This window comes from Gambusia affinis, linkage group LG17 (genome assembly GCF_019740435.1).
Source record: "Gambusia affinis linkage group LG17, SWU_Gaff_1.0, whole genome shotgun sequence".
In the NCBI taxonomy this organism is placed as follows: Eukaryota; Metazoa; Chordata; class Actinopteri; order Cyprinodontiformes; family Poeciliidae; genus Gambusia; species Gambusia affinis.
Genome location: NC_057884.1, coordinates 22740255 through 23027360, shown reverse-complemented (window position 1 = coordinate 23027360; position 287106 = coordinate 22740255). Strand labels below are relative to the sequence as shown.

The window sequence follows — 287106 nt, the reverse complement described above, 5'->3', positions numbered from 1 at the left end:
AAGTTAATAAATAAACTGTTTCAAAACACTTTCTAAGTGTTTCATAGTTAAAAATACAAAGAAATTCAGAGGCAAAGTTCATTTATTTCCCATCAGAAGTGTAAGCAAACTTCCCGAATTTTAATAAAATTAACTTTACGTCAAGGAAAATAAATAACTTTGATAATCCAAACGAACAAAAATGAGTCGGGAAATAAAAAATGTAATCAAATTAACTGAATGAATAAAATAAAAGTTAACCAGAACAGATGTTACCTTGAATCAGGAACTTCCACCATTCCCAGTTTCCCTCCTGACAAAACGTTGCTGCTGTATTTATCCTCCATGTTGACCGGTGCCAGTATATTTATGTTCCCAGTTTCCTCACCATCACTTTTAGTGGAGAAATTAAACCTTACTAGCGGCACTCATTTACCGCTGAAGTAAACAACGAGGCCTCCTCTGGCTCGGGTCCATTCTGCCGTTTCTACCGCCGTCACGTCCTCTGTGGCCGCCGGATGTCAAAGAAACGCATCCGAACGCTTCGTTAGAGACTGAAAATAAACCCGCTTTCTTTCGAAATGACAGTAATAACCGATAAAAGTCAGAAAAAGACAGTGAGAACTACCCGAACCGTCCATAAAGACCTGACGCTTCCGCATACGACACACAGTTTACGTCACGTCACAGACCTCGTGACCGTTGATGCTGCGCGGTTCTGCGCAGAGGCGAGAGGTCTCACTCTGAACAATATCTTCTGTATCTAATCAGATGCTCTGCGCTAGAATTCTAGTATTTTAATATATTTATTGATTTGTCTTAAAACGTTACATTTTCATAATGTTTTATATTTTGTTTGTGTCAAATAAAAACCTGGTAATTGTTTTATAATCTTTATTTTTTAAATTGATTCTTCAATTACTACTGTTTTACTGATTATTTTTTGTTGCCGTGGGTGACCTAAAATATTTTTACTACGCACAACAAAGTAAGTGACAGTAAATAAAGTTCTATTTGAAAAATAACTTCTACACACTTCGATTTTTCTTCATGCTGTACACAAAAAATCAGTTTATGAGATTATGTAAAACTTTCTGAGCTTTTTTGGCAGAATTGTACTCTTCCTTTTTTCTATGTACACTGGTATTAATACGGCATCATACAAAACAAAGTTTTACACATCTGGAATTTAATTACAGACAAAACTGATTTTATGTTAAAACGTCTTTTCATATCACTCCAAACTAAGTAGTTTATTAAAACATGGTAAAATATGAACACTGTAGCTGTAACAATCCAGAGTAAAGTAAATATGAACCAGTTATATTCATTGTAAATATCATTTATATAAAATAAAAACATTTAGGACCCAGAACTCTACATAACCTTCAGTAAATCTGAATTTTATCTCCTCAGGTTTTGGTAAAATTTCTATTAAACTTTCTGACTTTGTCAAATATTAGGGTTTCCTCCACAAGGTTCTCATTGTTGGAGTTCTGGTCCATTCCTCCTGACAGAACCAGTAGAACTGGGTCGGGTTTGAAGGCTGTCTTTGTATAAATATTAACTTTTTATGACCAAATTGATAATAACATGACAATCACCATTTATTTCAGGAACAGAACAGGATGAGCAGCAAATTAATAAAATGCAGAATAAAATGTGTTTATTGTTCACTAAAACACAAGAAGTAGAACTGCAGTAAATATACAAAAAAATAACATTTTAATCCAAGACTAATATAAGAATATACGAGTTGACAGAAACAAAAAAATGTCCAGTGATTGAGAAAAACTGATGTAAATTCAAAGAAATCTGAATAATAAATGAAAGGAAAAAAATCAAGAGAGAAACAAAACATCCTGAGATTCATTGTGAAAATTTGACTGGAAACAGAAAAAACAACAAGTTGATCCAGTTATAATCCAGGAATAATCCCAGGATTATAACTGTAGAAGAGTTTAACCAAGAAACAGTTTGGATCCATGAAAATATGTTTCTGAATGAAACAGACATGAAGAGACTGAACTCTTTTAATCAGTGAGAGATTTTCTAGCAGGATGAGATTCTGTAGACTCTTTAGACTCTTTAGACTCAACTCAGCACAGAAACACTGAGGAACCTGAAGTGGCCCAGACCCCAAATCCAGGAATCAGAGGTTCAGTGAATTTGGTGTTGAAGGTGTGGAGGAGGATCAGTGAGTCAGAGGAAACTCTGTAGAAGGACAGAATGCCAGCAGGACAGTCCACATACACTGATACTCTGTTAGAGACAGAGGAGGAGGAGAGACGAGTTTCTATGTTATTGTGCCAAACAGAGTAACCATCATCAGAGCAGCTCAGACTCCAGGAATGATCATTCCTTCCAAACAAACAGTCTCCACTGTCTCCTTTCCTCCTGATTCTTCTGTAACTCACTGATATCTCAACTTCTCCTCTCCACTCGACCTCCCAGTAACAGCGACCAGTCAGACCAGTTCTACACAGCAGCTGATTCCAGTTATCAAATCTGTCTGGATGATCAGGATATGACTGAAGCTCCTTCACAAATGTCACCTTCCTGTTGTCTTCAGACAGTTTGAGGTTTCTGTTCACTGTGTTTGTGTCGATGGTGAGTTGACAGGAATCTGATGGAGAGAACAAACACAATCCAGCTGCAGTTATTGATCATTTATTGACACTTTGATGATGACTCCTGAATGAGTGATGTGACAGTTTGAAGATGGTTGAATGTGAGCTGCTTTGTTGTCATGAATCAGATGAAAAACACACTTACACTTCCTCAGACCTGGTGTCAAGAATTGGACTCCAGCAGGCTCCACCCTGAAAGGAGGAGGGGGGTCAGACCATCAGTCTCTTTCAGCACTTCCTCTACCAACCAACACCACCAGGTGGCGCTGCACACATTTACAATGAGACCAAGAAGAAGAAGCAGCATCCTGAATCCAGCAGCTGCAGTAATGGATTGTAAAATTAATCCTCCCTCCACTGCAGAAGTTCTGGATGAGCTGATCTTGTCTTTTTTATCTTTCTCAGTAAATTTATCAGAACTTTGGATCTGAACGAGTTTCTACTCTTATTTTTACTTCCTTCCTTCTGGAAAACAAGTTATTTATTTTATTCCCTGATTGCTTTCATACATTTGATCATTTTCCAGATGGAGATCAAACTGTCAAATAGAAAGAGCTACTAAACTTCTAAATCTCTCTTTGACTTATGAATAGTTTTCTTCACTTTTTTATGTGTTTTATATTTTAACCTTCATTAAAGTTGAGAGGTTTGCTTGAAATCTGAAGTTATTTATTTCACTCTGAGATCTTTTAAACATCCATCTGATCACCATGGAGCTGCTTTTCTTCTCATCTTTGCTTCTGGGGGCTGATTGGTCTGAAGCTCCATCCAACATTGTTTTAATCTCCTTTCTATCCTCAGTAAATCATCATAGAAATCTAACTGCTGAACTCCTTAGACTCCTGAATGAGTGAAGTGACAGTTTGAAGATGGTTGAATCAGAATAAATTCATTATTATTTTCAGAGTTCCTATTTAGCTCCATGTTCTCCACATGTTCTTAGTCAGAAGAATATTTTTCCACAATCAGCTGAAATCTTCCTGGACACTAGAGTTAAATCAAGGACTGATCCATTTCCTTGATCAACATGTTTTTGTCTCTTTTCCATCATTCAAACATCATCAGTTTGTTCCCTCTAAATGTTCTTCTGCTGCTCTTTCAGTTACTTTCAGTGTTCTGTTTCCATCCCATTATATTCCATATGCATTAAAGTTTCCACATGTTACTGATAATAATAGTTAAATCTTTACTGATCAGTTACTCTACTTATTTTTCTTTAACCAAATACTGAATTACCTTAATAACTATTTATCTTGAAACTAAATGTTTCCCAGCAGACTGACTAAAGACATTTCTCCCTCTTCCTCCTCTATCAGACCTTCTCTGCTCCTGCAGCAGGTTCCTCCATACCTGAGAGCTTCCAGTCTCCAGTGTGGATCCTTCAGTCCAGCCCACAGCAGCTTCACTCCTGAGTCTCCTGGATGATTGTAGCTCAGGTCCAACTCTTTCAGATGGGAGGGGTTGGAGGTCAGAGCTGAGGCCAGAGAAGCACAGCCTTCCTCTGAGACCAAACAGCCTGATAAGCTGCAGACACACAATTCATCACATGATGAGAAAATGAGAACATTGAGGTAGAAACCAAAGTCTGAACTGGTCATTTTCACAAGAGGAAAACACACAAGAAACTGGTGCTTAACCTGTTAATAATATGAAATATTAATAAAACTGTATTTCCTTTTGTAGGTAATGAAAATCAACATTTCCCACATGATGGTTGAGAAAGTCTGACAACTGCTGGTTGGAAAGATCTGCAATAATGATCCTTTGTTCAACTAGGATGCAGCAATCTGTCAAATATGTAGAGTTACACTATCAGTCGAAGCCTGACCTCCACTTTTATTAATTAATCTCTTTTTGGTTCTTTCAGCCTGGAGTAAATGAAAATTAGCCATTATTATGTGTTGAGATTTAGCATGTTAACCATGTCACAGTCAGACATCTATTATTATAACAAATAATTATTACATCATCTTTGAAAGCAGGTAAACAACAGAAATCTGGTTTCACCAGGATTGAGAACATTTTACCTGAGAGTTTCCAGGTTGCAGTTTGGACTCTTCAGTCCAGCAGAGAGAAGCTTCACTCCTGAATCCTGCAGGTTGTTGTTACTCAGGTCCAGTTCTCTGAGACTGGAGGACTGGGAGCTGAGAACTGAGGACAGAGCTTCACAGCTTCTCTCTGAGAGGTTACAGACACTCAGTCTGAGGAGACAGAGAGAAAAATCTGTTATTAAACAATTCTTCAAAATTGTATTGTTTTCCAAACAACAATATTTTTCAGCAAACTTTTTTTACTCACGCTGTAGTTAAACAAATATTTTAGTAATTGAGTAATCTATCAATTATTATTACGATTAATTGAGTAATTGGGGAAAAGAATTATAAAATATATCAGGGTATAATTGAATAAACCTTTCTTGGGGGTTACATTAAACTGTTAATAATATAAAATATTAATAAAACTGTATTCTCTTTTGTAAGTAATGAAAATCAACATTTCCCACATGATGGTTTAGAAAGTCTGACAACTGCTGGTTGGAAAGATCTGCAATAATGATCCTTTGTTCAACTAGGATGCAGCAATCTGTCAAATATGTAGAGTTACACTATCAGTCAAAGCCTGACCTCCACTTTTATTAATTTATCTCTTTTTGGTTCTTTTAGTCTGGAGTAAATGAATATTAGCCATTATTATGTGTTTAGATTTAACATGATTAACCATGTCACAGTCAGACATCTATTATTATAACAAATAATAATTACATCATCTTTGAAAGCAGGGTTAGTCACTCAGTCTGAGGAGACAGAGAGAAAAATCTGTTATTAAACAATTCTTCAAAATTGTATTGTTTTCCAAACAACAATATTTTTCAGAAAACCTTTTCTTACTCGGGCTGTTGTTAAACAAATAATTTAGTAATTGAAAATAAACCAGGGAACGAAAGTAAGAATGGGGGGGGGACCAATAAGGAATATTTATGGCACCTTCGTTCATCACACTCAGAAACTCATCAACCATCCATGTACTGCATTGATGATTTCTGCCACCCGTTTGTTGAGACCGTGATGATATGACATTTATTGTGCGGTTCGTCCATAAAGCTACACTTAGACTGTAACCACCAACTACTTTAGCTTTTGTCAACAACTCAGAGGCAGAAGTCAGAGCTACGTGTAACGGAAATAATGTTCCAGGCGGAACATGGTGTGCTAAATAATAAAATATAAATTAACAAAGCTTCGAGGCAGGTAAATTTTCCTAGAGGAATTTTAATAATTGAGGGTATCGAATCATTCGAGGAATCGTTTCAGCCCTACATTTTACAACTATTTATGTTGCCTTTTGTTGTGAACTAGACAGAACAACAGGCAACAAGGAGGCTGGAAAGAGAATTATACAATTCCATAAGAAACTAAGTGAATCATATTTCAATTTTAACATAAAAAGGAGGTCTTTTACTACTTGAACATGTAACATTATCTCCAGGTGCTGAAGGAAGTCTGTCTCCCATACCCCTCAGTTTGACACTTTGAAGAGACAATGCACCAATATATAAACTGAAACATGAATATTTACCCCATCAATAGCAGATTTCTATCAAAATAAATGCATTAATCTGTGTCCTTACAGAGCTTTGTTGGAGGCTTTAACCACTGGCAGCAGCCTCAGAAGAACCTCCTCTGAAGCAGAGTATTTCTTCAGGTCAAACACATCCAGATCTTTTCCTGATGACACTAAGATGAAACCCAGAGCTGACCACTGAGCAGGAGACAGTTTATCTGTGGAGAGACTTCCTGAACTCAGAGACTGTTGGATCTCCTCCACTAGAGAACGATCATTCAGTTCATTCAGACAGTGGAACAGATTGATGCTTTTCTCTGCAGACACATTTTTACTGATCTTCTCCTTGATGTACTGAACTGTTTCCTGATTGGTCTGTGAGCTACTTCCTGTCTGTGTCAGCAGACCATGTAGGAGTCTCTGATTGGTCTGCAGTGAAAGTCCCAGGAGGAAGCGGAGGAACAAGTCCAGGTGTCCATTTGGACTCTGTAAGGCCTGGTCAACAGCTCTCTGATGGAGAGATTTTAGTTTAGGTTTATTGAATGATGAAGATTTCTTAGATGTTTGTGTTTCTTTCATCAGGTTGACCCCAGAGTTGATGAAGGTCAGATGAACATGAAGAGCAGCCAGAAACTCCTGAACACTCAGATGGACGAAGCAGAACACCTTGTCCTGGTACAGACCTCTCTCCTCTTTAAAGATCTGTGTGAACACTCCTGAGTACACTGAGGCTGCTCTGATATCGATGCCACACTCTGTCAGGTCTGATTCATAGAAGATCAGGTTTCCTTTCTGCAGCTGATCAAAAGCCAGTTTTCCCAGAGACTCAATCATCTTCCTGCTCTCTGGACTCCAGTGTGGATCTGTTTCAGCTCCTCCATCATACTTGACCTTCTTCACTTTGGTCTGAACCACCAGGAAGTGGATGTACATCTCAGTCAGGGTTCTGGGCAGCTCTCCTCCCTCTCTGGTCTCCAACACATCCTCCAGAACTGTAGCAGTGATCCAGCAGAAGACTGGGATGTGGCACATGATGTGGAGGCTTCGTGATGTCTTTATGTGGGAGATGATCCTGCTGGCCTGCTCCTCATCTCTGAATCTCTTCCTGAAGTACTCCTCCTTCTGTGGGTCATTGAACCCTCTGACCTCTGTCACCATGCCAACACACTGAGGAGGGATCTGATTGGCTGCTGCAGGTCGTGTGGTTATCCAGAGGAGAGCAGAGGGAAGCAGTTTCCCCCTGATGAGGTTTGTCAGCAGAACATCCACTGAGGTGGACTCTGTAGCATCAGTCAGGATCTCCTTGTTGTGGAAGTCCAGAGGAAGTCGACTCTCATCCAAACCATCAAAGATGAACAGAACCTGGAAGTGTTCAAAGCTGCAGATTTCTTTGGTTTCACTAAAGAAATAATGAACAAGTTCCACCAAACTGAACTTTTTCTCTTTCAGCACATTCAGCTCTCTGAAAGTGAATGGAAATATGAACTGGATGTTCTGGTGGGCTTTGTCTTCAGCCCAGTCCAGAGTGAACTTCTGTGTTAAAACTGTTTTCCCAATGCCAGCCACTCCCTTTGTCATCACTGTTCTGATTGGTTGATCTCTTCCAGGTGGGACTTTAAAGATGTCTTCTTGTCTGATTGTTGTTTCTGGTCTGTCTGGTTTCCTGGATGCTGTTTCAATCTGTCTGACCTCATGTTCATCATTGACCTCTCCAGTCCCTCCCTCTGTGATGTAGAGCTCTGTGTAGATCTGGTTCAGAAGGGTTGGACTTCCTGCTTTAGCAATCCCCTCAAACACAGACTGGAACTTCTTCTTCAGACCAGATTTAAGTTGATGTTGACAAACTGCAGCAAATTGTTCTAATAGCATAAAAAGAAAAATCAGTAACTAAGCAAAATGATTTTCTGAAGATTTTGTTAAATATAATTCCATCTCTTCAAACATCAGTAAATATGTGATTTATCCATCAGGTCAAATCTTTGTAGAAATCCTCTTACTGCTCTGCAGATGGTCAGCCAGCTCCTCCTGCTTCATCCTCCTCAGGAAGTTCAGTGTGATCTTCATCACTGCCTCTCTGCTGCTCCTCCTCTGCTCTTCATCCTCACCTTCCAACACATCATCATCTCTCTGACTCTCTGAACTTTCTGTGTCATCAGGACTCAGAACCTTCTGAATCTTCTTTAGCTCTTTCTTCACAAAAGTGACAATGTTGTCCTCCAGCACCTGAAACAGAATAATAGGTGAAGAACACATGAGACTGAAATCATGGAGCCAAACACCAGATGGATGTTGAACCGACTGATCTACAAAGTCCACCATGGAGATTAATGTGAACAGAACCCATAGAAAAGTAGTTGTTCATTTACAGACCATAAATATGGAGTCCAGCTGTGTTTGATGCTGCTGGACAGATGAACCACTGGGAACCGTTGAGTTCTGCTGGTCCACTCTGTGGAGGAATCTGGAACAATTAGGAAGTCAGAAAAATTAAGATTAAGTCCACAGTGTCAGCAGATCTGATTCTGGTGGAGACAGTTTCCCAGAGCTTGGGGACAGTGGAAGTGAAGGCTCTGTCCACACAGGTCTTCAGGACAGTGAGGGACATCCATCAGGTTCTGATGACTAGACCTGAGGTGATGGGGACATGGAGATGATCAGTGATATGTGGATATGGGGTCCTCTCCTGGATGTCATTGTGAGAATTTTAAAATGGATCCTGTAGATTCCTGGAAGCCAGTGAGCTCACATTGTATCTGTCCACACAGAGACAATCAGAAGGTAAAGGTCTATGAAGTGATACTTTAATGTCAGCAGTGAACCAGATGATCCAAGTAGTTGTAAAGATTTAATGTTCCTGCTGATCCCACTAAGAACCAGTAGAACCTCTGATGGTCCACATCAGCTCAGTTTGGTTGAGTTCCAGCAGATCTCACCAACCACATCATGAAGCTTTCCTTTCCTGCTGAATTGCTCTCACAATGCACACAGGAACCAATTTCTGATGGACCAGACTGGCTTTAGCAGATATTTCTCAGTGGGAAATATGTCCCACATGGAGCATATTAGTCTGACATGGATCCAGGAAGCATCAGAACATCATCATCAACACCCCAGAGATTAATATATAAAGGTGCTTTCATTAGAACAGAGCAGTTGATTTCTATAGATAATGGATCAAACCTCTGGAAATAAACTGAAAATATTTGAGTTCTTACTGGTTCATTTTCCACAGATACAGCAATTAGAAACAGCTCACTTCTCTGATGATGGAGGTCCAGGAGAATTAAATTCAGTGTGATAATTTCTTGATTCATCACTCTTACAGAACACACAGCTGGGTTCTGGTTGTGTTTTTATTCGCTGATAGAAAAACATCTACTATAAACTTTCTGTGGAGGTTTGATTTAAAGATCATTTTTATTTTGACTCCTTGTAAAATAAAGAGATGTGAGACACAACAGAACCACACAGATCATCAACTTCATGTTCTAAATGATTCCCATCAGAACCAGTTCAATCCTCCAACACGTTCCTGATCATTGATCCTCCTAAATAATATCCAGCCTTCTTTAAAGAGCAGAAATATCTGTTTCTGAGATTTTGGATGATGTTTGAAATAGGAATCACAAAATCCATGTAAACCTTTTTCATTCAACATTAATCATTCATCAGATTTAGACAACAATACAAATATCAACCTAGACATTAAATTCACTTCTGCCTTTTTGTTTGTGTGTTAAGAATAATATTTTATTAAATAAATGTGCATGTTTCATTTGGAAAAATTTAGTTGATGCAAAACAGAATAAAATGTAGTTAAATGTGTGGTTCAAAGGTCATGTCAACATAATAATTTATGTGTCCTGATTGAGGATTTTCCTTGTTCTTTACATTTTATATTTTAGAGTTACAGCAGAAAAGTGAGTTTATTCTGGTTAGATATTTTGTTTCCTATTATTCATCAGCAGTAAATTTGTACTTATTGTGGCCTCTAGGGAGGAGAATCACTACATGAATGATTGTTCATTTGATATCAGGAAACATCTGGAAATCAGACCAGATTTCTAGACTTCTGTTAACTAGATGGAGAAACTTTGGGTAGAGACTGTGGATCTAAACGGACCTGATTAATACTCCAAAGATCTTTCATTAATTTACCAACAATCCAGTTGGACTTCATTGCAGTCATTGGAGACTGTAGTAGCCTGTTTAATACTGGCTGTAGTAGCCAATAGTTATAGTTAAGTAATAGTTAAGTGTTGATCCATTGCGGCTTTTTTAAGACGTGCTGAGTGGCTAAAGTTATACTTTTTGATTTCATCTAAAGTCAATCCCAGAGATCTTCTTTGTTGTTTAAATTTGTTCCAGTCAGATGAAACATTTGTGATCAAATCCATTTATTCCATGATACACGGCAACAGCATTAACAATGACTCCGCCACAGCAGTCAAAAACTTGTATGCCCTTCTGGGTTCAACACCTGTCAGCTCTTGGTTCATATACTGGAGTTCATATTCCCATCTAGTTACCAAAAACCCAAAATACACATAATTGGCTCCTATAGAGACCAATGAAGTCCATGATACAATGTTCCTAAGTTGATTATTGGACCATGTAAGCATGGAGACATCAATGTCATTGATGTGACATATTAAAAGAAAATAACCTAATATTCAGTCTAATGTTCCCATGACAACAGAACCCAACAGAACTTGTTATCATCACATGGTCACAATAACAGATATAAACTGAACAGTTACAGCAGTTAGAAACATCTCACCTCTCTGATGGTGGAGATCCAGGAGATTTAAAGTCAATGATCTCATCCTTTGACATGTCACTCTTAAAGGACACACAGCTGGGTTCTGGTTCTGGTTCTGGTTTGAGTCTCTGATGGATCCTGACAGAAACATGATGATTAAAACTTAATCAGCAAAGAGGAGCAGCAGCAGCTTCATCACCACGTCTGTTCTGGCCTGATATAGTGAACGCTGTGTGAAAAGGGCTGTGGACAGTTAGAGATGGTGACCTCACCTCTGACCTTTGCTCTGGCTCTCATCTTCCCCACACAGAGTGGTTTTAGAGGGAGGGACTCCCTCCTCTCTGTCCTCACACTGATCCATGCTGCTGAATTCACATCAGCTCACACACACTTTCTACCTTCACCTGCAGAGGAAACACACATCATTCATCTGCACATCAACTCTGATCATCCTTTACATCATTAGAGCTGGAAAAAGATCAGCTGCTCCTCCTCTGATTGGCTCTTCTTCTCTGCTTCATATCAGTGTCAGGTGAATGCAGTCAGACAGCAGAGAGGCAGAGGAAGCTGCCATCAGCTGCTGCACTTCTACTATCAGTCCACTAGATGGAGACATGGAGCAACATTTACATTCACTGATTCAACCTGAACAACAGGAAGTATTTTAGTTAATTATTAATCTCTACAAGTGGATTATCAGCTGCATCAAAGATTACCTATTTAATAATCTGACTGAATTGAACACATTTCATCAGTACTATTTTATAATAATAATAATATACATTAACATTTTAGTTTTAAAAGAAGCAACAAGACACTGTTTTTTCTGAGTTTGATTCCAGGAAATGAAATCATGAAGCAGTTTGTTCAGAGAAGAAAACAAAGAATCATCAGCTGTTCATCATTCCAGTTCTAAATAATCTAATAATCCTCCAGATTAACCTTCAAACAGCAGAGAGATGAAACTTTCAACAGAAATCAGAAGTGAACATGTTCTCTAAACATCAGAGAGCAAAAACCAGCAGGAAAGTTCCTAAAGTCAAAGTTCAAGTAGGATAAAAATAAAAAATCAAACTTACAGTTTGTTCAAACGATCCAAAGGGTTGATGAAGAATATTTGAACAACAAATAGAGATACGACAACCGGACTGGACCACACCTTAAAAAGTGAATTCAAACTGAAAGTAAATGTGACCTGTTTCATAACAGTTTACCTGTCCAGTTTCTTATTTCAGAGCCAAGTCCCGCCCCTTTCTGTTTGCTGCAGGTGTATTTGCTCGGTTCTACGCAGAGGCGAGAGGTCTCACTCTGAACAATATCTCCTGTATCTAATCAGATGCTCTGTGCTAGAATTCTAGTATTTTAATATATTTATTGATTTGTCTTAAAACGTTACATTTTCATCCATCCTTTTAATGTTCACCTTTGTCCCTAATGGGGTCAGGAGGGTTGCTGGTTCCTCTCCAGCTGCGTTCTGGGCGAGAGGCGGGTCACCCTGGACCGGTTTCTCCAGTCTGTTGCAGGGCAACACAGAGACACACAGGACACACAACCATTCACACACACACTCACACCTAGGGAGAATTTAGAGAGACCAATTAACCTGACAGTCATGTTTTTGGACTGTGGGAGGAAGCCGGAGAACCCGGAGAGAACCCACCATGCACAGGGAGAACATGCAAACTCCATGCAGAAAGACCCCGGGCCGGGAATCGAACCCAGGACCTTCTTGCTGCAAGGCAACAGCTCTACCAACTGCGCCACTGTGCAGCCCGTTACATTTTCATAATGTTTTATATTTGTTTGTGTCAAATAAAAACCTGGTAATTGATTGTTTTATTGTTACTGTTTTACTGATTATTTATTGTTGACGTCGCTGATCCAAAACAGTTTTACTATGCAAAACAAAGTAAGTGACAGTAAATAAAGTTCTATTTGAAAAATAACTTCTACACACTTTAATTTTTCTTCATGTTGTACTCAAAAAATCAGTTTTCCTTCACAGGTTCTAGCTTGATGCAGAAAACGGATCTTTTGAGTTTAAAAACAATATTTTTAAATCATTAGTACAACAGATGAATTGAAACTTTTTACAGATACCAGTTCTGACTATCTAGTGAAAGTAAAGCCTTTTATCTACTGAGGTCGATCTTCTGCAGGTCGACCTCGGAGCGACTCACCAGGATCCGGATCAGAGTCCGATCACTGGTACCGTGACCCTGGTAAGGCAGAAAATGGACCAAATGAAGTTTTAGTTGGAAATTTTGATTCCTTTTCATGAATCAAACTTAGTTAAGTTAAATTATTATCTATGGTTACTCTAACAAAAACTGTATGTTGCATAAAAAACTGTTAACAATCTTAGAAATATAGTTTGTCAAAAGGTATTTTCTACACAGCAAAAACTCAAAATTATGATTTTATGCTGATTATTTGTGCAAAACGTTTGACACCAATATATTCTGATTTCATGAACGTGTGTGGGGGGGCTGGTTGACCTTTAACCTTTCATTAATATCTTCAAAGCCAAAGCAGCATAAATGTAATCGAGTTGATTGACACCAATTTCATCTGATGTGAAGAAGGTGGGGGGTCAACCTGACTCAGGTCGGCTCCAGGGTGGGACCTCCTGTACGGCCAGTACAACCACTGTTCCCAGTGGTCGTTTTCATCATGAGGATCTTTGGGCTGCACTTGGTCTGGTTCCTCACCTTGGACCCGTCTGAACTGGGGGGCCAATCAGAGGCATGAAGCCCAGACAGTTTAACTCCTAGGATCACTGGGACACTGAAACCCCCAACATGATAAGGTGGCAGCGCATGGAGGGTGTGTGTGTGTGTGTGTGTGTGTGTGTGTGTGTGTGTGTGTGTGTGTGTGTGTGTGTGTGTGTGTATTAAGTAACCTGTTAATTATGTAGGAAAGAGAGAAAATGAGAGAAAGATGAATAAAGTTGTTTTTTAACATGAGGAAATGAGAACAATGTGATGGTAAGAATATTCTGACTTTTGGTCCATTTGTGAAGTGAAATGTATTTTTTAGTTGTTTTATAAAGTTTTTTAGGCTCTAATAAAGTTTTTTAGGCTCTAATAAAGTTTTTTAGGCCGTTATTTAACAGGTTGAACAGGAAATTGTGAGGAGAGAGAAGGAAACGACATGCAGCAGATTCTGCAGGACTGGGAATTAAACCCAGTTGACAAACAAAACCTAGAAGTAACGTCCTAAACAAAACATCATTTACAGTTTTACTATAAAAGCTGATTAAAAAATAACTGAATAAATAAATAATAAAACATAATTTACAGTTTTACTATAAAAGCTGTTTAAAAAGTAACTGAATTAGACATTTCCTGCCCCTTTTCCTTCTCTTTTATACAAGCAGACAGCACATAAACTCAACAACACAAAAGTTTTATATTTATTACAAAGTATTGATCTAAGAATCGATTTCTTCCTGTAATGGAAATAATTTCTGATTAAATTCTCTGTTTTCATTCTTTCATTGATTCTTCTTCTTTTTACCTTTTCTACAGTTTTTCATGTTAAATTGCACTTTTTTGTTAAGTTTGTTATATTATCTTGAATCCGTTATTCTAAATAAAGACTAACAGAAAGATCACACAGTAACTTTTATTTTTGATAAAAACGTTTTTTTCTTATAACAAACAAACCAGATAAAACAAGTTTGAGCTTCTTTATGGTCCAGAGTATTAAATTATGATTACAATTATCATCTAATATTATGTACAGATTAAACTCTAATCTTAATTTAACATCCTGGAACCTGAAGAAATCCAAACCTGTTAAATCAGCTTTTTAATGTTTGGTATAAAAACAAAAACAGGATTTATCAAATAAAAACAGGAGAATGAACTGAACTTGTGTTGATCCTTGCTGGTCATGTTGACACTCAAAGAGCTTCACACTACAGTCACATTCACACACATTTACACACACATGCAGGTCGGAGGGCAACTTGTCACTAAGTGCCCTGGGGCAGCTCAACATGTGGCTGAGGAAGCTGGAATCGAACTTACAACCTTCTGGTCACAAGACGACCACTCTACCCGCTGAGCCACAGTCACACTAAAACAGCCACTGCATGATCCTTTTATAATCTTATTAAAATACAGATTTAAACAGTTTAATGAGCTACAATTCAGTGCAATTTAATATAAAAAGTGTGTAGAAAAGGTCAAAGGTCAAACCATAACAGCACAAGAACAGAGAAAATAAACAGAAATCATTATTATTAAAAGAAAACATTTTAACTCTTAAATCAATAAGTTGCTATAAATATTGAGCCCAGTGTTGTTGCTCTAAACCAGTGAAGGGAAAAGGGCAAAACGTAACGTTAATCTGACCAGTTAATCTGACCAGTTAATCTGACCAGTTAATCTGACCAGTTAATCTGATTCAGTTAATCTGATTCAGTTAATCTGACCAGTTAATCTGACCAGTTAATCTGACCAGTTAATCTGACCAGTTTAACAATAAAACTGAACTTTATTGTTTGGAGTTTCTTAAATTCTTTTGGGTCGATTTGCAGCGACCAACTGACCTGACCGACATGTTTTAGGAGATGTGGGGGGAAACCGGAGCACCCGGAGAAAACCCACGCAAACACGGGGAGAACATGCAAACTCCACACAGATGGTCTCTGTGAAGACGCAGCGCTAACCGCTGCACCACCGTGCTGCCCACCTTTTTTCCAGTTGGGTTGGGAAGGGATCTAATTTCTAGTCTGTTAATGGGGGACAAACTTTTCGGTTTTAAATGTTAAATTTGACGGAGCGTGGCATGGCGCCCCGTTCACAGAGGATACAACCTCCGTGGGTTTGATTCCTCTTTTCCTCTCTTGCTCGTCTTTCTCCCTCCCTAAATATCAAAATCAAGAACTTTAAACATGTTCTTGATGTTCTTCACTCTTTTGTTTCTTTTTTGGTTTCTTCAGTCCCAGAGTCTTTCGAACTTTTTTCCAAATGGAAAATTTATATTTTTTCTTTTTGCCGTCCTTCATGGTTTCAGTGTCTGGATGGTCCAAATCCTCCAGGACGGTTTCTGCAGGGATCTTTGTCTCTTCTGAGGATTCTGGATCTGTTGAAACACCTGATAAAGGTTCTCCTGAGAGTTCATCCTCTGAAGAAACCTGAGGACTTGAGTCTTTAACCGGGTCCACTTGGTTCTGAGAGGTTTCCTCCATCTCTTGTAAAACTGTGTTTGGTTTTGGTTGTAAATCTTCGTTCTCATCTCTCAGAGTCTCTGCCAGTAGTAAATCCTCTTTCACTCTTTCTAAATCATTTTTCAGACAACTGATCTCCTGCTGATATTTCTCTGCTTGTTGTTTCATTCCAGTTATTTCTGTTTCATATCGAACGTTCAGCTCCAGGTACAAACTGTTAAACTTCTCCAGCTCATCCTGGGCATTTCTTTCCTTCTCCAGCAGGGATTTAATCTCTGTTGTTGTTTTTTCTCTGAGGACAGTAAACTCAGCTCTCAGCTTGTCCAGAAGCATCTTGTCCTCCTCTGTTTTCTCTAGATGATCTTTTCTCTCCTGCTTTATCTGCTCCTGGCAGGTTTCAACCTGCTGCTTTAAATCCATAATGTCTCTCTCATATTTACTCTTTACCTCCTGGTGTGAAACGTGAACCTGATCCAGTTCATGGATCATCTTCTTCTCTCTCTTTTGCCAGATTGTTATTTCTCTTTCCATTTTTTGGGAGAGCTCCTCCTTCTCAGCTCTCAGCTTGTTGATGAGCTGCAGATTCTTCTCCTCTCTTTCTAACTTGGCGTCTTTCTCACGTCTTGCATCCTGCCGATATCTTTCCACGACTTGCTTTAGTTCACAAACATCACTTTTGTAGTTACAGTTCAGTTCATTATATGAACATTTGAGCTGATTCAGTTCTTTCTCCAGGAGTCTCTCACTGTCTTGCAGGACGGTGATCTTTTGAGACATTTCTTGAATCATTTCATCCTTTTCAGCTCTCAGATTCTCCAGCAGCCGTTGTTCCTCACTCAGCCTCTCTTCATAAAACTTTTCTGTCTCGGCCTCCTGCCTCACCAGAGTAACTTCGGCTTCATACTTGGACTGCAGCTCCTTGTAGGAAGTCTGGAGTTGGTCCAGTTCTTCTTGGAGGGCCTCATTTTTCTCTCTCTCAGCCTGTATTCCAGCTATAAATGCTTCCCGGCTGAGGAGGTGGGCCTCCTTTAACTCCTCAAACTCTTGTTGCAAAGGTTTCTTCATGTTTTTCACATTCTCATGAAACTTGGAAGCAATGACTGCAGGATTAACATCTACTGGATCACTGGACGTCTCTTCTCTCTCTTCTCTCTCTAGTCTCTCTAGTTCCCTCTTTGCCTCTTCGGCCTCTTTGATAAGTCTTTCTCTGAGAGCTTCCTCCTGTTTTATCTTCAAGTCCATCTCCTCCAGCTTGGCCTCCAGGTCGGCCATGTTTTGGTTCTCTTCTAACCTGGCGTTCTCCATTTCCAGACAGGAGTTCAGTCTCTGGATTTCCTCGTCTAAGATGTCCAGGTGTGCAGGAGGGAAGCTGCCTTGGTGGTTTTGCTGGACTCCCCTTCTGGCCTGGGGTCCCATCATTTTGTTGCGGTAACTCTGAAATAGTTGAAACATTTTCTCCTAAATACAATCACTAAAATCGTCGATCGGTAAACTATCTGAAAGAGCTTTGCACACGTCTGAACTGGTCAGTGTTATTGCAAGCAATGAAAAATATGCAGAATTGTGTTACATACAATTCTGCAGTTGATGACATCACAGACTGCATCGCCAGTGACATCACAGAGTCTTCCTCTGCTGGCGGTGTGACATCATTCCACCACCAAATATCTTAGTCTTTATTCTTGTTTACATTCAAAATAGTTCATGTTTTTATCCAAACTCATTTCTGTTTTGGACCAGATCAAAAATCTGAATGTTCATAAAGGGCCTGTTGTGCCAGAACATATTGATAAAAACCAATTAAACTGTTAAAATATCAATAAATAGGTGTTTCAGCATTCCATAAATGTTTCTTAAAATAACATATTGAACATCTTTTCACACTAATCAGTCGGTCCAGGATTGTTTTTGTGGTTTTCTGCAATCAACATCACAGATTTTGTGGTGCTAATTTAGAAATATTTGTAAGGAATTTTTACGATATTTGTGCTAATAAATGATGTTAAATGTGATCTTTAATTAATCGCTCTATTGGTCATGGACTATAACTTGACATCAGGTCAGACTGAGACAGCAGTCACTTCAACCCAAATGTTTTTGGCCAATTTTGAGAAAAAATGTTGATAAACTCAGAAAAAATGTTTGGATCTGTTGATTTTTGTGTGAATTTTTCAGTTATTGGTGAAAAACTGGAGGCCTATTGCTATAATTTGGAGTCTAGACCCTCCTACCCTTAGACCCCGACTAGTTGTCGGGTTCTGGGGTTCTTTGTTTTCTTTGTGGATTCCTCTTTTTTTCTTTCCTCTGCTGCTACTCACCGTTCATCCACCAGATGGCGCCAAACCCAGCCGTTCATCCTGCACACCAGAGTTCCATCATCTCATCAGTCCTGGAGCACAAGAGGAACCGACTTCCAGTAGTTCGACGCTGGAGTGTTAGCCAGCTAACGGTGTTTTTTCTTTGAGACGTCCTGGATTCTCCTTGTGACAATCTAACCTGGTTTTTTGGACCAAGCCTCCCTCGTGACGCCGTGGAACGAACCCACTGGTTGCCCGAGTTCCCAAACTCACCTTCTCTGCCTGGTTATAAGTTCCTCCTGGGTTCCCCGGCTGGCTGTCGAGCTGCTCCTCTGTCTCCGCTTCACCTGAACTTAGTGATGGGTAAATGAGGCGTCATGTATCGTTTCGACCCATAGCAAAACGGTATTGATACGATGTCGATACTGTCACTGAATACTGACACCTGCTGGTCATTAAAAATCCCTACAGGCAACGCAGTTAGACTGATTTGATGACTTAGTCTATACCAGGGGTTTTCAAAGTATGAAAGGGTGAGCCCCCCTCCAAGGAGCCCAATGCCTGCTGCGCAGGAGAGGGTGGAGTTGTAAAAACTCCGCCTTCAGCCCCCGCTCTGGCCAAAACCAGTGATGGCATAGTTACTTTGAAAAAGTAACTTTAATCGGACTACTGATTACTCCTTGAAAAAGTAACTTAGTTATATTACTGATTACTTGACTTGGAAAGTAACTAAGTTACACTAAAAGTAACTTTTTAGTTACTTTCAGCAGCTGCTAACAACAACGCTCTGCCTCCTGTGAAAATCACATTGATCTTTGCTAATACTTAATTGGAAGTTATTTTATAATGGTAACATCAACAATGTGTCTCCACTGATAAGGTTGAACTGAAGAGGAGATTGTACAAAAATAAAAAACATGAGTAATTTGTGTGGTCCACTGTTGTCTGGAAAACTCAAAGAAGGATTTTAAAGCCCCTCCCCCAGCCTCCAGATTCTGCGTTCGCCCCTGAGTTTGATGTGCAGCGCTGAGCTCCTCCTGCAGCTCCACAGCTCCGATGGCTGCGACACTTACCGTAATATTAATAATTATAACGGTGCTAACTTGCCATTATAACTATTGCCAACTACGGACACGTTTATTCGTGGCTGTTTTCATGTTTATTGCGCTGTTCATATTGGTTTCGATATTTGCAGTTTTCTGAGCGCATAGCCGCTTCGATGTCATTCAGAGGTAATAAATTAACTTGACATTAACAAAGACACAGCGGACGGATCATCCGGGAAATGATGAACAGGAGAGACTGAATAAAACTAAGCTTAATAACGGACAAATTCTGGGATTTATTGAGTCTCTGCTTATTTCCAAGCCCAAATGAGCAACTTCACGATCAAAAACGAGCCCAAAATGGCGCAACCCGCCACTCATTAAACTTGCAAGCGACTTTTAAAAGATTAAGACCAAACCAGCTTATAATAATCCGACTTGGCGACATAAACAGAAAATAGATCCAGTTTTACCACCAACAAAATGCGCATCTCCTCCATTGTTTACATTTCTGTTGCATAGAGGCGTCGGTCACTCGACAAGGCGAGTAGAAATACGATTAAATAACAAAAGAAGATAATGCGCAGTAACGCATAAAAATGATTTTGATAAGTAACTGTAGTCTGACTACTGGATTTGAAATATAGCAACGTTCTACGGAAAAAGTGGTCCGGCGTTAGAAAGCGTTACTGACATCACTGGCCAAAACATCCTCTAAGGTGGGAAACATTTCCACTGATCCCGCTCCTGCACCACAGTACCAACTTTTTCCTAAATCCACAGAGTTGATGGGTAATGCGTAAAAGACGTTTCTCTCACATCAGTAGACAGCAAGCAGATAGCTTTTCCGGTTTACTTTTTCCCTCGCATCGCGCCTCCCCTAAAGTGCTCTGGCGCCCCCCAGGGGAGGCGCGCCTCACACTTTGAAAACCGCCGATCTAGTCTATACAATAAGATTTAAGTCATTGTATTTTATTGTATATTATATATTGTATTAATTCATATCTTCAGTTAAATTCAAAATATATTTGATATTCTTCGATCCAGTCAATAAATAATGTGAACATGAACCAAGTGATGAAAGTGAAAGTGAAAGTGTTTGGAATGAAGATGCTTGTGGACTGTTTTTTTTTTCTTTTCACAAATTTTCATTCAAAAAAATAAGTTTTTCCAACATTTTGAAATTTAGCCTGTTCCGTTTTTTAGACAAAACTTCTCCTGCTGTAGAAAAAAATTATGTAAACAATACATTTCTATGAAATAGTTTATAAAAAGCAACTGAGTAATTTGTAGAATGTATACCTGAGTTTATCCAGGTGTATCTGGGACTTTAATGCCTCAGCATTGAGGAGGTGAATTTATTTAAATAAAACAGATTTTAGTGACACTGTATATTGTTCATATAAATTAAATTTTTTCTTTTATATTTATTTTGTACGTAGGTCTTTATGAATGTGTTTTGCTGGAAATGTCTTTTTATTTATTTATAGTGGGGTTGTCTATTTTATTTTTTTCTGTCTAAAGATTTTAATTTATGGAGGGTAATTTAAGAATAAAATTGTGAAATGTATCATTTTAAAGGAGAAACATTTGCAACACTTAACCTGCAGAACATAATATGAAAGTAAACTAAGAGTCAATTTCAGCTGAATTTGGATTCAGATCCAGTAGAAACTGAAAAGAACCGGATGAAACAACAACAAAGTGAAAACCGATGCCTTATTTTCTGACGTAAGAGCAAAAGGATCCCAAACTACCAAACCTTTTGTTTGCCTTGAGGCTCCATAGTCGACGCTGTAAAAGATCAAGAATTATTTTGTAAAATGCATCCCGTTGACAGATTCGCTTCCTTATAAACACAGTTTGGAGCATCAATGTCATTTCAATGTCATTTCCTCTGCACTGATCTCATCATCAATCACAGTGTAATCGATACCCTGGTTTGGTAGCAGGATAAGCATGGAGACGCCTTCCTGGTTTGGCAGCTGTCTGTTTTTCATTCTTCTGATTTTCCACAGTTCACAGATAAAACACAGTTTCTCCTTGAAGGATTCAGATTGTCCTGTTGACTATCTACTCATATTCATGGTCATAATCCTTCAGTAAATGTGACAAGATGAAAACAAGCCAACAGTTGTTGTGACAAAAGTTACAGAGTCTCATAACATCTCTGCCTTCCAGCCAGAAACAAGCGATCTCCATTTACACTGGATTTATATTCCACACTGGGGCTTTTGATGAAATCTTTAAATATCTGGTTGGATCAGCCAATCAGTGATCTGCTGATTTGTGATTTTACAGTCCGGAAAGTTTTAAAACTAAAAATTGTCCTGAAGAAAAAGTAAAAAGTATCCGTCCAAGACATTACTAAAGTAATAGTAAAAATGTATTTGGTAAAAAAGGTTTAATCAAGTACAGAGTAACTAATCAAATTATCAATAATTTAACATTTAAAAATTGCATAATCAGATGGACCTAAATATAAAGTTATGTGGAAATTTTGGTATTTTAAGAACCAAAATGACAATAATTCATATAAGTAACAAAAAATAATAAAATCAGGCAAAAGAACAAATTTCCAAATAAGTTTCAATAAAAAACTGCTAAACTTTAACAAAAACTTCAGGAGTGTGTCTGTGTCTGGTGAATTTATGGTTAAAACATTTTTGATTTTCATTCAGCGAGTTGAAAATCCTGAAATTTGACTAAAGAAAGAATAAAAATACAAGCAGTTAAATGAAAGTAAGTGAATAAAATGATGTAGTTGTGAACATTAGACTATGATGGGAGCTGAATGCAAAGTTTTATTTTTATGCATTCTGTTAATTAATGTCAAAATATATTCACATTATGATAAAGCATTTCAATCTGGAGAGACTCAGACAGAGAAAGGGAAACAATTAGAAAATTTATTAACAGCATAAGTTAAACTTTGGCGCTCGGGCCCCAGCTGGGGTCATCTATTATCTCAAGCTTTGCGATGGGCTCGGATGGTCATCCCGGACGCTGATTGGGTCGTCATCCCCCCAAAAAGAGGTCGAGGCCGGGGCCAAGGCCGCAGAATGGGAGGTGGAAGTGATCAAGGAGGGAGTTACGTTTGCTTGGTTTTCAGGGTGTAATGAAGGTTTTCATTACTTGTATAAAAACACTTAAAAGGGGTTGAATGAGGAGACAAATACAAATTGAAGTATTTTATTGTTTGTGTTTTGTCCAGTGGCACCTCAGCTGGAACTGATGGTGTCCTGTTAAAATAAAACAAACAAATGGATGGGTTTTGTAACTGTCTGAAATACACTGAAATGTTTGTAGAAATGGCTTACCTCTGTCTCTTCCTCTGCAGGGTGTTCAGGCTAAAAGATTCCCCGGGGGCCTGAACACCTTATAAAGGTTCCGGAAGAGACAAAATGCAGATGGAAGAGGGGGAGCGATGAAACTATGCATTTTAGAAGTGTAATGATTGGATTTATATTTATAGAAAGGTATTTTAGAAATGTAATGGCTGCTTAAAAATGAAGAGTGTTGTTATTATTATGTTGAAGATTTAGTTGTTTTGTCAAGATTGTCTGTGTATAGGTATTTTGTTCTACCCTGTTTCTTGGTGGGGTTGTTAATGGGAGCAGCCAGGGACTATAAAAACCTGTATGTTGGCTACATTAGAGGTTAGTAGGTGTGGCTGCTGCTGAGACCCATGGCCATAGTAAGCAGGATTGTTTCTATGTTAAATGTTGGAAAATAAACACCTGGTTGGTCTGCACTATTTCTCTGCCTCAAGACTCCTCTGTAAACCAGCCGCTAAGGGCCATCCTAACACAGGGGTAGAACCGTAACTAGAGGAGGTAACGTGACAGGGATAGGCTTGAGTAGAAGTACAGGTTGCTGCTAGAAGATATATCTCCTAAAATAAGGCCGATGCCTGGCTGAGGCTAGGGTAAAGGAGACAGGAAGTTGGAAGGAGAGAGGAGTTGCGGTGACAGGATTGCGAGATAAAGTTTGAGACTAAAAGGGGTGATGTTTCAGTGAAGGGGAGGAGAGGAGAAGGAAGAGGGAAGCCGGCGGGGCGCAGCTTGGGGGGGGATGATGAACTGCTCAGAACATGGGGCATGGGATGCACAGAACGCAGGGCTTGGGCTGCAAAAAAAAGATGCAGGGTTTGGGATACACAGGGCTCGGGTCTTAGGATATATGGAGCGCAGGGCTTGGGATGTGCAGAGAGCGGGGCTTGAGATGCAAAAATGCAGGGCATGGGAAACAGGAGATGGGGCAGGGAATTCAAGATACGGAGCATAAGGAGATGTGAGTTAAAACCTGCAGGGCAATGAATTGTGAGATGTACTGGGCATAGGATAGAGAAGCTGAAGAATTGGGATCTACAAGGGATGCTGCGGGACAATAAAAGGGGCTACTAAGGAAAAGGTTAGATGGAACACAGCAAGGCTTAAGAAGGTGGAAGCAGGACCAAAATGGGATGCTGCGGGGCGGGTACAAGGGACAGCTGGAAAAAAGCCCAGTGGACAGGGAGGGGAGTGGTGGTGAATAGCTCCGACACTGAATATCTGGTGGCCAGTAAATAGGGACAAACTAGGGCAGCTGAGGGTAGAGGACCGCTGGTTAAATGGCCAGCTGGAGGAGGGGCAGGGCGTAATAAGAAGGGATGCGAGAAGCAAGGGTTATGGGATGCCGAATAATATTAACCAGTGGAAGGTGCTATGGGACGGGGACAAAATACAGCTATTTAAGAGGCCAACTAGGAACTCGGGATAATTTGGGCAGGGGTGATGTGCTGCCGGAGAAGAGGGCTAAGGAAGGTGAAACAAATGGTGAAGCGGTGAAGGAGAGAAGAGACGGTTAGACATAATTAGATTAAATAAGATATAAAAGATGGAGTTAGAAGTGAGAGGTGCAGACTAATTCTTACTAAAATGAGATACTGGAGAAGGGATTAGACTCACGATTAAGGGGTCGAATAATGTGGGTGTTAGATGAGAATACTCCGGAAAGTAGATCTGAAAATAAGAATGTGGGAGCGGGAGGAGGGTCAGGTCACGTCTGAGGTCATATGGAATAAACCAACCACCACCAGTGAATTGAGCAGTGCTTACCTAGGCACTGAGGGAGCGTTGTGCTGAGAGCACCGATGAGAGGTCAGGGCTTATGTAAGACGAATAGGCTGATGATGACCAGCAGCCGAGTTGCTGGAGAGACGTGGAGGAAATTCCCTGAGCGGCTGCGGATGTAGCCGCCCCATTCTGAAGGAGTGGCCGGACAACTGGTTGAGGGGGAGATTATTGGCGGCGATGAGAAGTCTGAGGTGTTTAAGGAACCAAGTAGTGGACATGGGGTTACCTTCGGGAGTGAGGAAGAGGGATTCGGAGGAGAAGCTAACCATTCGTCTAAGGAGAGCAAATTTGAACATAGCAAGAAAGGGGCAAAAGGGACCGTTGATGCGTGCTACGATGATGGCGCACGTGCCTTTGGCTTTAGAATGCTTCAGGGCTAAGCTGTAATAATCGGGGCGGAACTTAAGGTCAGAGAAAGCTAAATCTCTAGAGGGAACGTAGAGGTTATTGGGAGTAGTAAACTGCCCCTGACGAAGGAGTCCGTAAAAAGCTAAAAGGAAAGAGCTTGAGAGGAGAGACTTGAGGTAGGGAGAGTAGGAGCTGGAGCTAAGAGTGACGAGCAAGTCCCTTAAAATAGGGAGAGTAATGGGTTTGCGGTCGTTGGGGAGTGCTGGACGCTGGGTAGCGAATCCTTTCAAAAGGAGCTTAATTACAGGATTGGAAAAAAGACTAATTGAAGGGGTAAGCAGATGAGTAGATTGAAGAAATTAATTCCGGCTAGGAGACTGCGGATGTAAGAGTGCTTAGAACCGGAATTAACGAAACAGTGGGTCAAAAAGGCAACGACGGTGTTTATAGGGACCGGAAAGATGGGAAGAAGATCCTGAGAGATAGGCAAAATCTATTAAAATTTTTCCATGCAGATGAGTAGGATTTTAGCGTGGAAGGAGCTAGGCTGCTTTGATATACACTTTAGCGGTTTGGAGCAGAGATTGCAGAGAAGGAGAAATGAGTTCAGGACTAGGTCTTCGAAGGAGGGAACGGGAGTCGGGAGGAGGTCGGCTGACGGGCAGAGGTGACGGAAGACCTGAAAATGGAGACGAGAGAGCGCATCGGCGATGGTATTAGAGTGGCCTGGAACGTGGCGCGCTGATAGGAGGAAATTGTTAATGACGGATTGCCAGGTGATGCGGCCTAGGAAAGGCATGATGGAACTGGAGGAGGAGCGACCTTTATTGATGGCTTCCACAATGGCTGCATTATCACAGAACGCCACTATGCGGTTGCATTCCCACAAGCTCCCCCAAAGCCGACAGGCCGCTGCGATGGGGATAATTTCGTAATAGGCTGACGACTCATGCCATGGAGTGGAGGGGGGACATTTTTCTGCGAACCACTTGCCCTGAAAGAATCCTCCAAAGCCTGCGGATGGGGCTGCATCAGTATAGAACTGGATGGAATCAGTGGAGAGAGAAGCATCGTCGTAGAAAAATGAAATGCCATTCCAGCTGTCAAGCAGTCGGGACCAGAAAGAGAGGTCGGAGCGACACCCGTCATCCAGCGAGACTTGATCGAACAATGAAGGGACGGAGTTGGCTAAATCCAGGAGCCGGGAAATGAAGGAACGCCCTTGGGGAATTATACGCATGGTGAAGTTGAGATGGCCGAGCAAGGAGAGAAGCTCGTGTTTAGAAAGAATGGAGGATGGGAGGTGGGACTGGGAAATTTCGCGGATGCGAACTAGCTTATCGGTTGGTAGTGAAGACAGCATCTTCTCGATGTCCAGGGAGATACCGAGAAATTCTAGCTTCTTTGTCGGGCCGGTGGTTTTTTCCTCGGAAATGGGGACGCCGACGCGATTAAAAAGATTCTTGAGTTTCTGAAGGGAATGGGATGTTTGAAGAGGGGGATCGATAAGGAGGAAGTTGTCGAGGAGGTGTAGCACGGAGGGGAGTTTGACGATGTTGAGCAGTATCCAACAAAGGGCCTCGGATAACATGTTAAAGAGACATGGGCCACTCCTGCAACCAAACGTAAGGCGAACGAAAAAGTAAAATTTTGCGTCCCACATAGCACCTAGGAGGTGCCACTGGGAGGGATGCACGGGCAAGATCTTAAAGGCATCAGTGATGTCGGCTTTGGCTAGCCATGCACCCTGCCCGGCGGATTTAATCAGTGAAATAGCGTGATCAACCGTGGCGTAGTAGAGAGAAAAAGGAGGTTTAGGGATGAGACTATTGATGCTAGGGTGAGGACCAGAATGCGGCACAGAGAGGTCTAGAATTAGACGTTTTTTACCGGAATGTTTCCGGGTTGCGACGCCAAGAGGATTAACGCGAAAAAGGGGGAAAGGAGGGGAAACGAAGGGGCCGATGACATAATTTTTTGAGACCTCTTTCGCTAACAGCTGTGAAACTATGGAGGGTTCCTGGAGAGCTGATTGGAGATTAGGGATGACGAGGGGAGAAGCGAGAAATGGAGGGATGCCTATCATGAAACCCTGAGAGAGGCCAGTGATAAGGAAATTAACGAATGTACGATCGGAGTGACATAGCAAAAGATTAGCCAATTCAGAGATGAAAATAGAAGTAGAGAGGTGATGGGAAACTAATTCCTGGAACCTCGACGGCTTTGGCTGGGAAATGGACGGCGAGGACAGACTGACTTTGGATGTGCGTCTATGCAGAGACTACATATGTGGAGAAAAGCACAATTTGGGAATGAGCACATGCTTTCGTTAAAGTTATTACAAACAGGCATAGTAAATACCTGCGCTTTTCTCTCGCAATGATCAAACTGGCCAGTGTTCAAGAGTGACGGCAGAGGCAGAGCAGAGGAGGGACTAGGTTTGAAGGGGAGAGAAGGACAAAAAGCGCTCTGGTGGCTGGTAGAGCCGCACTGAAAACATGAAGTAAATTGCGTGATCATGATGAGGATTTCCATATCCAGGACGGACCAATCAAGACGCTGGCCAGAACGGGAGAGGACAGCTGCAGCTTTGGTGGTGAAAGCTTTATGGTACTGGTAGAATAATGACCGGCCGTAACGCATGTGGAGGTCGGAAATTAGAGCCAGGTAGGTGTCTAATTCAACCCGGCGGTCGGGGTAGAAAGAACAGATGACGTCTCGGTACACGCTAAAAGCGGTGTTAAAGGAAGAAAGTTACTAAGTTAGCTTAATTTGGAAAAAGCTTGGCTCTTTCAATTTCTTCCTGTTTCCCGGATTCTTCCAGCGAGCAGTGTGTGCCAATCAGGAACAACGAGGCGTGATGACGTCACAGAGTTACAGCATTTAATCCAATAGAAAACCACAAAGAAGTAACACACAAGCTGCAAAGCAGCCAAGATACAGACTTATTACCTTAGACAGACAAAAATATAAAGCAAAGACAGAGAAAGAAAAAGCAAAGACATAAAAGAAGGACAAAGACGCGTCTTTGGAGAGAGCTGTCAGGAAAAAAGCAGAATCGACCAACTATCTGAATTCCTATTATTGAGCATTCACTTTTCTAGTGAAGGCGTTTCTTTTTGTTAATATATGCAAATAGGGCGTTCCCTGTTTTGACCAACCAAAAGCTACCTTGGAAAGACTTAGACCTTCCCCTCAGTTTAGGCAGAAATCAAAAGTCGTTTACTACTTGTTAAAATTATAAGTTATTTTCATCAAACTTAGTTTTCTGCTTTTCTGATTTCAGCATCTCCAAAAACTTAAATCTTTGTCTTGTCACAGAACAAAATGAGGTAGAATTCCTTTTCTAATTCAAACAATTTTCCTTTGATTCCGAAATTGTCACTGATAATACATTTTCAAATACATTCATCATCTACTAGATTAATACTTCTAACTTGGGTAATATACTTTAATCAAAAACATGCGATTAGTATTTAAAGATGTATTAAAATTAGACGTTTGTACCAGGCTGTAACCAACTCCAGATGCAACCCTCTTCTCTGAGAAACCCCCGACCTTCGACCTCTGAGCCGGGGAGATATGGTTTATGGCCCACCTAATTTAAAGCCTTTCAAGAGAATAGTGTTTTGGTAAAACTCCTCCAAGAGAATGTTTATCTCTTGCCTCCTGGCTGTCTCCTAGCTTACATCTGTTTAGCTTTTGTCCAGATAAGAATGTTCAATCTACCTAAATGCACATGGCTGTGAGATTAACTATATTACACACTCAAAATAGTTATATTTCCTCAACAGCGGCTAGAAATTGATCGATAGAGAGATCCTTCGATAGGTGGGGATCTGAATTTTTAAGAATGGCGGAGAAGTTTTCCGACACGCTGGTCGACTTCTGGGGAGGGCAAAAGGATGGACGCCAGATTGACATACTGTCCTTGGAGAATCTTAGTACGGACCTTAGAAGAGATGTGGGAGCATTGAGGCGTGTATGGCGTGCCTGAAGACGACAAAGAGTGAAATGGGGGGTGGGGGGACTATATGAGCTAAAATAGAGAGAGGGAGAAAAGAAAAGGAAGACTTACCGAGAGGGGGAGTTGGACGAGTGGAAGCGAGGGTGAAAGCCCCATCGCTGCAGGGTGGCTGTAGGGTGGACTGAGGAGTAGCGAGTTGTGGAAGTGGAGGGAGTTGCAAGTGGGTAGGAGACATCCGGAGAGTCGCTGTGAAGAAGGGCTGAGAGCGAGGATATGGAGCGCTGAAGGGAATCCATGGAGGAAACGAGGACGTGCGTCTGATAAGGAGGTGGGGAGGATGAATGGTGGAGACCTGAAGACGTCCCCGGTGCTTCTGGAGTTGGGTCCACAGTGTGGATTGGAGGAACGGAGGCTGATAGCTCGGGGTTTTCCGGAGACCGTGGAGCTGGCAGAGAAGAGGGTGGGCGACCTCTGTGACGCTTTGCGGGGGGAGCGGATGACTTGCAGGATCTCTTCCACTAACTGGAGGAAGCGGAGGGGAAGTGGGTGGAGTAGGGGAAGAAGAAGAATCTCCGGGAGGCAGGAGAGCCGCGAGCGAAGCCACCTGGGGGGGGCCTGAGGCCAGGGGTAAGGGCGATGCCTCTCGAACAAAAGATAATGGTTGGGGATGAAGGGATTGAGCGAGAGGCGATGCGAACGCTGCGGCGAGCCGGGAGAAAGGTGGAAGGGCCGGGGGCCTCCAAAGAGGCGAACGGAGAATTCGGTGGGGCATTGGACTCGAAGTCGGACATAATAGCAGGTTGTTGAGCTCTGCTGGAAAGCGAGAGCCACTGTGAATGGAGGTCCTTTTCAGCTGGGACTCGGTCGGGGATTGGGCGTGTCTTGATTTGGACCGGCGTCAGATGATCAGCAGCGATTAGCAGGAAGTGCCGGTTGGATGATGCAGGTGGGGCTAAAGAGTCTTCCAGATTGAATTTATGCCTAGGCTTCATTTCATTAGTAAATAAAATTAAAGCGCATTTTGTCCACCTGAGTGGACATTTGGATAAATCCTAGAATTAATTTTTTACAAAATTATTTTCACACCAGTTTTATGTCTTATGAAAATCAAAAACACTTTGGAAAAATAACACTGAATTTAAAAAAAAAATCATAATTAATGCATGAAAGGGTTAAGAGATCTTACCGGCCAACAGTCATCATGACCTACAATAAACCTTTGAAGAGTTTGAATTTATGAGTTTCAACAACATTTAATTTCTCTTTGGGATCATTTAATTATTTTTGAATATAATTTGAATTATCTGGATGAAAATAACCAGAGCAGCTTTAATTCAGATCAGTTTCTTCTGGAGAATTTGTGTTGGATTTATAAAAGGTTCACCAGATCTTCACACTATAATTATATGGAAACATTAAGCAACAATGTAACATGTAAAGTGATTTATTATTTAGAAAATAATTCTATTTATTCAATATTTCAATAGTTTTTTCCCCACCTCGGGGTCTTTTTCTGGGCTCTAGTGTCCCTTATTCGAAAGTAGGCTGACAGGAAAGGGGGAAAGACATACGGCAAACATCGTCCGGGTCCGGGAATTGAACCCGTAACGGCCGCGTCGAGGACTGAAGGCCTCCCCTACGCCACCACAGCACGCCCAGCAGTTTTTTTTTTTTTTTATTAAACTTTAGCTTTAAATGTTAAAAATCATTTTGTCAAGATGATCCTTCCAGTTTGTGGTTTATTACCATTTACAACAATCAGATTTTATAAACTTATTTTATTTCAGTTTTATCATGAGTTGACATCACTTTTTATTTTCTTGTTACTGAATATCAAAACTTTTCTTTTGCCATAAATTAGTGACATTTTAAAAATAACAAGTTGATCCAGTTATAATCCTGGAATAATCCCAAGATTATAACTGTAGAAGAGTTTAAACAAGAAACAGTTTGGATCCATGAAAATATGTTTCTGAATAAAACAGACATGAAGAGACTGAATTATCTTTTAATCAGTGAGAGATTTTCTAGCAGGATGAGATTCTTTAGACTCTTTAGATTCAACTCAGCACAGAAACACTGAGGAACCAGAACTGGACCAGAACCCAAATCCAGGAATCAGAGGTTCAGTGAATTTGGTGTTGAAGGTGTGGAGGAGGATCAGTGAGTCAGAGGAAACTCTGTAGAAGGACAGAATGCCAGCAGGACAGTCCACATACACTGATACTCTGTTAGAGACAGAGGAGGAGGAGAGACGAGTTTCTATGTTATTGTGAATAACAGAATAACCACCACGATCAGAGCAGCTCAGACTCCAGGAATGATCATTCCATCCAAACCAACAGTCTCTACTGTCTCCTTTCCTCCTGATTCTTCTGTAACTCACTGATATATCAACATCTCCTCTCCACTCGACCTCCCAGTAACAGCGACCAGTCAGACCAGTTCTACACAGCAGCTGAGGACGATCAAATCTGTCTGGATGATCAGGATATGACTGAAGCTCCATCACACGTGTCACCTTCCTGTTGTCTTCAGACAGTTTGAGCTCTCTGCTCACTGTGTTTGTGTCGATGGTGAGTTGACAGGAATCTGATGGAGAGAACAAACACAATCCAGCTGCAGTTATTGATCATTTATTGACACTTTGATGATGACTCCTGAATGAGTGATGTGACAGTTTGAAGATGGTTGAATGTGAGCTGCTTTGTTGTCATGAATCAGATGAAAAACACACTTACACTTCCTCAGACCTGGTGTCAGGAATGGGACTCCAGCAGGCTCCACCCTGAAAGGAGGAGGGGGGTCAGACCATCAGTCTCTTTGCGTTATGAATAGTTTTCTTCACTTTGTCATGTTTTATATTTTAACCCACAACTTTATTAAAGTTTAGAAGTTTGCTTGAAATCTGAAGTTATTTATTTCACTCTGAGATCTTTCAAACATCCATCTGATCACCATGGAGCTGCTTTTCTTCTCATCTTTGGTTCTGGGGGCTGATTGGTCTGAAGCTCCATCCAACATTGTTTTAATCTCCTTTCTATCCTCAGTAAGTCATCTTAGAAATCTAACTGCTGAACTCCTTAGACTCCTGAATGAGTGAAGTGACAGTTTGAAGATGGTTGAATCAGAATAAATTCATTATTATTTTCAGAGTTCCTATTTAGCTCCATGCTCTCCACATGTTCTTAGTCAGAAGAATATTATTCCACAATCAGCTGAAATCTTCCTGGACACTAGAGTTAAATCAATAACTGATCTATTTCCTTGATCAACATGTTTTGTCTCTTTAACCCTAACCCTATGCAGAATTAAAACTGGATCCACAGGTTTAAACAGTGATAAAGACAAAAACATACTAGTTTGAAGCGTTCAGCAAAAAGTAAACCTCCCATCACCCACTGACTAAAGTCACCAGGTGAGCAACAGGTGATCTACAGTCACTAATAACACCATGTGATCCTGCGCTACACCTATCCACAACACCAATACTGTCTGATTTGTGATGTAATTCATCTGCATATTTTAACTTCCTGTCCATCAGCCAATCAGCTTCTTGTATTTTCTCAGTAGATCCATCAGTGGAAGCCCCGCCCAGCCCATGATGCTCCTGGTTTGTGAAGACAGAGAGACAAACTGAACTCTGATAGGAAACAGTTTCAAACTGATTTTCTCTCTCCAACCTCTTGGTTCCACATGGAGCTATATTTGGCCCCCTGCTGCTCTGACTACCATGTCATTGTGGTTCCAGTAGATGGGTCGGTTTCCCAGGTTCATACAGCAACATGTGAAAGATTATTACAATTGTTAATTGGATGTAGTTTGTAAACTTACATAGACAAAATTACCAGCAATATTTATAATTTAACTGTAATAAATACAAGCCAAATACTGAATTAGCATAATAAATATTTATCTTCAAACTAAATGTTTCCCAGCAGACTGACTAAAGACATTTCTCCCTCTTCCTCCTCTATCAGACCTTCTCTGCTCCTGCAGCAGGTTCCTCCATACCTGAGAGCTTCCAGTCTCCAGTGTGGATCCTTCAGTCCAGCCCACAGCAGCTTCACTCCTGAGTCTCCTGGATGATTGTAGCTCAGGTCCAACTCTTTCAGATGGGAGGGGTTGGAGGTCAGAGCTGAGGCCAGAGAAGCACAGCCTTCCTCTGAGACCAAACAGCCTGATAAGCTGCAGACACACAATTCATCACATGATGAGAAAATGAGAACATTGAGGTAGAAACCAAAGTCTGAACTGGTTATTTTCATGAGAGGAAAACACACAAGAAACTGGTGCTTAACCTGTTAATAATATGAAATATTAATAAAACTGTATTTCCTTTTGTAAGTAATGAAAATCAACATTTCCCACATGATTAGCCATTATTATGTGCTTAGATTTAGCATGGTTAACCATGTCACAGTCAGACATCTATTATTTTAACAAATAATAATTACAACATCCTTGAAAGATGGTATACGACAGAATTCTGGTTTCACCAGGATTGAGAACATTTTACCTGAGAGTTTCCAGGTTGCAGTTTGGACTCTTCAGTCCAGCAGAGAGAAGCTTCACTCCTGAATCCTGCAGGTTGTTGTTACTCAGGTCCAGTTCTCTGAGACTGGAGGACTGGGAGCTGAGAACTGAGGACAGAGCTTCACAGCTTCTCTCTGAGAGGTTACAGCCACTCAGTCTGAGGAGACAGAGAGAAAAATCTGTTATTAAAATAATTTTACAACTATTTATGTTGCCTTTTGTTGTGAACTGGTTCAGTCTGTAGATGGGCCTCAAGCCATGAAGGACTGAACTAAAGGCAACAAGGAGGCTGGCAAGAGAAATATTAAATTCCTCTACGAACTAAATTAATCCCATGTCAGTTTTAACAGAAAGAGTCCAATGAAGCCTGAGAATCAAGGCTGGACTGAAGAACAGCATCAGGTTTAGTTTGAGGATCAGCATCAGAGCTGGTTTGAGGGAAAACAGCAGCTTGAATCAAAGCAGAGAGAATCTGGAATTTCATCTTTCCATTTTTTAACTGTTGGATACAGAGATGGAAAACTGAGCAGCAACTGACAAAAGCTGTTCCTTTGAGCAACAAGCTAAATATTTACCTTCATACTAAATGTTTCCCAGCAGACTGACTAAAGACATTTCTCCCTCTTCCTCCTCTATCAGACCTTCTCTGCTCCTGCAGCAGGTTCCTCCATACCTGAGAGCTTCCAGTCTCCAGTGTGGATCCTTCAGTCCAGCCCACAGCAGCTTCACTCCTGAGTCTCCTGGATGATTGTAGCTCAGGTCCAACTCTTTCAGATGGGAGGGGTTGGAGGTCAGAGCTGAGGCCAGAGAAGCACAGCCTTCCTCTGAGACCAAACAGCCTGATAAGCTGCAGACACACAATTCATCACATGATGAGAAAATGAGAACATTGAGGTAGAAACCAAGGTCTGAAGTGGTTATTTTCATGGGAGGAAAACACACAAGAAGTGATATTAAGTATGATTTCAATATAAAATGGTAATAAAACTTAATAAAACTACTTCATTCTGTAGACAATAAAAATAAACATTTAACACTTGTAGAAGGGACGAGAAAGTCTAAAAACTGGTTGGAGAAAAAATCTGCAATAATGCTTCTTTGTACACTGAGGATGCAGCAATCTGTCAAGTGTCCAGCGTTACACTAACAGTTAAATCCTGATCCCCACCTTTCTACATTCCTCTCTTCTTGGTTCTTTCAGCCTGGAGTAAATAAAAACCAGCTGAGTTTATGTGTTAAGACTTAGCATGATTAGACTAATCAAAGTCAGACATCTACTGATGTTATAGTCTGCTACTGAAATAACATTTATATAATCTCTTATAGCAGGTCATGGACAGAAATCTGGTTTCACCAGGATTGAGAACATTTTACCTGAGAGTTTCCAGGTTGCAGTTTGGACTCTTCAGTCCAGCAGAGAGAAGCTTCACTCCTGAATCCTGCAGGTTGTTGTTACTCAGGTCCAGTTCTCTGAGACTGGAGGACTGGGAGCTGAGAACTGAGGACAGAGCTTCACAGCTTCTCTCTGAGAGGTTACAGTCACTCAGTCTGAGGAGACAGAGAGAAAAATCTGTTATTAAACAATTCTTCAAAATTGTATTGTTTTTCCGAACAACAATATTTTTCAGAAAACTTTTTTTTACTCGGGCTGTTGTTAAACAAATATTTTAGTAATTGAGTAATCTATCAATTATTCTTACGATTAATTGAGTAATTGGGGAAAAAAATTATAAAATAAAATATTGGTAAATCTGGCATAACACCGGTGTTTCTATGGCATATCAATATCAGTCCAGTTATTCATTTTTGAGCTTCACTAACAGTTACTTTTCTGTAGTTTAGAAAATTAACCTGTAACAATAATAGCTCACTTTCTAAGTTAACCTGAAGAAAAGTTATACAAAGATCTGAAATTCTATTCAATTTAATAATAAAGAGGCTCACAAATACGCTTATAAAAAATGTCTATACTCCAGCTTTTAGTTTATGTATTCATCTTCAGTCAAATAGATGAATTCTCATCTTGCCCCATACCTGTCAAGCTTTGGGTTTGAGTATACGGGAAATGTCGCCTGGAGTTTGCGGGCTGGGGGCAGGAGAACGAATGTTAGATGGGGTGGAGGAGAGGAAATAAACCAGGGGATGAAAGTAAGAATGGGGGGAAGCAATACAGAATATTTATGGCACCTTCGTTCATCACACTCAGAAACTCATCAACCAGCCATGTACTGCCGTGATGATTTCTGCCACCTGTTTGTTGAGACCGTGATGATATGAAATTTATTGTGCGGTTTGTCCATAAAGCTACACTTAGACTGTAACCACCAACTACTTTAGCTTTCGTCAACAACTCAGAGGCGGAAGTCAGAGCTACGTGTAATGCAAATACAGTAATGTCCCAGCCAGAACACGGTGTGCTAAATAATAAAATATAAATTAACAAAGCTTTGAGGCAAGTAAATTTTCCTAGAGGAATTTTAATAATTGAGGTAATCGAATCATTCGAGGAATCATTTCAGCCCTACATTTTACAACTATTTATGTTGCCTTCTGTTGTGAACTGGACAGAACAACAGGCAACAAGGAGGCTGGAAAGAGAATTATACAATTCCATAAGAAACTAAGTGAATCATATTTCAATTTTAACATAAAGAGGAGGTCTTTTACTACTTGAATATGTAACATTATGTCCAGCTGCTGAAGGAAGTCTGTCTCCCATACCCCTCAGTTTGACACTTTGAAGAGACAATGCACCGATAAATAAACTGAAACATGAATATATATTTACCCCATCAATAGCAGATTTCTATCAAAATAAATGCAGTAACAATCTGTGTCCTTACAGAGCTTTGTTGGAGGCTTTAACCACTGGCAGCAGCCTCAGAAGAACCTCCTCTGAAGCAGAGTATTTCTTCAGGTCAAACACATCCAGATCTTTTCCTGATGACACTAAGATGAAAACCAGAGCTGACCACTGAGCAGGAGACAGTTTATCTGTGGAGAGACTTCCTGAACTCAGAGACTGTTGGATCTCCTCCACTAGAGAACGATCATTCAGTTCATTCAGACAGTGGAACAGATTGATGCTTTTCTCTGCAGACACATTTTTACTGATCTTCTTCTTGATGTACTGAACTGTTTTCTGATTGGTCTGTGACCTACTTCCTGTCTTTGTCAGCAGACCTTGTAGGAGTCTCTGATTGGTCTGCAGTGAAAGTCCCAGGAGGAAGCGAAGGAACAAGTCCAGGTGTCCATTTGGACTCTGTAAGGCCTGGTCAACAGCTCTCTGATGGAGATTATTTATATTTGATTTGTAAAAAAGTTTAGTAAAAAATGATGGTTGATTTTCTTCCATCAGGTTGACTCCAGAGTTGATGAAGGTCAGATGAACATGAAGAGCAGCCAGAAACTCCTGAACACTCAGATGGACGAAGCAGAACACCTTGTCCTGGTACAGACCTCTCTCCTCTTTAAAGATCTGTGTGAACACTCCTGAGTACACTGAGGCTGCTCTGATATCGATGCCACACTCTGTCAGGTCTGATTCATAGAAGATCAGGTTTCCTTTCTGCAGCTGATCAAAAGCCAGTTTTCCCAGAGACTCAATCATCTTCCTGCTCTCTGGACTCCAGTGTGGATCTGTTTCAGCTCCTCCATCATACTTGACCTTCTTCACTTTGGTCTGAACCACCAGGAAGTGGATGTACATCTCAGTCAGGGTGCTGGGCAGCTCTCCTCCCTCTCTGGTCTCCAAAACATCCTCCAGAACTGTACCAGTGATCCAGCAGAAGACTGGGATGTGGCACATGATGTGGAGGCTTCGTGATGTCTTCATGTGGGAGATGATCCTGCTGGCCTGATTCTTATCTCTGAATCTCTTCCTGAAGTACTCCTCCTTCTGTGGGTCATTGAACCCCCTGACCTCTGTCACCATGCCTACACACTGAGGAGAGATCTGATTGGCTGCTGCAGGTCGTGTGGTTATCCAGAGGAGAGCAGAGGGAAGCAGTTTCCCCCTGATGAGGTTTGTCAGCAGAACATCCACTGAGGTGGACTCTGTAGCATCAGTCAGGATCTCCTTGTTGTGGAAGTCCAGAGGAAGTCGACTCTCATCCAAACCATCAAAGATGAACAGAACCTGGAAGTGTTCAAAGCTGCAGATTTTTTTGGTTTCACTAAAGAAATGATGAACAAGTTCCACCAAGCTGAACTTTTTCTCTTTCAGCACATTCAGCTCTCTGAACGTGAATGGAAATATGAACTGGATGTTCTGGTGGGCTTTGTCTTCAGCCCAGTCCAGAGTGAACTTCTGTGTTAAGACTGTTTTCCCAATGCCAGCCACTCCCTTTGTCATCACTGTTCTGATTGGTTGATCTCTTCCAGGTGGGACTTTAAAGATGTCTTCTTGTCTGATTGTTGTTTCTGGTCTGTGTGGTTTCCTGGATGCTGTTTCAATCTGTCTGACCTCATGTTCATCATTGACCTCTCCAGTCCCTCCCTCTGTGATGTAGAGCTCTGTGTAGATCTGGTTCAGAAGGGTTGGACTTCCTGCTTTAGCAATCCCCTCAAACACAGACTGGAACTTCTTCTTCAGACCAGATTTAAGTTGATGTTGACAAACTGCAGCAAATTGTTCTAATAACACAAAAAGTAAAATCAGTAACTAAACAAAATTATTTTCTGAAGAGAATGTTAATAAATGTGATTCCATCTTTTCAGACATCAGTAAATGTCTGATTTATCCATCAGGTCAAATCTTTGTAGAAATCCTCTTACTGCTCTGCAGATGGTCAGCCAGCTCCTCCTGCTTCATCCTCCTCAGGAAGTTCAGTGTGATCTTCATCACTGCCTCTCTGCTGCTCCTCCTCTGCTCTTCATCCTCACCTTCCAACACCTCATCATCTCTCTGACTCTCTGAACTTTCTGTGTCATCTGGACTCAGAACCTTCTGAATCTTCTTCAGCTCATTTTTCACAAAAGTGACAATGTTGTCCTCCAGCAGCTGGAACAGAATAATAGATGAAGGAAACATGAGACTGAAATCATGGAGCCAAACACCAGATGGATGTTGGACAGACTGACAGTCCTCTGATCTACAAAGTGCAGCATGGAGATGACAGTGAACAGAACCCATGGAAAAGTAGTTGTTGTACATATACACACCATAAATATGGAGTCCAGCTGTGTTTGATGCTGCTGAGCAGATGGACCACTGGGAACCTCTGAGCTCTGCTGGTCCACTCTGTGGAGGAACCAGGAACAATTAGGAAGTCACAAAATATTCATCCAACAGTTAACAGATTAAATCATCAAAAGTTTCACAATAAAAGCCCTTAAAGCAGAAAAATAGATCATCACATAAACACAATTCAAAGACTTTAGAAAGAGGAAGATAAACTACAAAGATGAAGAAAACTAACACCAGAATCACCCAATAGACATTTTTAAAAGTTGGTGTTGAACTTGGACTTCAAACAGTCCACAGTGTCAGCAGATCTGATGCTGGTGGAGACAGTTTCCCAGAGCTTGGGGACAGTGGAAGTGAAGGCTCTGTCCACACAGGTCTTCAGGACAGTGTGGGACATCCATCAGGTTCTGATGACTAGATCTGAGGTGATGTGGACATGGAGGAGGTCTGAGATATGTGGGTGTGTGTCCATGTGGGGTCCTCTCCTGGATGTTATTGTGAGAATTTTAAAATGGATCCTGTAGATTCCTGGAAGTTAGTGAGCTCACATTATATCTGTCCACACAGAGGCAATCAGAAGGTAAAGGTCTATGAAGTGATACTTTAATGTCAGCACTGAACCAGATGATCTAAGTAGTTGTAAAGATTTAATGTTCCTACTGATCCCACTGAGAACCAGGAGCTCAGTTTGGTTGAGTTCCAGCAAATCTCACAAACACATCATGAAGCTTTCCTTTCCTGCTGAACTGCTCTCACAATGCACACAGGAACCAACTCCAGATGGACCAGACTGGCTTTAGCAGATATTTCCCAGTGGGAAATATGTCCCACATAGAGCTTATTAGTCTGACATGGATCCAGGAAGGATCAGAACATCATCATCAACACCCCAGAGATTAATATATAAAGGTGCTTTCATTAGAACAGAGCAGTTGATTTCTATAGATAATGGATCAAACCTCTGGAAATATAACTTGAAATATTTTAGTTCTTACTGGTTCATTATCCACAGATAAAGCAATTAGAAACAGCTCACGTCTCTGATGATGGAGGTCCAGCCAGTGTTGGCATAGTTACTTTGAAAAAGTAACTTTAATCAGACTACTGATTACTCCTTGAAAAAGTAACAAAAGTTACATTACTGACTACTTGATTTGGAAAGTAACTAAGTTACATTAAAAGTAACTTTTTAGTTACTTTCAGCTCTAACAACAACTCCTGTGAAATCACATTGATCTTTGCCAACTTGTAAGCTATTTTATAATGGTATCAACAATGTGTCTCCACTGATAAGGTTGAACTGAAGAGGAGATTGTACAAAAATCTGATTTGATTGTTGTCTGAAAACTCTAAGAAAATTTTAGCCCCATTAAATTCAGCCTCCAGGTTCTGTTTACGGTATTTGGTCTTAAAACAGTGTGATCTCCTCTGCAGCTCCACAACTCAGATGCACTGGTGACATTCGAATAATAATTATAATGGCGTTAAGTTGCCATTATATTATTTAATGGAGCTTTTGTGGCTGTTTTCACGTTTATTGCTGTTCAGGTCGTTGTTTGCCTTTCTCATAAGCTCACATTCAGAGGTAATAATCTTGACATTAACAAAAACATGTCTAAATGATGGACAAAGAATGAGTGACTACCTTAATGACGGACAAATTCTGGATTTATTGAGTCTCTGCTTATTTCAAAACCCAAATGAGTAACTTCATGTTCAAAACAGCCCAAAGAAGTCATTAAATCTGACTTAAAAATGAATAATCACTTCAGAAACTGAAAATAGTTCAGTTTTTCCACCAACAAAATCTTCCTCTATTTCTGTTTCCTTAGAGATCTGTCACTCAACAAGACAGTAGAGAATCATTCTAAATAACAAAAGAAGATAGTCAGTGTGATAATTTCTTGATTCATCACTCTTACAGAAACCACAGCTGGGTTCTGGTTGTGGCTTTATTTGCTGATAGAAAAAAAATCTACAATAAACTTTCTGTGGAGATTTGATATAAATATCATTTTTATTTTGACTCCTTGTAAAATAAAGAGATGTGAGACAAACAGAACCACACAGATCATCAACTTCATGTTCTAAATGATTCCCATCAGAACCAGTCCTCCAAGTTGGTGTGATTTCCAAAATTATCCAGCCTTCTTTAAAGGCAGAAATATCTGTTTCTGAGATTTTGGATGATGTTTGAAATAGGAATCACAAAATCCATAACCTTCATTCAACATTAATCATTCAGATTTAAGCAATATAAATACCAACCTAGACATTAAATTAACTTCTGCCTTGTTGTTTGTGTGTTAAGAATAATATTTGATAAAATAAATGTGCCTGTTTCATTTGGAAAATTTTAGTTGATGCAAAACAGAATAAAATGTAGTTAAATGTGTGGTTCAAAGGTCATGTCAACATAATAATTTATGTGTCCTGATTGAGGATTTTCGTTGTTCTTTACATTTTATAATTTAGAGTTACAACAGAAAAGTGAGTTTATTCTGGTTAGATATTTTGTTTCCTGTTATTCATCAGCAGTAATTTTTTACTTATGGTGGCCTCTAGGGAGGAGAATCACTACATGAATTTATTTGATATCAGGGAAACATCTGGAAATCAGACCAGATTTCTAGACTTCTGTTAACTAGATGGACCTGGAGGAACTATAGACTGTAGATCCAAAATGGACCTGATTAATACTCCAAAGATCTTTCATTAATTTACCAACAATCCAGTTGAACTTCATTGCAGTCATTGGAGACTGTAGTAGCCAGATTAATACTGGGGCATTTTCAGTTTGGCACCTGTAAATTGGCCCCTATTTGGCATAATAAACAAATACGCCAATTCCCAAAACAATGATAATACAGGAGAAAATATGTGACAAAACGTGACATTAACACATTAATTTAGATGCCATATAACATGCAAAGTGTGGAAATTGGTCTCTCAATAATATTGGATTTAGTCTTCAATGTCAATGACCTCAGAAAACCATCTGGAAACATTTCCAAAACCTTCCCAAGATGCCAGGATCCTCGAGGTGCAGAAGGATCCATTATGACCACAATATCTCCAATAGCAAGAGTTTTCATCCTCTCATTCTATTTCTGCCTTTCTTGAAGCAAAGGTAAATATTATTGAACCCATCTCTTCCAAAACAGGTCAGCAAGTATTGGACCTGTTTTCATCATCTTCTTTCATACTGATCCTCCAGCTTATATGTTCCATGGGGAAGTGAAGGCTTTCTTCAGAGCAAGAGCAGATGATTGGGGGTAAGTGGCTGCAGATCATTTGGATCATCTGAGAGGGTTGTAATAGGGCGATCATTCAAGATGGCTTCTGCTTCACACAATACTGTACTCAGCCCTTCATCATCAAGAGTTGGCTGACGCAGCACTAAGTTGAGAACTTTTCTCACCAGACTAATCATTCGCTCCCAAACACCAACAAAATGGGAAGCAGCAGGTGGATTAAAAATCCAATTAATTTCCACCTGTACCAAAAATGATTTTATTGTGTTCTGGTTTAGCTTAACAAAAGTTTCTTTCAGTTCTCTCAGCACCAACAAAGTTTGTTCCATTATCAGATCATAAATGTTTAATTTGTCCTCTTCTGCTGATAAATCTCTCATGATTTCAACTCCTGGTTCGAAGGCTTTTTCAATCTGGAGAGACTCAGACGGAGAGAAAAGCAGCGATTAGGGGGTTTATTAACAAACACAAAATTTAAAGTTCTTTCTCCCCTGATCATGGAGCCTTCCTTGAGATCATTTATGCTGGTTCAGAATGTCATCCTCCTGGGGCCCGACACTGGTGGTGGAGGTCAGTGGATGATGAGAGCCTGAAGAGCCAGGAGAGCATAATAGGATTGAGCCTGACAACCATGGTTGAAGGCTATCAACTTCTTGATGATTGTTCAGCTTGATAGGTCAGTGGCAAGACCATGCACATTGATTTAGTCTTCCAGTTTGAATTTGCGCCTAGGCTTCATAAGAAAGGCTCTGTACTGTAGAGCAGTGGTCCCCAACCAGAACAGAAACAGAAACAGATCACAACTTTGGAAAGTTTCTTTGCGAAGGGGAAAAAGCCCAGAGAAGAGACAGGAGAATTGATTAATCCGGTAGGTAATTACCATATTCCAAGCCCGCTCTGCATGACATGCGGTCTCTCATCACTCTGAGATGAGACCGTCTCGTTGCAGAAAAACAAGTCCAGGGTTCCCATTAGTCGTTATCTTGAGTTAAAATTTTCACGAAAGTAAAATATCTGAATCTTATTTTGAAGGGCTATGTTAACGTTACCATGGCGACCAGAGTCAGAGCGTTACGGCAGTGGTCGAGACGAGATGAGAGGAGTAGAGCTTGTGAGTTTCAGGTCTGGTTCACATGACACGATTTAAAGATTGTCGGCCGATTTTCCAAACCGCTAACCCTAATCCACACACAACACGAGCCGATAAAAGTCCAACAGGTTCTATCGGTTCATGTGTCCACTGCAGGAGCAACACACCACCAAAGATTCCACTCAGAACATGATTCAGAGGAAAATCAATAAATCTCAACATACTGGTGAATACCAGAGAATAATAAAAGACGCATAACTATGTGGAAGCAGTAGTGATAGTTTGTGGACTCATTTTAAGCGATAAAAGACGTAACAAAAAGAAAAGAAGGGAGCAGCCGCTCTACTTGCTGCACTATGATTTGGATCTGAGTTACGTTTCTTCGTAGTTAACATTTTTAACTGAATAAACATAATCACATATAATAAACATATGTAAAAATTACTTTTACATATAGTAACAACCATTTTTATCACTTGATGTCACCTTTTCTTTAGTATCCTCTGGTTTGGTCAGCTTTCTGATTGGCTCCCTGTCACATTCAACAGGCTGCGTTCTCACTAGTCAGGAAAAACCCCTGCTGCGAATGAAGACAATATTGAATGTGCCTGAATTTAGATCACATTCAACAAACTGAGCACACCACTGTATTGTTAGATTGTTGTAAAGGAAAATACACACAAAAATAAAAATAAAAAAAGCCCAGTGGGTCCAGCATGCAGAAACATTATCCTCTCCTATTACTGTTTTGAAAATGACCTCCTGATAATAAAAGGTTTACACTGATGTAGAGCAGTGTTTTCAACCACTGTGCTGAACACTAGTGTCTTGATTCAGGTGTGGAAATCATCAATTTCACCTAATTGGTCTAAGAAAATATTTGAAACAAATTAATTATCTGCAAATAATATGCCATTTTTGAGTTTCTGCTTAGAAGTCACTAGCGGTTATTACGGAAAAATTATAATTTTTTAATACAGCTAATCTTACAGGTGTATTATAATGAACAGTCTGATTTTGAACCTTCTTAATTTAAACAGGTTTGTGTAAAATTTGAAACTAAAACTACTCTATCAGTAAATATTTAGAAGTAGGTCAAATCTGATCTCTCTGTGAGGTTCCTCCTGCTGTGTTATCAGAGGACAGGACATAAAATTAATTGAAACAGAACTCTGTTGGGTTGAACATCAAAGTCTTTAATCACATCTGGCATGGTTTAAACTAAAATGCAACATAGAATGTTGAGATCATTAACATTTTTCTAAGTATTAATAGCAAGTTTATTTAAAGTGCATTATCTAAGTTCAGAATGGTGAATGCTGAATGTATTTAATGTACTGTCTATGATAATATCTGAACCAAATGGAAATTGTTTCAATGAAAATGTGTTGTTTAGTATTAGAAAATTGTTCAGGATTTTATGTGATAAGGCAAGGATTCAAATCTTTGGAGAAGCTGAATGCAGTAGTCCAGAATTAGGTTTGTGAAGATAATCTTTTACTGAGCTTAACTTTGTGAACACTCAATTTCCAGGTATCTGTGAAGTCTTGTTTTGCTTTTATTTGCCCAAATGGCCTTAGAGGAAGACCAGGATGCAGCTGCTTGTCCTGTTCTTCCAGAGAGCAAATGGCCTTTGATCTCTGGTGAGAAATTAATCTAAGTTCCTCTGAGTGTCAGAATCTGGTTGGTTGAACCAACATAATGAATACATTAACAAGGAGAGAAACGTCTTCACTATAAGAGATGAACATGAAAAATAATAATTCAGATTGCTGGTATATTTCATTTTGGCATCAGCCTTCTCCAAAGACATGTCTTTGCATTCTGTCCTTGTTTTTATTCTTTGTCTGTCTCAGGCAATGAGTCTGTATCTTGCTGCTTTGCAGCTCATGTTTACTTCATTGTGGTTTCCATGAGATTAACGCTGTAACTCTGTGATCATCACGCATGTTGATTACATGGCTCGCCAGAAGAACTTGGATCAGGAAATAGAGAAGATTGCTAACATATTTCTTCTTCAACACTGTAATAATGTAATTTCCTTATCACTAGATGATTGTAGGTACATAGCATTGCGTTAAAACAGAGAATAAACTTTTTCACAACAACAGCTGCATCTGAAAGGGCTGGCACTTCCTGTTTTCACTGTAATCCAAGTTCTGAAAAACGTTTCCTCCTGGTCCTTTCATTATCATTATAATTTCAGCACTTTCTTTTGCTGATAATGCGAATTGCACCAACAAATGTGTGAAAACAAGTTCTTCCACAAAGAATATCCACATGTCAAAGTAAGAAAAGAAGCTTAGCAGCTAACCGCTTCTACAAGATGAACTACAAACATATTAGGAAGCTAATTTAGTTTCAAATTTAATATTAGACAGACATAGTTTAAACTTTTCAAATATGTTTGACATTCTGAAATGTATTTGCCAGTACAGTTGTAAAATAAGCATGCTGGAACTTAGTTATGAGATACTAGATCGCTTGATGTTGAAACTATGCTTTACTTTTGCAGCCTGTAGTGTCAGATAATGTCCAGGACAGCTAGTTGTCAGAGCGCTTCAGATCCACATACTAAATTACATTTACTGTCAAATATATGATCTTAAAATAACAGTACTATAGTTATGTACACAATTTATTCCTCCTTTGATTGTTAAGCGTCCATTTAAGCTCCTTTCCCATTTGTATTTTGTAAGTGCCATATAAAAGTTGTAATCTCAATATTACTTGTGGCAAATATAATTTCTCTCATAATTTGTTTGGAAAATGTCTTTTTTGTAGGCAGTGAAAAAATACAGGCTCAATTGCTGTCAAAACTGTGCCAAATCAGTCCCTTGATGTCCTAATAAATTGCTCAGCCATCCCTTTATTTGTTCTTTAGTTTGAAATGTTTCTGTATGAAACATCCTAAACCTCAGCGACATGGTGGTGTGCCCAAAACTATGGGGAAAAGGTATCTCCTCCACACTTTACAGAGTTTACACAGGTATAACTATTGGTTTATATTTGTACTTTGTCAAAATGATGATTATTATGATTTTGTCACTGATGTTGGTAGGACCACTTGATCCCGACAATCTGGCATCAGGAAAATCTTCAGTCAAGCCACTTCTGGCCCTTGGTCTTTCAACTTTGGAGCTGGTTTCATCCAGATTTGGGTCTGTGCCACAGGGCTCACCAATGTCTCATCAGTGCCCACCTGACTAGTCCTCTGGGTGCATCATTCTGCACCACATGACTCCAGACTTCCCTTCTCTTCCTTTGATGCTACGTAGTCTTCCAAATATGGGTTTTGTGCCCACACTAGGTCAACTTATGCATTTGCAGTCTCTGCAAGTGTCACTGGAAATGCCTTATGAAATAGAGGCCAGAACAAGAGAGCATATATGAGAATAAGAATTATTTTCTGTATTCTGGCTAACAGAATGATTGTGGACAGAATTAGTTTGTAAAAAAAAAAACTGAGATTTTCTACAACCTCTTTAAATTTAAGACCACATTGTTGTGCCACTGTTCAGGTGTACTTTTGAAGTGGACATGTTAAGTGCAATTTGAAATATTAAATATAAAATATGATAAAAAAAAATACTTTGTTGTGTTTATTTTATTCCTATTCAAGACACTTTGATAAGAATGATTATATATTTAATATAAGCGGCTATCGACTATCATTTGTTTCCATTTTTGGTTGATGGTGTGCCTCGTGATTTTTTCAATGAAAACAATGTACCTTAACTCAAAAAAGGTTGAAAAACACTGATGTAGAGGATCACCATCAAAATCAGGAATGTCAAGTGGTGGGAGAGTCATATTCTGTTGCTGTTTTACCAAGGCTGCTGTGATTTCAGTTTGTCTGCTCATGATGGTAAGAAGTTCTCCAGGTAATTGTAAACTGTTTGATGGTTGGGTTATATTCTCATTATATTTGAAAAGCTCTTTTGATTGTATTTGGGTTCCACTGGCTTTATGTTGACCCCCACAGGGTGCTGGTTTGTTGCTACAGTTCTCTTTGGTCTTACATCCACAGGTTTATTTTTCTTTGATGTCAACTTTAATTCATTTCTTTGTTTAGTCTGGTTTACATCATCACTTTGATTTGTTGGATTTTCATTGTAATTTTTAGGAAGAAGGTCTTTTGCTGAGGGGTTCAAACTTTGCTTTAATTCATTTTCCTTTGTTTTCTTTTTATAGTATGAACTCACTGAGTTTGATGTTTGTGAGGAAACTCTAGCTTTAAATTATACATTTCCATCTGCAAGTCAGATTCACCCAACTCAGATTCCAGTGCGAGCATCTCTTTTTTTTCCCTCAGTTTCTCTTCTTGCTAATTGCAGTTTGAGAAATTCACTTATTTACACTAGAAATAAACTCATCATTAGGAATCATGTTTGTTTTAAACCATATTTCATGATTATCTTTTTCATCATGTGGCAAAACCCCCAGAAAAAACTCATGCAAACATTTGGTATCATCACACAACATATCAACAATAGGACTTAAAATCTTTGTTTTTTCACCTTTTGACATTAAATCAGGAATTTCTTTTCTTATATTACCCGTTTTGTTCAATTTAGATTTTCGTTCTTTTTGTAATGTTTCAAGTTTTTCAGCAAATGACTTTTCTGTTAATTTAACAATATGTGTTTGAGTTTCCCCACCAATAGCCATTTGTTCAGTCTCAGTATTTTTGTTCATTTCCGTAGTGCCAAAGTCCACTAGAAAGACAAATGCGCAAAAAAACGATACTAGATGAGCCTCAAACGCAAAGAGGCAATGGCCAATATTATTAAACAATTACCAATGCATTGGTTTTAATGAACAAATAAAGGCCATTAATGGTGTAGCAATACACATATCTGTTGACATTCTGTGACACCATACATATTACATCTTAGACGTAATACATATGAAAAGAAAAATAACCTGAAATTCAGTCCAATGTTTTCATGACAACAGAACTTATCATCACATGGTCACAATAACAGATATAAACTGAACAGTTACAGCAGTTAGAAACATCTCACCTCTCTGATGGTGGAGATCCAGGAGATTTAAAGTCAATGAGAATACCCTTTGACCTGTCACTCTTAAAGGACACACAGCTGGGTTCTGGTTCTGGTTTGAGTCTCTGATGGATCCTGACAGAAACATGATGATTAAAACTTAATCAGCAAAGAGGAGCAGCAGCAGCTTCATCACCACGTCTGTTCTGGCCTGATATAGTGAACGCTGTGTGAAAAGGGCTGTGGACAGTTAGAGATGGTGACCTCACCTCTGACCTTTGCTCTGGCTCTCATCTTCCCCACACAGAGTGGTTTTAGAGGGAGGGACTCCCTCCTCTCTGTCCTCACACTGATCCATGCTGCTGAATTCACATCAGCTCACACACACTTTCTACCTTCACCTGCAGAGGAAACACACATCATTCATCTGCACATCAACTCTGATCATCCTTTACATCATTAGAGCTGGAAAAAGATCAGCTGCTCCTCCTCTGATTGGCTCTTCTTCTCTGCTTCATATCAGTGTCAGGTGAATGCAGTCAGACAGCAGAGAGGCAGAGGAAGCTGCCATCAGCTGCTGCACTTCTACTATCAGTCCACTAGATGGAGACATGGAGCAACATTTACATTCACTGATTCAACCTGAACAACAGGAAGTATTTTAGTTAATTATTAATCTCTACAAGTGGATTAAATGCGATTAAGATTAAGTATTATGTATTAAGTAATTTGACTGAAGTGAACACATTTTACTAAAGCAACATTTAATTCTGAAAGGAAGTAGGACGAACTTGTTTTGTCTGATTCTAATGGAGACCAGAGTTCAGTACAAGGAAATAAAAATCATGAATCAATTTGTTCAGAGAAGAAAAATAAACATCAGATGTTCATCATGTTTGATTCTAGTTCATCAATAATCCTGTAGATTAACCTTAAAACAACAGAGATTAAACTTTGATCTGAAATTAGAGGTGAACATTTTCTCCAAACATCAGAGAGAAAAATAAGAAACAGACAGTAAAGTTTCTGAAGACAAAGTTTGAGTAGAAAACAAAGAAAACTTACAGTTTGTTCAGACAATCCAAAGAGTTGAACAAGAATATGTGATCAACAAACTGAGACCCAACAGAACCAGACTGGTGCCTCACCTTAACAGGTGAGTTTTAAACAGAAAGTATTCTGAGTAGAAATGAACCCAAACTGGTTTGACTGGTCAGACTGAGAACTGTCAGAGGAAAGTTTATCTGTTGACGTCTGAAGACATAAAATCTACTCATGACTCCCAGTTTGAACACAAATATTCTGCTGCTGTTATTCTGATGATCCAGGTTCTGTTCAGCTCTAATGGAACCAGAACCTGTTTTAACTGGGAACCAACTGGTATCTTCACTGGTGAGGATTTATCTCCCGCTGGTGGTAAAACTACAACCTGAATAGCTGGATTCTGACCTCAGCAGCTGGAACAATGACACAGATGAAACCACTAACTACTGAAAAATGGGATGTTTGGATTTGATCAGGTCTGCAGATTCAACTGCAAATTAAGGTAGAAAGTTTAAACTGATGATGTAAAATCTGATCATCCTTTACATCATTAGAGCTGGAAAAAGATCAGCTGCTCCTCCTCTGATTGGCTCTTCTTCTCTGCTTCATATCAGTGTCAGGTGAATGCAGTCAGACAGCAGAGAGGCAGAGGAAGCTGCCATCAGCTGCTGCACTTCTACTATCAGTCCACTAGATGGAGACATGGAGCAACATTTACATTCACTGATTCAACCTGAACAACAGGAAGTATTTTAGTTTATTATTAATCTCTACAAGTGGATTATCAGCTGCATCAAAGATTACCTATTTAATAATCTGACTGAATTGAACACATTTCAACAATATTATTTTATAATAACAATAATATACATTAACATTTTAGTTTTAAAAGAAGCAACAAGACACTGTTGTTTCTGAGTTTGATTCCAGGAAATGAAATCATGAAGCAGTTTGTTCAGAGAAGAAAACAAAGAATCAACAGCTGTTCATCATTCCAGCTCTAAATAATCTAATAATCCTCCAGATTAACCTTCAAACAGCAGAGAGATGAAACTTTCAACTGAAATCAGAAGTGAACATGTTCTCTAAACATCAGAGAGCAAAAACCAGCAGGAAAGTTCCTAAAGTCAAAGTTCAAGTTGGAAAAAAATAAAAAATCAAACTTACAGTTTTGTTCAAACGATCCAAAGGGTTGATGAAGAATATTTGACCAACAAATAGAGAGACAACAACCGGACTGGACCACACCTTGAAAGGTGAATTCAAACTGAAAGTTTCATAACAGCTTACCTGTCCAGTTTCTTATTTCAGAGCCAAGTCCCGCCCCTTTCTGTTTGCTGCAGCAAGGTGGTTCCACATCTCCGCTAACACTTGGCGGAACAGAAATACAAGTTTTGTGTGTTTTTTCAATCAAATGGGATCCATAACTTCTAAATAATTGCAGAAAAAACAAAATACTACAAAAAAGAGCATCAAACTTCTGTTGCATAGTGAATAAAAAGCATATTCATGTCGAGGAAGTGAAGGTTTTCTGTTTCTGGTGAACTCTGAAGAACCTTGGATAATATCAGTTAAAACATTTCATTTTCCTTTGGGATCAAAAATGTATTTTTATTGAATTTATCTCAGTTAATCTCAGTATAAGTTATAAAATGTTCTTCCTGCAGGCATGTTGGATCAGAAACGTCTCCATTTAAACACAATTTCCAGATAGAATCTCAAATTCAAACAATAAACAAACTTTTTCATTCTTCTTGTATTTTTTTCTACAAGCAGCAGTAAAACAGAGAGATGGTGGAAAGAGAAGTTTTATTAGAGCAGGAATTTAACTGATTCTTTGCTTCCTCAGAGGTTTTAACTCGGTCCGCACAACGCAAGCAGAACTTTCTGATAATGTCCTTTGGTGTCGTTCTGTTAAAAAACAAAAACAGAAACATTATTGATGTGGTTTGAAACGTGAACATAGAAACAGTTTGGAATCGTATTTTACCAAGATGTCCTCATGTAGGGTTCTGTCAAACATTGCCCGGTACTCCTCTACCACCTTCTGCAGGTCGACCTCGGAGCGACTCACCAGGATCCGGATCAGAGTCCGATCACTGGTACCGAGACCCTGGTAAGGCAGAAAATGGACCAAATGAAGATTTAGTTGGAAATTCTGATTCCTTTTCATGGATCAAGTTAAATTATATGTGATTAAAAAGGTACTTTCTATACAGCAAAACCTCAAAATCTTATCAAGTATTTTTAGTTTAGTTTCTAGAGCAAATGTCTTAGTAAACTTTAATATCTTGTTCAAAATGTAAGTTTTGAGCAAGATATAGTAGCTTGTTTTAAGTCAGTAATTTCTTAATATTGATTTTCTTAAAAGTTCTAGTTTCACAGGCAGATTATTTCACATGAGGAAAATCTAGTTGTAAGTGAATTGTTTGTCAAAAGTTTAAATTTTTTCCACTTTTCAAACTCAAATGTCCTATTTTCTTCTAGAAAATGTCTGAGATAAACCTAAAAATGTCAATGCCAACAAAGTTTTGAATTTTTAAATTTAGAAATTTATTTGTTTTTTTCTACAAAGTTTCTGAGATTAAATTTAATATTTCTGATTTCTGTTTAGCAAATTTTCAACTTTTCAGCCTCACAAATATCCCATTTTAGATTTTTAATCTCAAAATTTGACTTTTTCTAGCACATTTTGATTTTTACAAACTCAGAAATTTCAAAGGTTTTTCTAGCAATTTTCTGAGATTAAAGTCAAAATTAAAATTTTTCTAGCACATTTTGACTTTTCAATCTCAGAAATGTCAACTTTTTTCAAAAGAAAAAAAAAAAAAACATTCCTGAGATTATGTAAAACTTTCTGAGCTTCTTTGGCAGAATTTTACTCTTCCTTTTTTTCTATCTACACTGGTATTAATACACAGTATTAATACAATTTTTTACACATCTGGAATTTAATTACAGACAAAACAGATTTTATGTTAAGACAGCTTTCCATATAAATCCAAACTAAAGAGTTTGGATTTATATGGTAAACATGGTAAAATGTTAACACTGTAGCCGTAATAATCCAGAGTAATCCCTATTTTAACCATGTTATTAGTGGGATTAGCAGCAGCAGACGCGTTCACTCACCTTCATGGCCCGATTGAGTTTCTCAGCAAAGAAAGCCGGTGTGTTCCAGGCGCATTTCACTGGACATGAAAGAGGAAACGGAAAATAAAATCTGAGTCCCAGACTAAAAACTAACAGAGTCCAGATGTTTCTGTGTCTCCCAGCTGTGGAGCTTCAGGGTTCAGCTCAACTCATCCAGAACCTTTTAAGATGAACGAAGAGCTGAAAAACTTTTAAACCACCTGGATGCTGCTGAACATCCAGCTGGTTTAAACTGAACAAAAAATAATCAATTTTATTTTCTGTTTGAGATCCAATTCTGAGAAAAAACAACATATTAGGGCCATTGAACATAAAAAACAAACATTTTATACAAAAAACTCAAAATTTTAAGATTAATCCCAGAAATTTTCAACAGAAAATGTAGAAATTTGACTTTGAAAAGTAAAAAAATTGGCTAGAATAAAACTTTAAAAATTAATTTCAGAACATTTTGAGAAACGTCAGTTTTGACTCAAGTCTGAAAACTAAATGTTCTTGGATCTCCAGCAGTCAAACATTTTCGAGAAAAAAAAAACTCTGAAATTTGAGATTTATCTCAGAAATGTAAAAAAATAAATAAAGATTGAAAAGTCAAAAATTTGATTAGGATGTAAATGTGTAAATTATTGGACTTATAAGGAGCTGCCACATCTAAAACCACCACTAGAGGGAGCAATTCCTTGTATTTCTTATTCACAAATTCAACAAGTGAGAAATAAAATTTTAATACTCTGAATATTTAAAATGTTTCAGTTGGAGTGTTACATTTTCTTTTGAAATTAAGGATTTTTTTATATTTCAGTGTGTAAACTTGCACTAATAAGCCATTACTAATCATATTATTAGTTGGGAATAATATGACAGTCCTGCTGTTTATTGTGATAATTTGAATGATAATAAAAACAGAGTGATGTGTTTTGGTGACAGGCCGTACTACCGATGTCGATGAGGCAGTCCTCGATGTCTCCCTTCAGCTCCATCTGCAGGGCTTTAGGCAGCGTGACGTCGCTGATGGCAGCATAATGCTGGAACGCTGGCAGGAAACAAAAACTCAACTTTCATTTCATGTTTGAACGACTCAACTGAATATTTGTTGTACAGATTTTAAACATGTTTCTGCTATAAAGCTGAAGATGTTGTATCCATGAGGAGAAACAGGAGAAACAGTTGACTGATATTTGTGTTTTTTTTTTTATTGAAAACCTAAATGTAAATGTTGAATTGGATTACATGACCATATGGAAGGAGATTATGGCCACTAAAAATATCCTCTTCTATCTAATATAATCTCAAAATGTTGGCTTTTCCTCTGAAACCTGACATGTTTTATTCAAAATAAAAAAAAATTCTACCATTTATCTCAAGATTCTAATTAATCTAAAAAATATTTGGCTTTTCCTCACAATTTTAATGTTTTTTTTTCTGAAAATGTCAAAAATTCTCCCTCCAGACTCACAATTCTCATTTTAATCTCAAAATTTTTGTTTTTTCTCATGAATTAATTTTTTTTTTTTTTTTGAATCCTGAATTTTTGGGGGAGGAAAAAAAAAAGAATTCTAACTTTTTGGAAATATCAGAATTTCAACTTTCATCTCAGAATTCAAAATTTTCCCAGAATTCTCACCTTTAACATCACAATAAAAATTTTTTCTGAGAATTCAGACTTTCAGAAAAAAAGAGCTAGAATTCAGACTTTTAAAAATATTAATTAAAACGTTTTAGCAGAATTTAGACTTTTTTTGATAAAAATATCAGAATCTTAAATTTAATTTTAAATTTACCCCACCTAGTGGCCTGAGTGATTTCCTGTATGATTAAAACTCAACATCATCTCAAATTATTGTGACATAACTTGTTCCAGTTACTGAATGTTTCTCAGCCAGTCTTCTGTTTGGCGCCCAGGTGTGACCCGGTCACCTGTCAGAGCTGCTCCACCGGTTTGTCCTGGTGAAACCCAACAATCAACACTTTCCTGTGACTCACTTTTAGAAAGCTGCGGGCCGCTGCGCGTGGTCAGGATGTTGATGAAGGTCGACACATCTGCTTTGCCGATGCCTTCACCAGCTTCAAACAAAATCTGAAAAAATAAAATGAGGACATTTAGTGACCTAATGAAAGCAGAAATACTTAAATCTTAAAATCTCAACTTCAACACATGAACTTATGCTTTTTTTCATACTTGTACACAAATCGAAACAATAAAAATAAAGAAAAATCACAAAATAAACAAAGTTGAATGACTCAGATTTGCGTTTCTTGATTGAATTTCTACCTTGGCGTCCTTTTTAGCCAGCTCCATGTCGACCGCAGTGTTCTGGTCTCTCTTGGTGTTGAGCATGGCCAGCAGTGCTTTGGTGAAGTCACCTCTGGTCTCCTCCTTAATCACCTCCTCCAGCTCCTTCTGGTACTCTGATGACAAAATTCAGATTAAAACATTCAACTTTTAAACTCAACAAAAAGAAAATATACGGACAGTCTTGACCAATGAGGAAGAGACAGGAACAAAAAGAGCTAGTTCCTAGCTTCTGGCTTGTTTACTGTTGTCATAGCAACTCCATAGCAACCGACTGTCAGTTACAAAGTTCACGGAAGTGTGAGGTCACGTGAGACCTGCGTGTAAACGGAGCATTTCTTAAAAACCTTGTTTGAAGACTTTCTTTATTTCTTGAAGTTCTGCGTAGGATCTCGTCACCAGAACCTCGACAAGGACGTCCTCGTCTGTTCCCAGACCCTGTGGCGACAAACAGGAAGAAGAGATTTATCAGCGACACATGGCAACGTTGATCCTAAAACACAGGGGTGTCCAAACGGCGGCCCGCGGGCCATATCTGGCCCCTGGGCTGATTTTATGTGGCCCCCCGACAACCCGACCACAATTCAAAAATGACACAAGCTTTTCCCACAAGCACATGGTGGTCGATGAAGTCATTTAAAAAATGACTTGTTAAAAGTTAAGTTATCTGCCAATAAAACTAAAACTGTTTCATCAATACCAAGAAATTATTTTCTGTAAAACAAGCTCCTATTTTGTTGAGAAGTTAATTGTCAGTTAATATTTCAAGTGCACTAAGATATTTGCGTGAGAATCTAGACCAAAGTTACTTGGTAAGGTTTTATGTTTTTGCAGAATGAACAGGACAAAAACAGAAACAAGTCCATCATTTAAACTAAATTCTCCCAAAAACGTAAAAGGCACCAAATGTTGGACCGAAATTAAAACATTTTCACCATTTTGTTGCTGGTGGTACCAAAATCTGACAAATTATCCTGAGAGCTTCTTCTTCTACATAATCCCTACTTCTAGATAATCTCTGTGAATTAATTTTAAATATTCATATTTTCATTCTGGTACTGAAAATAGAACAAAAGTGCATCTTTTTATGTTAATATTTATGAATAGTGGCTTTTTAAACTTGTTTAATTCGTGCTACAGATAGAAATGATTCAGTATTTTTCATCTCGATCAGTTAAGACTGTAAATCTGTTCCTGTTTACCTTGGTGGCTCTCCTGAGCAGGTAGGCATCGAAGTGAGCTGGAGGCATTAGAAGAGCCAGAACCACATCCTCTAAATGTGAGCTGAGGACTGGCTTCAGGGATTTAACCAGATTCTGCAAAAAAAAAAAAACAACATTAAAGGATCAAATTTATTTAATCACTTTTCACTTTTGAACTCGAATTAATTAAATAAACTTCATGGTGAAGTTACTGAGATTAACCTGTAATTTAAGCAACATTAAAAGTCTCATTAGCAGAATTTGGCACCCTCTGGTGGTGACATTTAATACTTATTTAATTTAACTTTTCTTCAAATTCACCTTTTAAAAGTGCTGAAAAGAAAAGCATTGGGACACAGTTTCCTGTTTGAAAGCAGGGAAAATAAAATCTCACAAAATCAAATCTGACAACAAAATAAAACGACCGGAAGTGAGCGGCTGTCAAAATGGACGGTCAGATTGATTCCTGCCCTTTTATCCTCAGGGAATGCTCCGTTGCCTAGCAACCGTGACGAGGCTAAACACAAGCTAGCTAAAAGCTAAAAATGATTAAACCGGATCTCTAATACCCTCACACTAATAACAAAAACACTTGTTTCCATTTTAGAAAATGAGATTAAAGCAAAAATATTAGAAATCCCACCAATTCTAAACCCATTAAAACTTCTCTATTTAATGTATTTATGAAATATGTTATTGTAAGACATTGTTAGTAAACCCCTGGGCTCTCATTACATAACATTTCATTTTATTATAGCATTCAGTGTCCTGTGAATCAGTGATGCTGAACTTTATTATTATTCAGTTAAATCTACATTTCATTAAATTAAATTTGTATTAAATTTATAATAAAAAAACATGTCTATGCAAGCATTTTAAATTATTTAAAACTGTAATGTTCCCCTGCTCTGTCTGACATTTTACAAGAACAAAAATCTCCTCTTTGTCCCGTCAGGAATCTTGAGAACGAATACACCAGTATTCCATTTAAAGCCGGGGAAAGAAAAACGCTTTGACGGCTGCAGAGGAAGGATCTGTGATGATGCATCTTTGTGCACTCAGGATCCAGCAACAACTTACTTTTCCATAGGACGATTCATAAACGGCTTTAATTTTCTGCCTCTGCTCGTTGTTTCTCTTCGCAAGAATGGCACCGATCACGTCCTCATCCACTTCTAGAAAGAAAAAAATACAACTATTGATAAATAGTCATTTATACAAAGCTAAAGCCTCAATAAAAACATCAAATTACCTGAAATGGTAAAGTTTTTCAGTAATTTATTAAAAATAAAGCACATTTCACAGCCTTTATACCTTAAACTTAGAAACAAGAACATTTCTGATCGCTCACTTTTACTTTCAATGGAACTCTGAAGGATCGACGCGTCGCTGCTGGCGTTGAAGTTTGGATACGGAGTGACCGTCCCGTAGTACTTTGGTTTGGGTTTCTCCTTCACCTTCATAAACAACCAAAATTAGATTATTACCAAAACAATTCATTCTGCTGAAAACATAAAACGGCTCGAGGAAATGATAATGGACGTGTTTGATTTACAGAAATCCGTCCAAAGATTAATCTCAACATAGATTATCACTGATTTATTACAATAATTCAATTCAAAAAGTGAATTTCATATGAAATTATTCTGTTTTCAGCTGTTTTTTGTGTTAATTGTGATGAATATAACTTACACCTCAGTTTTTTCTTCCACTAAGCTTTCCATACTCGCCTAAAACACACTAAGCTACCTGCTTGTTTTTTTAAATTAAAACACATTTTATGGTTTAAAAATATTTAACATAGCAGACGTTTGGACTGGTCTTGTGTAATATTTTAATTTTATGAGAACCAATTTGTGGTTTTCATAACCTGATTATCAAAATTAAAACATTTTGAGTACTGAATGTAAATGTTTCACTTTTTGAACTGAATTATTGAACCTGATTAAATGATATTCTAAATTTATCAACCTCCACCTGTATACTCACATCGACAGTTTCATCCTTTGGGTCTCTTTTGTGGATGATACCTTTGAAGAACTTCTTGAAAAGAGACATTTTAACTGGATTTTTAAAACCACTTTCAACGGACAAAACTGCAGGGGACCAAAAAAAAATGGAGATTTGTAAGTAATTTAGTTTTCACAAGAGAAATGTAAAGAACAATCTCAGCTGTCAAAACAAGGAAAAGCAGAAGAAACAAAGAGGGGTTGGTCCGTAATTGGACCACCTGTGTTCAGGTGAGAAACAAAGACAGGAAGCTAACAAAGCGCAAAAAATAATAATTTAGAAAATTAAACATTTAGGATCTTACCGGAGTCACAAAGCTCGTCCAGACAATCAGAGCTGTGGTGCAGTGAATTCAGATCACGCCCTTCTCCACCCTTAACTGGGTAGTTTTACCTGAACGGCATCAGCCAATCACCTGTCAGCTTTCCTATCACGTCTCTGACAGGTTTAACCGCTCCTGCTCAGTTTTAAGCTTTCTACCACTTTAACTCAAACAGATTGTGACTCAGGGAATCAGCTAAAAGCCGACAGCCAGCAAAAGAGACTGGACTCCACGAACACACCCAGCGCCGCTGTCTGATGAACAACGGCTGAACCAGATGGTCCACATTCTTCCGTTCAGAGTTTTGGTGTGAAAGGAGAGCTGGACTAAAGATATGAACTGGAAAACCTTTTCCACGTTACTTCAGAACATGGAGTTTGCAGACAGGAGGCTTTGATGATAAATAAAAAGTGTTTTATAGGATAGAAAAGTTAAGGAATGCCAGGAGGAAACGGGTAATTTGTTATCAAAATTTTGATTAGAGTTAAATCATAAATAGCTGCAGGTGGCAGATTTATCTCTAGCTAACTTAGAACAATCACTATATTAATTAAAAGTTGTACTCATGTGTGCTAATAGCGTAGCTCATGTTTCATGTAAATAAAAAAAAAAACTTAATTAAATTTTTACAGATGAGTTTTGGAGCCTAAAGACTAAAACAGTATGATCAACCAGCTTCTCTATATGGAATGCCTGAAATGTCGAAAATAGGACATGTGGACCAAGAACTAATTAAACAGTTTTTTGAATACAAAGTCTATTAAATCAACTCCACACTTAATACGTTGCAGTCTTTATTTGTGAACATGTTGCTGAACGGTTTCAAAGCCTGAACAATCGAAAAACACAAAATGCACAGTGAAAAAAGTATTAATCATGTCAATGTTTGTTTTCCAGTAAACATAAACAAAAAGGGGATGTTGACAGGAAATTCCCACCAGATGTTGGTAAGAACCCAAATAATCCACTCACACAAAGAAATCTAACCAAATATGTGCAGTTAACTGAAAACATTATGAAATCCTGAAAACACTGCAAAGAGAAATTTAGCACTTGCTTTTTATTTATATATATATGTATATATTATTATTTATTTAAATCAAATCAATATCAACCATGAATGTGTTGGTTACTGGGGTTGAAGTTCACGTCTGTTGTGTTTCATGTCAAGGGGCCAATCAGAAACATGACATGTTTAATTAACCTGTTTTCTCCACTGCAGATTAAATCTTCAAACATCGAATGTATAAACATCAAAATTAGAAAAGGCAAAAGTCAATTTACTTTCTGTCAATCATCTTGCAGGGTGACATCACTGATCAACATAATTTAAGGAGAAATTAATGTTTGTTTCAATTAAAATACAATATTTTTTGCGTGACTTTTCTTTATATTCATTGCAGCAGTGGATGTTGTATATTTACACTCAAATCTTAACAATAATTTAGTTTATGCATATATACTTTGTCTATATTGTTTTCTTTTTGTGGTTTTCTCATCATATTAACTGGGAGGGGCTCCTCTCCCACGGCCTCGGCCCCGTCCAGCACCCGGACCCGGACCGGGTCCTCTCGGTCCTGGTGGCCGGTCTACCGGCCCTCGAACGTTTGGGTTGGAAGAAGCCAGAGCCACGTCCTTCTGTAAGTTTACTCCTTTTCCAGCAGAACCAGGTTTTGTTTTGGTGGGTTTCGGCTCCGGTTCTGGTGGTTTTTCTGCAAATGAAAGCTTCAGTTAAAACTTGGCTTTGCGACCGCAATGGGTCACCAGACGATACCAATAAGATGAAAATTAGGTGAAACATAACACTTTAGAATCAGGGCTAAGGAATTAGCTACTGAATTATTAGCAATAGCTTATACCTTGGTAGTTTAATTATGATTGCATAATAATCAGGTAACATTTTGAAGGAGTTCTATTCAAATTGTTAAATTAGTATAAGAGCATTATTTTTTTACCGAGTCATTAAAACTCAAATACAACATGCTTATGAACCATTAGCCAAGTAGCTACACAGTGAGCTACTCTGCAAGAAGCTAGCAAAAACAGAAGAAATCTGAAAATATTTTACAACCGTAGCTGTATTGTAATTACTAGACGGTTAAACTGTTACAGTTATGTTGATTAGCTCATAATAAGATCATATTTTAAGAAGAATGACAAACAAATCAAGGACTATTTGCTAATGAACCGCTAACTAACTTCTACCTTATGAGTTATCTTTAGCTCATCCTCATGTAGCTACTTAGTTAGCTAAATATGAATCACATTGCCTTAGTCCTTTAATAATCTCATTTAAATTTGCTAAATAAGGTTATAAACAATAAAAAAAGGAACAAATCAGGACAGCTTGCTGTTATAGCAGTTAGCTATAAGTGGCTAAATATAGCTAAGTCATCTTACTAATTACAACTTCCTTTTGATGTTTTAAAATTAGCTCAGTACTAGCTAATAATTTGACATCAGTAAACATAAACAACACAAATTAAGGGCAAAAAGTTAATATTTCTTATTGCAATTTACTAAACAATAAAGTTGTAAGAAGATAGCGTGATACTTGCTAATGAGCAGTTAGCTTATGAAGAACTTACAAAACATTTCCTTAAGTAGCAGCATAATGACTAATTAATGATCATTTCGTCTTAACTTAATTCCATTTTTCATTATCTCATGATATGATAACATTTTATGAAGAGTCGGGGACAAATATGGTAATATTTGCTAAACGATTGTTAGCTAGCAATGATTTTGGTAAATAACAACAATGACAAGTAAATACTTATTGACGATTATGTAATTATGAACTCTTAATAATAACTTATTAGGTAGTAAATTTAGATTTGCTAATTTGAAATGAGCAAGATAAACACGTATTAAACAATTAGCCATTAGCTAAAGTTAATTTTATATTTTGTAATAGTTTGCTTTACTTATTTCTAACAGCTTTTGATGTTATTTAGATATTATCTATTTAAATAATTATCTAATAATTCGATAGAGATAATTATTTATGATTAAATCAGGTGTAGCTAATGTTTAGCTGCTAACATTCCCCTCTGTTAGCTGTGACAGTGGTTCTGGTGTGACTGACCGGGCTCCGGCGGCGGACTGAGGGACCGGTTGGGCAGCAGGTCCTCCAGGTCTTTCATCACCTGGTTGGTGCTGTCTTTGTTATTTCTCCGGTTCTTCTCTTCATCACGGGCCTGGACACAAAGAGATGGAGGGAAATATGAAAAAATAAACGATTAGCCAATAATATAAAGGCAAGCTAGGAGGTTACAACTTTTCCTAAACAACTGGACAGCCATTACGTGATTCCTGTTGGGATGAAAATAAATCATCATCATTAATAATCATCTACTCACCATCTGCATCTTCTTCTTCAGTTCCATGTTTGAGTTTTGATAAGCTTCGGAGACTGAGTTCAGATAATAGATGGCCAGCCTGTAACAGATAAACTGAGTTAAAAAACTGTTTCTTTGTCTTTGATTTGACTAATGAGTGTGGAGGGCCATATAAAAGGCTGTGGCAGGCCGGATGTGGCCCCTGGGCCTCCAGTTTGACACCCTGCCTTACACCATGAGCAGCACGGCCGGGATGATGAGTCCGGGATTCGCTGCGTAGCTGAACAGAGTCCCCATGAAGGCCGGCAGATCCAGCCTGATCGTCTCCATGATCACATCGAACATCTTCGCCCGTCCGCTGCAGAGTCACAGACGACTAGTAACTAGTTACATTTACTCTATTACATTCACACAAGTAACCTTTTGGAGCAAAAGTACTTTTAGAACCAGTTTTACTACACTGTACTACACAATAATTGTAATGACAATGACAGAAACACGACTTCAGTATATTTTTCTCAAGAAAAAGTAAAAAATATGAACACAAGAAGTTACTCAATCAAGAGTGGAGAAGTTACCAGTTACATTTACTTAATTACATTTACTTGAGTAACTTCTTTAAATAACTACACTTTAACTAAGCTGTACTTTGAGTTATTTTATTATGAAGTATCTCTACTCTTACTTGAGTAAAACCTTTTGATTTGAAAGAAAAACAAGCAGGTTTTCATTCGGTGGTTAGAAAATCCAGAAATTTACTAAAGTAAGAGAAGAAATACTTCATAATACAATTTGTGAAGTAAAAGTTGTAAAAATACTCCTAAAAGTACATTTTTCAAAAAAGTTACTCAAGTAAATGTAATTAGTTACATTTATTGTCATTTTTGTCCTTAAAATATTATAATGTTTAGTTTCAAAATGAAAAATATTTCAACTATTCAAACTCAGATAATTTCCAAAAGTCGAAAATTTTAGACCATATTAATGACAGGATTAAAAAAATTTTCAGGCAGATTTTTTTACAATTCAAGTTCAGAAATTTCCCAAAAAATTTTCTGAAAATTTTCTGATGAATCTAAAAATTTCTCTTTAATTTTTTATTACAATTATTATTTTTGGGTTCTCTGCCCTCATCTGCTCACATAAAGTCTGGCTGGTTTCATTTGGTACCTGAAGGGGCCGCAGTCGAACGACGGCGGCAGCGTCATGATGGTGTAAACGACGGGCAGGAGGCTCAAGAAGAGGATGAGCAGCAGGAGCCCCATGTAGAAGTTGTTGGACTTGGAGGCCTTGAAGACTCTCTCATGCGGGACGTTGGTGGCCATGACGGCCCAGCACTGGTAGTACATGGAGCTGAGGAGGCGGAGCACGTTGATGCCCACCAGCCCCGGGGCGTAAAACGCTCCCATCCTGCCAGAGAAACACGCAGTTCTGACTTTAAACTCAAGATTAAAGTCAGAAAAATGATGCAACTTAGTTCACAATTAACGGTTTTAGATATTTTAGGTTTTATTTGGAGACTTCTTTCAGCATCTTGCGGTCTGCAAAGTGTTTTCCAACCAAATAGTATCATTTTATAGCAAAATCAAGTAACTATGTTACCTTCAGTTGATATAAAATTGCTATATATATCAAATAAGACTGAAAAGAAATTTAAATTTAAATCTAATTTAACGCCTTGAAATTGGATCTCTGCTTGTTTGAAGCTCCACCTTTAGGAAGTCATCCCAACATGGCTCCTCTTTTAACCCTTTAACGGTGTTTTTTCCCAGAGAAGCAGCTCCTATAAAGAGCTCCGCAGGTGTTTGCTAATTGCTGCTTGCTAGTCTGAAGGAGCTGAGAGGGGGAGGAGCTTTGCCTGGAAGGCGGGGCTGGGCCCATCCTGGCGTTTTGCCCAGCTGAATGGTTGTCATGGAGATGAAAGGATTTCTCAAACATGAAAGAATCAAAGCAACTCTGGGTTTGTTTTGATGAGGGGAAAACTTCAGGACATGATGTGAAGCTAAAATAAGTTGATTTTTATGATTCTGGCCCTTTGATGACTCAACTTTGTTATAATGAAGCAAAACCAAGAAACAGAAACATGGAGAAGAGTTAAAACAGTGACGACGTCTTTAGTTTTTACCAGATCATCCCCTGGTTGAAGACCAGACCCAGAACATTTCCACTGATGTCAAACTCTCCGTACGACGGCTGAAAGTGATCAGAAAACAATTAGAGAAATGAGTCCACATAAGATGTTTCCAGGGGCCTTGAATCATATTTAGAGAAATATTTAGACCTGAAATTAAAGTGAGACTAGAATATGTTTCTCATACAATCTGGTGTTTAAGTACGACAGCATAAATAAAAAAGAAAACAACAAAGGGAGAAGTTTCCCCCAAAAAATCTCAAGGAACAAGGAAATTTCTGAGTTTGAAGTTAAAAAAATTTGCTAGAAAAAACTATTTTGAGATTAATCTTATACTTTTTAGAGAAAAAAACCCTAAAGTTTTGAATGCAGATAAACTCTGTGCACATTTTGTGTGTTTCCAGTGACTTACAAATCCAGCCTCCAGGTCCCAGCACCAGCAGTAGTTGAGGAAACGAACGATGACGGCGCGGGCGAAGTCGCCGATCAGGATGGTCAGGTAGGTCACCTGGATGTCTGAGACGGTCAGTTTCACAAACTCCTGCAGCACAGCGAGAATTTACAGGAAAATTACATTTTTAAAACTGAAATTCTTTATCGTAAAGAGTAAAAAACCAGAGTTATGTAGTAATTAGTTACATTTATTTGAGTAACTTTTTGGAAAAATAATTTACTTTTGGGAATATTTTTGCTTTTTACTTTTACTTAAGTAATTTTATTATCAAGTATCTCTACTCTTGTAACAAAGAACTTTTTTTTTACAAATCAGTTTCTTTCATTGTAAAATTTAAATGTTCATAACTTACCTGTTTTTCATTCAGTGGGTAGAAAATCCACAAAATTTATTCAAGTTATTTATATGAATTATTGTCATTTTGTCCTTAAAACACCAAAATTTTTACTTAACTTTATATTTTGATCCATCTGATGATGTAACTTTTAAATATTAAACGATTGATAATTTGATCAGTTACTCAGTAGACTTTTCATTAACTACGTTTTTTACTCTTAATGGAGTAAAATTTCTGACTAAAACAAACTTTCAGGGTAAAATAATGAATGTTATGAGAGATAAACGTGATTTTCGTTACTATGCCGACTGCCGTCTCCCAGCAGGGGCCTCTGATGACGTCAGCCGGGCTCATGGGAGGCGGCGTGGCGTCCGAATCGTTGAGCAAGCGCGAGTAGTTGGCGTAGTACTCCTTCATGGCCCAGATGGAGGCGTTCTTGATGGACTGTTCCTCGTCCAGCTGGAAGGGAAAAACAACCCAGTCAGGTTTCTAATAAAAACCAGAAAAAAGGTTTGAAGTGAATCAAAAAACTTTGATTGGATGTTCTGTGTGGAACGTTTTTACTCCGTTATGAAGACAAACATATCCAGTTAACTTCCAGTGATACAGATATAAACTCTAAACTAACTGGATACCAGTACAATCCAGTCATTAAACAAATACTCAGTGATTTGAGTATTTGTGATAAACAATCCGAATTTTTTGAAACTCAGAAATTTCTACATTTTCTCAAAATTTCAGAGATTTTTCTAGCAAGTTTTTAACTTTTTTTCATCTGTGATAACTATTGGCAAATCTAACTCAAAAATTAAATTTCGTTGTTGATCCTGGCGGCCATCTTGAATTTGTCAGCGGCTGACGTTCATTTGGGAACATCTGTGCCTTGTTGCATCCACATGTGGAAGATTTTACTGAGACATTCAATTATCTGCTGCATTATTTGGTAAAAGCAGCAAAATGACAGAAGTGCAGCTAGCGTTAGCGCTAACATACCTTACTGTTGACCTCATCAAACAAGGCGAACAGGAAGGTGTAGAGGTTTCCAAGGAAGAGGGCGAAGATGCGCCCCAGCTGCCACTTCAGGGCGATTCGAGGATGGTAGTCCTCCAGTTCGGCAATGGTCTCAAACAGAGGTGGACACACCAAACCCAGCAGGGACATGATGATCTCCAACTGGTGAGACACGCCGTAGCCATCAACAGAAACCAGTAGCCTTTGTTTTCTCCTGGTTTGTATATCTAACTTCTTTACCTCATTCTTCTCATACCAACTGAGGTCATCCCTGTTGGCAAATTCCTGCGATCTCTTCACCACAAAGTAGATGAGGTACCCACTGCCGCCGAGACTGCAGGTGATCAGGAAGTTGGCCAGAACCCGGAGAAACCGCCGCAGGTGGATGTTCTCGTCCTTCTGGTTCTCTTGCTCGTCCACGATGGATTCCTGTTCTTACCAAGAAACAACGTTGACGGTTGGCGGGTGGTTAAAGTCGTGAATGCCATCTCAGAGGCTGTGAGGTACCTTGAAGCTGGTGGTGATGGAGGCGTACTTGTTGTCAGCGGTTTCGGAATTGCCGATGAGGTAGTCCCAACTGGTGAACATCTTCCAGGCGAAGGTGAACTCGCCTTCTTCCCCGTCTCCTCCGCCGACGTCAGCATTTTTAGCCATTCTAAACAACCAACCAGAAACAGACTGCCACTAATTGGCATTGGCCGTTGAATATGAGATGATGTTTTGGAGACTCACGTCCGGATCACCAGCATCAGGCTGTATCCGAAGCTCCCGATTCCCACCAAGAGGTAGGACAGAGGCAACCTGAACTTTAGTGGACCAATGGTTCTCTTGTCGTCGTAATATCCGTAGAACAGGACTGAGTATTTACAGTATCCCTAAAAAGTAGAAAAGTGTTTTCAGAAAGGCAGGGAGTTGGCCAAGTGGGTATAGAAGCTTTTTCTAACGTAAGAGTCAAAGTCTTCTCATTTTCTGAGCACAGGATTTGGGCAACGTTGCCAGATTGAGTGGACGTCCGTCCAATTGGGCTGGTCACATCGTTGGATATAGAGCTTTAGCTTTAGCTTCCTCTAAATACCATGTTGATGTAGCACTTTAGAGTTAGATTCTGATTACTGCTTTAGGTTTAGCAGCGCTAACCTTTTTTGAAATTTCAACAGATAAAGCAACAAATAATCTTGCGTCAATGTGGGACAATGTTGGACATTTGTAACAGCAAAAAGCAAAACCTTTCGCAACCCAAAAGAACCGTTGATGAAGGCAGTAGGGGTTGAACGACTACATATTTTTTAAGGTCGACTACATCATGATAATAGTCGAGTCGATGTCGACTAGTCGCGGTGACGTCATAGTGACGTAAGCGCAAAAACCATTCACAACTACTTGGAGGCTTTATTAGCTATTTTCACTGCAAATATTGACCCCCCCCCCCCACACACACACACACACACACACACACACACACACACACACTCCCCTTCTCCTGCTTTTACTAAGTCTATTATGGAGAATTAAAAGAGCAATAAACAGATCATTCTTCGTGAGCAGCGGGGAAAAGTTTGTTGCACAAAGTCGGGTCCGACTTTTTTCTAAACACCGGCTGATGCTGATGATCTCTGGATAGTTACTATAGGAGTCAAATTATCACACTGACTACATGGTGCTTTTGGAACATCACAAGCCAAACTTGTTATGAACGGATCCCGTTTGGTTACAGCTGAATTCAACGAAACCACCTGCTTCTCCTCCGCCCGATCGCTGGCAGGAAGCTCTGCTGACTCAGCAGATTGAGCGATTTAAGATATTTTCTAGTCAACGTCAACATGATAAAAGTCAGTCGATGTCGAGTTAACTAGTCGTTGTGGCGTCATAGCATAAGGCAAAAGCTTTGGAGTAACGTACAGGCTTTATTACCCGTTTTCACGGAAAAATACGGCATTTACACAGAACAGCAACAGGTGAAACAACAAAACATCGGGATAGTTTATGATAAATAATAAGTTGCTGGGAAACCAACATTCAAAAGGAAACGCACATCTTTTAGATGGCATTACCACAGATCTTTATTTAATCAGCAACATAACATCATAATGTATTAGTTAGATCGTCGTGACAAAGACATTCGCGAGCCGCTAAGTGACATCCTTAGCGGGAAGGGGGCGAGTTTTAGATGGCTCGTGTTTTGTAGTTGACTGCAGCTGCAACTCCATCTCCTTTTAAAAACACTGTAAAACCACAAATATGCATCCATCTACATATCATTTAAACTAATGTATTAACTTATTTTTCTTGTGTCTTGTGACGTATACTGTGCTGTCAGATCAGCACAGGCTGTCAGCACCGGCAATCACATGACTGCGACTAGTCGACATGAAATGTAAAAACTCGCGAGACGTCCTAGAGTCGACTAGTCGACTAATTGGTTCAACCCCTAGAAGGCAGTCCTTCTGCTTGAAAGGAAAATATAAAGAAAGGGGAAATAAATTATGTTTTTTCTGAGACTCACGTTGAAATCCATGAGAACTGAATAATCCTGAGCCGTGTCCTGCTCTGCTCTCGGTACCGTCTTTCTGGGAATGGACCCATAAGGGAGACCCATGAGGACCTGGACAGTTTAACGTAAAGAGTTAATTTAAAAAACTCAGAATTTTTTTAATCAATCTCATAAGTATACTTGAAAAAATAAAGTAATTTCTGAGAATGAAAAGTCAGAAATTTGCAGCAAAAAAATCAGAAATGTTGAGATTAATCACAGAATTTTTCTAAAAATAAAATTTTAATTTCTGAGTTTGAAAAGTCACAAATTTGCTAGAAAAATCTCAAAAAAATTTCGAGAAAAAAAACTTGGAAATGTTCGAATTGGATAAGTCAAAATGATTGAAATTAGATTTTTTTATTTTCTAAAGTTGAAAATTTTTGACTTTTGAAATCAAATAATTTACCAGTTTTTTTCAAGAAATTTTAAGTGATTAATCTAAAAAGTTCTGATTTCTTTCTTTTTTTTTGTGCAAATTTTTGACTTGAAACTCAGACATAATTAATTTCTGAAATTAATCTTAAACTCTTTTTGGATTTTTTTCTTGAAAATTTCTGACATTTTGATTTTCAACTTTTTTCATCAAACTTGATTCATCAAACAATTTTGGCAGTTTTCTGGCAGAAATTCATTCCTTTTTGTCTGTTTTTAGTAATACGCTGAACTGCAGAAATTCACCTCAGGAATGACGACGAGTCCAAAGGTCAGACCAAACAGGACGAGATTCATGCCGTACATCCATCGCAGGAAGATGAAGTAAGAAGCAACTGACGATCCGAAGTGGCCTAAAGATTCAGAAACACATTTGTAAATATGGTGTCTACTAAATCCAATTAATTTTCTGTTAAACCAAACTTACTTTCCACCTCTTTAATCTTCCTCTCCCAGGGGATGCAGGCTGTTCTGAAATTCTCAAAATCTCTCTGAAACTTAATCCATTTCTAAAACAAAACATGACGAAGCACATAGACTGAAAACGAAAGCTAAACCAAAGAGAATAAGACAAAAATGATTTGTTTTTTTGTCCAAACCTTCGTCATCATCACTTTGTAGGCATACCACTTCCTGCCTTTTCCTTTTCCCAGAGCACCTTCAAACTTATCCACAAATTGTTGAGCTTCCCTGCAGAGCAGCATGAAAACACTAAAAAACTCCAACAATATGCAGATGATGCAGTGGTTGGTTTATATTTGTCTAAACAGGGCCGGCCGAAGCCTTTTTGGGTCCCGAAGCAAATTTTTATTTGGGCCCCCGATACCAACAAGTAAACACCAGATCCTTCATCATTCCTAAGCTAATCTATGTGTGTAGCATTAGCATTATTAGTAATTAGCCTACATCATGTCAATGTTATTATGGCTGTTGATTTTAACCTTAACAAGAGTAACAAACAAAAAATAGTACTATTTGGATTTTGAGATGCAGAACGGGATTTCAGTGTGTAAATATTTTAATTATTTGAAAGCAACATCAGCTGATGAACAATAAATTTACAGTAAACAAGTTAGCAAGTTTGATATCCTGTTTCTCCAACAGTGGCACATAAAAAGTTCAAAAACATTTCTTTTCAATGTGCAGTAACATTTAGTTTATATATATATGTATAAGCTATCAGACTGATGCTCTTGGGCGCCCCCTGGTGGTGTGGTGATCCTAAGCAGCTGCTTGTGTTGTATATGAATTGGGCCGGCTCTGTTCAAAATTTCCCCCTTTGTTCTCTAGAAACAGACATTGAAGAATCTGAGTTTTTATGACGTTACTTTAAGAGAACGAGCCGCCGCTTCATCCGCCAAGGCTTGTTCCTGATGGTGGCGATCAGTTTCTTCTTCTCCTCCACCTCCTCCATTAGCCGTGCCATCTCCCCCTCTGACATGGACTCCTCCTCCTCGTCTGAGTTCGAGTTGGAGTCCGACGAACTGCAGGAGAAACGGAGCCAAATTAGTTTTTAAACATAAAAATGTCAAACATTGGCATTCCAGTTTAAAGCATAGTCTGATAAAAGTGATCAGAAAATACATTTTAGTAGGAAATCACACTTGTATGGAGCTACATTACAGACATATTGATACACTTATGTCCATGCAGATTTTAAACATTTATTGAACTTGCATTATTTTGTTACTACATCTATTTTTCTAAGCCTGAACCAAAGAAATTTTTTTTAAAATGCATGTTTGTTTTTTAAATTCATCTAAAAATGAATGCATTTCAAAAAAACCAATAAAAAATATAAACAATCATATAAACTCAGTTTTTTTTCTATTCTGTGTCATAACATGTTTATGGACAAAATCTTATCATGTTTGTCTTCAACTAAAATATATATATTTTGGATTCCTGTAAAAAAAGAACAGAAAAACCCACCACATCCAGCAGTATTCACAATTTGAATCACAGATCGTCCACCAGAGGGCAGCATGTTTGATTAAAGGGGAGGTGAAGGTAGTATAATAATAATACATTCTCTTACCTGTCACCCTTCTTCTTTTTCTTCTTCTTGTCGTCATCTTTGTCTTTCCCTTTGTCTTTTCCTTTGGCGTCACCTTTCTTTCCCTTCCCGCTCTCCTCCTCCTTCCCTCCTTTCTTCCCTCCTTTCTTTCCTCTCTTTCCTTTCCCGTCATCGCTGTCGTCTTCATCACTGTCTTGGGCTTTACCGCCTTTCTTCCGGTTTGCTGCTCCTCCTCTCTTCTTCTTGGGAGACTCATCTTCGCTGTCATCATCATCGTCTTTGTTCTTACCGCCGCCTCGTTTATTGCCGGGCTTCCTCCTGTTTCCTCCTCTTCCTCGTCCCTTTGGAGCCTCATCTTCATCGTCTTCCTCTTCGTCGCTGCCGGGCTTCTTTCCTCTTCCTCTTCCTCTTCCTCTTCCCCTTCCTCCTCCTCCTCGTCCACCTGCCGGCCTCCTGTTCGCTTTCCTCCGGTTGCCGCCGTCTAAAAGTTAAATCACATTAAACACAATATGAAATCCTGATCTACGGAGACAAATTAGTGCCAATATAGAGACAAAAAAGGAGAAAATTTCTGCCAATTTTTTTTTAACTAGGAATTTTCTAGAGAAAAAAATCTGAGTTTGAATATTTCCAAAAAATTCTCAGAAATTTTTAGACAAATTTCAGAATTTAAAAAAAACTGAAATAAATCTCAGAAATTTTCTAGAACTTTCTAAAACTTTCAGAGTTCAATGTTTTCTAGAAAGAATTGCAGAAAACGTGATGTTAATTTCAGAAATTTTCAACAAAAAAAAAACTTGAAACTTTTTTGAGTTTGCTTGAACTTAATCTCAAAAATAAAAATCTCCAAATTTAAAATAAATCAAACTCAGAAGTTTCCAAGTTATTTTTTAGGAATTTTAGAAGATAAATCTCTAAATTCTGAGTTTTTGTAGAAAATTTTTGACTTTTCACACTCAGAAATTACTTTGTTTTTTCTAAAATAAAAAAAAACTGAGATAAATTTCAAAATTTCTAATTTTTTTCCATCAAAATTTTGACTTTTCAAACTTCATAAATTTTTAGATTAATCTGAAAGTTTCTGATTATTTTTGGAAAAAATTTACTTTTTTTCAAAAAAATCTACATCATTCTGAGCTGATGCAACATAAAAGTTTTTTACTCACCATCGCTGTCGCTCCCATCTTCATCTATCTCGATTCCGACTGAGGAAAACCGTGGATGAAAAAAAAGTTTTATTTATTAAAGGATTAATTTTGACAAACTTGTAAGCAGAAATGGGTTGAAAATATAAACTGCAAAAACACAAAATTATATTTTTGTTTAGTTTCTGGTGCAAATATCTTATCACACTTGAAATAAGAAAAAATTTACTCAGAGGAAACATTTTAGAAGACGTGGAGCTTCTTGTTTTACGTAAATAATTTAATATTGATGAAAAAGTTCCAGTTCCACTGGCAGATTACTTCACAGGTCAAAAGACATTTTCCCTTCTTATAAGTGAAATAATCTGAAAGTGGAACTAACTGTTTTTACTTTACAAATTCTGAAATGAAGTTTTATTTAGAAAGTTTCTCAAGTTAACCTCTAAATGTATGTTTTTTTTAAACAATTTTTCTCACTTTTGGAACTCAGAAATGTCCAGGGTTTTTTTCAGTAAATTGAGATTAATTTTAAAAAAATGCAGACTTTTTTTCTGGCAACTTTTGTTTTTTTCATAAAATTATTTAAATTTTTCAAACTCAGAAATTTCCAAATTTTTTCTAAAATAATCAGCGATTAATCTCAAATTTTCTGAGTTTTTTTTTGTTTTTTTTACCTACTGTGGCACTAATACCTTCTCTTAGATAACAAATAATTTAGTAAGGAACAGAATAAATAAGAAATCAATCAGAATAATCTGCTGTAAACCAAACTCATAATTTAGAAATATTCCCGGAACAAAACGCAGCTTAAAATGAAACATGATCAAATTAAAGGCAGATTCCTCGATTATCGCCTCACCGTCCTCGGCCGCTGCGCTTCTTCTCGGCATGACCTTCTCTCTTTCCGTCGCCCTCCGTCTGCTCTGCCTCGGCTTCCCGCCAGAGCCCAACTCAGGTGTCTAACAGCTCTGTTGCCATGGCGACGGCCGCCAGCAGGTGACAAAGGGTGTTTTGTTGTGAGGTGCAGATCTGCGAAAAAATAAATTATTAAAAAAATAAATAAATAGGTGATGAAGTAAATCCTCTGCGTTATTGCTCAGAGTGGGGGGAGGGAGGCTCGTGAAAAGGAGGCAGTGTCGTACCTGTCCAGGTGTAATGGCGCAGGTTTCCTTTCCTGGGAACAAAAAGTTGGTAAAGAGTCGCTGAAACACTCTCACTCGGTCTGTCACCCGAGAAGACAGCGGCAGCCATCTTAAAGATTTAATGAAGGTTTAGGTTTCTCTGTGAGAGGCTCGTTTAGCGACCTGTAAATACGAACACGTGGCTTCTGCATCTGAGAGGCTTTCTACGGAAGGCCAAAAGTGCCAAAAATCGCATTTATTTATTTATTTTATTTTATTTTTTAACCTCAAACGGTCACGCAAAAAATGTCGATTTATGGTTTAGAAAGCGTAAAATAAGGTGAAAATCCTGTCAAAATGACGCTTTTTATGCTGTTGTAAAGACTACATTCTAAAAATCACATCGTTTATACTGATCATGCATCTGAGAGTTTATTATGGAAGGTCAAAAGTGCCACAAGTTGCAACAGTTAAAAGTCTGGCTAAAAAGTAAAAAATGCCAGCTTATTGATCAGAAATCTGTGAAATATGGCAAAAGACTATACAATATTTTGTTCTAAAAATTACACAATTTATACTGATTGTGTAATGTTTTCACAGGATTTTTGCACTTCATAGGATTTTAAGTCATAAACCGCCAGGTTGTTTTTGTGACTTTCTAAACGGATGCCTGGTAAAAGTGTCAATTTGTGGCACACATGGCTTCCCATAGTTCCCTCTTCTCTTGGTGCAGTTTGGATGAGAAATCAGCCGATCCTGAGGGGGAAGGTGAGAGAGCTGAGCTGCAGAACGCCTCGTTAAAAACACAGCAGAGTTCATGTTTCACATGGATAATGACTCCATTACACATCATTACCCAGGACTGTTCTCACAGCCAGCTGACCTTTGACACCTCAGGTGAAGAAAAACAGTCAGCCAAATAAATATTTCCTAAAAGGAAAGCTTTGTTTATTTTCCTCTAAATAAATTATATTAGGTTTAATGAGGAAGAAATATTCAGCTGGGATTGTAAAGGAAACAAATGCAAAAGTTTCTTTTTCTCCTGAAATTCACCTTGAGAAAAGGTTTGATTGGCCACTAGGTGGCGTAAAAATCACATTTCTGATAATCTGCCTGGTCATAAAAAGATTTACAGGATCAATGTTGACCTTTAATATGACTTTAATAACTGCAAAAGGGAAACATCCACTGATATGAATAGAAAAACAATTACAGCTTCTGAAATGAGATTTGTAGTTTTTGTTTCTATACCAGAAAATTGAGTGGTAGGAAAAACTTTTGATAATTAAAAGTGTGAAAACAGCTTGAAATAAATTCACTGATGTTATTCTACATCACACTAAAAATGACCAAACATTGTTTTTGTGTATTTGAGAACATAATTTATTTACATAATACAATAATGAAAGATTAAACACACACACCCACACACACACACACAGCAGAATATAAATACGATGTACAAACTTTTAGAACTAAGAGGGGTTAAAAAAGCAGCAAGACCCAAAAGAAAGACAAAACAAAATGAATAGAAACCATAAAACTTTCAACCACCAATCAGTTAATTCATCACTTCTTGATGTCACTCCTTAAAGAAAAAAGAACACAACAGGTGAAAGGTGAACCCCTTCCAAAACGAGTCGAACAAACTGCACACGCGCTAGTGTCCAGGAAGCTAAGGTAACGGCAACAATCAGTCTTGGACGGTTTGAGGACTCCATTAGAGCCCAACGCGACAGGAAGTGAAGCACAAAAGTTGGCAAAAATGTCTCCCAAAAGGAATTCGAGTTGTGGGTTTGTGTCTTGGCAGAAATCCAGAGGGTTGAACGAATCTTTTTTGCTACTCAAGCCAGCAGAGAGCAAGCGTAGACTGCCAGTTAGTCCAAGTTGGCGCTGTTACCGGGCAGATTTCAGCCCGTTAGTCCGAGTTGGCGCTGTTACCGGGCAGATTTCAGCCCGTTAGTCCGAGTTGGCGCCGTTACCGGGCAGATTTCAGCCCGTTAGTCCGAGTTGGCGCTGTTACCGGGCAGATTTCAGCCCGTTAGTCCGAGTTGGCGCTGTTACCGGGCAGATTTCATAAAAAACACACCGGAGCGGGAAGCAATCAGCAGGACGTTTTTAAAGGGAAGCCACACCTTAACCCGCCTCCTCAGCTAGCATTAAAGCTCCAAACGCCGCAGAGAAATCACGAGAAGAAGAAGAAGAAGAAAAATTATGTTAGCAGAAACTGTGAACCGGGTCGGAACCGGAGGGAGAAAGAAGGAAGAGAAGTTGAGTTCAGGTCCGTGTTCTGAAATCTGTTAAAAGTCCAACAGCGAGGCGTGTTCATATTCTCTGGATCTTCTCGGCCACCACCATGGGGTTCTCCTTACGGATCTTGGCAGCGGCGTCGGCTTTGTAGTCGTACGGACAGTCGTGTTTGTCGGAGTAGCGGTGGATCCCGCAGAACAGATTCCCACAGCGGCAGCCGAAACCTGGAAGAGACGGAGGGGATTTATTACGACAATATGAGGACGGGAACAGGATTTCAGACAAACATCGGGAAGAAAAACTATAAAAAATATTTCTGGAAGGATTTAGACGGTTATTTACGACTAGAAAAAAAACTGATCCTTGGAAAACAGCCGTGAGAATCTTAAACTTCTGAATGAACGAGTCAGAGAGAGAAAATATTTCCTATGGAGGAAGGTGAAACCACTCAGTGTTTTATATTTTATATTTCCCACTGCTACTTTTGGATGCATAAAATATTTCTGTAGAGTGAAATTTGCACTAACAGCAGCGTTTGTTTTTTTGCTTGTGGAAAAATAAGTAAAATTTGAAAAAACTCAAAATATGATTTTAGAAAAAAAACACAAGAAATCAAAATGTTGAGTCATTTGAAGAAACTTGCTTAAAAGCTAAAATACTTCAAAAGACATAAAAATGTAAATTATAAGTAGATAAAGCTGGAGTCTCCAGAAAAAGCTGAAAGTTAATGAGTTGCTGAAATCAGGTGAAGTTTGCAGCAAGCACTGAAAAACGTGAAGGAAAACAATCGTGTTTTCTCACCAGTCAGGCCGATTTTTTTGCGACACATAAAGCAGCGGTTCTTTTTGGGCTTGGTGGGTTCGGAGGGTCCGACTTCTTCACTGCCAGCAGTGGAGGGGAGAGGAACTGAACTGGGGGGCTGATTCACAACTGGAGGCACAAAATCTGCTTTTAATCCAACTTTATCTCTACAGCACATTCACAGTGCTCCGTATCATTAAAAAAATAATAAAAGGTTATGATTTTACTAAAATCAAAAAGTGTGAACGTTAATCAGCTGGTCTGTTTCTGGTACCAACCTGCTTCTGTGTCGTCTAGTTTGTTCCCTGATGCTGGTTTCTCCTGACATGAAAGCCTCATTTCAGTCATCTGCTGCGTCAGCGAGGCGGCAGCTGAACTCCCACTGAGGAGGAGGAGGAGGATGAAGAGGAGGAGGAGGAGGAGGAGGAGGAGGATGAAGAGGAGGAGGAGGAGGAGGATGAAGAGGAGGAGGAGGAAGAGCAACAAATCATGAATCAGAAAAGATTATCTCAGTTTCTCCTCAGAGTCTCTCTGTTCATTTTAATCCTACATTTAATTCAGAAAGTGAACTAGAATGTAAAAAAATCTATTTATAATATTATATATATATATATATATATATATATATATATATGTATTTTTCCTTCACTTGTTCAGATCAGGAAGAAACAAAATTTTTTATTCTAATTTTTTTTATTTTAAACTTTATTTAAAAAAAAAACAACAAACAGATTTCTAAAGTTTTTAGTTTCTGTTTTGATACAGATTTACTCAATACATGAGATTATTATTAAAAAGCCCATTTATTTTAGGAAATTTACCACAATGTGAAATACATTATGGAGCTCAGTTACACGGCTAGATGTTTGAAAACCTTTATTTCTGTTAAATATGATCATTTTCCACTCAGTTAATAAAAACAACGTTTAAAATTAAAATTATATATTATAATTTAATGTGGAAATTGAGTGGAAGGAAAAACTGGTTGAAAGAGTAAATAAGTTCTTGAGACGACATAATCAAAATACTGATTAAAAATTGATTTCTTGAATGTCTTTTTTTTTTTTGGGGCGGGGGGGTCAAATTCAAGTTGTTTGGATATAGTTTATTGTGAAAGAGCTTCAACAGGAAGTTCTCACCTGAGAGGATCTGTGTTGTCAGAGGCAGCCGCCGCCGCCTCAGCCGCCTCCTCTGCAGCAGCGGCAGCTGCAGCGTTGTTCAAAGTGTCCTCTAAACTCTGAATGGCGGATTCCTCGGATGTAGAGCTGCTGCCTGATGGAGGAACAAGATGGAGGACAAGATGGAGGATCAAGATGGAGGAACAAGATGGAGGATCAATCGAAGCAGGTCAGAGTGAGCAGACAGATTCTGAGGTTCTCACCGATCGGGCTCAGAGAGCTGACGCCGCCGTTGTTCTGTCTCGACAGGTGCTCCTTGTGGCAAACGGAGCACATGCCGTTGGTCCTGGGGTTGCCATAGAAACCACAGCCAGTGGCGCACAGCATGGGAACGGGGCTCTGATTGGTCTCCTGGGCCATGGCAAAAATGTCCGCCACCGACCGACCGACAGATCCTGGAGACGCAAACAGATTCACGTCAAAGATAGGGGAAAATAATGAGGACAGATGGGTCACCGCGCAGGGAAATTACGGAACGGTCAGCCGAGAAACAAACATATATTTAAATGTAAATAACAATGATGGAGGATTAGGGCCTGGATAAAAAAAAATACATTAAATTACACAAATAAAGTCAAAATAATGCAAGACTAAAATCATAATATTCTGAGAATAAAAGCGCAGAGGAACAATTTGAAAATAATAAAAGAATAAAGTGATAAAATTTTGAGAATTAAGCCATAAAATTTCAAGAATGAATTTATGTGAGAATAATAAAAAGTGATCATGTTTTTCCAGCCTCCCTGCTGCTCAATGTTCTTTTTCAGTCCGTCTGTCCTGAGGTACAATATCATGGCTCGTCCTATAAACAGTAACATGTTAGCTTAGCAGCACCGTCATATTTGGTTGTACCCAAAATTAGGTTCCTAGTATTTGAACTGACTGTACATTGTGTCCTGTGTGACACCAGGGACACAAACTTCCAGAAACACGGAACAGAAAAACGTTTTCAAAGACAGGAAATCCGCTTACATTGTTTGTTTCATTACTCATTTTCATTCAATCTAATATTTTCAAGCTAAAGTTGCTGGCTAACAAGAGTTGAAAAACTTTTCCCTTTATTTACGACAACCAAAATGTACCTATTTATCTCTTAATTTTTGAGTAATTATTTACTCACAAATTATTTGGAAAGTGACTTAAAGAGTGAATAAATGACATCACTGTCTAATAGTTTTACAATTTGTCATAGTATAACGAAAGAAAATAATAATAATGTGAAAATCCAATACAGAACAAACAATAAATGCATTTAAAACCAAATTATCACTAAACTGGAAAACACTGTGAAGAAATATGTAAATATGATATTTCTACATTTATTTTGTATGATATAAATTCTCCAACAGTTTATTATGTTTATTACAATAAAAAATGCATTTTCATGCTTTGCTAGATAAATTTAGCCCTTTTGATAAATTATTCTCATTCAGTCCATATTTACACTTTTTATGTGAAAATATGGAGATCACTCTTAACCATAACAACAAAGGAAAACTTAGAAATAAAACAAATTTTAAATGGCCTTACACATTTAAATTTAAAAATAGTTTCTTAATCACAAAGAGATATTAAATTCCTTTAAATTCAATTAAATTTACCCCAGAAATTTGGCTTTAAAAAGCCAAAATTGGTTTTAACTTTGAATCTATAATTCTGGTATCATTTGTAGATTTGTGCTGTTACTTTTCCCCCCAAATATATTAAAATCTTTGAAATGTGCTGCTTCACTCAGATTCACTGTAACACAGACAGCAACAGGATATCATTCCTACCCACAGAAATCAGTTTCTACAGCAATTCTTTAAATAAAATTGTGAAAATTAAAAGATTTTATTTCAATCTAGGATTAAAAAGGATTTTTTTCATTTGAATTAAAATTAAAATAAAAATACTATCACCAACATGAAGTTGTCTCTTTTTGAGCTGTTTCTAGTTAGACCAGATCAATCTATGATTTTGATACAAAAAAGCTCAAACTCATACCAGCGGCTCAAATCAAATAAAAAAGATAAATTATATGGAGTATTTAACCCAGACACCTGGAGATCACATAGACAAAAGCCTCTAATGAGGAACTCCATGACCCACTAGCTCGTCTTTTCTAGCTTTAGCGTGGAGAATACCTGATTACATCGCTAAGAAAAATTTTAAATCACAATCCCAAAACATTTTGATTAAAACGTAATTAAATAAGTGACACAATTTGTTGTTTTCATTTGTTTCTTGATCGGTTTCTGGGCCACAGCCGTTTTAAATCTACAAATCCACTGAGTCATGCTAGCAGGCTAATGACCGATGCTAACAGCTTTGCTTTGAAGAATCCCCCTGATAAAACTTATTAGGACAACAGCTTTAATATTAAACTTACGTAAGGAACATTTATGTTAAATTAAAAGCAATAATTTAAAATTATACTGCTGTATATATAATTTATTCAAATAAATAAACGGTGCTAGCTTTGTTAGCCACAGTGATGGCTAATGATCATTCTCTGCTGCTAGCAGATTAACGTTAGCCAAGTTAAAACATGTAAAATACTAAAGTAATCACTTTTATATTACACTTAGTACAGGTTATTGCAGCTAATAAGTTAATTGACCGAAATATGGATTATTTGTAGGAAAAAACTCATAATTAGGACAGGTAAAGTTTCCGACGACACGTGCTAGCAAACCGTTCTCTAAACTGATTTGTACTTTAACAACTTTCTACATAAGCTTAAATTTTGTTTTCGGACATTTTCGCGCAAGTTGAGTGTATTTGTAAAACTATTCTTTATGTGTTTAACGTTTAAAGAAATAGGAACATATTTAACAGGACGGTTTTAACTTACCTTTAGTGACTGAGGAACGCTGCTTTTTTTAGCCGGTTTAGCGATCACGACCAAAAAACCTGACTTATCCTGAAGCTAACTAGCTGTCCAACTAACTAGGGCCGTCTAGGTGAGTCTTTTTCCTTTCTTTCCGTCGTTTCGGAGGTTCCTCGCCTTGGGGATGGTGGCTAATTTTGTTATCGACGGCCCCTCGGTCTGTAGCGCTGTGTTGGCATCTGTTTTGTTTTACGTGTTGGCTTTCTGATGATGGGAATTACGGATCTGTTTCGGTATCCGAGTCATTTGGCTGAGATAATATTAAAGATACGACTCCTTTTTTCGGCCTCCTCACAACAATAAGTTATATATATATATATATATATATATATATATATATATATATATATATATATATATATATATATATATATATATATATATATATATATATATATATATATATATATATATATTAGTGATAAATGACTAAATCGGTATTTCAAATCAGAGACATTGGCTAGAATGAAATAACTCTATCACTGATGCAAAATCTTCCCATAAATATAAACATATAAAATATAGGGGAAAGAAAATAAGAATAATTGAATTGAAAATTTGGGTCCAATACAAAAACAGTGTTTAATTTTTCAACCTACATATTTTAATTGCGGATGCCTGGCTTCTTCTTCTTTTTCTTTCTTTATTTTTGCAACGTTTTCTTTTAGAGTTTGAATGAATGAATAAATGAATGAATGAATAAAATGGGCCCTAGGCTCACATTTGGTCTCTTTGACTTGGACTATACATAAACTATGTTGGACACACAATTGTTTAGTCTGTTTTAATTTTTCATTTCACTTTAATTTTCATTCTGATGGAAGAAATAGTTCATATAAATTAATTAGCATTTCCAACCGGATCGTCCACAACCGACACATCACCACTGCCTGTGCATCTTTTCGACTTCCGGTAGTAGGCGTCACGGAAATTGTGATCCTGCGATTGGATGGCGGCCACCAAAGATTTCAACACCTTGCGAAACAGCAAAGCTGCTTTTCTGGGTTGCAGTTTCATGTTGCTACGTATTAAAGGAGGGAATGTTCGCCAGCCGAAACAGTGTTGTTGTTTGTTGATCCTGGAAAACATGTTGTGAAGGATATGCTGCAAGTTGCTATTGTTGCAAAGCCAAAAAATTGTGAAGGAATAACAGATTTATATATATATATATATATATATATATATATATATATATATATATATATATATATATATATATATATATATAGATAGATATATATATATATATAGATAGATAGATAGATAGATAGATAGATAGATAGATAGATAGATAGATAGATAGATAGATAGATAGATAGATAGATAGATAGATAGATAGATAGATACACACACACACATATATATGCTACTTTTTTTCTGCTTATAGCCAATGACAATCCGTCGTAGTAAAGTACATTAAAACAATAAATAAGCATTTTTTTTTTACAAAAAGAAGAGAAAGAAAAAGGGTACAAGGCTTCTCGTATAATATTCTGATAATAAATTACCATTTTGGGCCGCTCTGTAACAGGAAAAGGAAATACGCCTTGATGTCACGTCACCACCGGTTGTCCAGGGAACGCATTTAAAGCAGCTGCGCTCGACCAACCAGAGTCGCGGAAGAGCCAGCGCCCAGCCAATCAGCTTTCAGGGAGCGAGGATTTAAACCAACACTACAGGACTTGTAACCAAACCAGATTCTCCTTTCATTACGACTCTTCGCTTGTTTGCTAAAGCCACGCACATTTCAGAATGGCTCTGCGAGTGACCAGAGTGAGTATTTATGTACCTTCATTATTTTTTACAGTAGTTTGGAACATATTTAGTTATTTCTGGCTGATATTTAAATGTGAAATTTTATAAATTTTATTGCTACATATGGTTTCCCTTCATGCTTTAAGCAATCATAACTCTATATTAAAGCTATTGATCGTGCTTTAAAGCAACATTACGAGGCTTTCTGCATTTCTTATAGTAATGTTCTCTTTTCTGCAGAATCGCCTTGCTTCCTCCAGGACCGAGCTCGGAGGGGTGAAGGCCTGCGCGGTGGCTGGGCCCGGGCTGAAACCTCGGGCTGCGCTGGGTGAGATCGGAAACATCGCAGCTAACAAAGAGAACCCGAAAAAGGTGAAACTCCTTTATAAATCCTCTTTATTTTCAATCATATGGTTGTCATAACACACTTTAAAATGACTAGAACTCTGTATTTTCAGTGCAGCGTGTTTGCTAGCATTCAGCTAGGGGGCGCTACTAATCTCTGATTGTACTATAAATGGGTTTTCCTTAACTATTCAGCAAATATGTTGCATTAAGTAGCACTAAAATGTTAAAAGCAACAATCTAGTCCATGACGTTCATATATAATATATTCTTCTTGAATACAAACTCTTAGTAATGTTTTTTTTTTTTTTTTTGGACATAAATTTTATGCGAGTCCTCGATTCCTATATGGCAAGCCACCTTATCATAAAATGGCCGGGATGGGCTTGTGAAATTGGAGCCACATGCTAAATTTTTTTTTTTTTAAACGTAAACAATTTTGGCTTTAGAATGGAATTTGTTTTGCTCAATTTAAACCTGAACAAGTCTGTAGGAGTGAAACAAATGGAAATTTTTCACTTTGTACTTTAAAAATTACATTTAGCATAGCAGGACAGTTTTTTGAGTTTCAGTGTTTCTTGCCTCGGTTATCTACTGTAGACCAACTTTCATTTTGTTGTTCAGAACATCAAGACTGATGTGGTAAAGAAGACAAAAGTCACAGAAAAAGCTGAAAAGACCAAACAGCCAAAGCAAAATGCCGTCATTGCCATCGAGCCTGTCCCTGAAGTCCAGGTGAGTTGATCACATGTTGGTTGTTGTGAAACCCCAACTTACTCGTTTATAAACGACTATGGGGGTTTTTCAGGTTCAGCCTGAACCAGCGTCTCCCACTCCAATGGAGACTTCCGGCTGCGAGCCCGCTGACCTCTGTCAGGCCTTCTCAGACGTTATCCTGGAGACCGCCATCAGGGATGTCGACGCGGACGACTACGACAACCCCATGCTCTGCAGCGAGTATGTAAAGGACATCTACAAGTACCTCCGGCAGCTTGAGGTGAGCAACTAAACAAGGACTTGACCTCTGAACTGGGGGGATGAGCAGATGACTATTTGCAAAAATGTACTCAGGAGTGCAGTGCTGCAGAAAGTGGTGTATGCTGGGCCAGTTGGTGGTGCTGTAACGCCAAACGAAAGTGTTGCCAGATTGGTTTCCACCCAGTTGGGCTACTTTTGTTATCTTGTTCATTTCTGGACTCCCAAACGGCTGAATCGGTGTATCTGCATGCTAAATGACCGACTCTTCTGGAAGTAAAATGGCTTCCATGTGAATGGTGAATAATGGGTCACAATTTCTGGTTTCAGGTCGAGCAGAACGTCAAACCCAACTACTTGCAGGGTCAGGAGGTCACCAGTAACATGAGGGCCATCCTGATCGACTGGCTGGTTCAGGTCAACCTCAAGTTCCGGCTCCTGCAGGAGACGATGTACATGACCGTCGGGATCATTGACCGTTTTCTTCAGGTAACTGCAAATGCACATCCTATCAGTTGGTTTATTTTTTTATTTTATTGCTAATTGTGTTTGGTTGACCCACCAACAGGACCACCCAGTCCCCAAGAAGCAACTGCAGCTGGTCGGTGTGACCGCCATGTTCCTCGCCTCAAAGTACGAGGAGATGTACCCGCCAGAGATCTCCGACTTCGCCTACGTCACCGACCGGGCCTACACCACCGCCCAGATCCGCGACATGGAGATGACCATCCTGCGGGTGCTGAAGTTCCAGCTTGGCCGACCTTTGCCCCTGCAGTTCCTCAGGCGGGCTTCAAAGGTCTACGAGGTGGGTTGGCGGTTCTAAAACCCCGTTGATGCAGACGGTGTACAGTTGAGCAGCTCTGGTTTGCGCCTCAGGTAACCGCAGAGCAGCACACGTTGGCCAAATACCTGCTGGAGCTCACCATGGTCGACTACGAGATGATCCACTTCCCGCCGTCTATGGTGGCCAGCGCTGCTCTGGCGCTCACACTGAAGATCCTGGATGCAGGAGACTGGGTCGGTATCAACTCCTCTAAGTCAGGCCTGGGTGATGCAAGAACCACTTGCCTTTTCAAGATGGCTGCCAACTAATTGGCATAAAATATTACCAGTTTTTATGACTTGAATAAGCTTCATAAAAGATGCTTTGATTACACATGGCTGCCATTTTGAGGGAAAAAAATGGGCCCCAAAAAAGACTTCAATAGTTGGCGTAAGTGAAAACTATGATTTGACGCAGTATTTGTCTTAATGGTCATTTTAATGCATCAATTTTCCATGAAGTCGAAAATGTGACTTGTATTGGTCTTGGGTGTAAGTTGAAAAGGTTTTAATATGATAAATATTGGTTGTTGTAATTTTCCTTGGCAGCCATCTTGAATTTGTTTTTGTTTTTCAATCAAAAGCAAACGCCTGGCAACATGTGCCAAGATTTGAAATTTTGCTGAAGTATTTAATCTTTAAACACTTTAGCATAACACAGAATATTAGCTGTAAAACTTAAATAACTCGACATGTTAAGCATCTTGTAAAAATTATACTTTAACATTTTGGTTTTTACTTGTGATTAAAAAGTGAAAAGCTATAGCCTGGTCCTTCCTGTCAGAATTGACTTGAATTCAAAGTCCAAATGGAGGCTGTAAAACAAGATGGCTGCCTTGGCCTTGGTTCTATTACTATGGAAACCCAAAGACTGCATTAGTTGAAAAATCTGGATTTTCCAAAAATGAATCGCTCTGCTCTCTTCACCCTTCAGGATGTCACTCTGCAGCACTACATGAACTACACAGCAGAGAGTTTGCTTCCTGTTATGGCGCACATTGCTAAAAATGTTGTGAAGGTGAACGACGGTCTGACGAAACACGTGGTAAGTCTGCTTTCTCTCAACCAATCATGACGACCTTTAAAACCACCTTAACGGCCCAATGTCTACCGTCTCGCAGGCCGTCAAAGGTAAATACTCCACCTCGAAACAGATGAGGATCGCCAACATCCCCCAGCTCAAGTCTTCAGTGGTTAAGGATTTGGCAAAGCAGGCTGCTCAGTGACCGGACTCCCATCGGCACAATGTGCTGACTTGTACAGTGTAATCTTTTAAAAGACTTTTAATGTAGCTGGACAGTTGGCGTCCAAACAATCTTGCTCTGTTCTACTATTCTGAAGTTGCGTAATCCAAGTCCTTCTGCATTAGTTGACGTACACTATATCTACATCATGATTGCACAGTTTGAGCTAACTAAAGTTTTAAACCAGCTGCTGCAGACGACGAGGATCACTGCACCACTTCAAGATGGCCGGTTGCGTAAATGTTCAGTGGAGTTTGTTATCACGAGGGATTTTTGTTTTTTGTGATGTGTACAGCAATGCTTTTTAAATGACATGCCTTGTATTTTTAAACTTCTATTAAATGGTTTTGACCAGAACTTGGTGTTTGAGTTTAAATTGCCACTAGAGGGCGCTGGAAGACCAGGTTTTAGTTACTGGTTTGTTTGTATCGGGTGGAAAAGTAAAATCTTAAATGGATGCATTAAAACTAGTTGCTTGGTTTGTGGGTGGGACTTGTAATTATTACATTCATCTAAGTTTTGGCATCCTGAACTTGTGCTGAAATGGTTCCAAAAAACACAAGAGATCGATCATGTAATTAAACTTGACAGTTTAAAGTCCTCATGACTTTAAACTTTGGTCTGTTTGTCATTAAATGATTTACTAAGTACTTGAGTGACATTCTTACCAGTTTATCTTGAGTAAAAGTGTGAGCTGGAGTTTGTTTCCAGCTCACTTAAAACTAATGCAGATCTTAGAAGCACATCTTAAATTCTTTAGCATTTAGAGTGAAACTGTAGGGCTGCGACTCTGGCTGTCTGAAAATGGCTTTTCTCTGCCTGAAGAACAAACTACAGATTCAAATGAGGGTTTTATGGCATAAAACTTAAGCATTTTAACTCCCAGGGTTTGAAACACCTTTTGGGTCAAAACTATCTCCTGGCAGGAGAAAAGATGTGCAAGCTCAGGCAGGTAAGCAAAATACTGCTTTAAAGAAGCTGAGATCCACTTTTTACCACTCAAGAAATTTGAAACACTTTCCTCCTCTGACAGATGTAACTCAGTCATGTTTCTATGGTAACCAAGCAAAACACCTGTTGAGAAGCAACCTAGATATAAATCCACTGAAGCATCTGTTCTACCTAAACCTTTAGAGTGTAGTGTGATTAACTGCATAGGAAAGACAAGACAGCGACTCGTTAGCGGGTGTTAAAGACTAGATTGTGTTTTAGTTTACATTTACAGTATTTTCTGGGCTACACAAAGAAAAGACATAAAAACCTCTAAAGACATGAGCGCAACTTCCTTTATCACAAAATGGAAACAAACAGCGGTTGTATGATTTCTCGTCTTTGGCTAAAGACCACAATACATTTCTCCCGCTAGTGTTAGCTATAGCGTGTTTCTTTTACATTTACCCAGCATGCCCTGTGTCGTAGTCCGCTTCCTGCTTTTGGACCGGTCTCTTGTCTAAAATCTTCAGTCTCAGATGAATTAAACTCTATTGCGGTTTGATTGTGTGAACGGAGATTGGTCCAAAAGCAGGAAGTGGACTAAAGTGCAGGGCACTCTGGGTAAATACAACCAAAACAAATGCTACAGCTATCGCTAGCGGGAAAAATCCTACAACCGCAAAAATCTGGGGCTACTCCATCTTTATTTACATTTAGTGAAGAAGGATGTTGTGCTGAGTATCTTCTTTGGAGGTTTTTGTGTCATTTCCTGGTTGTTGTTCTTGCTGCAGCGCCCCCACAGGCGAGGAGGGGAACAGCTTTTTCAAATTGGTTAAGTTGACTCAGCAGTGACTATAAATTTTGGTCTGTCATTTTTTAAATATTAAATGATTAATGTTTTGATCATTTACCAAGTACTTGAGTCACATTTTTACCAAATACTTTTTACTTTTACTTGAGTAAAAATATGTAAAAGTCGTGCTACTCTTACATGAGTACCATTTTTTACAGTTCAAACCTTCAAACTGATATTCTTTAAGTATTTACAGCAGCTCCAACATTAGGCCTCAAGTAGTTAAAGCTAATGGACACAGCATGATGGGGGGGTCGTCATTATCAGTGACCGGCTGCCAGCTGAGACCCTGGGGAGGGGGCTGGTCCCACCCTCCAGGGGGATCTGTGGATGTTTGTTGTTCAGGCCACCTGCCATCCGGGTGACGTGAGTCGGCTTCGTAAGGCCAGAAGTCCTTGGCGAACAGCTTGAGAACATCTGTTGCTGAAGAGGCAGAGGCTGAAGAGTCATCTGCTGCTGAAAGAGGCGACAAAGATGTGATCTAAAGTGTCAGAAATTCAGCGGCAAAACAAGTATTTTAGTTTCCGCCGTTGCAGAAAACATCAGTGAGTCATGTACGGCGCTATATTGGTCTGAAACCCCCAACCTGAACATCTGTTATCTGATATAATATGGAGACGGCCATGCCACATATCCCTTTCAGAGCCTTCTGTTTTCCTTCTCCACAGGGACAAATGATCATTAATCTCAGTTATCCAGGAAAAGCTGGGCTTTTAAACCCAGAATACTTCATAGTTGGAGGCTGAGGTCATGACTGGGCAGGGGTATCAGTTTACAACACCAAGCTACAAAGCAAACACTTTTCTGGAGCGGCGCTGGGTCTTTCTGACAGAAACCATGCGCTGATATTTATTAGAAGGGAACATTTTTAATACAGTAGCCGTGCAGCTGGAACCGGTGCAACCAAATATCATTCACACTCCCATCACAGGAATCACGTCACCAGGTGAGGCCAGATGAACGTACACCACAACAATAAAGAAAGAGCTAGCGTTAGCAAGTAGCACCTTGGATTCGATCATCTACATAGAAACAATCAGCTGAGATGGTTCATGGATGGACGGAGTGTACTCCAATCTTCAAATTCATAAACGAAAGTCAAACCAAAGCTAAACAGAGTTAAACACCTTTTAGATTTATAAGTCGGACTGTAACATAAATAACAGCTACGATACATAAACCAGACTTTATAAACCCAAAGGAACGTTAAACACATGATCAACATCAGATGAAAGATTCTCATTTATCTTTGGAACAAACTTGGAGTCCAAATGTTTCTGCTGTTCATCCAAACGCTCAGCACTGAAAAACTGCCCAGTCAGCACTGAGGTCCAGAAAGAACGCCACGCTTGTCTTCAGACCTCCTGATATTCCAGCAATGCGGCCCGAACCCGCAAACAAATCTTCCCTGCCTCAAGTCCAACACTTGGAAGCGTGTCCTAGTCTAAACATTGTCCATGAGGGCCCAACGTTTAACAAGTGCACCCTTGAAATGAGTGGCTGGCCTTTCTCACCTCCCGTTCACCCAGTCTGCAGACTTCAATTCAATAATGACAAAGTCAAACAAACAGCGGGCCTGAGCCGCGGTTCTGGGGCGCTAACAGGTTGGCAGCTGGCAACGGGAACCAGCAGCACACAAATACACCAGAGGCAACTTTAAATAAAGATTTTAAACTCGACTGAACTGTTTTACTAGAGAGAAAGACGGATATCACAGCCTGAACAAAGGAAGACTGGAGTCAGGATGGACGGACGGACGGACGGACGGACGGATGGATGGATGGATGGATGGATGGATGGATTGATGTGTAATGATAAAGTAGAAACTTTGACTTCTTTTCTGGGAAAATGAACTGATAACGAAGGTTTCTGAGCAGTAAAGTTTCTCTCTCTGGTTTGCTCTCTGAGAATCAAGGATTTTCTTTTTACTCTGATTTTTAAAAAATAAATATCTAAAGATAAATCAGTAATTATCAAGAGAATATTTTACTACCGATGTAATGAATGAATGATTGAATAGATGATGGATGGATGGATGGATGTACTGCTTTGGCAGATGGACGGACCAGAGTCCACCATATCTGTGGTAACCATGGTAACCACCCCATGGTGGAGCCGTTTGTCAGTCGGCTCCTCCATTGGAGTCTCCGCATCCATGAAATCATCGTTCGTCTCGTTTCTGCTTCCAGTTTTCATGGAGCCGGAAGCTGAAGGGTGAAGCATCTCATGAAGAAGGAATTTAGTAGCTGAAGCTAATTAACCTCTTGGCTTCGTCTCTGGAACTCCAGTAAAGTAAAAAAAGCTTCCCTGAAGGTTCTTCATCCCCAAGGAAAACCATTTAAAGTGGAAACTCGTGAGACAATTCACCACACTTCGTACTGTTTTCTAAAAGTTCTCTCAAACGTCTCTTTCAAGACTCAAACTCTTGACATTTCATTTTCTGGCTGCTGTGTTTAACCTTATTACCACCCATAAAGTTGAACTTTATCCGCTATTAAGCTGATTGTGCTGCCATAGTTTACTGCTGAATTTACCTCGACGTCACTGTTAAGCTGATGTCGCCATGGAAAGCTGATTATCGGAGGTTATATCACGGTTTTACTTGGAGGGAAACATGGCAGTGTTTGCATTTTGATTAAACAATAATGACAACAAGATGGAGTCTGGCACCTTTGTTTTCCCGTGATTAGGGTCTCTTTTTCTGAAATGCATTATTTTATTTCACTGATAACACTTCTGACGCACGTTTCTCAAACACTGCAGCTTTGTTTGTGTTTATCAATGTTTTTGGAGTTTTTGCTTGAAATCCAGGAAAGAAAAAAAACCACCTTCCTGATCGAAACGGTGAGTTTACCTGTCATGGCAGGAGCTGAGGCACCCTGTAATCTGAGGTGATGTAAACACTCAGCATGCTGATCTGTAGCGAACTCGTTTGATATCTGCAGGGTGTTGTAATGTGACCGGTGTGGTGAGTCAGCAACGCCTGGCAGCCGTCGGACGAATCCCAACAGAGTGGTGGGAGGAGGGGACGGGACGCGCTGCTGACACGATGGAAACCAACCTCTGGGGTCACTTTGTCGTCCCCGAAACTAGACTGGGACTGACAGAAAGCACCCAGCAATAGAACTCTAACGATTGTTTTTGGTGATCAATTATCCTGACGATTAATTGATTAAGCAGATTTTAAAAAGAGATTTTTCATCGAGATGAAAAATCTATAGAATGTGATTATTTTTTTAAAAATCGGATTAATCAATTAATCATCAGAAGAACTGATCAATCGTCAGAATATTCAATAACTATAATAATCATTCATTCCAGCTCGAGCTCAAGATTTCACTGCCGGATTCTTTCCATCATCGTGGTTTAGTTTTAGCTTCACTTGGTTGAGATTTATTAAATCTGAAAATCTGACGATTAATCGATTAATCATGTAAAAAAAGGCATATCCTTCAAATATTTTATTTAACCACTTCAGCCTTTTTATGCAATATTGTAAATACATTGAAAACATGCAAATAATAAATAAATTTTATTCTTTATAAATATAGAAAAGAAACAATTTACTGCCTAAAATGCAATACTGCAGCAGTTCTTCAGTAAATCTGAACCAAGTGAAACTAAAACTAAACCATGATGACAGAAAACATCCAGGAATTAAACTTTGCACTAAGGCTGCTACTATTGATTATTTTAGTAATCGATTATTCTATATAATTAATTTAATATAAAAACAGACACATTCTGCAAATTTTTCCCTTCACCACGTAAGATTTTTTTAAGTGGTTAAATGAAAAATCACTTGTGAGAAAGAAACTAAAACATGCAAATAGATATTTAATTCAGTTCCTTTTTAAAATAAGAATATAAACATTTGGTAATAATTTATTTGACGGGTTGTGAATAAGACTGAACCAAGTGAAGCTAAAACTATAAGAAAGCATCCAGCAATACAATTTTGCTCTATGGCAGCAACTAACGATTATTTTAGTCATTTAATATTCTGACAATTAACTGATTAATCAGGAAGTCCAGAGACCATATAGAAAACCTTATAGAAATGTCTAATTGTTTGAGACCAAACTCTAAACACAATGGGAAAATGTTTATAACCTTTTTTGCTCCAATACTATTTCAGCTCGTTGTATCTCTTTGGATTTGGTAAACTTAGCTTAAAGCATGATTATGTTACTATTTTCTGTCAGCGTGCTCAATCATTTGAGACAGACAGAATCCTTTGGGGACTCAACAGCTCACAGAGGCACAGTTATTGATTATATTAGTCAATAACGGCCAGTTTCCTCTCTGACTATTAGACTAATGCATTCATGGTTGGATGTCCTAGCTTGCCTCGCAGGCCGGGGTTATAAAGTGCTCCAGAGCTCCTAAATTATTCAGAAGGGCCCTCAGCAGATCCACGCCTCCATTAGATACAGGGAAGAAAGAGGAGGAGACTCTAACGATGATTTCACCAGGCCCAGCGGAGCCAGACGTGGTGGGAGTGGATGATAGAGTGGAAGACCACAGGTCTGCCGGAAGTCTTTACCAACAGATCGGTCAAGAGGAAACTGTAAATATGAACGAATCAAATATAACAGCACTGATGGCGAATGAAGAGAGGGAAGAGCTGCTGACCAACGTTTAGCAGAGATGAACTTATTGTACGTCTCAAAAGACTTTCACCGATATTTATTTCTGTAAATCCACTGGAGGGTTGAATGTCCTGGGAGCAACATTCCTTAACATAAAAACAAATTAAAAATCTCTGATATGGAAAACTTATTGGCAGAAACAGCAGCTGCCAATAGAAAATTGTCTGCTGGATCCTTTGGGTTTTTCCCACCTGATAATCCAGTAGATTCGGTTTGATTGGGGACCAAAGTTGCAACACTTGTTACATTTCCAGCTGCTGCGGTTCATTTTCTCAAACCAGCTGTTCCCCTCCTCGCCTGTGGGGGCGATGTACCAAGAACAACTGAATTAAACAACACAAAAACTTCTGAAGACACTGAGAGCAACTTCCTTCGTCATGAAATATAAACAAAATGGCATATCGTCGGATTTTAGCGGTAAGAAACAACAAACATTTCTCCCACTAGCTGTGGACTAGCACTTTTATGTAGGTTGTCTTTACCCAGAATGCACTGAACTGTAGTCCACTTCCTGCTTTTGGAGCAATCTCAGGTCCGCTTGGCGTTGACAGAGTTCTCAAACAAACTGGACTTTCTGAACGAATCATATTATAATGTTCTTCTCATCAAAAACAAACCTGGAGTGTTGCTTTCATTCCTCCATGCATGTTTGATAAATCCTTTAATCTCCATGGCAACCATTCAGCTATGCAAAGAGCCCAGATGGACATAGCCCCGCCTCTGAGGCGATGCTCCTCCTCTGAGCTGCAGTTTCCAAGCTGCTGAGTTTTCACGACTCCCTCACTCAACTCCTTCAGACTAGCCAGCAGCAATTAGCAAACACCTCTACTGAGCTCATTATAGAAGCTACTTCTCAGTAAAAATGTTGTTAAAGGGTCAATAGAGAAGCCATGTTGTGAAGACGGAGATTCAGGAATAGCAGGAGTTTCTTAAAGAGACAGAGGCCCAAATTCAAGGCGTTAAATTGCAAGGTCAAATATCTTTTAAGTTATATTTGACACATTATATGTGTATGTAAGTTATATTTAATATGTATCAAATGTTTCATTTCTTTGACTGGAAAAAATAAAAAGTAAAGGTATTGGTCAGCAGAAGTCTCCTGGACAAAATAAACACTAAATAACTTCTCACGTTGTCATAAGAATAAATCTTTTCTGAAAAGATGCAATAAAAAAGCACAATAAATTCAATACTTTTTGTAGTAAGATGATCCAAGATGTAATAATTCACAATATTAGATAAGATAGTAAAATGAAGGTGTAATTTTTAGTAATAAAAGTTTTTCTCTCTGGAGTTGACAGTTTATTGTCTGATGACCACTCGACTTCCAACATATTCCTACTTCTTATGGGAAGTTATGCAAATGGAAAGAAGCAGGAGGAAATTCCTGCTGCTAATCAAAATCTTAAAAGCACATTAAAACAAAAGCTGGGACTGTTTTGACAGTAGTGTGAGGTATTTCTGCTCTCCTGCTGTTTTTCAGTCTCATTTCTGGGAAGCTCAGATTGTAGTTTACACAGCAAAAACACTGAAACGCTTCGGTGAATCAACACGACCGGCAACAAGAGACACGAGAGGCCAGAGGATCCCCGACGCCAAGAATCATCCGTCTCTCGCCGACTCACGCCATCTGGGAAAGTCGGCTGGAAAGGTCCACAGATCGCTCGCACATGTGAACATGTGGCAAGCCACCACCAGGATGTGTGTGGAATACTAAAGCAGGGATTTGGGATGGATAAAGTGCTTGGAGGGCTGAACCTTTAGGAGCCTGAAATGAATGTAGAGTATGTTGGATTATCGTGACTCGAACACGTCCCAGAATGGAGGCCGACCCCTCGGACTGTCTGGCTCTGCAGAGTCTGTAATCGGAGATGCTTTGTCACACTTGGTAGTGCTGACAGTTTAAGTGCAGCATTCTTTAGTTTCCATCTCATCATCCAGTTCAGGCGTTGAGTTGAAGATATTTCCTTTTTTTAGGTTTTACTGAGAGCCCAAATTACATTTTGAAGTTGGTAGTCCAGCTTTGTTTGTTCTTCGTTGGGAACAATTGAGAGTTGCCAAACAAATAGCTCTGAGGGAAAAGAATAAGGTTGTAATTTGACCAAATTAGCTCAATTTGGTAATATATTAATATTTTCCAGGACAATATCGCACCCGTTTTTTAAATATGACCTATCATGCTTCCTTTAACAGGTCAGGATAGATCTAAATGTAAGAAACCAAACATGTTCCTTTTTTTTTAACAAAATCATTCAATAATTTGTTAGATTGTTGTCTGCTCAGTCTTGACTATCATATTTAGAGTCTCTTGTCACTTTAAAACCAAATACTTTGCTCCTGGCCACACTCCCCAACTCACACATGAAAATGGCTGCAAACAGATGTACAATCATGCAACCGTACATCTTTGAAAAGCAGAAATGGAGCCTCCTGCACAACAAACACGAACGCACCACGTGTTTTCTGGACGCTACGACAACAACGAAACACTTGTCTTTTCCAGTAGCCATTATACAGAGCATTCAGCTGACCAAACTTCCCGGAGCTCTATTTAGGTTGCTAGGCAACAGGCGTAACTCTCCTGGGGTTGCTAGGTAACGGCACTGTGCCGGTCGAATGTGATTCAATAATCAGGAGTTTTTTTGAAATAGCTAATTTTCCAGAAGCCAATAATCATTAACTTACAGCCAACACACCGCCAAATGTAAGTATAATAACATTCAAAATGTAAATTTTGTATAAAAGGTCGTGTTTAGTGAGCATTGCTTAGGCTAAATTAGTCAAATGTTTTTACAGAATTATGTACTGATTAAGTTTTTCCTTGTTAAATGAACCAAATATAGCTAGTTTGCAATAATACTGACATCAGATTAACTTATAGCTAAATTTGGTAGCATGCTAGTATCCCTGAAGGTTTCTACCAAGCATTAGGTGCATTATAAATTTTACATTTTTCTGTATGTTAATTTACCTTCATTTTAGAGAATAGTAGTAGACAGTATAGCCTTTTGATTGTATAAAAAGTGCTGCTTTGCCATACAACATTCAAAAAAATACCAAGACGTTACATAAAATTTGAGCTACAGAAATGACTGCAACTCGTCTGCAGCATCATTTCTGGTTTCAGTTGCTGCTTCAGGTTGTTTGACATGAAATGTTAACGGTCTGAAAACATCTTGGCTTCAGTTAAAACAGAATAAGGCAGCAGATCACAGGAACCTTTTACTGAACGGCCGAGTTTCACCTCCATCAGCAAAACACATTGAAAGGTGTTGGAGACACAAACCAGTTCATTTCTCATTCTGGTTGCCATAACAAGAAATCAGTACAAAGAAAATGTTTCTTAACCACTACCCACATTTCTCCTTGCTGTCACAAACTATTGTTTGTTAGAGCAGTGATTCTCATTCTACAGGAGGTTTTTATTGAATTAGTTGTAGACAAGTAATACTACACAATCACCAAAGAATGCAGAACATTTTAATTGTTGTTACACTAAAAAGGAATCACAAGAATCTGATTCTGATTAAAACTTTATTTCCTGTAAACTCGTCGGAATGCTGCAGTTAGACGTCAACAAGCGCAGACAGAGCAAAGACGCTCTTTATGCAAAAACTGGGGTAGTGAGTTGGAGCGGCATCAAAGGGGGAGCACCAACAACGTCCAATCAAACAGTCTAACAGCTCTTTGTGTGCAGCTTTACGCACCAGTTAGCAACATGCTTCCAGACACGTTCAGCCGGTACTGACAGAACCAGCACTGTTTTAAACTGGGCAACATGAGGAGCCCTGGCTGTGAAGATGAACCTGCTAAACCTCAGTACAGCTTTCAACACTTTCAACATTCTGCTGAAATCCTGTGTGGGGTTCCTCAAGGTCCGATCCAGGATCTGTCCTATTTAATATCTACTTATAACAGGTTATAACAAGTAATAATGTTACTTATTAAGATTAAGATACATTTTAATTAGGCATAATTCAAGTATTCAAATATTTTAATTTGAATATTTAGTTTGGCGTCTGCTGCTCTTTAGACCTTTTATCTTAATAACTTTGGCTGCAAATGATAAAAAATCAACTAATGTTTTAAAATATAGCCATAACAAATGCAGCTTTACCTGTTTTTCAATGAACGATTGCTTTAAATTCATATTTTAGAGACTGCTGCTTTATTAAATACATTAAAATATATTAAAGGCATTAATTTAGAAACTCTAATCAGAGGTGGGTAAGAACATTTTGGGTTAGATTCCTTCATAAAAGTCAGATTTTTTGCGTGGAGGTCCTGACATTTGGAACGATCAAGCAGAAACCTCCAACGTTTGATCCGTGAGTCACTTCCTGCCGGACCCAGGGGACCTTCCTGGACCGCAGTTTTCCGTAAAATGTGTGACCCCTTCCCGTCCGCCCCGCTCCCATCCAGAACGAGGGAAGTTAACCTCGTCTTCAGGGATCAATAAGCCCAACCATGACTGCAGTTTTCCACCGTGCCCGACTCAAATGGCCCATTGTTGAGGACCAGGACTTGGCTGCATCACCAACTAGCTACATCACAGAAAATCACACACTTGAAGAGCTTCTTAATTATTTCCAGAAATGTATTTTTTATCTGAGATCATAGAGATTTAGGCATAATGAGGGTCTTTGTTGTTATGCTTTCTGGTTTGAAAACCAAACAGGGAACGGCTCAGGTTTGGAAATATTTTCGACTAGTTGTTCATAAAAGCAGACCCTCCAGCACTGCAACGCTCTCTGATTTCATTTGTTTCTGTGAGGAGACGTAAGTAGTTGTTTTCTGTTTCCATGGTGAAACAACATCCAGAAAATACCAGGGTCGGCGGTGAGCTCATGCTGCACAAGTTAACTAAATAAATCCAAGAAGCATTTCTGTCGTATAATTTTTTTAAATAGGGAATTATTTAACTTAGCAGGGTAAGATATTTTAGCAGAATAACAAAATAAAGTTGCTGCAGTGTACAAAACCTCTGCAGAGACGGTTATCTTGACAGGCCAGACAGAGTAATCACTCTGTCAAAAATGTCTTCCATATGTTGGTTTTTTCCCCCCTCAATCTGCCCCACTGAGGGCAAACTCGTTTATTGTAAGCCGTGCAAAACGAGACGTGTTGAGCAAACATAAACGTGAAGAAACCACACACGGAGGGCAGATTTTTTTTCTTTTTTTTTTTGCTATAATTAGACGTCATCTGTTCGCTTTCTTTTCTCTGACTCAGCCGTTTCGGTCTCTCCAGGCATTAACAGGGAACTCGCTGTCACATTGTGAGCTGACATGTTTTAAAACAGGGGATATTACAATATTTAAACTGTAATATGTTCTTAGCAGTTGTGGACAATGAATGCATGAAAAACCTGAACTTTTTTACTTATTTGTACCTTTTTTATTAGTACAAAAGGAATGAATTTCCATCCCATGTGCAGAAACAAGTAGATAAACTTATTGTCGCTGTGTAGTTTGTAGAAATATTTGGACTATCAACCACTTAGACTTTCGTTTCGGCGGAGTTCTCCTGAGAAACACTGAAGGTTTTTACTCTGGACGCTAAAATTTTATCTCCCAATTAAAACCCAGAGTCTGCATTTTAGGCCAATTAGGGCATCAAACATTTTTTAGCTTATTAAAGGAAGATTTGTCCAATATAGTAAAATTAAGCTGATTAATTCTCCCTAAAAACCCAGAAATAACAGATCTCAGTACTTTCTTCTTTAAAAATCGTTTAATATTTTTTCACAGCACATTAGTGGTGAATTTTAGACAGTCCTGTTTAATCCAAGTCCAGTTTGTTTGCCTAAAAAATGTGATTTATTTGGAGAGATGTACATGCAAAATCAAAATTTGAACTCGGTCTTTATCGTTGAACAAAGACAGAGTGAGATTCAAATAAACAAATGAACGCCAAACGCACCAGAGGTCGCTCCAAAAGTAGGAAGTGGACTACAACACAGGGCATTCTGGGTAAATGCCACCAAAACAAAGCTCATATTCTAGCGCTAGCAAGAAGAAATAATTTGTGGTATTTTACCAAAAAGAAAAGTGAAATCCTACAACCGCTAAAATCTGACGCTGCTTCATTTTTGTTTACACTTTGTTAGAGCTGGACAACAAATCAAAACGATATATATACTATTATAGTCACATGATCAATATCAATATCAATAAACAATACAGCTGATAGAATATTTAATATGTAAAATATTACCTGAACTCCGATCCAGAACCGCACAGCATTCTGGGAGAAGAAGGCAAACGAAAGGTTTTACCTACATTTTGTGAAGAAGGAAGTTGCGTTCAGCGTCTTCTTCGGAGGTTTCTTGTTTTGTTTCCTTCAGTGGTTCTTTGTGCAGCGCCCCCACAGGCGAGGAGGGGAACAGGCCTTTAAATTAGTTTGGTTTGTTTGACTCAGTGTAGAGTGAAAGAGAACCGCAGCAGCTGAAAATGTGACAAATGTTGCAGTTTTGGTCTCGAATTGAACCGAGTCGGTTAGACTTTGAATAACAGTTAGAAACAATGTTTGTTTCATAGTGTCAGATATCAATATTGACCCAAATTTTAATCCGCAGACATTAATATTTTGTCTCAAAACGTTTCTTTGATGTTATTCCTCACTGACATCAGTGAAAACAAAACACCTTCCCATAAACCATTTATCTGAATTGTGTTAAGAAGTGTGAAAATGCCAAAAGGCTTTAATGTAATTCGAGGTTTAAAAGGGCAAAAAGATTTGGCATTTCAACCTGTGGACAGGAAGTGTCATGTGATTGTGTCCACCGTGTCATAAAACTGTTACAATCTGTTAGAAATAAACTTTTAGCTCCAAGTAAAACCTGTCCGGAGCCATGTTCAGGTCAATTAAAAAGGTGAATTAACTAGTTTAAATGTTAACAACGTTAGGATGCTGTTAGCCCATCAAAGGAGAGTCTGATTTTAATAACTGACCTTTAAGTGGAGCAGAAACAACCGGAAGGGACCTGAGAGTTATTACAGCGTATCTTCCTGGGATCAGAGTTATACGAAAATGCTTCAAATTTCTGTGGAAATATTTCAATCTCAGACAGAAATCCACCAATCACATCACGGCGCCGTGACTTTTAGACAAACAGAACAACTTCTGTCCGTTTAAACTTTTTCCCACAACCTAAAAACCAAAAGGTTGTCATTAAGTTGGTTCTGAGCAGCAGGAGTTTTACTTCATAAAATCTTTTCTCATGTTGTCAGGCAGTGTTAAAGAACCACAGTGTTGGTAATTATGGCCCAGAATTGAATTTTTCACATTGTGGATATCTGCCACTGTTTTAACTGTAATTGTTTTTCCAACCAGAAGCTTGTAGTAAATAGTTTGAAGGTGCAGAAGAAACGTTTCTACTGGCTCAGCCTGAATGATCTGCAGTTTTTCCATTCCTACTAAATGACTAAAAACTTTAACCAACCAAAGGAAAAATGTTTTCACTAAGAACTTAAACACAATCTGTTTTTCTATATTACTATTTTAGGTTTAACTTGTTCACTTGAGGACATTAATTAATTCTCTCAAAAGTTTAAACACCTGTAATAAAAGTCAAAACTATAATGAATTATTTCCAACCTATTTCCTCTTTATTTATGACATATATGATTTACAGTTCAACTAAAGAAAAAATCTGCTTTTATATATAATAAATCATCACTGTGAATTTATATATTTGTGTGTATATAGTAAATTTAGAACCAAGAACGTAAAAAATCTGAAAACTTTTCAAGGAAAATAATTAATTCAGAGTTTCTAAAGTAAAAAAAAAAAAAAAAATTACCTTTGGAAATTTTCTGAGCTTCTAATGTTGGAAATTTGCAACAAAAATGTTGATTAATTTTTAGATTAATCTCAGAAATTTTCTAAATGAAAAAAAAAAGAAAAAGTCTGAGCTCCAAAATTTGAAAGTGTGAAAAATTTCAACATTTGAAAATTTCCAAAAGTTTCTTTTCTAGCAATTTTTTCACTTTTTAAATTCTGAATTTCCAAGTTCATCTTGAAAATATCTGAGCTTAATCTCAAAAGATTCTGTGATTTTTTTTCTGGTGTAGATTTACTCTGTTTTTCTGTCTTTCTTCTCGGCGCTCATTGACCCAAATGCTCCGTCAGACAGATGTGCATTGCAAACACGTGAAGAACAACGGGGAACCATTATCACATTAGACAATTTGCTTTTGGAAAACTAATACCTAATTGGTTCCTTAAGAGTTTCCCGAAACAGCGAGCCGTCAAGAAACGTAGAGAAATTGTAATTTACCAGTAGGCAGGATCTGACGTAGCAAACCTCTGTGAAAATCTGTCTGTGATTTTAGAAGTCGACGAAGCAGAAACTCGGCGAAATCAAAGCTTCTGTTCCCAGATGTTTGGTTGAATCAGAGCCAGTAAAACCTCCAGGGAGAAACCCGGAGAGCGGGCCAGGATGGAGCAGCTGCTGCTCCTGAGAAACAACTTCAACACGGTCGGATTTAAAAGTGTTGTCAGCTGATCTGTATTAGTGAGAACCGTCAGAACGATGGAGCAACTCAAGAACGACAACAATGAGATCCTTAAACACACAGTTCCTTTCAACACTTTATTCTTGGGTTTCTTAGCCGTTTGTTGGTTTTGGTCTTCGGGACAAATTTCTTCTCCATATCTGTTTTTACATTCAGATTTAAAAATGATATGAATGGTGGGTAAAAGAAACAGTCTCCTCTTTGCTTTAGCATCAGCAGCCGATAACAGAAATAAATTTGCTCAATGGAAACATGACAAGTTTGAAAAAACCTTGTGATCATGTGATCAACAAATGGATGTTACTACTGACGGAAACAACAAATATGATGACAGGAAGTGGTTGGACGATGGTGGGGCGGCGCGTTGTAGTGCTAACAAACTTATTCACGTGTGATTTTATTATTATTTTTTTTTTATTTTATTTTTTTTTTCACGTGTGATTTTAACTGTGTTTCTTATTTGATCAAAATGGCGCAATTGAAAAATTGTGTTTTTTCAGCATTTGTGGAATATCTCCAAAGCTTTGCAAATATGGAAATGTAGCTAATGTGCTGTTACCTAGCAACCCCAGCAGAGTTCCATCAGGTTTGGTCAGCTGGTTTTCTCTATAATGGCTGCTGGAAAAGACAAGGTGTTTTGTTGTTGACTTACCATCCAGAAACCTCTTGCTGTATTCTTGTTGGCTGTGCAGGAGGCTCCACTTCTGCTTTTTAAAGATTTACGGTTGTGTAGTTGAGCATCTGTTTGCAGCCATTTTCACATTTTAGAGTAAATGTTGAGTTGAGGAGTGAGGCCAGAAGCAGCTTTTTTGGGATTTAAGGTGACAGAGGCTCTAAAGCATCTCACAATAGGCACCAAAATCTCATTATACTAGAATGATTTTGTTCAAGTCCTGCAGTGAACATGTTTTGTATCACACAGAGTCCGATCCTAACTGGCATAAAACAGCAGACATTAATCTGAGAAAACAGCAGACATTAAGCAGAACTGAATAATATTTATTCACAGACCTGCAGGGATTTCAACACTCAAAGACACATTTCTTGAGACAGGAAGGGATTTGTTTCTCTGCTTTCTGGTCGCTTCACGCAGCAGAACGAAGAGTCCTAGACCTCCCAGCAGGGCCGGTACACCCGTCCCACCATGCACCTCATGTTGTCCCTCCTCAGAATGGGGATGCTCTGCTGCTGGCCGCCGTCTCCGTGCTCGCCCACCTGGTTGCTGTCATCGGCCCTCCGTTTGTAGACGGACATGCCGTTCTGCAGAACCTTCAGGTCCCTCCAGATCATCGGGTCGGCGGCGATGACGATCACCTTGGACGCCCGCGCTCTGGTCGCCGAGGCCAGGTCCGCGTCGCCCTCCATCGCCTCGTCGTTTAGGATGGAGGCGAAGACCTCTTGCTCCAACGACCCGTCTTCAGTCTTTCCCATTGGTATCGCGTTGCAGTTGAGGAAGAGAGCGGCAGCAAAAGTGACGGACAAAAGGGATCGCCTCATCGTCTGACCGGTCGACGGCGTTTTATTGGAGGAGATGGATTTTCTTCGGAAGTGTCTCTGCTCTGGTTTGGACTTTGGACATCCATCGCCTTTTATACCGTTTCAGAAAACTGACCACGTTGTCGTCCTTTGTTTGTCAGGATGAAGAGAACAGTTGGGTGGAGATGAAGTGGAGGGGAGTTGATTAAAACCTCTGGTGTGTTGGCTCCTTCTAGACACTTCAAAATGAAAAAGTGGAAGCTCTTAATCCAAAATGGCCGCCCTTTAAAACAACAAGGACGGATGAACCGCCTGATGTGCTTGTGGTGGTCGATACTTCACCAAGAAACCAGTTTTCCCAAAGCTTTGTTGCAGAAACTGTCAAGAGGGGATTTAGACCCAAAGCTTAATGACAGGAAGAGCAAACAAACGTCTGTTGACGTGTTTGTGTCCTTCAGCAGCAGATCTGTTGACGTGTCAAAGAGTCACGGAAACGGGAATCTGGATCCGTCTAATTATGATTCATAGAGGAAATGTGATTATAATCCTCTGATTTCTGTTTGTCCTCCAGTGTCTGTTGGATGTTCAAACGTTTTTTAATGCTGGTCAATTATCACAGAATAAAACTGAGAAATGTTCACATACACTTATTTAACCAAAAATGCATTATTTTATTGTTTGTTGTCAAACAATGGCTATAAATTTCAATTTATTATGTAAAATATTAAATGAAAGGCCAATATGTTGAATTATTTTCTATTTCCTGGTCTAAAATATTGTTTTGGTTTTATCAGCAGCAAGAAAAACTCAATATTTAGTCATTAAGAATATTATTTATCCAAAAATACAAAATGTCTGTTGTCCTGTTTCCAACTCCTCTCTTTCCTCTTTCAGCTTTTTAAAGTAATAACTCTAGTCTATTCAACTCTTTAAAAGTTAATAAAATGTTATCATAGCTCACTACTGTAAGTTCATCTTTCACAAACTTAAACATTAAAATCTAAAACTCGCTGAATTTATTTGACTTAAAGAGCAGAACATTGGAGTCAAACTCATTTTCACTTTTCTCCATGTTAAATATCTAAATGTTCTTAAAGGGCCGGTTGTATCAGAAAGTACTGATAAAACCAATCAAACTGTTAAAATATCAATAAATAGCTCTTCCTCCAGAATTATGTGATTATTTTTGTGTTTTTTTGCAATAAAATTGCAGCTTTAGAAATGTTTGTAAGAAATTTTTACCATATTTGTGCGGATAAATGATGTTAAATGTGACTTTATCACTCGCCGTATCAACTACAGACTGTAACTTTACATCAAGTGAGGCTCAAGCAAAAATCAATTAATTATTGATTCAATGATTATTGAGTGATTTTGAGAGAATTTGCAGAAAAATCAGAAATAAAAATGGAGATTAGTTGATTTTGTGTGAATTTGTAAAAAACTGGAGGAAATTCTTGATGTAACTTGGAGTCCAGAGGGCCACAAAAAGAGCTACGGTGGACCAGATTTGGCCCCCGGGCCTCAAGTTTGACACAGTGGCATGTTGGATAAACACAACTAAATGTGAAGGAATATTAGAAGATATAGAGTAGAAACTACAGATATTTATCTTAAAATGTAAAACTATAAAGTAATCAGATGAAATACAGTAACAAAGTACTTTACAACGCTGCAGATATTTATATATTCTTATATATATTTCATTATAGGTTGGATTATTTGTGCAGCAGAAATAAATCTGAATCTGTTTCTCCATCTGTGCTAATAAACGAACCGATAACTTTCCCCTCATTCCTGCTGAATCGTTTCTCCATGTTTTCCCTGGGCTGTCAGCTAAAGGTCGACGTGTTTCTCAGGCAATTAGTTACTGGAGCCTGAGGTTTTTCTAAAGGCAACATGTTAACGCGCCCCAAACTGCAGCCGAAGCTCAAAATCTCTGCGTTTGGGTGCCAACCTGAACGCCACAAGGCCGACACTCCGCCGTAATTCCACCTGGAAAGAAAATCCAGCAGCAAATTAAATTATGTTGGGTTGGAGAACTTTGTTCCTGCGGCTGAAATCACACTGACAAGTTGAGGATTTTCCCACCGCAGCGTGAATTTAATGGTCACCCAATAGGGACGAGACGTTCTGGTTCTGGTCGTGATCAGTCCGGACAGTTTGGGTCGATCACATCATGAGCTTCAAGGCAATAAAAAAAAAAAAAACCTTGAATGTATCTCGTTTCAGCTGAAAACTGTAATTTATCACATTAATGCGTCAATAATCGTCATTAAAGGAACAGTTTTATATAAACATCTTAATCCTGAGGAGAAACAGAATCCTGTTTTCATCCAGAGGCTCATTTATCTACAGATTCTGGCAAAAAATAAGAAAATATTCTAGAATAAACAAGATAAAGTAAAAAAAAATATGTTTTTCAAACTCAGAGAATAAAAAATTATTCTCCAAATATAAGATTTTTTTCTGGCACATTTTGGACTTTTCTAAAAAAAAAAAAAAAAGGCTAAGTTTTTTCCAGAAATTATTAGATATGAAAGTAAAAGCTTCAGAAAATTTTTTAAAAATGTTTTGTTCTAAAAAAAAATTTCTGTTTTTAAATGTAAAATTTCAAGTTTTGAACATCAGAAATTTCCTTGTTTTTTCTTCCAAATTTTGAGATTAATCTCAAAATTTCTAAGATTTTTCTAGCAAATTATCAACTTTTTAAACTCACAAACTCACAGATAAATTTTCTAGGTTAATCTCGACATTTTTTACTGTTTTTTAAGCACATTTTTGACTTTTGAAACTGAAATTTTGAGATTAATCTGAGAAATTTCCTAGAAAACCCCCCCAACATTTCTGAGATTTTTGACAGAAACTTGTTTTCTTTTTTTTTCTATCTATTGTAAAGCCTCCATCATGCTGCGTTTCCATTTATACAGAAATGAATATTTAATTTCCATGTGCCTATAACAGTCTGATCTCTGATTTTGTCTCCTGCTGGTTCCAGACAGAAAGGCGCCATTAGGGGACAGTCTTTACCTTTTCTATTCTGGCTCTTGCAGCTGCAGCTTCTCCACTTTCAGTTCCTGGAGAAGCTTTTCGGTTTGTAGTTTTAAAATGAGTTCAGAATCTCGCTGCCTGTTGCTTGTTTACTTGAAAAAGAGAAGCTGACCCGGTTGACCTCTCCGTCACCTTGAACCCGATAATGAAGTGACAGAGATGAAAGGCGGATGCTGCAGTTTCTTGTTGCAGCATCGCGGTGGTCCGGCTCCCGGTGGGGGGTTCGGTTCGGTTCTAGTCGGTTCTGGTCGTTTCGGGTCAGTTTGTGACTTCGGGGGAAGATGAAAGTGAAGAAGATGAAAGCTGAAACCTCTCAGTAATTTGGCCCCAGGGGAAGTGACTCGAGGCCAAAGTGGTGGCGCTGAATGCAAAGATTTATCCCTCACCAATACATCTGCAGGGAGGCCGGTCGCCATGGCGACGGCCAGTCAACATCCAAGTGGTTCAAAAGCAACAGCTGTGGGGGTCTGAAGGAGACGATGATGGAGGACGTGTCTGATGGCGGCGCCGCCCGCCTCGCTGACCAGTTGGTCCTGATAAGATGAGCCCAAAACGCTCGACAACCCTGAACGCCTCACAGCTCGGCGACCCTCAACGCCTCACAGCTCGGCGACCCTGAACGCCTCACAGCTCGCGACCCTGAACGCCTCACAGCTCGACGACCCTGAACACCTCACAGCTCGCGACCCTGAACGCCTCACAGCTCGGCGACCCTGAACGCCTCACAGCTCGGCGACCCTGAACGCCTCACAGCTCGGCGACCCTGAACGCCTCACAGCTCGACCACCCTGAACGCCTCATAGCTCGACCACCCGACTGCACATTTCACTGGAACATTTGGCTGCTGAACGATTTGGGCCCTGTTGTTGGAAACGTAATTATTTCAATTCAAACGGCTCTTTGGTTCGACAAATAAAGAAACAGAACGGCATAATAAAGGTCAACCAGAAACTAAGATAAAGTTTAATGTCAAAAAACCGGTGCCTCAGTGCCATTGCACTGCGGATCGTTTTTAATCCAACACATCAAAATCAAGAATGCAAAATTCTGGCAATAATCTCAAAATTTCAACTTTAACCTCAAAATTCTAACTTTAATATAAAAAAATGTTTGAATTCTGAGACTAATGTCAATTATTTTCTTTCCAGTGACCCTAATCCTCTTTCAGAAATATTTATATAGTTAGATTAGCCACTGATGACAACGTTTAAACAGTTTGTATTAGTAAGTTGTTTAGTAGCCAGTATAGTGTTGATTGACAGCGCTAGGACCCTCCTCCTCCAATCAGACAAAACTACTTAAAAAGTAAAAGGTAAAATGTTCACAGATTATTCAACAAACATGCAAAAGAATAATTTTTTAGAAAAGTTACATACTGCAGTCTTTAAAACCTCCTAAAGCTCCAAAGTGTTGCTACATTTGGCTCCATTTTGCTGCTTTAATTCCAGGACATGTTGTCACTTCCAGCTGGAATAATCTCACGTCGCTGTGAAAGTGACGGTCATGTTTCAGTCCAGCTCCTGACATCCACACAGCCTGACTCTGTTTCAGCCGCGCTGCCTGCTGAGCTGCTGGTGACCGCTACAGGGAAAGGTCTACCCGCTGTTTCTCAGCAACAGAGGTTTGTTTCTGTGCTTTATTTCCACAGTAACCAGCACAGAGTGTTATATTTAGCCGGGTTTGCACTGATTTGAATAAATAAATAAATACAGTGATTCAGCAAGGTTGCCTGAAAAATAGGAAGGAGCTTGTAAGGTGGTGACATTTCTTGACTTGGATGTAAAATGCATTTACCTTTTAGAGAACAACAGTGAGGTTTTGCTTCAGGCATCTCTATTGTAGGTGGTAGAAAGCAAAGCAGACCTAAAGACTGTCAGTGGATTTCAGAGAGCAGTGTTTTATATTATAATCAGGAAAAATGAGATTATTTAGGTTGTTCAAGTGTTGTTGTTTTTTTGTTTTTTTAAAGAAAGCTAATAATCTTTACTAATGTATGATAATATAAATCACAAATAAATCAACAAACACAACTTTGGTTGTGTCACTTGGTAAATTATGACACTTTAAATGGATTTTTAATGCAAGTTTAGCACAACTTTGCTTTAAGTATCAGTACTTACCAAATAATGAAAGTTGACACTTTTAATGCAAATTTTAATGTAAAATTTGCATTAAACAGAGCTCTGCATTAAAAATGTCATTAAGCAATGACACTTCATGTCAAACATTTATGAAGACTTCTTAATTTTCATGACAGGTGTTATGTCATGTTTAGGACACTGTCATGCCATCATTTTTATATAAAGTGTTCGCAAGGTTTTTTTTAACTAGAAAATAATCTGGTCTGAAAGGGTTATGATATTTTTTCAGGGATATAATGTCTTTCTCTCTCTCTCTTTATTTATACATACATAACGAACAACTTTTAGAGCCTTTAAGAGATGAACCGAATATCTCCCTTTAAAACAGCGAAACTTTCCTGAAATATTGAAGTGTTCTCAATCATTTTTGTAAGTATTTCAAAGTCCTTCTTTGGACTTTCTGGAGTGATTCTTTCTCGTTCTGTAAAGGTTATCACGTAAACATATTGCTCAGTAATGTTCTGTGGAGTCGTCTTAGATGGAAACGCGTTGTTCTTTACAGTATTTCCGTAGTTATGTTCACAAACAGCGGGCTAACACAGCCTAGCAAACGTCGACCACGGTTTCTATGACAACACTTCCGCGAAGCGCTGCCCCGTTGCTATGGGAGACTCATAAACGGAGAAACGGCAGTCCGAGGACACTTCTGAGTGGTTTCGCTACTGAGTTAGCAGCTGTTTTTATGTCACCATGGCCGAGGAGCCGGTCGACAAGGAAATCTACACTAGAGGAATACTGAAGGACAACTGGGTGGAGGAGGTGAGCTGAGGAAAATCACCCCGAAAATAACCATGCAGACTAATAATGATAATAACGAGCTGCTAACTGTCGATGTAAACAAAAGCGAAACAAACAGAAAGTAGAAAATGGACTTTAAATTTTGACCAAAACCGACTATTTTAGAAGTAACTTTTGAAAATGTATACATGAAATTAGGTATTTTTATTAATCCCACATCTTTCTTATTAAATATATTAGTCTGATATAATATTCTTACCTTAGACAGCGTGTTTTCATTGACTTTTCTCAGAAAATCATCTTAATTGACAGAAATAAAGACTTGAAAACATCCGACGTGTGTTATTAGTCTGTACAATATGTACTGAGTTACTGAAATAAATTAACAACATTTCTAATTTACTGAATATTACTGAATTGGCGTTACAGGCATTTTTATAGTCTAATAAACCAATAAACACATTCAATAAAAATGAGAAATTAATAGATGTCAGTAACTCCAGCGTTTAATTAAACACATTATATAAACTCATAACACAAAGGCTTATTTCTGTTAAGCGTCATAATTATCAGTTTACAGCAAATTAAAACTCAATATTTAGGACTGGAATATTATAACAGAGCAATAAAAACACTTGACAGGATTTATTAAAAAGTATGTTTCATAGCTGGGATTTCTTCAGGTGTTATTTGATACTAATCAGCTGTTCCTGATTATATAAACAACACCTGGTTGCCATGGATCTTTGGTAAACTAACATGTTTTTAACAAACTGCCGATAATCAGGTACTGGACCGAAAACCAACTTAGAGGGATTGTTAGGTTTTTGTTGGACCTTTTAATACCATTTCCAACCGTTCAACTGGAACTGGACAATAAATCAATAACATATTGCTATAGAGACGTGATCAATAGATATAATAAGTCTGATAACCGCACAGCATTCTGGGGGATGTAGGCAGAGGAAAAACATTCGCTGCTCTACCTCTCATGATTAGCTGAGCAAAATTGGTGGAAACAACTAACTCACTCTCTTTTTAGATACTTAGCAACTCACTCACTCCGGTTGCCTAGCAACAGCGTGCTGAGTAACTTGCGCAGCAGCAGTATCAGGTTTCCGTGCCTCATAACTGCTTAAAAATGAAAAACAACAACATGGAGAGGTGAACACTGTAAATAAAAAAAGTTTATGCCACAAATCTGGGCATATTTCCGATATTTAGAAAAATCAGCAATTGAATCAATAATCATTGATATCGATTTATATAAAACATATTGTCCAGCCCTGCTTTCAACAAGAAACTTTTGTTTTTCACAGTTTGGATCATTTTTCCGCAACTACTTCATTGAGTTTGTGTGAATAAATTACATTAACACACAAAACGTTTCCAAGGTGTGTAGGGTTGGTATTTACGTTAAAGTTTCAGTTTTTGTCTCTGTGGCTTCCTGCTGTCCTCCAGAAAGCAGTGGCTGCTCTCAACATCGATGACAAGAAGAAGAGCGTCCGGTTGAACGGACATGAGGGGCTCATCACCATAAATCGAGGATGTAAAATGGAGACTTTATCTCTGTTCGGTGCTTCTTACATCCCTCTGCCGCGTCCAGAAGGGAAGGTCAAAGGTCAGCGCCTCCATGTTCCTTCATCAGAGAATCAGATTCCAGCGTTCATACATACGCTGATGACTGTCTTCTATTTATTTACTCTGAGAAGTCCTGTTTTCTGTGCTCTCTGAGTTGGTTTGTGTTTCATTTGGTGGCGCAGGCGTCAGGAAGGAGCTGCTGGAGAAACATTTATCCCAGCTGATACGGTGAGTCACAGCACTTTTGATCCTGGAGAGGAAAATGTCTTTTCTGGAAAGCGTTGCAGGGGAAATGGGGTAATATTTACCCGTCTGGGTTAAATCAGACTTTATGGTGTTATTTTACATGGAGCCCAGTCATTTTGATGAAGGGCTCCCCCACAGAAATTAACGTCCTGTTGCATGTTAGAGCTTAGAGGGAATGAAAACCTTCGCGAATTTTATGAAAACGCATTAGAGCTTCTGAAGCCGTATATTCAATTTCCTTTCTTTTCTAAGTGCTGCTGATTCATCTCAGCGTTTCTGGATGTTGAGTTAAACACATGCGGAGATGAACATTTACTCATTTAAATACATTATTTTGACTGTTTGTCTGGATGTTTAAGGTCATGAAACACGTTTTTAATAAACAGAAGTTGAGTAAACAGAATGCAGTTTTCCAGTAAAAAATAAAAAAAGATGCAAAATAGTAAATACTGCTTCTAGTTAGAGCATAAATTGACATGTTTTTGTTCATTTTCATAAGAGATTCTGGGCTACAAAAGTCAGAAACCTGAACCTGTTAGGAAAACACCAGAGACAGTGATAAAACTTTAGTCTGATCCAGATTTGACCCAAATTAAGCACAAAAACTCGAGCAAATCTTTCCAGTAAACTCCGACCAAAGACACAAAACTAAAATCAGATTTTAAAAAAGTATTCTTTATTCTATTTAAAGGGGAACCCAGTTTATTTCAATTGAACTTTCTTCATGTTAAACGTGGGCCGGCAGCTTCCCTCTGACCGGATCACTTCCTGCCTCCACAGAGAGAAGATTCTGGCCGACATGAAGCCGGAAGAAGTGCAACCGGACTACAGCACCACTCAGCAGAGGCATTTCTGCGCTCCGGGATTCATCCCCAGCAGACCGAAACCGTCGACGGTACGTGTAGCCTCTGACCTCTGCTGGAGTTCATGCTAGCACCAGTTAGCTCCTCGTGCTAACACCAGTTAGCTCCTCATGCTAACACCAGTTAGCTCCCATTAAATCTGAGGAACCGAAACGTTTTTAACATTTTAATGTCTCTCATCTCTTCCCTCGGGTTCAGGATCATGATTACAGAAACGAGGAGGCCATCACGTTCTGGAGCGACAACTACCAGAAGATCCAGGTGTGGATTTTATCACCTTTAGATGTTTTTATACATTAATATCAAAGAATCACAAACTGAGTGAGAGCGACATTAAATGAAGGTATTACACATTTCACATTTTTTCATTTTAATTTCTGTCCCATTCTCTAAAAGCCACATAGTGATATTTATGGCTCTATATTTAAAACTGGTGAAAGTGAGCAGATTATATTAGAATATAATCTGAACTTAAATCTCTTAGGGTTTTCAGTGTTGAATATCATTAAAATCATCTCATCATATTTGACCTTTGCTCTGTTTTTCTTTGTTCGGGTCGGCAGCGTGTGTCGCCCATCAAGAACCCAAACGCTCCTTTCAAGAAGTCGTCTCTGTTCAGCACCAGGATCCCGGACCGGCTGGACGTTGATGAGGAGCCCTGAGCTCCTGCTGCAGTTCCTCACCTGTCCACCAGGTGCTCCAATAGCCAATAAAGGCCATTTGGTTTTGGTTTATTTTTCCTAACAGCTGCAGCCTCTTTAAACCCGAACAAAAACAAAAACTGGAAAATACACACGACTAAATAAAACAGGATGTTTTACCGATTATTTTGTTACAAACCAGAACAAAAAATAAAACCAATGAATCTAACGTAACATTTTATTTGCTGTTGCAATATTATTTCAGGTAGCAATATTTTTGTCAATTGTTGTTTTTTGTGATTGCTGTATTTTTTGTTTCCAGTATTTTTCTGCGTTTAGCCGTTTGAACTCGTCAGCCACCGTAGAATCAATCATTTCAAGTCACTTATTACATTTTACTTGAGAAAACTTCATAATTTAGGCTGTAGATCATCGGATTGGTGATTCTGATGAGGTTATAAAAAGGCCGTTAATGTTTCAGTTTAGACTTTGTTACATTTAATTTAACAGAAACAACTGTAGATGTTTTTCCTGCTGCAGAATCAAACGTTCCTCAAAGCGTCGATACTTCCTGGATCATTATCTCTCCTCTGAAGCAACCTGTAATTAGAGCAACCGATGTTGAGCAACAGAACGTTCCTCCCACGCCGGGTAAATATCTCGTCTTTGTCCTTGAAGACGGAAAAGATGGAGCTGCGTCCCTGCAGCCGGCTGCAGATCCACACGTGGAGTCAGTCAGAGGACGATTCCTGAGCCGTCCTCAGCCTTCAGCGGGGATTAGTAGGCGGTCGCTATGGAGACGAGTAATTTTAGCTCCTATTTATGCAGCTTTTCTCTCCAAACATTTCATTATCTCACAGGAAAAACCAATTTGTTGCTGATTCGCGCCGCGGCCCGCAGCGGATCTGTACCCAACATCCCAAATGAAATGAGATGCAGAAATCTTTTGTTTCTGCTTTTTAATTTTGGGTTTGTCTCCGTTGAGCGGCGCCCACACACACACACACACACACGCTGCTCTTTATCCAATCCGTCAGAACATTTACACACTAAAACCTCCATTATTCACAAGTAAAATCTTTTGATTTTATCTTCAAGCTGCAAAGTTTTTCCCGTTGATTTGAGGTGAATTTCTGTCCATCCAGTTTGTATCCCACAGCATAATACTGCCATCACCGTACTTGATAGTTATCAGTGTTGTCTGAGTCCAAACCTTTGTGTCATAAAGGGCAAATTTATCGAGTCAAGAGAAAAATTATAATAAAAAATAAAATAAAATAAAGTAATTAGAGTTATTATTATTATCCAGAGAAGTAATTTAATTCAGCGAAGATCAAAAACTTTATCTGCTCCTTAATCTATATTAATGATATTTATTGGAGAAACATGTTAGTAATTATTTCTAAAAGTCAATAAGTACAAAAGAAACACAACAAAACCCAAGTTATAAATGAAAAAAGAGTGCTTCACTCATTTTATTGAACAAAATATTTTACAGTGTCTTGGATATACATATATACATCAGCTGTGTTAGACGGTTGATCAACCCCCTGCAGTGGCAACGATTCCTTTCTGTGCCTTTAAAACTTTCCAAAAATACGTAAAACATTGTCGACTTCCAAACACGTTATTACAAATCTGAATATAGAAAGCACAAAAAAATAAGGATTCATCTGTGAAAAGCACCCTCTTCATACAAAAACAACTTAGCCAGAATTTTAACTTAACTTTTAATGTTTTTTTACATTTTAAATCATATTTTACGATCTTGAGCCGCATTTTTACTGAAAACGTTTTTATTCTTAACTTGAATATTTTTCTTAGATTGCTAAGATTCTACTCCTGCTGCACTCTGAGTTTTGGTTGCTCTATCCGCCTCTAGCTTTCCTGTCGTAGAAAAGCATCCCACAGCATCACGCTGCCACCACCAAGTTTCATTTAAGCAAACTCTTTGGTCAGAGGCCAATCAGCTGTGCTGTGACACAGACTGCCACAGGAAACGCTTCCTACCAATAGCCCTCAACTTTTTAAAGTAACATTTAGCTTCATTTTGGGATTAAAAAAGCGAATTTGAGTTGAATTTTAGGAAATTTTAAGAGCTTCCTCAATAATTTCATGTTTCTAAAACCTCTGAGTGAGAATTAAATCGATTTCACAGGAAACTCAGAGCTATTGAGTTCTGGAGAGGAAACAGCCTTGTATAAAATGATTTAACTACAAAAAGAAGTAAAAAAAAAAAGACTGAAATAATCAGATCTTACCTTCATTTCTACGTCTCCTCGCAGCTGAAGGTCAAAGTAACCAAACTCATCCAGCACTTCTTTGGTGGCGGAGGAAACGTGGATCTTTAAGGCTGCGAGGAAAACCAAAAGCACAGCAGAAATAAAATAAAAAAACCTCTCAGTGTGGAATTTAAAGAACTCCAGCTCTAAAATAAAACTCAATTTGAACAGAGAGGCAGAAACCAGCAGCTCAGTGGAAAACCTGGTCAGTTTAATTAGTTAACGAAGGAGAAACGATTCCCTCCTGCTGCAGTTTACGGCTTTTTTCTGAGAGAAGCATCAATTATTCACCAGAAGAGACCCGATACAGGAAAACACTCAGCAGCTGATCAATACATCTGGAGATCCAGTCGGAAAATACCCACCACTCACAATGAGGCAGCAAACTGAGAAACTGATCTGCTCTAAAGATTTAAAGAAAACGTCTCATTTTTAATGTTTTTATCTCCAGAATGTTCCTGGAATTAGAAATATTATTTACAGGAAAATAACACAAAAATGACAGAGTATTCCTGGTCCAGTTTTAGTGTAAATAATATAAAATTAACTTAAAAGTAACTTTTCAACAAGAAATGTGAGCTTTTTTCAAGTAAATAATTCATTAAAATTGATTAGAAATACCTATTTTCACAGGCAGATTATTTCACTATTAAGGCATTAGAGTCATGCTAAAAAATAAATAAAATGTCAAGAATAAAGTTGAAATAATTTGAGAATAAATTCAGAATATTTTTTTTAAAGTTGTAATATGACTTTATTCTCGTAATTAAAATTTTTAAAAATTTTCTTAGCGTGGCTCTAAAACTGCGTTGTACTAAAGCGCAAATTCACAAGACCACAAATATTATTAAAATATCTCCGGAGCACAGGCTGGTTTCAGACACGTCTCTCCGATTAAAGCGGACAGGAAGTGATGTCAGCAGCTCTCACCCTCTCCGTTGGACTCCATGCGGGACGCCGTGTTGACGGTGTCTCCGAACAGGCAGTACCGCGGCATCTTCAGCCCCACAACGCCGGCGCACACCGGACCTGAGGAACCGAGACAGTCAGAGGGCAGGAACACACAACACTGATGCTGCTGACAGCAACCAGCAACCAGCAACCAGCAACATCATGCTGCTGCTGCTGCTGCTGCTGCTGGTGGTCAATGTCTACCACTGATTGTTATTGTGGTGGAAAGAAACTTTTTCTGCTTCTATTCAAGCAGGTTAAGATTATTGTGGGGCAAAAATACGTCTTTGGTTCATGTGTGATTTTAAACTTCAATCATGATTCAAATAAATAAAATAAAATAAACGGTTTAATGGACGGATGGATGTTTTATTGGATGTTTCATTGGATGTTTAGTTGGTTTGTTGGTTCTATGTTTTGTTGGATTGTTGGATGGTTTCTTGGATGATCCAGTCGGATGTTTACTCAGCAGAGTTCTGTTTTTTTTGCTCCAGTTTGTAACTGAAGACGGTTTTGTTGCGCTACAAGTCGTTTCTGACCTTTGACCCCTGACCCAGCACCTGAACGCTGTGACCTTGTAGTGGCGGTTGACCTTCAGACTCACCAGTGTGAATGCCTATCCTCAGCCGGAGCTGGTCGTTGGGTCGGTGTCGGATCTTGAAGGTCCGGACCTGCTCCAGCAGCGCTAGCGACATGCTAGCCACCTCTCTGGCGTGGAGCTTCCCGTTCCGGACCGGCAGCCCCGACACCACCATGTAGGCGTCTCCGATGGTCTCCACCTGCAGACCGAACACAAACCAGTACAGCACCAGTACAGCACCAGCTCACCACAGACACGCCACAGTTAGACCCACTGGTGACCCAAACCCACCTTGTAGACGTCAAAGTTATCGATTATGGCGTCGAAGCAGGTGTACAGATCGTTGAGCAACGTGACAACCTGCAGGGAAAAATAGATTTTATTTATTTAATTCAAACTGGTTTTTTAAAAGTAACCAGTAGGACAAGAAAACACATAACCACACTGTAAAAAATATCTGTAGAAATACCAGAGAATATTACCAGATACTGTAAAATACGGTAAAATTTTAGCCTAGCAGTACCGTAAAATGCCATATAAACATGGTAAAATTTTTGCATATAAATACCATAAAATACTATAATATTTTACAGTATAAATACCGTAAGATTTTACAGTATGAACACCATTAAACACCGCAAAATATTTTTGTATAATTATCGCAAAATTTTGGCAACCACAGCTGCCAGTATTTTACCATAGCTTAGAAACTTTTTATTTTACTACCGTGCAACTAGAACAACATAATTAGTTTACTGTTACTGTTCTGTTTGAAACACTTATTAAATTCTACCTTTTTCTGAATTTAATTAAATGTGTCACTTACTGACTCAATAATTATCAGAAATTTGTAATTAAAACATGTTATGGTATTCACAAAACAAAATGATTACGAAATGCCTCTGATTCAAGAAATATTCAAGAAAACCTACAGACTCATAATAATATTAATGACAATTGTAAATAATAATCACACTGCAAAAACATCTGATTGTATTAAGTATTTTTTCCTAGTTCCTGGTGTACTTAAAACTAACTTTCTATCTCCACCACAACAGAGCAGATTCTCTACCGGTCTAGATAAAGTGACTCAACTCTGCGTCAACATCTCCCCTCTAACAGCTGATCTATTTGCAGTCACACACAGAGTGTGTGTGGGAACACACTCTCTCAGCCGGAGAGCACGACAGCGCGGTGCGGAGCGGTGTGAGCGGGAAGCGTACCTGCAGCGGCGTGCTCTCCGCAGACAGAGAGGTGAAACCGACGATGTCGCTGAAGTAGATGGTGACGCTGTCGAAGGCCTCCGCCTGAACCGTCTCGCCTCGCTTTAGCTGCTCCGCCACCGAGCTGCACACACACACACACACACACACACACACACAGACACACACACAGAGGAAAACAGCACTGTAAAAATGAGCATGCTAACTGCTAATGTTTCCAGTAAGCCACTTTAATTTCAGGGGGATGACCTTTTCTCAAGATGGCTGCTGTTTTTGCGACTTTTTGATCAATTATTGACACACGTTACCCATCATGTTTTCGACTTTGGTGATCTTGTTCATACAATGTTAAAGTAAAAATATGAAGCAAAATCAGAAACTGAGGACTTTTATTTTTGCTAGTTTCACCCAGTCGTCTTAAAAGTTAGATTCTGCTAACTTTTTTGTTGTGTTTAGCAGTTTAGTGTTAGCTTCCAGGAATTTTTTTGTGTTAACGGTTTTGCTTTAGCTTTCACTCATTTTTATAGGTTTAACAATTAGCTTTAGCTTCTGCTAATTGTTTATGTGTTTAGCAGTTTATTATTAGTGTCTGCTAATATTTATGTTCTTATCAGTTTAGTGTTTAGTGCAACTGCTAATTTGTTTGTGTGCTAAACAATTAACTAATGCTAATTAGCTAATGCTAATTGTTTAATATTTTGTTTTGTGTTATCAGTTTAGCTTTAGCTTCTACTTATATTTATGTGATCAGCACTTCAGTATTCACTTCTACTAATATTTTTATATGTTTAGCATTAGCATTTTCTTAATTTTGTGTGTTTAGCGGGTTAGTGTTAGCAGGGCTAACATTCTTGTTTAGTGAATTAGTGGTTAGTGAACTTAACTTTTTTTGGGAATAAAATAACTACTGCAGATTTTAGTGGAAACATATTATTCTCAATTATAACCATAGCGGCCATTTTGAAAAATGTCCACCAGAAAAATAATACACAAGATTAAGAAAATATATATGATTTTCTATGGATCCAATGTAAAATTTGACATTAAATGTGTTTATCTGTGATGAATATTAGCCAGTCTAGTGCAAAATTTTGTTGACGATGGCGGCCATCTTAAATTTTTTAGTAGGGTTTTTTCAAACAAAGTGGGAATAAGTAAGGTTCTGGTTTCCACATGTGATAGATTTTGCAAAAATATTGAATTATCTGGTGCATTAAATAAGGCAGAGGCTGTAAAGTCAAAGAAAAAATGTTTTTTCAGCTGTTTTCTCTTTATTATCCTGCAGCCCTGGGCTCTGGCTGAACGCCTGGCCACTAAAATCATCCCCAGATGTCAGTTTATCTCTGCTCATGTTAATTTCCCTTCAATCTAACGATACCAAAGGCAGGAACATCTCTGAGGCAGAGGTCAGTTTGTTTAAATCTGGATTGCGGTGAGATTTCAGATCTTCTGTTCCTCTCAGGCCTTTTTTCTGTCTGCCTAATTTCAACATGACGAAGGAGGAAGAAGAGGATAAACGATGGAGGAAAGCTGGATTTGCTCCATTCTGCTGCTCTTTAATGAGCGGTTTCGCCTTCCTGTTCTCCCTCTGCTACCCTTTTCATCTGCAGCGAGATCTCACTGCTGGGAAATGTGTTTGAGTCTTTAATTAATACAGAGGTTTAGCGCCGCTGACAGTGTCACTGCGAGCCGGCGGTGGATCGTCCAATCAGCTGAGCTCCAGTTAATTGGTGTTTTTTTTTTTTTTCCTTCCTTACTGTGGGAGGATTTGGTAGAGGAGGTTTTCGGCTTTGCGCTTCTCCTCCAGGTAGGCCTGCGTCCGCTCCTCCACCAGGTTCTCCAGGTTGTTGGCGTATTGCTCCATCCTGGACAGCAGGTTGTTAAGGATGCTGGTGCTGCCCTCCCTGTGGAAAAAACACAAACAAACAAACATGTAGCAACTCTGAAGAGCAGGAAATAAGAATATTTTTAACATAAGTTTAAAATCAGTGTTGTTTTTTATATTTCATTGTATTTTTGTACATTTCTGTCATTTCAAATGACATTTTCTGCATTTTTATTTTTGTATTAGTTCCATTTTTCAATTTATTTGATATTATTTTGCATTTTTTAAATTTCAGTTAAAATTTTTAAAAAAAAATTTGTTTGCATTTTTGTTGTTACTGGAAGAACTGATGTTACAGATAATATCTTCTGTAAGCATTAGTTTTATACTTAAAATTTTGATTTGGAAAAAACAGTTAAAAATCTGCATTGTAATCATGTAAATTAAAATATTTTTGTATCATAATTACGTCACTTCAGGTGTCCCGTACGAAGAACTAATCCTGCAGACATAAAACTGACTTCTATCCTCAAATATTAGCCACTAATTGTGGCATTTAGTGGCTTTTTTTTAGACAACATTGATGCTCTAGAAGCTGATGCCTGGGTCTCGTAGGTTTTCTAATTACATGTGTTGCATAATGTTTATGCTCTACAATCATATGCTCAGGCATAAACACAACCAAACGCTCACAGTTACTCAGATGGAGCGAGAAGGTGAGTCAGCATGGAGGCTAAAAGCGCCAATGTCTGGCACCTTCCCAGTAGCTACTGGGTTATGGCAGCCTACAGACGCCCACACACTGTTTATCTTTAAAGGAGCAAATATCAGACATGGACATCTAATGAGTAACGAGGCTCAGAGTTCAGTCGAAAAAGGTCACATGAAGATTAGCGTGCCCAGCATTTCAAATTTAAGTGTACAGTACAACAAATGCAAAAATGAAAATGGAAAAAATATGATAATACTGACAAATTGCATAAATGGGAGTTAGGACTGAAATGATTAATCGTGATTAATCGATTGTAGAACTAATCGTCAAATAATTTTGGAAATGATTAATTGTTAACTGGACTCAAAAAAAGCCATCTGGTGAAAAAAAAACATATTCAGAGAAGAAAATAACCTAAAAGATTACAAAAAATAAACAAATTTTGCATTATAATAAAAGAAGTAAAAATTAAGTTTCTTCTGCTTTCCGATTATTCTTCACGTAATCCAAAAAATAGCCATCAGATTAGCTCCACACAGTATTGATGCCAAGTCAAGCAGAAAAGTGTTTACAAAAGGAAAGCTATGTTGTTGCATTTTAATTTATTTACATTTTCTAATGTATTTCAGAGATTGTACAAAAAGTCTTAAGTGAAGATTCTGCAGAATTTGGCAACTTTTTACCCGATTAATTGATTAATCGTCAAGCTAATAGGTTAATAATCAAATAAGACTCATCAATACAATTAATCAAAAATAATTGTTAAATAAAACTGAATGCAATATAATTCCATTAAATATTAGAGTTAAATTGAAAAACAAAAAAGGGTATTTGTAATCGATTAGTTAACTAGAGTATAAAGATTCAATAAAGGCCATTTGGTGAAAAAACATCAGGGTTTCCTCTACTGTATTATAAGCCTGGCGGGCCTCCAGGCTTCACTTCTGGCCCCACCAGGCTGAGCAGTTCTTACTTTTTAAAGAATTTATTTTTAAATATTTGTATTTTTTAAGACTTTATAGTTATTGTTCAGGTATTAATCTTCCAATCTTTTAATAAAACACAATTATCAAGTGATGTTTTCAAATTTCCTGCGAACTTCAAACATTTTTTAACTCAAAAACACGACGGGCTGCTGGATGAATGATTGCCAAGCGATGGGGGTTTGCAAGTTTTTGGGTGAAAACGTTGAACAGCAAATAAAATCTGCTGTAATTCATCGTAACTAGAATTAAAAAGGATTCATATTTTCGGTCTGAACCTCCTGTGCTGCATCAAAGCTTCCAGTGAATCAGAGTGAACGTGTTCAGAGACAAACAATGGAGAGGCTTCATGCTCGCAGTGAGAGGTCAGCGTTTCACAGCCAGCTTTAGACTCCCTGTGCGGGACAAACCAAACCGTTTGTCGCCGGACACCCTTTCACTGTCGCTCCCAAAATAACAGCCCATCCATCATGTCACGTCAACAACAAGCATTTTCCTACAGAGAGCAACCAGCAGACGGAGCGCCGAGGCTCGGGCCGCTCAGGCCAACAGGAGTGGAGGGACGCGCCTGTCAACAGCATCCTTGAGTGCTTCGGAGGTCATCAATCATGAGGACCTCTCCACTTAAAACCACTCAGAGCTGAACGTGAGCAGAGGCATCCAATGTGGAGAAACACGGATAATAGAGGAGAGGTCGGGCTGAGAGGAAAAACTCTCAATCTGTTACAGAATCGCCTCCAATATGGCTGCTTTTATCTCACTGATGGGTTTGCACTGCAGAAGAGATCATATCTGTAAATGTTAGAGATATCATCTAGAAATGCTTCTAGCTGCATATTTTAACTGTTCAATACAAAATATACATTAATGTGTTTTAATGTGTTCAGTGGAAACTGCCTTAGCACAGAAGCTAACACCATGGTCTGGAGGTCAGCCAATCAGCAGCAAGCAAAATGAATTGGGCTCTTGGATTGGCTGATTTGGAAAAGAATAAAAACATCCATCCATCCATCCATCCATCCATCCATCCATCCATCCATCCATCCATCCATCCATCCATCCATCCATCCATCCATCCATCCATCCATCCATCCATCCATCCATCCATCCATCCATCCATCCATCCATCCATCCATCCATCCATCCATCCATCCATCCATCCATCCATCCATCCATCCATCCATCCATCCATCCATCCATCCATCCATCCATCCATCCATCCATCCATCCATCCATCCATCCATCCATCCATCCATCCATCCATCCATCCATCCATCCATCCATCCATCCATCCATCCATCCATCCATCCATCCATCCATCCATCCATCCATCCATCCATCCATCCATCCATCCATCCATCCATCCATCCATCCATCCATCCATCCATCCATCCATCCATCCATCCATCCATCCATCCATCCATCCATCCATCCATCCATCCATCCATCCATCCATCCATCCATCCATCCATCCATCCATCCATCCATCCATCCATCCATCCATCCATCCATCCATCCATCCATCCATCCATCCATCCATCCATCCATCCATCCATCCATCCATCCATCCATCCATCCATCCATCCATCCATCCATCCATCCATCCATCCATCCATCCATCCATCCATCCATCCATCCATCCATCCATCCATCCATCCATCCATCCATCCATCCATCCATCCATCCATCCATCCATCCATCCATCCATCCATCCATCCATCCATCCATCCATCCATCCATCCATCCATCCATCCATCCATCCATCCATCCATCCATCCATCCATCCATCCATCCATCATCCATCCATCCATCCATCCATCCATCCATCCATCCATCCATCCATCCATCCATCCATCCATCCATCCATCCATCCATCCATCCATCCATCCATCCATCCATCCATCCATCCATCCATCCATCCATCCATCCATCCATCCATCCATCCATCCATCCATCCATCCATCCATCCATCCATCCATCCATCCATCCATCCATCCATCCATCCATCCATCCATCCATCCATCCATCCATCCATCCATCCATCCATCCATCCATCCATCCATCCATCCATCCATCCATCCATCCATCCATCCATCCATCCATCCATCCATCCATCCATCCATCCATCCATCCATCCATCCATGAGATGAGAAATGGTTTCCAATCCCTCCAAGTCGTTCTTGTTTTGCTCCATCTGGGATTCCTGGATTTCTCCTCTAATATCGTTTCATCTCCTCTGAGCTCATCTTAAAACTCGTTCCCAATCGTTCCTCTGCTTTACTTTGTTCCCACATTGTCAGATGAGACACATCTGGACTGCTGCCATTCTGTTCCAGCTTCGTTCTGGACGGCTGTGAAATATTTCCTTTGATGGTAGCAGATCATAAGCAACTTTAGCATCTCTGTTGTTCATATCAGCCCAGAACGATGATTCTCCACCAGATCATGACAGACGCTGGATTTAACTCCCTTAGTTTATTTCAACCACCCTCCATGTTTTTAATTATATCTGGACCCATCTTAAAACAGAACACTTGTCGCCTGCATTTTTATCCAGCTTGTTCCCAGAGAACTTGCTCTGTTCAGAGATTTATGCCTTCCTCCTTCCTTACGCGATATCGAGTTACCCTGCTGGATGCAGCGGAGGGAGGGCTGCCTCGGCTGACATTGATTTTCCAAAGTACTTTTGAGTTCCTGTGGCTGTATGGATCACTTTTTCTCTTTCCAAAGTTTGAATGTTGTCCCACGGTGTCTCACAGTGTTCAGGTGTCGCAGTGAAAACAGCACAACCTAACAGTTTGTTTTTCCAGCTGAGGGTCAGAAATCTCCAAGTCGGCTTCAGTCTAACGAACCGTGACCCATATTTTGATATTCCTGCCACAACGTGCAGAATGTGACCACTGATTGCAGCTGACAGGCAGAAAGTCAGAACCTGTAAAAGCTTCACGCTGCATTCACCAAGCCTCAATCCGCTGCACCAATGATGAATGGAAGCTCTTCTTCATCACGTCTCTGGCCAAAAACATGTAAATAACAAAGTACTGCATGATCCATGTCTTCATGAGGAGCTTAAAGAAAGTGACACGTCTCATTGTAAATATGGGCTGAATGCTAAATCTCAAAGCTAAAGGAACAAATTTAAAGCATATTTCCAACATTAGCTTCTTGTAATGTGCTGCAAACACAGAAGATTTATTTAGTGTTAAAAACCACCAATAATTTAGTTCAATTATTAATGAAGTGTAATGAGGTAACGATTCAAAGGGCTAACCAGTTCAATGACTCTTCACTCACTGTCAGATCTGATCAAACATCCCACACAATCATCCAAACTGAGGAATGCATTAAATACTGAGTTACTAAAACGGCTCCCCTCCAATCCTATGCAAGACGGAAGTTAAAACAATAACTTTATTCCATAAGTCAGGTGATTCGTAACTATTAAACCAGATTAAGCCACTCTAATCCTGCAAATATAAAGTTATGAAAAGAAAACACCCTACGACAACTAGAATGGTTTTCTTACAGAAGGACAGAGTGAGAAACAGTAACTAAATACCTAGTGTTTAGTTACTAGGTATTTAGACACTAATTCTGGTAATGCTAAAGCGTTATACCAACATGGTATTTAGCAAAACTTAATGCTAAATCGCTACAGCAAAAGAGTATTTAGCAGAAGCTAATGCTAATTTGTTATAACAAAACAATCTTTAGGAGACGCTAATGCTAAATCACAATGCGGTATTTACTGGCCGCTAATGCTAAAGTGCTAACCTCAGTTCAAATTATCTTCCCTTGTAAGACTACAAAACATCAATTTAATTTTGACATTTTAATCTACATCTTCTATAACACCCTCAGATATTGTATTTATGTTTACATCTTGTTCTCTACAGTCCGTGTTTTATTTTTGTTCCTTTATGTTTCTTGTTTTAAAAAATGTTATTGGGTAAAAAAGAGAGAGAAAACATGAGTAGAGGAAACACAGCCGTCGTAAAAACAGTCTTCTAACTTCAAAATCAGAGCTTCAATATGAATGTCTAACTCCTTGAGGATATCAACCAACTTCAACACAACTTTCTTCAGCTAAAAGTTACAAAACAGCCACGAAAATTAGCATGTTAGAATTTATGTGGCAAAATTAATTTAGGAGAAGATACGTGTGCTAAATGTTAGCATAATCGTGCCCATAACTTCATAAATTTATGAATAAATTTATGATATATCAATATGTGAGTGTTTCTAGTGAAAGAACTGAATATCTCATGTGGTGTCTTCATTTTTTTCCCATGACGGAACTGTTGCAGAGTTTCTCCAACATCCAAACTGCCAGCAGTGTATCTGGTTCCTGGGCATGTGTGTGTTTTAGAGTCACTTTGTTTCAGCAGAGATCCTTACAGTAACTCTTTCTGACAGATGCTCCACTCTCAGGGGAAAACATGCTTGCCTCCCTTCCTGCATCGACATAATACCCCAACCAAAATATGCACATAAATGATTCATAAGATCATCGAAAATAACATGGACTCCAACTCTTCTGTTACTCAAACACACCGACGCTCTCACAGGGCGCTTCCCGCTAACAACCGCCTGTCAGGAATTACAAACATTCATCAGAAACTTTGGTTTTTATTTTCATTTTTATCCCAACACCAACAGATTGGACCCGTCAGAAACTACAAAAAATATCCTTCTATCAATCTCAATTTAACTTTTCATGTCAGGTCTGAAGAGGAAGATAGTAATATAATGTAATGTTAATTGAAAAGTGACCTATTATGCCTCTTTGAACAGGTAAGGATAGGTTTATATATACAAAACATGTTTATTACATTTTTTGTTTAAAATCATTCCTAGATAATGAGATTTTATCAGTTTTAGGGCGGCTTGTCATTTTAAATCTAAATAATTGTTGCTGGCCACGCCCCCAAACTCAACGTTTACACTCGCATGGGAAAATGGCTGCAAACAGATACACAGTTATACGACAGTATGTCTTTGAAGAGCAGAAGTGGAGCGGTAAAACCAGCAGACCAAACATACTGAAGCTCTGGGTTGCTAGGCAACGGGCGGTATTCCGCCGGGGTTGCTAGGTAACTGACTGGCTTCTCTGAAGTTGCTACATTTGGAAGGATACCAAAAAACATGAATATATTACCAATGAACATCTGGGAATTTTCAGAAACGGCAGAGATCTAAATGGAAATATAAAACTCTGCGAAAGGTTAATTTTCCATATGTTTCTGATGTAATTAATCAGGCTGCATAAGTTAAAATAAAGTCAAACGCATAAACGTGGTTACATTTATTAATGAGATTTTTGTTGTTTCCAAAGGTTTTTGGAAATAAATCCACCATTTAAAGGAAAAACCATGTTGGACATACTTGTTGAGTTTTGCCATGTAGATCTTGATGTGACCGAAGTCGGGCCTCTCTGTCGGGTCTTCGGCCCAGCAGCCCTCCATCAGGATGGTCAGCTCCTCCGGGTGGCATCTGTTGTCTGTTGTTGGCCGAAAGTACGGCTTCTGGCCGTTTCTCACCTTCTGTATGATCTCTAAGGGTGGAAGAAAACACACCTTAGTGTCCGAGTGGATAATAATGAATAATATCAAACACAGAAACAAAACGGAAAAGAACATCGCCTGAATAAAAATAGCAGCTGTTCAGTTTTGTTGATTTATATAGTTTTATAATATTATGAGCTCTTTTGTTGGTTCAAGTTTACATTTTTGTAGAAGCATTGTTTGATTTTACTTCATTTATTTTAAAAAGAAAATCTTTAAATGTAAAACATGTCACCACAACGAGACAAAAAACACAGATTAGCTAAGTTACACTAAATGCTAACAAATGCTAACATTTTAGGGTGAAAATAAAAAAACAGAATAACCTAAAAGTAGAAAACAATGCAAAACCTGATCACATGCTGTGTAAAATACTAAAAGTTATTTAAAAAATATTAAAAGTAATTTCAACATTCCATGTTAAAGACTTCACTCATTAAGTCCTTTTCTATTGATTATTATGTGTTTATTATCATAAATCAGCAAATATCACTATTCAACTTAAGTTAAGTGTTTATTTAAAAAATTATAATTGTTAAAATAAAGTCAAAGTGTGTCAGCTGTGGTAAAAATGGGCTGATTTACTCTAATAAACACAAACTTTTAAAAGCAAAAATAAAGCTAAATCTAATCTGTACCCAGATTAAATTTTGTTTTTTAGGAAAAAAGAAAATTTAATTTTGTTTTTTAATCGAGCCACAACTCTGCTGATTATGCAAAAACATTGCTGCTAATTTCATTTACAGCAAATTCTCATTTTTGTTTTTGACGTTAAGTGCAGCAGATAAAAGCTAAAACACAACATTTAGAAATATAAACACTCATTTCTCTATCATATTTCCCAACCCACTCCAAGTTTTTACCACTTTTTCCCTCTGATGAATAAAACAAAACAAAACTCTATTAAAACAATTTATTCAATATTTTCCCTCTTCAATGACAAAAGATGCATAAAAGCTTTTTAAGGAATCTATTTAAAATGGAAATGTTACGGTGTGAACATGAGGTTTCTGCCCTCAGGCTGTTAGTACAGAAGCAGCAGGAGACGTGACTCTGAATAAAAGGTTTTAATCGAGGTTAACAGGTTGTGGAAGCTCCGCAGGAAGGCGATTTATTATTCAAGTTAAAACCTTTCACCCTCCCTGCATGCATTTCGGCTAAATTCAATAATATCCTGCTGTCATATTTTACTTTTTAATATGCGAGATGCATCCCAGATGTACAAAAAACCCTGATAATTTAAGAGTAAAAAGGAGGAACTTTGATCCAACATCTTGTTCTCATGTTTTCATTTATTATTTTGTTACTTTTCAGATATTTTTAGGCTCAACTCTGAGTTTTTATGTGTCATTTTCAAAACACAACAGCTGACCACGGCACAATTACAGGACTTCAGGTTTCCATGGCAACTGAAGTAGCTGTTCTGGAAACGGTTTATTCCCCTGTGGAGAGGAGTTCGACTTGCGTTTCAATCCACTTTTCAACGATTGCAGGGAGAGAAATCCATCCATCCATATGGAAATCAATTCGACTCAGTTACAGAAAGAAAGTATTTCACAAAAAGAGCAAATTTTAGTGAAATAATACACACAATATTTACAATTTACTGTTCCTTCACAAAAGTTTCATAAAAGGAGTGAATAATGAAAAACAAATTTTACATCAAAATATCATCATTTTCCTTTTTGGAAACAGTAATTATGTTTCTTGATTAATTTGATCTAAAATAAGCTAATTTAAGGTAAGCTAGGTTAAACAAATCTGCCTTTCAAGACAGAAAACAATTATATTTATCACAAATACAAAAATATGGAGAATAGGTAAACATTTGAAGATATCTATGACATTATGGCAGCCATATTTGGAAACAGTTTCCAAATACTGAAACAGTTAATTTTCAAGTACAGCTAATTTAAATTAAGCTAAGAAATGCTAGGCTACATGTTAGCATAAGTTAGGTAACATTATTTTTAACATTATTTCTGCAAAAGCTGAACATTTTTACCAGATCCTTCTGGTAAAAGAAAACATATAAACATTGTAAAAACCTAAGCCTTATTTATTCTAAATATGCTTTCAAACATTTCAGCTTCATATATGTTTCACTTAGAATAAAATATGATTTAAAGGTACCGTCCAAATAAAACATTAGGTCAACAAAGAAAATACTTCACTGCAAGACATCTGTCATAATTGTATTTATAAATTTGTCATATTTTATGAAAAAAATTAATAATTCTTCCTGTTTTCACCTAAGCTAGTAAAGTGAGGAAAACATTTTGTTGCAGAGTTAAAAGTCTAACCTTTTCACATCTTCTCAGGTTTTGGAAAAGTAGTTTTTTTCTTAAAAGCTTGTAAAAAATGATCCTTTCAAGGTTTCTCTATGATTTTGACATTCCTCAAAGATACACGGCTTTGAAAAAGTAAGAATTTTACCCTCATTTTAACTCAAAACGATTCTGAATCAGAAAATTGAAGTTACATTACATTTAAGAAATAATTCACTTTCCTTCTGTTGCTTTCATATTAGCCTTGAGGTTAAAAAGTGTAAACTGACTGACTGAAACGTTGTTCTGTAATGTCATTAATAACTGTTCTGCAGTCGGATTGGCTGTCTTTTCCTCTCAGTTATCATCTGGCCAACACGTCCTGTTACAGTGAAAGGAAAACATGGAACACAGCACTAAAAATAAATATTTTCTTGATTGTGTCTGTTTAAATTAGGTGGAATTCCTTTCAGATTACTTCTTTTTATTTGCTAATTTTGCTAATTAAGCCACTTTAAGGCTTGTAAAGACAGCTGTATTTACCTTTAGGGCTGAGGTCCATGCCTTCCACGTAGAAAGGTCCATTCCTCAGAGCTATTTCCTGCAGTATGATGCCAAAACTGTACACATCACCTTTCTGAGTCCCCTGAGGAGGGTGCCGGTCGTATATGAGCAGCTCTGGAGCTGTCCACAGCTTCTCTGGAAGAAAACACACAACGTGATAAAACAGAAGCGGAGGCTTTTGTGAAACTGCGTTTTGGAGCGGACTTACTTGCATAGAGGGCATGCGAATCGTCGTTTTCGAAAGACGAGCGGAAGCTAGCCAAACCATAATCTGTGATTTTCAAAACAAATCGGCTGTCCACCACACAATTAGATGACTTCAGGTTTCCGTGGCAGCCAAAGTAGCTGTTTTGGAGATAGTTCATTCCCTGGTGAACAGAAGTCAAGCATTAGCATGCTCCCCTTTCTGTCTGCTTTTGTTTCTCCACGTCAAAACAGCAAATGCAAAATAATCCAGGCATAAGAAAATAACAAATTTGACAAGTTTGCAAATGAGTACAGAAATACAACTCCTGAGTTCAGAATGAAATCCACTACTTGATGGCAACATTCTGGATACTTTGTCTCATTTTCAGCTAATGGAATTTAAACCTTCTAAGCTAAGCTACGCTAAGCTAGCTAATGAGAAATAAACAAATAGCTTCTTATTACAAAGAAGCCACATTTACTAATAGAGTAAAAAGTTTGTATAATATGATTGCAGATAGAATGGGTAATTTTTTAAAACAGTCATGATTTCTTTCTGTTTTCAACCAAGATAATGTAAGCTAAAATAGATCCTGATAGGGTAACGTAAGCTAGCTTTAAAGAAAGAAAAATAAAGTTTACATTATTAAAAAGTAAAAGTAAAAAAATAAAATGCAAGGAAAGGCAATTCTGTCAGAAATAATAATGGTTAAAGTCTGACATCTTTCGAAACGGTCCAGATATTTCTCTTTGCTAGTAAAGGAAGGCTAAGCTAGGCTAAGCTAAAATAAATAATTGTTTTTAAGAAAGGAAAAACAACGACACATTACAAAAGTGTCAAAGCAAATACCAACAAATTTATGTATAAATATATTTGTACAATTTAACATCTTTAAAGTTTTCTTTAGTACTTTAGTAAGCAAATGAGAGGAACTGTCAAAGATTTGTTTGATTACTAAACATAATATGAAGGTACAAAACACTGTATTGACTATTACAATTTCTTAAATTTGATTAGTATATGTTCTGGTATTTTAAATTTATTATACTTGGAAATAATCAACTAGCTTAGCTATTATAAGCTAAGCTATTTTAGCTAAGCTTTGTTTAGTTAAGCTAAGCTAAGTATGCTAACTTAGCTTAGCTGTCTTAGGCAATGCTAGTTCAGCTAACCTTAATTTAGTTGAGTAAGCAAACTAAGTTAAGTTAGCTTAGGTGCTTTGAGCTAAGCTAGTTTAGGATTGACATAAACAACGTTTAAAAGTTAAAGAGAAGTTTGTTTTAGGAAGGAAAAGAAATTAAACAAAATTACTCGTTACAGGAAAAAACTGAAAGTTTCATCTGTACGTTTATTTTAACAAATACAATTTATTTTAGTTTTTACACAAATTCAATCCTATCTTGGAACAACATAATTATATTAATGAACTGTTATAATTTTCTTTAACTGGACATTTTTGCCATTCTTCTGTGACATTATTTAAAAATAATTTAGTCCGTCCTTTGGGGAAAATGTTTTTACCTCGTTTCATATTTTGTGGAAATGTGGAACTGATTTAGCCGAAGCTCTTCATCAAGCAATCAGTCCACCAGCAACTCGTCATTAAAAGCAATCTTCTAAATTGTTCCCATGATTACGTTTAATCAGGGTTTATGATGAAATTTCGTTTGTTACCTACAATTCCCCAACCACTTCAAGTCAACAACAAACTTTAAAGCAGATTTTCCTTCTCTCCATTTCAGCTCATCTGAAACCATGGCAACGCAGAATTATTGGTGCATATCTGCATGGCACCACAAGCAACCTTTAGCTGGAGCCCAGGCGAAAACACATGAATCAATTTGCTGCCTTTGACGTCTGGTTGGTGTGTTTACCGTGTCTGCAGCCTGAAGGCCACTCACCTTCACGATGTCATTGATCAGCGAGTAGCGGAACATCCAGTCCAGGTTTATGCTCTCGTTCTCCAAAATGTCCTGGAAGAGCGAGAGCAGATCGAAAAAAACCCGCAAAAAACAACTTGAACTTTTCATCTGTCAAAGGAGACTGAAAGTTTACATTAGGATGAAGCACAGAATCAACATTTTTTCCTTTTCTGTTCATCTTCACTGACATAACTTCGCAGGATTTTAATGAATAACTGTGAAGGTTTACCCCAGTTGACCCGCTTCCTGGAATCTGGAGCTACATCACATCGGCTTAGACAACTTTTCTTTCTCCCCAAATATTAAAAACATTAAAGCTTTATCACAGATTCCCTGTAACGTCAGGAGTCCTGGCCAAGAGCAAGTTTTTTATCAGCTAAAAAAATAATTTCAGAGGTGTATTTAAGACAAAAGTATGATGCTGTATTACAGACATTGTACACAGAAAGAAAAAAAATGTTTTCAAAGTTAGCTAAATGGAAAATTGGCTCCACTTTAAGCGGATTAGTCAAAGTGTGCCGACCACCAGAAGCAGCTAAGTGTGTGAACGGTCATATTTATCTCTCTGCTGCTATTAACCAGACATCCAGTGTGAAAACAAGAGGAGGAGAAATACGCAAATATTTTCAAAGTTAGCTAAATCGCTAAATGAAAAATTGGCTCCACTATTAATGGATTATCAGGACTTGGCATCAGAATAAAGCGGAACAGAGTTTAATTTGTAAGAACAATTTAAAACTTCTCAACATTTTCCTTCCACTTCTCTAATTTGTAGCACTTTCTTGCTGTAAATCCTAATAAAATAAACCAAAGTTTGCGGTTGCAACATGTCAAAAAGCGAATAATCATTCGGCTGTGGACGTTACCTGCAGGCTTCCTCTGGGGCAGTACTCGGTGATGATGCAGATGTTGGGCGGGTCGATGCAGGCCCCGATGAACCTGGTCAGATGGTTGAACTGAACGTCTCTCATCTGAAAATAACCGCACAAACACGCGGCGGCTGTGAGCCCCGACTCTTTCCAAACATCACATTCCCAAACCCCACGGAAACAGAGCACTGACGGCTCTTTTAGGCACCGACTTCTCAGGACAACGCTGCCAGCTTTTCATCAAAATAGTCTGTTTGCAGTGGACCTGGTTGTGCCGGCTGTGTTTCTACGTGTTGAGGGAACCAAGTTGACACATGTGCATGTACTGCAAGAGGTTATGAATGGGCCAGTGTGCTGAGGAGGATTTGATTAAAAAAAGTTATAAAGTCGTGTTGGGCAGGAATATCAAAGTGGAGCGAAACTAGGAACTAACGATTAATTTAGCAATCGATTAATCGCTTAATATAACGATTAATCGTTAAATTGAACGATTAAATGGATAAAAATGTAAAATCCTACAGATTTTTCAGCTAACCACTTAAGCCTTTTTATACAATGTTAGAAATACAATAAAAGATGCAAATAGATAATTGAAAGCTTTTTTTAAGAAAATAAACATTTTATTGACTGAAATGCGATACCATAGCATTCCTCTAGTAAACCTGAACCAGGTGAAGCTAAAACTTTCCGAATGAAGAGTTTTGGTTAAAACATGTTTACAAACAAAAGTGGTTTTATCTTAACTGCAATTATTATATTTTATTAATCAATTATTTGCAAATTAATCCGATTAATCATTTTAGCCCTACTAGAAACAACAGATTATTCTGACGATTAATCTGTTAAAAAATTTTCAATTAACCACTTAAGTCTTTTTTTGTAAAATATTAGAAATACAGTAAAAGATGCAAATAGATTAAGTTTTTTTTCAATAAAATTTTATTGCCTAAAATGCGATACCGTAACTTTCCTTTGGTAAATCTGAACCGGGTGAAGCAAGAAGAACATGATTTGAGGAGTTTTTTCTTAACAAATTTCAGGACAAAAATGCTGTTTTAACATCTTCAAGATAACAAAGATATTATATTTGAATGATCGATTAATTGTGATTAATCATTTCAGCCCTAACCAGAAACATTGGATATAATCACCAATCAAACGCTGGTTTTATAATAATCGTCCAATGCAGATGTTTGAGGTTTAGACAGGGAACATTTGCTGCCAGATTCCTTTCATGCGAAGGTGTGAATTTCTCTCTTGTACAAGCAAATGGCACAATCCCGACGCTTTCACTCCAGCAGGTAAACGCGCTGACAGAGGCAGCAGTCATAAAAACCTGCAACCAGCTTCAAAAGAGCATCGCTTCAACAGCGCTCTTTTCTTCTCCGACCCGCAGTGAGTGACAGCCGCTCTCACGGCAAACGCCGAGCGTTAGCGGCTCTTGTTTCACTGCTCGGGAGACGCTGTTAGCCTACCCTTTGCCCCATTTATTTTCCTCTGCTGCACCCTGGAACACAAGCGGTTAAGTTTCCACTGGCAGGCACGGCCGTCTCCCCCTATCTGGCTGGCTTTCTTTCCTTCCCCCTGAGCTGAGGTTTGACAGGCCATCAGGCCCGCGGGGCATCGCAGACCGACGGCCACTAACCCGTCCTCGCACAAAATGACCCAAAATTCACTGCTGAACCGCAGAGCTGAAGCTACGAGAGCTGCAGGCTACAAGAATGATCAACAGCCACAAGCATCTGTCTTGTTTGTGTCTGCCGGTGTAATTTCCAAGTTATGGCTTCCCCCCTTGCCACGGAGAGTTTCCATCACTAAACCACATTAAGTTGTAAGATTTTTATCTTTCCTCTAGCTTCCTTATCGCTTACTCGTAAATATTTCCCAGCCGGAGGGGCCGTCCTATCAGCCGCTGCTGTTGTTTGTGTCAGAAAGAAGGTTTAAAGATATTAGTTTCTAGATAACAAACTAGCAGCAACACTCAGCAATGCTTGAACATATTGATAAAAGCCAGACTTTCATTTGTTGCTCGGAGGGAAACAAAAGGTTTGTTAAGTCAGAAACAGATTCAAACTCCTGTAAAGGCGTATCGATTGGAAGATGGATACATTTTCTCCTCTGACTGCAGCTGTTTTAATTGAATGTCAAGACAGTTTATTTATACGCAGACATTTCAGGAAGCCAGTGAGCTGACCAACGTCTTCTGGAGTGAATCTGGCTGAATTTTGTGAAATGACTCCACACTAACTCTGCTTTTAACAAATTGTTGGATTTTGAAAAAAATAGCAAAACAGGAATGAGTGGACGGATTTGACACATGGACCCATTGCAGCTGTCTTGTAAAATAAAACCTTTGCTTGTTTACAGGGAAGAATGAACTGATAAGTTTTATACTTATGGAATTGATAATGGAGGTTTGAGTGAAGATATTTTTCCTGCTCTTTCCAACCGAAGCTCCTTTGAACCAGGTTTGATTTAGGAACAGAGCTGCCGTTTAACCAGAGGTGGGAGAAACTGAGAGAAACTCCCTACAGGAGAGAGACGGGTGGAAGGCGCCGTGTTCATGACTGATAAGATGTAAAAGGAGAAAAGTATGTGTTAAGTTTCACTTCTTCTCTCTTGCTTTTCTTCTGTGATCTCTGATATTTACTCTAATTTTCTAAATAAAATATCTAAATAAAATATGCGTATCTCTCTGATTGATTCAGTGTATCTCTCTCTCTCCCAAAACGAGAAATAATTTTCCTAAATCCAGCGTGATGTCCCGCCCCATCCTCCCTCCTGGAGGGCAAAAGCTGCTGGCTAACTGTGACTAGCATTAGCTTTAGCTGTTAAGCTGTCAATGTGACACGCTAAATTTTAAATGTACGCCTGACATATAAAAGAAAAAGGGACGCAGTGCTTTGCTGCGCTATGACAAGGTCAGAAAAGACTTTTAATAAACAAAAGATAGTGAGTTAGAGGGAAGTAGTTCAGCTACGCTAGCTTGACTATGACAACCATAACATGTAGATGTAGTGTGGAATCCTGTGTTTCGGTTTATTTAAAAACTAAAAAAATGCAATCGAAGCACACCAACTCTGACATCATAAGTAGAGCAGGTGTTTAAATTAGCTAATCAACCACCACAGTGTTAGCTTAGCTAATAGCAGTGGTAGCTAATCTACCACAGTAATCATTTATTAATAATCAAAAATAAGCCTGAAAACATAAAACTATAACAGGCTGAATGTTCTCTGTGTGGGAAATGCCTGAGTGTTTCTTTGGTGAAACATAAAGTGTTGACTTCTGTAAAGGATGTTTACATAAAATAAAATACTCACATGTTTCAGCTCCATTAATACTTGTCTGGTCAACTCTATCCTCTTCTTGTTGACATGTTTAATGGCCACCAGGTTTCCCTGTGTGCAACACAAAACACCTGTTAAATCAGCTGTAATATTCTGCATGAAAACAGAAGAAAATTCAAAAGAAATTTCTTTCAATAATCTTAAAAAGGAGCTAAAATTTATTTATATAAAGACATTTTGAAAAGACTTTTTCACTTAAGAAAAAAAACACATCGCCTAAAATTCAACAGCTTTGGCTTAAATGCTGCTCTGAATATGTTGTTTCTTTTCACCAAATGATCTATTTTGAGTCTCTATACTCTAGTTAATGATTAATCAATTACTAAATTAGTTGACGATTATTTCAGTAGTCAATTAATCACATTAATCGTTTTGGTCCTAATGGGAGCAAGTCTATCGCCACATGAGATATGTGGAGATCTCATCTAACTTATCCTCTGTCTGCTGGCAGAGTGCATTACTGTCTGCAGAAACAAAATAACAGACAAAGGTGTTTTATCTTAAATGCTAAATATATGCAGTTTTGTTCAGTTTTGACTTACATACTGCTCTGAAAATGTATTTCTTTCAACCAAATGGCCTTTTTTCAGTCTATATTCTCCAGTTAATAATTAATCAATTACCAATGAGTGGATGATAATTTCAACAATCGATTAATCACTATTAATTGGGTCAGCCATAAATATAATTTAATATGTGTGGACTTTTATATATTAGTGGGGGTGTATGTATATATTTGAACCTGTATGTGTAATTTTAACTAGTTAAACATAAAGAAACTCCAACTGTTGTACAATTTTGAAAAAACTCAAATCTAAGGTTTGATTAAATGCAAAACTGCAGCAGAAACTGGCCTGTAAACTTCAGTTAGTGATTAATCGATTACTAAATTAGAAGATTATCAATTCAACAATTGATTAATCACAATTAATCATTTGCCAATAGGGCTGAAACGATTAATCGGTTAAAAAAAGGCACATAAATGGCCTGGAAACTCCACTTAATGATTAATCGATTAATAAATTAGCTGACGATCAATCCAACAATTGATTAATCACAATTAATCGTTTGCCATTAGGACTGAAACGATTAATCGGTTAAAAAAACGACATATAAATCATAAAAACCAGCTGCGATACCAGTTTTCTGCAGACAGAACATCCAGGTCTGCTGAAGATCTGCAGACTTTCCTGTAAACTAGAGATGAGACTCTAAAGACGCAAACATATGGAAAGGAAAAACTAAGCTGCCTCTGTAGCAGCAATGCAAGGTCAGCCACTGGGTCTGATTTAATATTGAGATTTGACTTTTGTTAAACGAGAAACATGCAGTCAAAGAGTGTCTCACTGCAGAGAAAACACCTTGTCTTGAAGTTTTGCAGGTTGTCAAGGATGTTACATCACCATGTTTTCTCTCTTCACATTTTAATCACCTCAGGTCAGCAAGGAGAACATCAGAAGTTCGTCTGCGTCTCAATTTAAACAAAAATAAACGTCTTTCTGCTAAATACAGCTCTTTGTGTCACCCCCTCCGTATAGCACAGAAAAAATTAGCAGCAACAAATTAATGGTTGAGTTCAGACTGAAGGAGTTACAAAACCAGACACACACACACACACACAAATAAAAAAAATAAACAGAAAAGCAAACTGACGCATTCTGCAGCTCGCATTAAAACCAACTACCTAAATTCGCCCACACACTCTCTCTTTCTCTCGCCTCTCTCCAGCTCTCCGGCTTTCTTTCTCTGCACATGTGTGTGGGTGGGAAAGGAGTGTGCAGGAGTTGAAAATGTCAGAACTCACTAAGCCTTACCTTAAAATAGCCGGTTTTTGCAAATAGCTGATATTTTCCATGGGCAGTTATCAGGGAGCCGTAGCTGGATCCTCTCTGGGAAGATGGAGAGGAGCAGAGATGAAGAACAGACGTCTGTTACCGAGTTTCACATCAGAGAAAACAGCAGGAATTATGTTTCTGGATTCCTAAAAGCCTGCTGTTAAGGCTGCGTTTGTAGTGATTGCAAAATGGAAAAGCGGGAAGCCGGAGAAGTTTGGAAAACCACGGCCTTTTCCACTATCAGAACAAGACAGAGAGGCAGTCGTTAAAAAGGTGTGTGCTTGTGTGTGTTCATGAACGCTTGCACGTGTGGGAGAGGAGACGCATTAGGGCATCGCACCCTGAACGCGAGGAGCGGGGCCAGACCCAGGGCTTACTTTAACGACCATTTAATGTGCGTCTGCCGCTGCAAGCCCAGCCACCTTGGATCAAACCGCTGGAAAAGCTTTCAGGAATGTGTAAACGCACAGAGGATTTGGGATTCTCTCAGGGCTGCAGCTCAGATGGGAGCAAAGAAATAAAAAAAAGAAATGGTTCAATCATAATTTTACATGCAATATTGCAGATTTTGTTGCCTTCTTTTCTAAAAATTGCAGAAAATCTTTTCAAAAAGTGAATATTATTTGAATAATTCCTTCTCTGAGTTGTTTGATGAAGTAGTAGAGAAAAGCTATGAGAATATTAGCAAAATAAAGACAATTTTATCATAAGAACGTCTTAAAATGATGAAAAGAAGCTTCTAGCGTTAACATAATTTGATGTATTATCTCATCTGTAAAACTGAAAGATGATCAACATCCCTTGTTTTATTTTTTGTTAGTTTATATGTAGGAGTTCTCATAAAATTATGACTTTATTGTCCTTTATCCTGGTAATATTAATGCTTTATTTTCACATTATTTTAACTTTATATTGTTCTATTACAACTGTATTCTTGTAATATGATGACTTTATTCTCTTAATTTAAAAATCCTGGCCTACCCATTACATTTTGTCATAAAGTTGACTTGAATTCAAAGTCTTAATAAAGAGAAGCTGTAAAAAAAGTTAATGAAACAAGATGGCCGCCCTGGGCGTGTCGACATCACTGAAGTATGGAAACCCAAAAGGAGGATAGGTGAAAAAAAAATCCACATTTTCCAAAAATGTAATCCTCAAAATCCAAAAATGTGATGTGTAAAAGTATTAAAACATTTTTTTATATTAATCAAAGCTAATAAAGGTAAATACAAAACATAATCTTCAAATTAATCTGTTTGAATCGATCGATCCAAACCAAACAAGTCCTGAGAGGAAAAGTAAAAATTTCCATCAAGTATTTGTGATACCTGAGAAATGTCTGTCCTCTTTTCTTTTCAGAATTAATTTAAATGAGTCAATGTTTCAAACCTGTTGACTTTTGGTCAGAATCGACACAAATTGCATGTGGTGTACACCAAGGTCCCATCCTGGGGCCCCTCATGTTTAATATCTACAGTTTATAACAAGCAAAGTGATCATAACTATGCAGATGATAAACAGCTTTACATGAGGATTTCACCAGGTGACTCTGAACCCATCCAAGACCTGAACAGAATAAATCAAAAATCACTGAAATCACTTTTGTCAGTTGAATAAATACTTTAAGCTAAAGCTTCTTTAGTTTATAATAAAACTAAAGCAACTTTTTTGGACAATCTATCAATTATGATTTACATTTATGTATATCAATTCATTATCGACAACAACTTGTAGCTCAATGTTCCAACATCCACAAACAGCAACAATTTGAGATTGACGAAGTCGGTTTCTAAGCTAGCTTTTTCAAACTCGTGTAAATCTCGATGTCTATGAGCCCAACCAGGTGAGTTGCATTCACAGACAAATTAGCTTGACGCTAACAATTAGAAGCCATGAATAAACTGGAAAAAACAAGTTTGGAAAACAATTTCAGTCGCTCTGTTCAATTCTCCCGTTCTGGGTGTAATGATGAACTCTGACTTGAACATTCAGAGTCACATAAAGACAGTTACAAAGTCGGTCTTCTATTACCTGAAGGATATTTTCAGCATTAAATATCCCAGAAAGAGCTAGAGAAACTCATCCAGGTGTTTCTCTTTCGTCACATTGATTATTGCTACAGTGATTTATAATCAGCTGCAGCTTTCTGATCGACTTTAAAGGCACATCTGTGAACGGATCTGCTGCTGTTGTATGAACCTTTCAGTCCTCTCAGGTCTAAAAAGAACCAGAACCGAAGATCAGTTTTTATTCTCCTCTAATGTGGAACAGAAAACTGAGAAATTGTCGGAACACTGAGTTCCTTTAAACCAAGGCTAAAACCCCTTTTGTTTAGTGTTACCTTTGATTAATAATGACTGGAACATTGTTAATTTAATCTGTATTCCCGTTCCCATTACTTTTATGTAGTATTCATCATGCTGTAATCTATTTAATTACTTTGAATTGCCAATAAACTTGCCTTGCCTTTGACTAGGCCAACCCAAAAAGTCATTAAGAGATGAACCGTGATCATTCCTGGGTGAAGCTGCAGAAATTGGACTCAGATTTACAAACAAATTTGGTTAATTTGTGGTTTAACTAGGGCTGTTGTCTTGGTTTAAATATTAGTTTTATCCTTATTAGGTGAAACTTTAAAACTGCTTTCTGAATTTCATCCAGTTTGATTAAACCAAACACAGTTCAAAATGGTAGCAGCTCAATAAAAACCAAAGCAAAGCTTTTAATGAGAGATCAAGTGTGTATTGCCTCGTTTATGAGCTTTGCATCATTATTGGCTTTCACTGCTGCACACCAATCTGTCCAAGTCTGTTTACCTGAGAGAGGGTCAACCTGCTGCCGGCTCGTTTGTGGTATTTATTGGGGCTTTCGAACTGAAGATCCTCCCACCGAATCCTCCACAGCATTCCAGCCAGCTCCTTCTCCAGCTTCAGTTTCCTGTTGGAAGCACAGAAATTAAGGAGCAGCTCGTTAAACAGACTTATTTTCTCACAGGAATCAGATCTGGGGGAGGTAAGTTGGATAGTTTCTGAGATAACAATGGGTTGCAACAGCACCAGATGGGAGAAAATGGAAGAAAATCAGAATTTATGGTTTAATTTTCTGGGTTTGGAGAATTAAAGCAACATGGATTTAATCTGATAACCGGCACCAGATTTGCTACATTTGCTTGGTTATGTTTGATCGCCGTCCCATGTTCAGAGATAACCATCTGGATCTGATAGTGACCTTCATCACATCCAGTATTTTGCGTGTTTTTCTAAGATTTTAATTTCACTGATCCTCGTGTTCTTCAGCTGCGTTTTCTGCTTTATGGTCCAGAACAGGGAGTTCTTTGAAATAAAAACACACAGTACAAATTTATAATTTAGTCAAGATTTATGTTTTTATCACTTGACAATGGAGCGTTTCTAGTTATTGGTTCAGCTCGTTCTTTAACAGATGTTATTTAGATCATAAACAAGACATAGACAATAACTGAAGGCTAACAAAAAGATAATAAAGGAGTTTTTACTGAATGAAGACCTCAGCATCTGTTTAAAAGCACCAGAGATAAAAACTCATGTAGCTAACAGGACACACCAGCTCTGACCTTTGACACACATTTAACTGCTTATGTTAGAGGGCACACTTCTGCTAATAGTGGAGCTAACTCTTTGCTTAGCTCTTTAGCTAACTGTAAGAAGACATTTACTGATCAAAATTAGTTAACTACTTCACAATTTCACAATTGTGTTGTTTCCATTCAATAAAAATCACATGTGAATAAGTTTGTTCATACAAGAAGTCATTAAAAAACATGTTGCGTCATCATCCTTCAACTACTTCCTGTTATCATCTTTGCTGTTTCCAGCAGTAGTAACTTCCTGTGATTTGTGTGATGCAAAAAAAATAAAAAATAAATAAATAAAAAGTGCTTCCATTGCAGTTTTGAGAAATAAACCAATTTTGACACTGAACAAAAGTCACTTCATCCTAGCGGCAAAACTTTTTAATTAATAAACAAGAGTTTTTTCCAAAACTGTCGTGTTTCCAGAAAGTAAATTTATTTTAATAATTCCAATTCACCCATTTTTACGGTTAATAGAAACGCAGCTACTGGAACTCATTCACCAGTCCAGGTATTTACTGAGTTTCACTTCAAGGATATTTGATAAACCTCAAATAAATATTAAATCTTCTACACTGTAAAAACACAAAATAATGCCAACTATGTTTAGCCAGTTTATAGTGTTAATATCTTAATACACTTTAATAGGAGCTTGTTTTAGCAAATAATTCCTACATATTGATAAAAAAATAAGTTCTAGTTTTCCTGGCAGATAATTTAAATCACAACAAAACATTTTCCCAGCTTTAAAGTAAAATAATCTGCTAGTGGAAGTAGAACCTTTTCATTGATATTAAGGCATTATTTACTGAAAACAAGCAGAAATTCTGCTGAAACGTTTCTTGTAAGTTAGTTTTGTGCTAGAATCATTCAATGGTGTGGAAAAGAAGTTATCCTTCAGATTGAATTTAGATTTTTTGACAGATATTTTATAATTATAGCTGTATATTAATATTGAATATCTCACCCTCTACAACAGGCTTAATTAAATATCCGTTTTCAGACATGCGTTTTTAAAGTTTAGTGGTTGAACTTCAGCAGATTGGGAAGTGAGCTTCTCCACAATGACAAAACAAACGCGCCCACATGTCTGCACAGCTTAGCCAGAGTAATTTATCTCCTCATTTTCTTTGTCAGTGATACTTCTGACGTGTGTGAGGATTATTTTTGAACACCCGTCTGACTGGCTGTCTCTCCAGAGAAGATGCATTCCATCAAATCAACACATCAGAGCTAAAAATCTTACTAGAGCAGCTGCTTGCTTGACATTTAATGATTCACACCCAAGAAGAGAAAAAAAAAAAAAATCAGAAATGAAACCTGCAGGAAGATAGAAAGCACACTTTCTTGATTTGTTTATATTTGCTTTCCTCTTTTCTTTTTTTGCTGCTGTAGGGAAAAAGTAAGGGTTTTATTTATGGTTTGAAACTTAGACGTGAAAAACGAGCAGAGAGGAGGCATGCCAGGGCGATGCGAAAGGTGTAAAACACTTCCAGATGGCTGCAGGAAATTATTACAGCGTTAGCATGTCGCCCCGTTGTTGCCGTCCAGCCAACTTGGCCCCAGAAGTGGCTTCTTTATTAGTTTTTTGCCACTATGTCACCAGTATTAATTTTACTGTTGTGCAATCCAGAAGCCTAAATGAGACATGAGCATTTGGAGGACATTAAAGCGCCAGCGCCCCTCCACCACCACCACCAATTTTCTATTTATAGGGTCTTGTTTAGAGACTTCTGGCAGCTAGAGGGGCGAAGTGTGGGGCTCCACACTGGGCCTATTGTTTCCCCATTCCCATTTGTGAATACCTTCCTGCGGGACCGACCCCCCCACCCCCAAACCATCCTCCATTAAAACAACAAAGTCACTGCTACTCTGCTCAACATCACCTCACACTCCTGCTGCCCAGCAGACTCCAAAATCAACTCAGCACCAGACAGTCCAGCTGCCTGAATGTAAAGTCCAAGAACCAGCCTTCACTCCTACAGATTTAGATTGAGAAATTGGGTTGTTTTGATGCAATAAACCCAAAAATATGCATTAGAAATGCACATATGTCATATAAACGCACATTTTAGAACTTACTATAGAGTAAATTTGTGTTTTTAGGGACTTCTTCACATTTTTAATCATAAAAATTGTTCTGGAAAAAGAACCCCAACTTTTACTTGCTTACAGCTAACTATTATTTTAGTAAACGATAAATCTAATTTTTAAAAATGGCCAAATTCCACATATTTTTTATTTAACCACCTGAATCTTTTCTATATAGTATAGAAAAAACATTAATAGTTGCAACATCTTGCATTAAAAAGTTGATATTTTATTGCTTAAAATGCAACAACACAGTTTTCCTTTGGTGGACGCTTGATTATTTGTAGCAAAGGATGCATCTGCAGTCAAAAAATGTTTCTAACGTGTAAAACTGAACTTTTTTCTGTTTGACTTCACATCAATTCAGTAAACTTCTGATTTTGTGATTATATGTTTGATTAATTAGATGCAAAATGTGCTAAATAAGAGATTTATTGACAGAATTTGAGCCAGGTGAAACTAAATCTGCCACTTAAGGAGCCCTAGGTGAAACATATTTACAAAACCGTTTCTTTTTTTATTTTAAACGCAAAATGTTTTTATTTTTTTTGTGCAGTTTTAGTCTATTTACTAATTCCACTAATTCAGAAACTGACCTTTTTCAGAATCTTTATATTATCTCAATTATCGATTAATCGTGATTAATCGTTTAAGCCATACTTCCAACCCAACATAGTGAACAAATGAAAGGAAAACAGATGATTTAATACACATATTACCTTTTATTTCATTCCATATTCTATCATTTTACAACAGCATCCGTTTGTGTATCAGAGGAAAATCTTGTCAAATCATCCATTCTACCACTTTCCTTTATGAAATGCACCAGCAAATTAACATAAAATAGGTACAAATCATTCAAACCGACATCCATTCGCATATTATAGGCTGCAATCGTGATTGAAAGGAAGTACACCCTGTTACCAGGTCCTGAAATTCTTTTAATCCAACCTCAAATGCGCAAAAAGGCACAGAGCAGATTCAAACTGTCAATATTTATTGAGTTTCTGCTGCTTCCATAGAATCTAAGATGGCTGGGGTTGCTAGGTAACCAGGCAGGGCTTGGCTGGGGTTGCTAGGTAACCAGGCAGGGCTTGGTTGGGGTTGCTAGGTAACCGGGCAGGGCTTGGCTGGGGTTGCTAAGTAACAGCACAATGCCCATGGAATGTGACTCAATATTTGGCCGGTTTTTGAAACGGCTCAATTTCCAGACACCAGAAAACAATAACTTATTGCCAAAAACCAGCTGAGTGTTTTTCTTAAGCGTGTCGGTTGTAGAGACCCAAATATATGTTTAAAAACGTGCAAAAATGTGTAAATTCTCTAAAAAATACGTTTGAGTTAAAGTATTTTGTAGACGCCTATAAACGTCCAAATTCTGTCCCAGATTTTAGTGAAATAATTCAAAGGATAAAATGCACAAAACCCGTAAAAGGTCAGAAGTTTGATGATATCTAAAAGTTAAACAGTAAAACGTAACTACTGGTGGTTCAATACTAAAATATTCAGCATCAAAGCCTCTACATTTTACACTAAAGGTTTTAGATTAAACTATGTGATAAAGAAAATAGTCTCACTTGCTTGTAAACTTTACTTCTTCCTAAAGCCATGTTTTTAGAGACATTTATAATGTCTCTTGTTGGTCTGAAATGATTAATTGTGATTAATCAATAATAGTCAACTAACAATTTAGCAATCAATTAATTATTAACTGGAGTTTACAAACTCAAAAAATGCCCATTTGTTGAAAATAAAACATTCAGAGCAGTAAATAAACCAACATTTTGCATTTAAATGTGTTTTAAATGCAATCGGTTTAGCATTACCTTCATTTATTTCAGATTTACAAAAGGAATAATAAAGAAATGTTAATTTTAGAATATAAAACTTTTATTGTCTTATGTGAAAATGAATTGTTTATTTGCATATTTTAACATTGAATCAAAAGCTGTAAGTTTTTAATAGAACAATCTGTAGAATGTGGCTACTTCTCATTCTGATTAATCGATTAATCGCCACAATAATCGGTAGGTTTGATTACTAAAATACTCGTTATTTGCAGCCTTTATCTCTTATTGAAACATCTCAAACTTTCTATGACTGCCTGGAAAAGCTGCCTTCCAGCCTGACAGCAGAATTAAATCTGTAAATAAGTTTGATGAAATCCTAAACACATATTTGTAAGCAAGTGAGATTTTCTAGAGTGAACAGGAGTCCTGCTATTAAATCAAAAGTATTTCTTGTCATTTTTGTTTATGTTTTTTACAGAGTTTGATTTTCCTCTGAATGAACAACAAAACGTCTCTAATCATGTTTTTTCTGGATAGATGAGACAAAAACAAGAGAAAATCGCCACAAACACCTGATATCAACTGTTGTGATCATGTAAAATATTTGCAGATTTAAATGTGATCAAACGTCATCATGGATCAATAATCCAAACAACTGCAAACCTGAAACAAAATGGCTGACCTAGTCAAAGTCCAGACTGGAGTACTACAGTATGTTATAATTAAATTAACTAATTTTAGTTCAATAAATAAAGACAGTTTGTATATTTGAGGTTCTGCTTGAACAACCCTGGGGTGTACTTACTTTTTAACCACAATTATGTATATTCAAGAAAAACAGCATCAAAACAGCAGTAAATACACTTTTAATTATACAAAAAAATTAATTTCTTATCAAAAATATAGAAATTAAACACGTATATCTCCCAGATATATGAATTGCACCTTGAGGTTGAGAAGCTTATCTTGTGTTCTGGGGAACTGCAGAACATTTCTGACATTTTAGTGGCATCTTTGTGGGTCAAGTTGTGGAAATCAAAGGCCTGAGCAGCAGCAGCTGGCCGACGTTAGAGGCAGCTGCTAAAAGCTCTGCTGTCCGCCGCTCAGTCCATCAGCAAAACCCGCGCTGCCGTCTGCAAAAACAGGAAGCCATTTGTTAGTCTCTGGTTTCAGGCTCAGAAAAACGACACAAATCTCACATCGTAATGCAGGAGGGAGCAGAAAGTTCCTTCAGATGACATGAGTGACGTTCAGATTTCGGTCAATTTGTGGAAAAGTGTCTAAAAATAGTCGCAGTTGAGATGAAAGAACCGAAATGTGGGTCAGACCTACAAATACATCCCAGAATTTCCACAAAGCAAATAGAAACTTGTTGCTTTTAGGGTCACCAAAGATGCAGAGATGTGAAAAAAGTTTTAAAGATTTCTTCTTCTGTTGTTTTTCTTGTTGTTTTCTAACGAGGATTTCATTTACAGATACCAAAATCAATCTATTTTACAGATTAAACTTCCTGTAAAAACAAAAAGTTGTAAAAAGTGAAACGTTGACAATTCAAAGATACTTTATAGATCCTAAAAAATTAAATGTTTTACTGCAAAAACAAAAAGTTTTACCAAGTATTTTTGTTTTGTTTCTAGAGCAAATATATCATTACACTTAAAATAAGACGAAACTAACTTATAAGTAACTTTTCAGCAGGAAATGGGAGTGAAAACAACAAAAATCTTCTGCATAAAAAAAAAAAAATCTTATTTCAGAAATCAAAATTAAATTCACAGGGAAGTAAAACGCTGGTGAACATTTATTATCCTTAGGGAGTAAAAAAAATGCTGCTTTGTGTTTTTTCCTCCCAATTAATTAATGAAATCCTTGTTAGAAAACAGTTTTCTGCATCAACGCTCATAACTGTCTTCGTTAGATGATGTAAAAAATTAAAAAGTGACTAAGAAGAAGTGAAAACAGAAGAAAATAAAAAGGGGAGAAGTAATTTCTTTTAGCACCGGTTACAAGGATTTGGAAAAAACGCCAAGAGAGCAAAACTTACCAGACAAGCATTCAGGGAAACTACCTAGTTTGGAAACCTTGAAGCGCTTGCTGCACTGTGAGCTGAAGAGAGGAGAAAAGAGAAGAAAGAGCTAATTGACTGAGAGTTAAGCACACTCTCTGGATCAAATGAAATGTTAGTTATTTCATTACTTGTTGTTCGGGGGGTAATTAAGTCAGATTTAGTGGAATTACCTCGCGTGGATAGCTGCTCCTCCATCTTTCCTCCGCCGCTCCTCTGATCAAAATCCATTCTGATTGGCTGGTGATTAACACTTGTTTGTGTTAATGGTCAGTATTGGATAAGTAATCAGATTACCGGTGTGATTTGTTAGCTGAACAGTGGTGCATAAGTTATAAGCTCAGAGTAAAACCGTCTAGTACAGAAAAAGCAACAAAAGAAGAAAAAAAGCATTAATTTCCTTCCCTGTTTGCAGATATTATCCATGACATTAACCCGGGGTTATAAATCCCTTCCAGGAGTTTAATTACTTGGAGCATGCATGATTTACTGAGGGTGTAATTAAATAAGACGTAAAGATGTAGACGGTCCCACTTGGGACACTGAAACTATTTTGTTTCCGTTGTTTTTACAGCTGAATGTTCAGCAGAAAGTTAAAACCATTAGACAAGCTTTTATTTCTCCTTAAACACACATAAAACTGAACAGCTTGGGGGCGGCAGCCGCTAGTTAAGCACTTAGCTAAACACCATAATCACTTAACATTCAGGACACAATCATTTCTAAATTTAACCTGCGTAAAACTAATTGCACAGTCTGCAGGTCAGGGAGGTCGGGTTCAAAAACTTAAATTTAGCCAGCTAGCTTAAATGCTGCGATTGCTGAAGGACTTTTTAAGTTTTGTTTTTGTCTTTTTAAATGGGGTTATGTCAAGTAGAGGTGAGTAGTTAGCATCTAACCTTCATTTAATATTCTCCGGTGGTGCTAATGTGCTAATAGCAGATTGTTCATTTAGCACTTTAGCTAACTTTAAAACCCTTTTGCACACTTAGTGTCCCATAGATTAATTTTCCAGATAAATTTTAAACGCTAATTTACTTGGTTATTTTGTAAATTTTCAGTTGAATAAAGTTTGACGTTTGGTTAACCGTTAGTAATTATTTAAGTAGTTAGATGTTTATAGTCATGCTTTTATTTTGAAGTGGGCAGTTCCATTTCCTCTCCTCACTTTCTCTTAAATAACTTTATTTAAATCAAAAATCATACACGAACAAAATAAACAGACAGTAGAAAACAACATAAACATTAACACAATATCTAAGGGAAACATGTAACATGTAAATGAAAATGTGAAAATCAAATTGGTTCAGGGAGACATTTAATTTAAATTGAAGTTAGAGCATTAGCATTAGCTTCAGCTAACTATCATTTTAACATAGCGGTTTAGCATCAGTAAAACTGTTTATGATTAGTGATTTAGGGTTAGAGCAGCTAATATTTTAGTTAGCGGTCCCCAACCCTGATATTCTGTAATATTCTTAATCTGATTTATAAAATATAAGTAAAATATATAAATAAAAAATATAAACATTTTAATCATAAGATCAGTTCATACGTTTCACTGTTAGCCGTGGGGACGGGAACAGAGAGAAGCTACTTTCCAGATCTGTTGGAAGTTTTTACAAAACTTATGCTTTTAATTTTATCTGTATTTAAAAAGAAAGAAAATGAGTTAAATTAACTGCAATTGAAAGATGTAGAAAAAATGTGCAAGATAAGGTTTCATTTGACTGATTTTTTAAAAACATTTTTGCATAATGCAACATAATTCCAGGTTGTAACATTTAATATTTTAAAATTGGACCAATAGCAAAACTGAAAACCCTGTTTCAGTTTTAAAACACAATATATCTGATGCTTAAAGTGTCCTAGTCTGACTTTTTACCTTTAAAAATGACCTATTATGCTTCTTTGAGCAGGTTAGGATGATTCTATGGACTACAAAACATGTTCACCACATTTTGCACAAATTCATTTAAATAATGAGATTTCAGCTCTACCTACATTTAGCTGTTTTAGGGCGTCTTGCCACTTTAAATCCAAATAATCCGCTGCTGACCACGCCCCCAACTCAACGTTTATATTCACACGTGAAAATGGCTACAAACAGATGTGCAACTATACAACAGTACATCTTCGAAAACCAGAAGTGGAGCCTCCTGCGCAACCAACAAGAATGCAGTCAGTGGTTTCTGGATGGCAAGTCAACAACAAAACACTTGAATTTTTCCAGCAGCCATTGTACAGTGGTAAAACCAGCTGACCAAATGAGCTGGGGCTCTGCTTGGGTTGCTAGGTAACGGGCAGAATTCCACTGGAGTTGCTAGGTAACAGGCTGGGCTTCTCTGCAGTTGCTACATTTGAAAGGATTTTTTCCAGATACCAAAAAAACATGAACTTATGTGTTGTTTTTAAGTGCTTAGAAACCCAAATGGAAGTTCAAAAATTAGCAAAATGTGAATTTTGCGTAACAGGTCCCCTTTAACAACAAATGCATTTCAGTCTCCATGAAACATGTTTTTCAAACAAGCAGCTTTTTATTTTTTAACCCCAGAGGGAAAGAAAATGAGCTTTTAAAACACATTAATGATCATCAAGTGAGAGTGGCAGCTTTTAGGGGGCCAGCCTATGAGCTCACCTGGCAGCTTAGGCAAACCTCATCTCTGCGTTTTGCAAAGTCACCTGCTGAGCTGCTGCTGCATTACATAAACACACACCAGCCCCAAACAAACTCTTCTATTTACCCCCAACTTTCAATAAAACTGCACTAAATCAGTTGCGGGAAAGGAGGTTTTAAGCCAGCATTAGTGCCGTCGAACTCACCTGTAAATGAGGAAACTGGAGATGCCGAAGATGATGAGCGCTAATCCAGAACCGACGGCGACGATGCCCAGAACGGGGAGCTGACCTGGAAACAAGCAGGATAACAGCGTCACGGCCTCATATGTGCAGCAGATGGCCATGATGGTTTCTTAGAACTCTGAGGGAGAAATATGTGTGCTGAGAAAAATCACAGCTGCACCGCTGCAGCCGTCTGTCAAACCACCAAACAGCACAACCATTTCACATCCCTGATGCGCATTTAAAACCCTAATTAAGTCCCGCAGTAAATCACTGCACAACCCGATAGCCGTAATTATGGAAAATCTTTTCTTTTTTTCCCCAACTCATCCGACTGTCTTAATTTACTGCCGTCTGAATCCGACTGTGGATTTTAGATTATGATCTATATTTTTCAGCAGGTTAAAAATGTGCACAATTTAGGTGGAGTTCACACTGTGGGAAGAGCCGCAAGAAAACTGAGAATTTTCACACAGAGATTCAGTTTAACGGCCTGTACAGCATGAAACCATCTGCAACATGCCGCCGCAGTGCAGGACAGCGACACACACACGCACACACACCTACACACACACACACACAACCTGAAACAACCCTGTCCATGCTGGGAAGAGATTAGAAAATATTGCAATGGTCATAAATCATGAGGTACGGAAGAAGATTAGAGCCAATTTCTTAAAAGGTGCAGAGAATAAAAAAAAGGAACAAAAGAACAAATTTTATATTAAACTTTGAGTCTTTAAAAAGATTTTTGGAGATAATTCATTGGTCAAAAAAATAATCTTATCCAGTCAGTGGGGAGGAAACAACTGACCAAACCAGTGTCCAAACTATGTACGGAAGAAGATTAGAGCCAATTTCTTAAAAGATGCAGGGAATAAAAAGAACAAGAGAGCAAATTTTATCTCTAGTTTTGAACCTTTAAAAAATATTTGGGAGATAATTCAGTTTTCAAAATCTCAGTTGAAGGCTTCATTTTGTTCTGCGTTTTGCTGTTACAGCCTTTTTGTCAACTAATTTGTATCAAAATGAATCTTTTTTTCAAAATTATACACACAAACAGTCTATAATGACAATGGGGAAAATGTTTTTAGAGTTTTTACAAATGTGTTAAACACAGAAGATGACAAAAATCACATTTATGTAAATAGTCACAGCTTTTAATGGTTCCAAGATTTTGAATTGTGACAACATGTTATAGAAAATAATATTATTAATATCAGCAAACCATTTTGTGTGTTAGTGGTTTGTTTCATTACTCAGCACAACTAAATACCTTCAGTTGGGTGAACAGAAAGGAAAAAATGTGGATAAAATAACTCTTTCTAACATCAAAACCAGTTTTAAGCTTCCTACAGATAAAATTAAGCATTAGCATTTCCTACAGTTCAGTTTTACGTACAAATAAAGTGAGAAAAATCATTAAAAGTCAATTTCCTAACAGTCCATTCATTACACCATACCATCGTTGCAGGAAGGGTCGTCTGTGGAAAACACACATGGCGGATTGTCCAGCGGCGGTCCACCGCAGGGCCAGTGGATCTTCTCCGTCTGCGACCAAATGATTTCTTTACTGCTTCCGTTGAAGTACGCCACGACCTGCCGGCACAAAATGGAAGCTAACGTTAGCATTGGGGTGTTTTCACACCTGATAGTTGGGAAGACTCGGTTCCTTTAGTGGCAACCTTTGTTACATTTTCAGCTGCTGAGGTTCTCTTTCACACTGCACTGTCAAAAGAAACCCTTTGAAAAAGCTGTTACCCTCCCCGCCTGTGGGGGCGCTGCACCAAGAACCACTGAAGAAAATGACAAAAACTTCTGAAGACAGTGAGAGAAACTTCTTAAACAAAAATGGAGCAGTGTCAGATTTTAGCGTTTGAAGATTTTTCTCTTCAATCTTTGGTAAAATATTATGAAACTTGTCTCCTGGTAGCGCTAAACACGCTTGTTTGCTTTGGTTGTATTTACCCAGAATGCCCTGCTCTGTAGACCACTTCCTGATTTTGGAGAATTAATTTTCAAGGTGCCATTTTGCATGTAGGCTAGTTAGTGTTTTGTGGCTCCTGAAGTCCACAAAACACTGAATTTAAGTCAATTTTTGGGAAAATAAATTCCTCCTAGCATGCGTGCTGACAGCTATATCAATAATTAAGCATTTCTCACTGCGTCTTCCCAGTATGGATCATGATGGTTTTGTGCACATAATCCAATGCAGAGTAATGCAGTTTTTTTCATCACGAGTAACGTGATAACAAATGTTACTACTGGCAGAAACGACAAAGATGACAACAGGAAGTGGTTGGAAGATGATGGCGCTCCATGTTTTTTAATTACTTATCTTTTGAACAAACTCGTTCAGATGTGACTTTAATACTGTTTCGTATTTAACAGAAACGCCATGATCACAAAATTGTGATTTTTCAACTTTGACATTTTGCGCACATTTATAATGGAAATAATTAATAATCGACATTCGCAGGAGAAATATTTCATCAACAATTTTACTTAATAATAAAATCTTGTTTAATTTTTAGGTTGAGGTACGTTTTGTGCATGTTAATATAACGAGGAAGCCATAAAAACTGCTGTTTACAGTTTCTAGCACGCCATGTAAAGTAACAGGGAACATTTTGAAGACGGTTCTCTGGAAGCTAAAAGGAAAAATGTTTACAGTTCTGTTTGGGTTTGGAACTGTTAAGTCTCTCAAACACCATCTGTGAAGTTTCTTTTTATTTCCTTAACAGCAGTTTTACAATAAATTATCAGTGTGATGGTGTACAGTGTCTGTCTATGGCATCCAAACAAGGAGGAAGTTCATCCAGAGGTCGGATTGTGCAAAGATGAATGAAATGAACGTTTATGACAAGACCGTCAGAAAATAAACTCAAACAATATTAATTTTAACACATTTGATATAAAAAAAGACTGAAACACGACTCATGTTGTTTGGGAAGAAAGTAGAGATGTTTAACTGTGACGTGCAGCACAAGACAGACAGAATATCTGCAGAAAAAGTCAGGTGATTTAAACATGAAGGTTTGTTTTTCAGCCACTGATTTAAATATGAACTATTCTATAGATCTGAAACGATTAATCGTGATTAACTGATTACTGAAATCAATCAGCAGCTACTGGAGTCATCAATTAGACAAAAAAAGCCATTTGGTGAAAAAACTATCAAAACCGCAATTAAGTCAAAACTGTAAAAAAAAAAAAAAAAAATATATATATATATATATTCTGTTGTTGATATATATATATTTATATTTAGCATTTAAGATAAAAGCAACTTTGTACATTTTAGTCAAAAATTGTCAAGAAAAAGTCAAAATTCTGAAAAATTTCAAAATTGTGAGAACTGAGAAAAACAAAGTCAGGATTGCCAGATTAGTCAAAATCCTGAGAAAATTTTAAAACAGAAATTTCAAAATTATATTTCTGAGAAAAAATTCAAATTCCCAGAAAAAAAAGGAAAAAAGTCTGAATTTATTTTTGTAGCCAAAACTCCTGGCGTATTTCTAGGTTCTCTCAGTTGAAATTTACTAAAGGAAAGTTTTGTTCCCAATGTTCCCAGACATCAGAGCATGCGAAAGTAAAAACACCCGACTGCTAAAACACGTTAAAACTTTCTGAGACTCTGAACCTGGACTCACCCCAAACTCTCCCGTCTCCTGGTTGGTCATCGACCACAGGTCCACGTCTATGTTTCTCGCATTTTTGTCGTCTATGGTAACGAGTCCAGTGATTCCTAAGGCAGAAAAATTAGCAGCATTAATGAGATTTGTTGCTCAATCAAAACGCCATTTTCTGCATTACTGTTTGATAGTTTTAAAGGCTTCTTGGCGAATTACGCCGTGGAAAACAACCATAATTACTCACTTTAAGCTCAGACTTTAACACTGTTTGCCTCTCCAAGTACGATATGCCACAACACACATCAAGCATGAAAACACTTTGGTTTGAGATAATTTGTAAAAATGTGCAATCAGGCTGTAATCACTGTAAGAAAGCTGCAGATTTAAATCAGATTCAGATTCAGTTTTTGGTTTCGGTATTTAGTAGAACCAAACATTTGGCCTGGATCAACAACAGAACATTCATCTGCTGTTTATTTAACTGAAGATGCACATCGAAAGCTAAAACACATGTTAATGTTTCAGAGGTCAGAGCATGTTTTCTTGTATGGAGTCACAGGAAACAAAGTAAAAACAAGAAATCCATTCAAATAAATTAGACAAACTGTAAACTGGTCATTTAAAACATACTTAGAAAGACAAAAATGAACAAAGAACTACAGTAAACATTTGTTTTTGTTTCCAGACAAACAACTGAGGGTGTGATCTGTGTTTGCCGAGATTTATAATTAAGGGCCTGTATATAAAATAGGAGTATACAGATTTAAGAAATGGCAATTTGGTGAAGAGAAACTTATTCAGAGCAGTTATAAAACTGTACAAAATGGCTATACAATTTGTATTTGTCTGTAAATGTGTCTAAAACGCAAGAGGATTCAGTCCACCGAAAGAAGAGAAAATATTTTTTTTCTAAGTCACAATTCTAAGAAAAAAAGTCGCAATTTTGAGAAAAAATAAAAAATTGTGAGAAAACAAGTGAAAATTCAGAGGAAAAGACAAAATTCTAAGAAAATCAGTAAAAATTCAGACAAAAAATACTCAGACTTCTGGGAAAAAGAAATTTGAGAAAAAAAGATTTAAATTCTGAGAAAAAGAAGTAAAAATACGATGAACAAAACTCGGACTTCTGAGGAAAAAAATCTATATTTGGAGAAAAGAAATTAAAAATTCACAGGAAAAAAAACTGAATTCTAATATAAACCAAAAAACCAAACAAAAAAAAATTCAGCCAATTCAGATTTGCTGGGTTGCCATGACAATAAAAAATTTTTCTTATTTAAAAAAGGAATTTAATTATTTGTTTCTTTCCATCTTTTCCTGTATTTCTTGTATTCTATGAAAAGGTTTGAGTGAACAAATAAAGAAATCTGCAGAATGTGCCACTTTTATATTTGATTAATCGTCAGAATAATCGATTAATCATTAGAATAATCGATTATCAGCAACCTGCAGCTCTACAAGTCAGTCACTAGTTTCAGACTAGATGAACAGGTTCTTGGTAGAAATGTGTCACCCCAGAATCGGCGGTTCTGCGTCCTCATCGTGATGTTGATGCCGTCGTTCTGCACCCCGCCCTCCGCCAGCGTGTCCTCCAGCGCCATGGCGTACAGCAGAAAGCCATCATAGAAACTGCCAGCGATGTAGTCCATCTGCAACAACAGGCATTTTACTCAAACCAACAAGAACAAGAGTTTCTGCAGCAGCAAAACTGCATTTACTCTGCAGAATCTAAACAAAATGCTTTTACTTTTTACGCTCTCACATATAAACTGCGAACAGAACTGTAAACCTCATTCCTCATTAAGTTCAAGCAATTACTCTGCACAGTGGGATGTTTTCTCCATCTAGATTGTCCCATAAAAAATTAAAGAGGTTGTTGTGCAAACTATAACTCACAGCAGTTTAATACTTACTAATGATGGCTCCAAATGAACACCGAAATCCCTCTGAGCTCTGGCATGGAGTCTCCTCTGGAAGTCCAGGTATTCTGGGTTCTCTGGGTTATGGTACGTGATGATGAAAACGGACTGGAGGAACCACAAAGCGGAGAAAAACACGGATTAGAAGAGAAACGTTTAGGTTTATTTCAAACCAGACGTGGAGAAAGTTATCCAAAAACTGAAGTCAAGTAGGAGTAGAGCTACTTCAACATAAAAAGTATTGAAGTAACTGACCAAATTATCAATCATTTAATATGTAAAAATACATCATCAGATGGACAAAAATGTAAAGTTTGTGGATGTTTTGGTGTTTTAAGGATGAAAATGATAATACTTTATAAAACTAACAAAATCAGACAAAAGAAAATTGTTCTTTAAATATAAAACGTATGAAACTTACAAAACCTGCAGGTCTGTGTCTGGTGAAGTTTTGGTTAAAATATGTTTGTTTTTCATTCAATGGGAAGAAAATCCAGAAATTTTACTCAAGTAAGAGTAGAAATAGTTTACAATAAAATTAGTAACAAGTACAGTAACAAAAACACTCCTAAAAATACATTTTTCAGAAGTTGAATGTAACTTAAATGTCCAAGATAAGTAAACAAAATAAGTAAAAAAAATAATTATTGATCTGATTTTAATCTATAACGTGATTAATTGAGTTATTGCTATAACACTTAGTTGTTGCAAATTAAGAAACATAAAATGTAGTAAGAAAGAAAAACAAATACAGCAATAGATTTTATCAAATTTATAGGTGCACCAATAAAAATAATAACTAATAATAAATTAAATTTATACAGGAAACAAAGATTAGAATCATTAATTGAGAGGAATTTATGAAAAACATTTAATAAAAAAAAGAAACAATAAAATAGTTGAATGGGTACCTGGCAGTTCACACTTTTATCTATAAAACAATGAAAAAAATCATAATTTTTCTGGTTTTTAATTCAACACATAAAGCACATTAAAGTTTGCTGTTGTTACGTGACAAAAAATGCGAATCACTTAATACCCGCGGTCTAAAAACCGAACCCTGGGGCGTTTTTAATAAAGTCTGTCAGCATTGCTTTCTACTTAAGAAGCTGGGGATCATTTCTCGTGTCACAACAGTGATTAAAACCTCAAACTTCCACAAGCAATTACTGCACCAGAAAACACGGCGCTGCCACAACAAGCCGCGTCAGAACCTCCCGCAAATCCACACAGAGAAAGACCTGCTTACTGTTTGACAAACAACGCCGTAGATACTCAGGGAAAGTATCTGGAAGCACCGTTTTCCGTTCCTCCACGGTTACGTTTGGGGGTTTTGGTGTAAAGTCTGCTTAACAAGACTTTTCTTGTAGTTCAACTGAATGTTGTTGTAAATATTTTTAGCCAGAGTTGGTAGCTGGCACCGATGCTCCAACTGAAAGAAAAACATTCGTGCTGCGACCCGGAATCGCATATCTTTCCACTAATTAGAGGTGACTCATTATCCTGCCGGGGCAACCCCAAAACAACGAGAAAAATGAAAGGAAAAACACGTAAAAGTGTAAAATAGCATGTTTTTTTTTACAGTTTCTGTAAAAAACAAACAGAATCTGTAAACTGTATAGGTTGGAGGGTTGTGGCAGACGCCCAGGGCTCAAATTCTGGGGTGTCCCAAAAAATTATAAATATATTTTGTTTTCTGTTTAGCAAACATTGTGCTTCATATAAAACTCTTAGCTCCATATCTGATGAGGTGTGTTAATATTTCAGGATTTTCCTGAATGTAAACAACACTCAAGTGTTGGACAATTATGAAATTATAGTAACTTTTGTTTGTTTGGGAACAACATGTAGCTGTTGGTTAGGTATTAAAACCTCTCATGTATCAATTAATTCGCCATCATCAGTGGTGAAAACACTTCTGCCGACGCCAGAATAATTAAAGTAAATAAATAAATAATTAGCATTTTCTGTTAACTTTTGAAATGTTTAGTGAACTTAGCTTCCTCTAATTTAATCTCTCCAGATAAATTTGGCTGTTTTGCAAACTTTCAGTTGAATAAAGTTCATGTACAATGGCATTATTAAGAACTCTTCAAGCAGTTAAATGTTCATATATTCATGCTCTTATTTTGAAGTAGGTGAAGACAGTTCGGTTTCCTCTCCAAAAAGTGATAATTATTTTATATACAGAATGCATCGAGAAATAAAAGTCAATTAGCACATTAACTCAAGAAATATTTTTATTGAAAATTTGATTACACTCATTCATAATAATGGGGTGACGATGCGGCCATGTTTGTTTAATAATACAACATGTAAAAAGGGATTCAGGTTGTTGCCTTTTTAAAAGAAAAACTATTTCAAATTTCCACATTTTTTGGGTGTAAATTGTTTTGTTTTGTTGGCCAAATATTTACCATTCTTGACTTGGGGGCCAGACAAAATCATTTCACAGGCCACAAATGGCCCACAGGCCACACTTTGAGCATCCCTGATAGAGAAAAGCTGCCCATGAAAGTCGTTAATAGTTAGCATGTTAGCCATAGCGCTTTAACATAATGCAACTTGTTTACAGCAATGTGTTTATATTTTCAATATAAAATAAATAAATTGCTGCACATTTCAGTGACTGTAAAATAAAAATAAAATTCCTCTCCTGATTCTCCTAACTGGAAACACCCTGACTCCTGTCTGCTCCTGCACGTTAGCTAGCAATTAAACACCAGGAAACCTCCGCCTGACAGAAAACGCACTAATAGGGTTCCAGCACAATTGAAGCATTGTTTAGCTCAGACAGTAGTTGGCATTGTGAGATTTTAATTGTCTGTTTAGTTCAGTGAACCCTGTGGCTCTGCTGTGACCCAGAAAACTAGTTTTGTACTAACAAAACTGAAGCCCAGTAACATTATATAATCCTCAGTGTGCAGCTAGCTGGACGTTTAGCTGTCTCCAAATCGATAACGCTAACAGATGGTGGGTACCTGCTACAGAGTTTACCTGCTGGAGTAAAAATTACAAACTTTATCAACCAACATAAAGTAGTGCATCGTGGTGAAGTGAAAGGTAAATTTTCCGTTTTTAAAGTTACATTAATTCTTACACTAAAGTAAAATCTAGACCAAAAGTCTCGTAATTAGTAATTAGACACTAAGCATATTTATGTGTTGAAGCGTAACAAACCCTGGGAAAGCAAAGCCCTGCAACTTTGCTTTCCCTGGGCAACTTTGGAAAACGTTGCATAAAGTGGGCGGAGCCAATAGACTCAAAGGGGCGTGGCCAAGCAGGGGATGAGTGGAGGAGGTCAAAAGGGGGCGTGGTCAGGATGAAAAAAGTACTGTTACTAGTTTAGCGGCATTTTTCTCTGTATTTTGCAACTTTTTAGCAACAAATCTAGTAACTTCCTTTTAATCGACTAGCGACAAATTTATCATTTTCTTCATAGACTAGCGACAAATCTAGCAACATGCCAGTAATGTAGTGATTCAGATTTTTTAACTCAACTAAAAAAATGTATGACTTTTTTCATTAACTAGCAGAAAATCCAGCATTTTTTTAAAGACTTGACAACAACAGATCAAGCATTTTTTCTTTTTTTTAAATAAACAAGTGACAAATTCAGCATTTATTTAATAGACTAGTGACAAATCTAAAAATTTAGTTTTTTTAAATCAACGAAGAATAAATCTATCAATTAAAAAAAAAGACTACCAACAGATTTAGCATAATTTTTTTAATGGACTAGTGACAAATCTACCAACAAATATATAGACAATTTTATTTTTAAAATGATACATTTGCGGGTTTTTCTGTGTAATTTGTGACTTTTTGGCAGCAAAAACAGAGAGGAGATCCATTCCACCCCATTACTTCCATATAGCAAGTAAATCACAAAATGCTATTGATCAATGATCAACACGTTCGCTATTCCAACTCCTGACTCACCACTAGGTGGCGTGTCTGAGTGAGATGATTTTATACCTGAACCAGATACAACCAAGCTTCATCTGCAGTAGCCAACGTTCAACCCAAAGAGGGCAGCACTAAAACAATTTTAGGCAGAATTTACACAAACATGTCACAGTTTGTACAAAAACTTAAAGATAGCTCCCTTAAAGACCAATTTGAACCGTTTATCTTCAAAACACATGAATTTTAGTTACTATTTAAAGTTTAATACTAAATCAGGTTGCTAAAAACTACAAAAATCTGAGACACGGTGGTGGCAGCATCATGTTGTGGGGACAGAGACCCTAATAGAGGCTGAAGAAGATAAGAAACTGGGGTGAAGGTTCATCCTCCAGCTGGACAATCACCCTAAACATACAGCAAAAGATAAAATGGGGATGTTTTAGGTGGTTTTAGAAAGGTCTAGTCAAAGCTCAGACTAAAATCTAGTTGAAAATGTGTAACATGATATAAAAAGTTCTGCATTTCATCTGACTGAGCTTGACTGATTCAGAAAGAATTGGTTGGAATAAAAGTTAGCAGGAAGCGAGACCAGAATAAAAGAGCAAGAAGACAAAGTATGTTATAACTTTCAAATATTTGAAAACCATTTAATTTACAACGTGCATTACGATGTGTTGGTTTATCATCTAAAATCCCAATAAAATCCATTAAAGTTTGTGGTTCTAATGTGATAAAATGAGAAAAAAATGATAATTTAATGGGAGAAATTACCCAACCAGCTGCAAAACTAAATCACCATAAAGTCGTAGAGAAGTGAGTGAATGTACTAAACCGATCTCGTCTGAAAAAATTAAGGGAATTAATAAGACATGCCTGAGTGGCATTCTTGGAGATAAATTAGGGGAGCAGCTACTGCGGTGTCTTATTTCACACGGCGCTAATTTGTAGAGCTTCCTGTAAAAACACGTCTGCTCTTTCATTAATGCCACGCAGGAATTCAACTCCCTGAAGCGGAGACAGTGATTGTGGCTCCTCTGCCCGGGAGACTTTTTGGCAGCGTCCGCGGCGCTCGTTAAGGAGCGTCTTTAACGTGTCTGTCACGAACAGAGGAGCGTTTTTCACTCTCCAAGCTTCCAAACATACGGCAGCGAAAGGAAACGTTTTCTGTCCTTACCTTGAAGACCTCGACGGCGTCGGCCCAGTCAAAGTTCGCCTTCAGCCACGGTTTCCGGTCGGTCAAGCTCTCGCCGAAGACGTCCAGGTAGAGGATGGCGTAGTTCTCTGGGTCTGGAGTTTCTTCCTGGAACAGCTTCATGATGCTCATGAAGGACTCCAGCGGCCCGCAGATGTAGATAACTGCAGGAGGAAAAGAGAAAATTAGCTGGAAGGAAAACAGATTAATGGACAGTTAGAGAGGGTTGTGAATGCATCATCTTTTCTCCACAACTGTCCTGAAGTTTGACTCAAAAAACAGGTAGATCCTGTGTAACTGGCACCAAAATTACAACATTTGTTACAATTTTAGCTGCAAGATTAGTTTGAGTTAAACGAACAAAACTAATTGAAAAGGCTGTTCCACTCCTCGCCTGCGGGGGCGCTGCACCAAGAACCACTGAAGGAAACAACAGAAAAACCTCTGAGGAAGACAGAGTGCAACTCTCTACTTCACAAAATGTAAACAAAAAAGATGGTGGAATCAGATTCCAGAAGTTTTTTCTATCATTTGTAAAATATCACAAAACATTTCTACTGCTAGCACTAGCCTAGCGCGTTTGTTTGGTTGCATTTACCCAGAATGCCCTATGCTGCAGCCCACTTCCTGTTTTTAAATCGGGTCTCACGTCCGCTTGGTTTTCACATATGCATTCAAACCGCATCAGAGTTCACTTCAATAAAATCGAGACCGAGGTTTGTAGCTGGATCGGCGTTTTCATTTTTGGTCTGATTACGATTCAAACTCCCCCAAACGAACCAAACTTTTTAGATAAATTAATCAGAATTTGATTGAAGCAGACTAAACAGGGCTGTTGTGAATCGGTTCAAAGGTTTCTTTGATTCCTTGATAATAATTCAAACCAGAAGTTGGCATAAAAATACTTTTATATTTTTGTCTGAGGTCAAATCAGACCAAACTTCTCTAGTTTCAGGTCAGTCAGTCACCAAAACCTACATCTGTGAAAGAAACAGAGATGTACTCATTTATCTATTAAAGTCTGAAGCAAACAAACCAGACAAATAAGTTGGAAAAAACACAAAGTGAGATTCTGGTTGTAGTGGAGGTGCCGCCCCTTCATAGAAAGGCATCCTGGGTTGAGAGCCACACAAACAGCATCACAGCCAGAGAGATTTTTTAAACTCTAACTAATTAAAACCTAAAAGTTATCTTATCACTATTACATGGAATAAAAACTACCATGAAAAAGCAGACATCCAGCGTCTGGCTCCTTTACTTTGACTGGACCCGTGTTTTTCTTTTCTTTATGTGAAGTCAGGAGCCATTTTCCCTCTGAGCAGCAGAATGACAAAAGCCTTCAGGTTCACTTATTGTAATGACATTAGCCTGTGCTTTGGATGACAAGCTTTAAGAGCCGGACTGATTTTTAATGGCGTCTGATTCTGATAAAAAGATGAAATAAGAATTTATGAAAAAGGGTCACAGAGATTCACCCAGATTATTTGAACTTTAAGCATTTAGAATCAGAAGTGGAGAGAAAACTCCTTCAGAAAATTAAATTAAATAACATGAATATGAATATGGATGGATGATGGATGGATGGATGTTTTAATGGATGGATGGATGCAGCAGCCTCTAATAAACACAATGTTCTCTTTCTTTATTCTGTATTTGTTTTCATTTCCCAGGAAGTCCATCCACCATCCATCCATCCACCATCCATCCATCCATCCATCCATCCATCCATCCATCCATCCATCCATCCACCATCCATCCATCCACCATCCATCCATCCATCCATCCACCATCCATCCATCCACCATCCATCCATCCATCCATCCATCCATCCATCCATCCATCCATCCATCCATCCATCCATCCATCCATCCATCCATCCATCCATCCATCCATCCATCCATCCATCCATCCATCCATCCATCCATCCATCCATCCATCCATCCATCCACCATCCATCCATCCACCATCCATCCATCCATCCATCCATCCATCCATCCATCCATCCATCCATCCATCCATCCATCCATCCATCCATCCTCTCAGCAGTGAGAATCAGCCTGAATCGTGTTTCCATCCCGGCGGTGGAAGTTGTCCTCTCCACCCTGCTGAGTCACACAGAGAAACCAGCTTTCCTTCCCGCTCATGTTGGATCCTCAGCTGCTGCCAGCTGGAAGCCCGACTGCCTGGTTAGCAGACGTTTCCTCATGAGCTGCTGCTGCTCTTAACGCTCAGCACTTCCAGCGCGGTTCGCCAGAGCCAGGTGTTCCCGCCGCCGCCTGGACCCGACCCAGAAACAACACCCAGACCCAGCCGGAGGAATGTCCTCCCATGTTTCAGTCTTTCACTTTGCGTAAAACATCCAACATCAGTTGCTAATTTTAACCTATTCGCGTTTCTCTCACAAATTATTCAAACTCCTTAGATATTTGACACAACTTGTCAACTTACAGACTCAACATGACTGTAAAGAGGAAGAGAAATTATTTAATGGGTTTCTGTAATAAAAATAAATTTTCCTGGACGATAAATTGTCACAGAAGTTATTGCGATAAACGATAATATTACTGTTTGAGACCATTTAGAAGTAATGGTAAAATAATGCAAAACCTCATTTTAAAATATTAATTAATTTTAAATTCTAATAAACATTTAACACTGGAACTGGGAAACATTTTAAACATTCAAAATTATTAAACAAAACAACAAATAAAATAAATATTGAAGTCTCTGAATACAAAATGGTCCTTCAAAAAAAAGAGGTTAGTTAAAAACAAAACACCAAACTGAAGACTTTTACTGTCCAGTTTTTACAGAAAAGAGAAAAATGACAAATCACACAAATGGAAAGTACTGAACTCGTTTCTGGCAGGCCTACATAAAACCACTAAATAAAATCCAACCCAGTCAGTTTCCACAAACAAATTTAACTTTTATTATAGAAGAAAAATCTCACTAAAAGTCAGCAAAATTCATAAAGAAAACAGAAAGCATGTTGAATAAAGTTCAGGTCAGATTTCCCGATACATCAACCAGCTAAAATCTATGAATACTTCAGTAGGGCTGAAACGATTAATCAAATTAATTGTGATTAATCCTTTACTGAAATAATATTCAACTAATTTAATGTAGTATACAGACTCAAAAAAGGTGTTTGGTGGAAAAATATATATTCAGAGCTGCCAAAATTGTACAATAAAAACACCTTTATCTGTAAATATAGTTTAGCCAAAGCTCCTAAAGTGATAGTTTTATCTTCATCCGATTCAGATTTACTAAAGGAATGGTTTGGTGCTGCAATTTAGGTTATAAAATGTTTTATTTAATTTTAACTTAATACATTTATCTCTATAATATATTTTCTTGCCATTTTAGAGTTATTTGCAGCTCACCGCCTTGCTGTGTCCGTCATTTCCACAGAAGTGGAAGTTATATACAAATAAAATAACGGAGGTAGTTGCTGAAGAACTCGTCCTTTAATTGAAAAGGGATTTTCCCTTCTGATGTGGGAACATTTCCAAGACAAAATAACTTTTAACGAGGAAATTCAAAGAGGGTCTGATGTTGGAGGACGGTGTAGTGACTTATGTGGGTTAATACTCCCAACAACTGAACATTTTGACGTATCCACTTGTAGTTTCAGCAAATTTAACTTTGACTGCTACGTCACTGCGAGAAATAAAATATGGCGGATTCACAAATGTGGGTAGTTCATGACCTTATTTAGTAGTTCAGGGGCAAATAATGTGACAAAACAGCTAAAAATAAATGTAACAGTGAAAATAGTAAAAAGTAGCCATCCACGAAATTTCTCCAATAAGAGTAAAACATATTTCTGAAAAGATCTACTCAAGTACTGAGTAACTGATCAAATTATCGATCATTTAATATTAAAAATTGCATCATCACGTGGACAAAATCACAAAGTTAAGTGAACATTTTGGTATTTAAAGGACCAAAATGACAATAATTCATATAAGTAACAAAAAATAACAAAATTAGCCAAAAAATTTTGTTTTTCCAAATTAGTTCTTTCAATAAAAAGCTTCTAAACTTTAACAAAACTTGCAGGTGTGTGTCTGTCTGGTGGATTTTTGGTTCAAACATGTTTGTTTTTCATTCTCTCAGTAGAAAATCCAGAAAATTTACTCAACTAAGAGTAGAAATACTTCATAATAAAATTACTCAAGTGAAAGTAAAAAGTACAGCATACTAAAAGTATGTATATTTTTTTTACTCAAATAATGTAATTGAGTAAAAGTAACTATTTACTGTCCAACTCTGATCAGGAGAAACTAAATTCAACTTTTGTGTATTTGTTGGAACTCTGAGAATCCAACAAAATGTATTTAAGAGCTAAAAAAGTGGATTTCACCAAGTTACAGTCCAAATGAGAATCTAGTAAACATTTAACCTCCAAAGACTTGCTCATATATCTGCAATAAAAGCTGCTACTGGGATTTATGGATTCACAGAAGGCTGAATATGTTGATTCATCACATAAAATCCCAATAAAATCAGGTTTATTTAACAACTTCTGGGGCTGTCGTTCTCCTCACTAGTCCTAAGAACTGTAAAGTTTTGGTCCACAATTAAAAAAAGACCCCCAGGTTCCCGGCATCGCATTGCCAGGAATTACAAAATCGTTACATGGGAGTCTGAGTCCCACCTTCCTACTGGGTTACTATCAAGATGGATCCCAGAGAACAGAGCTGTTCCACTGAAAACGTCCTTCATTTTCTGAGAAATGCCTACCGTCCTTCCACTAAGATTTGTGAAACTTACTGTATTTATATGGCCTCAGCTTCCTAAATGGACTTTAATCATGCAGAACGATTCTCAGAATCAGCAGGGAGTTATCAGTACCAAGTATTGTTTTTCTTTCGCTGCTCCTCCATTGGTTGGCTTGGAGTTTCTTCTGCTAATTAAACATTAGAGGTAAAAGGTTTAACCGCCTGCAAACACATTTTGATCATAAACTCTAAAATTCACCTTTTAAACCGTCACATTTTCACTGATGCTGCTCTCAAGGACGTTGGAAACATCTGAACGTATTTAGATTTTGTCTGAATCAAGAGATCAGAATTGAATAAGAGTTTATTTTTATAATGATAAACACGCTGCTGTTTGTTTCTATTAATACCGCATTACGTAATACTTCATTGATCATGCCAGAGACAAATAAGTGTCCCAGATCTGTGGAGTTTGGTTACCTCATGTAACAAAATACACAGAGTTGACAGGAAGCTGCTGATGGGGAAGAATTTCATAGAGAGCAACAAGAAGAGAGAGAGGCCATTTAGTCAGTAAATGTCAAACCTAAATAATTCTGGATGTTTTTCAAGTTTATCTAGAATAAAAAGAATGTTGCAATACCGATGCTTCTCCAGTAGATGGGGACTTCACCGACAAAAACAAGGACTAAAGTTCTGCCGAAACACTTAGAAATTTTCTAGAAAGAACTTAAAAATTCAACTTTTGAAACTGAGAAATTTTCTGGTTTTTCAAGTCATTTGGAAATCTCGCAGTTAAGGTCAGACTGTACTTAAGTTATTCTCCTGTTTAAATGCTAATCTCCAGCAGGCATCATCCCTGAGGGTGCGCTGACATTTCTACGGAGACTAATACACTTCCTTGTGGAGGTTAGGGTAGCTCTATGGCCTATACAAAACCTATTCATTGCATTTTTTTTAAACAAGATTATTCTTAGACAATGAGATTTTAATGTTTTACAGCGTCTTGTCACCTTAAATCCAAATCCTCTGCTGCTCTCCACGCCCCCAACTTAATATTTACACTCACACGTAAAAATGGCTGCTAACAGATGCGCAATTATACAACCATACATATTTGAAAAGCAGAAGGGGAGCCTCCTGCACAACCAACAAGAATACAGCAAGTAGGTTCTGGATGGTAAGCCAACAACAAAACACTTGTCTTTTCCAGCAGCCATTGCACAGAAAATGGAAAAACCAGCTGACCAAACATGATGGAGCTCCACTGGTGTTGCTAGGTAACAAGTGGAATTCCTCTGAGGTTGCTAGGTAACAACGGAGTGCCCATTGGATGTGTCTTAACAACAAAAAAACATTAAAACAAACAAACAAAAAACAGCTGGGTGTTTTTTAAGCACTTGGGTTATCATTAGAAGCGATTGAGACCCGAATAGAAGTAGGAAAACATGGGAAATATGCATTTTGCATAATGGGTCTCTTCTAATCAAGAAAGTCCAGTTTGTTTGAAAGCAAAAACTGAACAAAAAAGCAAACTCTGATCCACCTACTAACCTCAGTCTCAGTTTGGATGAAATGAACTTTGGTGCGGTTTGAACGCACATGTGAAGGCAAAACGCTCAAAAAGCAGGAAGTGGACTACAATGCAGGGCATTCTGGGTAAACAACCAAAACAAACGCACTAGTCTAGCGCTAGTAGAAGAAATATGTTGTGGTCTTTTCCCAAAGACAAAAGGGAAATCCTATAAGTGCTAAAATCTTTTGAGGTCAGAGTCTTCTTCTGAGGTTTTCTTTGTGATTCTTTGTGCAGCGCCCCCACAGGCAGGGAGGGGAACAGTTTTTATTTAAATTGTTTTGTTTCCTTTGAGAGTGTGTAGTATGAAACAGAACCAGAGCAGCTGAAAATGTAATAAATGCAGTAGTTTTTGCCGCTAATCGACCCGAGCCTACCAGACTATCAGGTGTGAAAACTCCCTGAATGACAGACGAATGTTTCAGCCTCATTCAAACCTTCCAGTGTAAAACTCAGAGTGTAAATAAAAGCAACCAGCGAAGTGGCTCTGCCTCGTGGCACCGTTCGGCTCCTACTGAGGGAAACGACTCCATCATGGTCATGACTATCATCACTGTTACCGCTCCAAGTTTCCATCCAGCCTTAATTTGCTAAACCTGCTACTTGAGTTTACCTCAGAATGAATTAACACCCATTTGTTCCTGTTGTAACGTCTATTTATTTACATAGAGCTCCCTCATCAGTTCTTGGTCAGACACTAAACAGACTCTGTTCACCGATAATCACCATCCAGATTAGAAGGAATCAAATCAGACACTGACTTATGTTCCAAGGATTACTGCAGATTTTCTGTCATGTTTTCCCCTCCAGACGAGGCAGATTGGCTCCAACATTTACCGTCTAATCTGAGGAGGTTTCTCTGTGAGAACATGAGAAACTCGTCAATTTACAAAGTGGATGTGTAAAGCCAGCGTTCAGGTTATGCAGGATTTCAGTGATTATAATGAGGTAAACCTGAGCTGTGACTCTTTGTCTCCCACTGTGAGCTGCAAACCATTAATGCAACGAACAAACTGGACAGAAGAGGAGGAATCTGCAGCCTGCTGTGGTTTTTCCTTCTGTTAGCAGAGATTCTGCAGCTTGCTTTACGTTAACAGACTGAAAAGAATCAAGATGAGAGTGTTGAGATTATTTTTACTGGAGCTCCTTTAAAAAAAATACATTTTATTCTCACTCCCTACCCTTACAAAAAAATCCCACGAAAACATGTGATCACATGTGATCACATGTGGTTCACACAAATTTTACATGTGAATGATGTGAATCACATGTGAAAGCACATGAATACATGTGATTTTGGAACGTTTCGTGGTAAAATCACATGTGATCACATATGATTTTCATGTGATCACATGTGGAAATGTGTGAATCACATGTGATTTTACCACGAAACGTTCCAAAATCACATGTAATCATGTGATTTCACATGTGATTCACATCATTCACATGTAAAATTTGTGTGAACCACATGTGATCACATGTGATTTTCGTGGGATTTTTTTGTAAGGGTGAATATCACAAATATATAATATCAATGTGGGGAAAGGAGAGTTGAAATCTGAGATATTTTGTTCACTGACATCCAGTTTTTTATAATCCGGATATTGAATTTGCTGACTTAATTGTATCAAATTTTAATAATAATAATGAAACTAATTCATTATTATAATTTATTTAACCTTTATATATATATATAAGGCCTTATTAATGTTTTAGATTGTGGGACTTTCAACTCTCAAAAGTAGACGTTTCTTAATAAAACATACTGTAAATTTTAATAAACATCCGTTTCTGTAAAAATATATTTTTGTGGTGCATCTCTATTAAATATAATATTACTTATAAATTAAATAATTAAACTATTTCAGGTTTAGGTAGAGTAATTGAGCATCATTATCATTAGCCTCGGCGCACAAAGAGAAAAACAGAAAAATAAATAAATGAACATATATGGAAAGACATTTAAAGCAATACCAATGAACTGAATATGGCAAACCCTGTTAAGCAATAATAAAACAACACAAAAACTCAAACATCTATAAATCCTAACAACACTGTGCAGAGGGCAACCAATGGAAAAGTCAGTGATCATTTAATAACCAGATTTTGTTGTTTGATTTCTTGTGCTGCCCCCAGACTGAAGAGCACCCTGAGTGGAGAGCCCTTTTGCCCATTTCTTTAACCACATGTCCTTTTGTTTCAGTCCTGCTCACAATACTTTATTTGCCTTTTTAAAGAGGGAAACAAACACAATATGAGCAGAGTCTGTAAATGTTCGTTGTTGTTTGTTTTCCCACTGAAACCTTCACTTTTCCTCCCTTTTCTTGTGGAGTAATCCAACCGCCTGCAGGATATTTCTGATGTAAAGAGCTGAGTGGCGAGCTGGAACAAGCCCTGACAAAACCTTTAACTCACATGACCCCTTGCCCCCTAATTCCCAAATGAGGGAGGTCAGAATTGCCTTTTGATTACGTCCGTGTTGTTCAACCAACAGATAAAAACTCCCAGGAATTACTTTACCAAAATGCGGCAGTATTTACTATTTGGGAGCACATTCTGCTCTGAAGTGAGCAGTGATTCCCTCCAGATGTTTTCTGAATCATGAGATTCCCCCAAGACCTCTACCAACTATCACTGACTTCAAGAACCAGTGAAAATAAAATAAAAAACATTATCAAACAAAATGAAAAAAAGCGACAAACTCCTAATATAAACGGGTGATTGAGCAAAAATTCCTCTTATCAGATTAATTCCAAACTGGATATAATCAGTCCAAACCGATCATCTCTGGCCGGCGTTCCAAAAACAACATTGGCCCCAGTGTTTTCTGAGCTGTCAGCAGCACATCTTCATTCCTCAAGCTTTCCAAGACAAATCATCGGTGCCAAAACATAAATATTCCTGCAAAGGTTGCTCTTACGTTTCTGTTAGGAAATACACAAAAAAACTGAGCTAAAATAAGACATGAACCTTTTTAAATTCACTCTACTATGATTGAAAACATGACTAATTGTGGTTAATTGATGATTAATCATGACTAACCATGATTAATCACAATAAATTTCGATTAATCAAAGATTGAAATAATCATCAACTCATTTAGTTATCGATTAATCGTTCACTGGATATTGAATTTGGCCTTGTTTTGCAGATACAAGTCTTGAGCAATCATTAACTTAAACATAAACTCTTCCATAGGGCTGAAACGATTAATCAAATTAAATGTGATTAATCATATTCAAATAACCATCAACTAATTTAATAAACAATTAATCATTAACTGGAATATTCCAACTCTAACAGGCCTGTTTGTTGAAAAAATAAAACCATGTTCACAGGAATAATTAAGCCAAAACTATACAAAAATATTTACATTTTGCATTTGTCTGTAAGTTTGTTTTATCCAAAACTCCTCAGGTGGTGTAGTTGAAGCTTCACCCAGTTCAGATTCACTAAAGGAATGCTTTCCTGTTGCATTTTAGGCAATAAAATGTTTATTTTCTTATTTAGAAAAATAACAGAATTATTTCTTTACTTGAGTCTTTTAATTGTATAAAAATATTGTTTTTGTTTCAACAAATGGCCTTCTTTGATTCTGTATACTTTAGCTAATGATTAATTGTTTACTAAAATAGCTGACGATTATTTTGATAATCAATTAATCGCAATTAATCTGATTAATCATTTCAGCCCTAGTATTTTTGTGTTTTGTCCATCCTTCTTTTCAAAATAGATCAAACTCAGTCACATGGAGAGCAGCTGGAAACACAACTTTTGAGGTCTTCTCAACTGAATTTGAGTCTGGACTTTGACTAGGCCACACTAACACACCTGGATTTCTTGGCATTGAATGGTTGTTATAGAGACTTGACACTCTCTGTAGTGGTGAGCTTTGGAGAAAATGATTTTTGTTGTTTTTGTTACTCCAGTCAGTGATTAATCGATTACTAAATTAGCTGACGATTATTTTTGATAATCGATTAATCATAATTAATCATTCCTGCTCCACTTTGTGGTGGTGTGTCATATGAAATACCAATAAAAGAACCCATAGTTTGCAGCTGGAACAACACCAGTTGTAAATAAGTTAAAGGGGTTTTGTCGTGTTTCCAGATTGATTAAATATCAGTGAATCTGCTCACAGCCTCCGTGTTCTTTATTCGAACAGGAACAACATGCGGCTTGTTTTTGGCTGTCAGGGAACAGATTTAATGACAGCTTCTTATTCCCTTGTGCCGGTCCTCCACAGGCGCTAAACCCGCAGCAGCAGCACAGCCTGAAGACATTCCTGAGTAAAAACCTTGAAAAAAACAGGCGTCCCACCGGACAGAGTGCTGACCGCCTGGAAAAACCTGATTCTGACCTGGGCAGTTAAAGACGAATTATTTTATATCAGCATCTAGGAAACAGGCCAAAGATGAAAGAACTAGAGGATAATTAACTCTCTGCTTTGAACTGAAGGAGAAGTTAGAGTGGATGGATGGATGGATGGATGGATGGATGGATGGATGGATGGATGGATGGATGACAGATGGATGGATAGATGGATGGATGGATGGATGGATAGATGGATGGATGGATGACGGATGGACGGATAGATGGACGGATGGATGGACGGATGGATGGATGGATGGATGGATGGATGGACGGATGGATGGATGACGGATGGATGGATGGATGGATGGATGGATGGATGGATAAATGGATGGATGAATGGACGGATGGATGGATGACGGATGGATGGATGGATGGATGGATGGATGGATGGATGGATGGATGGACGGATGGATGGATGGATGGATGGATGGATGGATGACGGATAGATGGACAGATGGATGGATGGATGGATGGATTAAGACTGTAACTAATGATTATTTTAGTAATCGATTAATTGATTATTCTGGTGATTAATCGATTAATCAATTGTTGTGTATTTTTCCTTTGTCACTTAACATTTTTTATACAATATTACAAATACATTAAAAGATTCAAATAAACATTTTATTGCCTAAAATGCAAAAAGTTACATTTTAATTAACAAATTCATAATTAGATAGCAAAAGGTGTTTAATGGGAGATTTTTTTTTCTAAAACTGCCGTTTGGAAAAGTTCTGAGTAGAATCAATTTAAAAACACAAAAAGTTTTTAATTCAATGTGTGAAGGAGCCATAACTTTCTCCAGCTAAACAGAAACAAAACTGAAGTTTTTATCTTTGGACCTAAAGAGGAGTCAGTGATGAATTCTGACCTGAAAATTCAGAGCCACATAAAGTCAGTTATAAAGCCAGCCTTCTATCACCTGAAGTCAGGATTAAAGAATGTAGAGAAACTCATCGATGCGTTAATGTTTAGTCACATTGATTACTGGAACAGTGTCTTCACAGCTTCTCAAATCTGGAACAAATTACCAGAGACCTGCAAATCAGCCGAAACGCTGAGTTCCTTTAAATCAAGGCTGACATGTTTAGAGCTGCATTTGATTTGTAGTAACTGGAATCAACATATTTGACGTGTATTTGCTTGATGACTTTGACTATGCCCTGTCTTGTTCCATAATTGATTACTATATGATGTTTTTACAATTATTTCTGAAATACTTTATACAAATAAACGTAATAAAAAATGTATAGATTTTTATAGAGTTATGGTGTAATTACTGCTCTCAGCAATTGGCCTTTTTTAGAGTCTGTATGCTCAAGTTGACGATAAATCCATTGCTAAATTCGTTGACTATTGTTTGAATAACGGATTAATCACGATTAATCATTGAATTTTTTTTTATCATTTCAACTCTAGAATGGATGGACGGATTCAAACTCTCATTATTTGTAGCAAAGGATGCATCTGCAGCTAAGAAATAGTTTTAAAATCGACATGTGAACAGCTCATCTTTTCTGCTTGACTTAACATCAAGACAGTGCAGGGCTGATATGGTAAATATTTCTGGATTAATCGATGAATAACTGGACAGCAGTCTGTATATTGGAGTTAACGATTAATTGATTACTGAATTAGTTGAGTCTGTAGATGAATCATGACCAAATTAGTTGAGGATACTAGCATTACTCCGATTAATCGTTTATGAGTTATTTCCAGTGAACAGAATGATGGATGTCTTACTCCGGCCGCTCTCCTTCATGAAGCCGACCAGCTCCTTGTGGTCCTGCTCCTTCTGGTACGGCCGCGCCTCCACCGTCACGTTGATCTCCTGCTTCAGGTTCAGGTAGATCCCCTCGGACAGGAAGTAGTGCGGCCGGTCGTCCTGCCGCTGGTCGTAGAAGATCACCACGGCGCGCGACGTCCAGTTGAACTGCGTGTGTAGCGCGTTGATGAAGTCCCCGATCTTGGTGGTGGTCGGCCCGCTGCGCACGATGGTCCGGTACTCTTCCCGCGCGTCGAACCCGTACGCGGGGCCGCCGGCGGTGATCAGCGGCAGCTTCCAGTGGGACGCGAACCGCGCCACGGAGGCCAGCGGGTACACGCATCCGGGTCCGAAGAAGACGTCCGGGCGCACGTAGAGCTTCGCGTCCACGGCCAGCACCTGCGCGCGGCTCTCTGCGCACGAGCCCGCGGCGGGGTCCTGCGTGCTATAGTTCAGGATGTTGATGTCGTGGCCGAGCAGCAGGTTGTGCTTCCCGTGCAGATCCTCCTTCGCCATGAGGATGGCCGGCAGCACGCGCGGCAGAGCCCACGCGTACATGCTGTAGTTGTCCGGCAGCATCACTGCCACCGTGATGTCGCTCCAGCAGCCGCGGAGGAGGCAGAGCGCGGCCAGCAGGCAGCAGCCCAGCGCGGCTCTGCGCCCCATCTCTGTGCGCACAGCTTGGAGAGGCTTCCCTCAGTCACACCGCACCATAAAGACCCCACACTGGCCCCGCGAGCGCCTTCACAAGTGGCACGAACTCAGTAAAGTCGTCGCCCGGTGGCGTGAGCGCGGCTGTGCCATGCGTCCCCGCTGCGTAAATCCACGGTGGATGAAGTTGTAGTAGTTTCCCAGCGCAGCGCGGTCCTCACAGTGACGGCCTCTCCCAGAGTGATAACTCAGCCGGATGACTGTAAGTTAAATCAGAGCGCGACTCCGTTCGGCCCCCTGCACACGTCACACACTGTAAAAAATACACCGCGGCGCCGTCCGAACTACTGCGCGCTCACTGCGCTCAAGAAATAAAAAGTAAAGTCAGATTACAAACTTCTACTAATATCTCAATTATCCCCGGAGAAATCCAATATGTACGATAAACACTGCTTCATAAACAGCTATTGTCTTTACAGTGCGCAAGTTTATAAATAAATGTAACTAAATTAAATAAAAATCTGCTTATGAAAGTAAAAAAGTAAAGTTAAATCGCCCCCTGGCGGCCTGGTTATGTTAAAAGACCAACTCAAAGTTACGTAATTGAAACTGGAAGGAAAAACAAATGTTTTAAAAAATTTTAACGAAAGAAAAAAAATCTGAAAAGTGTGGCATGGTTTTGATCACTTTTAGGTCCAGTTGCAATGCAAAATGCAAAAATAACAATTGCTCAGTCAAACTGAATGAAGAATGGACACTGGTTTCAATTCTTTAAAATTTAGGCTTTGACTAGGCCATTCTAACACATGAATATGTTTTGTATTAAACTACCCTGGAATCCCGGTATGTCCTGGGAGTTTAATGAATCCAAGTGTAAATAGTGAGAACCCTGAGGTCCCGTTTGTAAAGTTAAACCTCCAAAAATTATTAGCAATAATTTTAATTATTTAGCCTGACATACGAAAAATAAATGGGATTAATTTTCCAGTCACATTTTCAGTTTCAAACTAAGCATTTTGTTTGGATTGGTGCTACGTATATAGTATGCTAACTAAATGTTTAGATAGGAGATAAATATTTAGTTTGTAATCAAAGTAGTTAGCTTCAAACTAAATATTTTGTTTGGACTAGTGCTAAGTATTTAGTTTGGTCAATAGATATTTTGTTAGCAACCTAAATGTATAGTTGGCAAACTACATATTTAGTTTGAAGCACCAATACAAGTGAAATATTTAGCTTCACAACTAAATATTTAGTTTGGAAATAAATATTTAGCTTTTAAGCTGAAAATTAAGCTTACTACCTGTTTGATTGGGTGTTAAATATTATTTTCATCTCTGATGGGCTATCTAGGCCAAATTATTGTTAATGTTTGTAATCTGCATTCTCTATAGTTTGTAAAGTTATAAAGTCAAACTCTGAAGAACTGATCTAGGATTATTTTCTACGTTACAAAAATTAAATAGTTTGGCAATTCCATTTTTTATTGTCTTCAGCTAAACATTGTTCTGTGATACAAAGATAAACTGAACTTCGTTGTGATAACTAATAAATAAGGTGCTAGTAATTTATTTTTACAGGGTCTGTACTAGTCAAATGTTTTCCTGCAGAAGGTCAAAGGTCAGTGCTCCCAAACTGAAGCTCCCTTCCTCCTCCGGATCCGCCTGCAGCCTCTTCATCTTTCCAGCTGAACGGAAACTCAGTTTCAGCCGCTGGTTTCTGGAAAACCATCCGACACCTTTCCAAGCAGTCAGGGGAAATACGTCACAACGTCATTTTTATTAACTCTCCTTTCTGTGGATGGATGGATGGATGGATGGATGGAAGGATGGATGGATGGAAGGAAGGATGGAGGATACAGGAAAAATGTGACCGCAACTTTACGATAGTCAAAAGACCTCAGTTCCCTGGAACATGGCGCAGCTCTGCCCTCTTGTGGTGGAAGACGGAATCACTGTTTTTCTTAGTCTATTAAATAAAAATCCTCCTTAATAATCATAAATCTACAAGTGCGACGGAGCATTGGAGATGGAAAAAAGAGGAATAAATTTCTGGCAAAAAAAGCTCAGAAAACGTGGAAATTTCTGAGTTTGAAAAGTCGAACATCGAACATTTTAAGAAATTAAAATAAAAAAGTTAGTTTTAAAGTTTCTGAGATTTTTCAAGCAAATTTTCAACTGTTCAATTTGAGGTTTTTTTATTAATGAAATCTATTTCTCTTTCTTTCTATCTGCAATGGCCATAATATGGCGTCGTATTAATCTGATTTGGAATGAAAGGAACTTAAAAATCTTTCAGTGAAATAATATAAATATCAGAAAAACATATTTACAAAAGGCATCAGTTTCCATAAAAACTTTATTAAATATTACCATAGTTTGGTATATTTTATCCTTTATAACAGATAAAGAAAACAATTAAATAAAACAGAGCCTCAGATCAGAATGAACAATTTTATTTTCTCTTACATAAAAATGTCATGATTATCTCATTCATGATCTATCTTAATGCAGCGGCGACACGCCAGGCTAAAAAATAAAAATATGTTTCTACATTCTCCATGCATCATGGCTTCAGCAGCTAAAAACAGAAACCGGTTTCCAGAATCCGGACCACGAAGCAGAACTGCAGCCCAGCCTGGAGGTCAGACGGTCCAGGAATGAGTTGGTTCCAGTTTTACAACGTTTCAATCAGAGCGACTCCATCACTGCTTCAGCCAGGTGAGCAGCTCAGGTGTGTAGTAGGTGATGATGATGTCAGCGCCTGCAGGTGACACCAACAGCTGAACTCAAAAAATTAAGAAGACGCACCAAGACCCAAAAGAACCTTAGGAGACGTACCTAGACCCCAAAAGGCATTAAGAGATAAATCTAGAACCTTAAGGATCATAGACGCTCATCAGTCTCTAGAGCTGGTAGAAACCCAAACCCGCCAGTGAACTGGTGGTTCTATGAACCACTGACTCTGGGGAGGCCGTGGAAAAGTTTCCTTTTCCCTGAACCAGATCCTCTAAATGTAACCTTCAGTTTGTCAGCAGGTTGGTTCCTCCGCCTCACCTGCCCGGCGGAAGGCGGTCATGGCCTCCATCACAGCGGCCCGCAGGTCGAACGCTCCGGCCTTCGCTCCGTGCCACAGCATGGCAAACTCCCCCGACACGTTATACACCGCCACAGGATGGGAGGGGAACTGCAGGGAGGAACCAGAAAAACACAATGTCAGAAAATAAAAACAGGAATAACGAAAATGGACAGATGACAACAGATGGATAAATGAATGTATGGATAAATGTGGATGAACAGGTGAATCAATGAATGTATGTGTAGATAAACGGATGGAGGGATTAATGGCTAAAAAATAAAATACACAAAAATATTGAAAACTCGTCTGCTCACCTTGTCCTTCACCTCCCTCAGGATGTCCAGGTACGGCAGGCCTGGTTTCACCATCAGCATGTCGGCTCCTTCCCTCACGTCTCGCTCCTGATGAGCACAAAGCCAGAGGTCAACCAGAGGTCAGCCAGAGGTCAACCAGAGGTCAGCCTCACCAGCTGTGTTCAAACAAAACCAGACTGGAAAACCCACCACGGCTCGCAGCGCCAGGCCTCTCGCTCCGGCTGGAAGCTGGTAGCAGCGCCGGTCTCCAAAGGCGGGCTTTGACTGGGCCGCGTCTCTACAGAACGCAAAACAAGAGGCAGAATTAGAAACACCAGGAAAGAACGATTAGCTGGATAAACGAATACAAGGAAAAGAAAGACGAAAGAAAATGTGGATGGAAAAGAGAAAAAAACTAGAAAAATTATAAAAGAACTCCATGTTTTTATTTCTTTTTTCCTTCTAAAAGGAAAAGAAAAAACAAAGAGAAGAAAAAGCAGACAGAAGACAAAAGAAGAAAATATACAAAGAACTCCATGTGTTTTGAAAAAAGGGAAATAAAAAAAAACAGGAAAAGAATAGAAAAAAACTCTATGCTGCTGTTTTCCCCTTTTAAAAGAAAAAAATGGAAAAAACAGAAAGTGGACAAAAGAAAGAAGGGGAAAAACCAAAAGGAAAACAAGGAAAAATAAATCCATGTCTTGCTTTCTCTTTTTAAAATAAGAAAAAAATCTGAAAACATTGAGAAGAAAAACAAAAATGAAAATAAACCAAACAAGTGAATTGGTTCTGATGCGGCGGCTAAATGTACCTGAACGGACCGTAGTAACAGGAAGCAAACTTTGCGCTGTAGCTCAGCACTGTGACCTGGAAACAGAAAAATGGAGCAAAATAAACTAATCTTAGAGTTTCTAGGAAATGTTTCTGCTGCAGAGCTTCACCTTGTTCCCCAAACCGTTGGACAGCAGAGAATGTTTGATGGCTCTGATCCGTCCGTCCATCATGTCAGACGGAGCGATGATGTGGCAGCCTGAACAGGAAGTGCAGCTCCGGTTAAAATGACTGCGGTTCAGATTCGGTTCAGACATGTTGGGTCAGAAGTTTCTGTTTACCGGCCTGAGCGTAAGAAAGAGCGACTTCGGCGAGCCGCAGGCAGCTGGCGTCGTTGTTCAGGGAGCCGTCCTGGTTCAGGATGCCTGAGAAGAAGAAGAAGAAGAATGAAGTCAGACATGAAGCTGATCGTCTGTAAGCATCCAGCAGGAAGTGGATGCTGACCGCAGTGTCCGTGGGAGGTGTAGGGACACAGACAGACGTCGCACGCCACCAGCAGCTCTGGGAACAAACTGCGGATCTTTTTAATGGCCAGAACGGCGGGCGTGTCGTCCGAGTCGGCGCCAGAACCGCGTTCGTCCTAAAGGAACCAGAACATGGCTGTTCATTTACAGATTCAACCAGACTGGGATTAAACAGATTCACTGATTCACATGGTGATGGGTTTTTCAGATTTACTTTGACTGACCTTTGGTATTTTTGCCGGGACGCCAAAAATGAGGACGCACTTCAAACCGTTTTCAACGAGCGGCTGCAGCAATTCCTCCACTTTATTCACCCCATACCTGCAGAACGCAAACGGTTAAATTATTACTCAGGTCATAAATAATGATAGCAAATTACTGTGGGTTTAATTAAAGAAAAAAAACACATTAAATATAATAAAACTATGAAATGTGAAATTTTCAAAACATTTTTACATAAATTCACATAATAAAAATAACTTAAAAATATGAAGTAGAATTAAAAGATAAAGAAATTAAATAAAATCACTAAAAGAAAACATTTTAAAAAACTTTAAATAAAAAAATAAACCAACTGAAAATTATGAGATATATTAAATATTTCACAGAACTATATAAAAAATATTAATAAGGTAAAATAGTTTTATATTATGTATTATATTATAAATAAAATATATATTACTCGATTACTAAATAAAATGCAAAATAATAATAAAAAACACTACAAAATAAATGTATAATATATGAAATGAACTACTAAAAATACTTTGATGAATTTAAAATAGGTTTTAAAAATTAAGTAAAATTAATAAATCAATCATCAATAAATAAAATAAACTATATATTTTTGAATAAACAGATAAATCTAAATTAATAAAACTAAAACATTGCATCAATAAGTTAATTAATAAATAAAAAACTAACACATTTTATTTTTCTTAGACAAAAGTAAAACAAATAAAATAAATAAAGTTTATGAGAATTGTAATTTAAAAAGCTAAATAAAAAGTGAATAAAAAAATTAAATGTATAAAATGATGCAAAAAATCCAAAAAAAAAATGAATAAACTAAAAAATTAATCTCAATGAATTAATGAAATTTATTAAAAACATATCTGAAAAAAGCTCAATTAAAGAATGTAATCAGATGAATAGAAATAAACCCATTTATTCTAGAAAACAGCCTCCATTTTTAAATAAAACTGTTTTAACCTCTGAGTTCCTCCTGACTGATCTGAGATCAGCTGGTCGGCCGTCTAACCGCCTCTCTGCTTATCTCAGTCCAGATTCTCACTCTTCCCTCCCAGCAGCGTTTATCTGACGACGACACCCATGCTGGCCCTCGACAGTTCGGCCCTCGACAGTTCGGCCCCTGGCTTTCCTCTGGGGCCAAACTCCCAGGTGAGACTCACCTGGCCTGACCCGGCAGGCTCCCGATCGGTTCCACCGCGTCCGGACTGTCTCTGCAGGAGAAGCAAACAGAACAAACTGAACGTCAAACTCCTCCAAGCAGCAGAATAAACCTGGTTTGTTCCAGAAAACGAGGAGCAGTTCCACCGACGTGATGAAGATGGGGTAGATGAGGTTGTCGGGTCGGAGGTCAGCGGCGCAGCTCTGCCAGTAGCGCAGCGTCGGGTGGAAATACCCGCTGTGGAGGACCGACTGGGCCGGCGTCTGCATGGTTAAACTACCAGTAAACAAAACAGAAGAAGAAGAATACTAGGATCAAACCAGGGGAGGATAAAAACTACATTAGATCAATTTTTCTACCCATAATGCAAAGCTGGATCAGCCGAGCTTCAAGCAGGAAGTGAATGGAAGTTTTGCTGCCCACTCACTGGGAAAACTGGGCAAGCATGCATGAAAGAACCAGGATGAAACGAAGAGAGGAAACCCAGAGCAACGAGAAAGAATAATAATCCTGAGGTTACATCAGCTTTAAATGTTTCCTTTTTTCATCATAACCTTCCTAATATCTTGATTTCTATATAAAAACTTGATCGTTATTAAATTATTACACATTAGAAAATAGTTTTGTCAAAAGATGCTTTAAGAAATTATTGAAGAGATACACAAATACAAATGCTGTAATTTAAAAAGGATGGATATTGCGAAATATTTTTTATAACGAATTGGATGTAGTTTTAGGATAATTTCCTCATAAAACTAGTTAGAGGTATAGGTTTCAGGTCAGTGAGATTAACTTTCAGCTATCTCTAGTAGATAAAGACATAATAACGTGTTAATTACATTGAGATAAAAGTAAAATATCGAACAGAAAGCAATAAAAAGTGTTTTAATCTAAACTCAGTATTCCCATAAACACAAACCGCGCCCTTAGATGGGTACAAAATTAAACATTAAAATTAAAAACCAGCCACTTTAGTACAATAATAAGCGTCTGATTACATAAAATAAACTTTCTTTCACCGTTTACAAGTAGGTCAACTCTTTATCTACACATTAGCATTTTAGCTAATAAAATACCTCCAAAGTGAGCCCGGAAATGAGATAAAGATATCGATAACTTTGTAAAACTGCAAGAAAATGAAAAACACAGATAAAATCCGACATTAATGTATGAAAAACAGACAAACTCACCTCGGAGTAAGAAAGCAGGAGACTTCTTGACTCTTCAGCTCCGTCTGATAATTCTGCTGCTGCTTCTTCTTCTCCTCCTTAAATCCAGCAGCAACTTCAAGCAGCACTTCCGCCTCCTACCGGTGAAGGTGAGAATCTTCTGAGGCTGCTGCCAGTGGTTAAAGCTTCCAACAAAACTCTGTAAGGACACAGATTGTTACTGTTTTATTTTTGATAGATAGAAATCCGCTAATGATGAATTATATCATATCATATCATAATATTCATTCAAGTTTCAGTTTATATATTGGTGCATTGTCTTTTCAAAGTGTGCCATGGTGGGTGCACAAAAGAGAAACAGACTTCCTTCAGAAGCTGGACAGAATGTTGAGTATCAAAGCAGCAAAATTAATCTTTATGTTAAAATTGAAATTGGATTAAATTTGTGTATTGTGCAATTTTATAATTCTTTTTCCAACCCCCATGTTGCCTGTAGTTCTGTTCTGTAAGGTTGAAGACCCAAATGAATCAGTTCAAACCAAACACATAAGCATGTGTAAAATAAGATAGTTCCTTCTTTGTCTAAAAAAATATTGTTGACTGGGAAAAAAGACACATTTTGAAGAATTGTTTAATAACAGATTTTTCTGTTGTTATGTTATGTTATGTTATGTTATGATGGAGCATCTGACTGAACAACTAGCCATGAAAAAAGATAATTAACTATGCAGTTTTGAAAATAAATACTGAATTTGAAAATTACGTTTAGTTTGGAAAATAAATTTTTAGTTTGCAAAATTAAAATTTATTTTGAAGCTAAATATTTTACAAAATTTTTTGTTTTCAAAATAAATATTTAGCTTGTGAATTAAATATTTAGTTTATAACGAACGTGTGGATGACATGGTGAAAATATTTGTTTAAAAAATGCATTTTCACATTTTTTTTCTCTATGACATGATGAATAAACTAAAATACTGTTGTTAATTTGTTTGTTACTATCAATCATCACTACAGTCATGATCAAAAGTAAGTACACCCTCATTTTTATCAGAACTTCTCTCCTTCCTCATGAAGATTTTATCAACCTGCCACTGATTTCACCTCAGAGCTTCTACTTCCTGGTTCTGTTGCTCTGAAGGAAAAAACTATAAGCCAGGTGAGCTGTGACGTCATCAGTTACATTTACTTTCGGTTTGAGTTCACCCGTTCAGGTGTGGCTTCAGTCCGTTAGTTGGGTCTCAGTCTGTTGGTTAAATTTTCTTCTTTAACTCTTTGGATCGTTTGAACAAACTGTAAGTTTGATTTGTTTATTTCTTGATTTTTTCATCACTTAAACTTTTTCCTGATTGTTTCTAATCTCTGACGTTTGGAGAAAAAATTCACTTCTGATTTCAGCTGAAACTTTAATATATCTGCTGTTTGAAGGCTAATCTACAGGATTATTAGATTATTGATGAACTGGAATCAAACAACATGATGAACAGCTGATGTTTCACTGTTTTCTTCTCCGAACTGATTCATGTTTTTATTTCCTGGTACCGAACTCTTGTCTCCACCATTAACGTCAGAAACAGTTTCCTGTTGCTTCCTTTCAAAATAAAAGTATTACTAAAATGGGTTTGATTCATTCAGATTATTAAATATTTCATATTTAATGGAGCAAATAATACACTTGTAAAAATTAATAATTGTGAACTATAAGACTTGTTCAGGTTGAATCAGTGAATGTAAATGTTGCTCCATGTCTCCATCTAGTGGACTGATAGTAGAAGTGCAGCAGCTGATGGCAGCTTCCTCTGCCTCTCTGCTGTCTGACTGCATTCACCTGACACTGATATGAAGCAGAGAAGAAGAGCCAATCAGAGGAGGAGCAGCTGATCTTTTTCCAGCTCTAATGATGTAAAGGATGATCAGAGTTGATGTGCAGATGAATGATGTGTGTTTCCTCTGCAGGTGAAGGTAGAAAGTGTGTGTGAGCTGATGTGAATTCAGCAGCATGGATCAGTGTGAGGACAGAGAGGAGGGAGTCCCTCCCTCTAAAACCACTCTGTGTGGGGAAGATGAGATCCAGAGCAAAGGTCAGAGGTGAGGTCACCATCTCTAACTGTCCACAGCCCTTTTCACACAGCGTTCACTATATCAGGCCAGAACAGACGTGGTGATGAAGCTGCTGCTGCTCCTCTTTGCTGATTAAGTTTTAATCATCATGTTTCTGTCAGGATCCATCAGAGACTCAAACCAGAACCAGAACCAGAACCCAGCTGTGTGTCCTTCAAGAGCGACTGGTCAAAGGAAGATTTCATTAACTTTAAATCTCCTGGATCTCAACTATCAGAGAGGTGAGCTGTTTCTAACTGCGGTAACTGTTCAGTTTATATTATGACACGACATGAAGGTCCGACATTATGACACATCACATGGCCACAGTTATTGTGGCCATGTGATGATAAGTTCTGTTGGGTTCTGTTGTCATGAAAACATTGGACTGAATTTAAGGTTATTTTTCTTTTCATATGTATTATGTCAAAGATGTAATTTGTATGATATCTCCGTGGAAACGTGCTCTAATAAGTAACATGTTACTATGAACACAATAAAGTTCAACTGGCACCTTGTTGAACTTCAAAATCAAACAGGTCCATTTAGATCCACAGTCTCTACCCAGAGCTTCTCTAGTTAACAGAAGTCTCAAAATCTGATCTGAATCATAATCAATTATCTTGAAAGCAAATAGAAAGTTTCTAATGTGAGTTTTTCTTTCAGGATCCATCAGAGATTCAAACCAGAACCAGAACTAGAACCCAGCTGTGTGTCCTTTAAGAGCGACTGGTCAATGGATCTTCCCATTCACTTTAAATCTCCTGGACCTCCATCATCAGAGAGGTGAGCTGTATCTAAGTGTTGTAACTATGGAAACTCAATGAGTAAGAACTCAGATGTTTCCAGTTATATTTACAGAAGTTTGATCCATTATGTACAGAAATCAGCTGCTCTGTTCTCATGAAAACACCTTCATATCTTCATCTCTGGGTGTTGATGATGATGTTCTGTTGCTTCCTGGCTCCATGTCAGACTAATAGTGGAACACATTTCTGAGAAATACCTGGTAAAGCCATTCTGGTCCATCAGGACTTGGTTCCTGTGTGCATTGTGAGAGCAGTTCAGCAGGGAAGGAAAGCTTCATGATGTGGTTGGTGAGATCTGCTGGAACTCAACCAAACTGAGCTGATGTGGACCATCAGAGGTTCTGCTGGTTCTTAGTGGGATCAGCAGGAACATTAAATCTTTACAACTATTTAGTTCACCTGGTTCAGTGCTCACATTAAGATATCACTTCATGGACCTTTACCTCCTTATTGTCTGTGTGTGGACAGATACAATCTGAGCTCACTGGCTGCCAAGGATCTACAGGATCCATTTTAAAATCCCCACTATAACATCAAGGAGAGGAACCCACATGGACACACAGCCACATATCACAAACCTCCATGTCCACATCACCTCAGATCTAATCAGAACCTCTTGGATGTCCCACACTGTCCTAAAGATCTGTGTGGACAGAGCCTTCACTTCTACTGTCCCCAAGCTCTGGGAGACTGACTCTACCAGCATCAGATCTGCTGACAGTGTGGAATATTTGAAGTCCAACTTCCAAATCAAAATGGCTACTGGATTATTCTGGCTACTGGTATTCATCAGTGTAGATCATCTTCCTCTTTCTAACTTTGAATTGTGTTCATGGGATGTTCTGTTTTTCTATATAAAGAACTTTTAATGTGAAACTCTTGGTGATTTCGTCTGTGAATACTTCTGGATGAATATTTACTCACTTCCTAATTGTTCCTGGTACCTCCACAGAGTGGACCAGCAGAGTTCAGAGGTTCCCAGTGGTCCATCTGTCAAACAGCATCAAACACAGCTGGACTCCATATTTATGGTTTGTATCTGAACAGCAACTACTTTTCCATGAGTTCTTTTCAAAGACATTTTCATGCTGCACTTTGTAGACCAGATGACTGTCAGTCTGTCCAACATCCATCTGGTGTTTGGCTCCATTATTTTACTCTGATGTTTCCTGCATTTATTATTTTGTTCCAGCTGCTGGAGGACAACATTGTCACTTTTGTGAAGAAAGAACTGAAAATGATCCAGAAAGTTCTGAGTCCAGATTACCCAGGACATTCAGACAGTCAGAGAGATGATGAGGTGTTGGAAGGTGATGATGAAGAACAGAGGAGGAGCAGCAGAGAGGCAGTGATGAAGATCACACTGAACTTCCTGAGGAGGATGAAGCAGGAGGAGCTGGCTGACCATCTCCTGAGCAGTAAGATGATTTCTTCAGAGATTAGAAATGATAGATGAATTACACATTTGCTGAAGTCATGTAATCAAATTCAAAAGATGATTTTTTTTCATATCTGATTCTTGTTATTGTGTTAATTTAGGATATATTGGTCCAGTTTGTCAACAACAACTTAAATCTGGTCTGAAGAAGAAGTTCCAGTCTGTGTTTGAGGGGATTGCTAAAGCAGGAAGTCCAACCCTTCTGAACCAGATCTACACAGAGCTCTACATCACAGAGGGAGGGACTGGAGAGGTCAATGATGATCATGAGGTCAGACAGATTGAAACAGCATCCAGGAAACCAGACAGACCAGAAACAACAATCAGACAAGAAGACATCTTTAAAGTGCCACCTGGAAGAGATCAACCAATCAGAACAGTGATGACAAAGGGAGTGGCTGGCATTGGGAAAACAATCTTAACACAAAAGTTCACTCTGGACTGGGCTGAAGACAAAGCCCACCAGAACATCAAGTTCATATTTCCATTCACTTTCAGAGAGCTGAATGTGCTGAAGGAGAAAAAGTTCAGTTTGGTGGAACTTGTTCATCATTTCTTTACTGAAACCAAAGAAATCTGCACCTTTGAACATTTCCAGGTTCTGTTCATCTTTGATGGTTTGGATGAGAGTCGACTTCCTCTGGACTTCCACAACAAGGAGATCCTGACTGATGCTACAGAGTCCACCTCAGTGGATGTTCTGCTGACAAACCTCATCATGGGGAAACTGCTTCCCTCTGCTCTCCTCTGGATAACCACACGACCTGCAGCAGCCAATCAGATCCCTCCTCAGTGTGTTTGCATGGTGACAGAGGTCAGAGGGTTCAATGACCCACAGAAGGAGGAGTACTTCAGGAAGAGATTCAGAGATGAGGAGCAGGCCAGCAGGATCATCTCCCACATCAAGACATCACGAAGCCTCCACATCATGTGCCACATCCCAGTCTTCTGCTGGATCACTGCTACAGTTCTGGAGGATGTGTTGGAGACCAGAGAGGGAGGAGATCTGCCCAGAACCCTGACTGAGATGTACATCTACTTCCTTGTGGTTCAGACCAAAGTGAAGAAGGTCAAGTATGATGGAGGAGCTGAAACAGATCCACACTGGAGTCCAGAGAGCAGGAAGATGATTGAGTCTCTGGGAAAACTGGCTTTTGATCAGTTGCAGAAAGGAAACCTGATCTTCTATGAATCAGACCTGACAGAGTGTGGCATCGATATCAGAGCAGCCTCAGTGTACTCAGGAGTGTTCACACAGATCTTTAAAGAGGAGAGAGGTCTGTACCAGGACAAGGTGTTCTGCTTCGTCCATCTGAGTGTTCAGGAGTTTCTGGCTGCTCTTCATGTTCATCAGACCTTCATCAACTCTGGTTCTGACATAATGAAAGAATCACAAAGATCTAACAAGTCTTCTTTACTTAATAAATCAGACTTAAACGTTCTCCATCAGATAGCTGTTGACCAGGCCTTACAGAGTCCAAATGGACACCTGGACTTGTTCCTCCGCTTCCTCCTGGGACTTTCACTGCAGACCAATCAGAGACTCCTACAAGGTCTGCTGACACAGACAGGAAGTAGCTCACAGACAATTCAGGAAACAGTTCAGTACATCAAGGAGATGATCAGTGAGAATGTGTCTGCAGAGAAAAGCATCAATCTGTTCCACTGTCTGAATGAACTGAATGATCGTTCTCTAGTGGAGGAGATCCAACAGTCTCTGAGTTCAGGAAGTCTCTCCACAGATAAACTGTCTCCTGCTCAGTGGTCAGCTCTGGTTTTCATCTTAGTGTCATCAGGAAAAGATCTGGATGTGTTTGACCTTAAGAAATACTCTGCTTCAGAGGAGGTTCTTCTGAGGCTGCAGCCAGTGGTTAAAGCCTCCAACAAAGCTCTGTAAGGACACAGATTGTTACTGCATTTATTTTGATAGATAGAAAACTGCTAATTTTGAGGTAAATATTCATGTTTCAGTTTATATCTTGGTGCTTTGTCTCTTCAAAATATTCCATTGGGGGTTTGTTCAAAACGAAGCAGACTTCCTTCAGCAGCTGAGCATAATGTTACATAATAAAGCAGCAAAACTCCTCCACTGTTAAAATTGAAATTGGATTAATATAGTTAATTGTGGAATTTTATAATGCTCTTTCCAACCTCCTTGTTACATGTAGTTCAGTCCTTTAAGGCTTGAGGTCAAACTATAGAATGAACAAGTTAACAACAAATGCAAAGGTTGTGTAAAATACGATAGTTCCTTCTCTGTCCAAATAAAGCATTGTTGATTTGAAAGAACGTAAATTTTGAGGAATTTTTTAATAACAGATTTTTCTCTCTGTCTCCTCAGACTGAGTGGCTGTAACCTGTCAGAGAGAAGCTGTGAAGCTCTGTCCTCAGTTCTCAGCTCCCAGTCCTCCAGTCTCAGAGAACTGGACCTGAGTAACAACAACCTGCAGGATTCAGGAGTGAAGCTTCTCTCTGCTGGACTGAAGAGTCCAAACTGCAACCTGGAAACTCTCAGGTAAAATGTTCTCAATCCTAGTGATTTCTATGCACTACCTGCTAGCAGAGATTTCCAAAAGTATCTGACCACCCATCCAAATGATCGTAATCAGGTTTTCCAATAACTTCCATTGCAACAGGTATAAGAAAGTAAGCACCTAGGCATGTAGACTGTTTTTACAACATTTGTGAAAGAATGGCTTGCTCTCAGAAACTCAGGGATTTCTAGAGTGGAACTCTGATAGAAAGTGCACCAAGTGGTGGGATTTTTCATGTCCTGGATTGCTGAGAACCTATAAATATGTAAAAATTTAATAGTTATGATACAATTCCAAGTATCATAACTTGAACTGAAGGCTGAGCACAAGAGTTTTCTATAAAAATATTCAGATTTTATTTTGTGGTTTTAAAGGCTCTACATTGAAGATGACAAGAAATAAAGGCATACTTTTTTTGTATTAATATCATCTTCAGTAGCTCCTCTGGTTTCGGTTCACATTCGGAGCTGTCAGCTAGTGGTAACACTCAACCTCTCCAGTTTCAAACTCTTCTTATTAAAGTAAGAGGTAGAGAGATAAACATAATTGAAATATTGGCCACATTTGACAGGAATAGGAGCTAAGTCTATGAATACAGTGTAGCCAGTTTTGCTAGTTTTGATTTAAACCAGGGGCTGCACAGTGGCGCAGTTGGTAGAGCTGTTGCCTTGCAGCAAGAAGGTCCTGGGTTTGATTCCCAGCCGGGGGTCTTTCTGCATGAAGTTTGCATGTTCTTACTGTGCATGCGTGGGTTCTCTCCGGGTTCTCCGGCTTCCTCCCACAGTCCAAAAACATGACTGTTAGGTTAATTGGGCTCTATAAATTCTCCCTACGTGTGAGTGTGTGTGTGAATGGTTGTTTGTCCTGTCTGTTTTCTGTGTTGCCCTGCGACAGACTGGCGACCTGTCCAGGGTGTACCTCATCTCTCGCCCGGAATGCAGCTGGAGATAGGCACCAGCAACCCTCCTGACCCCATTAGGGAAAAAGGGTGTATAGATAATGGATGGATGGATGGATGATTTAAACCATAACAATAAAATTTATCATGATTCAGCCAAAGTAATGAAATGAACAAACTGTGGTCTGATTTTTGTTAGTGTGTTTCTTCCTATTCAGCAGTGAAAGTAAATAAAATGTGTTGCATGTCTTTTGCTTTAAGTAGTTACTTACTGGAGTGTTTTTTGTTTGCGCTGCAGAGTCACAGCTAACAGCTAGCTTCTCACTTCAGCGGCTCTAACAGAGCCTGTGCTGTTCAGTGCTACTGTTGCTCCTCCTACACTTTTGAATGAACCATAGTTCTAAGAATAGCTTGAAATTAATTCTTGTTCTTTTCTTAGATGAATGGCAGATTTACTTTATTCTTAGTTTCTATTGCATCCATCCATTCATCCATCCATACATCCATCTTCTTCCGCTTATCCGGGGTCAGGTTGAGGGGGTAGCAGCTTCAGAAGGGAGGCCCAGACTTCCCTCTCCCCTGCCACTTTCACCAGCTCCTCCGGGGGAATACCAAGGCGTTCCCAGGCCAGCCGAGAGAAATAGTCCCTCCAGCGTGTCCTGGGTCTTCCCCGTGGCCTCCTCCCAGTGGGACGGCGAAGCGGCATGCGGCTCGGGTGGTCGCTGAGGCAAAAACTCAGGCGTGGGAGGAGTTTGGAGAGGCCATGGAGAAAAACTTCCGTATGGCTTCGAGGCGATTCTGGTCCGCCATCTGGCGTCTCAGGAGGGGGAAGCAGTGCAGCACCAACACTGTCTACAGTGGGGATGGTGTGCTGCTGACCTCAACTCGGGATGTTGTGGGTCGGTGGGCAGAATACTTCGAAGACCTCCTCAATCCCACCGACATGCCTTCTATTTTGGAAGCTGAGCCTGGGGACTCTGGGTTGGGCTCTCCAATCTCTGGGGTCGAGGTCGCCGAGGTGGTCAAAAGGCTCCTCGGTGGCAGGGCCCCGGGGGTGGATGAGATCCGCCTGGAGTTCCTTAAGGCTCTGGATGTTGTGGGGTTGTGTTCGTTAACGCAACTCTTCAATATCGCATGGACATCGGGGGCAGTTCCCCTGGATTGGCAGACCGGGGTGGTGTTCCCCCTGTTCAAAAAGGGGGACCGGAGGGTGTGCTCCAATTACAGGGGGGTCACACTCTTAAGCCTCCCTGGCAAGGTCTATTCGGGGGTTCTGGAGAGGAGGGTCATTCGGATTGTTGATCCTCGGATTCAGGAAGAGCAGTGTGGTTTTCATCCTGGTCATGGAACACTGGACCAGCTCTACACCCTCTGCAGGGTCCTGGAGGGTTCTGGGAGTTCGCCCAACCAGTCTACATGTGTTTTGTGGACTTGGAGAAGGCGTTTGACCGTGTCCCTCGGGGAGCCCTGTGGGGGGTTCTCCGGGAGTATGGGGTACCGGGCTCTTTGATACGGGCTGTCAGGTCCCTGTATGACCGGTGTCAGAGTCTGGTCCTCATTGCCGGCAGTAAGTCGGGCTTGTTTCCGGTGAGGGTTGGACTTTGCCAGGGCTGCCCTTTGTCACCGATTCTGTTCATTATTTTTATGGACAGAATTTCTAGGCACAGCCAGGGTGTTGAGGGGATCTGTTTTGGTGGCCTTAGGATTGCATCTCTGCTTTTTGCAGATGATGTGGTCCTTTTGGCTTCATCTGGACATGATCTGCAGCTCTCGCTGGAGCGGTTCGCAGCCGAGTGTGAAGCGGCGGGCATGGCGATCAGTGCCTCTAAATCCGAGGCCATGGTCTTGAGCCGGAAAAGGGTAGAGTGCCTTCTCCGGGTCAGGGGGGGGGGGGTGTCCTGCCCCAAGTGGAGGAGTTCAAGTATCTCGGGATCTTGTTCACGAATGGGGGAAGAAGGGAGCGGGAGATCGACAGGTACAGCGTCTGCCGTCAAGCGGCGCTGTACCGGTCCGTCGTGGTGAAGAGAGAGCTGAGCCATAAAGCGAAGCTCTCGGTTTACCGGTCGATCTACGTTCCCACCCTCATCTATGGTCATGAGCTTTGGGTCATGACTGAAAGAACGAGATTGCGGATACAAGCGGCCGAAATGGGTTTTCTCCGCAGGGTGGCTGGGCTCTCCCTTAGAGATAGGGTGAGAAGCTCAGTCATCCGGGATGGACTCAGAGTAGAGCCGCTGCTCCTTCACGTCGAGAGGGGCCAGTTGAGGAGGCTCGGGCATCTGGTCAGGATGCCTCCTGGACGCCTCCCTGGTGAGGTGTTCCGGGCACGTCCCACTGGGAGGAGGCCCCGGGGAAGACCCAGGACATGCTGGAGGGACTATGTCTCTCGGCTGGCCTGGGAACGCCTTGGAATTCCTGGAGGAGCTAGAAGAAGAGGCTGGGGAGAGGGAAGTCTGGGCCTCCCTTCTGAAGCTGCTACCCCCGCGACCCGACCCCGGATAAGAGGAAGAAGATGGATGGATGGATGGATGGATGGATGGATGTTTGTCTTCTATCTCTCTCTGCGTCATAAAACTACAGCTCCCTTAGTCCTTGATTTCCTCTCCTGCTAGGTGTCAGCTCTTGGCACCAGGCCATCTGACTCCCAATTCGTCTCTCTTCCTGCTGCTACAAACATCTTACACAAAGCACAACCATTCCAGGAACACACAAAGAAATTTACAGTCCTAAATATACCATTTATATTTGGAATTAATATAAAAACCTATCACAGATCCTTCCTCCCTGGAGTTGTTAGACTTTGTAACCAGAACTGTTCCCAAAAATCTCATTAATTATTTACATCCTGGCTGTTACATACAGTCTTTTTGAGAGTCTTTTAAATAGTCTATTGCTATTTCAACATACCAATCTACACATCTTACATATGATTATATATTGCTCTACTCAGCTATGCAGTATTTCAAACTGATTGTTTTTATTAAATGTACAGCATTATTATTCCTCTATTATAAATATGTCCTTTCACTACAGTCTCCTATTATTTTTTATTTTTACCTTTTCTTCAATATCTGATTCTTCCATTTACCTTAAACTTGTTGCTGGTAAACCTGAACTCCCTGCTGTGGAACAAAGAAGGACGTTTCTATGCTGATCCTTTCTATATGTGACAAATGTTGATTTTTATTACTCATGTAATAGAATTCTTATTTACAGGTTAATTTATTGACTTTTTTTCCTCTTGTGAAAATAACGAGTTCAGACTTTGGTTTCTTCCTCAATGTTCTCATTTTCTCATCATGTGATGAATTGTGTGTCTGCAGCTTATCAGGCTGTTTGGTCTCAGAGGAAGGCTGTGCTTCTCTGGCCTCAGCTCTGACCTCCAACCCCTCCCATCTGAAAGAGTTGGACCTGAGCTACAATCATCCAGGAGACTCAGGAGTGAAGCTGCTGTGGGCTGGACTGAAGGATCCACACTGGAGACTGGAAGCTCTCAGGTATGGAGGAACCTGCTGCAGGAGCAGAGAAGGTCTGATAGAGGAGGAAGAGGGAGACATGTCTTAAGTCAGTCTGCTGGGAAACATTTAGTATGAAGACAAATTTGTAGTTTGACAATCAAATATTTATTTTGGAACGATGGAATTTATAAGTGAATGAATAACATGGTGAAAATTAAACTTGATATTTTGAACATCCTTTTGTCTCTTATGACAGTTGAATAACAAAAATTTTTTCTGTTAATTTTGACTTTTTAACTTTGCAAAGAACAACCTATTAACATATAACACCATTTTCCACATGGTTCTGTATGAACCTGGGAAACCGACCCATCTACTGGAACCACAATGACATGGTAGTCAGAGCAGCAGGGGGCCAAATATAGCTCCATGTGGAACCAAGAGGTTGGAGAGAGAAAATCAGTTTGAAACTGTTTCCTATCAGAGTTCAGTTTGTCTCTCTTTCTTCACAAACCAGGAGCATCATGGGCTGGGCGGGGCTTCCACTGATGGATCTACTGAGAAAATACAAGAAGCTGATTGGCTGATGGACAGGAAGTTAAACTGTTCAGATAAAATACATTAACAGATATTATTGGCATTGAAGAGATATGGCTGAGAGCAATTATAGAATAAATGGAAATGTTTCAGTAACAGGAAGAGGATGAGCAACATGTTAAAATAATCATATATATTCAGAGAAACAAGTAGAGGAATTTATCTAGAATATAAATAATATAAAGTCAGAACCTTTTTGAAATTCACTGTTATACAAACCACAAGAGATTTTTAATCTAAACAGTCATTAATATCTAAAATAACCCTTTGAAGAATTTTAATTAATCACAAGATTTTATTTCCTTTTAGGATCAATAAGCTGTTTTTTAATTTGGATTTAAGTATATCAGTAGAAATAATAATAAATAAATATAAATTAAAGAAGAGATAACTATTATGAACGTTAGATTAGAATCAGTTTGAGCCCCACAACGTCCTGAATCAAAGACCAACTGCTGCCTTGTTCTCTCACTCTTTTATTTTACCAAGACTGTCAGAACACTTTTTGTCCAGACTTGTTAATAAAACCTCTTTATTAAAAACATCATCTGGTCTGGACTTTGTTTTTGTGAGTTCTGTGATGACATCAGGATCGTAACATATTGGTAGTTCCACAAAATGTTTAAAAACATATTTGGAGGTTCGTTCAATGTTGTGATATTTATGAATGCAGTTTCAATTGTGGTGATTCTGAAAGTGTGTTTTCTATGAGTTTAGTAACATTTAGTGTTCAGGTTGGTGGGATGTTTTCAGAACTCTTTAATTTAAATACTGGGTTAAATTTCCCTATATTTAATGTTTGACTAGTGCTTGTTTTTGGATTGTTTTAGGAGTGAATTTGATTCTATTTGTTTCTATTTTTTCCCACATTAGTTTTGTTTTATTTTTTTTTCTCAATCAAAAAAGGATTTTTTTTATACAATCCTTTTATTGAGCAATTTGATTCTTGTTCAAAAACTAGTTTTCTTTTCAGTTGCTGCTCAGTTTTCCATCTCTGTATCCAACAGTTAAAAAATGTAAAGATGAAATTCCAGATTCTCTCTGCTTTGATTCAAGCTGCTGTTTTCCCTCAAACCAGCTCTGATGTTGATCCTCAAACTAAACCTGATGCTGTTCTTCAGTCCAGCCTTGATTCTCAGGCTTCATTGGACTCTTTCTGTTAAAACTGACATGGGATTAATTTAGTTCATAGAGGAATTTAATATTTTTCTTGCCAGCCTCCTTGTTGCCTTTAGTTCAGTCCTTCATGTCTGGAGGCCCATCTATAGACTGAACCAGTTCACAACAAAAGGCAACATAATTATATATAAAACAGTCCCTAAAATCAGTAAAGAGGAACATTGTTGACTGGAAAAAATAAATACATTTTGAAGAATTGTTTAATAACAGATTTTTCTCTCTGTCTCCTCAGACTGAGTGGCTGTAACCTCTCAGAGAGAAGCTGTGAAGCTCTGTCCTCAGTTCTCAGTTCCCAGTCCTCCAGTCTCAGAGAACTGGACCTGAGTAACAACAACCTGCAGGATTCAGGAGTGAAGCTTCTCTCTGCTGGACTGAAGAGTCCAAACTGCAACCTGGAAACTCTCAGGTAACTCTGGACACTTGATAAATTGCTGCATCTTATGAGCAAAGAAAGCATAATTGAAGATCTCAGCAGTTGATTGGTTTTCTTATTTATTCCACATGTTACAAATCCATCCATCCATCAGTTCAGACTTTGGTTTCTACCTCAATGTTCTCATTTTCTCATCATGTGATGAATTGTGTGTCTGCAGCTTATCAGGCTGTTTGGTCTCAGAGGAAGGCTGTGCTTCTCTGGCCTCAGCTCTGACCTCCAACCCCTCCCATCTGAAAGAGTTGGACCTGAGCTACAATCATCCAGGAGACTCAGGAGTGAAGCTGCTGTGGGCTGGACTGAAGGATCCACACTGGAGACTGGAAGCTCTCAGGTATGGAGGAACCTGCTGCAGGAGCAGAGAAGGTCTGATAGAGGAGGAAGAGGGAGAAATGTCTTTAGTCAGTCTGCTGGGAAACATTTAGTATGAATGTTTAATTTGATAATTAAATACTCATCTGGGGAGATCCCAGTTTTCTGGAATATTCTCGAGACTAAGAACGGCTCACAAGGAAAATTAAAGAGTGGGATGAGTTTAATAGTTTAATAGAGACTCTGACTAAATTAATAAAAGAAGTTCAGTTAGATTTCCATGATGATCTACTGATGACAGAAAGAACTTTAAAACAATATTTGATGGAGCTCCAGACCAATCAGCCCCAAGAAGCAAAGATGAGAAGAAAAGTAACTCCATGTTGGTCAGATGGATGTTTAAAAGTTATGAGAGAGAAAAATAAAGAACTTTAGATTTAAAACAAAACTCATTGTTCTCTCCTTCCTTGTTCAATAAAGTTTGGGAAAAATTTCCAACATCTTGGAAAAAGGCAGAGACCCTTCATGTTGGAAAACCAGGGAAATATCCATCCGACCAATCAGATTCCAGATCCACAGCTCTGATGTCACATTTAGGATAAATAATGGAATCGTAATAAGAAAAACATTTTATTGATAAAGTAGAGGGATGATATCAGCCCATCAGATGGTTTAGAAGAGGGAGAGGAAGCATCATGGACTGCAGAGGTTCTTCACCTGATCCTGGTTGTTGGGACAAGAACTTTGTTACTGAACTTAAGTACATTTTTCATGTTTCTGTACGTCAGTAGATTTAATCGTGGGAACTTTTACTCCACTACATTTTACAGTATCTGTACTTTCTACTTCACTACATTTCTATAAAGTGTTGCATTACAAGTTACATCCAAGTCGCTTTGAGCTTTTTGATTTGTTGGTTAGTTTTAAAGTAATCAGTGATTCTGGTGCCTTTGCCTCCCTGATATCATGAACTGCTGGCTTTCAAAAATTCACCATCAAATCTGAAAAAATATTATGGAGGAAAGTTAAGCTGCTAGCTGTCTGAGTTTTGGATGTTAAATTGATTCAGGTTAGAAGTTTTATGTAATCTTACCAAGCTTCTAGTTTAAATCAACTGCAATAAATAAAACAATTAAATAGTTGTAAGCAGTGAACTGGCAGTAACATTGATTACTTTCATCGGAGATGGGCAGCGTCTCCTGATATGTCCCAGTAACGTTAAACTCCTCCACATCCTGGTTACTGAATTAATGTGAATAATCTCCATCTCATATTTACATTTACAGTCTTCAATAAATTACAATATTGGTTCTGAGGCTCATCAGGTTTTAAAACAACTTCAGCAGATATGAAACATATTTTCATTAGACCCATATTTCTGCATCAATTGTTTGATCTGTAATCTGATCAGAAATGTCATGTTTTCATTAACTGTAAGCAACAAATCATCATCATTATCAAATAAAAGCTTTAAAACAGTTTGTGGGGAATTAATCTGTATGATGTGTTTAACTTGTGAGTTAAATACTTTTCATAAATATTGTAATTTATTGAAAATGACTGTAGTTAAGACTAGAATTCGAGGTCATCCTGAAATTCTGATGCATAGAATCACAAATCTAAATCTAAACTGTCACAGAGAGAAAACAATAAAACATGATTTATCTGCAGCATTGATCATTAAATGGCTCATTACTGATGTATTCAAATTAAATGTGATCTTAATGATATTGTATTAGCCATTAGGTAAAACATTCAGCAAGAACTTTTACTTTAAGTATTTATAAGTCAGTACTTTCTCTTTTACTCAAGTAAAAAAATATTAATGTGGTTTTTTACTAGAGAACATTTTGTCTGTTTATTTGTACTTTTACTTCAGTACATTGTTTGAGTTCTTTCTCCACCTCTGGTGAACAGCCAGTAGGTGGCGCTAGAATCAGGAGGAGGCAGCCTGGAGAAAGGCTGTTCCTCCTGATCTGTTCAAGCAGTCAGAGTGTAGAAGTTGAGAGCTGGAGAAGTTTCCTCCTGTTGCTGCAGCAGCCTGCTTCATGGACTAAATCAGGTTGGAAAGAGGAGAGATCTTTACTGAGCTGCAGGATAAAAGCTTCTGAAACATTTCAACTCTTTCTGGAAACTAATGAGACATAAAAACAATGGATGTTTTTACCATCCAGACCTTTAGAACCAGTTCAGCTCAATAATTCAGTTGTATCTGTGGAAGATGAACAGATTTGATGTGAAATGATGAAATTCTTCATTTCTATCTGATGTTCCAGCAGATCTGTAGAAAATGGAGCTGCAGCTCTCAGATATTTCAGTCGTCATGTTTTCTATCAATGAATCCACTGATTAAAGCAGGAATCTCATCTCCATGTTCTCCTCCAGAGGTTCCCAAGGTTTGTTCCTGGAAGCTGCTGCTGGTTCCTCCAATCCAGGCTCCGCCCCCTTTAGAGGAAATCTGTCCATATATGGCGCTAAGAGTCACCTTGATGCTGCAAAGCTTTGTTCAGGGATGAGATGTCAGGATGTTGGTGTCAGTCTGTTCCAGGCTTTAGTTGTTCTCCTCATGAGGAGCTGAAGTCTCTGACAGGAACGTGGAGCTGAACAGGAGAAGAACTTGAAGCTTCTTCTTGGCCTCTGATTGCAACAGCAGGACAATCCAACATTTTAGTCTGACTTCATCTGGAAATATTTCTTTGACCCTGAATCAGTTTGAAGGCAGGCCAGCTCCTCATCAGAGCTGAGATCTTCTCTGTCCTCCATGCTGGAAATGTAGAAGTCCAGCAGCTCCTGATCAGTGACATCAGAGCGTGACATCATCAGTAGAGTGATGATGTCATTTCCCTCTCAGAGCAGCTTGGAAATCTGAGAGGAAAGATGCAAACAAAAACTCTCTGGACTGTTGGATCTGCTGGTTCTGGTTCCAGAAGCTCCTTGGACTCTTTCACAAGCCATTACTGCAGCTGCTGGATTCAGGAAGCTGCTTCTTCTTCTTGGTCTCATTGTAAATGTGTGCAGCGCCACCTGGTGGTGTTGGTTGGTAGAGGAAGTGCTGAAAGGTTGGAGGTGTTTGTCAGAGGTGTGTGATGATGGAAGCCTCTCCCTGGTTTGTGAGTCTGAGCTCAGAGATCAAATCTTTGATTCTTGTTGAACTCTTTGTTGAATGTGATGCAGCTTCTCCTTTTTAATGTTTGTATTTCTGGATATTCCAGTGAGGCCACAGCAGGTTTTCAGCAGCAGGGCTGTTTAGTGTTTCATTCCTTCATCTGTGTGTGGGAGTGTGGATGGAACAGGTATCCAGGTGTTGTGTCAGAGTTTAGATTGATTGTATTTTAATGCTGATTATTAAATCAGGTTGAGCTTCCAGAAATGTTTCCTTAGTTTCCTGATGTCCTTTTAGGCTTCAGTGAGTTTCTTCAGGTTGTTACTGAGGGATTTCCTTTCTCCTCTCTGTTGGAGCTTTTCCTGTGTTTGGAGAAATGAGTTGTGTCCATGTTTGCTGCTGAAAGAGACTGATGGTCTGACCCCCCTCCTCCTTTCAGGGTGGAGCCTGCTGGAGTCCAATTCTTGACACCAGGTCTGAGGAAGTGTAAGTGTGTTTTTCATCTGATTCATGACAACAAAGCAGCTCACATTCAACCATCTTCAAACTGTCACATCACTCATTCAGGAGTCATCATCAAAGTGTCAATAAATGATCAATAACTGCAGCTGGATTGTGTTTGTTCTCTCCATCAGATTCCTGTCAACTCACCATCGACACAAACACAGTGAGCAGAAACCTCAAACTGTCTGAAGACAACAGGAAGGTGACATATGTGATGGAGCTTCAGTCATATCCTGATCATCCAGACAGATTTGATCATCATCAGCTGCTGTGTGGAACTGGTCTGACTGGTCGCTGTTACTGGGAGGTCGAGTGGAGAGGAGATGTTTATATATCAGTGAGTTACAGAAGAATCAGGAGGAAAGGAGACAGTACAAACTGTTTGTTTGGATGGAATGATCATTCCTGGAGTCTGAGATGTTCTGATGTTCATGGTTACTCTGTTTGGCACAATAAAATAGAAACTCGTCTCTCCTCCTCCTCTGTCTCTAACAGAGTATCAGTGTATGTGGACTGTCCTGCTGGCATTCTGTCCTTCTACAGAGTTTCCTCTGACTCACTGATCCTCCTCCACACCTTCAACACCACATTCACTGAACCTCTGATTCCTGGATTTGGGGTTTGGTGGTTCAGTTCTGGTTCTTCAGTGTTTCTGTGCTGATTTGAGTCTAAAGATTTTCTTCCTGTCAGAGAAACTCTCTCACTGTTGAACAGATAGTTCAGTCTCTACAATCTATTTCTTGGTGAAACAATTCTGATTGAATCCTTGGAAACTTTTTCTTCTTCCAGTCCTTTAAATATGGAAGCTGGGATTATTCCAGGATTATTCCAGGATTATTCCAGGATTATTCCAGGATCCTCATGTTTTTCTGTTTGTTTCCAGTCAAAGCTTCACACTGAATATCAAGATGTTGTTTCTCTTATTTTTTCCTTTCATTCATCAGATTTCATTGAAATGTTGATCAGTTTTTCTCAATCACTGATCATTTTCTGTTTCTATCGGCTCCTATTTTTCTCAACATGTCAGATTTGAATATTAAATCTTCCTTTTGTAAATTTGCTGCAGTTTTTCTTCATGTGTTTTAAATAAAAACATTTTTCTTCTTCATTTGGTTCAGAAAGTCCTGATTTAAAGTAAAACATTTCCATCCCATGAAGGTCAGAGGTCAATGCTTTGAAGCATAAAGTGGGAAAATCTTAATATTTTCTGTTTCATTCAGAACTTCTACCTGAAACTCAGAACCTGCAGAACATTTTTCTCTTTGGAGGAAAAATCCCAGGAACTGGAAGATCAGAGCAGAATGAAAACTGGAGATCAGTGTTGGACAGAAAAGGTCTGATCGCTGCATCTCTGCTATATTTTACATTTAAATCTGAGAACAAAAAGTAAACCTGTTTTTAGTGAATAAATCATCATGGATACGACCCGCCACAGCGCCAACGTGGGCCACACCTGATTCAACCCAAACTGGAAAATAAAGGATTTAAGTGGAAAAACCAAAACCCAGTAAAATCAGCAGCTGGTTGTGATTAAAATGCAGTTTGTTGCAGAGGTTCAAACTTCCTGATGGTGACCTCTCCTCCGTCCCTCACCTTGTCTGGCCGGTTTTAATCCTCACTGCAGTGTTAGACTGGAGCTCATCTCTCAGATTAAACAGATTAACACTGAGCTGCAACAGGAACCAAACGTCTCTCCTCCAACTGATTTCACTGATTAATAACAAGGTTGGATAAAAACATTGAGCTGAGCTTCTCATTCCTTAAAGAGTCATGAAGAAAGACTCACCCTGGAACTGCAGGAAAGAAGTTAGAAAGTTTAAAAATAGATGGATAAAATATAATCTACAACAATTGGTTCATTTCAGTTCAGGTTTGTTTAACTAAATTTGTTTCCACCAGTTAATTGAGGTTTAATTGTTATTCTGCCAGCTTGAATGATTCACTGTAGTTTTGTTTTGTTCCTGTTGCCTCCAAGCTGATCGTTGATCCCATGAATGTTTCCCCTCATGCAGAACCTGAGCAGAAACATTTATGACCTTTGAACCGAGTTCGAGAGCCAAGATGTGGAGAACCGGCTGCTGGTGTCGTCGTCTCACGTTCTGATGTCTCCGACCAAAACACTCCACCCTCAACATCAACATTTAAAAAATCATACAGGAATCCAGTTTTCCTTCTTTCCCACTTGAAACAATCTAGTCTAAATATCAGATACAGAGATGCATCAATATAAAAATTTGGGCCAACATGTTGATTTTATGGCTGATAACAAATCTTTCCACTTTCAAAGTTGGTCTAAGATCAACTGGAAACATGGAGAGACAGTTTGGTTCCCAATCAGCTGCAGGAAAACAACTTCAACCTTGTGTGTGTTTAACCCAAACAGTTTATTCTGGTGAGAATTCACAAACATTTAATGCAACATGATCAGCAGATGTTAACTTATAATTTTCCCTTCACAATTCTCCTCTTTTGATGATAAGAAAATATGTAATATTTACTATTAATCACACAACAGATTTTATTTCACCTTACTGATTATGTAAGAGGAAATTTCTGCAGGATTTTATGTTGAGAAGTAAAAAATGATCCATACATTTTGAGACATTAAATATTAATTCATTCATTAAAGGATTATCCTGCAAGATATGAAAAACCTTCCAGCATCCATATATTCATCCCTTTATTACTTTCACTGTGTTGTGTAGGAAAATGTTCCTTTTATTCTCTCTTTGCCAGAGAGACGGTCATCTGTATGTTTTGTCATCTTTCAGGAAACTTTAAAAAATAAGGAGAAATTTGAAATATTGTATTTGGAAATGAAACAGTGGAAAACCAAACAGATTCAGAAGCATTATCAACAATTACTTTAATAATTTATTATTTTAATTCAAAGTTAAAATTTAAAGTTAAAGTAATAGTAATTCATCCTCTTGTGAAAATCTAATAAAAATTTTACATAATCTCATCCTCTGATATTAATAAAACTCATATTATATTAGAATCAACAAGTGAAATTTTAATGTTGCTGCATCTGATTCTAATAAACATATTTTAAAATAAAACAAAACAATTTCAAATTCATCTTCATCTTTTTCCTCTTTGATTCCAAATAAAACCAAGTTATAAACAAACGAAGCAACATTTGATTTCATCGTCTTTGGTCAAAATTAAATATATGAAAAATCCAGTAATTTGAATTTGATTTCCTTTTGAGTGTATATTTAAGGACAAACAGAAAGGACAGGCATATTTTAGAAAATATAGAAAATGATCCTATTACTATAAAGTAATGCATACAGTTAAACATGGAGTTATTTAAGCTTTTTATCAAATCAGATTTCCATTTATTTTAGTGAAAATCTCCACATACAGTTCATGTTATTCATGTTAACCTTCACTGTTTGATTTTATGCACATTTTAATTTAGTTGTTTCAGCCTAAAGTCAGCATTATTAAGACTTTTGATATATTCATCTAATCTAAATCTTAGTCAAAGAACTAAAAATTATTATGATGTAGTTTCCCAATTTCATGTGTTTTCAATAAAATATCACATAAGTCTTTTATTTGCTCAGTGAAGGTTTAGGTAAGAGTTTGTAGTGTAAATTATTCAAAAACCCAACAGGAAAATGTGGATTTTCCCACCTGGAAGCAGGTAAAGTGTAGAAACAGGAACACTGACAGTCTGTCTGCTCAGGAGGATTTGATGCCTCCTGTCAGAACAGTGATGGTTCAAATCTTCACTCTCCGCTTCGACCACTCGCCACTGGACCAGCAGTGAGAGCCTTTAAGAAACATTTAAACTAACTGTTGAACTGAACGATGACCTCTTTGGGGTCAGAGGTTGTAGTACTTGATACTTGGTAGAGTGAAGTTTTACTACTGACTCTTGTTTTGGATTTGGAGGTTTGATCTAGATGGACGTTACAGAGAGGTTCTGGTTCTCCCTCACTGTGTCTGCTGGGGGTTCAGGTTGTTCCTTCCTGGACTTTAGCGGTTCTGTTGGTCATGAGCAACAGCTGGTTTGGCCTCTGGATTGGACTAGGCCAGCATTTGTAGTTCCAGAGCTTCCTCTGAAAATCCTTCATCACGACCCAGTCACCTGGTCTGATGGATGCAACAGGCCTTTGGCAGGAAATGGGAGGAAGGTTTTCACTGTCTGTGAGGCTCGACAAAAACTAGTGGGCCGGTTTTCACAATAAGACAACACAGGAACAATCTTTTATTGTTTTGCATTTTTGTATTTTTAACTGAAGTTGGTGAGATTTGACAAAAATCCAATATTAAGAGGTCAAAAAGTTTGTCAGGTAGAGAATGTGCAAATGATTGAACCATCTTAACATCATCCAGTGTGAAAGAAGAGGCAGTTTACTGCCTGAGGTCTCTGGGCAGCTAGCTTAGCAGCAGCATCAGCTCTTCCGTCGCCATTGGCAACCGAGTCATCAGAAGCATCAGAAACCAGCCATCTGATCAGTAATGTGTTTCATTTCAATGGTTTGTGTCGTATGAGCTCAGCAGTGTGGGCCTCACTTCCACACAGAGTCTTCAAATCTAATTTGAAGTTTGAATGAAGGTTGATTTATGTTTTTATCCTCGTCTAAAACTGTAAATTTGGTCTCATTAGGCTAAAATGTTTTATTCAAACTTTTAAGGATCTGCAGCATTTTGGGAAATCCAATCATTTCAGCAAACAGAACCTCTATTCATTATTTTACCCACCAACACTGTAAATTATAACATATTTACATGAGAATGATGGTGAATCAACTGAACTTGGTCCAGATTTATTTTGTGTTTTATCACTCCAAGTAAAGGAAGCCTAGTAAAGGTTTATGTTTATTGTAAAGTCCAATTTTAAGTTTAGTTTGATAAAGTAAATGTTAAATCTGTTTTCAATTAATTTAATCAATCCAAATCATTGTGTAACTTATTATGTGACATTGGGAATCAACCAGCAAAGCTTCCCATGATGCATTTCAAAAGATTCATACATTATATTGTCCATTATTTCAGAACAGAAGCCATCAGATTTTTCCTTTAAGTAATTCTCAAAGAAATAATTTAAAGAACTTCAGAATCTTTGAGTTTGATTGTTTTGTTTTTTAAGAAAAGAGGAAGGAATGGAATCTAAAGCAGCTAAAATGTTGACATATAAATGTGTTATATGTCATTATGAAAAGTTATTTATACAAATAAATCTCTTATTATTGTACAGAGTAAAGAAACTATTTAAAAACCATCTAAACTGTTTTATTATTCTTTATTATGTAAATAATAAATATATAATTTCATGCTCAGTGATCATATAAACATCCATTCAATCTATCAAGCATAGCAGGTTTTTTCTTTCTTCCTAAACTCTGTGAAACTCAAAGGGAGCGTTGCCACGGAAACTGAAGGCGGGAACAAATCCAGCAGGTGGGAGGAGCCAGGAGGTGTCAGTCTCAGACAGTTCAAAGGTCGACTGTAGGCAGTCCTACTTCCTCCTTACACTGTTAGAATTAACAGAGCAAAATATCATTTTGGTTTTCAAAGTATCAAAAATAAAAATTATCATCCTGAAGACAAACTAAGATCTCAGATCATCTCATGCAATATTCCTTCAGAAACTAAAGTTGCTAAATCAAACTCTAACTAATTTTAGTTTAGTAAACAATATTTATCAAACACAAAACAATAAACATTCACTCCAACATGAAACAGACAAACAGTCACAATTTGGAATCAGTTAAATTTCATCAGTCAATAATTTCCATTCAGTTCTCATTTTGTAAATTTTCAAATTGTAATCAAATTTACTGAAGCTTCAAGATTGTCTCATTTTATTCCCTAACAACATATTTTAATGTTTGAATTGAACTCTAATCTACAGGATCCTGTTTTAAGTTACGTGTTCACAGTCAAACAAGAAATCTCAAAATAATTTAGAGTCACAAAAACAAATTGATCAAGTTTCTGCTGAAGCTTCATCAATTTTAAGTTTTGTTATAACAAATCTTTCCAGGAAAACAAAAAGTTTTTTTAACCTCTTAGTTCAAATGTATCACAGCTTCATTTTATAAGAATTTCCTTCTATTCAATTTCAATACAACAAATATTATATGTTTTACCAAAATGTTATAAACACTGCAGTATTAATGGTCTCTAATTCTTAACACTGAAAGATGTTTTGTTTATTCTCATACTAACATGTAACTACAGCAAAGATCTTCAAAAAGGAGAACAAAATAAATCTCAACCATCTGAGTGTCAGAAGTTTTCAAAACATTTAGAATCCAGGAGACACTTTGACTTTATTCCCATTCAACATTAAATTTACTGTCTTTGTCTAAAACTATTCAGTTTTTTATTCATTTATTTTAAAACATTTATTTCAAAACCTTTTTTTTTGTTTAGAATGTTCTTTATCTGTTTTACTTGCTATAATTCAATGGCATAATTCTGTTAGTTCATATCAGAACTAAAGTGATTGCAGTTTCCCTTCACAGTTTCTCAATCTATGGTTCATGGACCCTTAGAGGATCGTTACTGTTGGTCCTTCTGTTCAGGACTTAGAATCAACAGCAGCAATTGAAAGAGTTTCTCTATTTATTGAGCATAAAAACTCTATTGAAGTCATTCTTTTCTCACCAGAGAATTTCTAAATATGAACGTGGTTAATAATCCAGCAGTCTTCTTTGTAGTGTGTGTGTGTAGGGGTGTGTGTGTGTGTGTGTGTGAGGAAGGCAGGGGTCACAAGAAGGTTGGTTGGTTTAAACCTTTAAAAAAAAATACATTAACTACAATAAGAAGTAACATTGCTTTTGTTTTTTAACAATTGATTCTTTTATTCAAAAGCAGCAATAAACCAATAAAATTCACTCTCTCCCATGTCATCAAATCCTACAACCCTGCTGCGAGGGTGGAGGTGTCAAATTTTTTAACAGATAAAGACCCTCACCCCTTATTACCCTCACTTCCGGACCCTCCCCATATTCATATTCATAAACTGTCATAGAATTATGATGATAGAGTGTACCTGTTCTCTCTACCAGGAGATTGAGGACATTCTGAGGACAGATCTCCCCATGTAGCCTCTTCTATTTCTGATGGACATAAACACCACAGATTTACTCACTAAAGATCAATGTTACATTTTGGTGCACATTTTGCTACTAGTAGCAAGAAAGAAAGACAATTACACTAAAATGGATAAAACCCAGTTCAATCTGTAGAGACTCAGACAGACAAAGGGAAACCATTAGAAAAGTTTAATGACAATATGATTTAAATCTTTGGCGCCTGGGCCCTGGCTAAGGACATTGATCATCGCAAACTTTGCGATGGGCTTGGATGAGCATTCCGTATGCTGAGAGGAACGTCATCCTCCCGGGACCCGGCACTGGTGGTGGAGGCGATGAAGGATGTGGCCTGATGCTGAGCGAGTGGAGGTGATGGGGTGGAGGTGGGTTGAGCTCTGCTGGAAAGCGCACGACACCATGGATGGCTGTCCTTATCAGCTGGGGCTTGGACGGTGATTGGACGTGACGAGTCTTGGACCGGCGTTGAGCAATCAACGGTGATGAGCCGGAAGTTCCGCCTGGATGATGCAGGAGGGGCTAAAAGAATCTTCCAGATTGAATTTGCGCCTAGGCTTCATTTCAATCTGTAGAGACTCAGACAGACAAAGGGAAACCATTAGAAAAGTTTAATGACAATATGATTCAAATCTTTGGCGCCTGGGCCCCGGCTAAGGACATTGATCATCGCAAACTTTGCGATGGGCTTGGATGAGCATTCCGTATGCTGAGAGGAACGTCATCCCCCAAAAAGAGGACGAGGCCGGGGCCGAGGCCGGAGAATCCGAGACGGAATTCGCTAAGAGAGTGGAGGTGCGATTGCTTAGCTTGCAAAGTTAAGACTGAAGGAGGTTATGCGACAGTGATGGGCTCATTCTAATTGCTGCAACGAACGACATCCCCCCAAAATGAGGCTAAGGCCAGGCCGAAGCTGGAGGACAGGTGATGTAGATGTAAAGAGGAGAGGAGTTGCTCTGACTTAGCTAGCAAGGCTAGAGTCAGGCAGAAGGATGAGGCTTGACGGTGACGGGAGGGAAGAGTGGAAAAGGAAGCCAAAGATCGATGGGGACGTAGCGGGCCAAGGGAAGGTAGGATGTGCTGAGCGCATGGCAGAAGGAGCACGAAACTCAGAGCAAGGGGAGCGCTAAACTCAGAGCAAGGGGAGCGCTAAACTCAGAGCAAGGGGAGCGCTAAACTCAGAGCAAGGGGAGCGCTAAACTCAGAGCAAGGGGAGCGCTAAACTCAGAGCAAGGGAAGCACTAAACTCAGAGCAAGGGAAGCACTAAACTCAGAGCAAGGGAAGCACTAAACTCAGAGCAAGGGGAGCACTAAACTCAGAGCAAGGGAAGCACTAAACTCAGAGCAAGGGAAGCACTAAACTCAGAGCAAGGGAAGCACTAAACTCAGAGCAAGGGAAGCACTAAACTCAGAGCAAGGGAAGCACTAAACTCAGAGCAAGGGAAGCACTAAACTCAGAGCAAGGGAAGCACTAAACTCAGAGCAAGGGAAGCACTAAACTCAGAGCAAGGGAAGCACTAAACTCAGAGCATGGGGAGCACAAAACTCAGAGCATGGGGAGCACAAAACTCAGAGCATGGGGAGCACAAAACTCAGAGCATGGGGAGCACAAAACGCAGGGCATGGGGGAGCACGAAAAGCAGGGCATGTTTTTTTTTTCCTCTCTCTCTCTTTCTTTCTCTCCGCTGGAAAAAGCCAGCAGAAAGGGGCAAAACACAAGGCATGGGGAGCATGGGGAGCACAAAATGCAGGGCATGGGGAGCACAAAAATGCAGGGCATGGTTTTTTTTTGTTTTTCTCTTTCTTTCTCTCCGCTGGAAAAAGCCAGCAGAGAGGGGCAAAACACAAGGCATGGAGAGCATGGGTAGCACAAAATGCAGGGCATGGGGAGCATAAAAATGCAGGGCATGTTTTTTTTTTTTGTTTTTTTTTTGTGTTTTTCTCTCCGCTGGAAAAAGCCAGCGGAGAGGGGCGAGGTGGTGAAATGCTCTGATATGGGGTATATGGTGGCCAAAATAAGGGCCGACAAGGGATGTGGAGGAAAGAGGAGGACAGGGTAGATGGTTGAAAGGCCAGCTGGAGACAGGGCAGGGCGTGATAAGAAGGGGTGAACGTGGCGAGGGTTACAGGATTCAGGCTAATAATTACGAGCAGGAGATGCTGTGGGATCGGGATTAAAGTACAGCTGGTTTAAAGGCCAGCTAAGAGCTCGGGATGGTCTGGGCATGAGGTGGTGAGCTGCCAAAGAAGGGCTAGCGGGAGCCGAAGAGTAATAAAGCAGTGAAAGAGAGAGAAGAGTTAAGCATTATTAGGTTAAATAAATAAGCACTAAAAATTATCATTTTTCCTCAGTGTCAAATGAAATACTCCTGTAAAAAATAAGGACGTGGAGTTGGCAAAACGTGAGGACATGGCATAGGGCAGGAGCACTAGCTTCTATTAAGTAGACCAACCACCACCAGTGAATTGAGCAGTGCTCATTAGGCACTGAAGGAGCTAGAATACAGGTTAAACGTGATCTAAAAAAAAATTTTAAATGATGTCATATAGATTACGATATCGAAGTTGCGAGAATGCAGGGCCTTGGAGTAATGGCTTGTAGGTGCTTTATACCATACCACACCATACCAGCTTTATATATAAAGCACTTTAAAACAACCACAGTTGATACAAATGCTGTACAATCCAAAAACACAACAGAATAAATAATTTTAATTAAAAGTAGTTTAAAAACAAAGACATACACTTTAAACTAGATCTCACTTTAAACTAGATCTCACTTTAAACTAGATCTCACTAGTGTTGAAAGCCAAGTAAAATAGATGAGTTTTAAGACGAGCTTTAAAAGTGGACAGAGAAGGGCCTCTCTGACCTGCAAAGGCAAGTCATTCCATAATTTAGGGCCCATAACAGAGAAAGCTCTGGCCCCTCTGAGCTTCCTTTTAGTTCTCGTACCTCCAAGAGCAGCTGATTTGCTGACCTGAGAGACTGATGGGGTATGTGGGGATGAAGAAGCTCAGTGAGGTAAGCCGGGGCGAGATTATGCAATGATTTAAAAAAAAAAAAAAACATAAGAATTTTAAAATAAATCCTAAAATATACAGGCAGCCGGTGAAGTAAGGCCAGGACAGGGGTCACATGGTCCCTTTTTCGAGTACCTGTCAACAAACGTGCAGCAGCATTTTATACTAGCTGCAGACGTGAGCGCGGCGCCTGACTGACTCCCAGATAAAGTGCGTTACAGTAGTCCAATCGAGTTGGAATAAAAGCATGGATCACTGTTTCAAAATGCTGCCTGGATAGAAAAGATTTCACTGACGCCAAACGCCTTAAATGATAAAAGCTGGACTTAACCACAGCTCTAATTTGGCTGTCCAGTTTAAAATCACTATCCACCTTAAAACCAAGATCTGTAATAACAGGTTTAAAATATTCCTCCAAAGGTCCCAGGTCAACAGAGGAGGACTCACAGAGCCACTGGGTCCAAACACCATCATCTCTGTTTTGTTTTCTTTAAAGTTTAAAAGTTCAAGACCAACCTAGCTTTAATATCTCCTAGACAAGTGTTGAAGAAAGAAATATTACTAAGTTAGCTTAATTTGGAAAAAGCTTGGCTCTCTATTTCTTCCTATTTCCCGGGTCCTTCCAGCGAGGAGTGTGTGCCAATCAGGAGCAACATGCGTGATGACGTCACAGAGTTACAGCGTTTAATTCCACACAAGAAGCGTATGAATTAACAAGAAAACTGTAGAGTTACAGAGACATACATTCGTTACCCGAGACAAAAATTAAAAGACAAAGGGACAACGACAGAGAAAGAAAAGGCAAAGACATGTCTTTGGAGAAGGCTGATGCCAAACGGCAGAAATATACCAGCAATCTAAATTATTAACATTGTGGACTAACTTTTATAATGAAGGCGTTTCTCTCCTTGTTAATGTATTCATTAAGGCGTACCCCTGGTTCGACCAACCAGGAGCTCCCCTGGACACTCAGAGGAACTTAGACCTTCCCTTAATTTCACGCCAGAGATCAAAGGCCATTTGCTCTCTGGAAGAACAATGGAGCAAGCAGCTGCATCCTGGTCTTCTGGGCTCTAAGGCCATTTGGGTAAATAAAAGCATACAACAAGACTTCACAGATACCTGTGAAATTCGGAGTGTCTCCTTCACGAAGTTAAGCTCCGTACTTTAATGTAAGACCTAATTCTGGTCTACTGCATTCAGCATTTTCCAAAGATTTAAGTCCTTGCTTTATCACATAAAATCAACAGCACAAAATGAGGTACAATTCCTTTTCTAACCTATAAACATAACATTCAAACAATTTTCTAATACCAAATAACACATATTCATTGAAACCCTTTCCATTTGATTCAGATATTATCATAGACAGTACAATTTTCAAATACATTCAGGATTCACCATTCTAAACTTAGATACTACACTTTGGTTACAAACTTGCTATTAATACTTAGAAAAATGTTAATGATCTCAACATTCTATGTTGCATTTTAGTTTAAACCCTGTCAGATGTGGTTATAAAACCTTTTGATGTTCTGTGAACCCAATCGGCTTCTGCCCTGCACTAGATGCTAATTTCGTGGCTTCCTGAGCCCTGATAACAATCCTAAAAGATCTCCTTTGATCTGCATCTAGTTCCTGACCTTTGACATTTACTCTGGTGAATAATTTCCTGTAAATTCTTCACAGAATATCTGTTTAAAACTAAGAAATTTATACAACATAGAATGTTCAAGATACCTTTTACACATGACATAAAATTAACTGTTTAAAGCATTAGAAATAATCATTTTTCTTAACACAAGCCAGGAGATGTTTGATTGACTGTACACCCTGCGTAAAATGAAATAGCAATTACTCAGAAGCGGGACTGGAACGAATGCAGTTGAGCATAAACCTGGGAAGTTAATGGATAGGCAGCAAAAACCTAGAAGTGACTGGATGACCTGGGAAATAATGGTGTGCAAATTTGGACAAATTTGGATGAGAGATTAAGCCTGGAAGTGCCAGAAGGGACATGAGCTTGAAATATCAGAATATGGGACAGTTCGCTGTTGATGACGAACAGCACCGGATACAGCAAGTTACCGGGGGCATAGACTTACTCGTGGGGGCAAAATGAATCTATGAAGCTGAATGTAGGTAGTGACTCAGTAACCACGGGTTACTTGACAGCAAACTTAAGGTGCTGTAAATTCGCTGGTCATCTTTTAGCTGTCGTTACCTGCATCCGACGGCATTACTCTACTCAGTCAGTTACTTTGGGGGAAAACTTGGCGAAGTTCTGCGTTGCTGGCATAATTATCATGCTCATCCGCCTCTCTGCACGCAGCGGCAGGTCTCCTTCACTGCTGCACGGGTGTAACCCATCAAGCGTCTGCGTTCCAATTGCGTTTGGGGGCGGCTCAGGTACAACATTTTAATAGATTAGACAGCTGAACATGATGGAGACATAGATATGTGAAGTGCGGGAGCCCCTATATTATCAAATCGATATAGGAATAACAAAAATGGCCGTTCTAAGATGGAAACGGACAGGTTCCGGTTCAAGGGGTGTGGAGAGGTTCTGCTGACACTGGGCAGGCAATACCCGTCAGGGCTTAACGAAACTCTTGGTTGTGTTTAAGGGAAGGGAGGAGGCAGCAGACTCGTCAGGACAATCCAAAACTCACAACCACACGATACTGGGAATTCGACAGTGTTGTTCTTTAATAAATGCTCTCTTAACCAACCTTCCAAAGCCCATCTCGTCATTTGATGGGGTGGGCGTGATGTAACGAAGTAGCAGTGAAAATGATGTTTAAAGATAAATAACAATATGATAATCCAAAACAATCCTAAATCCCAGGCAGCACTACTGGTGGAAACCAGGGCTCAACATGGATAGCGGCAGGGTGAACGAATGGCCCAAGAATGCATAATAAGTGATGAAAAGGACAAGGACCTGACAGGGACTTGAAACGCAGGCGGCATTAAATGCATAGGGGGTATTCAGGAAACGAGATGCACCTGGGGTTAATCAAGAGGAGAGGGACGACACATGTTGGATCAGAGAAATGAATACAGTAACCATGGCAACCCGTGAACCGGAGTACGTAGCTGGGTATGCGTCAGCTGTTTTTTCATGGATGAATAAACCCGCGGTGGGAATACAAACATACTGGCTTGCGACAGCCGAGAAAAGGAGCAGGAAGTCCGGTGCGGGCATAATAGAGTTTAAGGAGTAATATATGGGGCTTGATAAAGGTGAATGACAGAGGCTGCTACTATGTGACAGAGGCTGCTACTATGTGACGAAGGCTGCTACTATGTGACGAAGGCTGCTACTATGTGACGAAGGCTGCTACTATGTGACGAAGGCTGCTACTATGTGATCAGAGAAATGCTACTATGTGAAGGCTGCTACTATGGCAACCCGTGAAGGCTGCTACTATGTGCTGGGCTGCTACTATGTGTTTCATGGCTGCTACTATGTGGGAATACAAACATACTGGCTGCCACTGGGTGACGAAGGCTGCCACTGGGTGACGAAGGCTGCCACTGGGTGACGAAGGCTGCCACTGGGTGACGAAGGCTGCCACTGGGTGACGAAGGCTGCCACTGGGTGCGAGACGCTGTAGAAAAGAGGTCGGCGATTCACTTTGGATAACTGCTGGGAGGGATGCTACTATTTTCTCATTTACTTATGCATTCATTTAGTTAAAAGCTCTTAAGCATTTAAAACGCAGCCTGGGTGGCGCGTGCTGATAGGGCCTGCAAGCTCAGAATGGGGATGGACTAAGAAACGGTTCTACGTTCCCTAACATGGTCAAACATGAATGAGATATGTGAGGCTACGTCTTACCCCGAAAGCCCGAGGCGGGCGTGGCGAGGAAATCCGACGGGAGGAGCTGATGACCGGGCAGACAGCGGCTAGGTGGAAGTGAGTGAAGCTGTTTGTGTAGCTGGACCAGAGCGAGGAAATGGTGGAAAGGTGATGTGGTAATCGGCAGTGGCGAGATGATGGCCGATGAGCTGGGAGGGCGACAGACATCGTTGCGGCGAGACCTTGGCGGGCCAGCCAGGCCCTGAGTCGGGGAAAGACGACCGGATGAAGACGGTGGGATTATGTGACCGCTTGCCAAAGACAGACCATGGAGTGGGTAGTGCAGGAGCGAGGAACGGTGGATCCCAGTCAGGCGAGAGAGCGGCGGGAGAAGCTGCTTGGAATGAATGAGACCGGGGCAGGAAATCTTCTTTTGTTCTGGGGAGCGTCTGAGGGAGAGAAGCGGCCGAGCACGCGGCTGAACGGCTTTTATGACGGACATTAGAGGTGGAAGGGCGAGCAATCGCAAGAAAAGATCTGGTGAGATAGCTGACTGAGATCTGAGGCTTGTGGCTGAACAGCTTGAGCTCTGCTGGAAAGCGCACGACGCCATGGATGGCTGTCCTTATCAGCTGGGGCTTGGACGGTGATTGGACGTGACGAGTCTTGGACTGGCGTTGAGCAATCAACGGTGATGAGCTGGAAGTTCCGCCTGGATGATGCAGGAGGGGCTAAAAGAGTCTTCCAGATTGAATTTGCGCCTAGGCTTCATTTCACCAACTGTTGGTGAATGGAGAAAAAACTGAAACATGACAACATGATGGAGCGTCTGACTGAACAACTAGACATGAAAATAGATTATTAAATATGCAGTTATGAAAATAAATATTGCATTTGAAAATTAAATGTTTAGTTTGGAAAATAAATTTTCAGGTTGCAAAATAAAATTTATTTTGAAGGTAAATCTTTAGCAAAATTTTTATTTCCAATAATTTTGCTTTTAAAGTAAATATTTAACTTGTGAATCAAATATTTAGTTTAGAATGAACGTGTGGATGACATGGTTTTAAAAATTCATTTTAACATTTTTGCTCTTACAAGATGAATAAACTAAAATACTGTTTTTACCCTTTTGTTACTATCAATCATCACTACAGTCATGATCAAAAGTAAGTACACCCTCATTTTTATCAGAGTTTCTCTCCTTCCTCATGAAGATTTTATCAACCTGCCTCTGATTTCACCTCAGAGCTTCTACTTCCTGGTTCTGTTGCTCTGAAGGAAAAAACTACAAACCAGGTGAGCTGTGACGTCATCAGTTACGCAACATCCGTCACATTTACTTTCGGTTTGAATTTACCTGTTCAGGTGTGGCTCCAGTCCGTTTGTTGGGTCTCAGTCTGTTGTTTAAATTTTCTTCTTTAACTCTTTGGATCGTTTGAACAAACTGTAAGTTTGATTTGTTTATTTCTTGAACTTTTTCATCACTTTAACTTTTTAATGATTGTTTCTAATCTCTGATGTTTGGAGAAAAGTTTCACTTTTGATTTCAGATCAAACTTTAATCTTTCTGCTGTTTGAAGGCTAATCTACAGGATTATTAGATTATTGATGAACTGGAATCAAACAACATGATGAACAGCTGATGTTTCACTGTTTTCTTCTCCGAACTGATTCATGTTTTTTATTTCCTGGTACCGAACTCTAGTCTCCACCATTAACGTCAGAAACAGTTTCCTGTTGCTTCCTTTCAAAATAAAATATTATTAAAATGGGTTTGATTCAGTCAGATTATTAAATAGTTAATCTTTAATGGAGCGAATAATCCACTTGTAGAAATTAATAATTGTGAACTATAAGACTTGTTCAGGTTGAATCAGTGAATGTAAATGTTGCTCCATGTCTCCATCTAGTGGACTGATAGTAGAAGTGCAGCAGCTGATGGCAGCTTCCTCTGCCTCTCTGCTGTCTGACTGCATTCACCTGACACTGATATGAAGCAGAGAAGAAGAGCCAATCAGAGGAGGAGCAGCTGATCTTTTTCCAGCTCTAATGATGTAAAGGATGATCAGAGTTGATGTGCAGATGAATGATGTGTGTTTCCTCTGCAGGTGAAGGTAGAAAGTGTGTGTGAGCTGATGTGAATTCAGCAGCATGGATCAGTGTGAGGACAGAGAGGAGGGAGTCCCTCCCTCTAAAACCACTCTGTGTGGGGAAGATGAGAGCCAGAGCAAAGGTCAGAGGTGAGGTCACCATCTCTAACTGTCCACAGCCCTTTTCACACAGCGTTCACTATATCAGGCCAGAACAGACGTGGTGATGAAGCTGCTGCTGCTCCTCTTTGCTGATTAAGTTTTAATCATCATGTTTCTGTCAGGATCCATCAGAGACTCAAACCAGAACCAGAACCAGAACCCAGCTGTGTGTCCTTTAAGAGTGACTGGTCTAAAGGTGAGGCCATTGACTTTAAATCTCCTGGATCTCAACCATCAGAGAGGTGAGATGTTTCTAACTGTTGTAACTGATTTGTTTATATCAGATATTGTGGACATGTGATGATAACAAGTTCTGTTGTCATGAAAACATTGGACTGAATTTCAGGTTATTTTTCTTTTCATACATAATATGTCAAATATGTAATACATATGATATCTCTGTGGAAACGTGCTCCAATAAGTAACATGTTACTATGAACACAATAAAGTTCAACTGCCTCCTTTGTACAAATATCAAACAGGTCCGTTTAGATCCACAGTTTCTACCCAGAACTTCTCTAGTTAACTGAAGTCTCAAAATCTGATCTGATGTTTTCCTGACATCAATTTAACCATCATTCATTGGACAGTTATTGACACCATACAGAAAGAATCTTAACAATCCTCAGTCAGGACAAACTCTTATAAACTATTATGTTGACATTTGAATCAGAAACATTTAACTGTTTTATTCTGTTAATAATAAGCATTATTTTTCCAAATGAAACTCTCATTTATTTTGTCCGATATTAATATTAACACAAGAACAAATAGACAGAAGTGAATTTTATTTCTAGGTTGATATTTGCATCTTTCTCTAAAATCTGACAAAAGACAGATTCATTCTGAAATAAATAAGTTTCTATGAATTATTTTTATGATTCCACCTCTGAAGTTCAACCATCATCCAACATGGCAGATTATCAACCATTTCTACAGTTAAACTAAATATTTTGTGGATCTGATTGAGCAGTGGGCTTCAGTGTCTCTAACGGACCATCTGGTTCTGATTGAAGCTCCATCAGATCCTCCTTGGATGGTCAGAGTGGAAATGATTCCTGGTTCTTCTCCATGTCAGAGCTCAACACTAAGATCACCAAACTTCTCTCAGTCATTTCAAACCAACATGTTGGTCTCAGAAACAAATCTTTCTGTTCTTTAAAGAAGGCTGGACATTATTCAGGAGGATCAATGATCAGGAACATGTTGGAGGATTGGACCGGTTCTGATAGGAATCATTTAGAACATCAGGTTGATGATCTGTCTGGTTCTGTTTTTGTTTTACAGCTCTTTATTTTACAGTCACATAAAAAATGATCTTGAAAGCAAACAACAGAAAGTTTCTAATGAGAGTTTTTCTTTCAGGATCCATCAGAGATTCAAACCAGAACCAGAACCAGAACCCAGCTGTGTCTCCTTGAAGAGTGATGGATCAATGGATAATCCTGTTGTTGACTTTAAATCTCCTGGACCTCCATCATCAGAGAGGTGAGCTGTATCTAATTGCTGTAACTATAGAAAATGAACCAGTAAGAACTCAGATGTTTCCAGTTATATTTACAGAGAGGTTTGATCCATTATCTACAGAAATCAGCTGCTCTGTTCTCATGAAAACACCTTCATATCTTCATCTCTGGGATGTTGATGATGATGTTCTGCTGCTTCCTGGCTCCATGTCAGACTAACAGTGAAACACATTTCCACTGGGAAATACCTGGTAAAGCCATTCTGGTCCATCAGGACTTGGTTCCTGTGTGCATTGTGAGAGCAGTTCAGCAGGGAAGGAAAGCTTCATGATGTGGTTGGTGAGATCTGCTGGAACTCAACCAAACTGAGCTGATGTGGACCATCAGAGGTTCTGCTGGTTCTTAGTGGGATCAGCAGAAACATTAAATCTTTACAACTACTTGGATCATCTGGTTCACTGCTCACATCCAGATATCACTTCATGAACCTTTACCTTCTGATTGTCTCTGTGTGGACAGATACAATGTGAGCTCACTGGCTTCCAGGGATCTACAGGATCCATTTTAAAATCCTCACTACAACATCCAGGAGAGGACCCAACATGGACACACACCCACATATCTCAGACCTCCTCCATGTCCACATCACCTCAGATCTAGTCATCAGAACCTGATGGATGTCCCACACTGTCCTGAAGACCTGTGTGGACAGAGCCTTCACTTCCACTGTCCCCAAGCTCTGGGAAACTGTCTCCACCAGCATCAGATCTGCTGACAGTGTGGAATCTTTGAAGTCCAACTTCAAAATCAACTTTTTAAAATGGCTACAGAATAATTCTGGTGTTACTGGTATTCATCAGTGTAGATCATCTTCCTCTTTCTAACTTTGAATTGTGTTCATATGATGCTCTGTTTTTCTGTATTAAGAACTTTTAATCTGAAACTCCTGGTGATTTCCTCTATGAATACTGCTGGATGAATATTTTCTGACCTCCTAATTGTTCCTGGTTCCTCCACAGAATGGACCAGCAGAACTCAGAGGTCCCCAGTGGTCCGTCTGTCCAGCAGCATCAAACACAGCTGGACTCCATATTTATGGTCTGTATCTGAACAACAACTACTTTTCCATGAGTTCTGTTCAAAGTCACCTTCATACTGCACTTTGTAAACCAGAGGACTGTCAGTCTGTCCAACATCCATCTGGTGTTTGGCTCCATGATTTCACTCTGATGTTTCCTTCATCTACACTGTAAAATGTAATAAGTTCACTTTACTTAAAAAAAGTTAGGAAACCGATTGCCTCAAAATCTTCAAGTAAAGTAGCTAATTCATTTTAAGGTGTTATTGCTAAAAATAACTATGTTTAGACCACTCAGATAAAGGCAGTAAACCTGAGTGCCGTTAACTCAAAATCATTAATTGGGTTAACTGTAAAATATTCATTTAGACAACTCATGCAATGGCAGTAAACTTGAGTGCCATTAACTCAAAATCATTAGTAAAGTTGACTATAAAATGTCAATTATGACTACTTCAAATTGTGAGTTATGTCAATTAAGCAGTACTCATAAAAATAAGTTATACTTACACGTTTAAGAGTTCACATTACTTGCGAAATATCAGGAAACCAATTGCCTTGATATGTTCAAGTAAGATGAACCAAAAGTGTTAAGTTATTGGAACGAAGAGCCAACAGACAGTTTGAATGGAAAAAAAATGTTTAATAATTAAACAAGTTTACCTTAAATACAAGGTTCTCAAGTGTGGTTACATACACACTAACCTGGAAACAAAGTTTTCCATACACTTTTTTTAGGGAAAAAATGACATGACTTTTTTTCTAGGGTAGCCTTCAATCTAATATTGAATCCTTCAAATGGCCCTCAGTCTTTAAAACTTTGAGAATCCCTGCTTAAATGTCTTTGTTGACTGGTGTGAAACAAAAACTCAATTCTCAATACTAGAGCCCAACATTTATCATAACATTGATAAAGTAAATAATGAAGTAGTGAAGTGAAGTAATGTTTCTCCTCATTAACATAAAACCATTTAGTAGTCTGCAAATGCAATGATGCTCTCTCCAACAAAAAAAGAATCAAACAAGAAATAAAAATCACTTTTCCAATAAGGGTAAAGGTATCAACGTTGATCCATAATGTCACATCACATTCATTCATTGCATCAGAAGATTTTTGAGTGATTGTATTTTTGGTTTTAGGGATTTATGTCCAAGTGACAGAAGCACCCTTTGGATGAAGTCAAAGGTGTACTTCAGTTGTTGAGGGTACTCCAAATTCAGAGTATAAATAAGTCCAAAGAGCAAACACATGGCATGTGGAAGATTTCCAAGATCATTCATGACAAGACTTCCTTCCAAAATGATGGCAGTACTTGAAGACTGGAGGTGCAGTGAGTCAGTGGAGGCCTGCCTGTCCTCAGGAATGATGGTCAGGATCCCAATGGGGGTGTGAGACGTCTAGGTCTTCGCAGTCCTAAAAACAATAAACACCACAATTACATATCAACATAACACTTCTTTAGGGTGACCAGACGTCCTCTTTTTCCCGGACATGTCCTACTTTTCAGACCTAAAAAAATGTCCGGGGGGAATTTAAAAATCGTCCGGGATTTTGGTCAACTGCCTCAAAACACATTACATAGCTTACCGTGCATTGTGATTACATTGCCACTCCGTTCCACTACTCCATTCCAGGTTTCTTTGTATGGTAAAGAAATCGGTAGCACATGTACACACATGTGCTACCGATTTCTTGTGCTACCGCTGGTTCTACCCCCCCCCCACCCCCCGTCTCCCCCATCTCCACCCCCCGTTGGCGCATGTGTGTCCGCCGACTCTACCCCCCCGCCAACAAAAAAAGAAGTGTCCTCATTTTCAGAAACGCAAATCTGGTGACCCTACACTTCTTCATCACGGCTGCTTCTCCTACAGTTTACAGCTGCCCTACCTATGGCAGTCTACTCATCATAAGCCTTCTATAACAGTACAGCGGCTTTTTTAAGCCGCCAACATCTTTATCCTTATCCCTTTTCCTTTTTTTGTTTTGTGCCCCGGACAGCTTTTTTGCACTGCCGCTCCATCTTGTTGCCACTAAATACACATGATATTTTTGACTAACGTTAGTCCCAGGCATCGCTAAATCATTACACATAAAGTTAACCTCAAAACCTGGACTTTCGGATGAATTATACGGCCGAGATAACGAATATAAGTTTGCTAAAAAACAGTGGGACTTACCGTGACAAAACTTAGCTGCAGCAACTGTCGTATTGTTGACAGTTTGGCGTTTCTTTCAAACACGTCGTCACTCGTCAGTGTCCAATGCGCATGTGCGTTCAACGAGAGCTGCCGAATGATGCCGAGTTTTTTGCTGGTTATGCAGATGCGTTTTGCTCACTCATAACTCCAAGTTTGGGTTACTTGCTGCTGATGAGTTTGATTACTTGCCTCAGTAGAAAGTTGTCTTTGCTAAGTTTAAGTTAGTATAGTCAACAGAGTAAGCTGGAATGAGTTCAGGTCACTTTTCTTTTTGAGTAAACTTTACTTTTACATTTTACAGTGTATTATTCTGTTCCAGCTGCTGGAGGACAACATTGTCACTTTTGTGAAGAAAGAACTGAAGATGATCCAGAAAGTTCTGAGTCCAGATTACCCAGGACATTCAGAGAGTCAGAGAGATGATGAGGTGTTGGAAGGTGATGATGAAGAGAAGCGGAGAAGCAGCAGAGAGGCAGTGATGAAGATCACACTGAACTTCCTGAGGAGGATGAAGCAGGAGGAGCTGGCTCACCGTTTGCAGACCAGTAAGACCATTACTTCAGAGATTTGAAATTATAGATGAATTACACATTTCCTGTAGTGATGTAATCAAATTCAAAAGATGATTTTCTTTCATATCTGATTTTTGTTATTGTGTTAATTTAGGACATTTTGCTGCAGTTTGTCAACATCAACTTAAATCTGGTCTGAAGAAAAGGTTCCAGTCTGTGTTTGAGGGGATTGCTAAAGCAGGAAGTCCAACCCTTCTGAACCAGATCTACACAGAGCTCTACATCACAGAGGGAGGGACTGGAGAGGTCAATGATGAACATGAGGTCAGACAGATTGAAACAGCATCCAGGAAACCAGACAGACCAGAAACAACAATCAGACAAGAAGACATCTTTAAAGTCCCACCTGGAAGAGATCAACCAATCAGAACAGTGATGACAAAGGGAGTGGCTGGCATTGGGAAAACAGTCTTAACACAGAAGTTCACTCTGGACTGGGCTGAAGACAAAGCCCACCAGAACATCCAGTTCATATTTCCATTCACTTTCAGAGAGCTGAATGTGCTGAAAGAGAAAAAGTTCAGCTTGGTGGAACTTGTTCATCACTTCTTTACTGAAACCAAAGAAATCTGCAGCTTTGAACACTTCCAGGTTCTGTTCATCTTTGATGGTTTGGATGAGAGTCGACTTCCTCTGGACTTCCACAACAAGGAGATCCTGACTGATGCTACAGAGTCCACCTCAGTGGATGTTCTGCTGACAAACCTCATCAGGGGGAAACTGCTTCCCTCTGCTCTCCTCTGGATAACCACACGACCTGCAGCAGCCAATCAGATCCCTCCTCAGTGTGTTGGCATGGTGACAGAGGTCAGAGGGTTCAATGACCCACAGAAGGAGGAGTACTTCAGGAAGAGATTCAGAGATAAGAAACAGGCCAGCAGGATCATCTCCCACATGAAGACATCACGAAGCCTCCACATCATGTGCCACATCCCAGTCTTCTGCTGGATCACTGCTACAGTTCTGGAGGATGTGTTGGAGACCAGAGAGGGAGGAGATTTGCCCAGCACCCTGACTGAGATGTACATCTACTTCCTGGTGGTTCAGACCAAAGTGAAGAAGGTCAAGTATGATGGAGGAGCTGAAACAGATCCACACTGGAGTCCAGAGAGCAGGAAGATGATTGAGTCTCTGGGAAAACTGGCTTTTGATCAGCTGCAGAAAGGAAACCTGATCTTCTATGAATCAGACCTGACAGAGTGTGGCATCGATATCAGAGCAGCCTCAGTGTACTCAGGAGTGTTCACACAGATCTTTAAAGAGGAGAGAGGTCTGTACCAGGACAAGGTGTTCTGCTTCGTCCATCTGAGTGTTCAGGAGTTTCTGGCTGCTCTTCATGTTCATCTGACCTTCATCAACTCTGGTTCTGACGTGCTGAAAGAAACACAAAGATCTAAGAAGTCTTCATTACTTAGTAAATCTGACCTAAAATCTCTCCATCAGAGAGCTGTTGACCAGGCCTTACAGAGTCCAAATGGACACCTGGACTTGTTCCTCCGCTTCCTCCTGGGACTTTCAATGCAGACCAATCAGAGAGTCCTACAAGGTCTGATGACACAGACAGGAAGTAGCTCACAGACCAATCAGAAAACAGTTCAGTACATCAAGAAAATAATCAGTAAAAAAGTGTCTGCAGAGAAAAGCATCAATCTGTTCCACTGTCTGAATGAACTGAATGATCGTTCTCTAGTGGAGGAGATCCAACAGTCTCTCAGTTCAGGAAGTCTCTCCACAGATAAACTGTCTCCTGCTCAGTGGTCAGCTCTGATCTTCATCTTAATGTCATCAGGAAAAGATCTGGATGTGTTTGACCTGAAGAAATACTCTGCTTCAGAGGAGGTTCTTCTGAGGCTGCTGCCAGTGGTTAAAGCCTCCAACAAAGCTCTGTAAGGACACAGATTGTTACTGCATTTGTTTTGATAGATAGAAATCTGCTAACTATGAGGTAAGTATTCATGTTTCAGTTTATATATTTGTGTATTTTCTCTTCAAAATGTTCCATTGGGTGGTTGTGCAGAAACAAAACAGACTTCCTTCAGCAGTTTGACATAGCGTTAAACATTAAGGCGGGGTCCCCAAAGTTGGTCCTCGAGGGCCGGCATCCTGCATGGTGGTATCTAAAACCCTTTAAGCATGTCCGTGCTCTTCTTAGGCCTCTATCGAGCCATCATTTGATCCAGGTGCGTTAATCCAGGGAGAGAACTAAAATGTGGAGGCCAAGTTAATGTATAAAATAATCAGTCTCTGTAAAAACTTATTTGCTTAATTAGTAATTTAAATAGTGAATTTGTTGAGGTTTAGGAAGCATTATTATTATTGCATGTAGCTAATTTCATAATCTTTTGTGAATAAGTGTTTTATTTTAAATTTGTATGCCTTATAACTTCATTGGCCACTTTGCAATTTATGCAAATGAGGTGCGCAGCCTGAGTGTTAACGGAGGGGTGAGAGAGGTGAGAAAGAAAAGGCGCTGCAAGTGAGAATCGACAGAGCCATACAGTTTTTCAACCGTAGTTTGTTTTGTGGAGGTTATTTAAGATTTAATTGCTCTTGTAAAGGATAACATAAGAAACTGTGGAATAAATTTCGGTTTTACATCTTTACATCGGAGCGCTTTGGAAGTTTTTGTTTTCCTCTTCAAACACACGAGTGAAATCAGATAAATTAACTTTGTGGCATCATATAAAACATGCAGGATGCCGGTCCTCGAGGACCCACTTTGGGGACCCCTGCCTTAAAGCATTGTTGATTTGAAAGAACATAAATTTTGAGGAATTGTTTAATAACAGATTTTTCTCTCTGTCTCCTCAGACTGAGTGGCTGTAAACTCTCAGAGAGAAGCTGTGAAGCTCTGTCCTCAGTTCTCAGCTCCCAGTCCTCCAGTCTCAGAGAACTGGACCTGAGTAACAACAACCTGCAGGATTCAGGAGTGAAGCTTCTCTCTGCTGGACTGAAGAGTCCAAACTGCAACCTGGAAACTCTCAGGTAACTCTGGGCACTTGACAACTTGCTGCATCTAAGGTGCAAAAAGAAGCATTATTACAGATCCCAGCAGTTGCTTGGCTTTCTTATTTATTCCAAATGTTACAAATTCATCCATCCAACCAAGCAACCCTGTATAGGTTCAGACCAGTGATGTCAGTAACGCATTAATTTGTAACGCGTTACTGACGTCGGACCACTTTTATCAATAACGAGTAATCTAACGCGTTGCTATTTCAAATCCAGGAGTCAGACTACAGTTACTTATCAAAATCATTTTTGCGTTACTGCGTTACTATCTTCTTTTGTTTTTTAATCGTATTTCCTCTACGCGTCTTGTCGAGTGACCGATGTCTCTATGCGACAGAAATGTAAACAATGGAGGGAGATGCGCATTTTGTTGGTGGAAAAACTGGAACTATTTTGAGTTTCTGTCGACAAGTCCGATTATTATAAGCGGCTTTGGGCTTCATTTTTTTAAAGTCACTTGCAAATTTAACGAGTTGCTGGTTGCGCCTTTTTGGGCTCGTTTTTGAACGTGAAGTTGCTCATTTGGGCTTGGAAATAAGCAGAGACTCATAATAAATCCCAGAATTTGTCCGTCATTGAGGTAGTTTTACTCCATCTCTCCCTGTTCATCATTTCCCGGATGATCCGTCCCGCTGTGTCTTTGTTAATGTCAAGTTAATATATTACCTCTGAATGACGTTGAGTTTCGCGTTGCGCTCCAGAAAACTGCAAACATCGAGACCAATATGAACAGTGCAACAAAAAACAGCCACGAATAAACGTGTCCGTAGTTGCCAATAATTATAATGACAACTTAACGCCATTCTAATTATTAATATTACCGTAAGTGTCACAAATCCTTGCAGCCATCTAAGTGGTGGAGCTGCAGGAGGAGCTCTGTGCTGCGACACCAAATGCAGGGCCGTAACACAGAACCTGGAGGGGGGGGGGCTTTAAGATTCTTCTTAGAGTTTTCCAGACAACAGTGGACCACACAAATTATTCACGTTTTTTTATTAATTTTGTACTGTTTTTTTGTACAATCTCCTCTTCAGTTCAACCTTATAAGTGGAGACACATTGTTGATGTTACCATTATAAAATAGCTGACAATTAAGTTTTGGCAAAGCTGAATGTAATTTTCACAGGAGGCAGAGCGTTGTTAGCAGCTGCTGAAAGTAACTAAAAAGTTACTTTTAATGTAACTTACTTACTTTCCAAATCAAGTAGTCAGTAATATAACTAAATTACTTTTTCAAGGAGTAATCAGTAGTCCGATTAAAGTTACTTTTTCAAAGTAACTATGCCATCACTGGTTCAGACTTTGGTCTCTACCTCAATGTTCTCATTTTCTCATCATGTGATGAATTGTGTGTCTGCAGCTTATCAGGCTGTTTGGTCTCAGAGGAAGGCTGTGCTTCTCTGGCCTCAGCTCTGACCTCCAACCCCTCCCATCTGAAAGAGTTGGACCTGAGCTACAATCATCCAGGAGACTCAGGAGTGAAGCTGCTGTGGGCTGGACTGAAGGATCCACACTGGAGACTGGAAGCTCTCAGGTATGGAGGAACCTGCTGCAGGAGCAGAGAAGGTCTGATAGAGGAGGAAGAGGGAGAAATGTCTTTAGTCAGTCTGCTAGGAAACATTTAGTTTGAAGATAAATTTGTAGTTTGACAATTAAATATTTAGTTTGGAACGATGGGATTTATAAGTGAATGAATAACATGGTGAAAATATAACTTGATATTCTGAACATTCTTTTGTCTCTTATGACAGTTGAATAACTAAAATAATTTCTGTTATTTTTGATTGTGTAACTTTGCAAAGAACAGCCTATTACCATTGCACCATTTTCCACATGGTACTGTATGAACCTGGGAAACCGACCCATCTACTGGAACCACAATGACATGGTAGTCAGAGCAGCAGGGGGCCAAATATAGCTCCATGTGGAACCAAGAGGTTGGAGAGAGAAAATCAGTTTGAAACTGTTTCCTATCAGAGTTCAGTTTGTCTCTCTGTCTTCACAAACCAGGAGCATCATGGGCTGGGCGGGGCTTCCACTGATGGATCTACTGAGAAAATACAAGAAGCTGATTGGCTGATGGACAGGAAGTTAGACTGTTCAGATAAATTACATTAACAGATATTATTGGCATTGAAGAGATATGGCTGAGAGTAATTATAGATTATAGAATAAGTGGAAATGTTTCAGTAACAGGAAGAGGATGAGCAACATGTTAAAATAATCATCTATATTCAGAGAAACAAGTAGAGGAATTTATCTAGAATATATATAATATAAAGTCAGAACCTTCTTGAAATTCACTGTTATACAAACCACAAGAGATTTTTAATCTAAACAGTCATTAATATCTAAAATAACCCTTTGAAGAATTTGTATTAATATGAGTCATAAGAAGATTTTATTTCTTTTTGGAATCAATAAACTGTTTTTTAATTTGAATTTAAGTATATCAGTAGAAATAATAATAAATAAATATAAATTAAAGAAGAGATAACTATTATGAACGTTAGATTAGAATCAGTTTGAGCCCCACAACGTCCTGAATCCGACGACCAACTGCTGCCTTATTTGTTCTCTCACTCTTTTATTTTACCAAGACTGCCAGAACCACTTTGTGTCCAGACTTGGGTTTAATAAAACCTCTTTGTTAAAAACATCATCTGGTCTGGACTTTGTATTTTGTGAGTTCTGTGTGATGACATCAGGATCGTAACATATTGGTGGCCCATCCTATTCCAACAAAATGTTTAAAAACATATTTGGAGGTTCGTTCAATGTTGTGATATTTATGAATGCAGTTTTAATTGTGGTGATTCTGAAAGTGTGTTTTCTATGTGTTTAGTAACATTTAGTGTTCAGGTTGGTGGGATGTTTTCAGAACTCTTTCATTTAAATACTGGGTTAAATTTCCCTATATTTAATGTTTGACTAGTTATTGTTTTTGGATTGTTTTAGGAGTGTATTTGACTTTATTTGTTTCTATTTTTTCCCACATTAGTTTTGTTGTAATTTTTTTCTCAATCTAAAAAGGATTTTTTTATACAATCCTTTTATTAAGAAATTTTATTTTTGTTCAAAAACTAGTTTTCTTTTCAGTTGCTGCTCAGTTTTCCATCTCTGTATCCAACAGTTAATAAATGTAAAGATGAAATTCCAGATTCTCTCTGCTTTGATTCAAGCTGCTGTTTTCCCTCAAACCAGCTCTGATGCTGATCCTCAAACTAAACCTGATGCTGTTCTTCAGTCCAGCCTTGATTCTCAGGCTTCATTGGACTCTTTCTGTTAAAACTGACATGGGATTAATTTAGTTCATAGAGGAATTTAATATTTCTCTTGCCAGCCTCCTTGTTGCCTTTAGTTCAGTCCTTCATGGCTGGAGGCCCATCTATAGACTGAACCAGTTCACAACAAAAGGCAACATAATTATATATAAAACAGTCTTTAAATCAGTAAAGAGGAACATTGTTGACTGGAAAAAAACAACATACATTTTGAAGAATTGTTTAATAACAGATTTTTCTCTCTGTCTCCTCAGACTGAGTGGCTGTAACCTCTCAGAGAGAAGCTGTGAAGCTCTGTCCTCAGTTCTCAGCTCCCAGTCCTCCAGTCTCAGAGAACTGGACCTGAGTAACAACAACCTGCAGGATTCAGGAGTGAAGCTTCTCTCTGCTGGACTGAAGAGTCCAAACTGCAACCTGGAAACTCTCAGGTAACTCTGGACACTTGACAAATTGTTGCATCTTATGAGCAAAAAGAAGCATAATTAGCGTAATTCAGACTTTGGTTTCTTCCTCAATGTTCTCATTTTCTCATCATGTGATGAATTGTGTGTCTGCAGCTTATCAGGCTGTTTGGTCTCAGAGGAAGGCTGTGCTTCTCTGGCCTCAGCTCTGACCTCCAACCCCTCCCATCTGAAAGAGTTGGACCTGAGCTACAATCATCCAGGAGACTCAGGAGTGAAGCTGCTGTGGGCTGGACTGAAGGATCCACACTGGAGACTGGAAGCTCTCAGGTATGGAGGAACCTGCTGCAGGAGCAGAGAAGGTCTGATAGAGGAGGAAGAGAGAGAAATGTCTTTAGTCAGTCTGCTGGGAAACATTTAGTTTGAAGCTGAATATTTAATTTGATAATTAAATATTTAGACGCCTCATCTGGAGGCAGAGATCATTACCCAGTTTTCTGGAATATTCTCCAGACTAAGAACGGCTGACAAGGAAAATTAAAGAGTGGGATGAGTTTAATAGTTTAATAGAGACTCTGACTAAATTAATAAAAGAAGTTCAGTTAGATTTCCATGATGATCTACTGATGACAGAAAGAACTTTAAAACAATATTTGATGGAGCTCCAGACCAATCAGCCCCAAGAAGCAAAGATGAGAAGAAAAGTAACTCCATGTTGGTCAGATGGATGTTTAAAAGTTATGAGAGAGAAAAATAAAGAACTTTAGATTTTAAACATAATTCACAACTTCCAGGATTTAAAATAATATAAATTACATAAAAAGTGAAGAAAACAATTCATGAGGCAAAGAAAGAAAGTGAGAATTTCAACAGTTTCATCCATTTAGTAGTTTGATCTCCACCAGGGGGCGACATCTGGAAAATGATCAAAAGAATGAAAGGAATCAGGAGAAAATGGAAATCCCTTGTTTTCCAGAGGAAATGAAGAATTGCAGTGAATGATGGTGAAAAAGTAGAATTGTTCTCTGTTGACTGTGGTAGAAATTAAAAACAATAATAAGACCTTTTAGACAGATCCAAGAAAAGACTAATGTGTTTAGGTTTTTAGTAGTCGGGAAGCTTTTGGGATTGTTCAATAAAGTTTAGGAAAAATTTCCAAGTCTTGGAAAAAGGCAGAGACCCTTCATGTTGGAAAACCAGGGAAATATCCATCCGACCAATCAGATTCCAGATCCACAGCTCTGACGTCACATTTAGGATAAATAATGGAATCGTAATAAGAGAAAGAAAAACATTTTATTGATAAAGTAGAGGGATGATATCAGCCCATCAGATGGTTTAGAAGAGGGAGAGGAAGCATCATGGACTGCAGAGGTTCTTCACCTGATCCTGGTTGTTGGGACAAGAACTTTGTTACTGAACTTAAGTACATTTTTCATGTTTCTGTACGTAAGTAGATTTAATCGTGGGAACTTTTACTCCACTACATTTTACAGTATCTGTACTTTCTACTTCACTACATTTCTATAAAGTGTTGCGTTACAAGTTACATCCAAGTCGCTTTGAGCTTTTTGATTTGTTGGTTAGTTTTAAAGTAATCAGTGATTCTGGTGCCTTTGCCTCCCTGATATCATGAACTGCTGGCTTTCAAAAATTCACCATCAAATCTGAAAAACATATGGAGGAAAGTTAAGCTGCTAAACGCTGTCTGAGTTTTGGATGTTAAATTGATTTAGGTTAGAGAAGTTTTATGTAATCTTACCAAGCTTCTAGTTTAAATCAACTGCAATAAATAAAACAATTAAATAGTTGTAAGCAGCGTGAACTGGCAGTAACATTGATTACTGCGGTCGGGGCGCATGGAGCGCAGCGTCTCCTGCCATGAATGTCCCAGTAACGTTAAACTCCTCCACATCCTGGTTACTGAATTAATGTGAATAATCTCCATCTCATATTTACATTTACAGTCAAATTCAATAAATTACAATATTGGTTCCCATGAGGCTCGTTTGTCAGGTTTTAAAACAACTTCAGCAGATATTAAACATATTTTTCATTAGACCCACATTTCTGCATTAATTGTTTTTATTGGTCTGTAATCTGATCAGAAATGTCATGTTTTCATTAACTGTAAGCAACAAATCATCATCATTAACAAATAAAAGCTTTAAAACAGTTTGTGGGGAATTAATCTGTATGATGTGTTTAACTTGTGAGTCGAGTTACTGAAATACTTTTCATAAATATTGTAATTTATTGAAAATGACTGTAGTTAAGGACTGCTAGAGTGACGCAGGTCATCCTGAAATTCTGATGCATAGAATCACAAATCTAAATCTAAACTGTCACAGAGAGAAAACAATAAAAACATGATTTATCTGCAGCATTGATCATTAAATGGCTCATTACTGATGTATTAAAATTAAATATGATCGGTACACTTAATGATATTGTATTAGCCATTAGGTAAAACATTCAGCAAGTACTTTTACTTTTAATACTTTAAGTATTTATAAAAGTCAGTACTTTCTTACTTTTACTCAAGTAAAAATGTTAATGTGGTTCTTTTACTAGAGAACATTTTTGTCTGTTTATTTGTACTTTTACTTCAGTACATTGTTTGAGTTCTTTCTCCACCTCTGGTGAACAGCCAGTAGGTGGCGCTAGAGTCAGGAGGAGGCAGCCTGGAGAAAAGGCTGTTCCTCCCTGATCTGTTTCCAAGCAGTCAGAGTGTAGAAGTTGAGAGCTGGAGAAGTTTCCTCCTGTTGCTGCAGCAGCAGAGATGTTCTGCTTCATGGACTAAATCAGGTTGGAAAGAGGAGAGATCTTTACTGAGCTGCTGGATAAAAGCTTCTGAAACATTTCAACTCTTTCTGGAAACTAATGAGACATAAAAACAATGGATGTTTTTACCATCCAGACCTTTAGAACCAGTTCAGCTCAATAATTCAGTTGTATCTGTGGAAGATGAACAGATTTGATGTGAAATGATGAAATTCTTCATTTCTATCTGATGTTCCAGCAGATCTGTAGAAAATGGAGCTGCAGCTCTCAGATATTTCAGTTGTCATGTTTTCTATCAATGAATCCACTGATTAAAGCAGGAATCTCATCTCCATGTTCTCCTCCAGAGGTTCCCAAGGTTTGTTCCTGGAAGCTGCTGCTGGTTCCTCCAATCCAGGCTCCGCCCCCTTTAGAGGAAATCTGTCCATATATGGCGCTAAGAGTCACCTTGATGCTGCAAAGCTTTGTTCAGGGATGAGATGTCAGGATGTTGGTGTCAGTCTGTTCCAGGCTTTAGTTGTTCTCCTCATGAGGAGCTGAAGTCTCTGACAGGAACGTGGAGCTGAACAGGAGAAGAACTTGAAGCTTCTTCTTGGCCTCTGATTGCAACAGCAGGACAATCCAACATTTTAGTCTGACTTCATCTGGAAAAATTTCTTTGACCCTGAATCAGTTTGAAGGCAGGCCAGCTCCTCATCAGAGCTGAGATCTTCTCTGTCCTCCATGCTGGAAATGTAGAAGTCCAGCAGCTCCTGATCAGTGACATCAGAGCATGACATCATCAGTAGAGTGATGATGTCATTTCCTTCTCAGAGCAGCTTGGAAATCTGAGAGGAAAGATGCAAACAAAAACTCTCTGGACTGTTGGATCTGCTGGTTCTGGTTCCAGATGCTCCTTGGACTCTTTCACAAGCCATTACTGCAGCTGCTGGATTCAGGAAGCTGCTTCTTCTTCTTGGTCTCATTGTAAATGTGTGCAGCGCCACCTGGTGGTGTTGGTTGGTAGAGGAAGTGCTGAAAGGTTGGAGGTGTTTGTCAGAGGTGTGTGATGATGGAAGCCTCTCCCTGGTTTGTGAGTCTGAGCTCAGAGATCAAATCTTTGATTCTTGTTGAACTCTTTGTTGAATGTGATGCAGCTTCTCCTTTTTAATGTTTGTATTTCTGGATATTCCAGTGAGGCCACAGCAGGTTTTCAGCAGCAGGGCTGTTTAGTGTTTCATTCCTTCATCTGTGTGTGGGAGTGTGGATGGAACAGGTATCCAGGTGTTGTGTCAGAGTTTAGATTGATTGTATTTTAATGCTTATTATTAAATCAGGTTGAGCTTCCAGAAATGTTTCCTTAGTTTCCTGATGTCCTTTTAGGCTTCAGTGAGTTTCTTCAGGTTGTTACTGAGGGATTTCCTTTCTCCTCTCTGTTGGAGCTTTTCCTGTGTTTGGAGAAATGAGTTGTGCTGCAGCAGCACCAACTGTCCTTCCTACATCCACTGCAGTTTGCAATCCAAATGTTGGACTGTTCCTGTCTCAGTGGAGGACAATGTGTGTCTGAGAGACATGTAATGTCCATGTTTGCTGCTGAAAGAGACTGATGGTCTGACCCCCCTCCTCCTTTCAGGGTGGAGCCTGCTGGAGTCCGATTCTTGACACCAGGTCTGAGGAAGTGTAAGTGTGTTTTTCATCTGATTCATGACAACAAAGCAGCTCACATTCAACCATCTTCAAACTGTCACATCACTCATTCAGGAGTCATCATCAAAGTGTCAATAAATGATCAATAAATGATCAATAACTGCAGCTGGATTGTGTTTGTTCTCTCCATCAGATTCCTGTCAACTCACCATCGACACAAACACAGTGAACAGAAAACTCAAACTGTCTGAAGACAACAGGAAGGTGACATTAGTGGAGGAGCTTCAGTCATATCCTGATCATCCAGACAGATTTGATAACTGGAATCAGCTGCTGTGTAGAACTGGTCTGACTGGTCGCTGTTACTGGGAGGTCGAGTGGAGAGGAGGAGTTGATATATCAGTGAGTTACAGAAGAATCAGGAGGAAAGGAAACAGTAGAGACTGTTTGTTTGGAGGGAATGATCATTCCTGGAGTCTGAGATGCTCTGATGTTTATGGTTTCTCTGTTTGGCACAATAACATAGAAACTCGTCTCTCCTCCTCCTCTGTCTCTAACAGAGTATCAGTGTATGTGGACTGTCCTGCTGGCATTCTGTCCTTCTACAGAGTTTCCTCTGACTCACTGATCCTCCTCCACACCTTCAACACCAAATTCACTGAACCTCTGATTCCTGGATTTGGGGTCTGGTCCAGTTCTGGTTCTTCAGTGTTTCTGTGCTGATTTGAATCTAAAGATTTTAAATATTTTCTTCCTGTCAGAGAAACTCTCTCACTGTTGAACAGATAGTTCAGTCTCTACAATCTATTTCTTGGTGAAACAATTCTGATTGAATCCTTGGAAACTTTTTCTTCTTCCAGTCCTTTAAATATGGAATCTGGGATTATTCCAGGATTATTCCAAGCTGTGTGAAGCTGACACCCCACCCACGTCAAAAAATTCAGCAAATAGTCTGAATGGTTAGTGCTCCGTTTGTGCAGGTTTGTGCCGTTAAAATTTTCGTTTGTGCAGTTTTGGTTTCTGAGATATTAAAAGTTATTTTTTAGGTCATCTAGAGTTCACCATCCCCCCATATCGCTCCAAAACAAACCAAAGTGGGCTAGTTCGTTAGTGTCTGCTTTGTGCAGGTTTGTGCCGTTAAAAATTTCGCTTTGTGCAGCTTTCGCCTTTGAGATATTAACAGTTATAATTTTGGCCGATGACGCCACCATCCCCCATATCGCCCAAAACAAACCAAAGTAGGCTAGTTCGTTAGTGCTCCGCTTGTGCAGGTTTGTGCCGTTAAAATTTTCGCTTTGTGCAGCTTTCGCCTTGAGATATTAACAGTTATAATTTTGGCCGATGACGCCACCATCCCCCATATGGCTCCAAAACAAACCAAAGTAGGCTAGTTCGTTAGTGCTGCTTGTGCAGGTTTGTGCCGCTGAAATTTTCGTTTGTGCAATTTTGGTTTCTGAGATATTAAAATTATTTTTAGGTCATCTAGAGTTCACCATCCCCCATATCGCCTCCAAAACAAACCAAAGTGGGCTAGTTCGTTAGTGCTCCGCTTGTGCAGGTTTGTGCCGCTGAAATTTTCGCTTGTGCAGCTTTCGCCTTTGAGATATTAAAAGTTATAATTTTGGCCGATGACGCCACCATCCCCCATATGCTCCAAAACAAACCAAAGTGCGCTAGTTCGTTAGTGTCTGCTTGTGCAGGTTTGTGCAGTTGAAATTTTCGCTTGTGCAGCTTTCGCCTTTGAGATATTAACAGTTATAATTTTGGCCGATGACGCCATCACACCCCATCTTGCGCCAAAACAAACCAAAGTGGGCTACTTCTTTTAATTCTTCAGATTTTCAGCTGTTGTACAATGTGTACCTTTTGTTTTGAACTTCAATAAAGACTTAGAACAAGAAAAAATGTGTCTCATTCCAAGTAATGTTTCAAGATAGCAATGTTTTCTCGCGAACGTAGCATTCTCTCCACAATAATTGAATCCTGCTAATAAAGGACATGCAGCCTTGACTCTAACGTAATGTGTATAACCTGTTCAACTGTGCTTTGACTTCGGAGGTGGTCTGAACAATTATATTCACATTGTTGACGTACTGTATATATATTATATATTTTTTTAATTAGCTTAAATGTTAGAAATTAAACTGGGAAAACCAACTTGATATTTTTAAATTCAAGACTATTTTAAGTGTGCAGACACTGCTAGAATACAATTTGTGTCGTTTTTATGCAATTGATGCCTCGCTATGTTTTGGTAGAAAAGGTATTATAAATCGTGTATACAGTTAGAGTAAGACAATATCTGGTAATTGTCTTTTTGTTTTTTTATGAAGTTGCATGTGCCTCATGGTTTGCTATTGACACACCCAAATATCTGTAGTGTGAGGCAAAGGGTTTCTATCCTAATTGAGAAGTAATGAACCATGAAAGTGACTGTTTTGAAAATGCAATTTAATTATACATTATTATAATTATTACTATATTATTATTATTATTATACTCTTTTTTTCTATTTTTTGAACCGTTATAGGCTAATGTATATTTTTTACACGTTTGCTGCATAATCAGCAGACAGTACGTCAACAATGTTAATATAATTGTTCAGACCACCTCCGAAGTCAAAGCACAGTTGAACAGGTTATACACATTACGTTAGAGTCAAGGCTGCATGTCCTTTATTAGCAGGATTCAATTATTGTGGAGAGAATGCTACGTTCGCGAGAAAACATTGCTATCTTGAAACATTACTTGGAATGAGACACATTTTTTCTTGTTCTAAGTCTTTATTGAAGTTCAAAACAAAAGGTACACATTGTACAACAGCTGAAAATCTGAAGAATTAAAAGAAGTAGCCCACTTTGGTTTGTTTTGGCGCAAGATGGGGTGACGGTGACGTCATCGGCCAAAATTATAACTGTTAATATCTCAAAGACGAAAGCTGCACAAACGAAAATTTCAACTGCACAAACGGAGCACTAACGAACTAGCGCACTTTGGTTTGTTTTGGAGCATATGGGGGGATGGTGACGTCATCGGCCAAAATTATAACTTTTAATATCTCAAAGACGAAAGCTGCACAAACGAAAATTTCAACGGCACAAACCTGCACAAACGGAGCACTAACGAACTAGCCCACTTTGGTTTGTTTTGGAGCGATATGGGGGGATGGTGAACTCTAGATGACCTAAAAAATAATTTTTAATATCTCAGAAACCAAAATTGCACAAACGAAAATTTCAACGGCACAAACCTGCACAAACGGAGCACTAACGAACTAGCCTACTTTGGTTTGTTTTGGAGCCATATGGGGGGATGGTGACGTCATCGGCCAAAATTATAACTGTTAATATCTCAAAGACGAAAGCTGCACAAACGGTATTTTAACGGCACAAACCTGCACAAACGGAGCACTAACGAACTAGCCTACTTTGGGTTTTTTTTGGAGCGATATGGGGGGATGGTGACGTCATCGGCCAAAATTATAACTGTTAATATCTCAAAGACGAAAGCTGCACAAACGAAAATTTTAACGGCACAAACCTGCACAAACGGAGCACTAACGAACTAGCCCACTTTGGTTTGTTTTGGAGCGATATGGGGGGATGGTGAACTCTAGATGACCTAAAAAATAACTTTTAATATCTCAGAAACCAAAACTGCACAAACGAAAATTTTAACGGCACAAACCTGCACAAACGGAGCACTAACCATTCAGACTATTTGCTGAATTTTTTGACGTGGGTGGGGTGTCAGCTTCACACAGCTATTATTCCAGGATCCACAAGTTTTTCTGTTTGTTTCCAGTCAAAGCTTCACACTGAATATCAAGATTTTGTTTCTCTTATTTTTTCCTTTCATTCATCAGATTTCATTGAAATGTTGATCAGTTTTTCTCAATCACTGATCATTTTCTGTTTCTATCGGCTCCTATTTTCTCAACATGTCAGATTTGAATATTAAATCTTCCTTTTGTAAATTTGCTGCAGTTTTTCTTCATGTGTTTTAAATAAAAACATTTTTCTTCTGCATTTGGTTCATTTGCTGCTCATTTTGTTCTTTTCCTGCTCAAATTTTATGGCTCCATTTTTCCAGATCACATAGTAACATTTCTACCTAAAGCCAAACATTAACAGCCAATCCATGTGATCAATATCTGTGATCGGCAGTGATCGGACCTCATGGTGATCAGAACCGGCAGGAAAAACCCTGATGGGAGCGTCTCTACCCAGGAGTAACATGATGGTTTAGAAGTTCATTGAAATCTTTTCTGTTTTGAAAGAATCTCACATTTGGGGAACTTGTGAATGATTACATTATTTATCATACTTGGTTCTGCTTAAAATAATTAAATTAAACTGAATTATTCTATTGTCATTATTGTACTTACATTTGGGAGATTGAACATTTATATTTTATTAAGTTTTTAAAATAAAACTTTAAAAAGTTCGGAGAATAAAATCAATCTACTGAACATTTTGATTTTATGAGGATCTGTTTGAAATGTTTGTTACAAAGTTGATTAAGTTTTATGTGAAATGAAGCCTAGGCGTAAATTCAAGCTGGAAGACTCTTTTAGCCCCACCTGCATCATCCAGCCGGAACTTCCAGCTCATCACCGTTGATTGCTCAACGCCGGTCCAAGACTCGTCACGTCCAATCACCGTCCAAGCCCCAGCTGATAAGGACAGCCATCCATGGCGTCTTCCGCTTCCCAGCAGAGCTCAAGCTGTTCAGCCACAAGCCTCAGATCTCAGTCAGCTATCTCACCAGATCTTTCTTTGCGATTGCTCGTCCTTCCACCTCTAATGTCCGTCACAAAAGCCGTTTAGCCGCGTGCTCGGCGCTTCTCTCCCTCAGACGCTCCCCAGAACAAAAGAAGATTTCCTGCCCCGGTCTCATTCATTCCAAGCAGCTTCTCCCGCCGCTCTCTCGCCCGACTGGGATCCACCGTTCCTCGCTCCTGCACTACCCACTCCATGGTCTGTCTTTGGCAAGCGGTCACATAATCCCACCGTCTTCATCCGGTCGTCTTTCCCCGACTCAGGGCCTGGCTGGCCCGCCAAGGTGTCGCCGCAACGATGTCTGTCGTCCTCCCAGCTCATCGTCCATCATCTCTCCACCGCCGATTACCACATCACCTTTCCACCAGTTCCTCGCTCTGGTCCAGCTACACAAACAGCTTCACTCACTTCCGCCTAGCCGCTGTCTGCCCGGTCATCAGCTCCTCCCGTCGGATTTCCACGCCACGCCCGCCTCGGGCTTTCGGGGTAAGACGTAGCCTCACATGTCTCATTCATGTTTGGCCTTGTTAGGAAACGTAGAACCTTTTCTTAGTCCATCCCCATTCTGAGCTTGCAGGCCCTATTAGCATGCGCCACCCAGGCTGCGTTTTAAATGCTTAAGAGCTTTAACTAAATGAATGCATAAGTAAATGAGAAAATGGTAGCATCCCTCCCAGCAGTGACCCAAAGTGAATCGCCGACCTCAGCAGCCTTCACACCCAGTAGCAGCCTCGCACCCAGTAGCAGCCTTCGTCACCCAGTAGCAGCCTTCGTCACCCAGTAGCAGCCTTCGTCACCCAGTAGCAGCCTTCGTCACCCAGTAGCAGCCTTCGTCACCCAGTAGCAGCCTTCGTCACCCAGTAGCAGCCTTCGTCACCCAGTAGCAGCCTTCGTCACCCAGTAGCAGCCTTCGTCACCCAGTAGCAGCCTTTGTCACCCAGTAGCAGCCTTTGTCATCCAGTAGCAGCCTTTGTCACACAGTAGCAGCCTCTGTCATTCACCTTTATCAAGCCCCATATATTACTCCTTAAACTTTATTATGCCCGCACCGGACTTCCTGCTCCTTTTCTCAGCTGTCGCAAGCCAGTATGTTTGTATTCCCACTGCGGGTATATTCATCCATGAAAAACAGCAGACGCATACCCAGCTACGTAGTCCGGTTCACGGGTTGCCATGGTTACTGTATTCATTTCTCTGATCCAACATGTGTCGTCCCTCTCCTCTTGATTACCCCCAGGTGCATCTCGTTTCCTGAATACCCCCCATGTATTTAATGCCGCCTGCGTTTCAAGTCCCTGTCATATTCGGGGAGTAAACATATACAAATAATTATTAAATATTTAAAGAAAACTAAATTATTTCAAAGAATATGATTAAAATAGGTGTGTGTGTGAACGGGTGCATGATCTAGGGGGTGGATTATAAAGATATATATAAAAAAAAATTTAAAAAATGGATGAGAGTATGTAGCAGTGACGTGCGGTCAGGGGAGGCAGGTGAGGCAGTGCCTCACCAGCCATCATGGAAAGAAAGAAAATATATAATCATAAAGTAATTTAAATTGTTATATTCATCCGGTCGTTTGTACTAAAAAATATTTATTTTTCATGTAGCTTCACCAATTTCGATTTTTATTTGTTCAAAATCGCTGAATTTTCTTATTTTCCCATTCAAATGCTTGGAAGCGATGCCGGTGAGGCAGCAGCGAGCTCTGCCTCACCTTGGATTGCGCAACCCCTGGCTCTGCGCTGGCTGCTAAGCGGAGAGAGCATGTTGCTGTACGGCGTCAATAGGCTAAAATGGTTTAAACAAATGTAATATGTGAACTTATTTCCTATAATTTAGCTTATGTATATAATGTACAGTGCTTTTTGTCACCAACTGTGTTTGTGTAATGTGTTTCGTGTAAAGAGCGATTATAAACGGCAGAGAACAGGTTCGAGGTGAGGCAGGCAGTTCTCTTGCCTCATGGCAGGGGGCGCTCAAGATCCCAGACGTTCGTCTTGTTCACTCCTCAACTGCCGAGTAAGTGACAGCGAGCTAGGCTAAACGATTCGGGAAGCAAGTCAAGTGCAGCGATAGATTATAATAGAGATAGTGATTTTTTGTTTTGTTTTTTAAGGAAATGTGTGTTTTGTGAGCTACAGTTTGTATGTGTAAGGATGCAGAAGTGAAACATAACCTGTAAACTGCTGTCAATCTATGCATCTATTTGCAAATCTGATTCTGATGACGTCAGTGCCTCACCAGCTATGAACCTCACCGCACGTCACTGGTATGTAGGTATATATAAATAGGAAAATCATTTAGTTAAATCATATATTTAAGGTAGGAGTAGGAGGATACAAATACTTATATAAGTTGATAGTCCACTTCGAACCACACTCCATACCAGTAGGTGGCGGTAATGCTGCTTAAAGTTTGTTGCCAACCGTCAATAAAATCAAGAAGAAGAAGAAGTCCCTGTCAGGTTCTTGTCCTCTTCGTCACTTATTATGCATTCTTGGCCCATTCGTTCACCCTGCTGCTACCATGTTGAGCCCTGGTTTCCACTCAGTAGTGCTGCCTGGGTTTTAGGATTGTTTTGGATTATCATACTGTTATTCATCTTTAAACATCATTTTCACTGCTACTTGGTTACATCACGCCCTCCTCATCAAATGACGAGATGGGCTTTGTAAGGTTGGTTAAGAGAGCATTTATTAAAGGACAACACTGTAGAATTTCCAGTATCGTGTGATCGTGAGTTTTGGATTGTCCTGACGAGTCTGCTGCCTCCTCCCTTCCCTTAAACACAACCCAAGAGTTTTGTTAAGCCCTGTCGGGTATTGCCTGCTCAGTGTCAGCAGCACCCCTCCACACCCCTTGAACCGGAACCTGTCTGTTTCCATCTTAGAACGGCCATTTTTGTTATTCCTATATCGATTTGATACTATAGGGGATCCCGCACTTCACATATCTATGTCTCCATCATGTTCTGCTGTCTAATCTCTTAAAACGTTGTACCTGAGCCGCCCCCAAACGCAATTTGAACGCAGACGCTTGATGGGTTACACCCGTGCAGCAGTGACGGAGATCTGCCGCTGCGTGCAGAGCGTCGTACATGCATAATAATTATGCCAGCAACGCAGAACTTCGCCAAGTTTTCCCCCAAAGTAACTGACTAAGTAGAGTAATGCCGTCGGATGCAGGTAACGACAGCTAAAAGATGACCAGCTAATTTACAGCACCTTAAGTCTGCTAACAAGTAACCCGTGGTTATTGAGTCACTACCTACATTCAGCTTCTTAGATTAATTTTTGCCCCCCCTCCCGAGTAAGTCTATGCCCCCCGGTAACTTGCTGTATCCGGTGCTGTTAGTCGTCAACAGCGAACTGTCCCATATTCTGATATTTCAAGCTCATGTCCCTTCTGGCACTTCTAGGCTTAAGCTCTCATCCAAATTTGTCCAAATTCGCACGCCATTATTTCCCAGGTCATCCAGTCACTTCTAGGTTTATGCTGCCTATCCTTTAACTTCCCAGGTTCATGCTCAAGCGCATTCGTTCCAGTCCCGCTTCTGAGCAATTGCTATAAAGCACCTACAAGCCATCCTTACTGGTCTGTCAATCAAACTACAGCCCCGTCCGGAGGAACTGAACCTCCAACATCATCGCCAGATCCAAGCCAAGTTAGTTCGCATGGCACGTTTCAACAAGTGCCAGATTGCCATTAATCATTTTAATCACCTCTGCTTAATAAAGATCTGGTCATTTTAACACCCTCGCTGACAAGCTGTCTCTCCCAGCCTTTGTTTAGTCCATTTCAGCTTCTAGACAAATCATCCATTTCTCCACGTTGCACCGTAATTTTATTCCCCATAGTTCCTCAATTTCTCATCCTCATTTCCAGTCTTAGTTTTCTCTTTACGCTCATCCATTACTCCAAGGCCCTGCATTCTCGCAACTTCGATACTGTAATCTATATGACATCATTTAACTTTTTAGATCACGTTTAACCTGTATTCTAGCTCCTTCAGTGGCTAATGAGCACTGCTCAATTCACTGGTGGTGGTTGGTCTTCTTAATAGAAGCTAGTGCTCCTGCCCTATGCCATGTCCTCACGTTTCGCCAACTCCACGTCCTTATTTTTACAGGAGTATTTCATTTGACACTGAGAAAAAATGATAAATTTTAGTGCTTAATTATTTAACCTAATAATGCTTAACTCTTCTCTCTCTTTCACAGCTTTACTAATCTTCAGCTCCCGCTAGCCCTTCTTTGGCAGCTCACCACCTCATGCCCAGACCATCCCGAGCTCTTAGCTGGCCTTTAAACCAGCTGTACTTTAATCCCGATCCCACAGCATCTCCTGCTCGTAATTATTAGCCTTAATCCTGTAACCCTCGCCACGTTCACCCCTTCTCATCACGCCCTGCCCTGTCTCCAGCTGGCCTTTCAACCATCTGCCCTGTCCTCCTCTTTCCTCCACATCCCTTGTCGGCCCTTATTTTGGCCGCCATATACCCCATATCAGAGCATTTCACCACCTCGCCCCTCTCCGCTGGCTTTTATCCAGTTCTTCCTCATCCCGGCCTCGCAGCATACTATGTTGGTCCCCTTTTTTGGCATCCTATCTTCCTATCAGATTAGAGGGGCTACTCTAATTAGTAGCTCCATAATTCCTCACTTCGCAGCATCCCTCGCCGATCTAATCCTTCAGCATCCCTATCCTTCACTATGCGTTTTGTGCTCCCCATGCTCTCCATGCCATGCTTTTTGTGCTCCCCATGCCCTGCAATTTGTGCTCCCCATGCCCTACAATTTGTGCTCCCCATGCCCTGCAATTTGTGCTCCCCATGCCCTGCAATTTGTGCTCCCCGTGCCTGGCATTTTGTGCTCCCCGTGCCCTGCATTTTGTGCTCCCCGTGCCCTGCATTTTGTGCTCCCCGTGCCCTGCATTTTGTGCTCCCCGTGCCCTGCATTTTGTGCTCCCCGTGCCGTGCATTTTGTGCCCTCCATGCCATGCTTTTTTGTGCTCCCCATGCCATGCTTTTTGTGCTCCCCGTGCCCTGCAATTTGTGCTCCCCGTGCCCTGCAATTTGTGCTCCCCGTGCCCGTCATTTTGTGCTCCCCGTGCCCTGCATTTTGTGCTCCCCGTGCCCTCCATGCCATGCTTTTTTGTGCTCCCCATGCCCTGCATTTTGTGCTCCCAATGACCGGCATTTTGTGCTCCCCGTGCCCTGCGTTTTGTGCTCCCCGTGCCCTGCGTTTTGTGCCCCCCATGCTCCCCATGCCCTGTATTTTGTGCTCCCTAAGACCGGCGCCGTCTGCACCCCCAAAGACCTGCGCTGTCTGCTTGCCGTACGCTGTGTTTTGTGCTCCCCTTGCTCTGAGTTTAGTGCTCCCCTTGCTCTGAGTTTAGTGCTCCCCTTGCTCTGAGTTTAGTGCTCCCCTTGCTCTGAGTTTAGTGCTCCCCTTGCTCTGAGTTTAGTGCTCCCCTTGCTCTGAGTTTAGTGCTCCCCTTGCTCTGAGTTTAGTGCTCCCCTTGCTCTGAGTTTTGTGCTCCCTCTGCCATGCGCTCTGCGCATCCTACCTTCCCTTGGCCCGCTACACTGTAAAATGTAAAAGTAAAGTGTACTCAAAAAGAAAAGTGACCTGAACTCATTTCAGCTTACTCTGTTCACTATACTAACTTAAACTTAGCAAAGACAACTTTCTACTGAGGCAAGTAATCAAACTCATCAGCAGAAAGTAACCTTAACTTGGAGTTATGAGTGAGCAAAACGCATCTGCATAACCAGCAGAAAACTCGGCATCATTCGGCAGCTCTCGTTGAACGCACATGCGCATTGGACACTGACGAGTGACGACGTGTTTGAAAGAAGCGCCAAACTGTCAACAATACGGCGGTTGCTGCAGCTAAGTTTTGTCACGGTAAGTCCCACTGTTTTTTAGCAAACTTATATTCGTTATCTCGGCCGTGTAATTCATCCGTAAGTCCAGGTTTTGAGGTTAACTTTATGTGTAATGATTTAGCGATGCCTGGGACTAACGTTAGTCGAAAATATCATGTTTATTTAGTGGCAACAAGATGGAGCGGCAGAGCAAAAAAAGGTGTCCGGGGCGCAAAACAAAAAAATGAAAAGGGATAAGGATAAAGATGTTGACGGGTTAAAAAAGCCGCTGTACTGTTATAGAAGGCTTATGATGAGTAGACTGCCATAGGTAGGACAGCTGTAAACTGTAGGAGAAGCAGCCGTGATGAAGAAGTGTAGGGTCACCAGATTTGGGTTTCTGAAAAGGAGGACACTTCTTTTTTTGTTGGCGGGGGGGTAGAATCGGCGGACACACATGCGCCAACGGGGGGTGGAGATGGGAGAGGCGGGGGGGTCGGGGGGGTTAGAACCATAAGAACCAGCGGTAGCACAAGAAATCGGTAGCACATGTGTGTACATGTGCTACCGATTTCTTTACCATACAAAGAAACCTGGAATGGAGTAGTGGAACGGAGTGGCAATGTAATCACAATGCACGGTAAGCTATGTAATGTGTTTTGAGGCAGTTGACCAAAATCCCGGACGATTTTTAAATTCCCCCCGGACATTTTTTTAGGTCTGAAAAGTAGGACATGTCCGGGAAAAAGAGGACGTCTGGTCACCCTAAAGAAGTGTTATGTTGATATGTAATTGTGGTGTTTATTGTTTTTAGGACTGCGAAGACCCAGACGTGTCTCACACCCCCATTAGGATCCTGACCATCATTCCTGAGGACAGGCAGGCCTCCACTGACTCACTGCACCTCCAGTCTTCAAGTACTGCCATCATTTTGGAAGGAAGTCTTGTCATGAATGATCTTGGGAATCTTCCACATGCCATGTGCTTGCTCTTTGGACTTATTTATTCTCTGAATTTGGAGTACCCTCAACAACTGAAGTACACCTTTGACTTCATCCAAAGGGTGCTTCTCTCACTTGGACATAAATCCCTAAAACCAAAAATACAATCACTCAAAAATCTTCTGATGCAATGAATGAATGTGATGTGACATTATGGATCAACGTTGATACCTTTACCCTTATTGGAAAAGTGATTTTTATTTCTTGTTTGATTATTTTTTGTTGGAGAGAGCATCATTGCACTTGCAGACTATTAAATGGTTTTATGTTAATGAGGAGAAACATTACTTTACTTCACTATTTACTTTATCAATGTTATGATAAATGTTAGGCTCTAGTATTGAGAATTGAGTTTTTGTTTCACACCAGTCAACTAAGACATTTAAGCAGGGATTCTCAAAGTTTTAAAGACTGAGGGCCATTTGAAGGATTTAATATTAGATTGAAGGCTACCCTAGAAAAAAAGTCGTGTCATTCTTTTTCCCTAAAGTCTATGAAAAACTTTGTTTCCAGGTTAGTGTGTATGTAACCACACTTGAGAAACTTGTATTTAAGATAAACTTGTTTAATTATTAAACATTTTTTTTCCATTCAAACTGTTGTCTGTTGGCTCTTCGTTCCAATAACTTAACACTTTTGGTTCATCTTACTTGAACATATCAAGGCAATTGGTTTCCTGATATTTTTCAAGTAATGTGAACTCTTAAACGTGTAAGTCAGGGGTGTCAAACTCATTTTGGTTTAGGGGCCGCATACAGCTTAATCTGATCTCAAGGGGGCCACACAAGTAAACTCATTGCAAGATTAAATAGAACTAATAAAAGTGGACCTGTTGATTTTTATATTAAACAAATTTCACTTTTACAAAATATATTATGAAAAACCTCAGTTTTTAAGAAAAGTATGCAATTTCAACAATACTTTTACTCAGTTAAACATTTATTTAAGTGCATTATGCATAAGAACTGATCACTGTGATTGTACAATGTTGCAAAACATTTATCCACAGTTTTTAGAACTTAAAAACACGGTCCTGCAGGACATAATACATCAAACAGATAAAAATGAATAAACGATTTAAAATCAATTTTCCACATCTGGGAATCAATTTGAACAAATTGTCTGGCTTCCTGGGCAATGTTGGGTAGGTTAGTGATCATTGTCATCATTGCATTCACCGAGAAGGATCAAACTGATGATGATAGAGAGCTCTGGCTCGGATGAAATTAACAGTTCGGACAACCACCTCCATGACGTGATCCATTTTAACGACTTGCAGCATAATGCCTCCTGATGCAAAATACAATGTCCAAAACTCACCCCCTTTATTTGTAGCTTGCACTTTCTCTCTGAACTTTGTCAGAACACCTGTCTTTTTCCCAATCATTGACGGCGCACCATCAGTAGCCAGGCTTACGGCGCGGGACCAGTCCACCCCGACTCTGTCCAGCGCTCCAACAACGGAGCGGAAAATGTCTTCAGCTGTTGTGGTGTCAGTCATGGGCACCAACTCGAGAACTCCTCTGTGACAGTCAACGTCTCTCAACTCCACGAACGAATATGGCCAGTTGAGAGAATATCAGTACTCTCATCAATTACAAAAGAAAATGAGAGAAATGACTCCGCTTTTATGCTTGAGTTGGTTGTCCAAATCTGCCGATAGAAATCCTGTCTGCCACGGTATTTCTTGTCAAGCTAATATTGGCAAAAGCTTGTCGGGACACACAATTTCGGCAGCCTTTAGCATGCAGTTCTTGACGAAATCTCCCTCACAGTAAGGCTTTGATGCTAACGCTATTTGCTATCATATTAGGTAACTGGCTTTCACCGCAGCATCACTGGCCTCTCGACTCCGGGTGAAAACAGATTGCTGTTTCCTCAGACCCGTCAATATTTCGTTTATCTTCTGTTTTCTCAGTTCTCCTTGCAAGTGCTTGTATTTTTTGCCATGCTGAGTTTCATAGTGGCGCTGAATATTGTATTTCTTAAGCACAGAAACCTGCTGCAGGCACACAAGGCACACAGGTTTTCCATTCACCTCCGTGAACAAATAAGAAGAAGTCCATTTTCCTTGAAAAATTCGACACTCTGTGTCTACCTTTCTCTTTTTTGACAGACATTTTGTTGATGAGGTTGGCAGGACCAAAGTAAAAAGCTGGTAAAGAAATAGAATCGAAGCCGTTTACAGGACCTGAAGCTCAGTGCTGCCATCTGCTGTTGGTTTCATCAGTTTTACATCATGTTGTCTGCTCTGAATAAAACACAGCGCCCCTCGTGGACAATATAAAAACTGCAGATTTTAAATTAAACGAAGTACATGTTTTTTTCAATAATCATGCATTTATCCACCGGGCCGGACTAAATCGTTCGGCGGGCCGTACGTTTGACACCCCTGGTGTAAGTATAACTTATTTTTATGAGTACTGCTTAATTGACATAACTCACAATTTGAAGTAGTCATAATTGACATTTTATAGTCAACTTTACTAATGATTTTGAGTTAACGGCACTCAAGTTTACTGCCATTGCATGAGTTGTCTGAATGAATATTTTACAGTTAACCCAATTAATGATTTTGAGTTAACGGCACTCAGGTTTACTGCCTTTATCTGAGTGGTCTAAACATAGTTATTTTTAGCAATAACACCTTAAAATGAATTAGCTACTTTACTTGAAGATTTTGAGGCAATCGGTTTCCTAACTTTTTTTAAGTAAAGTGAACTTATTACATTTTACAGTGTACGTTCCCATCGATCTTTGGCTTCCTTTCCCACTCTTCCCTCCCGTCACTGTCAAGCCTCCTCCTTCTGCCTGATTCTAGCCTAGCTAGCTAAGTCAGAGCAACTCCTCTCCTCTTTACGTCCACATCACCTGTCCTCCAGCTTCGGCCTGGCCTCAGCCTCATTTTGCGGGGATGTCGTTCGTTGCAGCAATTAGAATGAGCCCATCACTGTCGCATAACCTCCTTCAGTCCTAACTTTGCAAGCTAAGCAATCGCACCTCCGCTCTCTTAGCGACTTCCGTCTCCGATTCTCCGGCCTCGGCCCCGGCCTCGTCCTCTTTTTGGGGGGATGACGTTCCTCTCAGCATACGGAATGCTCATCCAAGCCCATCGCAAAGTTTGCGATGATCAATGTCCTTAGCCGGGGCCCAGGCGCCAAAGATTTAAATCATATTGTCATTAAACTTTTCTAATGGTTACCCTTTGTCTGTCTGAGTCTCTACAGATTGAATTAAATTGGTGTGTTTAATTTGTGTTTTTTGTAATGAACTGTTACTGGATGTAATACTATTTTTATTTTTTAAATGATTTTGACCCGTTTACTGGCCAACATTTATTCTATAAATCATTTGGTGACCAATTAAAAAGTAAATGTATTGAACTAAAAATGGAATATCTGATTTCTGGAGCAGAAATATTAATCACTAATACAGTATCCTCAAGTGACTGGAGTTTATTTATTTTAACACAGTTTGATGAAATGGTGAAGAAAAATATAAAACAATTATAAATGGAACTGGTTCATTTTTCCAGGGGGAAAAAATGTAAGAAAAATACAAAGAAAATTAAAAACTTTGTTTTTAAACACCTTAAATAAAATTAAACTTATAAAAATGTTTAATAAATCATGGAAAATACTTTATTTTAAGATAAATCACAGTCTCACCACATGACATTTTTTAAGACCACAGCCGAATCATATTGATAAAAAACCTCTGAAAACGTCTCATTTTAATTTTTAATTCTAATTTCTGTGAGCTCAACATTTTAAATGTTGTAATAATTGCAATGGATTTACATATTTTTAAATGTTTAATTTCCCCTGATGGAAATCCTGATACGTCAACGACCCTGAAACAGACGTTCCTCCAAAATCTCAGTGATTTCCTTTTCTTTCAGTCTTGCATCCACATCAGCAGAAAGAGGTTTTGAAAGCACTGAAATATCATCAGTAGCAATAATTTCAGCATTTAAAAGCTGAAATCTGACTTCATCTAGTTGAGTATCAAGTCCTTGAATGGGAGGTTTTAGACTCCTGGGTAGTTTGAGCAGTGAATGTAACAAACAGCCATTGATAGAAAAAGCTGCTGTTCCTGTAAATGAAGTCAACATGACAGTTTGATTTGATATGTCAGCCTCCTCTCCATCAGTAGAAGAGGCTCCTGATGGATCTGATGATCCAGAGCAGTGCTTGCTTCAGAGTCAATACATTTAATCAGGTGGGATTTTCCACTTCCTGCTCCACCGTTGACATAGAAGTCAAATGGATGAGGGTTCAAAGAATCACAGAAACACTGAATACACCAGTCTCTTACTGCATAGAACACACAGGCCTGGTTCTGGTTCAGGTTCTGATCAGTTGTGCGTAACACAGCTGGATCAATTGAAGGCTGTTCCCTGATGACTCTGACTTCTGTTCCAGCATCAGACTGATGACTGCAGTCGGGGGCAACATCCTGTTCTTTGTCCTCATCAGAATATCTCTCAGATTCTCATCACACTGTAATCTTACAGCTTCAGATTCAGGAGCAAGAATCCACCATTCATCAATCACATTGTCTCTGTTTTGTTCTCCTTCTTCCACTGCACTCTGAATCTCCTCACAAAACTTTCTCATATTTGTCCGTCTGTCTTAATGCTTTTCACAGACTCAATGTCCTCAGAACCAGGAAGTTGTTTGCAGCCAGAATAGTAGAAGAACTGATGGGTTTGGGACCATCATAATGTTGAAATAATAATAGTGCGACTGAATACCAAAATGAATTAGAGGCATTTTAATGCTGGCTGAAAAAAAGAGCCAAACAGGCAGAGAAGAAGGTGAAATCAGAGACAAACAGAGAGATGGATTACGGCACTCTTCCTCTTCCTCTTCCTCCTCATGCTCTTCCTCCTCCTCCTCATCCTCTTCCTCTTCCTCCTCAACTGAGTTCTGATGGGTCGGTTCAGATGGTCTCTGAAGATCAGACACCAGAACAGAGGCGGATCAGAACCAAAGCCAGCAGCTCTGCTGAAGCTCAGGAGAACTCTGAGTCCAGATGTGGACCCTGGTCTCCTCCAGAACCTCCTCTGTTCTGCTGTGGAGGAACTGTGTGGCTTCAGTTCTGCAGCAGGACCTTCTCAGCTGCAGCAGAAGAAGAAAGGACTTCCTGTGTTCAGGTTGGATAGAAACCTGGATATTTTTCTAGCTTGTGGCTCTGCTTCCAGCGTAGATGTTCTCCAGGGTTCTGATCTGGATCTAGTGGACTGTAGAGCTCATCAGGTTTCCTCTCATCCACTTTCAGATCTTCAGCCTCCTTTAGATTCAACCTGAAGCTTCTTCTGACGGAGCTGCAGCTAATATTTAGCATGATGTTTATTCTTCTAGCCTCAGTGTTCTGTTCTTCATGTGACTCCACTGAATCCAACTCTGATGTCGTTCACTTCAGAAGTGATGAAGATCCATTTTTCTTTCTCTTCCTGCTCATTTCTTTCCAAAGCTCCCATTTTTTCCAGGAGGATCTTCAATGTTCTCCAGCTCTCTTTAGATGATGAAGGAACTCAGACTGACTCCACCCGGCTGGTGCTCCAGGTGAGCAGAAACAAACAAACCCTAAAGTCGTCCCTGCAGACCAGCTTTAGATTTGGATCAACTGAACATCAAGCTTCAGTAACGTCTCAGTAAAAGTTTGTTTTCCAGATTAGAGATGAGAAAGTTCTGGTTTCCATCATGTCCCAGTTCTTACTTCTGCTTTTTTCTGCTTCTTTTTCTCCACTGTCCACCTAACAGAGACAAGATGATTAAATGCTAACATAAACAACAACAACAAAGATTTCACATATTAAAACTTTCACTATGTCCAAACATGAGAGATAATTTATGAACAAATAAATAAATAAATAATAATTCATTTGTTCAATCAGAACCAGCATTAATCAACCAGCTGCTCTTAGGAAGTTTTGATTTAGTAACTCAGGATTGTTTATTTTGATACAACCTGCATTTGACTTTGAATGAATGTTTCCCTCTTTTACTAGACATTATTTGATATAAAAAGTGTTATTAGATTTATTTGACTCATGTATAATTTATGGATTTATAATTTTACTGTTAAATGTTGTTTAACTGGCTGCAGGTTTTTCTCTTGTTCTTTTTACTGAGAGTTGCTGAATTGCATGTTTACCTTAATTAGGTGAATTTATAACCAGATCATTTTTTAAGTTTTTCACATCACATAGTATCATTTATAATTAACACAAAAAATAAACAGTCAATCCAGGCGATCAGCAAAGATCGGCCTCATTGGTGATCGGTATCAGAATCGGCAGTAAAAACCTGATGGGAGCCTCCCTACCAAAGACCTTTCTAAAAAGTCCAGTATTGACTTTTGGTTGGTATCAAAGCAAGTCGGTTCTGTTGCTGTTAATATTGATACACACTCTGCTCCTTTCTCTGACCATGAAATAATCACGTTAAGCCTTTCACTCTCGACGATCGGCATTCCTGGAGCTGAATGTTGGAAGATGAACAACAGTTTTCTCTCATATGAGGAAGTTATTGAAACCATCAGATCCCTGATTAAATCCTGCTGGGAGGAAACCTGTAGATAAAACTCCTTTAGTCCTTTTTGGGAAATGATAAAATATGACAGGAAAATTCATGAGATCCTTCAGTAGGAACCTTGTAAAAAAGAGAAGGCAAGAGGAAGAAAGTCTTTGTTCTCAGAGAGTTTCTTTATCCAGGATGAGCCATGATAACCTTAATAAGGATGACCTTTCTCTCCTTAGTGAAAGTCAAACTAAACTTGATGAAATATATAATCAGAAGGATCGAAGCGCGTTTGTCAGGTCTAGAACGAGACGGTTGGAGGAAGGGGAGCAAAGTTCTTCCTACTTTTATGGTTTAGAAAAATGCTGAAATCCTGCAGAAAAACATTCAGTTGCTGCCACTGAGCTTGTTAACAAAAATAGATTAATATTGTTGTTATCTATGTTCAAAAGTGGGTTGTATTTGTTACAGGTACTTGAATAACTTTTTTAGGAATAAAGGTTCTTATAAAACTAGTTTTACTGAAATGTTTTTTTTTATTTTACTTGAGTAATATTATTTCTTCTCTTATTTGAGTAGATTGATTTTGCATTCAAAGAAATAAACTCAAGAAATTGGAAACCTTAGATTTCTGTAACATATGAACTGTTTATGCAAATTTCAGCATCATTATTCAACATTAAACATGTCACTGTTTATGTACTTATTTCTGTGTTATTAAACATGGTTGTTTTATTTGAAATGTTCCAAAAATATTCATACTTATACTATTTGTTTATGTTTCTATATTAAAGTAAAAGCTAGTTTAGTCTGCCCCCTTTTCCTGCACCCCCAAAATAAGCCAGTGCCGCCCTAGTAAACATTTCTGGAGCCGGGATTGATCAGACAGCAGAGAGGCAGAGGAAGCTGCCATCAGCTGCTGCACTTCTACTATCAGTCCACTAGATGGAGACATGGAGCAACATTTACATTCACTGATTCAATCTGAACAACAGGAAGTATTTTAGTTAGTTAATTACTAATCTCTACAAGTGGATTATCTGCTCCATCAAATGTTAACTATTTAATAATCTGACTGAATCAAAGACATTTTAAGAATAATATTTCAGTTTGAAACAAAGCAGCAGGAAACTGTTGGGTTTGAAGTTACTGGTTGAGACTGGAGTTTGATTTATGGAGATAAAATCATGAAGCAGTTTGTTTAGAGAAGAAAATAAAGGAACATTTTCTGTTCATCATGTTTTTCCCTTCCACTTTATCAATAATTGAATAATCCTGTAGATTAGCTTTCCAACAGCAGGGAGAAAAATATTTGAGCTGAATTTAGAAGTGAACATTTTCTCCAAACGTCAGAGAACAGAAAGAAGTCGGAAAGTTTCTGTAAACAAACTTCAAGTAGAAAACAAAGCAAATTTACAGTTTGTGCAAATGATCCAAAGAGTTGAAGAAGAACATCTGAACAACAGACTGAAACCCAACAGAACCACAGGAGAACCAGACTAATGTCACACCTGTACAGAGACACAACAGAACTGGACTTTTACCTGACATAAACCTCATGAGTTCAAAGTCAAAATGTTATAAATGTTGCATAAGTGATTATATGACAGCTCACCTGGTTTGTAGTTTCTTCTTTCAGAGCAGCAGAACCAGGAAGTAGAAGGTCTGCAGTGAAATCAGAGGCAGGTTGATAAAATCTTCATGAGGAAGGAGAGAAATTCTGATGAAAATGTTTCATGATGGTTAATGATGATAATGTTGCTACCACTTGATGATGTTTCTTTGTGATAATCTTTTATTATCGTCTTAAGTTGTTTTTTTATCTTGTGTTTTTATAGTTGTTATGGATGCAACATAATTAGAGGAGAAATGAGTCCAGAGAAAAGAACAGCTGGTTGATTCCTGCTGCAGTAACTGATCTGACTATGAATACAGTCAGAATATGAAGATCAAATTAAACAACCTAAACTGTCCTTAACATCACCACACATTGTTCTAATGTAGATTATTCCTACAGCTCCTATATAATCATTGATCATTATGTTAGTGTGGTGAGCAGAGTGAGGACAGTCTCTGTTTAAAACCAGGATCAGCTGAGGAGGTTCTGCTGATCCAGGTTGAAACCCTGATTTCATTTCAATCATCAACCTGAATTTAAAGTCAGAGTCAGATCCAGCAGCAGAGAGGTGGCAGCTTGTTCCAGACTCATTATTTACACATGCAGCTGTTTTCCAGCTGTTCTCCACAGAGAACCTGAACATTCAACCTCCAGGTTTTACAGCTGGATTCTGACCTCAGCAGCTGGAACAACGACACAGATGAAACCAGTGACTCCTGGAAAATGGGATGTTTGGATCTGAGCAGGTCTGCAGATTCCACTGACTGGGATTTATTCAGAAAATGTCTCAGAGCTGAGAAGAGCTGAGCTTCTTTAGACTGAATGCTGGGAAATCTGCTCTCCTCCCATTCAGTGATGTTCAGGATCTGAACTTTAAAAACTAAAATCAAATGGAAACATTTTAAAATTTGGCCTAACATCTTGTATTCCACATTTGTAAAGGTTGTAATTTTTTGATTAAAAATATGTAGAAAATTATATTTTTATGTCCAATTTATTGGCTATGACAGAGTATCAAGGCCACATTAAGAAAGAAAATATAAAGATAAAAATACAAAATAAATGTGTCTGACATCTTTAAATAAGAAATAATAAGAAATAAAATAAGCATTTAGAAATAACCTACCTGAAAACCAAACCTAGATGTGAGAAGAAAGTCGACATGAAGCAGAAACCAAATCAGCTCATCAAAATGAGCCTCTAGCTAAAGTGCAGTGAAGCAGCAGGTGAAGGATTTAATGGACAGAACCATGTTCCTTTATGAAGATGGAGGGAACCACAACTGGTGAAATCCAGGACGGAGAAAAGCTCCAAGTTTACCAGCAGATTTTTTTAAAGAGCTCTAGTCAGTTGTACAGTGAATGGAAACACATGAAATGGAGGAACCTGCCTCTGAAAAGTCAAGAATTGCTGCCTTACAAAAACTAAAGCAAGAACTGAATAAATGTCAGTGGCTGCAGGCAGAAGAACGGCGCCTCCTGGAGGAGAAGATTGGAGCTTTGGGTGTAAAGGTGAGCAGCATGATAGTCATCAGTGACAGAAAAGCAAATCCACCTGGAACCCTCAGAAAACCTGAAGTCACATTAAGAAAGACTTTAAAATATGGAACCAGATTGGAGAAACAGGACAGACAGACAAGCTTTCTGTCAGCAGTTTCTGTAACCAGATGGAGTCAGGAATAAAGAAGAGATAATCTGAGGATGAAATCATTGAAGCGTCATCAAAGCCGTCGGCTCCGACCTTCATCTCAGAGATCTGCTGGAAGTGAAGTGGGACCTCACACTCCCCACTCTACAATTATATTAAACTACAAAGTCGACTCATCATCTGACCTGCTGCACAGGATCATCAACATCCAAAGACTGAATTTCCTTCAGTCTGACAGTTATTTTCTCTATCTGTGCCAAAACAAGCTGATCAGTCTCATTGGAGGAAGATGTGTCGTCCAGAACCATCTTGAAAATGTAGCAGCTTTTTGGAGAAACATACAGAAAATCAATCAGACATTCTTAGTGTTTATTGAAACAGCTAAGTCCATGATCATGATTTTAAAGACCAATAAAGACAAAATGTTGGAACAGTTTGGACGGGGAAGAAGATTTTCCTGCCTGTTCACATAAACACAACCTTAATCTGGATTGTCCTGCTGTTGCAATCAGAGGCCAAGAAGAAACTTCAAGTTCTTCTCCTGTTCAGCTCCACGTTCCTGTCAGAGACTTCAGCTCCTCATGAGGAGAACAACTAAAGCCTGGAACAGACTGACACCAACATCCTGACATCTCATCCCTGAACAAAGCTTTGCAGCATCAAGGTGACTCTTAGCGCCATATATGGACAGATTTCCTCTAAAGGGGGCGGAGCCTGGATTGGAGGAACCAGCAGCAGCTTCCAGGAACAAACCTTGGGAACCTCTGGAGGAGAACATGGAGATGAGATTCCTGCTTTAATCAGTGGATTCATTGATAGAAAACATGACGACTGAAATATCTGAGAGCTGCAGCTCCATTTTCTACAGATCTGCTGGAACATCAGATAGAAATGAAGAATTTCATCATTTCACATCAAATCTGTTCATCTTCCACAGAAACAACTGAATTATTGAGCTGAACTGGTTCTAAAGGTCTGGATGGTAAAAACATCCATTGTTTTTATGTCTCATTAGTTTCCAGAAAGAGTTGAAATGTTTCAGAAGCTTTTATCCAGCAGCTCAGTAAAGATCTCTCCTCTTTCCAACCTGATTTAGTCCATGAAGCAGAACATCTCTGCTGCTGCAGCAACAGGAGGAAACTTCTCCAGCTCTCAACTTCTACACTCTGACTGCTTGGAAACAGATCAGGGAGGAACAGCCTTTTCTCCAGGCTGCCTCCTCCTGACTCTAGCGCCACCTACTGGCTGTTCACCAGACATGACAGCTGAGGAGAAAAGAAGAAACCAAGGAAATAAATGTAAAAACAGCAACCGGTTCATCCAGTCTGAATGCCAAAGTTATGACACAGGTGTAACGGATATTAGATACACAGGTGAAATTCTTGCAAAAATATGTTTGGTAAACATCTTTGTATATATTTTATAACTGCCTTGTGATGAGTGGTGTTTGGCGCCCCCTACTGGTTGCCTATAAATAAGAGGGGAAACCGGAAATTCCACAGATGGTTTTGCACTCTTATGTGGTAAGTCATCAAATCTGGTTCTCCTCTGACTTGTTTTTGTGGTTTTGTTCGGAGTGTTGTTGCGTTACACAGAGTGACAGGTGGACCAGCAAGGGAGGCTAACAGGATGTTTCTGTCAACCACTCATTACAGGTAAAAATGTCAATAATTCAATGTGTCAGTTATGTTTGTCAGTTATGTTTGTCAGTTTGTTAGTTTGTTTATTAGCTGTTTCCATGACAACATGGCCGTTGTTTTCTGTGAAGCACTAGAGGGTGCTGTTTGGTAATTTAATAATTAATTTTGATCGCTATCTGTATTTATTTTTCTAGATTGTTTCATTTATAAAAGAAAGATGAAATTGTATAAAATTCGTATTAAAGATGTATTATTAATTATAACCACTATACGATCACATGTTAGAAAAAAATATATTTTTAAGCTTCATTGTAATAATTGTTTGTGCCACAGATGGTTTTGCACTCTTATGTGAGTGACAGGTGGACCAGTAAGGGAGGCTAACAGGATGTTTCTGTCAACCACTCATTACAGGTTGTAAATTAAACCACTTACAATCCAAACCACTGTCCACGCGAGTCTGTCTGACAGGACCGGTATAAAGGAAGCTGTTACACAGGGACATTTTTTTTTTTGTGCTCAAATCTTTTCTCTCCTTGGATCAAAACTCTCTTCCTGCCTGCAAATCATTTTCTGCTCGAATTTGGAACAGAATATTTTAAATGGGTGGGTTTAGATTTCAGAGGTAAATTAAACTTTAAAAAGTCACAGTATTCTATCAAAAGAATGGATGTTTATTTTTATCAGCTTTATGGGTTTTCTAACATCTGTGTATCTAGATTGTTTCTATATTGTTAGAATAGACAGAAATCTCTGTATCTAGACAGATACAGAACCACACAGACAAACCCACTAGAAGGAAACAATGAGTTTCCTAATAACCATTTATAACACGTCTATAATCCAAGTGTTACAGAATCCAATATAACACTTGGATACTATTGGTTGAGAGGTTGCTAGGCAACCGTATTTTTCTGTATTGTTTCAGCAGCAGTAGTGTGGTGATATTAAGAACTACAGTTGAGTTTGTTCCTTTGTTTCATTTTTCAGATTTTTTTCTGTTTATATTTTCAAAAGATTTTTGTTTTATATTTTTGTTTAGATATTTTTATGTAAAAATTGCATTAAACCACAGACTTTTTGTTATTTAGTGTCAAAGAAACCAAAATAGTTAAAGTAAAGATTTCCATCTGACCAACTAGAAGCTGATGACCTTTGACCTGCTGTGGAAGCAGAAAGGATGGACTTTTTCTCTTAATGTTTCAGCTCTTCGGTTCTGATTCATTTCAATAAATTATGATTCAATGTAATGTTTACTGCTGTTGCATTGAGTTCATTTCAAGAGCTGCTGAGGAACAGATGATCTTTTATTCACATCCTGATCATTGAAATCTTAGAACTGATTCTGGTTCTGATCTATTTTTACCATCACTGACATGTTTGGATCATTTAAAAATGCTGCTTCTGTGTTTAATAATCAGACATCATGCAGTTTTATACTTTCACTCACATGGGAAGATAAATTCCCACATGATTAAAGAGTCCAATTGGTGCCAAATTAAAACAGGTTCTGGTTCCATTAGAGCTGAACAGAACATGGATCAGTAAAATGAAAGGAGCAAAGTCTTTGTGTTCAAACTGGGAGTTATGAGAAGAATTCATGTCTTGTGAAGTCAGCAGGTAAACATTCCTCTGAGTCCCAGTCAGTACCAGTTAAACCAGTTTGGGTTCATTTCTCCTCACAAAACTTTCAGTTGAAACTCATCCGTTCTAAGATGGTTCTATTGCGTCTCCGTTTGTTATTCAGATATTCTTCTTCAACTGTTTGGATCATTTGAACAAACTGTAAGTTTTCTTTGTTTTCTACTTGAACTTTTTCTTCAGGATCTTTCCTGTTTCTTTCTTATTTTTATCACTGATGTTTGGAGAACAGAAATCTACTGACTTGCACTCAAAGTTTCATCTCTCTGCTATTTGAAAATTAATCTCAGGGATTATTAGATTACAGATAAACTGGAATCCAACAGCTCTTGATAAAGAGCTGATGTTCTTATCTGATTAAACTGCTTTATGTTTTTATTTCCTGGAGTCAAATTCTAGTCTTCACCATTGAGCTTAAACACAACAGTTTCAAATTAAAATATTATTCTTAAAATGTGTTTCATTCAGTCAGATTATTAAATAGTCAAACTTTGTTGGAGTTGGTAGCTCAATAAATGTGAACTAAAATACTTCATGTTCAGGTTGAGTCAGTGAATGTAAATGTTGCTCCATGTCTCCATCTAGTGGACTGATAGTAGAAGTGCAGCAGCTGATGGCAGCTTCCTCTGCCTCTCTGCTGTCTGACTGCATTCACCTGACACTGATATGAAGCAGAGAAGAAGAGCCAATCAGAGGAGGAGCAGCTGATCTTTTTCCAGCTCTAATGATGTAAAGGATGATCAGAGTTGATGTGCAGATGAATGATGTGTGTTTCCTCTGCAGGTGAAGGTAGAAAGTGTGTGTGAGCTGATGTGAATTCAGCAGCATGGATCAGCGTGAGGACAGAGAGGAGGGAGTCCCTCCCTCTAAAACCACTCTGTGTGGGGAAGATGAGAGCCAGAGCAAAGGTCAGAGGTGAGGTCACCATCTCTAACTGTCCACAGCCCTTTTCACACAGCGTTCACTATATCAGGCCAGAACAGACGTGGTGATGAAGCTGCTGCTGCTCTTCTTTGCTGATTAAGTTTTAATCATCATGTTTCTGTCAGGATCCATCAGAGACGCAAACCAGAACCAGAACCAAAACCCAGCTGTGTGTCCTTTAAGAGTGACATTTCAAAGCGTTACTTCATTGACTTTAAATCTCCTGGATCTCCACCATCAGAGAGGTGAGATGTTTCTAACTGATGTAACTGTTCTGTTTATATCTGTTGTTGTAACAGATATAAACAGACATATATACAGGGGTTGGACAATGAAACTGAAACATCTCTCATTTTAGTGTGGGAGGTTTCATGGCTAAATTGGACCAGCCTGGTGGTCAATCTTCATTAATTGCACATTGAACCAATAAGAGCAGAGTGTGAAGGTCCAGTTAGCAGGGTAAGAGCACAGTTTTGCTCAAAATATTGCAATGCACACAACATTTTGGGTGACATACCAGAGTTCAAAAGAGGACAAATTGTTGCACGTCTTGCTGGCGCATCTGTGACCAAGACAGCAAGTCTTTGTGATGTATCAAGAGCCACGGTATCCAGGGTAATGTCAGCATACCACCAAGAAGGACGAACCACATCCAACAGGATTAACTGTGGATGCAAGAGGAAGCTGTCTGAAAGGGATGTTCGGGTGCTAACCCGGATTGTATCCAAAAAACATAAAACCACGGCTACCCAAATCACAGCAGAATTTAATGTGCACCTCAACTCTCCTGTTTCCACCAAAACTGTCCGTTGGGAGCTCCACAGGGTCAATATACACAGCTAGGCTGCTATAGCCAAACCTTTGGTCACTCGTGCCAATGCCAAACGTCGGTTTCAATGGTGCAAAGAGCGCAAATCTTGGGCTGTGGACAATGTGAAACATGTATTGTTCTCTGATGAGTCCACCTTTACTGTTTTCCCCACATCCGGGAGAGTTACGGTGTGGAGAAGCCCCAAAGAAGCGTACCACCCAGACTGTTGCATGCCCAGAGTGAAGCATGGGGGTGGATCAGTGATGGTTTGGGCTGTCATATCATGGCATTCCCTTGGCCCCATACTTGTGCTAGATGGGGGCGTTACTGCCAAGGACTACCAAACCATTCTGGAGGACCATGTGCATCCAATGGTTCAAACATTGTATCAGGATGACAATGCACCAATACACACAGCAAGACTGGTGAAAGATTGGTTTGATGAACATGAAAGTGAAGTTCAACATCTCCCATGGCCTGCACAGCCACCAGATCTAAATATTATTGAGCCACTTTGGGGTGTTTTGGAGGAGCGAGTCAGGAAACATTTTCCTCCACCAGCATCATGTCGTGACCTGGCCACTATCCTGCAAAAGAATCGCTTAAAATCCCTCTGACCACTGTGCAGGACTTGTATATGTAATTCCCAAGACGAAATGACGCTGTATTGGCCGCAAAAGGAGGCCCTACACCATACTAATAAGTTATTGTGGCCTAAAACCTGGTGTTTCAGTTTCATTGTCCAACCCCTGTAGATATGTATGTTTGTGTGTTAAATTAAAATTTAACACACAAACACAAAAGGCAGAAGTGAATTTCTAGATTGACATTTGGATTGTTCTTTAAATCTAAATTTAATTTATTTTCCAGACAGAGTAATGCTGAAAGAAAAAGGCTTTTATGAATTAATTTTATGATTCCAGTTTCATCTCTGTGGTTCAAACATCATCCAACATAGTGGATCATTAACCATTTCCACAGTTAAGATAAAAAAAAAAATGTCATGTGGATATCTTTCAGAACCAGATGATCTCTAATGGACCATCTTTTAAAGTCTCTCCACTGGCTCCCTTCACTATATCAGGCCAGAACAGACGTGGTGATGAAGCTGCTGCTCCTCTTTGCTGATTAAGTTTTAATCATCATGTTTCTGTCAGGATCCATCAGAGACGCAAACCACAGCCAGCACCTAGATGTGTGTCCTCTAAGAGCAACAGGTCAAAGAATGAATCTATTAACTTTAAATCTCCTGGATCTCCACCATCAGAGAGGTGAGATGTTTCTAACTGCTGTAACTGTTCTGTTTATATCTGTTATTGTGGCCATGTGATGATAACAAGTTCTGTTGGGTTCTGTTGTCATGAAAACATTGGACTGAATTTCAGGTTATTTTTCTTTTCATACGTATTACGTCAAAGATGTAATACGTATAATGTCTCCATGGAAACATGTTCCAATAAGTAACATGTTACTATGAACACAATAAAGTTCAACTGGCTCCTTTGTACAAAAATCAAACAGGTCCGTTTAGATCCACAGTTTCTACCCAGAGCTTCTCTAGTTAACAGAAGTCTCAAAATCTGATCTGATTTTAGGGTATTTTATTTTACCTGAAATCAATTTAATCATCATTTATTGGACAGTTATTGACACCATACAGAAAGAATCTTAAAAATCCTCAGTCAGGACAAACTCTTATAAACTATTATGTTGACATTTGAACCAGAAACATTTAACTGTGTTTTATTCTGTTTATTATAAGCCTAATTTTTCCAAATGAAACACTCATTTATTTTGTCCGATATTAATATTAACACAAGAACAAATAGACAGAAGTGAATTTTATTTCTAGGTTGATATTTGCATCTTTCTCTAAAATCTGACAAAAGACAGATTCATTCTGAAATAAATAAGTTTCTATGAATTATTTTTATGATTCCACCTCTGAAGTTCAACCATCATCCAACATGGCAGATTATCAACCATTTCTACAGTTAAACTAAATATTTTGTAGATCTGGTTGAGCAGTGGGATTCAGTGTCTCAAACGGACCATCTGGTTCTGATTGAAGCTCCATCAGATCCTCCTTGGATGGTCAGAGTGGAAATGATTCCTGGTTCTTCTCCATGTCAGAGCTCAACACTAAGATCACCAAACTTCTCTCAGTCATTTCAAACCAACATGTTGGTCTCAGAAACAAATCTTTCTGCTCTTTAAAGAAGGCTGGACATTATTCAGGAGGATCAATGATCAGGAACATGTTGGAGGATTGGACCGGTTCTGATAGGAATCATTTAGAACATCAGGCTGACGATCTGTCTGGTTCTGTTTTTGTTTTACAGCTCTTTATTTTACAGTCACATAAAAATGGATCTTGAAAGCAAACAACATAAAGTTACTAATGAGAGTTTTTCTTTCAGGATCCATCAGAGATTCAAAACAGAGCCAGAACCAGAACCCAGCTGTGTGTCCTTTAAGAGCGACCGGTCAATAGATCGTCCTATTGTTGACTTTCAATCTCCTGGACCTCCATCATCAGAGAGGTGAGCTGTATCTAATTTCTGTAACTATGGAAACTGAACCAGTAAGATCTCAGATGTTTCCAGTTATATTTACAAAGAGGTTTGATTCATTATCTACAGAAATGCATTGTGTGCATTGTGAGAGCAGTTCAGCAGGGAAGGAAAGCTTCATGATGTGGTTGGTGAGATCTGCTGGAACTCAACCAAACTGAGTTGATGTGGACCATCAGAGGTTCTACTGGTTCTTAATGGGATCAGCCATCCATTCATCCATCCATTTCCTGTACACCCTTCTACCCTAATGGGGTCGAAGCTGAGCTGCGTTCCGGGCGAGAGGCAGGGTTCACCCTGACAGGTCGCCAACACAAAGACACACAAGACAAACAACCATTCACACACACACTCACACCTAGGGAGAATTTAGAGAGACCAATTAACAGTCATGTTTTTGGACTGTGGGAGGAAGCCGGAGAACCCGGAGAGAATCCACGCATGCACAGGGAGAACATGCAAACTCCATGCAGAAAGACCCCGGGCCGGGAATCGAACCCAGGATCTTCTTGCTGCAAGGCAACAGCTCTACCAACTGCGCCACTGTGCAGCGCAATGGGATCAGCAGGAACATTAAATCTTTACAGCTACTTAGATCTCCTGGTTCACTGCTCACATCCAGATATCACTTCATAGACCTTTACCTTCTGATTGTCTCTATGTGGACAGATACAATGTGAGCTCACTGGCTTCCAAGGATCTACAGGATCCATTTTAAAATTCTCACAATTACATCAAGGACAGGACCCAACATGGACACACACCCAAATATCTCAGACCTCCTCCAGGTCCACATCACCTCAGATCTAGTAATCAGAACCTGATGGATGTCCCACACTGTCCTGAAGGCAGGCACGTGCAGAAGGGGGGGGAAAGGGGGCTTGAACCCCTGCCCTTTTTATCCTCAATGCCCTAATGCCCTTTTTGAGGTTTTTTTGGGGGGTTTTCAAAAAAAATTTGTTATTTTTTTTCTTTTTAATCTGTATGTCAGAAGACCTGTTTTTGCCCTTCAGCAATAATATTTAGCTAAATAATATAATTTAGTAAAAAAATAAATAAATAAACTAGTCTGACTGCCCTCAATCTAATAATGATTCTCAGAGCCTCCATGTTGTTCAGACATCGGGTCCATGGTGAGGAGGAGGGGGCGAATCTGTGTCTTCTATCAAATTATGGGCAAGAATATTTTTTTCATGTACTGGTTTGTGAATAAAAACGTAGGTCTGATGTTGACGTTAGAAAAACTGTTTCTATTTATATTTTTATAATCGTCTTTCCAATAGCAGGACAAAACCCGCCTCGCCCCTAAACACAGAAATGCTTCAGCTGCAGAGAAAACTTCTGACTTTAACTTAATCATTCTGCGAAATGCCGTGTTTGCTACAGGCAGTCTGAGTCGGTACCATCAACAGATATAAAGAATGTCTGTAACACACGGTACCGGCTGTCACCGCGAGTTGCAACGCAGCTCGAAGCCCCGGTACCACCTGGTACCGGGTGGTACCACCTATTGACTGTTCGCTCTGCTTCTCCTTAATGTTTCTACCAGGCGGGTTAAAGCCGCTACTGACGGGATCTGGGCTGGAGGTTTGAGGCTGTAAATAGAAGTTACTGCAGAACCTCAAGTCTTAAAGGAAGATTCGGCCCAGAGCATTTAGAGTTCATAAAAAAAACATCAGAGAAAATATTGTAGCAATAAATAGAAAAAGACAAACATGAAATGAAATTAATCAAAATGTCTCTAACGCATCGGCGGACTGACAGGGGCCCCACCTGGGGATTCCAGGTAGGTTCCAGGTAGATTCCAGGTAGATTCCAGAGATGTGCATCGCAGCGGTTGTTCATGCAGGACCGGCCCAAGGTAATATTGGGCCTTAGACAGAACCACCCTCCCCAGAACCCATCCTACTAAGAACCTCAGCATCACTAACATGTTTAAATATTAATAAGGTGAATCTGTGAGAGGGAGACCGAGTTTATTGGCCGAGTTTAAAATCAATCACTGATTATTGGTTATTTGCTGTGATGTATTTGTGAACAAACCTACTTCAAAGAGAAAGATTACACCATATTGTAGCCATGGTAACAACAATCAAACTATCAAGATTATTCTTTAAACTTTTACAAACATCCTAATTAAATCCTAAATGTACTGTTTATTTTTCTCAGCTGAATGCATTAAATAAAATATAATAACATTGTCATTCTCTATAAATGATGCTACAGGTTTAGATCTATGGTCTGTGTTACAATTAAACCATTTCTAGGGGCCCCTGAGTGTCTGGAGGCCCCTGAATGTTTGGAGGCCCCTAAATGGCCCCTACCAGCAGCTACTGAGTTTTCTTTATTTTGATATTCCAATCTTATAATTCTAGGTCTTAGAGGTGCTAACATCAAACTATTATATAAATGTAAGCCCTTTGAGCTCTGTAGATCTATAAATCAGTCTGCAGACAGGTTGTTCTAGAGCAGGGGTTTTCAAAGTATGAAAGGGTGAGCCCCCCTCCAAGGAGCACAATGCCTGCTGCGCCCCCCCCCTCCCCCTCGTGGAGGGGGGTGGAGTTGTAAAAATTCCACCTTCAGCCCCGCTCTGGCCAAAACCAGTGATGGCATAGTTACTTTGAAAAAGTAACTTTAATCGGACTACTGATTACTCCTTGAAAAAGTAACTTAGTTAGATTACTGACTACTTGATTTGGAAAGTAACTAAGTTACATTAAAAGTAACTTTTTAGTTACTTTCAGCAGCTGCTAACAACAACGCTCTGCCTCCTGTGAAAATCACATTGAGCTTTGCCAATACTTAATTGTCAGCTATTTTATAATGGTAACATCAACAATGTGTCTCCACTGATAAGGTTGAACTGAAGAGATTGTACAAAAAACAGTACAAAAAATAAAAAACATGAGTAATTTGTGTGGTCCACTGTTGTCTGGAAAACTCTAAGAAGGATTTTAAAGCCCCCCTCCCCCCAGCCTCCAGATTCTGCGTTACGCCCCTGAGTTTGATGTCGCAGCGCACAAAGCTCCTCCTGCAGCTCCACAGCTCAGATGGCTGCGACACTTACCGTAATAATAATAATTATAACGGTGCTAACTTGCCATTATAACTATTGCCAACTACGGACACGTTTATTCGTGGCTGTTTTCACGTTTATTGCGCTGTTCATATTGGTCTCGATGTTTGCAGTTTTCTGGAGCGCAACGCGAAGCTCGATGTTATTGAGAGGTAATAAATTAAGTTGACATTAACAAAGACACAGCGGGACGGATCATCCGGGAAATGATGAACAGGGAGAGACTGACTAAAACTACCTTAATGACGGACAAATTCTGGGATTTATTATGAGTCTCTGCTTATTTCCAAGCCCAAATGAGCAACTTCACGTTCAAAAACGAGCCCAAAAAGGCGCAACCCGCCACTCATTAAATTTGCAAGCGACTTTTAAAAGATGAAGCCCAAAGCCGCTTATAATAATCGGACTTGGCGACAGAAACTGAAAATAGTTCCAGTTTTTCCACCAACAAAATGCGCATCTCCCTCCATTTTTAACATTTCTGTTGCATAGAGACGTCGGTCACTCGACAAGACGAGTAGAGGAAATACGATTAAATAACAAAAGAAGATAGTAACGCACAGTAACGCAAAAATGATTTTGATAAGTAACTGTAGTCTGACTACTGGATTTGAAATAGCAACGCGTTAGATTACTCGTTACGGAAAAAAGTGGTCCGACGTCAGTAACGTTACTGACATCACTGGCCAAAACATCCTCTAAGGGGGGAAACATTTCCACTGATCCCCACTCCACGCCACCCACAGTACCAACTTTTTCCTAAATCTACAGAGTTGATCGTGTGCGTAAAAGACGTTTCTCTCACATCAGTAGACAGCAAGCAAATAGCTTTTCCGGTTTACTTTTTTCCTCGCACCGCGCCTCCCCTAAAGTGCTCTGGCGCCCCCCCAGGGGAGGCGCGCCTCACACTTTGAAAACCGCCATTCTAGAGGTTAAATAGATATTATTAGAGCTTAAGTAGCGAAATGGCAGCAATTTTGCTTATTTCATAACTTCATAACCAGAGACTTTCTCTCTTCTGGTCTGTTTAACAGCTACACTCTCAAATGAACTCAGCCCTCCAGGACTGTCAGCAGCAGAAACAGAAACATTATACCTGTTGGGGAAATTTTAGACTAGATTTACTTTGGATTTCCCCATGTGATGGCAATGATGTAGTAGGATCTAGTTAGATTATTGATTAATATGGGTTGTTGGTATGTGGTTGTACAGTGTTTTGTTCAATTTGCCCCTTTTATAAATTTGAGCCCCTGCCCCTCCAAAGGTCTCTGCACAGCCCTGCCTGAAGACCTTTGTGGACAGAGCCTTCACTTCCCTTGTCCCCAAGCTCTGGAAAACTGTCTCCACCAGCATCAGATCTGCTAATGGACTAATGGACTGCTGGAGTCCATTAGCCGGGTTGAAACTTGTGGCGAGTTGATTTAATCTAGTCAGTGCGTGTGAATAGCAGACCAAATATGTATGGAAATGAAAACCAACTTGTTCCATTAACAGTATCTAAATGTATTTCTAGCCAGGCAGCTAGAAGTTGGCAGGTAGAATAGTGTGGACTGTTTGAATTCCAACTTCAAAATCAACATTTTAAAATAGCTACTGGATTATCCAGGTTTTACTGGTATTCATCAGTGTAGATCATCTTCCTCGTTCTAACTTTGAATTGTGTTCATATGATGCTCTGTTTTTCTATATTAAGGACTTTTAATGTGAAACTCTTGGTGATTTCATCTGTGAATACTGCTGGATGAATATTTTCTGACTTCCTAATTTTTCCTGGTTCCTCCACAGAGTGAACCAGCAGAGCTCAGAGGTTCCAAGTGGTCAGTCTGTCAAACAGCATCAAACACAGCTGGACTCCATATTTATGGTTGGTATATGAACAATTACATTTCCATGAGTTCTGATCAGTAACCTTCATACTGCACTTTGTAGACCAGAGGACTGTCAGTCTGTCCAACATCCATCTGGTGTTTGGCTCCATGATTTCACTGGACTTTCATTTCATCTATTATTCTGTTCCAGCTGCTGGAGGACAAAATTGTCACTTTTGTGAAGAAAGAACTGATGAAAATCCTTAAGATTCTGAGTCCAGATTACCCAGAATTCTCAGACACTCAGAGAGATGATGAGGAGTTGGAAGGTGATGAAGAAGAACAGAGAAGCAGCAAAGAGGCAGTGGTGAAGATCACACTGCACTTCCTGAAGAAGATGAATCAGGAAAAGTTGGCTGACTGTTTGCAAAGCAGTAAGAGCATTACTTCAGAGATTAGAAATGATAGATGAATTACACATTTGCTGTAGCGATGTAATCAAATTCAAAAGATGATTTTCTCTTATATCTGATTTTTGTTATTGTGTTAATTTAGGACATTTTGCTGCAGTTTGTCAACATCAACTTAAATCTGGTCTGAAGAAGAAGTTCCAGTCTGTGTTTGAGGGGATTGCTAAAGCAGGAAGACCAACCCTTCTGAACCAGATCTACACAGAGCTCTACATCACAGAGGGAGGGACTGGAGAGGTCAATGATGAACATGAGGTCAGACAGATTGAAACAGCATCCAGGAAACCACACAGACCAGAAACAACAATCAGACAAGAAGACATCTTTAAAGTCCCACCTGGAAGAGATCAACCAATCAGAACAGTGATGACAAAGGGAGTGGCTGGCATTGGGAAAACAGTTTTAACACAAAAGTTCACTCTGGACTGGGCTGAAGACAAAGCCCACCAGAACATCCACTTCATATTTCCATTCACATTCAGAGAGTTGAATGTGGTGAAAGAGCAAAAGTTCAGCTTGGTGGAACTTGTTCATCATTTCTTTAGTGAAAGCAAAGAAATCTGCAGCTTTGAACAGTTGCAGGTTCTGTTCATCTTTGATGGTTTGGATGAGAGTCGACTTCCTCTGGACTTCCACAACAAGGAGATCCTGACTGATGCTACAGAGTCCACCTCAGTGGATGTTCTGCTGACAAACCTCATCAGGGGGAAACTGCTTCCCTCTGCTCTCCTCTGGATAACCACACGACCTGCAGCAGCCAATCAGATCCCTCCTCAGTGTGTTGGCATGGTAACAGAGGTCAGAGGGTTTAATGACCCACAGAAGGAGGAATACTTCAGGAAGAGATTCAGAGATGAGGAGCAGGCCAGCAGGATCATCTCCCACATGAAGACATCACAAAGCCTCCACATCATGTGCCACATCCCAGTCTTCTGCTGGATCACCGCTACAGTTCTGGAGGATGTGTTGGAGACCAGAGAGGGAGGAGAGCTGCCTAGAAATCTGACTGAGATGTACATCCACTTCCTGGTGGTTCAGACCAAAGTGAAGAAGGTCAAGTATGATGGAAGAGCTGAAACAGATCCACACTGGAGTCCAGAAAGCAGGACGATGATTGAGTCTCTGGGAAAACTGGCTTTTGATCAGCTGCAGAAAGGAAACCTGATCTTCTATGAATCAGACCTGACAGAGTGTGGCATCGATATCAGAGCAGCTTCAGTGTACTCAGGAGTGTTCACACAGATCTTTAAAGAGGAGAGAGGTCTGTACCAGGACAAGGTGTTCTGCTTCATCCATCTGAGTGTTCAGGAGTTTTTGGCTGCTCTTCATGTTCATCTGAACTTTATCAACTCTGGTTGTGACATAATGAAAGAAACACAAAGATCTAAGAAGTCTTCATTACTTAATAAACCTGACCTAAAATGTCTCCATCAGAGAGCTGTTGATCAGGCCTTACAGAGTCCAAATGGACACTTGGATTTATTCCTCCGCTTCCTCCTGGGACTTTCACTGCAGACCAATCAGAGACTTCTACAAGGTCTGCTGACACAGACAGGAAGTAGATCACAAACTAATCAGAAAACAGTTCAGTACATCAAGAAAAAAGTCAGTGAAAATGTGTCTGTAGAGAAAAGCATCAATCTGTTCCACTGTCTGAATGAACTGAATGATCGTTCTCTAGTGGAGGAGATCCAACAGTCTCTGAGTTCAGGAAGTCTCTCCACAGATAAACTGTCTTCTACTCAGTGGTCAGCTCTGGTTTTCATCTTAATGTCATCAGGAAAAGATCTGGATGTGTTTGACCTGAAGAAATACTCTGCTTCAGAGGAGGTTCTTCTGAGACTGCTACCAGTGGTTAAAGGCTCCAACAATTCTCTGTAAGAACACAGATTGTTACTGCATTTATTTTTGATAGATAGAAATCTGATGTTTATAAGGTAAATATTCATGTTTCAGTTTATATATTGGTGCTTTGCCCCTTCAAAGTGTCCCATTGGAGCAGCTGAGCATAATGTTATATATTCAAGCAGCAAAACTCCTCCACTTTATGTTAAAATTGAAATTGGATTAATATAGTTAATTGTGGAATTTCATTATTGTCTTTCCGACCTCCTAGCTAACTTTAGTTCTTTCCTTTAAAGCTGGAGGCTCAACTTTAAAATGAACTAGTTCAAAACGAATAGAAAGTTTGTGTAAAATAAAATAGTTTATTCTTTGTCCAATAAAAATATTGTCTCCTCAGACTGAGTGACTGTAACCTCTCAGAGAGAAGCTGTGAAGCTCTGTCCTCAGTTCTCAGCTCCCAGTCCTCCAGTCTCAGAAAACTGGACCTGAGTAACAACAACCTGCATGATTCAGGAGTGAAGCTTCTCTCTGCTGGACTGATGAGTCCCAACTGCAACCTGGAAACTCTCAGGTAAAATGTTCTCAATCCTGGTAATTTCTATCCACTAGCTGCTAGCAGAGATCGTCAAAGTATTTGACCACCCATCCAATTGATTGGAATCAGGTGTTCCAATAACTTCCATGGCCACAGGTGTATGAAATTAAGCACCAAGGCTTGTAGACTGTTTTTACAAACATTTGTGAAAGAATGTGTTGCTGTCAGGAACTCAGTGAATTCCAGAGTGGAACTGTGATAGGATGTACAATGTGTGTGTCTGTTGGGGGGAGGGAGGGATCATGTCCTGGATGGCTGAGAAACTATAAATATGTAGAAATGTAATATTCAGTAAGTATCATAACTTAAACTTAGGGCTGAGCACCAGTTTTCTAGAAAATATTCAGATTTTATTTTGTGGTTTTAAAAGCTCTACATTGAAGATGATAAGAAATAAAGACATACTTTATTTTGTATTACTATCAGCTTCAATAGCCCCTCTGCTCTTGGCTCACATACGGAGCTAGTGGTAACACTCAGCCCCTCCAGTTTCAAACTCTTCTTATTAAAGTAAGAGGTAGAGAGATAAACATAATTGAAATATTGGCCACATTCGACAGGAAAAGGAGCTAAATCTATGAAAGCAATGTAGCCAGTTTTGCTAGTTGTGATTTAAGGAATAACGATGCAGTTTATCATGATTCAGCCGAAGTAATGAAATGAACAAACTGCGGTCGGATTTTTGTTAGTGTGTTTCTTCCTATTGAGCAGTGAAAATACATAAAATGTGTTACATGTTCTTTGCTTTAAGTATTTACGTACTGGAGGGTTTTTTGTTTGTGCTGCAGAGCCACAGCTAACAGCTAGTTCCTGTGTCTTTCAGTGCTGCTGTTACTCCTCCTACACTTTGGACTGAACCATTGTTCTAAGAATGGTGGGGGTACCTTAAAAATAATTCTTATTTTTTTCTTGGATGAATGGCAGATTTTCTTTGTTCCTATTGGCTTTTTATATTGATATTGTTTAAATACAAAGGCTTCTTTTATGATTTCTATGAAGGGAAAATCCCAAGATTGGGGGGGCCGGGCCCCCAATCCCCACCGGGATTTATGCCCATGTCCATACTGGTCAGCCTGTGTCCAGATTGAGTGATAAGAGGTGTACATGATCCACGCTTCAGAGATCAAGCAGTGGCAGCACGAGGCAACATGTAGAGGCATCAGTTGTGTGATTGGTCCACTCTACTGGTTTCAAATGCATCAAATATAAACCTCCATCTATCCATCGATTTTCTTCTGCTTTGTCCGGCGTCGGGTCCCTTCAGAATTGAGGCCTAGGCTTCCATCTCACCAGCCTCTTAGTTCCAGCTCCTCTGGGGAATCCCAAGGCATTCCAAAGCCAGCCGAGAAACATAGTCCCTCCGGCGTGTCCTGGGTCTTCCCCAAGGCCTCCTCCAGGTGAGACCTGCTCGGAACACGTCTCCAGGAAGGCGTCCAGGAGGCATCCTGACCAGATGCCTGAGCAACCTCAGCTGGCTCCTCTCGACAAGGAGAAGTGGCTCTAATCTGAGTACCTCTGGAACAACCTCTTCTCACTCTATCTCTAAGGGATAGAGTGAGAACATACAGTTTATATTTCCATTCACTTTCAGAGAGCTAGACACCCTACGGAGAAAACCCATTTCGGCCGCTTGTATTCGCGATCTTGTTCTTTAGGTCATTAGCCACAGCTCATGATCATAGATGAGGGTGGGATCGTAGAACGACCGGTAAATCGATAGCTTTGCTTTTTGACTCTGTTCTCTCGTCACCACGATAGACCGGTACAGCACCCGCTTCACAGCAGACAGTGCATCAATCCACCTGTCAATCTTCAGCTTCCTTCTTCCCTCATTCGTCATAAGATCCCAAGATACTTGAACTCCTACTTTTGGGGCAACCCCCCCCCCAAGTGACAAATGTTAATTTTTATCACTAAAGTAATTGAATTAGAGGGTTATTACTATTTTATCTTATTGACAGGATAATTTATTGCCTTGTTTTCTTTTTGTGAAAATGATCAGTTCAGACTTTGGGTTCTACCTCAATCTTCTCATTTTCTCATCTTGTGATGAATTGTGTGTCTGCAGCTTATCAGGCTGTTTGGTCTCAGAGGAAGGCTGTGCTTCTCTGGCCTCAGCTCTGACCTCCAACCCCTCCCATCTGAAAGAGTTGGACCTGAGCTACAATCATCCAGGTGACTCAGGAGTGAAGCTGCTGTGGGCTGGACTGAAAGATCCACACTGGAGACTGGAAGCTCTCAGGTATGGAGGAACCTGCTGCAGGAGCAGAGAAGGTCTGATAGAGGAGGAAGAGGGAGAAATGTATTTAGTCAGTCTGCTGGGAAACATTTAGTTTGAAGCTGAATAGTTAGCTTGTTGCTCAAAGGATCAGCTTTTTCAGTTGCTGCTTAGTTTTCCATCTCTGTATCCAACATTTAAAAAAAGGGAAAGATGAAATCTGTAATTCTCTCTGCTTTGCTTGAAGCTGCTGTTTTACCTCAAGACAGCTGGCAAGCCCTGATCTTTTTCTTCTGTCTAGATTTCCACTGGATTCTTTCTGTTAAAACTGACACTGGATTAATTTAGTTTATGGTGGATTGGAATATTTCTTTTGCCAGCTTCCTTGTCTGTTCAATCCTTCAAGACAGGAGGAACATATACAAAATGAGCCAGTTCACAGTAAAAGTCAACATAAAAAAATATGATATCAATCTTTCCAAGAAAAATAGTCCTGACTTGAAATAAAGAAATAAATATTTGTGATTTGCTGAATAACAGATTTGTCTCTCTGTCTCCTCAGACTGAGTGGCTGTAACCTCTCAGAGAGAAGCTGTGAAGCTCTGTCCTCAGTTCTCAGCTCCCAGTCCTCCAGTCTCAGAGAACTGGACCTGAGTAACAACAACCTGCAGGATTCAGGAGTGAAGCTTCTCTCTGCTGGGCTGAAGAGTCCAAACTGCAACCTGGAAACTCTCAGGTAAAATGTTCTCAATCCTGGTGAAACCAGATTTCTGTCCATTACATTATATGAAGCAAGAAGAGAGATATTTAGAAAAGTTGGGTTCAGGCTAGCATTGATACTTTAGCTCCAATATCAAGCTGCAGTATGCTGCAGGTATCATACAGACAGATTGCTGCATCCTGGTGCACACAAGGAGCACTATAACAGATCTTTCCTCCCAGCATTTGTTAGACTTCCTAATCAATTGTACATGTGACTGACGTTGATTTTTATTGCCTACACATGGTTTCCCCCACAAAACTTGCTAAGGCTGTTGGTCGGGGTGCCGAGGCGACTCACCAGCGGTCCACATGTTTTTGTATTAAAGATACTAAATAGACAGCAAAAGTTAAAGTATTACTGGGTAATTAAATGTTACAGGAAAACATTTCCAGTGAAATGCTATCTAAACCCACAAGTAATCTTAAAGACAGCTGATCAAAAAATATAGTTAAAAAATATTATTTGCACTTCCGTTTAATCCAAATTAAGTCAGTGGCTCCATAAGGTTCCCAGGACCTCAGGGGCCCCATAAATGCTAATATTTTAACACAGACCACAGGTACATAAATGTAGCATTTGTTTATTGAGATGATCAATGCTGCTAATGTCATGATTTGCGGAAGGGGTGGTGAGGATAAACTTCACTGACCCAAGTTACAGTGAAGGTGATGGTGATTTAGTGATGAAATATGCAACAATCCAGACAGCACAGATGAGCAAAGGCAACAACTCACACTGGTAGTAACTGGAACTAGACTAGAAGACAACTGACAGAATAGACAGAGGAATAGGCAGAGACAGAGAATAGACAAGGACCCAACAAAGACACAGAAACCCAGGTGGCATCAAATACACAGAGGGTAATGATGGAATGAGACACACCTAGGAACAATCAAGAGGTAGACATGACAACATGGAGACACAAAAGACACAGAAACCAAAAATAAACACACAGAAAAACTCAAATAAACACAGAGAAAACTAAATCCTTACACGGCAAGAGTCTGTGGACATATAAAGTAAAGTCAGTCCCTTAAAGAAAAAACGGTTAGAGCGGGACCTGCTGTGAACAGTTCAGAGGCAAGAAGTCCGGCCACTTCTTATATCTACTTTTTATTATTGTGTTTATTTAGTAAATTTTGCAGCAGTTTGTCAACATCAACTTAAATCTGTTCTGAAGAAGTTCCAGTCTGTGTTTGAGGGGATTGCTAAAGCAGGAAGTCCGACCCTTCTGAACTAGATCTACATCACAGAGGGAGGGACTGGAGAGGTCAATGATGAACATGAGGTCAGACAGATTGAAACAACATCCAGGAAACCACAGAAAGCAGAAACAACAATCACACAAGAAGACATCTTTAAAGTCCCACCTGGAACAGATCAACGAATCAGAACAGTGATGACAAAGGGAGTGGCTGGCATTGGGAAAACAGTCTTAACAAAAAAGTTTGGTCTGGACTGGGCTGAAGACAACGCCCACCAGAACATACAGTTTATATTTCCATTCACTTTCAGAGAGCTGAATGTGGTGAAAGAGCAAAAGTTCAGCTTGGTGGAACTTGTTCATCACTTCTTTACTGAAACCAAAGAAATCTGCAGCTTTGAACATTTCCAGGTTTTGTTCATCTTTGATGGTTTGGATGAGAGTCGACTTCCTCTGGACTTCCACAACAAGGAGATCCTGACTGATGCTACAGAGTCCACCTCAGTGGATGTTCTGCTGACAAACCTCATCAGGGGGAAACTGCTTCCCTCTGCTCTCCTCTGGATAACCACACAACCTGCAGTAGCCAGTCAGATCCCTCCTCATTGTGTTGGCATGGTGACAGAGGTCAGAGGGTTCAATGACCCACAGAAGGAGGAGTATTTCAGGAAGAGATTCAGAGATGAGGAGCAGGCCAGAAGGATCATCTCCCACATGAAGACATCACGAAGCCTCCACATCATGTGCCACATGCCAGTCTTCTGCTGGATCACTGCTACTGTTCTGGAGGATGTGTTGGAGACCAGAGAGGGAGGAGAGCTGCCCAGCACCCTGATGGAGATGTATATCCACTTCCTGGTGGTTCAGACAAAAGTGAAGAAGGTCAAGTATGATATAGGAGCTGAAACAGATCCACACTGGAGTCCAGAGAGCAGAAAGATGATTGATTGTCTGGGAAAACTGGCTTTTGATCAGCTGCAGAAAGGAAACCTGATCTTCTATGAATCAGAATAAATATTCATGTTTTGGTTTATATATTGGTTCATTGTCGCTTCAAAGTTTCCATTGGGGGTTCGTGCAAAAAAGAAACAGACTTCCTTCAGCAGCTGAGCATAATGTTATATAGGAGGACAACAGGGCAAGGTGGAGAACCCGCTTACAGGGGTGGAGATCCTGGGAGTTGGTACTGGTCACTGATATGCTGGAGCTGGGATGGTAGAGTGGAAGTCCGGCATAGGAAACAGAGGGTCGCCAGCCATGACGGCAAAAGCTGTCTGTCGTTCCCACTCTGCCTCCTGCTGCAGCTCCACCAAACACAGCAAATGGAGATGAACGGACCAGCACTCCAACACCAAAAGGAGCCTTATGGCGACCCCGAGGCACCTAAACAAAAATATGGCTTTGCCATAATTTCTCTAAAGTCCCTTATAGTTTCTTTTAACTCATTTAACCCAACAAGTTGGGTCCATGTTGATATACTTTTTCTTTAGCATTCCTCACCATACTTGTAGTCGTGTCCTTCTGTAACAATTTGCAGGGAGTGGTGGTGAGGAAAACCGTGAGGGCCCAGGTTGGGATGAAGAAGTGATGATTTAATGACAAAAATCTTCAGCCTACCCCTGATTCTCAGGCTTCATTGGACTCTTTCTGTTAAAACTGACATGGGATTAATTTAGTTCATAGATTAATTTAATATTTCTCTTGCCAGCCTCCTTGTTGCCTTTAGTTCAGTCCTTCATGGTTTGAGGCCCATGTATAGACTGAACCAGTTCACAACAAAAGGCAACATAATTATATATGAAACAGTCCCTTAAATCAGTAAAGAGGGACATTGTTGATCGGAAAAAAGACATACATTTTGAAGAATTATTTAATAACAGATTTTTCTCTGTCTCCTCAGACTGAGTGGCTGTAACCTCTCAGAGAGAAGCTGTGAAGCTCTGTCCTCAGTTCTCAGCTCCCAGTCCACCAGTCTCAGAGAACTGGACCTGAGTAACAACAACCTGCAGGATTCAGGAGTGAAGCTTCTCTCTGCTGGGCTGAAGAGTCCAAACTGCAACCTGGAAACTCTCAGGTAACTCTGGGCACTTGACAAATTGCTGCATCTTAGGAGCAAAAAGAAGCATAATTACAGATCCCAACAGTTCCTTGGCTTTCATATTTATTACACATGTTACAAATCCATCCATCCCTCCACCCTTCCATCCAACTAACCTGTGATAGGTTCAGACCTTGGTCTCTACCTCAATGTTCTCATATTCTCATCATGTGATGAATTGTGTGTCTGCAGCTTATCAGGCTGTTTGGTCTCAGAGGAAGGCTGTGCTTCTCTGGCCTCAGCTCTGACCTCCAATCCCTCCCATCTGAAAGAGTTGGATCTGAGCTACAATCATCCAGGAGACTCAGGAGTGAAGCTGCTGTGGGCTGGACTGAAGGATCCACACTGGAGACTGGAAGCTCTCAGGTATGGAGGAACCTGCTGCAGGAGCAGAGAAGGTCTGATAGAGGAGGAAGAGGGAGAAATGTCTTTAGTCAGTCTGCTGGGAAACATTTAGTTTGAAACAGTTCATAAGGCAAAGAAATAAAGTGAGAATTTTAACAGTTTTATCCATTTAGTAGTTTTTTCTCCACCAGGGGGCGACATCTGGAAAATGATCAAAGGAACGAAAGGAGTTGGGAGAGAATGGAAATCCCTTGTTTTCCATAGGAAATGAAGAATTGCAGTGAATGTTGGTGAAAAAGTAGAATTGTGCTCCATTGACTGCGGTAGATATTAAAAAACAATAATAAGACCTTTTAGACAGATCCAAGAAGAGACTAATGTGTTTAGGTTTTCAGTAGTTGGGAAAGTTTTGGGGATTGTTCAATAAAGTTTGGAAAAAATTCCAAACGTCTTGGAAATATACAGATATGGATTAACTGATTTTGGAAAACTAGGGAAACTTAGCAGGTTTCAAGCTCAATACAGTAGTTTGACCAACAAAAATAAAATCTGAAAAACAAGTTTTGTTCTTCTTGATCAACTATCTACATCAGGGCAACAGTTTGTTCTACAAAATAAATAAAAATGATACTTTTCACATCTAACAGACTCCTTAGCTCCTCACTGATAACTCAGACTCACTTTCCAGCCCTGCATTCAGCAACTTACCAAACATGAGCCATGAAAAATACTGAGGCAAAAAGCCTAAATGGTTTTTTTTCTCCTGTCATTTTCAGCCATAAATCTACTGATATTGTTAGGATTTGAGTTTTTTATGTGTTTCTTTTGAGTTTTTGTGTCTCTGAATCTTTGTGCTGTCCTATCCTCCCTTTGATAGTTCCCAGTTGTGTCTCGTTCCCTGGTTTCCTCCTGTGTTTTTAATGTCACCTGTGTTTTTGTCGGGTCCCTGTCTAAGCAGTAGTGTCTTGTTGTTTTTCCTTTGTATGTCCTGTGCTACTAGTGCTGAGTCTCTGCTTTTTGCTCTGCTGTGCTGCCAGGATTTTGGACTGTTTTGGATTTGTTTGTACCTCATTCTCATCATTAAAACTACATGTGTTCATCTCATCCTGATTCCACCTGTGTCTTTGTGTCTTTGTCGGGTCCTTGTCATATGTGTTCTACCAGTTTGTCAGTTTTCTCCATTTATGTACCAGTGCTACCAGTGTTGAGCCTTAGCCTTCCACTCAGCTGTGCTGCCTGGCTTTTTGGACTTTTGCATGGGCTTAATTAAACAAAATCATTTTCACTGCAACCTGGTTCCATCACGTCTGCCTCACCACCAACACTATCACTTCATGACAGATATGGTTTACTGTCTGCCTCCCTCTGACTCTGCATCCTGATACCCCTGCATGGATTCATGTATTTGAAACAGAGACATGTAATGTCCATGTTTGCTGCTGAAAGAGACTGATGGTCTGACCCCCCTCCTCCTTTCAGGGTGGAGCCTGCTGGAGTCCAATTCTTGACACCAGGTCCATGGAGATGTAAGTGTGTTTTTCATCTGATTCATGACAACAAAGCAGCTCACATTCAACCATCTTCAAACTGTCACATCACTCATTCAGGAGTCATCATCAAAGTGTCAATAAATGATCAATAACTGCAGCTGGATTGTGTTTCTTCTCTCCATCAGATTCCTGTCAACTCACCATCGACACAAACACAGTGAACAGAAAACTCAAACTGTCTGAAGACAACAGGAAGGTGACATATGTGAAGGAGCTTCAGTCATATCCTGATCATCCAGAAAGATTTGATAAATGGAATCAGCTGCTGTGTAGAACTGGTCTGACTGGTCGCTGTTACTGGGAGGTCGAGTGGAGAGGAGAAGTTAATATTTCAGTGAGTTACAGAAGAATCAGGAGGAAAGGAATCAGTAGAGACTGTTTGTTTGGAGAGAATGATCATTCCTGGAGTCTGAGATGCTCTGATGTTGATGGTTACTCTGTCTGGCACAATAACAGAGGAACTCGTCTCTCCTCCTCCTCTGTCTCTAACAGAGTAGCAGTGTATGCGGACTGTCCTGCTGGCATTCTGTCCTTCTACAGAGTTTCCTCTGACTCACTGATCCTCCTCCACACCTTCAACGCCACATTCACTGAACCTTTGATTCCTGGATTTAGGTTCTGGTGGACCAGTTCTGTTTCCTCAGTGTTTCTGTGCTGAGTTGAGTTTAAAGTGTCTAAAGCAGGGGTCACCAACCTTTTGGAGACTGGGAGCTACTTCACGGGTCCAGAGTAACACGAAGGACTACTTGTTTGATATAGATTTTCTTGGCTCAACCTTTATAACAATAGTATATATATGTATATATATGATTACATGCTGCCTGATCATATTAATGTTAGGGACTACTGACAATAGTTATCAGTAATAATTTACCATGGCAGATATGGTTAATTACTATTAATAATTAATTACAGAAGTTCTTAGTTCAGAGTTTTAAGTTTGATTCCCTTTAGAAGATTTTCTGTGTGATTCTAAATTGCCCACAAGTGACTGAGAGTCTGGATTGTTGCAGCTGCAGCTGAACAGCTGGATGCACTGAGATTTTCCTTTAAATAAATAAAAAAGAAAAGTTATTGTATTTTTTATTATCCAACCCTCTTTACTATTAGCAAAATTGTGGAGAGAAGAAAAAGTTATTTTCTGTCAAAACATCTTGTATGTAGCACTTCAGTGTGAGTTTGTAGGGGTCAAAGGGCAGCCAAAGCCTAAATCTTATTCGTCAGTTTGCTTTTTCTGTCAGCTTTACAGTGCAATCAGTTCTGGCAGGTTGCTGGTTTATTATTTTCCTTTTGGGGTTTTGCAAACTTAAAAGCTGACGGGTCACCTTTTGGCTGACACCAGGAGGTGTCAAAAAAAATGTTAGACAGATCGGAAGGTACAAAACTATCACTGCACCTGACCTGCAAGAGCTCAACCACCTCTCCTTCGCGCATCATGTGCGCATCGCACAAAACCAGCACAAACCTAAACCACTAAAGCAGCGCACCCTTTTTATCGTTTTTTTTTTTTTTTACACAAATGATGCTAAATAATATAGACATGGAAACGAAGCCGACCCAGTAGATCCACGGAGAGAGGAGGATGTAGATTCCCAGGTTCAGGTGGTGTCAGACGTCCAAATGAGGAGAAGGTGAAGCAACAACTGTTGAACACATAGTTCAGTCTCTACAATCTATTTCTTGGTGAAACAATTCTGATTGAGTTCTTGGAGACATTTTCTTCTTCCCGTCCTGTAAAGATGGAAACTGGGAATATTCCAGGATTATTCCAGATCCACTTTTTGATTTTCTTTTCCACTCAAAGCTTCACAGTAATTATCAGAAAGTTGTTTCCTGTTGTTTCATGTTATTTTTCTGTTGGCTTCTTATTTTACACTCATCAAATTAAAATATTAAATCTCATTTATTATATTTGCTACAGCTATATTTCAGTTGTAATAGTGAAGGATACACATTTTTTCTTCTGCACTTGATTCCTTTGATGCTCATTCTGGTCTTTCAACCCAAACTGGAGAATAAAGGATTTAACTGGAAAAACCAAAACCCAGTAAAATCAGCAGCTGGTTGTGATTAAAATGCAGTTTGTTGCAGAGGTTCAAACTTCCTGATGGTGACCTCTCCTCCGTCCCTCACCTTGTCTGGCCGGTTTTAATCCTCACTGCAGTGTTAGACTGGAGCTCATCTCTCAGATTAAACAGATTAACACTGAGCTGCAACAGGAACCAAACGTCTCTCCTCCAACTGATTTCACTGATTAATTAAAAGCTTGGATAAAAACATTGAGCTGAGCTTCTCATTCCTTAAAGAGTCATGAAGAAAGACTCACCCTGGAACTGCAGGAAAGAAGTTAGAAAGTTTCAAAATAGATGGAAGAAACTCTGAAAATATATTTTAACAAGTGATTTAATTATCTGGTTTTTGTATTTTTTTTATGTATGAAACTGCATAAAAAAGGTGTAAATGGTTAAATGAAAAATCTTCAGAATGAGCCAATTTTTAACATGATTAGTCATCACAATAATTCTTTGTTGGACCATCGCTACACGGTACTGAGGAGGAAACTTTAAAAACGTTTAAATGTAACTTTCTCTATGTCCTAACATGAGATAATCTGAGAGAAAAAATGGAGTTCCTCTGCCTTCTCCCTATGTTCTGCTGAATTACTCTACTGGGTCAGAAACAACCCATCAGAACCAGAACAATTAGCCATGAGCAGCAAGTATCGGACATGTTTTTGTCTAAATTAGGGGATTTTACGGCTCCATTTTGCCAGATCACATAGTAGCATTTCTGCCTAAAGCCAACCATCAACAGCCAATCCATATGATCGGTATCTGTGATCAGTAGTGATCGGACCTCATGGTGATCAGAACCGGCAGGAAAAACCCTGATGGGAGCGTCTCTACCCAGGAGTAATATGATGGTTTAGAAGTTCATTGAAATCTTTTCCGATTTAAAAGAAGCTCACATTTGGGGAATTTTTGAATGATTACATTATTTATCATACTTGATTCTTATTGGGCCTATTTTAGTTCCAAGCCTGTAAGGAATAAACTAAAAACACAAGTTACTTTTCTGCAGAAGACGGGAGCAGAGCCAGATGATCTCCACCAAGGGAGAACATTTCCAACAGTTTTAACTATCATTGATTTTAAACATGAGATTATGCAGAAAGTAAAAATACAAAACAACAAAAGAATATCAATAAGAGGTGTCATTAAATTCAACAGCAGATGCCACCATGGTCCAGATATAAGCCAAGAAAGGAAAGCTCCTCGTGAGGGAACTGAATCCTGTGACTTGGCCTGTTGCAGGTTTTTCAAGGCAGACATTGCTTCATCAATATGGGTTTCATTAGCATCAGAAATGTAAGTACAACATGATGTTCCTATCATTACACACACATCATTCTGACAAGCTGTCAGTATGTCTAACACCTTTCAGATGCATTTCACTGAGTTGTTGGTTCTATCCTTCCTCTATGTCCATGGTATGATTTATCAGAGTCTTCATTGTGTAGTTCAGTGTCTCAATCATCATATGGACAAGTGGAGTTAGGAAATAGATCAGTAATGTTTTGCTGGCATCCAGGTACATGGCCTACCCGAACAGTCCAGTTTCCTGGAGGAAAATTAATACAAACTGGATGCTTCGTCCTTGGTTTCATCACAGCAAGTGCACACCCTTTTCATCATGATGGCACCATCCAAAGTATTGTCAGGAGTCCCAGGCATGAAGCATAAAGCACAGGAGGCGAAACAGGTATTTGGGACCTATTCTTGGGACTGACATACAGAGTAGGTTTCCTGGTAGACTTTGGAATCTCCGAGCAGACGTAGCAGTTGGTCATGTTCCGCTCTCTGGCCAACATCTCCACATAATTCTGCCATATGTTGTCATGGTGATGGTCTGGAAGGAGTCCTAGCCAGGTCTTCACAGCAGCGGTGTGGACAAATCTTCTCCTTCAATGGATCAGCGAGGTTGGACTGAAAACACAGTTCACACACAGCAGCCACAGCACAAAAGAGGCTCCATCTCCATGGGGACCCCATTTTTCTAGGTTTACAGAGATGTCTGAGTTTACCCAGGAATCTATGGAACAGGGGTTAGATGGTTTCTTCACTGACATTGAGACGAGTGGTCCTATAAAACTAAACCCCTTTGAAGTCGGACTTTGCCACTGTCCCCGCCTAGGCTCCCAACACTCCCTGCACTTACAGTGGGTGAGGTGGATCCAAGATGGTCTCTCAGCAATCTTTACTGTGGTAGGAGTGGTCAGGAGCTCTTGGAACAATCCCTCCCACTGTGGGCTGGCCCAGTTCTGTATCTTATTGGCCTTAATGAAAACCCAATCGCCTGGTTTCACCGTCTGGGGGTCCTGTGAAGACAGAGATCCTTCTGGCAGTGAATTTGTATTTGACATTTCCTTAGACTGTAACATTTCTTTCATATAATCAGCTAAAGTTTTTTCACTAACATCTGGTGGTGGTGGTGACATGTCTTTAAATAAAGGAAGCTTAAAAGCTCTGCTGTGTACTATTTCAAAAGGAGTTAAACCATTCCCAGGAGGCACAATTCCCATATATATTTTCACTAAATCCAGATACTCTAGCCATGGCCTTTTGGTTTCTTTCATACATGTTTTAAGTCTGCTTTAATTGAATAACCTGGTTTACAAAATGTGGATCATTGTCACTGGGTATTTTTTGTGGAATGCTATGATTAGGTATGATAGTTGTGCATATTGCTCTAGCTACAGTTAGTGCATCTGCATCAAAGAGAACTCCGCACGACGTTCTCCAGAGCTCTGTGCTTGGCCTGCACACCCAGTCTGCCTTTTGGGGGCAGGGCAGGAAGTCAGATGCCATTTCTGCTGGTTTTAAGTGGGGGGGGGCTGTGTCTTCATTGTGTGTTATCAACTTTAAACAAACAATGTCAGACCCCTGGACGGCAGTGTAGGGATGGATGTTGTTTAAGCAAAAGTACAGATGCCACTGCAAATGAGTTTACATCTGTGTAGAAATCCTCGGATTTCTATTCATTTTTTTCTTTTATCAGCTTGTTTTGCGTCTGCTTTTATCTCAACTTTGTTGAAAAACAAAACATAAAGGTATATATAGCTATATTTAAAATCAATTTAATTAGATAAATCACATTTGATGTCAATCAAACTGTGAATATCAGTGTGAATTAACAACCCAGTCTAAATTCCCTTTATAGAACAAACTGGATCTTACTAGTTGTTTAACTAAGGTATTCTATATAATTTGCTTTTCTTTTGAATCTCTGGATAGTTCTATTTGCTAAACCAACTACCTGGTTTATTAGTTAAAACAAAGAAAACGAAAAATCAAATGTTCTGGTTTCCTTCCACAAGGTTCTCATGATACATTGCTGGAGTTCTGGTCCATTCCTTCTTACACAACTGGTGATGGTCTTTACAAAAATGGTAACTTTTTATGACCAAAAAGTAATAAAGTGACAACCATCAGAAAGTCTTTTCTTCAGGTAAGAGAAGCAGAATATTTTCCTCTCTTCTTCCTCCAACATGATGTAGACATGGAACATTAAACTAAGCCATGTTGCTGTTGGCAACAGCAGCTAAAAAAGATTTGCAGCTGCTGCACTTCTACTATCAGTCCGCTAGATGGAGACATGGAGCAACATTTGCATTCACTGATTCAACCTGAACAACAGGAAGTATTTTAGTTCACAATCATTAAACTCTACAAGTGGAGAAGATTAATAATCTGACTGAATCAAACACATTTTAACAATATTGTTTTATTTTGAAAGGGAGCAACAGGAAACTGTTGATTCTTACTTTAATGGTGGAGACAAGAATTTGATACCAGGTAACAAAAATATGAAGCAGTTTGTTCAGAGAAGAAAACAGAGAAACATCAGCTGTTCATCATGTTGTTTGATTCCAGTTCATCAGTAATTTAATAATCCTGTAGATTAACTTTCAAAAGGAAGAGAGATTAAACTTTGAGTTCAAATCATGGAGAATATTTTCTCCAAACTTCAAAGAGAAGAAACAAGCAGGAAAGTTCCTGAAGAAAAAGTTCAACTAGGAAATAAAGCAAACTTACAGTTTTTTCAAATGATCCAAACAGACAGAGAAAAGGATTAATCTTTCTTTGATCATTTCCACTGCACAGCCATTTTACAGAGCATACAGAGATAAAACCAGCTGACCAAATGTGCTATAGCTAAAGTGGAAGACTTCTCATGTCAGGCTGTAACAGCACCGGGACTGTGGGTCCAATCAGCTGATTGTTTCTGCTACAGGCTGTCCTTTATGTGCTGCTATGAACAGTGCCACATATTGCTACTGTATGTGCAGTATACATGTGCACACACACACACACACACACACACACACACACACACACACACACGCCCTCCCCCATCACACACACAGGTACACTGAGCACCAGAGGCATCAACTCTCCCCTTTCTGGCCTTTGTCTGTTTGTCACTGTCTCCTCATCCTATGCCAACTGTTAGACTGAACCTAGCAGTAAATATTTATTGTTGATTCATTTTAATTGCATTCTTTCTAAACTTCATAGAGGTTGGAAGGAGTTTTTGAAAGCAAAGTGTCACAAAGTTGGTGAGCAAATGTCCTGACCATCCTGAGGGGCTTTTACTGCCTCACACAGACGGCATGTTGATCAGGGCTGGGATCAGTGATTCACACTGTGTATCAGGAAGAAATTCTGTTTAAAACCAGATTTCATTACAACATTACAGATATATTTAAACTAGGTATAGTATATGCTACATATATTATTCTTCATTATCTAACACTTATTGTTTTTTCATACTTTAATTGTATTACTCTTAAAACTCAGAGGTCAGAAGGAGTTTACCAAAATGAAATGTTGCAAAGATGGGAGTAAAAAACAGTCTTTGTTTCTCTTGCAGGTTTACTCTTTCCAGTCGTTCCCTATCTGCTCACACAAACCTCCGCTCACCCTTCACTCTCACTCCCCCGCCCCCTCACTCTCTCATCCATCCTGATGCATTCGCGGACAATGGGAAATCATACACTCTAATTTTAATCTCTAAACAGCGTAACATCCAGTAACATTTAGCACATACTGTAGGGTCGCTATAATATCCAAGTTTCGCTTCACTTTAGTGCAATACGGTATTTTCGTCAGATGCGCATGTGCGTAGTTTTTCAGTAAGAGTAAAATAATTTGAGTAAACCTTTCGCGCTCAAAATGGCAGGGGAAAAAAGTCCCATTAAATAACACATGTAATGCACATAATAAAAGGAAAATGTATTGTAAATTGTTCTATTATTGTTTGTTTATTTAGTTAAACAGAGTTTGTTTGCACAGTGTTCATTGTTGAAAATATCTGTCCTGTGGTCTTTGTAGTGTTAAAATAGTGTGTGAAATTTACAATAAATCTGGCTGAGCAAAAGTATGAGTATGAGGAAGGGATGGGTTGATGTTCATGTGTGCCCATGTATATGATGTGACTCTTTGCAGTAACTTGGTAAAAAAAGTGGCTCTTGGTCTTTGTCTGGTTGGCCACCTCTGATCTATAACATTTCTATAATCAAAGTGTTATAGAATCCAAAATAACATTTGGATTCTATTGGCTGAGAGGTTGCTAGGCAACAATACTTTTCTGTGTGGTTTCAGCAGCAGTAGTGTGGTGATATTAAGTACTAGAGTTGAGTTTGTTCCTTTGTTTAATTTTTCTGATTATTTTCTGTTAGTTTATATTTTCAATAGATTCTTGGTTTTAATTTTTGTTTTGATATTTTTTATGCCATAATTGCATTAAACCATAAACTTTTTGTTATTTAGTGTCAAAGGGATACAAATAGTTAAAGATTTCCATCTGACCAGCAGCTCCTAAAAGCTGATGACCTTTGACCTGCTGTGGAAGCAGAAAGGATGGACTTAGTTTTTCTCTTAATGTTTCAGCTCTTTGGTTCTGATTCATTTCAATAAATTATGATTCAATGTAATGTTTACTGCTGTTGCATTGAGTTCATTTCAAGAGCTGCTGAGGAACAGATGATCTTTTACTCACATTCTGATAATTGAAACCTTAGAACTGATTCTGGTTCTGATCTATTTTTACCATCACTGACATGTTTGGATCATTTAAAAATGCTGCTTCTGGGTTTAATAATCAGACATCATGCAGTTTTATACTTTCTCCCACCAGGGAAGATAAAATCCCCACCATTGAAGAGTCCAATTGGTACCAAATTAAAACAGGTTCTGGTTCCATTAGAGCTGAACAGAACATGGATCAGTAAAATGAAAGGAGCAAAGTCTTTGTGTTCAAACTGGGAGTTATGAGAAGAATTCATGTCTTGTGAAGTCAGCAGGTAAACATTCCTCTGACTTCCAGTCAGTACCAATTAAACCAGTTTGGGTTCATTTCTCCTCACAAAACGTTCAGTTTAAACTGTTCAGGTGTGGTACCAGTCTGTTTCTACTGTGGTTCTGTTGGGTCTCCGTTTGTTGTTCAGATATTCTTCTTCAACTGTTTGGATCATTTGAACAAACTGTAAGTTTTCTTTGTTTTCTACTTGAACTTTTTCTTCAGGAACAGCTGATGTTTTTTTGTTTTCTTCTCTGAACAAACTGCTTCATATTTTTGTTACCTGGTATCAAATTCTTGTCTCCACCATTAAAGTCAGAATCAACAGTTTCCTGTTGCTCCCTTTCAAAATAAAACAATATTGTTAAAATGTGTTTGATTCAGTCAGATTATTAAATAGTTAATCTTCTCTACTTGTAGAGATTAATTATTAACTAAAATACTTCCTGTTGTTCAGGTTGAGTCAGTGAATGTAAATGTTGCTCCATGTCTCCATCTAGTGGACTGATAGTAGAAGTGCAGCAGCTGATGGCAGCTTCCTCTGCCTCTCTGCTGTCTGACTGCATTCACCTGACACTGATATGAAGCAGAGAAGAAGAGCCAATCAGAGGAGGAGCAGCTGATCTTTTTCCAGCTCTAATGATGTAAAGGATGATCAGATTTTACATCATCAGTTTAAACTTTCTACCTTAATTTGCAGTTGAATCTGCAGACCTGATCAGATCCAAACATCCCATTTTCAGGAGTCACTGGTTTCATCTGTGTCATTGTTCCAGCTGCTGAGGTCAGAATCCAGAAACCTGTAAAACCTGAAGGTTGAATGTTCAGGTTCTCTCCTCACAAACATCCAACAAGCTGCCAACCCTTTTTCTCATTTCTTAGTTTTTATTTTTGTTTGCCATAATTCCATGAATCTGTACAATAATTGCTGTTTAGTGTTAAAGAGAAAAAGTGGTTAAAGTTGATATTTCTATCAGATCAGCAGATGCTGACCTTTGACCTGCTGTGGAAGCAGAAAGGATGGACTTAGTTTTTCACTCAGTCTTTTGGTTCAGGCTAATTAATAATGACTCAATATAATCTATACTGCTGTTGTATTGAGTTCATTTTAAGAGCTGCTGAGGATCAAATGATATTTTATTGATGTGCTGGTAAATGAACAGCAGAACTGGTTCTGGTTCTGGTCACTTATTTAAAAAAAAAACTATTTGGATAGTTTAAACCCTTCATTGTTTAATAATCAGACATCATTCAGGTTGTTGTATTTCCACCAGAGGGAGATAAATTCCCACCAATCAAGATTCCAGTTAATAAAATAATAAATAATAATATAAAAAAACACTTTCAAATATTTGGATTACAGATCAGTGAAATTCATTAAAGTTTAAAATTTCGATCACATAGCAAAAACAGGACTTCACTTCTAAAATAAGCAGGTTGGGGTTGATGTTGGGCATGGTGAAACAGGTTCTGGTTCCATTAGAGGTGAACAGAACCTGGATCATCAGAATAACAGCAGCAGAATGTTTGTGTTCAAACTGAGAGTCATTAGTAGATTTTATGTCTTCAGACGTCAACAGATAAACTTTCCACTGACAGTTCTCAGTCAGACCAGTCAAACCAGTTTGGCCTGATTTCTACTCAGAATACTTTCTGTTTAAAACTCACCTGTTAAGGTGAGGCACCATTCTGGTTCTTTTGGGTCTCAGTTTGTTGATCACATATTCTTGTTCAGCTCTTTGGATCGTCTGAAAAAATTGTAAGTTTTCTTTGTTTTCTACTCAAACTTTGTCTTCAGAAACTTTACTGTCTGTTTCTTATTTTTCTCTCTGATGTTTGGAGAAAATGTTCACCTTTAATTTCAGATCAAACTTTAATCTCTGCTGTTTGAAGGTTAACCTACAGGATTATTGAAGAACTAGAATCAAACATGATAAACATCTGATGTTTTTTTTCTTCTCTGAACAAATTGATTCATCATTTTTAGTTCCTTGTATCCAACTCTGGTATCCACCATAAAAGTCAGACAAAACAAGTTTGTCCAACTTTTTTTCAAAATTAAATGCTGCTTTAGTAAAATGTGTTCAATTCAGTCAAATTACTAAATAGTTCATCTTTAGTGGCACATTTAATCCACTTGTAGAGATTAATAATTAACTAAAATACTTCCTGTTGTTCAGGTTGAATCAGTGAATGTAAATGTTGCTCCATGTCTCCATCTAGTGGACTGATAGTAGAAGTGCAGCAGCTGATGGCAGCTTCCTCTGCCTCTCTGCTGTCTGACTGCATTCACCTGACACTGATATGAAGCAGAGAAGAAGAGCCAATCAGAGGAGGAGCAGCTGATCTTTTTCCAGCTCTAATGATGTAAAGGATGATCAGAGTTGATGTGCAGATGAATGATGTGTGTTTCCTCTGCAGGTGAAGGTAGAAAGTGTGTGTGAGCTGATGTGAATTCAGCAGCATGGATCAGTGTGAGGACAGAGAGGAGGGAGTCCCTCCCTCTAAAACCACTCTGTGTGGGGAAGATGAGAGCCAGAGCAAAGGTCAGAGGTGAGGTCACCATCTCTAACTGTCCACAGCCCTTTTCACACAGCGTTCACTATATCAGGCCAGAACAGACGTGGTGATGAAGCTGCTGCTGCTCCTCTTTGCTGATTAAGTTTTAATCATCATGTTTCTGTCAGGAGCCATCAGAGACTCAAACCAGAACCAGAACCAGAACCCAGCTGTGTGTCCTTGAAGAGTGACTGGTCAAAGGGTGGGCTCATTGACTTTAAATCTCCTGGATCTCCACCATCAGAGAGGTGAGCTGATTATAACTGCTGTAACTGTTCAGTTTATATCTGTTATTGTGAGCATCAATTATTAATTTCACACACAAACACAAAAGGCAGAAGTGGGTTTAATTTCTAGATTGATATTTGGATTGTTCTCTAAATCTAAATGTAAATTATTTTCCTGACAGAGTAATGCTGAAAGAGAAAGGCTTTTATGAATTAATTTTATGTTTCCAGTTTCATCTCTGTGGTTCAAACATCATCCAACATATTGGATTATTAACCATTTCCACAGTTAAGATTAAAAAAAAAACCTCATGTGGATATCCTTCAGAACCAGATGATCTCTAACGGACCATCTGGTTCTGATTGAAGCTCCATCAGATCCTCCTTGGATGGTCAGAGTGGAAATGATTCCTGGTTCTTCTTCATGTCAGAGCTCAACACTAAGATCACCAAACATCTCTCAGTCATTTCAAACCAACATGTTGGTCTCAGAAACAGATTTTTCTGCTTTTTAAACAAGGCTGGACATTATTCAAGAGGATCAGTGATCAGAAACATGTCATGTACTATTTGTACCTGTTAAATTATAATCTTATTAACATTGGCTATTTCACCGCATGGTTTAGTTATCATTCACCTTGTTAAACCGTGAATTCAGATCCCATCACACATAAAGCAGATAAACTACTAACTTTTTCTCTGCAGTGAGAAAAACCACAGACTGTTTCCTCAATAACTTATTATAAATTAAATCAAACAACTTCACTGAAAATACCAGCAGTTCAGCTGCTGGGATCTGAACATGCAGCCTCACAAATTGGTTGCATCTGCAGAGAAATCTGCTCATGTTCATCAGTCATTTGGATCTGACTGCAGGGGCTCCACCAGGAATCTTGGGCCTGTTGGAAGAAAAACTCTAAATTAGCTTAATTTTGGAAAAAGCTTGGCTCTCTTTTCTTCCTTCCCGGGTCCCTGAGCGGATGACTTCACGGCCAGAAGATAACAACGAGGCGTGCTGACGTCACAGTGTTACAGAGTTTAATCAATGGAAAACACCATGAATTAACAAAACTGCAGATTACAGAGAAGTACATTCTTTACCTGAGTCAGAGAATTAAAAGAAGAGAACAAAGACAGAAAGAAGGACAAAGATCGTCTTTGGAGAAGGCGGATGCAAAAGCAGAATCAAGCAGCCATCTGACAGTATTCTTGAGCATTCACTTTTCTAATGAAATTTCTTTTTGTTAATATATGCAAATACTTCCCTGTTTGACCAACCAAAGCTACCTTGGAAAGACTTAGACCTTTCAGTTTTGCAGAAATCAAAGTTTTACTACTTGTTAATTATAAGTTATTTTAATCAAACATAGTTTTCTGCTTTTCTGATTTCAGCATCTCCAAAAACTTAAATCTTTGTCCTCTCACAGAACAAAATGAGGTAGAATTCCTTTTCTAATTCAAACAATTTTCCTTTGATTCTGAAATTGTCACTGATAATACATTTTCAAATACATTAATCATCTACTAGATTAATACTTCTAACTTGGGTAATATACTTTAATCAAAAACATGCGATTAGTATTTAAAGATGTATTAAAATTAGACGTTAGTACCAGGCTGTAACCAACTCCAGATGCAGCCCTCTTCTCAAACCTTCGACCTCTAAGCCGGGGAGATATGGTTTATGGCCCACCTAATTTAAAGCCTTTCAAGAGAATAGTGTTTTGGTTAAACTCCTCCAAGAGAATGTTTATCTCTTGCCTCCTGGCTGTCTCCTAGCTTACATCTGTTTAGCATTTGTCCAGATAAGAATGTTCAATCTACCTAAATGCACATGGCTGTGAAATTAACTATATTAAACACTCAAAGTAGTTATATTTCCTCAACAGGCCCCATGACAAAAAATTAATTTGGGCCCCCCGTGCAGCTGCTGTTACAATTTTTTGAATCTATTTGATCCATAAAACGAGTCACAATTTTAAAGGCTTGCTACTGCCTTGCTTTCTTTGGTTCAATACTGATACTAGCACAATATTTACTGCTCATGAATTTT

The 287106-nt window shown here is 39.0% G+C and overlaps 17 protein-coding genes across 24 annotated transcripts in view; 6 read left to right on the top strand and 11 right to left on the bottom strand.

The window, feature by feature from the left end:
• The window catches only part of slc30a5 (solute carrier family 30 member 5), a 9253-nt gene extending 8601 nt beyond the window's left edge, over positions 1–652 (bottom strand). The window contains exon 1 of the mRNA XM_044144345.1: positions 256–652. Within this exon, the coding sequence (XP_044000280.1) occupies positions 256–326 (71 nt within the window). The 5' untranslated portion in view covers positions 327–652. The remainder of the gene's footprint in view (positions 1–255) is intronic.
• Positions 1–8596, bottom strand: part of LOC122846992 (NLR family CARD domain-containing protein 3-like) — a 165289-nt gene extending 156693 nt beyond the window's left edge. Inside the window, exon 1 of the mRNA XM_044144331.1 lies at positions 8541–8596. Within this exon, the coding sequence (XP_044000266.1) occupies positions 8541–8543 (3 nt within the window). The 5' untranslated portion in view covers positions 8544–8596. The remainder of the gene's footprint in view (positions 1–8540) is intronic.
• LOC122847055 (NACHT, LRR and PYD domains-containing protein 5-like) lies at positions 1631–11603 on the bottom strand. The gene is made up of 9 exons (XM_044144414.1): positions 11205–11603; positions 10951–11070; positions 8541–8619; positions 8168–8393; positions 6238–8029; positions 4637–4810; positions 3960–4133; positions 2755–2801; positions 1631–2605 (listed from the first exon to the last, which is right to left on the bottom strand). Exons 1-9 carry the CDS (start codon positions 11291–11293, stop codon positions 2079–2081), a joined length of 3228 nt encoding a protein of 1075 aa, XP_044000349.1. The 5' UTR covers positions 11294–11603; the 3' UTR covers positions 1631–2078.
• A 3955-nt stretch (positions 11604–15558) lies between these two features.
• Positions 15559–17613, bottom strand: LOC122847005 (trichohyalin-like). The gene has a single exon (XM_044144352.1). It carries the CDS (start codon positions 17561–17563, stop codon positions 15830–15832), a length of 1734 nt encoding a protein of 577 aa, XP_044000287.1. The 5' UTR covers positions 17564–17613; the 3' UTR covers positions 15559–15829.
• A 13039-nt stretch (positions 17614–30652) lies between these two features.
• LOC122847057 (NLR family CARD domain-containing protein 3-like) lies at positions 30653–48704 on the bottom strand. The gene is made up of 10 exons (XM_044144417.1): positions 48230–48704; positions 47982–48095; positions 38586–38664; positions 38199–38424; positions 36266–38057; positions 34797–34970; positions 33406–33579; positions 32901–33074; positions 31628–31674; positions 30653–31478 (listed from the first exon to the last, which is right to left on the bottom strand). Exons 1-10 carry the CDS (start codon positions 48316–48318, stop codon positions 30952–30954), a joined length of 3396 nt encoding a protein of 1131 aa, XP_044000352.1. The 5' UTR covers positions 48319–48704; the 3' UTR covers positions 30653–30951.
• A 1788-nt stretch (positions 48705–50492) lies between these two features.
• LOC122847023 (annexin A1-like) lies at positions 50493–58263 on the bottom strand. 3 transcript variants are annotated; one of them, XM_044144371.1, is made up of 12 exons: positions 57967–58262; positions 57642–57748; positions 57004–57109; positions 56733–56827; positions 55653–55766; positions 54798–54888; positions 54430–54566; positions 54141–54234; positions 53095–53190; positions 52137–52195; positions 50995–51117; positions 50493–50915 (listed from the first exon to the last, which is right to left on the bottom strand). In XM_044144371.1, exons 2-12 carry the CDS (start codon positions 57708–57710, stop codon positions 50859–50861), a joined length of 1041 nt encoding a protein of 346 aa, XP_044000306.1. In that variant the 5' UTR covers positions 57711–57748; positions 57967–58262; the 3' UTR covers positions 50493–50858. The 3 variants fall into 3 exon arrangements, with proteins under 3 accessions (XP_044000306.1, XP_044000307.1, XP_044000308.1); XM_044144372.1 differs by lacking the exon at positions 55653–55766 and having other exon boundaries at positions 57967–58263; XM_044144373.1 differs by lacking the exons at positions 57004–57109; positions 57642–57748; positions 57967–58262 and adding an exon at positions 56905–56985.
• A 512-nt stretch (positions 58264–58775) lies between these two features.
• Positions 58776–72710, bottom strand: tmc2a (transmembrane channel-like 2a). Its single transcript, XM_044144333.1, has 21 exons — positions 72528–72710; positions 72245–72414; positions 71407–71445; positions 70262–70721; positions 69552–69707; positions 68823–68913; positions 68651–68732; positions 68470–68576; positions 67762–67860; positions 65991–66133; positions 65766–65913; positions 65499–65687; positions 65241–65420; positions 64548–64706; positions 63869–63997; positions 63451–63518; positions 62496–62735; positions 61558–61683; positions 61347–61425; positions 61073–61184; positions 58776–59696 (listed from the first exon to the last, which is right to left on the bottom strand). The coding sequence occupies exons 2-21, from the start codon at positions 72273–72275 to the stop codon at positions 59488–59490; spliced, it is 2847 nt and encodes a 948-aa protein (XP_044000268.1). The 5' UTR covers positions 72276–72414; positions 72528–72710; the 3' UTR covers positions 58776–59487.
• Positions 72711–73865: 1155 nt separating this feature from the next.
• On the bottom strand, positions 73866–79837 carry LOC122847038 (AN1-type zinc finger protein 5-like). Of its 2 annotated transcripts, none has more exons than XM_044144393.1 (6): positions 79572–79837; positions 76939–77130; positions 76697–76829; positions 75836–75939; positions 75558–75686; positions 73866–74980 (listed from the first exon to the last, which is right to left on the bottom strand). In XM_044144393.1, the coding sequence occupies exons 2-6, from the start codon at positions 77093–77095 to the stop codon at positions 74832–74834; spliced, it is 672 nt and encodes a 223-aa protein (XP_044000328.1). In that variant the 5' UTR covers positions 77096–77130; positions 79572–79837; the 3' UTR covers positions 73866–74831. The 2 variants fall into 2 exon arrangements, with proteins under 2 accessions (XP_044000328.1, XP_044000327.1); XM_044144392.1 differs by having other exon boundaries at positions 75558–75701; positions 79572–79816.
• A 1384-nt stretch (positions 79838–81221) lies between these two features.
• ccnb1 (cyclin B1) lies at positions 81222–85105 on the top strand. The gene is made up of 9 exons (XM_044144368.1): positions 81222–81380; positions 81603–81734; positions 82332–82442; positions 82516–82704; positions 83013–83171; positions 83251–83487; positions 83559–83699; positions 84439–84549; positions 84626–85105. The coding sequence occupies exons 1-9, from the start codon at positions 81360–81362 to the stop codon at positions 84728–84730; spliced, it is 1206 nt and encodes a 401-aa protein (XP_044000303.1). The 5' UTR covers positions 81222–81359; the 3' UTR covers positions 84731–85105.
• A 15578-nt stretch (positions 85106–100683) lies between these two features.
• pmchl (pro-melanin-concentrating hormone, like) lies at positions 100684–101324 on the bottom strand. Its single transcript, XM_044144406.1, has one exon. It carries the CDS (start codon positions 101200–101202, stop codon positions 100813–100815), a length of 390 nt encoding a protein of 129 aa, XP_044000341.1. The 5' UTR covers positions 101203–101324; the 3' UTR covers positions 100684–100812.
• A 5634-nt stretch (positions 101325–106958) lies between these two features.
• Positions 106959–110545, top strand: spag8 (sperm associated antigen 8). Of its 2 annotated transcripts, none has more exons than XM_044144401.1 (6): positions 106959–107132; positions 108573–108732; positions 108851–108920; positions 109719–109833; positions 110000–110062; positions 110365–110545. In XM_044144401.1, exons 1-6 carry the CDS (start codon positions 107064–107066, stop codon positions 110461–110463), a joined length of 576 nt encoding a protein of 191 aa, XP_044000336.1. In that variant the 5' UTR covers positions 106959–107063; the 3' UTR covers positions 110464–110545. The 2 variants fall into 2 exon arrangements, with proteins under 2 accessions (XP_044000336.1, XP_044000337.1); XM_044144402.1 differs by having other exon boundaries at positions 106962–107132; positions 108875–108920.
• A 1647-nt stretch (positions 110546–112192) lies between these two features.
• On the bottom strand, positions 112193–171949 carry npr2 (natriuretic peptide receptor 2). The gene is made up of 21 exons (XM_044144329.1): positions 171032–171949; positions 158591–158772; positions 153502–153615; positions 153102–153237; positions 151607–151701; positions 149417–149552; positions 147936–148020; positions 138373–138493; positions 135536–135610; positions 133695–133772; positions 130369–130473; positions 129482–129553; positions 127602–127761; positions 127373–127528; positions 124384–124552; positions 117236–117382; positions 115479–115602; positions 114547–114615; positions 114280–114454; positions 113655–113753; positions 112193–112795 (listed from the first exon to the last, which is right to left on the bottom strand). The coding sequence occupies exons 1-21, from the start codon at positions 171717–171719 to the stop codon at positions 112653–112655; spliced, it is 3129 nt and encodes a 1042-aa protein (XP_044000264.1). The 5' UTR covers positions 171720–171949; the 3' UTR covers positions 112193–112652.
• Positions 171950–174143: 2194 nt separating this feature from the next.
• alad (aminolevulinate dehydratase) lies at positions 174144–179076 on the bottom strand. Of its 2 annotated transcripts, none has more exons than XM_044144374.1 (12): positions 178972–179076; positions 177932–178057; positions 177783–177833; positions 176595–176691; positions 176351–176486; positions 176188–176271; positions 176017–176105; positions 175887–175942; positions 175286–175373; positions 175097–175183; positions 174761–174890; positions 174144–174467 (listed from the first exon to the last, which is right to left on the bottom strand). In XM_044144374.1, the coding sequence occupies exons 2-12, from the start codon at positions 178048–178050 to the stop codon at positions 174409–174411; spliced, it is 996 nt and encodes a 331-aa protein (XP_044000309.1). In that variant the 5' UTR covers positions 178051–178057; positions 178972–179076; the 3' UTR covers positions 174144–174408. The 2 variants fall into 2 exon arrangements, with proteins under 2 accessions (XP_044000309.1, XP_044000310.1); XM_044144375.1 differs by having other exon boundaries at positions 177932–178061; positions 178972–179025.
• Positions 179077–180649: 1573 nt separating this feature from the next.
• On the top strand, positions 180650–197423 carry LOC122847049 (NLR family CARD domain-containing protein 3-like). The gene is made up of 11 exons (XM_044144409.1): positions 180650–181038; positions 181173–181292; positions 181717–181836; positions 182812–182890; positions 183052–183277; positions 183399–185190; positions 185639–185812; positions 192196–192369; positions 192557–192730; positions 196251–196297; positions 196447–197423. The coding sequence occupies exons 1-11, from the start codon at positions 180950–180952 to the stop codon at positions 196974–196976; spliced, it is 3525 nt and encodes a 1174-aa protein (XP_044000344.1). The 5' UTR covers positions 180650–180949; the 3' UTR covers positions 196977–197423.
• A 14128-nt stretch (positions 197424–211551) lies between these two features.
• Positions 211552–229792, top strand: LOC122847050 (NLR family CARD domain-containing protein 3-like). Its single transcript, XM_044144410.1, has 12 exons — positions 211552–211668; positions 212133–212462; positions 212597–212716; positions 213852–213962; positions 214960–215038; positions 217537–217762; positions 217884–219675; positions 220601–220774; positions 224340–224513; positions 224643–224816; positions 228883–228929; positions 229090–229792. Exons 2-12 carry the CDS (start codon positions 212374–212376, stop codon positions 229617–229619), a joined length of 3516 nt encoding a protein of 1171 aa, XP_044000345.1. The 5' UTR covers positions 211552–211668; positions 212133–212373; the 3' UTR covers positions 229620–229792.
• A 24381-nt stretch (positions 229793–254173) lies between these two features.
• LOC122847062 (NACHT, LRR and PYD domains-containing protein 3-like) lies at positions 254174–276158 on the top strand. The gene is made up of 14 exons (XM_044144419.1): positions 254174–254325; positions 254471–254541; positions 254676–254795; positions 256519–256632; positions 257782–257904; positions 262796–262874; positions 263030–263252; positions 263374–265165; positions 265531–265704; positions 268509–268682; positions 271814–271987; positions 272204–272377; positions 273836–273882; positions 274032–276158. Exons 1-14 carry the CDS (start codon positions 254293–254295, stop codon positions 274562–274564), a joined length of 3831 nt encoding a protein of 1276 aa, XP_044000354.1. The 5' UTR covers positions 254174–254292; the 3' UTR covers positions 274565–276158.
• A 5972-nt stretch (positions 276159–282130) lies between these two features.
• The window catches only part of LOC122846998 (NLR family CARD domain-containing protein 3-like), a 10748-nt gene continuing 5772 nt past the window's right edge, over positions 282131–287106 (top strand). The window contains exons 1-3 of one of the 3 annotated variants that reach the window (XM_044144341.1): positions 282131–282453; positions 284689–284820; positions 284955–285074. In XM_044144341.1, coding sequence (XP_044000276.1) covers positions 284732–284820; positions 284955–285074 — 209 coding nt within the window. In that variant the 5' untranslated portion in view covers positions 282131–282453; positions 284689–284731. Of the gene's footprint in view, positions 282454–282977; positions 283052–283916; positions 284027–284688; positions 284821–284954; positions 285075–287106 lie in introns of those variants that run through there. The other 2 variants (XM_044144343.1, XM_044144342.1) reach the window with 2 other exon arrangements.

What these genes read in the sequence shown, in the direction of transcription:
- LOC122847055 (XM_044144414.1), bottom strand. Translation starts at nt 11,293, where the DNA reads ATGGATCAGTGTGAGGACAGAGAGGAGGGAGTCCCTCCCTCTAAAACC. An exon ending in AGCCAGAGCAAAGGTCAGAG is followed by an intron (nt 11,071 to 11,204) that starts GTGAGGTCACCA and finishes TGTTTCTGTCAG; the next exon opens with GATCCATCAGAGACTCAAAC. An exon ending in GGCTGACCATCTGCAGAGCA is followed by an intron (nt 8,030 to 8,167) that starts GTAAGAGGATTT and finishes TTATGCTATTAG; the next exon opens with AACAATTTGCTGCAGTTTGT.
- LOC122847005 (XM_044144352.1), bottom strand. Translation starts at nt 17,563, where the DNA reads ATGTTTCAACTATTTCAGAGTTACCGCAACAAAATGATGGGACCCCAG.
- LOC122847057 (XM_044144417.1), bottom strand. Translation starts at nt 48,318, where the DNA reads ATGGATCAGTGTGAGGACAGAGAGGAGGGAGTCCCTCCCTCTAAAACC. An exon ending in TGCAACCTGGAAACTCTCAG is followed by an intron (nt 33,580 to 34,796) that starts GTAAAATGTTCT and finishes CTGTCTCCTCAG; the next exon opens with ACTGAGTGGCTGTAACCTCT. An exon ending in TGCAACCTGGAAACTCTCAG is followed by an intron (nt 33,075 to 33,405) that starts GTAAAATGTTCT and finishes GTGTGTCTGCAG; the next exon opens with CTTATCAGGCTGTTTGGTCT.
- LOC122847023 (XM_044144371.1), bottom strand. Translation starts at nt 57,710, where the DNA reads ATGTCTCTTTTCAAGAAGTTCTTCAAAGGTATCATCCACAAAAGAGAC. An exon ending in ATGAATCGTCCTATGGAAAA is followed by an intron (nt 55,767 to 56,732) that starts GTAAGTTGTTGC and finishes TTTTTTTTGCAG; the next exon opens with AATCTGGTTAAATCCCTGAA. An exon ending in AAAGAAAGTCTTCAAACAAG is followed by an intron (nt 54,567 to 54,797) that starts GTTTTTAAGAAA and finishes TTTTGTCATCAG; the next exon opens with AGTACCAGAAGGAGCTGGAG.
- tmc2a (XM_044144333.1), bottom strand. Translation starts at nt 72,275, where the DNA reads ATGCCGAGAAGAAGCGCAGCGGCCGAGGACG. An exon ending in CAGTTCTCATGGATTTCAAC is followed by an intron (nt 66,134 to 67,761) that starts GTGAGTCTCAGA and finishes TCTACTTTTTAG; the next exon opens with GGATACTGTAAATACTCAGT. An exon ending in GTTGGTATGAGAAGAATGAG is followed by an intron (nt 65,421 to 65,498) that starts GTAAAGAAGTTA and finishes GTGTCTCACCAG; the next exon opens with TTGGAGATCATCATGTCCCT.
- LOC122847038 (XM_044144392.1), bottom strand. Translation starts at nt 77,095, where the DNA reads ATGGCCCAGGAGACCAATCAGAGCCCCGTTCCCATGCTGTGCGCCACT. An exon ending in CAGCTCTCTGAGCCCGATCG is followed by an intron (nt 76,830 to 76,938) that starts GTGAGAACCTCA and finishes TTCCTCCATCAG; the next exon opens with GCAGCAGCTCTACATCCGAG. An exon ending in CAAAAAAATCGGCCTGACTG is followed by an intron (nt 74,981 to 75,557) that starts GTGAGAAAACAC and finishes CGTCTCTTCCAG; the next exon opens with GTTTCGGCTGCCGCTGTGGG.
- ccnb1 (XM_044144368.1), top strand. Translation starts at nt 81,360, where the DNA reads ATGGCTCTGCGAGTGACCAGA. An exon ending in GGGCTTCAAAGGTCTACGAG is followed by an intron (nt 83,488 to 83,558) that starts GTGGGTTGGCGG and finishes TTTGCGCCTCAG; the next exon opens with GTAACCGCAGAGCAGCACAC. An exon ending in TCCTGGATGCAGGAGACTGG is followed by an intron (nt 83,700 to 84,438) that starts GTCGGTATCAAC and finishes TTCACCCTTCAG; the next exon opens with GATGTCACTCTGCAGCACTA.
- pmchl (XM_044144406.1), bottom strand. Translation starts at nt 101,202, where the DNA reads ATGAGGCGATCCCTTTTGTCCGTCACTTTTGCTGCCGCTCTCTTCCTC.
- spag8 (XM_044144401.1), top strand. Translation starts at nt 107,064, where the DNA reads ATGGCCGAGGAGCCGGTCGACAAGGAAATCTACACTAGAGGAATACTG. An exon ending in AGGACAACTGGGTGGAGGAG is followed by an intron (nt 107,133 to 108,572) that starts GTGAGCTGAGGA and finishes GCTGTCCTCCAG; the next exon opens with AAAGCAGTGGCTGCTCTCAA. An exon ending in CATTTATCCCAGCTGATACG is followed by an intron (nt 108,921 to 109,718) that starts GTGAGTCACAGC and finishes CTGCCTCCACAG; the next exon opens with AGAGAAGATTCTGGCCGACA.
- npr2 (XM_044144329.1), bottom strand. Translation starts at nt 171,719, where the DNA reads ATGGGGCGCAGAGCCGCGCTGGGCTGCTGCCTGCTGGCCGCGCTCTGC. An exon ending in ACGCCGTCGAGGTCTTCAAG is followed by an intron (nt 153,616 to 158,590) that starts GTAAGGACAGAA and finishes TGGTTCCTCCAG; the next exon opens with TCCGTTTTCATCATCACGTA. An exon ending in TCCAGTTTCCTCATTTACAG is followed by an intron (nt 138,494 to 147,935) that starts GTGAGTTCGACG and finishes TGCTTCCAACAG; the next exon opens with GAAACTGAAGCTGGAGAAGG.
- alad (XM_044144374.1), bottom strand. Translation starts at nt 178,050, where the DNA reads ATGCAGACGCCGGCCCAGTCGGTCCTCCACAGCGGGTATTTCCACCCG. An exon ending in TGAGGGAGGTGAAGGACAAG is followed by an intron (nt 174,891 to 175,096) that starts GTGAGCAGACGA and finishes TCCTCCCTGCAG; the next exon opens with TTCCCCTCCCATCCTGTGGC. An exon ending in GACCGCCTTCCGCCGGGCAG is followed by an intron (nt 174,468 to 174,760) that starts GTGAGGCGGAGG and finishes TGTCACCTGCAG; the next exon opens with GCGCTGACATCATCATCACC.
- LOC122847049 (XM_044144409.1), top strand. Translation starts at nt 180,950, where the DNA reads ATGGATCAGTGTGAGGACAGAGAGGAGGGAGTCCCTCCCTCTAAAACC. An exon ending in TGCAACCTGGAAACTCTCAG is followed by an intron (nt 185,813 to 192,195) that starts GTAAAATGTTCT and finishes CTGTCTCCTCAG; the next exon opens with ACTGAGTGGCTGTAACCTCT. An exon ending in TGGAGACTGGAAGCTCTCAG is followed by an intron (nt 192,731 to 196,250) that starts GTATGGAGGAAC and finishes TCCTCCTTTCAG; the next exon opens with GGTGGAGCCTGCTGGAGTCC.
- LOC122847050 (XM_044144410.1), top strand. Translation starts at nt 212,374, where the DNA reads ATGGATCAGTGTGAGGACAGAGAGGAGGGAGTCCCTCCCTCTAAAACC. An exon ending in TGCAACCTGGAAACTCTCAG is followed by an intron (nt 224,514 to 224,642) that starts GTAACTCTGGAC and finishes GTGTGTCTGCAG; the next exon opens with CTTATCAGGCTGTTTGGTCT. An exon ending in TGGAGACTGGAAGCTCTCAG is followed by an intron (nt 224,817 to 228,882) that starts GTATGGAGGAAC and finishes TCCTCCTTTCAG; the next exon opens with GGTGGAGCCTGCTGGAGTCC.
- LOC122847062 (XM_044144419.1), top strand. Translation starts at nt 254,293, where the DNA reads ATGAAGCAGAGAAGAAGAGCCAATCAGAGGAGG. An exon ending in GGCTGACTGTTTGCAAAGCA is followed by an intron (nt 263,253 to 263,373) that starts GTAAGAGCATTA and finishes GTGTTAATTTAG; the next exon opens with GACATTTTGCTGCAGTTTGT. An exon ending in TGCAACCTGGAAACTCTCAG is followed by an intron (nt 271,988 to 272,203) that starts GTAACTCTGGGC and finishes GTGTGTCTGCAG; the next exon opens with CTTATCAGGCTGTTTGGTCT.